This window comes from Phalacrocorax carbo, chromosome 20, assembly GCF_963921805.1.
Source record: "Phalacrocorax carbo chromosome 20, bPhaCar2.1, whole genome shotgun sequence".
In the NCBI taxonomy this organism is placed as follows: Eukaryota; Metazoa; Chordata; class Aves; order Suliformes; family Phalacrocoracidae; genus Phalacrocorax; species Phalacrocorax carbo.
In genome coordinates this window covers 7,519,722-7,803,604 of record NC_087532.1, presented here as the reverse complement: position 1 = coordinate 7,803,604, position 283,883 = coordinate 7,519,722, and the positions used below count along the sequence as shown (strand labels likewise).

The window sequence follows — 283,883 nt, the reverse complement described above, 5'->3', positions numbered from 1 at the left end:
AAAATGTATTCGCTTTTCAGAGGCCGGCGCTGAATGGAAAATTTCCCCTCCTTGGCCCTTCCTCATTCTGCATTCACTAAAAGCAACATTTACAATTCTTCTGCCATTATGTCCTACCAGGGCCTCTGCGCTTTCTGTCACGACCTTGATATTAGCTGAAAATTGGAAATTCGCTGGCATAGCAGAGGTGGGGAGTGGTGGGAATCAACTTGCTCTGCCTCCTGGTTTGCCACGCACTGAAGAAAGAAAGAAGAAAAAGAATGAAAAAAGCAACGCTTAACTCTTTTTAAGTAGCCCGCAGGAAAAGGTGGAGGGTGCGTGAGCGAGAAGGGATGGGAGACAGGGATAAATGTGAGCGGATACAGTTCGGCATTATTTCAGAGCCCTCCGTGGACATCGCCCCTCTGCACCAGCTCTTCTGATGGTAGACAAGGTGTTAGGAAAGAAACTACTTTAACTTATCTTCCCCCAAATCCCTTTCCCAGCCTCTGGGCAAGGAAGGCAGCTTATGGGACACCTGCTCAGCGTGGGCTGTGCTCTGTCCCTGGTGACGTGGGGTAACTTACCCCAAGCTAATTCCAGACCGTTGCGCCTCTTCTTTCCCTGGTCCGGCTGCTCCTTTTCTCACTCCCAGATGTACTCAGGCAGTTTCTCAGGGGCTTTCTACAAGGTTGCATCGTAGCTGGGTGGTACTTCTTCAGATAAGGTTTGCCCTGGATGCCGGGGAGTGTGGGGAGGGACGAGGGTCTCAGCAATGTTTATATTTTTCCTTATGTCTGGGTGCGGAGTGTAAATGCTCCTAAAATGGAAGAGGGGTCTCGGTGCATTCTGTTCTTGCATCTCTTGACACTGATGCATCTCCAGTGCCTTCAGTCAGGTCACTCCTCGTTTACCCCAGAGCTGTTCCCATAATATTCATCCTAATTAAATGAGACATACTGCTTATGAGGGAGTTCGGAGGGTCTACGCGTAAGGGACAGGGTGGCGGGGAGAAGCAGCACATGAAACCATTGATGGGCTGTGCCCAGGGAGGGAGCCTGGCATTGCCAGGCGAGCAAAGCCACCTGCCTGTTTGCAAAATTACAGATACTACATTCTAACTAACCTCTCAGTCACGCGCAGCCTGTCGGCACCAGTTTTGACCCCTCTAAAACTACAACAGGTCTAGAGCTGGCTGTAGGGGAGCAGGCAGAGTCGTGCTGGTTTGGAGTGCAGCTGAATCGCAGCCTCGAGGCTTTCCTACGCCTTTGGATGGGCACCTGTACGGTGGAAAGGGGCTGCACTAGTGCCGGTGACTTTTGATTCTCCAATGCTTACATCTCTTTTAGCAGAAAAGAGATCCTTTCTTTTTGTGTTGGCTTTTTAGAATGACGTTTTGGGAGGAAATTGCCTTTCCTTTTTTCCCTTCATCCCTCTCTTCTCCCCATTTCTGGCTATCTGTGCCTCCCTCCTCCCTTTTCTCCTTAATAAATCTCTGGCCCTGCCTTATTCCCTCCCCTCCTCTCCCTTAGCAGCCCCGTCACTTGTCAAGTTGCTTCTTATCCACTTCATTAGCCCCCGTTCCCTTGTTTACCGAGGGGTGTTTGTATTAGTTGGAGAGCTTTCTAATTTAATCAAGGTTAGAGACGCAATTCCAGGTCTTGTTTGCCCAGCATGCTGGCCCTGCTCTCTGATTAATTCACAGGGCGTCAGATGTGCTGTTCTGCTTTGTCTGTCATTTTTCCCACCGCGTCCTACTCCATCCTCCCTACGCCAGGTGCCCAGGGCTGGGAAAACATGCTGCTGGGGATGGAGAGACCAAGCTGCACCCAAATAGGCAGGGACAGGGCTGCTTGATTTCTGCCTTCCTTGGGGTTAATGTGCAACAGCTATTGGAGTCACCCTGAGATTAATTTGGTGTAACAGAGGGGAACATGGGACCCCAAGGTCTCATGATTAGGAGCAAACTTGCCTGAAGTTCATGGTGTCTTCATGGGAGCTAAGCCCTCTCTTCATGTCCCTCCATCTCCGAGAGGTCAATCCAAAACAGGTAACTGGGTGCTATCTAATGTGGGCAACCAAGCTGGGGAAAGCCGTGGCCGACCTGAGCTAGTGCTGGCCAAGGGCCTGCTTCACGTGGGAGGCCAAAAAACTGTGAGAGGAACAGCAACATTTGCTCTGATGCTCTCTGCAAATCACAAGCGCAACCCTTTGGTTCTGTCTCCCCGAGCCGGCAATTTCCCTTTTCTAACCTGACGTCTCTCCCTTGTCCGCAGGGAGAAGCACTGGCTGCGGGACAAAGCGTGGTCTCTGTCATTGAGGACTCCTCTGGGAAAACCATCCGCTCTCCCTGTGCCTGGTGTAAAGGCTTCTCCTCTGACAAGAGAAGGGGATGGGCTTCAGGTCATCGGTGGCTGCTTCCATCTCTGCCACTGCTGCGGTGTAAATTCAATTAAATGCAATGAAGAGGAACGTAGACCTCCAAACCACCTCTCGCAAGCCGAGCTCAGCCTACTGGCCTTCACAGCACCCTGCTACCTTTTTCACACCTCACCTCGCTAGCAGGTAAGCTGTGGAGGGGAAAGGGGGATAAACTGGTCAGCTGGGGCTTTGTGTGTGGAACATGTCAAAAGTGTGAGCAGATTCCTCCTTTCCAGGGCGGTTCCATGGTGGTTCGGGGGCACAACCCCCTCGGTCTTGTCCCCTTTCTGCCTACCCCCAGCATCAGGCAGACAGAAGGAAGGCAAGGGGAGAAGTTAATAAATAAATGACTTGTGTCAGGGGTGGAAGAGGGAGCTGGCGAAAGCATCGCCGCTTCGATCCCTGTAGCATTTCACAGCTGTTAAAAGCTGCCTCCTCCTATTGCAGTGATTAGGCAGAACGGCAGCCTCCCAGACAGGGTACCACCAATGCTGCCCTGCCCTCGGTAGCCCTGCCAGAAGATGGGAGATGGAGGCATCCAGCCCAGCCTGGGTGTTTTGGAAGCGCTGGCATCCTCCCTTTGGAGAAAAAAGTACAAGATCTCATTTTCCCCAAATCCCTGAAACTCATCCGACTGCACTAAGCAGGGGAGAGAACAGAAACCAGCTCCACTGCAACATCTGTGAGCCTCTCACGCCTGGTTTTTCAGGCCAGGTGTTTTGGTTTGCGTGGTGGTTGGCAAATGGAGACAGAGTGTGTTGCTAGGCTCTCTGAGGAGCTCAGGCTTCATCTCAAAGTTTAGATTTGCTGGTCTGAAAATCTTCCTGCCTGTTTCTGTCCCCACCACCAAATTCATTGATTGTCTTGGGTCACAATTGTGCGGTAACGGCTCCGAGAGGGGTCTGAACCTGAATCAAAACCCACGCTTCACACAGTTGTCAGTCCAACCTCGAATCAAAGCCAAACAAGTGGGATTTTACATCTGTGTGTCTTTCCCATCGTTGAAACCCAGTGAGTTGTGGGGGTTAATCCAAATCACCCGCTGCACGGGACCGAGATGCACATCCAAAGCTTCTACCAGCAGTCCCTGCTGGAGGGAAGGCTCAGACCTGGAGACACCCCTGGCCTCTTGAGCTGCCACCTCCCTCCTGTAGAACAAAAAAAGGAGGAAACCAGAGGAAGAAGAGGTACGTTATCTCAGTAAGACTTGTGTGGTTAGCACTCACACTTCTTTCCCAAACTGCGCGAGCGATACCTTCTGTTCAACTGTCCCCACGGTGGGATGCAGCCACCCTTCTTTCTTCGTGCTAGGTGCACCCTGGGCAGGAATTAATGCCGTGCCCACACGAAGAGGCTCGATTTCCATATGCTGGCTATTGACTGCATCTTGTGCTACAGCTTTCTGTAGTGCAAAATGGGTGTAAACCATCACTACTCGGATTCGGTGGCATTTTGCAGAAGTATCGACAGCCTCAGGAGAGGACTGGGTCCTGTGTTTGCCAAGTAGCATTAAAGTACTATTTAGCATAAAGATGGGTATAGCAAGGCATCGCCTGGAGGTGCTGACAGATGTTTCAGAGGTCTCCACTGTCTATTTGTATGGCCTTTTTTCTTTTGCACACAAGCATCCATCACCTGGGTGTGATGCCAAATATTTGTAAAACTGGGGAATCCAGTTTGAAAACAGCAGCCCTGGCTGCCACTCGACTCCCTGCTGGGGAAATGGGTGGCTTTGCACCATGGTTTCATGCCTGAACTACAGAAACCACTGTCTGTGATGTCTTGGGGGAGTTCCTCAGTGGTAAAACAGGGGCAAGCTCACTGGAAAGGTGGTCCTGGGTAGCTGTAGGAATTAGTTCATGTCCATTGGCCCTATTCTATTACACTGGGAAGCTGCGAAATCCCGTTGCACCTTGATTCCTCATCTACAAAACAGGGATAAATAGTGTTTTCATCTGTCATGGGGGAACAGCATGATACTGCTTAAGACTGAGATACATTGATAGACTTAATGATTAATTGGGAGGTTTCATAGGTTCATAAATGTGGGCTCTTTGCCTGGGAGTTGCAAACCTGAAGAGGTATAGGAATGTATGCCCAGCAGCAGTAATGCCCTCAACCTCACCATATGGGTGGAATAGAAAAGGAGAGTAATTTTAAGGACTATCTGGGAATGGTTGGAATTACTGTCCCCACAATAATGGAGTGGAGAACGAATGGGTTAATATTGCTAGGGAAAATAGCTGTGGGATGTACAGGGCACTGAGGCTCTTTGTAAGGTATGGGCTGGGTGGCCTGATCTCACCCCTAATGAGGGAGGAAGAGTGCTTAATTTTAAACAAGGTCTGTAGGTTAGGGTGAGAAAAGGGGAGGGAAAATGAAGGGGAGAAGGAGGGAGGGGGGAGTGAAAGTGCTGGCCACTCGAATTTCAGGGCTCTCAGGGAAAAGCAGAGCCCTGAACTATTTTCCCAGGCTGTGAGAAGGCACCACAGCTGGCTTCCCCCTCACCCCGGGACAGGAGGGAGAGTCTGAAGTGGTGCCAAAGTCTTAGCGTTCGTAATGAAAATGGGAGGTGGAGAGGTTACAGGCGGGCTCTCCCTGGCTGGAGCAGAAAGATGAGACTTTCCCCGCAGCAGCTGCTCACCACATTGCCCGGCTCAGGGAAAAACAATGTCAAGAGCCTCTGACAAGTTATCAGCTGCGGTTAAAAGGAGCTGACAAGTGGGGGAGGCAGCCTGGCCCGGCAGACTGTAAATGCAGGTGTTACCAAGGAATTATCGCCTTCCCCGCAGCCTGGGCAGTAGTAAATCAGCCCTGCTACCATATTGTTTGGGGCCAAGGATGCTCAGAGCCAGCAGGGAATTTTGGTTCAGGAATGGGCTTAGGGAGCAGATCCCAAGCTAGTTTGCTTGACATGGATCACATCCTAGTCAGGATCTGGGGGTTTGATGGGTACCTACATCCTCTGAGGGGCTCAAAATACGCCAGCTGCAAAAAAACTCTGGGCAGTTCCCATTTTATTAGCAAAAGCAGAAGGAAAAGACAATGATTTCGCCTCCTTCCTTCTTTTCTCCTTCCATATTGAGTTAGTCTCTGCCCCTCAACAGGAAAGAAGAAATTCTGCTCCAAGAGCCATCTATCTACTTGATGTTAAACCCCTCTGTTCAGTCCTATGCAAGGGTGGAGAGCAGGACGGCACCCAGAAGGTGTGGGACAGGGCAGGGACCAGCAGCTTGGCTGTAACCGACAATATTTTATTGTTGGTGTAGACTAAACCCCTCAGTTCTTGGCTCCTCCAAGTCATGAGTAGGTCAGGGTCCTAGCTGTTTCCCCCCACCATCTCTTCACCCCTCAGCTCCCCAGGCCACAAACCTGTGACTTTGCAAGCCCTTGGCATGTTTGGGCACAAGGCTGCTCAGTCCTGGAGTCAACTTCTTGGAAATCAGGCCTGATTTAGTCAGCCAGTTCCTATTTTTGATAGCGTGGAAACTGCTTCCAGCTCTTCTCCTCGGTGTGCGTTCAATTTCTTCCTTCGACAGATTTATTCATTTATAATTCACCATTTGCTAGCGAGATCTCGTTGCGAATACAGCACCCTCACGGGCTGGCACGCGCAGGGCTTGCAAATCTCAGATGCCTTTGGCGTCTCCAGAAGGGCGGGCAGGGCTGTGCCAAGAGACCTTGGTACCCTCGAGCATCACAGTTCAGGGATCCTTGTGCTGAGGGAGGGTCCATGTGGCAGGGTTTGTTCTCCCCCTCAGCCCAGTCACCCCATCAAAAATTCATTTTAGCTAATTACTGCGCACCCAGTGTATATGTGTGTATACTTCAGGCTCTGCTTTCGATCACTGTAGCTGCTCTGTGTTCTTGAACTACCCCAGAGCCGGGTGCTGGGTGCGGAAGAGCTGGCGATCGCCCATTGCATCTCTGCCTCCGGGACGCAGAGATCCTGCGCCAGGTGGAGCAGGTGCCCGGCATCTCTGCGTGTAGCTGTCCCAAATCATTCCCAGGGACTTGTCTCCACCTCAGCCGTGCCCTCCCTTTGCATGCATTCATTCCCTGTGGGATCTGTCGTTTCTCCAACACTTAACGACTGCTTCCAGCTTTGGAAGTCTAACTTCCAATCAGCAATCCATCAGCCTGGCATGGCTGGGCTGTAAAAACGTCCTTGAGGCCTCCCGAATGCCCCTCGGCTCAATAGCAAGGCTCCTCTTCCCCCTGCAGGGAGGATGCTCGCCCGTTGGGGAGAGCCGCTTTGTTCCTGGGCAGGCGTAACCGAAGCCACCAGAGCAATTCCCAGAGAACAGCATCGCACAGTGGGACGATGGCCAGGAACAAGCCCCCCAAGGAGAGGGGAAACAAAAGGACCGCGACACCGGGATAAACTTTCTGAAGCCTGAGCTGGGCTATCTGGCCAGAGCAGTGCTTTGATTTGATCTTAATAGCAGCAGCATGGCTGAGAGGAATTTCACAAAGAGCAGCATTTCCAGGGTAGAGATTTGCTTGTATTTGTGCACAGAGAAGGGGTGACTCGTGCGATACCTATCTCAGCTGCAAGTCTGCAAATGCACTGGGAATATCTTGGGCCCTGCAGTCAGGGTTGTGGGAGGTGAGGAGAATGTGCGGACCTGCTTGTCTTTTATGCCATCGTCTGTTTTTAGCAAGTCCGGGGGAATGTGTAGCTGTGGGCTGTAAATAGTGCGGGACAGAGCGTCCCTGTGCGTCTGTGCTTCTCTGCGGGTCACCTGCTTGTGTTGCGGAGCTTCTCGGGAGCGTGAGGAGAGTTTGCAGTCGTGTTAAACAATGCCCTGTGCTGCATCTGCAGCGTCACATGCTGAGGATAGAGGAGGGAAGAAATCACACAAGCAGAGTAGCCGAGGCTGCTGCAGAATTGCAGCTCAAAAGACCCATCACAAGGGGTTAAAGACGCTCCAGGCTTTGCCTTCCCTTTCCAAGCGAGCAGAGCAGTGCCTGCCATGCCGAGCTTGAGTTTCACAAGCAACCCTGGCTATAAAATATGATCGTGTCTCCTGCACTGATTGATGGTTCCAGTGAAAACATCAGGCAGATCGGCCCAGAGGGGATCACGTTTTCAAGGGTGCAGCCGGCTGACATCCTATCCCCCTTTGCGAGCCCAGCAGCAAGTTGGGACCAGTTATGGTCATCCCACTTGTTACCCATCCAGGGATGGAGGACAAAAGAGGAGCGGAGGGGAAGCAGCATCTCTCTGGGGCTTGAACATCATGCCTGGGTGGGTCACTTCTTCTGGCCAGCCTCAAGCCATTAGCAGCAACTTAGGGGAAGGTTTTGTAATATCCAGCCCTGGGTCATAGGAAATGCCGAAGGAAACTCCCTTCTCCAATATACATTGCAGCAAATTTGGGGTGCCAGGCAGCCTGCTATGGAAAGCTGCCTTCCCATTTAACTCCAGGACTATCCCAGTGGCGTTCTCAGTAGCTGTATGGGTAGCTGCACCCTGGTGTTTAATCTAAAAGCTCTTAGCAAACCCATCGACTGTGCAGGAAAACACTGAAGGTAACCAGCCGCAGAGGTGCTAATGTACAAACCTAGAGGAGTTACCATGAGCGGGGGAATTAGCTGCTAGATGAAGCAGAGGATACAAGCACAGCTCCCTTGATGCTGGCATCCTTTTTAGGTATAGCCAGACCATCCTGGGTCTCATTTTGCTGGATGGTATTGATGACCCCTAAGCTGCAGCAACCACAGAGGTAAGAGCAGCAAAGGAAACAGAGGTGAGGGGAGCAGGCTCGTTTCTGGGTCTCCATCTGGTGCAGCCAGCTGGAGCTTGCTTGCTTCCTTCCCTTCTTCCACCTATTTTTGTTCCCTGCTTTGAGGCACCAGCAGCAGGGACTTGGGGCTGAGAAAGCAAAGCTCACAGCTGGATTCTGGGCAGCTGGGGAGGAAACACTGGGGCTATTCCATCATACCGGTCGGCTGGGACCTTTTCTTTGTCCATATTTACAGATCGCAGCACTCGGTTACAGCAGCCTAATGCCACGCGGCCTTTGTCCCAGCAGCAGGGTTTGCATGCAGGAACGACCCTGCTTTGCACGTTTGCAAAAGCGTTTCTCCTCAGGAGCGAAGTGCTACCTGGAGCGGCTTTGCAAGCGGAGGGTCGATGCTCCTCCTCTGCAAGCAGAGGGTTAAGGGGAGCGTGGGCCTCTCTTGCCCCCCCCCCCGCTGCAAATACTTGGAGAAGGACCCCTTGGCCAAGGCAAGCGCCTTCATAGCCGGTGGGTGATGTCAGGGCCGCGGGGGGCAGGCACAGCTGTCTCCAGACATCCCGCTGCCACCCCCGGATTAGGGCCAGGAGGAGAGGGAGGGGGACACGCATTCTTGGAGGATGGGCGTCACTCTGGCACTCCCCTCCCTGCCTGTGTGTTTCCCCCATGGACCGATGTGCGTGGGGTTTATCTGAAGCCATGGGCTCCCTGCAACTGCTGCCTCTGCCCCCCACAACTTGGGACCCCGAGGAGTTTGTCCAGGTGCAGAGGAACAGCAGGAACAAGCCTGGGGAACATGCAAGGAAGAAACAGCACATCGTCGGGGTGCCATCAATGTGTAGCAATCTCACCCCCAGCTTTTAGGCTCTTATCCCCTCCCCAGAGCCCCCCTTCATGCCCACCACCATCCATGGGCCAGCGGTGGGAGCAGAATACTGGGAAGCCCCATCGCTCCTTCACTGTTTGCGATGGGGGTTAGTTATTTCCCAGGCTTGTTCCTGCCACTGTGCCTCAACATCCCCGGTCACTAAATGGGATGGCAACTCCTCTGTGCCTGCATGTCCCTGCATAAGAAGGGATTCCCTGCAGGAAGAGTTTCAGGGTGCACCTGTGAATGCGGAGCCCGCTATAGATGCATTCACTGCACCCAGCCTGGTGGCAGAGACCTCATCTGAGCACCCAGCTCTGGCACCTAAGGACAAGGCTGCACCCTCTGGGAAATTTTGGCCCAGCAAATCTCTCTGAGAGCCCAAAATCAAGTTAATTCTGTTGCCTACAAGCCCCCAGACTCCGCTGTGTGCTTTTAGGTAGGCACCAGGCTGGGATCCCCTTTGCTTGTGTTGGTGGACCCTCACCGGGGTGCAGACGCGATGCTGGAGGAGAGGCAGATCAGTCCCACACCTGTCCCAGTGGACACCACAGAGGGGGGCACGGGATTCCTGACTGAGACCTCCATCGCTCGGTCTGCTCCAGGCTGACCCCTTCCCTTTCCCACCTTCCCAGAGCAGGGATGCTCCCACCCAGCTCCAACCCCTGCTTCTGGCACCCCTCATTTTTGGGGTGTCATCTATTTTCACAGGCTGGGAAAGAAGCAAGCAGGGAGCTGCTGGAAGGGTTGATCTCGCGTTGATTAAATGTTTTGGATGGCACCGGTAGATGATGCGGGGAAAATCAATTGTCCCCGGCAGTTTTGCCCGCCTGGCACTGTGAAGCAGGCACCGAAATGTCAGGTTTGTGATCTCAAATCAGCGATCACGACACGGGGCGGGGGTAAAAAAACCAAAGGGTGAGGTGGGGGAGAAAAAATCTCAAACGAAAACAACGCCAGAGTGGGGCTGCCTCTGTGATAATATTAATAATTGGTATGAGAGGGGGGAAAATTCTGCCGGGGGGAGCTGCTGTTTGTAAGTAATTTTCTGGGTGCTGTGTACATGCAGATGCCTTATCGCTGAAGGATGAAAAATAGCAGCTGAGATGGTACTGCAGATACATTTTAAGCACCCAAACGAAGGGCCAGGGAGGGGGAGATGTGTTGCAAAGGGCTGCAAAGTCAGGAGGGTGGATCGCTCACTGCTGCTGAGCCCGGGACGGGTGGGTTGTAGGGACAGGCGCAGGATTTAGGGGGTAAGCCCCTCCCCAGGAGAGTGACTATGGGTGCAGGTGGCCTCTGGGTGCGAAGAAATGTTGAGGCGAGTGAAAACCGTCTGTCCCTGTGGCCGTGGGGACCAGGTTCATGCTTTGCTCTGGGCTGGAGGGCGATGAGGATGTTGATGCTGTGGCATGTGGTGGCCAGACACAGGGATAGCACTGTCTGCAGGATGGTGCCTGCACCCAAGGTGAGTGGGCTGGTGAGCTCTCCCGATCCGCCGCAGGGCAGGGTCCAGCCTTCGGGTGGGCTGGATCAGAGAGCGCTCGCACTGTCCCTCCTGTCAGGTCCGGTCCCATGGGACTGGGGCTGAGGCTATGCGAACCGCCGGCTCGGTGGAAGGCTGTGCCTCCTACTGTCCCCAGCCTCTCCCCATCCCCTGGGGGGCTGATTTGACCACGCAAAGGCGGGTTGGAGGCAGTGGAGGCTGCAGCTGGCAGGGGAAGGCTGCGAGGGAGCTGCTTGGCAGATGCAGAAGTTTGCTCTTAATCCCAAGCTGCCCTGGGCCAACTTTGCTGCAGTTCCCGGCTGCTGCCAGAAACTCTGTTTATTCGCCTTTCGAGCCAACCTCAAGGCTGTCAGACAACAGAGAGTAATTTATCTCCTGGGGGGGCTTCCCCGGAGAGCTGGAGGAGAGAGACGCCAAGCCGGGCTCTGCTGGCGGCCGCGCCGGCCGCCTTCACCTGTTCCTCTTCTCAAGCAGCCTGGCTCCAAAATAATTCAGGCTCCCAGACAAGCCCTCCCTGGAGTAAACTGAGAAACACTGGGCTAGGTATGGTCCTCACCCCCACCCCCCCATCAAAGCTGCAGAGCTCCCACCGACGCGCCCCGAGGCCGAGCCGTGCCTCCAAGGGTGGGAGAAGAGGCACGGGAGCCTGGGAGGAAGGGAGCCAGGTGTCCTCAGATGCCCTGGGACGGAGGGTGCCCTCCTCCGGAGGGACGTATCCCACAATTTTTAATTGCTCGGTGAGCAGCACAATCATGTAAAGGCGATGGGGGGCAGGGGGGTGCTTTTTTGCCTCCCAGGCCCTTTATTTGATTTCCAGGGTTTTCTTCTGGCCCCAAAGAGGGGACTGACATCTTCCAGCTTTGCAGTGTTAGCCCGGGGGCTGTGAATCCCCTCTTTATTTATTTTAGCTAGAAGCTGACATCCCACTGTATTCTCATGACTCCAGGACCTGGGGCTTTAGCAAAAATGCTAAATATTAGAAGACTCTCCGTAATTTTGCAGCATTTTTGGAGGGGACGGGGAGTGCTACAGCCCTTAAAACCACAGCTTATTTGTTGAACGGGGCCGACATACTCAAACCCTCTCCCCCTTCTTGCCAGTCGCTGTTTCTTTGCTCGCTTTCTCCCATCCGCACTGTGGGAAAGTCCGGCTCCCTCCTTTCTCCACACTAGTTCAAACCCAGCCCGTACCCCCACCCAGCCCCAGGGCCCGCAGGTTCCCATTCCCAAGCCCCCATGGATGAGCAAGCCCAGTCTTGCAGCCCGGTGGGAGCTGTGGGGCCGCTGGTTTTCCCCATCTGCGGAGGAGAACGGGATAAAGACCACCATCTGCCGCTAAGTCCTTGTACTGCAAACAGCTCCCCGGAGCCCCAGGGTTTCTCTGCTCTCCCAAAGTCACAAAGCAGGGAAGAGGTGGGGGGCAAAGCCTCAGGGAGAAATAAGACAAGACAGAAAGAGAGAAAAACCAGGACAAGGGGTTCTCCATCCCCCTGGAAAACCATTTTTTCAGGATTTCTGGCTCTCCCCCGTGTAGCATTTTTTCCTTCCCTCTTATGCCCTGCCCCATGTCTCTTTTCTCCTCCTCATCCTCTTTTCCAAGGGCTGGAAAAGTAGAAAGACAGTGGCTGTGCCTGGAAGTCAGTCTGTGGAGGTGGAGGAGGCCATGCCAGGCCCCATAAAGCCCTGCAAGGGGAGGGAAGGGAGGCCATTTGGGGGGTGGGGGCCCTGGTTCAGAGCACACCCATGCTGGGAGCTGCTGCCTGCCCCCAGCGTGTGGTTGCTGCCTCTGTAATGGGCAGGAGACGTCGCCTGTAAATAGCAGCATCCCTGCCTGTGCAGCCTGGTTCCCCACGGAGAGGGGACGTAGTGGGGGCACCTGGGGAGGGGAGGGTTTGCATACAGGTCCCCCTCACTGGAACCATGGGGTCTGAAATATTTCCAGCCTCAGGGAGTTTTCCTACAAGCAGAGTTTAAGGGGTTTTGTAAGGCTGGGGTTTGGCTTGGGCCCAGCTTTAAAGCTATTCCCTTTACCCTGCAACAACCCATAGCCCTTCCCTGCATTCTGCATGGACCTTCACCCCCATAGCATCCCTGTAGTGAACCCCTCCCACCCCACCCCAGCCAGAACTGCTTGCCCACCACCTTCTTGGTGCCAGCAAAAAGTAAACACAACCTCTCGGATTGCATTTAGGACTTGCTCTCCAGCCTAAACCACTGGCTGGGCAGGAAATCCACCCCTAGGCCACTGTACATAGGATTTCTAGGAGGAAATCAGGCAGGCTGGGAAAGGAGGGAGCCTTTAAAGTCTCCCTCAAAGTAGCTTGCTGAGAGGAGGGGCACAGGATGGGCAGCAGCCTCCCCATGCCAGCTGCAGCCTGTAAATGGGTTCCAGCTGGGGAACCCTCAGGCTCACCTGCAGGCAGATGCTGCAGTCACCGGCCAGGCAGCGCCGGGAAAGGAGCCCAAAATCCTGGCCTGGAAGGGGGAGAGCAAAGGTTTGCGGAGGTCTGGCGCTGTGCCCCTCAGAGAAGGGATGTGGCTTGGACTGCAGGCTCTGCCTTTGGGTGGGCGCTGCCTTGCAGAGGTCGGACCCCGTAAGGTAAGAGCAGAGATTCGCACACCCCCCCCCCATGGGAAATCTCTTGCTAAATGTGGCTCGTGTGGTTTCTCAGGGTGCTGGGAGGAAAAGACCTTGAGGTTGGGAAGCGGTGGTGGGAGGTTGCAAGGCAGGAAGGCGACCTGATCTCCAGACCCTTCTGGGCATGTGTGCTATGAAGCAGCGCCCCGATTTAGTGTGTTCCCCCTGCTCTAGGGCTTTGCAGGGACCCCAATGCATCCTGCAACGCAGAGAGGCTTTGGTGAAGCATATTCAGTGCACTATTTCAGCTGGCTGCAATCTTCTGCCCAGGGCAAGCATTTAAACCTCATTTATTAACTTCTCGTGGGGAGGTTAAGGGCTCTCCTCTATCCTCTGTTAAGCCAAATGCAGTCGAGCACGTCCTCTGGTTTAGTTTCTGTGCTTGTGGTGAGGCGGTGGGTTTGCCCGGTGTCCTTGGGGTGCAGTGCCGGCACTCGCCAGCCCCGTGCCCGGCCCAGAACTGCAGCCCTTCCCGATGCCTGCGGTAAGAGTGGGGAATCGCAAATATTGACCTTAGAGAGTTAAACCTTTCCTTTTTAAAAAAGGCGAAATCGGTAAAGCTAACACTAGGGCAGCAATTGCATCATCATGGTTGCTGCCTTTCCTGTCCTATCTAGAGAAGTCTTAAATTGCCCAGAGAGCCAGAAGCATCCCTGCTTTGTGCTGAAAAAGTAAGGTGGCTGTGCGGGTCTCCCTAGGGCAGAATGTGCTGCCCGTCCTCTGCCTCTGCCATTTGACCCCCTGCAGACGAACACATCCCCGCTGCCTCGGGTTCCTGCTTTGCTTTAAAGCTGAGACGTGGCCCTCTCGCCGAGGGCTCAAAGCGTCTCGCTGCCTGTTCCCCACCCCCCAGCTCCGGGTGGTTTGCATTAACACCCCAGCGCAGCCCAGGGTGGTGGGGGAAGGTGTTTGGGCTCTGTCCAAGAAGCGCCGTACTTGCTCCGGCCTCCCCTAACGACATACCTAACGTGGGACATCGGAGGGTTTGATCTGCCAATTAGCCTCAGCCGGGGCCGCTAACGGGAAGCAGATGGAGCTGCGTGTTATCGGAGGGGAAAATCTGCCACTTCCTAGAGAGAGCCTGGCTCGGCCTCCCACCCGGCTCCTGGCTCGGAGGACGGACAGCCAGGCGCTTCGGGATGCGGTGGGGGCTGCTAAATGCCAGGCCAGCTCCGCCTGGGATGGCAATGGGATTGAATCCCTACCGGAGTTGCTCCAAACCTGTTGTCTCTCTTTATTGGGCACCGTAGGATTATGCAGAGCCCCTGTGACCTTCCCAAGCCCCTTTCCCCAACCTGGCGGAGGGCACAGAGGTCCAGGAGCATCCGAGCGTGCGGGAGAGTCCCTGGGGTTCTGCTGCGAAAGCCCCGTCTCTCCCAAACACCTACTGAAGCGTTTATCAGCTTCAAAAAGCCAACTGTTTAAATAGCATTAGGGGACTGATTTAAAGTCACAAAAGCCATGAAATTCAGAGTTAAGGCTAAAAAAATCCACTTGACACTCTGGCCTTAAGTCATAAAAGGCATGAGCCAAAGGCAGCGGCTTGAACGAGCGCTGGGCTCCTGGGCCGTGGCGCTGCGGATCGCCCGGCCGCCCAGCGAGGGGGTGCGAGGCAGAGCCCTTAATGAGATTTAAATGAGCTGAAGGGCCCATCTGGAAAGGTTTGGGGATGCCGTTTGGGGAGGGTTACCCTAAGCTGGGCGGCAGGAGGTGCCTTGGCTGAATGGGACATCGCTGTGGTCCCACCTGGACGGTCTCTGGGGGCTGGGACCACCCCTGACGTCGGGGTGGGTCCGGTCCTTCCCTTCCGGCTGTGGGATTGGGGATTTTTTGGAGGTGAACTGGGCTCCCTCGTGCCCTCCCAGTATGCAGCAAGAGGATGCTTTGTAGTAAACTGGGTGATGTTGAATTGGGCAACTACTCAACCGTTCCTGCCGCTCGTCCTCATGCCGGGGGGAGTGTCTTAGTTTTAGCAGAAAATACAAAGCTGGGGTGTTTTTATTTTGGGTTGGCTTTTTTTTCTCTCTGGGATGAGGGTGTGGTGAGGAGGGCAGCCAAAAGGGTGACCTCTGCGGCAGCCCGGGTGGTCTGGCTTAGCTGCTAAAGATGAGAGCAGAGAGGTGATTTTTTTTAAAAAAAAATAAAATAACCACTATACACAAGGTTTGGTTGGCAGTGGGTGCAGCAGCATGGAGTACCTGCAGCCAGGTCCCCAACCCAGCCAGAGCTGCTAGGACAACCAGCGCCAGCCCATTCAGAGGCAGAAACAGCAGTTTTGGGGAGTGCCTTATTGCTCCCATCTCATCGCCTTGCACGCACTAAAGGTGCCAAATGCACCCTCGCTCTGGTTTGTTATTTGGTAACAATTTGAAGAAATGATTCATAAAAGAACACAACGGGGTTTGTAATTTATTTTATTGCAAATTTTCTCAGTTAAACCAGGATTCACAGGTATTAATGCAACTTGTTCATGACCTGCATGCTAAATACCAGCCCAGGCACGGACAAGATCAATACTTAATGCTTATTACAACAGCCTTAACAGGGTTATCCACTCTATCTGCAAGTCCTGGTAATTGAACAGTTATTAATTGTAGGTGTTACAAACATAGCCATATCTAAATTAGCAACGAGCCTGGAGGGATGCAGGACTTTGTGGCTCAGATCCCTTTTCCTGGTTGCGCTGCAGGACCCGCCCGGCGAGACCCCGCTGCCGGTGAGCCAGCGCCTGCGCAGGTCGCAGCAACCGGGGACTGCAAAGGTCAGACCTACGTTAACATCTTAACCTGGCAGCTTGCGGAGCCTTGGCGCCGGGGGCCTGGCCAGAGCACGACAGGCTGGGAAATGCCTCTTCCTTGAATTCTTGTAGCCTCCTGTTGCTGTCCCGGCACCTCCTGCTAATACGTAAGTGCCTCCTCGGGGTGCTGAGGGTGCTGCATCCACCCAAGCAGCTTGTGCAGGAATGTTCCTATTATTGAAACACCTTCTCTTAAAAATCTTTCCGCTTCCTTCCAGTGGACGCGCGCGGATCGGAGCAGTGGAAGCAGCCGATAGCCCATGGGAAGCACCGGAGGGAGCCTGACCTCACCACCGGTACTGAAACATGGGGAGCGAGTGGGGCGCCGCTGCTCCACCTGCCTGACGCCTGAGCACACCCGGGATGGTTTGCAAGGCAACGTGCAGGTAACCCCAGCCCTTGGCTCCATAAGGTGCTTGCTTAAATTTATTTCTAAGCAGCACCACACTCACAGCCGCCCTCTCCTGGCACAATGTGCCTTCTGCCACGTTCTCTTCCTACATCAAACAACTCTGGGGTGTCGGAGGCTTTGCCTTTGCTCAGGAACCGGGAGAAAATAGGGCTCAGGGCTCCCACCACGTTGATGTCTGGTTTAAAACAAGCCCAGCTTCCCACACGGCCCCGGAAGGCTGGTACGGGCAGCCCGTGGCTTGCCCTGAGTTCTGCTGGTGCAGCTTGTGCTCCACTGGGGTGAGGCAGGCCCTGGGGACAGAGGAGGGAAGGACATTGCTTCTTGCAGGTGACTGGGGCAGGGCAAGCCTCTTAACGCCCGTCTCCCTCTTTAATTCCAGCACCCTCAGCCCTGGTGAGAGGGAATCGCGTTCAGGATGGACAAAACAGGAAGAAAAGGGAACTCAGGGTCCAGGTACGCTGCCGCGGCCCCACCTCCAGCCACCCCTCACTTAACTCAGCGTGCTCACAGGACTAATAAAACCACAAGGACTCTTTTTTTTTTTTTCTTAGTTAACGATTTAATATATTTTTTCTTTAAAAATAAAACCTAAGCTCGCCGGGTTAAAGATCAGTAGATTTATTTAAGTGCTTTGTAAGGTCGTAGCCGCGAAGCCACGCTGTGCGTTGAGGATCAGTAGTACCGGTGCGGGGCGGGGGAGAAGGCATCACTGCATGTAGGCGTAGCGCCAGTCCGTCAGCGGCACGTGCGTTTCTTTGATGGCCTGGGGAGATGTCCAGCGCAGGATGTAGTGGGGGCCGCCAGGCTTGTCGTTGGTGCCTGTTTCAGAAGGAAGGCAAGCCCCATGAGACGGGGGACGTGCCCGGAGGGGGACGCGGCTCAGCACGCGGCCGCGCAGGTAACTGCCGTCTCCAGGTGGGAGTTCTCGGTCTCACCTGAGATGCGGGAGCCCCCGAAGGGTTGCTGAGCCACAACGGCCCCCGTCGACTTATCGTTGATGTAGAAATTGCCGGCCGCGTTGCGCAGAAGGCTCCTGGCTTCGTCGATGATTCTCCTAAGGTGGGGGGATAGAAACAACTGTGAGGCCGACGCAACGGCAAACACCTGTGCGGTGGCCTCTACCCTCTTATAGCAACTAAAATTGTGCCAAAAGCGCGTTTGCGTTTGTTGGGGCGCATTTCCAGGGCTGCGCGGCGTTTAACACCTGCTGAAATGGGTCGTGCATACTAAGAGCTCCACTGAATTATCCCAATTTTTTCTTTTAGTTTGCCTTTTTAAGTTTCATTGTTATAAAATGAAGTTGATTGTAACTTAAGGATGGTCCCCCTTTGAGGTGACATTGCTCTTAGCCCTCCTCCTGCTTAAGAGGGTTGGGGGCGCGTCCTTCTATACGCTCCAAATGTCGTCTTTGGGATGGTTTCTCACCCAAAAAGCGTTTTTGGGCTGAGAAACCGCCCGAGGCGCATCCCCTTCCCTCCTCAGCGGGAGGAAGGCTAGAAGCAGCGTAAGCTTTGCGGGGAAACACTTTCTTTTCCTCTTCACCGCACCACGCAGGGCTCCGGAGAGGAGCGAGACCGATGGCTCGCCCCAGCAGGGAAGACACGCCGCTGCCGTCTCGGGATGCTGCGAGGCAGCGCGGATTCTGGCACTTACTTCTCCTGGGCGAAGACTGCCCCCGTGAGGCCGTAGGGCGTCGTGGTGTCAATGAGCTCCAGGACCTCCTCGTACCGCTTCTCCGGGTACACGTACACCGTGAGGACGGGGCCAAAAATTTCCTATACAGCAAAACCAATAAAGCCTCCAAAAACAAGCAGCGGGCGGTTCAGCGCCCCACTAGCTAAAAACTGTGATGAAGAGGAACATCCCTGCACGCACGTCCCGCACAGCACTGCTCAACTCGCCCCTGCGCGGACAGCGGGCGCCTCAGGCTGGGGCCCTACAGCCCCTTTTGCACCTCTCCCGCCGCCCCCCGCGAGCTGCCCTCACCTCCTTCATGATGGGGTCCTGCGGGTCTTTGCTCTCCACGATGCACGGCTCGATGAAGTACCCAACGCTGTCGTCGCAGCCGCCTCCTGCCAGGATGGTGAGGTTGGGTGACTTCTTGGCGTGCTCGATCCATTTCTTTATCCGTGCAAAAGACTGCGAAAGGGCAATAATAATAATTTAAAAAAAAAAAAGTGTGGGTTTGGGGGTCTAAAAGGAGGTTTGGGCAATCCCTACGCCACTCTTTGCACTCCTGCCGCTCAGGAGGAGTGGGAGCTGGAAATAACTGTCCTGGGCACTCTGAACCTTACATCTGAGAGAATTCCTCAGCAAAATAACCCACTTTTCAACAGGGGCAGTGACTAAGGCAGGCACTAGTACAGGAGGGAGAAAAGAGGGCTGATAATCAGCTCTAACTCATCACTGATGCTCGTGTTACTTTGCTCTAAGCAATTAAAAAACCCCATTTAACCTGATGCTTAATGGAAGCCTGGTGCTGTTACCTTCTCGCACTAGTAGGAACGGGAGAGGTGAGCTCACCTTGTCATCAATCACCGCAGAGAAAAATGTCCCAAAGTCCTGGGCGGGCTGTGGGAAGCCAGAAAGGAGGCAACGTAAGTACAAACCGTGCCAAAAAGCAAACTCTGAAACTGGGAGGAGCTGAAATTCCCCCTGCTCCAACCACACCTCTGGTCGAGGCTGCAAGCTACCCCTTTTCAATTAGTCTGCAGTATTTGGCGACTTACACAATCCTTCCTGCAGACGCTGGCTACAAGTTAATTTCTAATCACTAAAAAAAGATGAAGGGGGGGACACGGAGGGGCGGTGGTGGGGAGAACCAGTGGATAAAAAGCTCGGTTCAATAGGAATTAGTAGCCAGTTACCGCAGTCTCTAATCCCATCAACCACCCGCTGAGCCGCAAAGCCCTTCAGCAGCCCGGCAGCTCCACTCACGTCTCCCACTTTGATCTTCCCGTGCTCCTCCAGCAGTTTCTCTTTGATCCGGGGCCACAGCGAGTCCGGGGCGTAGAGGCGGGAGCAAGCCGAGCATTTTTGGCCGCCGTACTCGAAGGCTGAGCGCAAGGTCCCGTTCACCACGCTGGCCACATCGGCCGAGCTGTGCACCAGGTGGAAGTTCTTCCCGCCGCACTCTGGTGCCAGAGAAGGGAGAAAAAAGGGGCACATGAAGAGCTGTCAGGGCTGCATCGTCTCCGAAATGCACGAGCTACGGCTGGGTCCCTTGCAAGGGGCTCGGCCAGCGCTCGCCCTGCCCGGTCCAGGGCTCCCTGGGGAACAGGAGCATTGCCGCCATCCCAGGGAGCACAACCCCAGAGCTTGAGGAGCTGGAGCAGGCTTATAAAACTGATGGAAAACGAATGACCCAACTTCCCAAACTTTGCGTGGAAGCTCTGCAACCCCAGCGCATCACCTCCCCGGCCCAGGTGCCGGCCCCCCACTATAAAAGCCCATCCTGTGCTGGTGGGAGCTGGTGCCAGAAGTTCCTCCAAATACGCGGCACACCCAGACAAAAAGCTTCATGCTTCTGCCAGAGGGCAGGCAGGACGCAGTTTACTGTGTCATTTGCTCTCTGCTCACAGGGAGAGAAATCCTGGCCACCACTTTAGTTTCTCCCCGAGCAGGTGAGAAACTAAACCCCCCCCACCCCTACCCCTGCATGGCCTCCCCCCACCCCCAAAAAAATGGTGTAAGAGGCAGCAGTTACCTCCAGCCAGGCGTGGGAAATTGCGGTAGCGATCCAGGTTTTCAGAGACCTGCTTCCAGAGCCGCTTGAAAGTCCTGGCAGGGAAAGGAGGAGCTGGTCAGTGCACTCCTGCCTTTGCATAGGGGGTGGCACTCCGAAAAGGCACGCGTGGGTGATGCGCCCTGCTGAAGGGGACCCCAGCAAACCCCTGTGTCCGCCCCCAAAAGGAAAGCCGCCTTCACGCAGAGGAGGAGATGCTAGCCGAGAACGAGGCCCTACGTCTCAAAGCAACGGCACTACACAAGCCCCTAGTTTTTAAGATAAGAAACTGTCGCAGTGCCACAGGGAAGCCCACGGGAGCGAGTGTCCAGCAGAAGTTTCTGTTCTTTCCCTTTCCTCCCTTCATTTCGGTCCTTACTGTGACAAACCCCTGGACTGCAAAACAATAAAAATGCTAATAGCCTCGCGCCAGGAGGCACAGCCACTAATACGCATTTATGAGCTTCCCACCTTTAAAGCACGGTGCTCATCAGACCATGTCCTTCGCCGGTGGAGCGGGGTCCCGGCGTTTAATAGCCCGTTGCAGGCTGCCGGGGCCCTCAGCGCCGCTAACACGCCCTGACACACGGGCAGAGCACGAGTTTGCAAATCTACCTGGGGCTGGCATCGCGCCGCCAGCGCAGTGCGGTTCATTAAGCCAAATCACAGCATCGCTGGGAGACCGGGCAGCGTCACGCGCAACTTTACCTATTCTCTGTGCCTTGGGTTTAGCAACAGAAACACCCTGCTATTAAATGCACTCTGTGTAGCAAGAAAACCTGGTTAGGCATTTTTTTAGTCCGTTTTAAAACCCTACTTTAATTACGTGGTGTAAGGATGGCCTGTTGTCTGCCTGCTACCCTGCTCAACGCTGTCCTAGGCGTTCGAAGGACTGGCAGCCGAGCACCCGGCACCGTCTCAGCCAGCAGCTCCTCGCCCCGCTGCCGCTCCCCTCCCCAACGTACGGCACGCTGCCGGTGAAATTGAGCCCGCAGAAGTGCTCGGAGCTGGTGACGGTGTCTCCAAACACGGGCCCATCCGCCGGCACGAACTGCACGACATTCGGAGGGAGCCCGGCTTCGAGCAGGATCTTGTAGACGGCGTAGCTGGAGAGCAGGGCAGTGTCGCTGGGCTTCCACAGGACCACGTTTCCCTGGGCGAGAGGAGAAAGTCAGCACACGAGGAAAGGCTTTGGCCCAAACACAGGTATGCGATGCTTAAATGCTCTGGCAAAAGTCTGTCCCGAAGCCCACAGCAGATGGGACCGGAGCAACGGCACCTTTGGGTGATTCACACCTACCTTTTAACCCAAGCCTTGGTTTTGAAAAGGAGCATGCTTGCCCTGGTGAGCTGAAGGCACAAAAACCTTCCTTTCACACCTCCGGGTCATTGTGTCAGCCCTTCACACCCTCCCTTGCCCAGGGTGCAGAGCTTTGCCTTCCCTAAGAGGAGCCATGAAACACGGACCTGGGTTATGTCCCGGGAAATGGGACAGCGCCGCTAAGAAACGTGGTTACGACACTGCGAGTGCTGTCACTCGGTGCCACCGGGTCTGCGCGCCACCCAGCAGGTGTCTGTGCCAGCCAAAGCAGCGAAACAAAGCCTCGAGCCCGGATTAAACGTGCACAAACAGCACAACTGGCTGGAAAACACGGCGCTGAAATGCCTTCGGGGGCACCCCACCCCTTTGGCCCCGTGCCACCGTCCTCCCCTCGGCTCGGTGCGCAGCCGCGGGGGACCCAGTGACCTCCCTGTGTCGCCGTCACGCTGCTTGGCCCCCACCGCACGTGACCGTGCAACAGGGTCACAGCCCTGGGGGGGCAGGAGGTGGATTTTTGGACTCTGTCTCAACCAGACGCCTGCTTTCCAGGGACTCGCGGTGTGGGCAAAGCTCCTTCCTGGCCCCCACTAATCCTTCCACTCCGAACAGTGAGAAAACTAAACTGCGCTTCACAAAAAATCTCCGAGCAACTGGGAAATCCAACTCAGGCCACGAGCAGAGACAGTAAGCCCGGCAGCCTGGACACCGGTGCGGTGCAGCAGCTGCTTCGGTCCTGAGGAAATCCCGCTCCTGACGCTGCAACAGCATTAACTGGGTTGATCTCGCGTGCTATTTAGGCAAGAGAAATGTTTAATCCCCTGGGAAGTACACCATGGTGACTGAAACACTGGGGCTCTAATTAATATCCACCTATTAAGTACCATTTTCCTCTAAATGTAATTCCAGGAACCGCCCGCCGCTCAGCTTTCCAAGCCACCCGCCGATGCCCCGCTCCTTTTTGCCCCAGGGCGAGCAGGGAGATCTCAGTGCTGCAGCAGCCCCTGGTGGGAATTTATCATCGCACTCGAGGAGGGAGAGGCAGATGCGCTGCAGGATGCCCAAAACACTCCACCCAGACCTGCCAGCACAGGCATGCTCCACCCCAGCAAGGTTCATCCACTCTGGGATCAGCTTATCACACCCTAAAGCTGGGGACCTTTCTCAAACCCTGGGGTGAGAAGAGCGCATCTCCCTCCCCCAAAAAACCTCCCAGCGTCACCCTCTTCCTTCCTTCTCCCCACTCCTCCCCTACAAAACCAACAGGTTCAAATGCTTCACCTTGAATATTGCTTTAAAATGTGACGCGCCCAGATAAAAAGCTCGATGTTCTCCCTTATCGCAGCCTCTTCCACCTCCAGCATGGGACACTGCTGCTGGAGGGACCACCTCTGCCAGGATGAAATCTGAGCCTCAGAAGGAAAGAGCTCAGGACAATTTTGTGGTTTTTTTTTCCAGCGCAACAATAACTTCATTAATCCTGGCCCAAATTCATCAGGTCTCTCCCCAAAACCCACCCTGCAAAGGCAGGTGCTCCCTGTGCTCCGCGGGCACATTGCGGCGGGACACGTACAGAAACGCTGGTTACCAGTGCGACTTTCCGGACCACCTCGCCCGCCTGCCAGGACCGCGTGTCTCCCAGTTCGGCGCTCAGTGCCGGGGCCACCACCCGCTCTCTCCTACTTTCACCCCAACGCACCCGCTGGGCCCAAGAAGCGTCCTCCAAGAGGAACCTGAGCACTTACAAACTAATTACACTTTCGCATCCCAACAGCACCCTGAAGCCCTGTTCACTGAGCAAGCACCACGCAGGGAAGCAAAACCCTGCTGAACGTCTCATCTCCCCTGACCTTCCCTCGATCCACAACCCAGCCTAGGAGTGAAAAGACACTTTGCTTCAGAGAAAAAAAAAACCCAGAAGAGGAGCTCTGGGCAGTTTTTCCTTTTCCAACACTTCCCCCATCAGTGGACAGGCCTAAAAGGCAGCCACTAGAACGCCTTGTAATTAAAGACACCTGAGTCTCATTGCAAACCAGCTGACTGAATTCAAGGGGAGCAACAGCAGCAGGACCCCAGGTGTGTCCTATTGAATAGCACCAGAAAACCAGGGAGGCTGAGTTTGCTCCTTGCACATCCCAGACCAGGCAAACCACAGCCTCGGAGAGTTCAGGTCCCCCTCCCAGCCTGTCTCCGGACTGTGCTCTCCATCCCTGGCTCTCCTTAAACCCTACCACCACACTCACCATCAGCGCTGGAGCCCCTGCCAGGTTGCCACCAATTGCCGTGAAGTTGAAGGGAGAGACGGCCGCCACGAAGCCCTGCGGGTGGGAGAGGAAAGGGACCACTGGGAGCGCGGTTCCTCCTCTCACCGTGGTGTGATGCCACAGCTTGGGGCAAAAAAGGGAGCTCCAGAGGCAGGGGGACAACCTCTCACCTCCAGGCCCCGGTAGACCATGCTGTTGGTGCTGATGTCCACGCTGATGGGCTGGCTGTTCTCCAGCTCCAGGGCGTACTTGGCATTGAATCGGAAGAAGTCTATCAGCTCCGCAGCAGCATCGATCTCAGCCTGGATGACTGTTTTACCCTGCCGGGAGGGGTCATATCAAATAAAAGCACCAAGGGGAGGGGGGGATACAGCAGCCGAGAGCTGCAGCGGCATGGCGTGTCCAGATGCGGTTTGTGGGTTGCCTCTCTCATGCAGACCACGTGCTTGCTTCTGAAAAATGCGGCCTCCCATAAGCCCCGACCCCACCACATCTCCTCCGCACCGAGCGGAGGCAAACGCAGCCCGTGCCTGTGCCAGGGGATGTCACATCCACTCACGTTCCCCTTAGTGCCTCCCCGGGAAAGCTGGGGCATTTCACAAGGATAAATCAAACAATCACAGCTGATGGCAGTTGATCCTGTTCCCGTGAAGCTTGAGAATGCACAGCATCACCTCCCTTCTTCCTCAGCAAAGAGGCAAGGATAGGCTTTAGGATCAGCCTGTTTCCCCTTGCAGCACTTCTAACACTACAGCCATTCCTAATGCCAAAAACAACTTGGCAGCTCCTCCTGCCCCCCTTCCCTGGCCCCCGGCTCCCCAGATCCCCGCCCGTTCGCCCCAGCTATCTGCTGGGCCAATCCACATCTCCCTTACCTGCCCAATCATGGTTTTGGCCAGCACTTCTGCTCGCCTCGGGCCACTCAGCATGTCAGCCGCCTTCAGGAAGATCTGGGCTCGGTCCTGGACAGGTTTCAGGTCCCACTCCTTCCTCGCTGCCAAGGCAGCGTTGATGGCTTTGTTAATGAGCTCCTGCGGAAGAAAAGCAGAAAGGCAGCAAGGAGGAACCCACCACCTCTCTGTCACGGTCGGAGGGGAAGGTGAAGGACTGTCCACCCCCAGGCACAAACCGCAGCAGCTACCTTCCCATCACAATCCCAAATTTGTAGCTCCTGGTACCAATTTGTTCCAGGACCTCTAGGACTTGGAAAGCCAACACACACCCCTGGAGCCTCCCCGCTCCCAATCTGAGCCTTTCATCCAGTCTCCTCAGCAGCAATCCCAAAGCACATCACGCCACGAGCCTCATAACCCCGCTGCGAGATAAGGCTCGCTAAACCCCGGTGAAACGCTGCCGCTTCCCCCCTGAAAAAATGAAAGGAAGAGGGAGGGCAGCGAGATGCGCTCACCTTGTCAGCGTAGCAGTACTTGGCCACCTTGTGCGCATGATTGAATGGCTGAAAAGAGAAGAAAAGCCCCCGTAGTTATCAGTCCGACAGACCTCTCTCAGGCCGGGTATGTCCCCCTGCTCCGTTCTCGCTTGTTGAAGTTTTCCCCTAAACTCACCGACAGCTGGTACCGCACCGTCGGCGTCCACACCTCTTCTCCCCCGATCACGCACGGGATGGCTTCTGTCTTGCCCTTCAGGTCGGCAAGTGCCTAAGCAGCACGAGGAGGAGGAGGAGAGCACCACGGTGAAGGCCGTACTTGCAGACCTCTGCCGGCCGCCCCCCACCACCACCTGTCCTCCCCGCCAGCCCCACGAGCGAAGGGAAACCGGGGGACAGGCTTCCTTCGGTCCCCTGGGGACGGGGCGCTGGCGGGGACGGGGCGTCCCCCCACCAGGGAAGAGCCTGGGGCTGCCGTGCAGCACCTGAAGCACAAGCCGGGACCTTAAACACCCCCCCCCCCCCCCAAAAAAAGCAGCCCGATCCCCTGCGGCGGTACCTTCTGAAGCGCTGCTCGCTCGGGGCTCCCTGGCTTGAACTCGAGGATGGGCTCGTTGGTCACCGCGATGGCCGAGCGGTGCTGCCACCGCCGCCTAGGAGAGGAGCAAAGCAGACGCTGAAATCCCCCCGCCGGGTCCCTCCTTCCCTCCGCACCCCAGCCTCCAAATAACACGTGTTTTATCGCTTAAGGCCGCGCTGCGCGGCCAAACCAGCCACGCACCCCCAGGCCCGGCGCCGGGTTATCGCGGCTGGGCTCCATCCCGGCGGGTGACGCTGCCGGAGCCAGGAACCGAGCCGGGACATAGCCCCCGGGCAGCTACCCCTTCTCCTTGCTACGGAAAAGGTGCTGGAAAAGGAATTTCTGAGGGGCGGCGTGCGGGGCGGGCTCCGAATCGATCCGGTTTGCTCCAACAGCCCAACATGCCACCAGCTCCTGGCAAAGTCCAGCGCGCGGGGGCAAAAGCCGGGCTGGCAGCGTGGGCCTGGGCATTTCCCAACCCCGCGTGAGCATTAAATTGCCCACCTCAGCAATATTCCCCCACCCCCCGGGCAAAAAAGGGGGAGGGGGTAGCGCCAAGGGGGAGGGGGAGCCTGCGCTCGGCGGCGGGAGGTGCCCGCTGGGCGCCGGGGCGGGCCGGGCCGGCAAAGGCGAGACAAGGCGGGGCAGAGCGAAGGGCCCTCTGCAGCAGCGCCCCGAGCCCGCGCCCCCCGTGGGAGCGCCGCAAGAAAGTGGGGGGGGTCGGGGTGGGGGTTTGGGGGGGGTTGGGGGGGGCCCGGCCCGCCCCGAGGCCCGGGGAGAGCCCGGGGACCCCCCACTCACCCTGCGCCCCTCAGCGCCCTCAGCGCCCGCCACATCCCGGCCCCGCCGCGCTGCCCGCCCCGCCCGCGGCCGCGCCCACCCCGCGTGAGGGGGGGGGGAAGCCGGGACGAACCCGGGGAAATAAAGAAATGAAAAAAAATAATAATCAAGAAGCGGAAGGAAGCGGGTCGCTGCCAGAGCGGCCCCGCGCCGTGCGGGGGCTCGGGGAGTGCGTGTGTCCCCCCCCGACGCGGGGCGGGAGTGGGGTGCCCCGCCCGCCCCCCCCCCGGGCGGTGGTTGCGCCCGGCCAATGGTGCGGCGGCGCGTGGGGGGGCGGGGCGCTGGAGCGAGCCCAAAATAATGGAAATAAATTTTAAAACAACCTACCCGAAAGCTGAGAAAACCACCCTCAAAGCGAGGGGGCGGGGTCTTGAGTTCTCCCCCTGGAGAATTAAGGCTGAGAAAATAAAAGGGGGATTTTAAACCCCAAAGGGGGGCGCGGCCAGGGGCTGCCTGGTGCAGGGGGTACCTTCGTGCCCAGAAGGGGTATCCGCACTTCAAGCGTGGCGGCTGGAAGATCCTCGGTTTTAGGGGTCCCAAACTATCCCCAGCCCCCCAAATGACAGCCCTAGGGAAAGGGAAAGGCACACACACCCCCTCCCAGATCCAAACGCACAAGCAGCTTTTGCCCAAGAATTAACACACACAAGCATTAACCAGGAGTTCGGTATTTATTTTATAGGATTTTTTTTTTTTCCTCGTAACCAGAGAACAACTGTAACCCGTTTTCATCGACAAGCTCCCGCACGCCCTTTGCGCAGAGAAGCCAGCGATGGGGCGAGTGACGAAGGATGAACCGCTGCGGCGGGGCGGCACGGCCAGGGACGGACGGACAGACACGGGCTGGGAGGCCGGAGCAGTGTACGGGGGAGCCGCGGAGCGGAGCTGGAAGGGGTCGGTGAGGTTGGTTTTGGCACTAAAAAAGGAAAATGGAGATAATCTGCTGGAACTGGGAGGAGCGCGAACGCTTGTGGCTCTCGCTGCGGGTGTTTCTCGGTGCCCCCGCTAAAGTGGATTAGATTTCCGAAGCCTTTGATGGTCCGAAATCCACCGCCAGTAAGCGCGTGTACCATTTGGTCTGCTTGCAAATACCCAGGATGGACTTCCAGCCACAGAGGAAATCAATTTACATCCCGACTCCGGAGCAAGCTTGGGAGCTGGTTCATCCTTCGTCCTTTCCTCACCAGAGATCAAATAGCATCGTCAGTTCAGTCTTTTTCTTTAAAAGAAGCTAATATACAGAATAGAAAGCACAATATTTACAACAGTACGGTAAACAGGTTCATTTCCACACTGATCAGTAGTCTGTTTTAATGTGTATAAAAGAAATTCTGACATGACCCAAGAGGAACTGACAAGAAGTGACACAGCACGGGGGAAGAGTCATCAATACCCTCCACTTAAACGCGTTAAATAATAAATAATCATTTTTGGCAGAACTTCGCTACATACACTTTAGCCGCAGGTAAGGTGTTTTAAGGACTGAGTTGCACGTCTCTCTTGGTGAAACCACGTCCCACAAGAAGCGTGTCTAGTGACCAAGCTTTTAAATCATCCTCAATACTAATAAAAAAAATAAATTTTAGGATTTCAGATGAAATCTGTGCGGGGATTGTCAGTCTGGGCAGCCCACAAACGGCGGGGGTTTGTGGCATAGCGGCGCTGGAGTGTTCTGCCATGGAAATGACACAGGTTTGAAGCCACCCCAGGCTTTGTTTTAAGCATTAACATCATAATTTCCTCCAAAGACGGAGCCAGCCAGACCTATGAGCACCACCTTTGCTTACAGAAGCGCTGCAGTGTGGAGTGCCTCGAATTAGGAGGGATTTGTGATTTCTAGAAGCATCAAATACCCACTTCTTAAACACAATTTGTTGCTTCTTCAAAAGAGAAGCTTTGAAAGGCTCCCGCAAGTGCGGAAGGGTCTTAAGACGCTGAACTGCACACAAAAACAGACAAAAAGAGAAATAATCACGTGTTTCTACACTGCTCTGCCAAAGACTTGGGTTCAAGCCCACAGTGCTCCCCTCTCCGGGAACGGGTTGGCCAGGGATTGAGTTAAGGATTTGGCGGGTAGTGTTCCTAGTTCACCTCTAAAACCAGCATGAGTAACACCAGGATACGATGTGTTGCCATGAGTGGCCATTTCTTTTCTCATTTAACTCTGACAGAAGTTACATTCTACTAAAAGCTTAAAAATCAAGCATTTGAGTGACTTAACACTGAAGGCAAACATTTTTAGAAGCCGTGTGTTCCCCTGCAACCAAGTCCTGGACCAGTGCAAAAGAATAAAAACCCAGAAGTCCTGAAACAACATGTGGAAAATCCTCATCTGTGTATTAATACACCATGGAAGCACTATCGTTCCTGAACTTTGCTGTGCTAAACCGTGCTTTAAACATTCAGTTCTAAAATGAAGCACACAAACGTGAAAGACAGAGACTTCCCAGTATTGCGATTCCCTTCCTCGCGCGCTCCAACACAAACCTCCTTCCGCTTTTTTCCAGAGCCAAGGGAAACATGAGGAAGCGGCTGCTTCCGTGAGCCCGCAGCGCTGTGGCAGGGCTGTGAGCACCCACCAAGCGCCGTGGCTTTTCCTCAGCCAACCTTGGACCAACCTGTGGTTTTGCTGGCTGGACGGGTTATGCAAAAAAAAAACCAACAACCACCAAACCAAAACCCCCTCTCATATTAGCAGCTTTAGATCTCTGTTCAGGCACAATTCTGATCCATTATTTTGTTTCATCAAGTTAATTCCAATTTATACCGGTGTAGACAAACACGATTTATCTTCCAACCACAAATCCACTTTGGAGCGGATTTTACGACTACTGTGCTGCAATAACCCCCGGTGTTTAGGGGAGCAAAGGAGGCCCTCGCCCTCTCCAGCAGAAGCCTCGCAGTCAGGGGAAGAACAAAAGCCACCAGGGGACACAGCACGAATTCTGGAGCTGCAGAAGGGCTGTGGACCCGGCTTGCTCTCCCCGAGGACGCGATGGGCGAGTGCCTCACGGCCGCACCTGTTAGACTGTTTCCACATTGTCGCTTGAAACCGTTTGAGAATTTGGAGTCCCACCAGAGCAAAAGATACTTTACAAGGGAATAATTGCGTTTGCTAACAGAATCCTGTTTGCACTTTAAAAACCTCTAATAAAAATAGAATATATACTGTGTTTTTTTATAAATAGATTACACATTTAGCTTAGATGAGTTTTGTTACATTTCCCCCCCCCGAGACACTTTTTTAAAGACTCTTGTTTTTTCATTGTGTGAACTAATACGATAATTACTAAGTCTTTGAAAAAAAGTGTTTGTACCACATTATTCTTTGGACATTTTTGAACATGCATCCACAAAAGCAAGTGCCGTTTGTTGACTGAAAACATTTTTTGTACAAACCCATTTTAGGAATTTGATCTATTATTACACTGCTAACAAGCAAAAAAATTTGCTTCCTTGAAACCCCCTTTTAAAAAATGAGGAAGAATGAGGAGGATTTTCTGATTGTAAGTCTAAAAAAGTGTCAATATGACACCGCATTAAGAATAGAAAACAAAAAATAAAGTATTTACAGCTTTACAAAGGAAAAAGAAAGAGGTCATCAAAATCATTTCCAGCATTTTCACCATTTTTTTTCTGGCAAGCTTTTGATCTGGTTTCTACAGAGTGGTTAAACACAAGCAGAACAGGACCACTGTCATCAGCAGCATCGCTTGAAACTCAACCGAAGACCTCCTAGGGAAACTAGCGAAGATCAACCCTCATAACTCCTGAAAGGTCGATCCACCGAGTCCGATACAGGCTAAATGAAAATAAAACCCCAGTCCCAAGTATGAAAACACCTTTTCTTCTTTAAAAATGGATTACATATGGTTATAAGAAACAGACACCAACCACCACGGTAACTTACCGTCATACACATCACCACCGTACACGTTATTTCTATACCCTCTACTATAGACCCACACCCCTTACACTTACCAACGAATGCAACCCTATTACAGATGCTCCTCATTAATTATGGCTATGAGATAAACTAGGTTACAGCTGAATTTCTGCTTCCTCACTTGGCTCTCACTGTCAAACTGAGGATATTCCTTCCTACCCTCAACATGCCAGCTACGAGTTTCAAGAACACTCAGCCTTTTTCCTACTAGGACACTGAGTTTTAAAAACAAAAAACAAACAACAAAACCCAGCAGCTCAGCCGGACGGCTGTTTAAATTGCTCAGTTTCTCCAGTACCAAAGAGCGTTCCATAACGGAGGAGAGCTGAATGCCAGCCTCCGACGAGGCTGATTCACTGTGCAAGTAGATCGCTTAACAATGCCTCCACCAAAGTCACTAAAGCATTACAGACATTCAGCTTTGGCAGATGGTTTCTCATCCTCGTGAGAAACCACATATTAGCAGCTGAAGTTCATACAGGCTTGAAAACCTTAAGAGTACTTTATTGAAAACATGCAGTCCCAGCCCCCTCAAAAAAATATCGCATCTCTTGCCCCCACCCACCCACCCCACCTTGCAGCCCGAGCGAACATGGCATTTACCGCTTTGGCCACCTAAGAAATAACAGGAATGAGCACTTTGGAATAAGGTTTCTTTTCCAGAGAAAAGTTATTACATCTACACGATCAAGCAGGCTTTGAAAAAGCCCCTAACCCACACCACAGGAACCAAGAAGTTGCTAGCTACTCTACGAATAACTGCTCTGAGTATTTCAATCAGTAAGGAAACCACAAGAATATCCTTGGATCTGTTTTCTTGGACAGAAGTCACGGATTGTGGATCGCTGCCTCCACACTGTGGATCTAGATGGATCATCCCAGTACTCCGCCCCACTCTGGAAAACACACGGAGCCCACTTGATTGACGTGGCCTAGAGGCACCGTCGCGTCCAAGCAGGAGACGGACCTGAACAGCGATGGAGCTCCAGGCAGCAACACAGGAGACTCAAACAGAGGCCGTGACTGGACCCAGTTAGCGCGAGCAGGAGCCCCCCGAGGTCCTGCCCCTCTGCGTGGCTGCGCAAGCCGGAGAGCCATTTCTGCCCAGGAACACGCCGTTTGCTGAGACGCTTGTGCTCGGTTTGGCTGATCTATACTGGCTGTATGCTTACGATGCAACCCTGCTGATTTCAGATCAATACGTAAGAGAGGCTTGGAAACAATACTCAGGAAGCTAAAAAGATTGGCCAGCTTATCTTTATATAACACTGAGAGGGTGCTTAAATCAGGCATTTCCCTGTCCAGTCCTAGCACTGCTCCTATATAGCAGTTTCTAAGCTTCCTGGCAGGAAAAAACCAGACATTTGGTATTTACTCCACATCTTGCAACCGCTAGTTAACTACACAGTTACCTTTAGGCAGTATTAACTACACTTTCAATCTTGGTCTAAAAAAACAAAGAATTATTGGCTGAGGTTTATACCCTGTTTTTACCTGGCTGAGGTGCTACAATTCCCACTAACAACCATGAACAGCTTGATGACGCCAGAGCTTCCTCAAATACCACCAAGTGATCTGACTTTTGATACTGCTTTCTCCTGTGTAAAAATACAGAAAGATTGACAAAGCCTAGGTCTTCTCACTTTCTCACAGAGAAAGCACATGGCTGTTCTTCCCTAATTCTAGGGCAGCAGTAGTTTGGCATTCATTTTACCACGCCCTAAAAAGGATTACAGTATTTTCTGATGTTCGGCTTTTCTGAAGAACAGTGGTCTGGAACTCTCCCAATGTCATGTCTCAAGCCTACATCTATACCACCACATGTCAGTTTATCCCGATGCTTCAACTATCCCACTCTAAACATCATGAAAGCAGCATAAAAATGGAGTGATCTCCCTGTCAGCAAAGTAACATCTGCAAACGCTATGGTTTAAAAAAAAAAAAATCCTGAAAAAAGAAAACACAAACCAACATGGGAACTGAAGGGCTGATTCCCCTCTTAATCCAATCACTGGAAACAAAGGCATTGTAATATGACATTCCTCCTCAAAAGAAGCTCTACAGATAACTAACATGTGCAAATGTGTTTTTATAGCTTTCCTTTCCCCAAGAGATAACTGTAGCCCAGCAGGGACCAAACATTCCATATAAATAAGGCGAGCTTTTTTTTTTTTTTTTTTGCATAGTAGTTTATCAGTGATAGTCCCACCCCACTGACCCCTCCTTCCTCCGCCTGCTTTGCCACCGAGCTGAGACCCGCTTCTTCAGATTCTGGAGTCTAGCAGAAAGCTTGTACAAATCTCAAAGGCTCCTTCACCCAGAAAGATGAAATGAAGAAATTCCTTTTGATATTGTATAACTGCTTAATCCTAAAAGCAGTCTTCCAAACCCGCTATTATTTTTAAATGTTTACAGCTCAATTTGGAGGCATTCTTTTTTTTGTGCCAGACATTGGTAATTGTACCATAATTGCCTTGGGTTCGCTTCTCATTTTGCCAATCAGTGCAGGAGTTCAATAAAACCATGAGCTTATTGAAATACCCAGAGCCTTTGCAGCACCATTCTCTGCTGCTACCAGATTTTTTTTTTTAAATATTATTTTTTATAAAAACACCTGCTATTAATATTCCACTGGAGCTCAAAGTGGCTCAGCTTGGGGCAAAGGCACAATTAAAACACCATGTTTTCTCACAGGACTCTGCATTTATGATTTGTATAACAATAGAAATTTACAGCACCAATCCTTGGGTGGGGTGGGGATGCGTGTAGGAATGAGTCCTTAGAAACCCTGTGCAAGGGCTTAGAAGTCTTTCCCCCCCCCAGTGTACTGTTTTTAAATCTTTTCTTGTATCTTCCCTTTCACTGGAATGCTCCGACTCCGTATCAGCTGACCATGGGCTCCACATCCGTCTCTCTGTCCAACTCGTCCTGAATTTCATCTGTGTTTCCTGAGTCGCTGCTGGCTACAGAGCTGGGAGATGGAGAATTTCTGCAGAAGAATTCAGAGAAAGTTTAGACAAAAAATTAAGTGTCAATGACAGAAGGAAAAGAAAAAGCAACCTTTAAAGAAAATGGTCACTTTCCCTTCCCAAAACAATTTAACATGTCCTTTATTAACATTAAACTTTGGATTTACAGTAAGTATCAGCAGTAAACTTCAGTATCTCGTGTGCTGCCACCCCACCCCTGCCATGTCCTGTACAAAGGCTGCCCTAGGTTTACGGACTGGGAAGTGGAAACTAAGTCCAATGAACATGCTACAGAGACCCCCGTCATCATATATGGCCTTGAAAACTCAAAAGAAGATGATAGATTTTTTATTTTTTTTTTTTAAGCCAGGACACGTACTGGGGGCGAGCAAGAGGCAAGAAAAATCCCGCTAGTATAGGGTTCTTAACACATAAGAAGATTAAAACACAAGTTCTTCATACAAGTCTATAGTCAAAATTTTATTTGGGGGGTGGCTTGTTTAAGAGTTCTAGGTCTATGACACTGCGACTAAGCATCCGACCAGGTTAGAAAAGAGGTAAGTCCATTTGTACAGTCCTGTGGTGACGCTCCTGCTTTTACCTAGAGGTGTCGAATCCTTAAACGTGTTGCTGTGTGTAGGAACCTATACACTGTTACGGGGTTCCTGTTCAGACTGATACCTGAACAAAATAAGATTATCTAAAGGACAAAGCTTTAGGACAAAATGGTACTATTGCCGTTAGACAACTTGGCAGGAAACAAGAGCAAAATAAATTCTTGAAGCACCCCAGGCAGAATGGTAATATCTTATTACCTGTCAGCTGAGCCTTTGATAAGCCTACGACAGGTTTCCATTTGTACATCCAGGCCCCTTTTCATACTACACATTTCCATATATTCATGAAGGTGGCGATTCATGTCACTCTTGGCTGTGGCCAATTCCAGCTGTAAGAAATAAGAGAAAATAATCAGCCTAAGGTGAGCTGCTAGCAGCTTCTCCCAGCTTCACTCAATTTGACATACTGGTGGGGATGCTAAACCTGCCCAGAGCCAATCCGGAACACCTGCACAATATATGCTTAACCTCAGTGTCATACTGCCAGTGCATTCATCAGCTTATGAAGTGTATTCTAATCAGAGCTCCACACTGTTCTGAAACAGCCCTCAACTTTTTTTTAATGCTGCTTGGCATCTTGTTTGTCAACAAGCAGTAATTAATGAAAGCATATTCTAGGCAGGGCAAAGACTTTGAGAAGCTACAGCTGTTGTGCCTGGCAACCTCTGAGGCCGCGTGTTGTAAAGCATTTCCCAGTGTGACGGTGGATATGCCAGTGGGAAAAGAGTAATCATGCATTTTTATTCTCTTTGTTCTGAAGGTTCTGTCTCCACCAGCTACAGATGCATGCTGCATAGAGAGTGGTATTTAGAAAAAAATCACAAGGGTATGTCAATGGAAAACGCCTTTGCATTCTTCGATATATAAACGTTCCACCTTTCCTCCGTGGGTACGCCGCACCAGAACACTGCGCGTGTTTTAATCTATTAGAAACAATTCATATTGTCATGAACAACTTCCTTACCTCTATCTGCCCTATTGTTTCTTGGTATTCCTTGTCTCTCGTTTTAAAAAAAGACTCTGTTTCATGGATCAAGTTTCCCAGGTTTTCTTCCTGCAGGGGAAAGGAGAACACAAAGAATTGGCAAGAGACTAACAAGGAATTCAGTAGCAGACCAAAGATTTTCTTATTGAATTCACTCAGAAATGCAGGTTTTTATGCTCTACCATGCAAAGGTTTTTTAAAATACATTTTTACACAGGCAAGGAACAGTCTGCTTATTACGACTGGCACACCAGGAAACACATTTTTGCACCGTGAGCATGGCTCTGTACACACAAAGATGAAGTCTCTGACCAAGGAACCGGCAATTAAACACAGGTACCCGATGCACGCCAGCGAACAGGATTTTCCTGAACCTTTCCTAGTCTGATCACGCTTAGATACACTGTAATTGCTCTCCAGCCATGCAATGACTTTTTCGTGCATTGACCGCACAACCACTTACAGCTTTGCACTGGAATTCTCGTTTTCCAATTACTTCTTATTACTCTCAAGTCCTTTCAGCCTCCATTACCTCACGTGTATGCTCTGCACGCATTGTTTCCTATTGAAATTCTTCACTTAACTGCTAAAGCAAGCTCACTCCTGCTACGCTACTGATGAAAATATCACACGTAAGACACACGCTGTCCCAAAGGAAACATCCTGCCGGACAACAGCTCCCATGTCATCATTGCTTTGGATTGAAAGTCCAGCCTGGGCTACAAAACATATAGCACTATTTCAAGTGTCACAAAGAGGCTAAAACAATGCCATTGTTCTCTCTTTCACGTACCACCTACCTCCCTTTTCCAGAAAAAAGCCAACCATCATCAATTAATGCAGCTGCATAGATGAGCATTAATTATGTTTCCATCCTTTGGCCACATCTGTGGCGGCTTTATCAGGATCATTCCTGGTATCAACGTCAGGCTAACCAGCCTATAGTTACAAGAATCATTCCGCTTATCCTTTTATATGCAGAAGCGCTTTAAGGAGGAAGGCCATAAAAGAAGGTGGCTAGGGCACCGCGTAAGAACTTGAAAGGAATAAAGCCACTGGAAGGAAGATTCAGGCATGTAAAGCACTATGTTAAAGACCAGGCACAGACAGAGCAGTCTTTATTCCGCATCTCCATCTACAAGACAAATCTACCCTTTCCTTGTATAATTTTCATTTAGAAGGATTTAAGCTTCTTAAAACCTTTAGAGTTTTCACACAGAAGGTCTGAGTTCGGCAATATTCCTCTGATAGCTGTGCTTATACATGCACACATGGGTATATGCAAATAAATCTGTCACTAATTCCAGCACATGGCTACACATTATCACTCTGCCACTCTCCCTGCTCGGAAGACGGCATCTAGCTAAGTACGCTGCTTTCTGCAGTCCTAGCACTTCCGAGTAATCTCCGCAGCTTCAGAGGACGCCAGATGATACACAAATGGGAAGATGTAAATTAACAGACCCCTGGCAGTCAACACAAGACAATGTTCAAGAAACTGCTGCCTCAGCATCTTTACACTATGGCGATGATGGAAGAAGGCAGGATTATTTCTTACCTACTGCTGTTGTGCTACTCAGTAATGAAACAGAGTCACGTTTAAGACTACCCGCACAAAGCCAGACCTTGCTGTTTCAATCTCTCTCGAGGCCTCCTTAAAAAGGCTCAGGAGTCACTGAATGAGACAGCATACAGCCATTAGCTTATTTTCTGTGGGATCTTAAGGATTAAAAGCAAGCTGTTTATTATCCACCAATACCAGCAGGTTCCTATTGACTGGGAAGACAGAAGCACGAGATTCACAGGTTCAGAAGATCCCTGGGGCCTTACACAGTCCTGCAACCACAGCTTCTTTGTCTGTGATGGGCTGGATGTACTTTAACATCTTCTGCGGACCATACAGGGTTTACTTCTCTCCCCCACTAGACTAACTATGCAATATCACCCCCCACGCTACGTGTACTATTTTGACAATTAAAGCATGAATGATAATCTACAGAGAAGTGAGATGCTGTCTGGAAGATACAGGGCTTTAGATAATCTGTCACCCTAGGCAGTTGTTTGTGTGATACCCCTTCTAGCAGCTACGTGCATTGGATCTTTTGACATGCTCCTGATACTTTCAAATTCTCAGTTTGAAGAAGCAGAAAAAATGAAGTTTGGCAAATAAACAGATTGCACAGACTGAAAGCAACCACACAGAGAAAGCACCAGGAAGATTTTAAATCACAGCAAGTTTGCAGAGCCAACTAATCACCAGTCAAATATGCAAAGGCTCACGTTGCTAAAAAAGCAGCCGAGGGATGCAGTTTCTGCAGAGAATAGTTTGAGAAAACAAGAAAATAAACTCACCTCTCCTTGGAGGTCAATGGAAGGATTGCAGTTTGTGAAGTCTTCCCAAAGAAGCAATGTTTCCTCGTTCTCCTCCCACGTTAAACTATCACAGTCGTCATCAAAATCGAATGTCTCACGACTGTTAAGGTAACAGAAAAAGCATTAGCGAAAAGTACTCCAGCCCCACTCCCTCAGTTCTTCAATTAATCTTCTAGAAAAAAGGGGCCATGAGAGCTGAATGAAGGAGACAACGCAGCAGCTGAAAATCCTCAGTTTTTACGCACAGGCTTCACCACTGTCCAAGTCCCTCGCTCCTGGGCCCTTTGCCACCCCAGAGCAGAATAAAAGATCCTTGTTAGCATTCCTGTTCAAGTCCTAGCTCTGTCCTCCAGGTGGTGCTGCACATTAGTTTCCCCTGTTTGCAAAACCACAAGAATGTTTTAAACTATTCTTTTTATACATGGGAAAATAGGCCCAAACACAGTTTGAGGAATTTTACAAGAAACAGCCGCTAGAAGACTCCCTGCTGATTTTCATGTTGAAGCTCAGCCAACATTTTCCCTCCAGCACCTAAAATCATTGTTTTCGAAAGTAACAACTATGAAAAAACAGAACACCCAAATAATGTGCAGGTGAGCATAAATACTTACTGTTGACTTGAACAACGAAGATACTACACTACAGCCACTTCACGCTGAACAAACAGCGGCAAGAGTGGCCTTTAACACTGTTATTTGGTCAGGCCCCTTTAGGACTGTCAGTTGTGCAATAAAGGAAAGTTTCAGGAGGCACTTGAGTCCCTCTTGGTTTGAACAGCAGCAGAGCTAAACACTAGTAGCTGCTTCTTGTCTGTGTTAAGGAGGCCTGACAAAAATCTGAAATTGCTCCCAGAAGCAGCCTGCTAATTTCAGACTGATGCATTTTTGTTACTTTAGCTCACTTCCTCTCAAGCTGATAACATCTCAGCCCGGAAGCCGAGTCCAATACTGTCTTTAGGAGGCTGAAGAGCTTGGCAAAAGAGACAGGCTATTTGTCTATACTCAGCATAACTTTAAAAAAAAAAAATAAAAAAAAAAAACAAACCTTGGACATACATGACTGTGCCTTTTGCAATTCAACTTCTTCAAATCAGTTTCTTTTTGCAAGAGCTGCCCTTGGCAGAGAGCGCAAAGGCTCCCAGTCCTGACCGCTGCTTACCTCAGAAATACACCGTGTTCAAAGCCGACTGCATTTTGACATTTTACTACTAGACACTTACAGATTAAATTCAGTACAGATAAAACACAAGTCCCTTTTTTTCTGTTCATGAGGCAAGCTATTCAGCTGTTGGTAAGCTATTTTCTACTTCACAAAGCCCCCAAACCCAGACATCCTTAGAGATGTACCCTCTCCAACAAGCCATGAACATTGTTCTAGATTAACCAACTTGAATGTGTCAACAAGATTCCTACAGCACTTTGTGCTGTATGTAGTAGGACCGCGAGATAAGAATTTCATTAGCAGCACCAATAAAAACTGGGTATTGCAGGATGTGTTTAAGAACAAAACTAAAACCTAAATGCAGTACCGACCTAGCTGCTAAATTTTAACCTCTTGCTTTTCTGGAAAATCTACATGCTATCAGCCGTGACCCTGAACTCTAGCAGTGGAGAAGTCGAGCCTGTATTTATTACACTGAATATTAACAAGGGCCTAAAGACATCTAAAACCAAGAGTCCTAACAAAAGGAGTTTCCTACAACTTTTGCAAAAAACATGCCCTTCTATATGTGACATTCAGGCAGAATGACAGAAACACCCTGAAAACAGAACTTTTGGCAACAGCTGCCAACAGAAGAGAAGCTAGTGCTTCTTCGACAATTTCTTGTGTACTCCTACATATAAAACACTGTCCTGCATTGTGTGGGAAAGCACTGGGAATTCTTCCCTCTGCAGTCACTGCAGAAGTTGGCAGAAGACACCCGTATTCAAACGCTAGGGAAGTCGGACCTATGGTGCTTGCTGGGGCTTTTGCCTGCCAAAAGAAAACAGCAGAGACCCTCAAAGGTCTCACCAGGCTGTGGCCATCCCCATCATTTCTACAACAAGAGAACAGCAGGGCACATGGCCAACCGGCTTCCTGAACTGCTTTGTGTAGCACCAAGGTGCAGAGAGTCTCTTCTCGGCTGCTACAAGCTTCCTAATGCTCCAGTTTGGGGTACAGGTTCAGGCAAAATAAGTTGCAATCCTTCCGGTTGGGGAGCCAGACTTTGCAGCAAGTCTTACAACACTGACATTCTTGGAACCTGTTGTCCACTGCTAGAACTGATCTTCTGGACAGGTCCACCACTACCATTACCTATAGCTCAACTAGAAACTCATGCAAAATCCTAGAGAAGTTTGTATCCCTTTCAAATAGAGCTTTCAGTGACGTTGCCAAATTCTATCCAGCCCAAGCAGCAGAAATCTAGAGATCTAGAAACCTAATATTCAGCCAAACATACAGAATAGACTCGAGTTTTATACTTTTTGCTGCATGTTTCTTCTTTTGCTACTGTTATAACAGCACAGAGTAGTAAAACTAGTTTTAATATTCTGTATAGTTCCTCCTACTTAAGCGAGGGACAAAATCAGCTAATTTTATTTGAACTCCCAGAAAACCTTTGAGTATGTACCATGCTGGCAGCTCAAGTGTTCTGGGACTAAGTCTACATTTCAGAATATGTTTTCCCCACATTGTCCATGATACTCACAGCTGATTAAACATACGCTTCATTTCATCTGTGATGTTCAAAGAACAGCTGACCTCATCATCAGAGAACCTGCCGTTATCTCCGTCCTGTTCTGAGAGGTCATCATCAGACGTGAGCTTGCGTTCTTTCTTCTTGGAAGCCACCTTAATTGGAGAGAAGAGCAGTAACTAGAAGGTTCAACTGAGGTGCTGCACCATGAGGGGTGGAAATAAAGGAGAGGCATTAGGGTTTGAGTGAACATAACTGTTCATCAGTTCCCAGGCAATTCAGGGATTGCTCGTATTCAAGACGGGAATTGCATCTGTTAATGAGTGGTGAACACAGAGCACAAGGAAGCAGTTCAGAACGGCGAAGAGCAAAGCAAGCTGCAGGCTACCAGCGCTCTACAGATGTTCATCTGTTCACTGGCACCAGTCTATGATCTACCAGAGAACATGCAGAGGTTAGAATGATACAGGGTAAAAGCATAAGCTGGCAGGAGTGCCCAGGCAGCAGGCTGAGAGCAATGACAGAACTCTCCCTCTCCTGCCACCACCACAGGCTGTTGCTCCCAGTGTTGAACAACCACGAAAGAGTAGACGGGAAGCCTTTCTAGATAGCCTTTATTTCAGGTCATTCCCACCCCACCAGCAGAGGCAGACTGCTTGTCTTCAGGTCGACAGAAGAAGGGTTAACTGAACCATGAAAATGCCTGGACAACCTCAAAGAAATGAAGTTCACAGACGTGCAGAGAGCTCAAGGGATACCCCTGCAAAGGGCGCAGAGGATCACTTCACCTGAGGACTGTGAATGTAAAAGATATTCACAGATGGTGCCACAGAGTCAAACACACAGTCCGCTCCCAACCTAGCAGTTTTCCCTCTACTTGGCATATAAGCCATCCCTTATTGGTATTGTTCTCCACGATGATCATTTTAACCACTGCATGCTTGACCACAGGTGCGCTTTGCCGTTACCTTTGAGCAGAAAGCCACAGCAATTCTACTCAAAGACAAGAAGAAACCACTAGCACAATGCAACGGCTCAACATGCTACGAAAATAATTGTCTTCCATAAGGAGATTTGAATCTTTTGGGATACAAAAGAAAAAACCATCAAACATTTAGGCAACTTCACTATAGCCAGAAAGCACAACCAGTAGAGACTGCAAGGATCTTTTACAGTGGTTTTGTACAGCATTTAGCACACTATATGGCATCACTATACAGAGAAAAGCATCAGACTTACTGGAAGACTGAACAAGACACATTTAGATCAAAGTGGAAGGAAGCTGGGTTAATCACCACTGAAACTGTAGTTGTGACAGAAGACCAGCTGCATTGGGAGCTGCAGGTTTGCTCCACGCAGAGCTGTGACTGCTTGCTTTTGGAGCAAATTCAATGACTTCCCTACTAGCACCAAGGAGCCACAATAGCTCTGGGAAAGCAGCTGGAGTTTCTAGTCTCACAAAGCAGTCATAGCTCACCACCACAGAAGCGTTATTTCTGGCCACAGAGCTTGAGCCAGAAATAAGAACATTCAGATGACAGTTCTATGAGCTTGAAACCTCTCACTTGCGAAGGGAACAAATGCGAGGAAGCCATTTATACAAACCTAGACCCTGTAATGCTTTTCTCCCCTGCATTGATTGCAGACTAGCATCAGCCTAGCAGTGTGTCTTAAAGGTCATCCTGAGACTTTTTTTAAACTCTCTATATTTTGTGTTCTTAGTACGACAGCAGCTTCTGCAGAAGAGCGCTACACTTCAAGACTGGGAAAGAAGAAAATATGTCTACACAGAGAAATTTCAAGAAAAGGTAAATGACCTGGACCACACTCCTCAACACTGCTCCCTCTTGTCCCCTCGCTTCTTGTCCTTCCCTAGGGAAAATTCATGGCCTAATCACCTGGAATATCTTGGAAACGTCTTCAGAGTTGCGCTGCTGCGCTACATCACACAGCTTGGCTGTGATATCGATTCGCCGACAGATGTCCATGTCCACCTTCATGGCCTTTTCTTGAATCTTTGTGTCCAGGTCTGTCATGGGCTGCAGGAAGGACAGTAGTGATTATCTTCTATTATTATACAGTTCAGGAAAGAAGAGATACCCCACAGTATCTCTCTAACCCCAGGGCATATCATTCTTAAACAATATTATATCTTGTTCTCTGGGAAAGGCAGTACACGTACAATCTAAATGGACTAGACAGCTAACAATTAACATTCATATCTGACTCTAATCAAATTTCAACTCAGTGATTTGTCATCAAGAAACCTATACCCACCCCAAAACAACTGATAGATGTGGCAAGAGTAAATTTTTATTGGGTCAAAAAAGCTTTAAAAATGGAGGAGAAAAACCCTGTTGAGCATGTGCAGAATAGAATGAAATCTAAAACCTGTGAGTGTGCAACACACCCCCCATTTCAGACAGAAAAACTGTGTCTGCAAGGAAAAGTTGTTTTTAAAACAGAATCCAGGCTCTGCAGCAACTTCATACATACCATGAAAACATAAAATCAAGACTGGATCTAAAGAGATCCACAAAAGCTTCCGACACAGAAAATACTCCTCGTTGGCATTAACATGGCTTCCAGCCTAGCAAAAATCCAACATGAAAAATATTTTGTCTTGCTTCACTCTGAGCAGTAATTATAAATATAAGAGAGACTCCCCCTCAGACAGTACAGCTGGCTCCTTATGAAGAAACATTGTTCCACAAAAAGCATATTTTCCAGCCTAGACGAGACTTACTCTCTTGGAGAGTAGCACTTCAATGACTAGGCAGTGCTTCCACTTTGACCAGAAGAGCCGAAAAACTCTTTGCAGAGATTTCTTAAATGCCAAATCCCTTTTCCAAGGATAAAGCTTTGGGATTTTGTGTTGGTTTTCTTGTTTGTTTGTCTTGTGGGTTTGTTTGGGTTTTTTTGTTGTTGTTGTTGGGTTTGGATTATTTTTTAATTATTAGACAGAGTTGGACCTTTGGACAAGTTAGATATATTTTCCAAACACACCGGGAAAAAGAAACCTCTAAACACTGACACACTCTAAAGACAATCTTATCAACTGAGCAGATACCAGCAATTCTTATCTGCAGGAAAGCAAGAGTCACATGCCAACATTCTGCATTTCTCTGCTCTAAATATTTACACAGTGGGATTGAAAATAAGCATTGTCACTGCTTTCCTTAGGCTCTCTTCTACCTTGCACACTTTCTCTCAAGTTGAAGAGGATGTTTGCATTTACCACCACCCTTTTTATACACACTGAGCAACGTTTCTTCCTCAGCGAAAGAGTCATCACAGTGATGGAGCTCCAACAAGTTTCTCCCTTTCACACTGCCTCTAATCGAGAGTAGGTGTGCTTGGTTAAACACCAAAAGAAGAGACAGCTAACTGCCAAATTTCACATGAACAGATCTAGTGGCCCTGAGAGAATGTATCTGACACCAGGGAGCAGGTTCTGCAAGCTTATATAAAGACAGAAGGAAGAAGCCCTACACAAAATTACAGAACAAGTAAGCATAATAGGACATATTCATTAGACAACTGGCATCAGCAGTACTTCAGTCTTACAGAGAAAGGCACCTTACTTAACGTTCACCTGGCTTATCTTTCTAGTTATCTGCACAAGTACACGCTCTCAGTATGTTTAAAAGTAAGAAAATTGTCCAGTCATAGTCTAAAAGATCCCCCAGCTTTGAAGGAAAGTCATCATCTAATGAGACATGAGGAAATTCCTGAGAAAATATAAAAAAAAAACACACAACAACAAAACCCAAAACTAAAAACAACAACAAAAAAACCCACCACCAACAAAAAGAAAACAGGTCGAAGCAGCACTGGAAACAATGCCAGATACCTGAACCAGTGATACTGGGTTAACCTCTTCAGAGCTCTCATAAAGGGAGTTGGGAAACACATATAGCATGTTCCTTTGTGAACATGACTTCCTTGCGTGATTCAGAGCAAAGTCCCCCTTGTCAGCAGCACGCGGTGCTGCACAGTGAGGAACCCTCTACTCTAACCTGCGAGTTCTCCAACATTTTTTTCCCCACGGCTGCGGATCTGAATGCCGGCACCACCAGCTGTGGAGAACGGGGAAGGGAGGGAAGAGTCCGGGTTATGGGCTAAGCAGCAAGGTAATGCATCTCTACACAGACCAGACAGGAAGCAGGGGTAAGGGTGATCTGTCTGATGCATTAGATCATAAAGGCAGCCATAATGCTAACTACAAAGCAGCACTCACTAAGACCATAACCTTTTTATGAATGAAGCCATTTGCATGACACACACGTTTCACAAAGGCAGTGGGAGTTGGCCACTCTGCTCTCCAGTGTACTTACATCACTCATCAGACCCTTAAAGACCACAAGTTCTGCTTTCAGCCTCTCAATCTTTTCATTTAACTCCTCCTGAAGAGCTTCCGCTTCCTGCGCCTCCTGCAAGAGAAAGCGCACAAAGAACTAAGAGGTAATAGGCCAACAGACGCTTCCTCGCTTAACCTGAGCGGGGCCGATAAGGCATGTCACCACCCCCACATTTCACTTTGTCAGAAACTTCAGCACCTTCTTGCTTCAGCTTCCAAACATTAACACTATTCTGTAGCGTTCAGCAATGCAGTCAGCTGCTAGAAGGAAGTTTTTGAAAGAAATTCAAATAACTACTAGCACAATAAAAGCTGTAGAGAAAAACCTATACCTTTCAATACCTACTACTCAGAACTTACCTCTCGCAAGGTTTCTACCATAGATTCCAGGCTCATTCTTCTCGTCAGTTCTTCTTCCCATCTGAAAGACAAGATTGGAAGGTGAAGCCTTAACTCTGGAGAAAAGTAATCCCCCCCCCCCACCAAATCACAAGTCTTCTGGTAGCTGTAGGATGATGGCAGTTATTTGAAATGTAAAGCAGATGGTCCCCCTCACTTGTACACCCTCAAAGCACTAACATTAAGTCTGTAAGAGAATAAAGGCTAAATCCACTTTCATTGGGATCAGTACTCGTCCTGCTCTCCTGTGCAATATTTCGTTGCAAATATGGTGGGAAATCTTCAGTGCAAAAAAAAAAAAATCAGTTGAAGGTAAGTTATCTGAAATCAGCAGTCTTTCTATTTGTCTGTTCGGTCCCATCAATTCATATGTTTATGTCCCTTCTACATCAAAGTCCTCAATAATCTACATGCCTCAGTCATTTCCCAGCACCGCAATTACAAGCAGAGTACTCCGACACGCATCTTTGCGCGCGGGGTATGCGCACTCGCTGCTGCTGCTCTACTGAAAGGGCCGAAAAGGAATTAGTTACAAACTGTGTAATTAAACATCATACTACAAGCATCATTACACTTGGAGTTCGTTATTGGATTAAGCGTAAAAATACCCGGCACTTCCTTTTTTTAAACACCAAAACCCTTTAAAAGAGCAAAAACCAGTACAGTGGGTTAGCATTTGACAATTTGACTAACTCGAAAGCTAAAATTCTTGAAAACGTGACGGTACACATTCATACACATGGATACGGTTTGTGTTTGGGGGAGAGGGAGCAAGTAAGACGTGTGCCACTTGTTTTGAATGGGCAGTAGCGCCACGTGAGACTTGCTCAGTCTGTTGGGACAACAGGGATTACGCCCCCGGAAAAGAAACTTTGGATACCCCATGATTAAAACCCCCCCGGTGAGCATAACTGCCGAGTACCATCCTGATACTTTCTGTTGCCACTTCAACACTTTTTACAGTTTAACTGAAAACGGCAAACCATGGGCCCAGAAATCTTTTCAATCGAAGCATTCTTGAAAATTCACGGTTAAACCTGCCAAAACGCCTCGTTTCATCCTGTTTCCAAATCCACAAAGAAATCGGGTGATGGCTAGATTGTGGGATATTCCCATCGAGGCAGCTGATTTGCTGCATACAGAATCACTATGCTACTCGATACATCTCTGCATTCAAAGCGCAAATTTCATCCCATCTGAAATGGAAGCCAGGACGGACCATTTCAGCAGGAAAGGACGCAGGCAGGCACGGTGGTATCGCCGTTTGCTGTCTTCAGGCACGATCGGAGGCACCTGAACGGGTTACATCTTAATGCAGCAGCAGCAGCTCCGGCGAGCACAGTGCCAAGATGACACGCTGGCTACATCCACTCTTTCCTGCTATTGCGGTGCAGGAACATCCAACGTAACAGCGTGCAAATTCTCAGTTTTACAACTGAAGTTTGATTTATGCAGGAAGACTTGTGCATCTTTTTAACAGCAACGATTTACTGCCGAGCAGAGTAAAATATTTAGGCTGAAATTTGCATTTGTCATCAAATGTTTTAGCTCATATTTCCGTATCCAATTTGGTTGTTGACTACCAATTACATGTACATTTCTATAAAAATAGTAACTTAATGTTTCAGATTTTAATATTGAAGTCAAGAAGGTGAAATTAAAGCAGTCGGTTATATTCACAATCTGTAAGATGGTCTCCTTCTGTTTCAGGAGGAGTGTTGCATAGATTTAATCATTCCTCCTGGTCTTTCTGCCAGCAGGCTGTCATTTATGGATGGAAGTCAAGCAGACATTGCAAAAATTGGTATGCTGCTTCTCAAGGTTTTAACTGTTGAAACGAGGAATAGTGGCTACATTCAGGTTATCTTGCTGTATTCTTTGCATCCCCACAGCGCACCGTGCATTCTGCAAGAAAAGGGATGTATTTTTGGAAAACGCATCTGCATATTTTTACTGACTATGCCAAAGCTAGCAAAAGGGATTAGCATTCTTTCCCAGCAGCTCAGCCGTTCTGGGCAGCCGCCAAAATTATGCATCTCAAAGTCTGCTCAGACTAACCTTCCTCATCCTGCAGAAATTCCAGTAGTTCCATTTCTTTTCTTTGTGCCGGTTAAAGTGTGTTTTGCAGCAGAGTGATTTACAGCCCTAATTCCCTTCCATCAAACTCAAGACAGTGTCTTCAAGATAAGAGAAATAGGATGCCTTTTACATACATAACACCACACACACACACAATTTCTGTGTTTCATTATAGGAACAATAAAACAATTGGGTAATTTATTAACCAAAAAGTTTATGCCTAACAGAAGAAAATTTACACTGGACTGATAATCAGGGTCCTGCTAACCATCAATATCACATTCTTAACCTCAGCGCACATTTCTCCCACCCACAACACGAAGCTGATAAACCTCCTTTAACAGCTAAAAATGCCAATCTTTCTTCCTCCTCACACTTAAACCTTAGACTATTTGTAGCGAAGAGAGGAAGGAGACGGACGGGAAGGTAGAGGATGACAATGGTGCCAGAGGATTAATTCTCCATTTAAACTTCCAAGGAAGTGAGACAATAGAAAGCTTGCTCATTCATATGATCATCCTGTATTTGCTGTAACACACAAGACTTTACAAGGAACCTTGGCAGCTGCGCCACTACGCGCTCCAACAAAGGCAGTGGTAAGGAGTCAGCGTGCCACTGAGAGGATGCTAACTACGGGTCTGATGTCTTTAATATTCAACATACTCGGAATTATTCTCTCAGTAATCAATATCTTTCTCTTCAGTTACCACCTAAAAGCAGAAGACTCAGTCTTCCACAAGCCTTAATCCCAGCGGGCTGCAGACACCCTCTGCTCCTTCGCAAACAGAACCAGTGACGCCACTTGCACGTGCAGCCTAAAATGTCGATGAAAGGGAGCAAAGCCTGGTGCTCCCTTCATCTCAAGGAAGAGGGAATCACCACCTGATTAATCATCCCTGTGGCATAAGCGGAGCAGACAGGTCACTCCTTTGCTGGATAACCACAGGAGAAGCAGCGGCAGGAATGACCAGGGCTATAATACCCCAAAGGGAAATGGCTGTACACACAGTAAGCTAAAAAAACCACCAATCTTCACATATTTGCTGCAGGATATTAAGTAGCCAGCTGCTCCTGCTGCTCTCAAATACACTTATTTCTTGGCTCAGATGCATCAATTGCTATGATTTCCAGCTGTATCCAAAAAGCTTTTTTCTGACCCAGAAAGGCTAACGTTGCCATCTAAAATTACCAGACTTCAGGGTTGCTTATTGTATTTTCAGTTATTTCTCTTAAAAAACAAAGCAATGGGAATTTCAAATCTAACCAAGCTTTTTTCCTTCCTTCCCACCTTCCACGCATGTTGTATTTCCAACCAGCACGTACCCACCCCCCAAATAAAGGGCCAGTCTGAACTTTGGAAGCTATGGATCTATCCCCCTTTCACCAGATGTGACGCATTACATTCCAGCGGCATTCTGTCATTGCAGCTTCAGGCCTCAAACTGCTTCTGCAGTCATGTCTCACATAGCTTCAAGGAGAACAAAGGATGCTGGGTCTCTTTAACGGGAATAGCTACATTACAAGGATATTAGACAAACAAAACACATGATTAGTCAGCTAGGATTAACATTGCTTAAAGCGGTGTTCTTGTAAAGCTGAGTCACACCAAACTTGTGTGTTTCCTTTGAAATTGGAAGAGCAGCTACCAGTTCACTGATACTAACATCATCTCCTACACCGAAGAAAACCGATGGGGACATCTCAGGAACTGGATAACGTCCCTTAAAAGCTTCTCTAAGTTTTCAAGCCTTAATGTTCATGAAATTAAACTGAGCAGCCTGTGTTGGCACAACAAGCTTCAACTCGCTTTCCCACTCCCTGAATACCTGCATCAACGAACACGAGCTCTTCCTTTCCCCTCTCCCAGTAGCATCAAGTCAAATTTAGGAATAGAGAGCAGTGAAGAGAATTGCCCATTGGAGCATATTCACAAAACCTCTTCAGAAAGTAAGTTTTAGAGAAGTTTACTGAACAATTTCTGGAACAGCAATTTTCTTTTTAAAACCCAGGATTTTGAGGTGTATGGTATTATTTAGACAACAGACAACATGCTTACAAAATAGGACAGATATAAACCTACTGTTTTAAGTATGTTTTTGCTCAAGGCAGACAGGCACAAGTAGACCAGGTGATAGTTAATGATGCCTGATAGCATCCACTGCACTATTTCTTTCATTAAAAATCTCTCTCCCTTAAGGAAGCAAATATTGCTCAAATAACATTTAATGACAATACATTTTTTCCATAAGAAAAAAACTCTTCAGGAAGAGGGGTTTTTTTCTTCCTTGTAGTTTTATACTGAGTCACACAGAGCAGAAAACATTTACCGTGGTTTAAGCTTCTCCCTTGCTGTTCTCTCAGGTACTGACTCTGAAGCTTTTCACCCCATTTTGTTATTGTTGGAGCATGGTCCCATCAGATTGCGGGGAGAAAAGCAGAAAGGGAAACCTAATAGCTCTGGAGTGCGTTAAGTCCACGACAGGAAACAAAAGCGTGAGTTTGAACGATGACTATAAAATGCTCACGAAACTATTAACTGCTAATGATCTCTGAGAACATAAACATACTGAAGGGATGAACTGTCAGTGCTACTTCAGGGAACAGCATAACTGTTTTTTCTTGCACGCTGAGACACCACTATTCCATTTTTGGCACGAGATGCACCCAGCCTTGCTCATCTGTTGGACACGAAGCACCTAAGATGCATTCTCTGATGCACCACACCTGCGAGAAGATGGAAGAAAACACCCATGCCATGGCAGGACCAAGTAGTTACACCTCCGGTGCTGCCCAGGAGGGTTCCTGCTCTGCCGTCACAGGTTACAGACACGTCTTTGTGCTCCCGCTCCTTTGCGGCAGCACTGCTTGTTCTTCTGCGCGTTCGGATCTTTTTTGACGCCCATACGTTGTTTACAGGAACTCCAAATGGCAAGGCGTACTGCACTGCTCGCCAGCGCTGGCATGAGATTTAACACTTAACATGCACAAGCTTAACCGATTTAATCATTTCGCATTACTCATGGCCATTACACATCGCCTCTCGCTGTGGGTCTGTAGTAACATGCCCACTAATCCCCTCTCCAACACCTAGATAATAACTATCAACATTACAGTTTATAACTCTGGTTATTATACACTGATTTCATTCGAATTGACTTCACGGCCCATCAGATGTACAAACTTATATTGCCACACAAAAGGATCCACAGCCTAATCCTGTAACCGGCCAAGGCAGAAATTTGGGCAGGGCATGCTGCTCGAGAGAAACATGCTGTGGTTGTGTGGGATCACGAAGCATCATGTTCAAGACTTTCTGGACAGATGTAAAGAAACCTTTACGATACTGCAGTTCTGCTTCAGCGTCAGTCTATTTAACCATTTGCAATGGTGTTTCTTAATTGAGCGAAGAACCTACATCTGCAATCTCACTAAACCATTCCCGATACAAGACCGCGTTTGGGACTGTAAATACAAATAGCTGCCTGCATCTTTTCATTAGCTCAGAAGAACTAGGCCATGCAAGATGGATTTAATTTTTAAAAACCTCCATGAAGCCTCCTTTATTCTGTTAAGCAAATAAAAAACAAACAAGGCACCATGCTTTCTGCTTTTAAAAATCCTTGCTTAAGAGATCATTTTCCTATTCAGTCTTAGTTGAGCACTAAATTAAATATAAGGTTGCATTAAGCAGTTAGCTTATTCACAAATGCTACCTCTTGTTTAAGTGAGCATTTTTAAGATGCTGTAATATATAAGGATTCTTCTAGATTATCCCAAGCACAGACCATTCTGATCCCACATGCCCTGGCTTCTTATTGAAGCAAATGAAATGTTAGTTGATGGGCTCCATGTAAAACGTATTAATTTAATGTGAACGTCTGATTCCATTAAAGCCTGGCTGTAACACAACAGCAGCGGTGCTCCTGAATGAAGACATGTTTCTTGCCTGTTGCAAGCAACATCCTCTCCACAGAATCTCTTTGCTAGAAGTCAGTCATTGCAGCATCAAATTTCCCAAACATCAGAGCGACAGACGAGTGTGAACCCTTGAACATGCAGCCGTGGTCTAGATGACACAGGTGAAATCACTGCATAGCAGAACTTGTACCCTTTGCACTGCTAATACTCGGGTGCTTCATTACAAGGAGAGGTTTAATATTAAAGTCCTATTCTAGACTTATGCTCTACTTAAAACAGCATACAGGCCTTTGAACAACAGCAATTGCTTGTGAAGAGAATTACTAAAAGGACTTACTATACAGAAAAACATTGCATAATTATGCCTCTCGATTACATACCCCTGGAAAGATGCTCCAGCCTGTTACTGGAACCACAATAAAAATCATCTGCAAGTTCAGTTGCGTTTTGTTCCTGACCACACGAGGTGTTTAAACGAAAGCTACGCATAATGTCACAAGGGTTCAACAACTTCAAGTAGAAGCAACAGCCATGCCTGCATTCCTTTATAAAGAAAATTATGGTGCTGTTAATACATTAGGAGAATTCACATATAATTATGCAACATTCACGGCAACATTAAACACATTTTAAGCTACACAGTTACAAGTCATACGCTCCTGCATGACTTATTCTTGCAAACACCACCGCACTAAAGAAAGGCCGGTTCTAAATCTGAAGTGTCTTTTGATACTTGAGCTTTGGACCTCTCCTCTTGTCCTTGCACCCAGCCCCAAACACAGAATTCCATTTACAAAGACACAAGATACTTATTCAAAATAGGTCTAATGCAGTGGGGGAGGCTGCTGTTGGGTGTTTCCACAAGGCTTCATACAACTTCCTGACAGAGAAAGCAAGTAAAAGATCTCCTGTCCTTGCAAAAGAAAATCGCTGATAATGAACTTTGGTTATTTTCAGTCCCATAGCTAACCAAGTGAAGAAGAAAATCCTTCAGTGTCTTCCACTTACAAGTGCATCCAAAGCTGTTAGTGTTGGCAGTCTATTTCCACATCCCACTGTAGCAAATTTGTTTGCAATACTGCTGCCTTCAAAGAAACAATTTTTTTTTTCGCTGCAGGTAGATTGAGAAATAGGGTAAAACAGATAAAGCCATCAAGCTCACTGCTGCCAGCTTTCACTTTCAGTAAGGCCACACTCAGAGAACCATCCTCCCCGACAGCCTAACTGCTCCTGACTGAGGAACTTCGATTCAGCTTGCTTTCAGAACATGGATGGAGGTGTTGGAGCTCTGAACTGAACAAGCGCCATGCAAAGAAGTCTTTTCCCTGATAGCCTATCAGCATACTGGTTTCTAAGCCATTCTGCAGGCGAGTCCAGAACTTCTGCAGGTAGGTAGGTTACTTTCATTGGAAATAAGTTTTGTACAGCTTCCTCTCTCCCCACATACTGGCCCCACTCTCTGCTTCTCTAAACTCATTTCATATTCTCCTACAGAGAAAGATCAGACCCCTGACAACATAACCCAGGCCAGTGTATCACTGACCTGCCTATTCTGCAGCTACAAATGATTTTGAGTATTGCCTAACAGGTTAAGCCTGTGAGAAGCGTTCAAAGCCACAACTACCAGCCACAGCCACCAGCCACAGCCAGGAGTACCCTCTCCTGAGATGAACCCGATCGGGTACGGTAATTCTTTTAAGTGTTTGATGTAAGCTCATAGCATCTTTACATTTCTGCACAGCTCTTCTGCTACTCCCATTCATCTCGGGCATATGGAAACTGTAACTGCTATGGAGGAATGGAGCTTTTACACTGTAAGGAGCAAAACTGCAAAAGGCCTCTGTCTATTCAGCCTTTATTTATGAAGTTTCCATACTCTAGAATCAGAGTATAATTAGAAATCATTTTATCACTAGTGTCCTCCACACCTTAAACCACTGTGCTGATCACAGGGACACAACCATTTCCTGCAGCCTGCAGAGAAATGATTTAGGTTAGTCATAAGCTGTTCCGGCTGATACGATACCATCAGATCACGAACTCTCAGAGCAGGGCTTATGATATAACTCACGATACGAGGACTAACGCACAAGGTGAACTAAACACGCTACTTTCTGTAACCTCCTCTTACGTTTGCCAGCAAGACAAGGCAGATTTACAAATTTGTGCCCAACCTGTCCCAGCAGCCACAAACACAAGAAATAACAGATCAAGCTGCATTTACTTCTCAGCGCAGAGTGGTGCGCGCTGACAGGCTGCAGCAAAGTGTTGCGGGCAGAATTAACGCTAGTTGTATTCCCCGCAGCACCAGCAACTTAAATTCATTTTTCCTTCCTGTCAAATTCTTCATGACAGTGTTTACAACCCCTGAACAAATATACGTTTCCTAAGCATGAACAAATTAGTTCCACAGTGTGGATCTATTATAATTTTTGACAGCTGAAAGGCAGTCCTTTTCGGTAGGTAGAGCAGACCCCAGGGAAGGGGAGAGGGATTTGCCCAGAAACATGAGAAAGCAGGGACTGCCCGCCTTCCATTCGCCAGTAAGCTTAGCGGTGGCTGAAGCTAGCCCAGGACTGTTTCTAACAAAAGAGCCTTATGGAAAAAGCAACTCTGGCAAACGCAAGGCCTGCAAGTTTGGCCTCTGGGATTGTTTTTGGGGGGTGTTAAGGATTTACTCTGTGCAATAAAGGAAAACCAGCTGAGAGAGCAAGGTAAGGACAAAATAGCCTACGATCAGAAAAATACGAATAGCTCAAGACTAGGCAAAGACTTAAGAAGTAGGGAGGGGGAAAATGTGCAACAGAGAAGAGGAACCGCTCCAAAGCCTACCTCTAGAAGTTCCCCACTCCAAAAAGGAAACATTATAATGAACTTTAAACTTCCAGTTACTGAGAGCAGCCCACAGTTTTATTGAGACAGCCTTGCAGCTATCAGAAACACATCATAGACACGAGAGCCGCAAAACAATTAAATTAGCTAGGATATCAACTCCTAGCAAGCTGCTCTTTGTCACTAAGACAGGCAACTACTATTCCCTACGCCAACAGGATACTCGGTTTCTGCAGTTAGCCTGATTTCAGCAGACTTCTGGGCAGCGGGACCTTCCAGTGCCACGTCTGTGCCTCCGAGATACCCACAGCACCATTTTATTCTGAAAGGAAACGTCAGGCAGACTGTTTGCTTGACAAGTCAGCTCCGATTGCACGAATGTGACACAGCCCACGCATGGCATAGTAAATATGATTAGGCCTAACTATGAAACATCTGATAAGATTTATACCAAACGCCCATTTGACATAGATCAATATAGTGTGACACTTTTGGCAAGATGAGAATCAGAGCACTGCATTTTGGGCTTCTTTTTAGCTCAACCGTGCAGAATGAAGTGATCTTTGTAAATATTTTATTGTAGCGCCTAGGTAGCTACTATATCAGCCTTCCTGGGACAATGCTCAAATTCTCCGTTCTCTTCCTCTTTTCATCAGTTAAGCCCAAGGCATTTCCCCTATTTTGTAGGTATATCCGCTTAGTTTTCTTCCTTTCTCCCTCTCTCGATTTCTATTAACAATAAAAAGGAAATTTAATAAGATGGACACATCCTGATTTCACCATACTGGAGGACAGCATCATATTTCCAGGACTATTTCCCATGCTGCTATTCTTATTTACCTCCAACATGTCTCACGGTCCTGAAGAGTATTCATTGTGCCAGCAACCCACCGGCTAGCACAATAACAAACCAAAGAGGAAATGGGGAACTCGAGCAGCTAATACAGTTGGGAAGAAACCCCATTTCCATAGAGATCACGCCAGCCGTCTCAAAAGCCATCGTACTATACTCTCATTTTTAGCTCATAGCCAAGTCCATGCTCACGTCAGTTCTGTCTGCACAAACTGATTTGTAGAAAATAGCAGCACTATGCTCATTTCTACACCTTAATACGGCAGACCCTTACCTCATTTGCCACTGAAGTATACAGAAGCGCTCTGGGTACTCGAGGCCTGCAGAAGACAACCGCAAGCACAGCTTATGAAACAGCCAAGGCAGAGAACATTACATTCCTGTGAAACTGTTGTTGTAACTGCAGATAAAGTAATTACTCTGACTCATTCTGAAACAGGTAATCTGAAAAGCACAGGATTATGTTACTGTATAGCGCTGCTAGCTACAAGTTAATTACCAAACACTGAATTCCCATGTAAGGAAATCTCTAGCAAACCTAAGTACTACAAACCTCATGCATTAAAGACAGCTGATCACGTATATATGTTTATTTTACAGCTCTGCCCATCAACAAGCTGCAATTTTATGGTATTTCGTATGTCAAACATTCAGGTGTTTTGTCCTAACACTTTGGCACAGGCATACATACAAGATTGCTGTAAAATTCATCCAAGTAAGCTCACTACTCCAGACTAATCACCATCCTCTTAGAAGATATTACCAAAATAGTGACAGGTGCTATAAAACTAAAGTGAGGGACAAAGAACAGAACAGAGATTGAGCCCAAAGAAAAGTACCAACTACTTTGGTTTTTTACGTCCTGCAAAAGTCAAAAAGCTGCTCGTTATTCTCTACTCTTCTGAGAAACTGCTTTATGTTTATCTACCCACCTATGGTACAGCAGGGCGTTAATTCCGTTATGGGGGTCTGACAGACACGACAAGCATCTCTGAACAAATGAGAAGCAGAAGTTGGACATCTTGAAGTAGTTTCTTGGCTAACTCGGCCATGGCAGGACAGGAAACAGTAGCCCATCCAGTGCTTTTAAATCATATTGCAATTATTGCATAAACTTCACCATCTCAAATTCTTTCGGTCAACACGCAGAAATAGCCTGGTACAAGTGCTAATGTGAGAAACCTGTAGAATTGCAGTCTCCTGCACTGAAAAGACCAAAACAAGCTTTCAGAGACCCTGTGCAGACAAAGGGGAGGCTGCACGAGGAGCACAAACTGCGGAACACAGTATGCTATTATCCCGGCGTCCCAGTAAAGCCATGTGATCGCTTTGGACAGCTCATCTCCAACATCCACATCATTACTGAAATAAATACAGGCTACAGGAGAACAGAATGGAGCAAGAAAAATTTCTTCTGCAAATTGGAAGTCAGGTTGTTTGTAAGGGAGTTGTCAACGATGCTTCAGCGCTCAGTTTCAGCAGCGAAACTGCACAATGAAAAGGGATTATTATAACTGACTCATGTAATAATCACAGAAAAATCCATCCATTGTTTAGGGAAACTTAAAAATTGCTTAATGTTCTTAATTTAATCAAATGTATTTAAACAGCAGAAGATAGGCACCAGCATGCCTGTCCCAGAATCTGAAGCTTCACTGGCTTAAAAGAAAAAAAATAAAATAAACCAATCTTACTCCAGGCCTTCAATAGCTTTAATAGTTTGCTAAGACTACAAACATGAGTACTTTAGAAAAAAAAAAAAGATGCCACACTATTGTAAACCACACACTAGGTAGTGCTAGGCAAATATTGGTAATAAATAAAAGCTTTCTGCAGCCTGCCACCAAATACGACTTCCAACTCCTATCCTCCATGCTAAAAACGTAAATAGTGATCTCACCGTGATATACTGCGGTTTCTAAAGCGGGGGGGTGTGTGTGTCCCATCCTGTTTCTCTTCTCCCTAGTGCGCTCGCTTCAAGCTCTTGGTCCTTTAACTCCACTTCAGCGCATTAGTTTTAGAGGAGTCATACAAAAATACCAATTAATAATTCTAATAGGTCAGGTAAAGGTATTACCAGGACACGCGACCACATCAGACTTCGGCATGACTTGTTTCTGAAGGCAGGCACCCCAAGAGCTTCATAGCTTCTACGTAAAATCCAGTACATGAAACCTGAGCAGATTTTTGAGGCTCTCCCTCTAGTCTAGTCTTCAGCAGCACAAGAAGAATCCACATCTTTCAACAGATAACCGTATTCCCCCTTTCCTTAGCTTCCATTTTTTTTAGCCCTAATTCCCAGTTCTCTTTCCCATTTTTTATCCCCAGAACACAGGAGACACATCGAGAGCTGATAAAAATATTAGTATGGAGGAGGGCTTTTGGGCGGGAAGAAAAAGAATAAGAAAAAGAAAGCATACAATAAAACAGATTTGAAATCTACTTATAGTCAAGAACACTTACTGTAACAAAGGAGTATAATTCTACATAGTTCTAGCCTTGCAGCAACTTTAAGAAGATGTCATAGAAGCATGCTCTAATGTACACCATCACCGTTTTAAAAATACATTTGTATTTTTATGGTGCTCAGGACATTTCACTTGTCATTTCTCACCTCCTACTGATGCTAAGGACTCTTAGCAAAAGGCAGACACCTTGCCAAAAGTCTGGCAGCCGAGGAGACAAGTAGTTACAGAAGAGATTTAAAGCCATAATAAGATCTAACACTAAGCTGTCGGAAAGTACAGGCAAACTTCTGTGGCATGAATTTCCTTTCTATTTTCTATAAACACCTAATGAAAGCTTTCATGAATGCCCTCTTGGAGGCTGCCAAGTTAAAATAGTGCATTATCTCAGCTGATGCACATGACTACATGGAAGATTCTTACATCACAGCTCTAAGAGAAGTCATCTAGCAGGCTTTTAACTACGGGAAATTTTTCCCATGTAGGGTGAGGAATATTTCTTTTCAGAACTGCCTACGACCTCATGGCAATCTGCTATGAAGAGGAAAACATGGATGTTGCACTGTGGGTCTCCCGCTCTCCAGAGGGAGCAGAGACTTTCTGGCACTGGAACATTTACACTTACGTTGAGTTCCGCCAAATAGATCCCCAGCTAGACCTCTTGTGAAGGAGGGCTCGCACAGTAAGCCAGCATGAAGCCCAGTTTCACTCTGGAGAGCAAACCAAGGATATTTCCACAGTTAACAGCTGAAAAAAAAGCTTAATTTAAACCGATAGCCTTTCTAAAGGATTGCTTTCAGGAATACATCAGACTAAATAGCATGTCTTGCATTTGGGCTAGCTGGTGGCCTTAAAAGAAATACATCACTGGTACAGCACAAAATCAGAGACAGCACCATTTTCAACACCTACAGCAATCTACCAACACACAAACCCCACCTCCTTCTCAACAGATCTTCCCATCATCTCTCATTTCAATATTCAGGCAAATCATCCGTTTGGGGAAAAACTGCTCCGTTTCTGTAAAGAAATACTGAATTATATAATTAAATACACCGCTAGCTAAGCTTAGCTGTTAGAACATAACCTGTACTAAGTTCAAAACACTGGTATTTTAACATCCTCTCTCATAAAAGGCCTTCATTTGAGTAAATGCTTTCTCTGCATGGCCTCTCCCTTCACTAGCCATGTTGTAACCACCCTGCTGTTATCACCTCAAACTAATTCTGAAAGGCTCTTCTAAGACCGAGTGATGATAGAAGGGGATCACTCTTCTGTGGAGAGGAACCAGAGATCCTGCTGGAATGTTTTACCGTAACATTTTCTTTCACTTCAGCAGTTCTTCAGCCTGAAATGCCAAGAACAATTGCAAGTTGCAGCTAAAGTGCTCACTGCTCTCCTTACCTTGTCTTTAGGTTTATCTCCATCTGCCCTCCCTCTTCCTCCACACCCTTTAAGAACCAGCCTCAAAACTGAGAGCTAGAAGTCATCTTAATCTCTGCCCCAATACTAAATACTTTTACTAAACCCATTAAAGATCAAGGAAACTGTTTATTAAAATGAGATCATGCTTGTCTGCTTTCAGGAGTCAGGAAGGCAGGTGGGATACCTCCCTAGATATAGTAACGTCTCCCAGTAGTGCTCCTGTATGTCCATTATCTTATCTTTAAGAGGTTTATTACCTTTGCAAAGGTAAATATATTTGAGTACAGCTTTTACGTGCAGTATCAGGATTCTAAGAACATAATTAACAAAGTATAAGAAATAAACTGCTCTTCAAAGGCTTGTATGAAACTTGAGGAAGCGCACAGTACTCCTCGCATGGTCCTTCAAGAAATGTAAGAATGCTCGCTCTGTTTAAGCTCCTTTAATCACTTCTAGCACAATGGGCAGATTAATACAGTTCAGTATTTCTAGTTCATTATGGTGACTAGCCCTTACAGAATTACCATTAAACCATGGTACTATGCCATTTAGATGGAAGCTAATTAATAAAGAGGACATAAAATTCAAGATTAGGCATTGTTAAATATTTGTACAAAGGCCGATCAGTCTTAAATTCACACAAACATAACAGTTGTTTTTGCTGTTCTTGGAACTTTGTGCAACCGAGACATAACTGTTTCGTACTTGAATTCACAGGCAAACAACTGAAAAAAACTTGATCAACACTGGAATACCCTCAAAGACACTAGTCCCAGACGTACTGAAGCCTCATCTCGTCTCTCAAAGGGAATAGGCTCAGTTTGCCTGCTGCTGCAAAGTAAGTTGTCGTTAAGTTTTCACAAATGAAATCCAATTTTAAGGCAGCCTAAAACACTGCAAATTTTTATTAGTGTGGGTGTAGGAACTACTGAGTGGCAACCCCGTGCTATTTATAGAGGGGAAGACAGCACAAGAGTTCCAGTACAAACTTGGTTTTAATGCAAAAGGCCAGTGAAAAGGAACAGAGCGACTGAGGCAGTGACCTCATTCCCCTGCCTTTCAACTGCCCTACAATTACAGGAGAATTAGGCTGAGTCACAGACCCAAACCCTACCTAAATCAAAGCCCACTCAACAAGAGCGCCATGCTAGCTCAGCACGGAGAAATAAATCCCTGCCTACAGGTCTAGAGCTGTATATCATTGGATCTCTCTTCTATAAAATTCACAATGGGAATTAAAGCTTCACTGAACAATGGAGGAAAAAAAAGGCCGTATGTTGGAAAATAGGATGACGCCTCTTTCAGGGCTGCAGCAAAGTGAGAGTAGCTCGTCGCAGCAACACCTAGCTCACAGTACCCGTAGCAATAAGGCCTGCCTCGACATGATGGCTGTAAGGCTCCTACGATCCCCTGCATAAAACAATCAGTAGAGAAGACAATAAATTCTTTCCAGCCATTGCAACTTAACAGGGAAGAGTCTGACTGCAATGCATATAAATGAATAGAAGGATCCAACACCCACAAAGGTAAGGGAAGCTACGAGGGAAAATGGGCTTATTTGCAGATTCATCACACGCTGCCACCAGGAGCTCGCTGTCCTTCAGGGGCAGTTATCACAAAATGAGCTTACTTACATCCCATAGCTAGTCTTGAAGGGATAAAATTCTGTGCAGCATCTCTGCAAGTGGGACTTCATTCCCAGGGTCACTTTGTCCTTTTTAACAAGAAAGCTGGTCTCCCACTGACAACCGGCAGTTCTACGCTCTGTTAAGAATACAGATTAGTAGAAAAACATTTTCCAGGTCATTAAGGAGCTCTTAAGTGCTTTGCACCCCCTTTTTCTCCCTTTCTTTAAAGAAAAAAGGTTTTCAAAACCGCATGGATGGCAGAAACAGTCGAAGGTGAGGTGATTCTGCTATACTCGTTTGGGGGAAAAATTCAGTAGAAGAGTTAGGAACAGAATCCGGAACGCCCGATGCTTTATCATATAGTCACTGCTTTAGTGAAAAGGTTAGCGAGGGAAATAAAGATTTCTCTTCCTTTCCTACCTGCAAGGGGGGAGTTTTCTTGCAGCAGTTTTAATGACAATACCTTTTTGAATCCTTAAAATAGCCCCATTACAATTCAATATTAATGCACCCATGCCATTCTCCAGAACTATGTACAATTACACCAATACCTAGTATTTTTGTTAACTGGATTTGACTTGTCAGGACTTGAGTGCTATGTTTGAGCAGACGTGGGCCTGCTAAATCTAAGTTCTGCTCTCTCTATCAGAGAAAGCGTCACTTTAAATAAGAATATGACATAGTTCTATTTTCTCCCCTCAGAGACATGCAGACAAATTTTACCTGTAAGAATCCAGAGACAGAAATCTGTTTTCCATTGAAACCACTGATTTGGAATGAACTCTGAGCCAGGATCCCTTTGATCTTTAATTCCAGCGTGAGTCACTGCATGGACTAAACCTATCTACTGTATTTAAGGGAAAGGGGGGTCCGATGCTAGTATACATCATCACTTCCTTCAACATATCTGTTCTCTGTGTTAATGTGTCATTGTAAAATTACTCATTTTCACGATACGAGCCATTGTAAAATTAACCCCCATACATTTCAAAGCAAACAAAACTGGGGTTGTAGTGCAGAGGCACACCCATGTATTGATAACTGCAGGATACAGAACTGTATCTGGAGTTTACCTGTTCACAAAGGCTTTGTGATTTCTGTTCAGATTTGTGAAACCATGGAGGACAGGGAAATCAAAACATTTGGCTTGTCCATAGCACCAAGAGATTTGTGAAGTTACACAGAATTTTGGCTCAGGCTGTAACGCCAAGTTTTGCTTTCGATTGCATTTCAGTGCAAATTCAGAATAAATCCACTGAAACTAGCATCAGATTAAACTTGGAGCCCCATTACTAACAGCGATCAAGCCATCCGTTTGATCACACAGAGCGCTAAAATCCTTCTCTAAAGCAATGCATGTTGGTGGTTTCCAGACAGAAAAAGCCAAAAAAAGGACAACCAAGCATTCCTCCAGTGAGAACAAGTGCCAAAATGCAGAGTGGGCTTATTTTTGAAGCCGTGGCACAGAAAGCAGACACGACTAGGTTCAGTCCCTAAACCTACTTGGAAAGGGATTCAAATTAACAATCTTTTGGGGGAAGCGGGAAACATTGAGTCCAGCAGAACGCTTCCAAATTGAGTCCAGTAACCATCGAGTCACATGTAGATGAGTTAGTGTGGAAATGCTCGAACAAAAGGCTGGAGAAATGCATCATCTGTGATTCACTTTCACACAGTAACAATGCAACTAGCCCATGTTCTGTGTCATTAACAAGCAGGACGCATCGTTAATGGACACAGAGCACCATTCTCTGAGCTCTCTTGATGCTCTTGTTATTGAAGGAGATCCAGAGGCAGAGTTGATGTCATTTTTGTGCGTGGATCAACCCCACTCGCAGGAAATAAAACAGAAGAGAAAGATTCTCACACATTTTAAGTTTTTTAAACAAACGCTAATAATTTCATTTTTAAATGGCTTTTGAAACTGAGCACCTTGTTAATCCGATCATGGCACAAGTATATGCCGCCCAGTTGCCCCTTTCTGCAACAGAACTAGAAAAAGTCCCCGAATACGTTCTGACATTTCCACAAACATCTAGCATGACCCGTGCAATCCAGGTAACACGCTAGCAGGCACTCTTGTATCACCTTAACTTTTTTCAAGCCAACTTTGAAGTAGAAAGATCTGATAAGAACTGTTTCTAGACTAGGCAACAGCCAGGAATTATGAAACACCATACACATTACTTACTACTTTGGCATCAAAAACAAATCCCACCCTCCTAAATGACTCCTCCTTAATCAGCAGGCATGGGCATCTCTAGGTCACTGGCTACACACCTCTAACCCCAAACTGAGGCATTTTAACAATATATTTGTAATTCGGTAATCTGTCAGGACACCCGAAGCTAGCAGCCGTACCACGATGATCTTATTTCCCCCCCGCCTTTTAAACACATAATACAGTGGAGATGTGTTCCTTCACTTCAGGTACGAGGGCGGGAGGTACACGCGCAGAATTTCAGCTAAACACCACCAGGATAATGCCAGCAGGTGAAAGCAGCCAGAGAGCGCTCATACAAAACAGAACTGGAGACAGCAGAACGTCAAAAAAACCCTTTAGAAGCCAGACATATGGTGGGCTAGAGCAGAACGGAGTTTGACAACTAGTTTAAAAGCACAGCCGTACACTCAACAACTTCCCTGTGCTTTGTTTACTACTCGGTATCAGTCTTGCCCCATTTATTACCTTTTATTACCAGTCATTACTTATTGCTTCAGGGTTCTGGGAACAGGATAATCTTTTAATTCGGAGTGGTCACAAGAGCTTCAGTCAGACTTAACAGTGTACAGGTACAGACTGTTAAATTTTAAAACTGGTTTTTTTTTTTTGAAAACCAAACTGGAAGAAATCTCCTTCCTTCTTGTACAGACAAAAAGGCTGGTCTTAAATTTTAAGATGGAGACTTAGACTGTAAAGAACAACATCCTGTGAATATTTCTAGCAAACTAAAAAAAAAAAAATAAGTGTAGTGACAGAAAAGAATATGCAGGAAGCCAACATAAGACCTGGCAGAGCATCACCACAAAACCTTAACCACAAAAAAGCAGCTGTTGAGCTGTACGTGGTTCAGTGCTTTCTTTAGCTACAAGCCCAGCACCCAAACTGCATAAACCTACGATTACAGGTGATGAAGAGCTAGAAATAACTTGTTTCTGTGTTTGTTTTCACCTCAGCCCTAAATTGCAAGGGTCTTCCGAGATTATTTGGGTTTAAGATCAGAGGTACGTGGAGGATTTTGCTTCCAGACCTCCTCAAAGCTTAAGCTGCGCTCTGAAAGTCTGGTTTTTGCCTTCAGATGAGTCATGCAAAGAATCAAAAGGTAAATTCAAAATATACACAGAAAGTCCTGTGGTTCTCTTGCAACAGAGGAAGCTGTTCTTTGAAGAATGCAGCACAGATCCTGGCCCTGGTTTCTCTGAAACTCTAACCACAACATGAGGTGGTGATTTTTCTCCCCACCACATCCAATCTAGTTCATCTGCGAATTTATTATTTTAATTAGAATTCAGAGTTAATAGCTAGCCAGAGATAAAGTTCAGAATAAATAGCTAACCCGCCCAGCTACGACAGCCATTTCAAATCAGTCACAACATATCTTGGCCCTCCCTGGTTGCTCCCATTACAAGCCAGTTTAAGTAAGGCACACACAGAGATTTATCTACTTAAATATTTAACGAAGTACAGGCCCAGTCCCACTGTGGAGCACTGTTAGAGAGCAGGATCAAAGGGAAACATCCTCCTCTCCTTCCAAAACCTCTCCTACGTTACTACGACCCAGAAGTCCCAGTTTCTAGCTATACCGGGAGGGAAATCCAGGATTTGTTAGAGTGCTCCAGATATTCATGTATATTGTAAATGCATGTCTTTGCAGCAGCATTTTAGAAGCAACGATGGCTTGATTTAAAGAAAAGTGTCTGACACTCAAACAAACTTTATCCTTGTAGTGTTTCATTTGCACCTCTCCAAGCAGTAGAGCTTTCCAACCAAGGGGATGTATATTTTCGCTATACGGCCAACTCTTCCCTCATTAGAAAATTTAATCCATTCTCCACAGAGAAAACTCAGGTCCTCCCAGTGCAAATAAAAAAGTCTTTTCAAGACCGAGTCTCAGGTTTCACCAGAGCAAGCATTTAACATCAAACTTCACATCCCATAAGGGGTATCCAAAAATCTTTAATGCCAGGCTGCGTGACTGCTGTGGAGGCAGTAAGGAACACTAAATTTCAGTGAAAAGCCACACTGAAACCTAACTACCCTTTTAAAACATAGAAATAAAAGCAGAAATACAAGAATTAAATCTATATATATGCCTTTACGCAGAGACTGCATTATTACCAGCTCTGTAATCAATTGAAAGACGGAGAGAAGTCTAGCACTGGTTACTATCTTCTATAGGGATAAAACAATTATTTGTTTTTTATCGGGTCTACGCATAACATTTGCATCTTGTTACCACTGATATTTTAGCTTTAAAAGTTTTCAGACATTCCTCCAGGGCTTATCTTAAGCACATTTTTATTAAGTTCCCTTCTTTAAAAAAGAACGAGATCCAGTTAGTTTTGACGCGCCTTGCCTTTGACAATGATAATCTTTGTCCTTTCCAGCTGCAGCAAATTTAAGATAATCTCTTTTTCAAGTGGACTTTATTAATCTTCTAAATGAAATACTATCCTAAGGTAAAACAATTATTTCCAGTTCAACCCTTACTAGCAGTTAAGTCTCTGCTGGAAAAAACAACTAACATCTGGCAGACTCAATATCTGCACCAATTAAGAACAATTTTGAACCCATAATATACAAATCTATTCAAGTGTTCAGACTAAGGCTCTCCACAGACCAGCAGCCTTCTTGCAGCTAAGAGAGGGAAAAAAAAAAAAACAGGGAATGACTGCAGAAGGTTTTCACCACGTCAGCAGACTCTCGCTGGCCACACGCAGCAGAATTTGCCTGTCATAACACACAGCGATGCGCTTAGGTCTTCAAGGGACACCTCCGTGCAAGTCTGGGAGCTGGAAGGTGAGACACCTCGCCCGGAGGAGCCGCCTCTCGCCAGGGCCGTGCGCCGGCCTCAGCATCGCCGCCCGACAGATTCCATACGCACGCATTTTGACCTCCTGCCTTCGCCAGAAGACAGACCGTCAGCGCTTCCGCCTCGACTGGCGATGGAACTCGACTAATTGGCCCCCAATTAGGGTGGGGGGAAAAGGACATTTGTTTCCCCCCTTCCCAGAACCAAGCCGATTTAAACACCTGGGTGCACGCTTACCAACAGAAACACGGGGCATGATCTGCCATTCGGGATGCTGAGGCTCCACTCGGCTCAGCTGCCCGAAGCCTAAAGGAAGGACCCCAAAGCCCGCACGTGCTGGGGACAGGCAGTCATGTAACGATGGACCGTGCTGGTTTCACATCCCCAGCCGCTCCTCACAAAGTGGACTTTTCTTCTAAATAACCTGAACAGATCACAGAAACCCAAGCCCCTCGCAGGGCAGCGACACAGTCACATGCCTGAACTTAAACCCGCTTATCCCCTTCCATGAAGCTGGTCACCCACGGACGGAGGGATGGATGGAGCCAAGATTCAAACACTGGGTTGTTTAATAATCTCACCTCAAAGGAGGAGGAGAAGTACGCTTGATTTTTGCTTTTGCTGCCTGGAAAAAAACCACTTCACTTGCGTGTTTCAACTTACACAATCTGAAAATGGAGGCAAGTGTCAGATAACTGTCCCTGAAAGTTTTTTTTTTTTTATTATTGAGCTAGTTCAACTGCAAAGAAAGTGGACAATTTTACTTCTTCTTCTTAAAATGGTAGTAATAGATAAAAAGTTACAAGGGATTTGGAATCAGATCTATGGCCAAAAGCTCTCTGAAATGCTAGCACAGTTTGGGAAAAAAAATAATTTTCAGTTCATTTTTCCTATAAATCTCCACGTGCTAACTCCCACATCTGAAGTCATAACCCACAGTGTAAAATCATGATCACTAAAATATGTTATAAGATTAATACAATATCTCAAGTACGAAAAGATTCACATTTATATACCATTTGTGTAAAATGACATGATCCAGGGGGAAAAAAAAAAGTTATTTTGGTCTGAAATAGCTGGGCTCCTCAGGGAGACATCTTCCCATTTATACTTCAGAGACCAACAAAAACGTGGGTAAAACTTGACCTAGGTGCTCTACTGACTATACACTGTAGAATTTTTTAGGCCTCAGAACTCCAAAGCAGTTTATTGTGTTAGGATGTCCAAGAAAAGCAATTTTGGGGGATGGAGCACAGCAGTTGGCCATATTTTCCTAAAATGAAGCCACTGGTAATCCCCAAAATTGCACAGAAAGAATTTCATTGGAAAGAACATCTTTGATGATCTCCCACTATTATTTTTAAGAGTAACAGTAAAGGTGCCCTTAAGACAAAAAGAAACAAAAAGGATTATTTCACCTCTGAATTCCACCATTGCATTTTTCAACTCCCAAGTATGACATCAACGAGTTTGTGTCTTCAACAACAGACACATCACATATGAGCCATGTTTTAGAAATTCATTTGAGCCATATTCACAGACTTACCAACGTAATCATCTGCCTGGTGTTTTCCTGGTAGCCAAACATTTCAAAGCAGACGCATTTGACGGCTGTGCCCTCCTTAATCAAGTGGTCATCCCGGAAAGGAAAAAAACCTCCTTTGCTTCAGGAAATAAACGTAACTTATGGCTATCTGCTTACGCATCTTCACATGGTGGTGGCCTATTGGTCAGGTTACAAGGCCTGACTACTTCAAAAAGCCTGCCGTGTTCTGGTGGTTCTCGAGTTCAGCAAAATGGTAATTTCTTGGTGTGAAACAACAACAACAGAGTACAAAGCCACTCAAATACATCTGGCAGACACGGTGTTTCCAACACAAAGGTACCTGCAACCGGGAGCAGTGCCATTTCAAAGGGCCTAGCTAGCTGCCCATCGGGCTGGTTACAAACACGCGTGCATCTTTGCAATATCCCAAGCCTGCGTTAGAGGTGTGTGCACGCACCTAACTCTCTGCAGGCCCTGACAGCACCGTCAGGAGACAGGCACAAGGCTTATTTTCCACTTGGAGCTCATCTCCCTAAATAAAACTTGGATCAAAGGGTTCGCAGCTAGAGAAGATAAACTCAAAATGCATATTTATATACAGGTATGTACACACAAACATGCCACGGCAGAGAATCCCTTCCCTGCAAAAACAAACAAGAAAGCAGTGGTACCAATCTTTACAGGATTGCTGACAAACACTGCAACACCCCATTAGCTCATGATAATGAAATCAAATTGACTAATCTACTCTGACTGCGAGAATTAAATTTAAAACGGTACAGTATTACTCCGTAAGCATGCAAAAGTGTGTTCAAGGCTGCAGATGAAAAAGACAATCTACCCCAAAAGAGCTCAATGTGTGATGCCCATCCGATCAGCGAAGGTCACAGGACAGCGGAATAATCATTCCAATTACACAGTAATGAACGTACCACAAAAGACACACTGCAGATCTAATACTAGTCTGATACACGTTGAGATGCATTAGTCAAATTTTATTTTCAAGCATCAGGAGAAAAAACCTGTTTCAAGAGGAGGAAGGGGGGTGAGAATAAGATTTGTGATTCCCTACAAAGAGGCCCCCTTTGCTCCATCGAATATGTTTGGTTTATGCAATCCCCACGTGGAAGCACTCACACCTGCACTGCTCTGGGGTGAAAATCTGCCGCACACAAGCCAGTGAAAGCAGAATTGATAGAATCAATGACAGATCAGTGAAAAGACTGAACTTAAATGGCCCGCAAGTCTCCTCTTCCCTAAGCGGAAAATAAATCACGTATCCATTAAAAAGAAGAAGTAGCCCCAGCTTTTGGAGACATAACCCACACCCAACGCATATCTTCCTTCACCAAGCCATCATCAAGCGCAACTTCCTCAGAAGCACCGCTACTCCCATCTCCTTGGTACCAACCACAAAAACAAAAACAAGCCCGGGCCATGGTGGCACCTACTAGTTGAGACTGAATAAAAAAAGAAAAGGTCAACTTCCATCCAGATTCAGGAGGTGCTCCAGCCACAAAGTACAGAGCCATCAAGGCATGCAAGCTTTAAGACGACGCACTGAAAGCGGACATTTAACAAATAGGCCAGAAATTACTACTTGAATAGCACATACCTGCCTAGAAAACCTCTCTAAACCAAGCTGATTTGCAAGAAGAGGTCTGTTATAAAAGCTGATGACTAGAGGTATGCAAAGAGCACACTGCAGTCCTGTTACCCTGGACAGAAGAAATTCAGCTATGCTTCACAGGCCACAGAGCTGAGAAATGCCATCTGCCTCCACAGGGAAAAAAAAAAAAAAAAAGAAGATAAAGGATTACATCTGTTCTACAGAAAAAAAAAATAAATACGAGGCTGGGAAAAGAGGAAATGCATTTTAAGCCTAAAGCTGATAAAATTCCACCGCGGGAGTGCCCACGCCAGCCCCAAAGGACAGGCAGCTCGTCAGACAATGCAGGAATCTCCCTGCAGAATCCCAACTACCTTTTTTTTTCCTCCTCTGGCCTCCATCTCTGCCACAGCTAGGTTGAGCAGGCGAATACAGCAAACCGAAGGGAACGCTATCCATCACCGGGGAGGGGGGGGGGAGAAGGACACCAGTTAAAAACCCAGGGCTTCCCAACAGGCTCAGAGAAGCCTCCAGATTACCAGGGTTTTACGAAGGCTGTCGTTAGGGCTTTTGTTTTGACTAATTCAGAGGAACCGTCTTGGAGTGCAAACCTTCCCCTGCAGTATTTGCAACCCAAATATTGCAGCACTGAGCTAATTTCAGAGAGCTGGCACACGGAATCGACTACTGGAGTGATTAGTCCAGAAAATGAAGGCAAGCTAAATTTAGGAATAACTATGCAATGCAATATTAATAACAGATTATTCCCCTTCTCCAAAAAGGAATATTTTTTAAACTATTTTTTTAAGCCAAGCTTACAGCGCTCCTTTTCTTAAGATCAAGGCTCTCCAGCCTCCCAGGGAAGCACCCTACCATTTTCCAGGCGCCAAGCTGAGCGCCCCCTCAACCCCAAACCCCCCCTCCCCAAACCCATATGAGCATCCTTCCCGTGGGGGGAGCCCTGGGGAGGGGGGAGCCCTGTCCCCACGGGTCTCCCCAAACGCTCCCACCGCCCCAAGGAGGGACTCGCCCCTTTCCCCGCACTGCAGGAGCAGCCGGCCCGCATCCCCCCCCCCCTCCTCCCGCAGCCCCACGGCCCCCCCCAAACCGCTCACTTTCTCTTGTACTCATCCCGCTCCCGCTTGACTTTGGCCAGCACGTTGTAGAGGGCGCGGATCTCGGGGGTGATGGTGTCGATCTGCACCCCGACACCGTCCGGATGGATCCAGGAGACGCCGGGTCCCTGCACCGTCTCCAAGCCGCCGCCTCCGGTACGTCGCACCTGGGTGTAGCTCCAGATGGTGCCGGGTAAGCGGCTGTAGTGGGGCGGCGAGGCGAGGGGGGCGGCGGGCAGCCCGTGGCCGGGGCCCGGCGGCGGCAGCAGCGGGGGGGCGGCGGGGTCGGTCTGCACGGCCTGGTCGCGGGAGAAGGTCTTGTAGCGGAGGCGGCGATCGCGCTCGCTCTGCTGGGCCGCCAGCTGCTTCTCCAGCAGCCGGTTGCGCCGCTCCAGCTCGTGGACCTTGGCCAGGAAGCAGCGGAACCGCACGTTCAGCCCCTTCAGCAGGTGGATGTTGGAGCCCAGGTCGTTACGAAGCGCCGCCGTTACCGGCGGGCCCCCCGCCGCCGCCGCCGCCGCTGCAGCCACCGCGGGGCTCCCGGGGCCGCCGCCGGGCCCCAGGGGGCAGGAGGCGGCCGCCGCGCCGGGGGAGAAGGCGCGGGCCATCTCCCCGAAAAGCAGCGAGTTCATCGCCCGGCGGCCGCCTCAACCCCGGCCGCGAGGGGAGATCGTGAGGGGAGCGGCGGGGCGGGAGCGGCTGCGGCCGGAAGCGGCGGTTTAACGGCCGCCGCGGCTGAGGCGGAGTGACCGCTGGGGAGCGCGCAGGCCGCTAACGGCCGCCGCGGCGGGCGCTGAGGAGAAAAGGGAAGACCGAGAGCGGGACCGGGACCGCCGCCTCTGCCGCCTCCACCTCCCCCTCGCGCTCCTGCGGCCGCCGCCGCCGCCGCTGCCCGGGCACTGAGCGGCCGCCGGCGCGGGGCGGGCCCGGCTCCGCCCCGCCGCCAGGCCACGCCCCTTCCCCGCAACTACGCTCTATTCTCCATAACCACGCCCTATTCCGCCCGTAGCCACGCCCCCGTCCCCGCCCCCTCCCCCCAGCCCCCCGGGTCCCTCCACGTGTCCCCAGCGAGGCCTCACAGGGGCCGGGGGGGGCGGGTGGTTTTGGGGGGGGGTGAACGGGTCCAACAGACCCCCCAATCCCTCCGCGCCCCCCCACATCAACTGGGTAACCTAAAATAAGCGCTCAAGCGTTGCTCTGCCCTGGGAAATGCTCCCCAGCCTTTGTATCGCTGCTTTCGCCTCCCAGGACAAACCACCTCATTGATAAGATAAAATTATAAGGGGTGAATTTTGTTATCCAGATACAGAGCCCTGCCCAAGTGCTAAATAACATCGATATTATAATAATTAAGTTATTAAATGAGTGTTTCCCAACTGCTGTTCCTGGACCTCTGAGCCACTCGGCAATCAAAGGATATTGTTTAATTGAATTACGTGATTACTCCGTTGCACAGCCACGCATCGGAATGACGCTCCGTGGGCGAGCGAAGCGCACGGAAAACCTTCAGTAATGCTGGTGTAAAGCTGTAGTAACGCTATTTGCTCAAATAGGTTTTGAAATAAAAATACGGCGCTTTGCCAGGTAAGATTTATATGAAAATACATGGGCAATGTTTATGTTAAATTACACGGGCAGCAGAATCCACTTGCTTGAAAGCCCCACGAGCCGCGCTCAGCGCCGTCACCAAAGGCTCTTCAAAGGGCTCTGTTAACGTCTTACAAGCCCATGTTTTCCCAGCACCTCCTGGAAAAAAGAAAACCAAATAACCAAAACAAAACCAAACAAACATACTGGGTGGAGGCACTTTATGAAAAGGGTGACTCAAAGAAACACCTGAAAAGATTATCTCTTCCTGAGCAGAACACTTCAGCCCCAGTTTGTGTAGACTGTAACCTGCGTTCATCGCTGAGGTTACAGGAAAAGGCCTTTAATACCATGGTCATTAGGGCAGGGCTGTAACTGACACTGTGGGGTACCGCCGACGCATCAAACGGAGCTCTTCATAAAGAAAAAAACTGCAGCTCACTGGGAAACGTCTCCATAGCGCGAACTGCCCCGGAGAGTCACAGCAACACTTGCAAAGAGCAACAATAGGCTCAAACTGCCAATAATAAGGTTATTAGTAGGGGCAGAAGCCAACCAAGAGCACGTTTCTCCCAGATCTGAGTAATGTTTCCATTTTTTAGGCACACGGCAGCCTTGCTGGCAGGCGGTGATGCTGGAAAGAGCGGGCGATTTCCGAACCCAGCAAAACCGTGTGGTCAACAGCTGGGAAAATCCTGTTGAACAACAAGAGATTTTTTCTTTTCCCGTAAGGAAGCAGGAAAACATCAGCGGGAATGATAAACCGGCCAGCTAATTAATGCTTTTGTACCTGCCCGGTGAGACAATGCATATCATGATTGCTCGTTAGGCAGCACCCAGAGCCACAGCGGTGAGGATGGATTCGCCACGGCCCCATCCAAAGGTTGTTAAATCAATGAGTCTTTTTCCTAATGGGCTTTGGCTCATCCCCGGGATGCTTACAGTCACCACCGGCACCCTGCTCCACCGCTCTCGGCCCCTGAAAGTGAATCATCCTGAATTAATCATGACAATTAATTAGGCTTAGGCTTGGAGAAATGGGAATCCCTCTTCCACGAGGGCTCGTGCGACCGCAGAGCTGACCCGCTGCCACCGACGGCACGCTGAGCAGCGCATGGGATACCCTGCGGCGGCTGGGGACATTCCGGTAGGGATTCCTCCAATTCCTGCCATGGAAAGCTCTCCGCTGCCTGCCAATTGCAGATATAAATAATGAAGGACTGATTAGTCCATTCCTATTTGGACAGGGAGGAAAAGGGATGGGAAATAGTGCTATTTCTGAACGCAGAAACTATTCAGCAATTAAATAACAGTGACCAGCCCTAGCGATGCTAATAATAATGCACTGGATTTATCTGGGCTCCCAGTTGCTTCAACCACACACCGGCTGGAGCGGGGGCTGAGGAATTTGGACCCTTGGATTTGATTTTTACACCCATTTTCACCTTTACTCTGTTAGCATCCTTCACTCCCAAACCTCTGTGCCTATTCAGGACTGCTCTCTCCACCTGCTTAGTTTCTTTTAATTTTATTTTTCCTGGGTTTGATTATACACTGGAGCTTTGTTAGTCTGACACTCATGGAAAGCTGTTGTTCCCTTGGATCTGTCTTCCTTCTGAATAACCATATTTCAGCCAAACCCACCCAAACTCAGCAGCCTCGCCAGCAGACACGTACTGTGCCAAGTTACCACCAATACATGATGCTCCCTGGGCTGATGTGGATCGCCACTGAGTTACCGTTTGTGTATTTGAATAAATCCCCCTCTAAAACAAATAAGAAAAAAATCCCTTCGCTTAATATCCATAAAACTCCCCAGCCCTCGAAAATGCCCGACTCAACAACCTCAGCGGGAAGAGGGGACCCCACCTCAGCTCCGACTTTCCAGCACAGCGGTGAAGCAGCATCTCCTTCAAAGCCCCTGGCGACCTGCAGCATCCCTCCCTCATCCCCCCTCGGATTCCCTTGGGCTGCTGTAACCACCTGAGCCGGCTCTCCACCGGCCTCAGGGATGGAAAAGGGTGATTTATTCACCCTGGAGTCTGCAGTTGCGGGAGGTAGCTTCTTCCTGAGGCTGCCATTTAAGAACCAGCAGGCTTCAGTGGTTAAACTGGGATTAGTACTGCTCACCTGGGGCACTTGCACTGCGGTTTGCTGCCTGAATAAGGGTATTTGAGCAAACTAGGCTGCTGAAATAAGTAGAATTTTTAAGTGTCCTCCCCAAAATGGTTGGTTTTTAACCCAGATCCGTGTGATGGTGCGTCAGCATCAGCGGGGCGATGGGATTAGTGGCTGATGAGTTGCTACGAGTCCTGCCGCATCCCGGCTGCATTTTCAGCTGGCAAAGCGTTTCTGACCACAGCCAGCCCCTTTCCCCACACGCTCCAGTAGCTGCACCAGCATCGGGGCTCTTTCTTCAGAAATGGAAGCAGAAACCACCCCTGCCTGCCCGTGCCCTGCAACAGGCACGTGGGAAGACGGGCAAGAACGCGCCGGCTGCCCCGGTGACTCACACCCCGCCAAACACAACCAGTCGTTGCACGAAGACACGAAGGCTGCACCTCTTTGCGCATCGCCGAGGTGTCGCTCAGTGGGGAAAGGGCCGGGTCGGCCCCCGGGGTTGTCGTTTCAATCCCTATAAGGGAAGCCCTTGGATCGTGTCAGGAATTGCATCGGTCACCACGTCACGCTGTGGAAACAGAAGGTGTTTGGCAGGTTGGCTGCTGTCGATAACGCAGGAGGAATGAGTTACATCAGCAGTTACAAAACCAGCATTTTTTCCTCCCTGCAGGTTTCTTATTGCCTTTAAAGGAGGTTTCTCCTCCTCAAACAGTGGTTTTTCACCCATATTTTTTCTACCAGTTCTATCAGCTCATGTGAAATAGGGGCTGCTGCTTAAATCCAGCACCTTCTCCCACTGCAGGTCTATTCCTTCGCTCCAGTCACTTTTTTGGAGGTAAAAACCTCATTTTACCACATTTGGGGGTTTTATGTACATCAGCACCGCAAAACAGAGCTCAGTGGCTGAAAGGGATACCAAGGGTCTGCTCACACGCGGCCGAAGAGCTAAATTTGTCCTCAGGCCATCAGCAGTGAATTGGGGACACGAAGGACGGACCTGGGCTGGGTGACGTCAGCACATCCGTCGTCCCCTTTTGCCCGGGCTGGGGATGATGGTCTCTACAGATATCAGGTAAATATTTTGGAAACAAAAGCTTCTGCACCAAGTTCAACCCCAAAAGGCGGGTGAACTCAGGAGGCAGGGATGCAGCAAGAGATAAAGATGCTGAGGGCGACTGCGAAGCATCCACTAACTCGGAGCGGTTGAGACAAGCCATAGTATTTCCTTGGAGACTGTGGCAATATTCATTGCTTCCTTGGTAACCAAATATTTGCATCTGTATTGAGTACAGCGGCAAATACGCACCGATAAGCCCGTACAGGCTGCCACAGGTGTGCTTTAGGACACAGCGATTACTTTGGCAGCTCGCTGAGGATAATTGCAGGATGCTGCATCGTTCGTTTGTGCATGCCCACGTGCAGTTTCAATCCCGTCGGTGCTAAGCTTTTCATTCTGCAGGTAGCAGGCAGACCCTGGCCTGATTAATTTAAAAGTGGAACAACTTTCAAAGAATTTTTGTCTTTCAGGAAAATATATGATACGATTTCTTTTTCTCTGTTCCTCTGGACTTTGTAACACGCGCTGGGCTCAGCGATGGGTTGAGCAGCAAAGCTCAGAGCGCAGAAGACGGCTAAGTTGAACTGGGATATATTTTTAGCTCCCAATCTGAATCTCTCTTCCAGAAACTGTTAGCTGAGTGTTTTCATTCTTTGTACTGTGGGGTTTTTAGGGGTTTGTGCAATGCAGGATGAAGAAAAGCTTCCTGATGGGAGTTGGTGACGGGAGTACTGGATGTGGCTGGCTTGAGCACCTGCTCTGCTCCGGGGCTGGGTCTCCTCTGAGCATCCCGCTCCCTGGGCAGGCATTTCTTGCCTCCCCTCCTTCTCCGCCGGCATGGGACAACGGCATCTGCCATACAGAGGGGATCTCGCTCTGGACCACTCCAGCCCTCTGCCTCTCATCCTGAACCCAGAGGGATGCTCGTGGTGGCAAAAAAACTTGGTGTCAGCGGAGTGAGTTAATGAGCCAAAGCTTTCGGAGCAGCTCCCCTCTTGGATTTCCCAATGTCCTGGAGCGTTTCTGAGGGAGAGGTCCTCGGGTGGAGCACCTTGACAGCTAGACGCCCAGTTTTCAATGATTCCCAGCCCGTAATGCAGCCCGGTGGCCTATGGCTGGTAAATACCTTTCCACTGCACCAGCTGATGCAGTCACCGAGCTCATTATATCCAAACTGCTTACAGCAGGCGAAATACGGACCGAGGGAAGAGAAATAGTAATGACCTGGCATTCAGGAGACACGTCTTTAATGTCTGATATCATCATTTGGGAATTAGGTTTTTGTCATCAAATACTAGGAATAATTAAAGGATGGTGCTGGGTTTAGAACGCACTCATATTTGTTCATTAAATAAGATTTAAAAAAACAGCCCGGGAGAAGCTGCAGGGATTAAACGCCCAACGAACGGCTCGTGGGGTGTCCCAACACGCAGGTGCTCAACCGCCCGGACGATGTGGCAAGCACCAACGCCAACACACCAGATAACCAGAGACACCAACACAAACATCATCACAAACACCCATTAGGGGCTGAAAACGAGATGTTTATCAGCTGGGCACACGTGCTTTCCTGGGGCGCTGCCTTTGGATTTCATTCTTGTCCAGAGCCGTAGTTTGTGTTCAAGCCCCAGAGGACTTCAGCCTCTGCAGGAGCATCCCGAGCCCTTTCCCATCCCAATTTCCCCATCTGCGGGGCGAGGACAGCACGCACTTACCCCAGGGGCATGTGCCGCGGGTCACTGAGGTCCTGTTGCCACAACACTTGGGAAAGAACAAGTGCTAAGCGGGATTATTATTAATAACAGTAATTATTGAGGTTATCATCATTACGGTAAAGATCTCTGCATCTAAATGATTCGAGCCCGACAGCTCATTAATCAGCGGGTATCCCTGGCTGCCCTGCCCTCCGCCTCCTTCCCCAAATTAAAGCACCTCCTTTATCCCTCTCCCACCTCCTCCAGCCCTCACCGCTTCCCCACAGCAGGGAAAGATGCAAACGATGCTGGACGCAACGCCGAGACTAAACATGATGTTCTTGATATTTCCATATATCTTTTTAAAAGCCCAGCCTCTCCTCGTATACCAAAGCTGAACTTAAACCACAAAGAGCACAATTTTTGCAGTTTCTGCTTAATATGTGCCCTTTTTCTACATCATACACCTTCCCCAGCAGAGAAGGGCTGTAGGGATGGTGTTATCCCGCTTCTCCAGTGACATGAGACCAATGCAAAAAAAATATCAGCGCATTCCCCCTGCGGAGCAGGTCGGGGTTAACCGCAGCGGCCACAAAAGCAGACCGGGACTCTGTACATCGAAACCATTTCTCCCGGCCCCGGGGCCCCCCCGGACATTTGCAGGTCACTGAGGACTTGCTGCAGGGCTGCACCAGCTTTGGCTGGAGTTCGCCCACAGCTCAGGCTCGGTTATGATTCACCTAAAAGTGATTTCTATTTTACAAGGGAAGGGAGCAGGTCGAGTCAGGCAGAGGAGTGTCGGGGCGGTGGCACATTTCCAGAAGGAAAGCCCTGCTTTTTTGGAGTGGGAAATGCATTGTGAGGTGCCCGATGCTCCCCGGGTGACGTAGACATCGGCAGGAGAGCTCTGCGGCCCCCCGCTGTGTGAATTAGGGTACAGGGAACCTTTCTGATCCCTCCCAGGTCCGTGGCAATGGTGGGACTAAGGGAAAAATCATTGCAGGGCAGGAGAGGAGGTTTGGAGAGAGGTTCTAACCCCTGCTGCGAATCTGGGAGCTGTACTGACAGTGCCTGGGCGGAGGGAATAGCACTGAGCATGGGATTATCCTGCTCTAATATAAGCTTAATAAGCACTATGAAAAGAAATAAAAATCTTTCCAGAGGCAGCGGCCAGGCCTCATCACAGACGCCATCCCAGTCTCTGGGGATGCTGCCTTTGCGAGGCGATGCCCGGGGGCCCCCAACCTGCCTCGGGTCCCTGCAACAAAACACAGCGCAAGGGCTTCCCCTCGACGTGTCATTTGCACCATTTTATTTTTAATTTCAACTTAAAAGCATCTCTCCCTACCGGCACGTTCCCCTTCGGGAGGGGAAGAGGGATCTCTGCTGATCTCCAGGGTTTCGATAAAAGGGTTGGAGCTGGCGGTTCCTCCCCAAGCTGAGCAGTCAACGCGAAACAGCGGAATCAATCCTGCCAAAAAAAATCCAAAAATGGGGCTTTAATCATTATTTTTTTTCCCCTCTTGGAAACCAGCAAGTAACTATTCCTGGAGGTTCGGGCAGTTGCGGCTGGCTTCTCCCAGCAGCTTCGCGTAGCTGAGGGGGAACATCCCTAACATGATTTTGTACTTAATTTGCTCAAGCATCTTTTCCAGCGGCCCTTGCAAGTTGTACGCTTGTTTTTCTCCATGCCCTCGATTCTGTACGCACGAGCTGTGAATCATCCCTGCTTGGGGTGATATGTGGCCAGGCTGCGCCCCAGCAACGTGCGGCAAACAAGTCAAGGCCAATCTTAATTTTCTTATCTGGAGGCAGGCAGGGAGGAGAAACGGGACCCAAGGGGCAGCTTCTAAAGACCACGGGAGGTCTCCTGAGATGCGCTGGGAGAGCTGCTCCTCGGGCTGGCAGGGCGGCCGCTCTCTGGAGCAGCTAAAAAGTTGCCTGGTTTCACTTGTGAATTGAAAGGCAATTTGGGAAACTGGACTTGGTGCTTTTTGTACTCATTTATGTCACTTACCTGCTTGGAGGATGCCTGATTTAGTCCTTGAGCTCGATGGGGCATAAATCGGTATGGATTAAGCCCTGAAAACAGGGCTGGCCCAAAAAGCAAGGCCGAGGCAGGGAGGAAATTTTGCGGATTTGCTTTACTGTCGCAGGCAGACGGCAAAGCCGGCGTGACGGTAGCCGCTGCTTGCACAGCGGGCACTGCAAGGGTTGTGCTCACGGCATGGCAAAAGTGGTTATTCCTGCAACGGAGACAGAAAGGGCCGGGCTGGCGGAGCCTGGTGTGGTCTTCCTGCAGGAAAAGGTGCTCGACAGCCAAAATAAGCACGTGAGGCTCGATACGGGTTCGTGCACGTGAGGGATGGTGCCAGTGCCGTGCCTGTGCAGTGGCTGGCGATGCTGAGAGCAAGACGAGGTCTGCAGAGCCAGGAGCTGGTGCGAGGGGACCGATAACTCAGCTACCGATGCTGCAGCAGCAGGGACAGCCCAGCCCTAGGCTGTGCCCTTCAGAGGAGCAAGCAGCGGGTCTTGCCCCAGGAATTAGCTGCCCAGCACAGAGAAAAGCCTCTCTGCTTCCCAGAGGCAGCAGTTCGGGCACCTCGGGAAGCATTTTGGTGAAATAAAAACATCGAGCCCTGTTTCAGCGAACGCGTGACAAACTTTTCTGCCAGGGTAAGTGCAAGCCCCGCCGTAGGAGCTGTTTTCATGTGCTTCAGCGGTCAGTGGCCCATGTCTGGTGTTCCGCTTCTTTGCTGCGGGTTCCTCGAGCAACCTCTCAGCATCGCCTCGGCAGAAGCTGCCCATGTTTTTGTATGAGAGGTTTTTTTTGCTACTTAATACCGAGGTAGCTTTTGGTACCGTGTAAGGTACACACATAGTAAGGCTCCCCAGAACCTTTGGACAAAGGGAAAAGAGGCTTCTTGCTCCAGATTTCTGCATCGGACGCTGCAACCCCAAGATGTACCCACGTAACCATCGAGGCTCCACCACGGTCCTGCTGAACGCACGTGATCCACGTGTCCATCCCCTGCCTGAAAAACAAACCGTGCGGACGCGTGTCCAGGGAGACAAATCACTTTTCCTGCATCGGAAAAAGTCCAGGGAATCTTTTATGGCATCGAAATGTTGCAGCTCACAGTGTGTTTATGCTCAGCAGCTCTAATCCACTGCTTGTTTGAAAATACTTCCAGGCAATTACAGTAAGAGACAAAACACAGGAGGGAAACTTGGACGGCGAGCTAGTCAGAAGCGTTGGTAGCGGGGCGGAGGGGCGGGAGGAAGGCTTCCCATCCCGGCGGGACAGCCGCCGGAAAGAGTGCCCAGCTGTGCAAAGCTTCCAGGAGGGCATTTGCCTGGCTTGAAAAAGGGAATGACGAAGGGAGGAGGCAGCAGGACAAAGGAAACCATCACGAAATAGCAGGTCAAAGGCTTCCGGTCCTTACGGAACAAGCCCCGGGTGCCAGGGGGTTTTGTTCGGGCACCACCTGCCCGCTGGGCTTGCGGGATCGCAGGAGCGAGCCCTGGCAGCGGCCACAAACGAATTCAGGCTCACGGGGGCCGTTCCACCCGCAGCAGGGGCGAGAGCGCGGCGCGGCCCCCCGAAGCCGGCGCCTGGGCAGGGCCGGGCGCTCTGCTCTCCCTGGGAGGTGTCCTTCCAAGGGTTAATTAACAATTACCGGAGTTTTGGCCCAGCGTGAACAGCTCTTGGGGAAGCTCTCGCCCATGAGGTCAGGTTCAAAGCAATCGCGGAGGTCGCGCTGGCTCTCAGGCATGGCAAAGGATTTTTTTCCCCCAAAAATGTCTTTTGCAAGTACACTGGGTTTTTTTTTTGGAGAGGGGGTTGACTCTTTCTTGCTCACCTAGTGGTTTGGTTCAGCAGTTTGGGTCGTTTTACCCATTTTGAGGCATCTTCCCCCAGTCTTGCTCCTCTCTTACTTCTAATCTAAGTATCACGCTTCCCCCAGAAGTCTTTGCCGACTTCCCCAGCCCAGCCCGCGGGGGATTTTGCAGCCCAGAGTGCGTCGCCTTTGTGCAGTACTGCGAATGTGAGCCTCTGTGTGTGGCCTGCGTCAGCTGAAGCTTTCCAAAACACTTTTCTTTTGTTCTTGTCCCTCTCTAGGTCTTCTGGGGTTGTTATTGTAAGTCTTTATTCCCTCCCAAGCTATTCTGCTCTGTGGAAGCACTATCGTGCTGTTTCCACCTTCTTTTCAAATCTGGCTTCCCCATAAATCACAGCGCTCGTGTGCTCTGGGCAGGCAGGCACTTGATACACCACCTTTATTTTCCAAAATACACCTCTGGGCCTCTGCAAAACCCTCTAGGGTAGCTCCGAGTAGTTTATTGCAGCTGTGCTTATACGGGTAAGGACACAGTTTATGACATCCTTTTAAGATCCTACTTCCTCGCAGTTGTAACATCGGTGAACAAAGGGCAGTCGTGTTCTGCTCCTGGTAAGTTTAAGGATCTGCTGATCCAACGGCACGGGTGGAAGAAGTATTATTTTGCTGGTATAAACTTTTCCAGTTCCTGCAATAGCAGAGGCTGTTTTTGCAAAAGACCTGTGCCAGCATAAACGGAGCTATACCAGGATTTGCATCAGCAAAAACTGGATCTCCACTGAAGTTACCTTGTTAGGTAAGCTGAAGAAACGTACCGCGCAAGGTATTTATAACATCCTCCTTTGTGCGGGTGAGGCAAGAGCTGCGAAGCAGAAGCTGAGGGACTGGCTGCCACGCTGGGGCTGGGGCTGACGGGGAAAACACGTATTTTTCTGTGTAAAGACAATAAGTAGGTAGCAAGGCAGCCTAGCATTCCTCCCCAGCTTTCTGAGTGACATTAATAGTTCTTGTCCAAGGCTTAACCCGTCAATCTTATACAAAGCAAAAAAGCACTAAGGTTTCAGTCTTGCACCTGAACTCTCCGTACTGCGAGAAGCATAAGAACCACAGTCATAAAAAGCTGATTTCTTGTTACCTGTTCACCGCTGCTTTCAGGAATCGCACTGATTGGGAAGGTCATTTACTCAAAAAAGGGATTTTAGTATTGCCCAAGCTACTGTTCACCGGTATTGGTAAGCAATGCTTGTGCATCCACCCAGAGGTATATTACAGCTGCTTATTTGGAGAGAAGACTGTTAGGTTTGACTTTACAGTGCTTTTAAAACAAGGTATATTTTCCTCTTTCATGTGGTAAAGGGCAGGTGTAGCATAATATCGCTGTGCTAAAGAAGAACAAACCCCACACATTAGCCCCCGTCCTGTACCTTTGTAAGGCAAGGCAGATGTACCCAGGCGACAAAGAGCCCACTGCCACGTCCTCAAATCCCTTGCAAGACACTAACCCCAACTTCTCGAGGTGGCTTGCTACTCAGCACTCCTCCCCAGAACCAAACCCGGCTGCCAGCAGTGACATAAGCTCCCACGGAGGCGAGAAGAAAAACACTGCGCGTTCACCCGTTCGCTAATTGCCAAATCATAATGCGTGCTCAACACTAACAAAAGGCATCAAATAGGTTGCTGAGTTATTCAGCCTCTAAAATAATTACTATTTATGGGATGGGACTGTGTTAGGATTGCGGAAATTCAAGTTCAAACAGAGACGAGGAAGACAGGGAAAGCTTTATTAGATTCCAGCTTAACCAGGTGGCAGCTGGGTTACAGGACAGCAGAACTGGTGGTAAAGGTAAGTTACCAGCATGCACAACTGGGTGAGAAACGGCAAGGCTGTATTCAGAGCAGGTACTTGGCTTCAGGTCAGGGCAAGCACACCAAAATGCAAGCTATCGAAGGGGCAAGCGGCCGGCTCAGGACATGTGTTCCATGCGTTTTGCTGAAGCTGAAAATTTTACCAGGGAGAAGATAAATTCTACGTCAGTAGCACCCCTGCGAGAGAGAACGTCGCCATCAGTACTACACGACCGGAGGCAAAACCCCGCGTGCTTGCTCTGAATACAGCCTTGGGGAGAGTAAAGTCAGGAAAGACACCGTGATATGCAACATGCCTCGGAGAGGGGTAACACGAAGCGCCAGGGGAGGTGACTGCGGCTGGGACAGCTGCCCACACCCAGGTGAAGAAGGGGTGGAAGGAAACACTGTCCCTGCAGTCCACGAGTCTAAGGCTTGTGTCCCACAAGAGGAAACCTGCTCTGCATGTACAATCAGTAAAGACAGTGTCAGTCTGCTTCCTTGCTCGCTATGAGCCTTTTGTTTCCTGTGTCTCCTTGTCCAGACTATGGGCCAGAAAGAGCAGCAGCTCTGAGCCCTGAGAGAAGGAGCTCTGAAAGAAAAGATGAGAAAGAGCTTGGCATTTAGGCTACTGCATGGTTAAAGTACTAGTCAAATCCATCTTACCCATTTGTTCGATTTATTTAACTTCAAAGAGGTGCACACTAAAGCATTAAGATTTACTGGTTTGGATTCCTCTCTGTACAAGTTCTTTCAACCAGCTTCAATAACACAAGGCTTTACAGATAGGAGCACTGAAATACAAGATAAACCAAATCTAAATCACTCCAAGAAGAAAAACTGTAGGGAAAAAAAAAAAAGCCAAAAAAACGCCCAAAACAAAAAAACTGCAGCACTCCTCAGGGAAGGGACAGACTGCACAAGCAGGAACACAAAGGGATGGAAGGCAAGCTAGTGTAGTCTCTGCCCAACGCTTCTGTGCTGGCGGCTCAGGGGATGGAGTTCAAAAGATCCTTGAGGAAGCTGTCAGGATCATTGATTTCTGATAAGAGCCCTTTAAACAAAAGAAGACAATACAGAATAATTAGATCCACAAAGCGGTTTCTCCTGCCCACATTAGGGATCTGTGCTAGGGCATGTGTAAGTTAGTAACGACAGCTGCAATCTTATTTTAAGTATGGACAAGACAAAGATAAACCCTTGTTGGATGCATGTGCAGAAGGGACCAAAGTGTGTACGTTAAATCCATATGGCACTTGCTCTCGTGCGACAGAGCTACTACAGGGACCCTGCTAGCTGGCTGCCTGGCAGCTGCCTGCCTTCAACAGTGCGAGGCTGGCCTGGGACACTACTAACTCCTAAGGGAAGAAGAGTAGCCTCTTGGCGCATTGATTTTCAGCATCTCCTGTCTCCTGGGGATACCAAAATCCCTATGGCTGGAACTCTCACTGCACTGAACTACTGCCTCTGTCACATCTGTTTATCAGCCTTCAAACCACATGTACCCAAACCCACCCTTAAGTTGTTACGTCAGTATGTATGTTTAACAGGGCAGGGGGAGGACCCGCAGGATCAAGTGAGAGAAATTATCCTGTCTGGGGATGCTCAAGCGTGTCTCCCAACTGTTTTTGAAATAGCTTAGGCAATAGCTGGAGGGCTGAGGTCTTCTCCTCTCACTGCCTCGTACAAACAAGCTGCTGCAGCAGTGTCAGGAATGCTGCTGTCTCAAGCAAGCAGCGGTCACGAGTTGCATAAGACAGCCTATAAAAGGGAAAGCACACACTTACCAGCCACATCCAAAAACTCGGAAAACGTTTCAACTGGCATGAACTCCTCCTGGAAGGTTTTCAGGGCCTTGTCTGCAGCTTCGTGTATTGGCATGTCATTGTGTCGTATGAATTCAGCAAGAGAGTAGGACCAGCCTCCCTCCGTGTTACTGGTAGGCACCTTCTACGTACGAGAGGGGAAAATGGGACCAAATCAGGGCAAAACCAACTATTTAGTAGAGTAACTGCAGACCCAGATGCCTTCTCCTGTTGCTCTTGGACTTGCGTCCCCTGCCTCTTATAAGCAAGCCACACAGAAAGTTACCCCATATGTGACTCTAGAACCCTTTTGTACAGAATGCAAACAAGGTCGCAGGCGTTTCCTCACCCTAATTATTTAACCCTCTTTGGAAGCTGCAAGTTTCTTTCTGGTGGATGCCCCTACCTCCTTCCTTACCCAACTGCTTCCCTGGCCCAGCTCTGCATGTCCTTGCTTTAGTGAACGATGAACAGAAAAAATAAGCAAACACAGGAGGAGTGCTGCGAACTGGAGAAGTCCCTCAATCCTTCAGACACCAAATTGCAAGGGGTACAGTAAGCACAGGCAGCCTCTTGCGGCCTTTCTGCTCATACAAGGTGACATTTTATGTTTACAAGGATCTTGGAAAAAGGGGTTTCAAACTCTACCTTTTATTTCAAATGCATGTAGGTGCTCAGGTTTGAAAGCTGATGCAGATGAACTTCCATGTTTTTTCTTACCTTGAACATGTTGTAAATGAGATCTACTAGGGCCCAGAAGAGAAGGCCAGAGCGGTACGTTGCGTATTCCTTCACTGTCTTATCCGCCAGTCTAGGAAGATAATGAAATCAATCTTTGAGTTAATCACTTTACTATGCTTCGGTAACCGATTTGATGAATAGTATGAAAGCTGAAGCGGCCAAAAAGCCTATCAATGATGCACAAGGGGAATGGCTCCAAGTAAGCTTTGCCGTGTGCTCTTGGACACAAAACAAGCATTAGGCATCCGTAAGTTCTGTGCAATGATTCCTATGGGTAGGAAGTCGCTTTACCAGCTGTGCCTAGTGTAACCAAAACAGGCAATAAAACCTTATTTCAGCGGAAGAAAACAGGCAGAGAGGGAAGTGTGCTGCTAAGACTATGTAGGAAGACAACAGCAAAGTCAGAAAGAACACCACACAGCCCCCATTCGTATGCTCTCCAGCACATTCCTGAAGGAATAACTAACTCTAGGTTTCAGACACAGTCTGTATCAACGACAGAGAACGTATTTTTGCTTCTAACTCACAAAGTGTTTTTGAAAGACGCTGAGCAAAATATCTTGCCCTTGAAGAAATGGAGGAATTTCTATTTAATATCTTCTTGGTTATCCTATCGCCATGAAAGGACTCGTGCTTTGGGAAATTCAGCAACTGGCTGGAGAAATGCTATAAAAGGTGCAGAGCTGTCCTGGGATAGCTGCTCCCGAAGTTTACAGGATTAATCACAAACAGGTTCTGGCAAGGCGGAACCTCCTGCCAGCAACTCTAATGGGTTTGGAATTTTCTTGCATGTGTTTCTCAGGTACATCTGCCTCCATCACATGCCGCTTCCTGCTTGCTGCTTAAAAGCTTTTTATTTTTTCCCCCAAAAAGCCCTTTTTTATTCATCTCAAACTAGCTCAGCTGTCACTGACACAAGTCAGCAAGACAAAAGGATGTCATCTGACCACGGGTCTGACTGCAATCTGCCAAAGTCGGGGGTTTTGGGGGGAAATGAACATTTTGCTGCTCTTATTCTAAAAGGCTACATTTGTGTGTCTGCTCTTAAAACAGTTGGCTTGGTAGGTGGCAGTCTGCTTGGGCAGCTAGGCTTAATTATTTAAAGGAAAACCAATTAGTAAAGGTGACTAAATTTCCACGGGAAGAACAGCAACTTAGAGCGAGGCTAATTCTAGACTCCCAAATACTGCAAGACAGAGTTTCCTTTTATGTGAATGGTTTTGATCTAATTGGAGTCTGCTCCTTTAATTGAAAACTAAAAGGCCCTTGTGGGTTAAGTCTGGTAGCTACCTCCTGGAACAGCTACTTCATATAATAGCTGCTGCATTTTCATTAATGTAAGTTGGTTCAGGCTCATCAGCTATGCATGGATTGCCAGCAGAAAGTTAAGGCATTAACACTTTGGGAGCCTGGCTTCTCCCATGAATATTTTAGAAAGGTCAGTCAGGAGCAAAGAGAAAAAAAATCAAAGGGATATCTTCCTCCCAAACTCCAGATAAAAGCTATACTGCAAAGTGTCTATAGATTTTTTTCAGGCAGAATTCTTGGTTCAGTAATAACAAGCAGGTAATTGGTCACTTGATTCAGTCCTTTAGAATTTAAAAAATATATTTAAAAAAAAAAAGAACAAGAAGCTGGGGCAGGGTCTGGAGCACAAGTGTGCTGGGGGGCGGCTGAGGGGGCTGGGGGGGTTTAGCCTGGAGAAGGGGGGGCTGAGGGGAGCCCTTCTCGCTCTCTGCAGCTGCCTGAGAGGGGCTGGAGTGAGGGGGGGTCGGTCTCTGCTCCCAGGTCACCAGTGACAGGTGAGAGGGAACAGCCTCAAGCTGCACCAGGGGAGGTTTAGGTTGGGTATTGGGAAAATGCCTTCCCTGCCAGAGCGGTCAGGCCCTGGCACAGGCTGCCCAGAGAGGGGGGGGAGTCACCATCCCTGGGGGTGCACAAACAACATGTAGACGTGGCACTTCAGGACATGGTTTAGGAGGCCTGGGGGTGTTGGGTTGGGGGTTGGCCTTGATGATTTTCCAGCCTTAATAATTCTGTGAACAAACCCAGAACTCCTATCCATCCTGGTAATTTCACCTCTGGGTTTAAATACAAAGTGTTTCTGAAACCCAGAAGGTACTGAGTATCCCTCACTTTTGTCTTGCAGACAAACTGCAATAGGGGTGGCTTCTGGTGGAGGAAAAAAAGAAGACATTTTTGGCTAGATTCTCCTCAAATCTGTCTTACACTGACTAATCCAGCTGAGCAGTTGGACAAAACACCTAACCACAGGACAGGGCACAGGCAGTAGTTGTTGCCTTCATTTAAGTATGAGGGAATGCAGAGTATTACCTGCATCTTCACTAATAAGATTTACAGGCCCTTTTTAGGATCACGAATTGATCCTCGGCCACTTTCAGGTGCACTGTTGGTTCCTATAGCGACATTTTTCCATCTCCCCCAGTAAAGGTTGCAGTGAGTCCTTGTGTCTCTTTAACCTTCAGTCCACACCGCCTTGGTGTACTCTGAATGGTGGTGCTCCCAGCTCACACCCTTGTACTGCCTCCTATGTGGAATGCTAATTTTCATCTTTTGTATGCAGACATATTACTCTGACGTTACAGACGCCAGCTTCCTCTTTGCCTTAGCCTACAGATTCAAGGTGTTGGCACGTATCTGCAGAGCATTTCACCATCCATCACCCTCTTCCTGATTTTCCACAAGAATAAATAAGCACAGACCTTGGAAATAAAAATTGCCATATTTCTATGTCTGAGAGGTATTATCAGCGGAAGGCTTTGTGCTCTCTTAAGTCTGCAGGGATTAAAGAAAGCCCTTGAATAAACCTTGACATAATTCCTGAGAACTATTTCTTAGTGTTTTCCCCTGAAATTCCAGAGATTGGATGGTTTAGCTGGAAGCTTCTTGCTATGTCTGTTTCAATATGCTTTTAGTACATACATGCTTAGAGATAAGTTGGGAAGGGAACAGAATAATTTGCTGAGGGTTTTAAAAAACACCGAACATCCACAGCAAGCCCACGCGGGGCTTTGCTTTCCCAGTCTCTTTCACAGGCCACACGGAAAGCTGCATGTCCTTGTGTCTGAGAAAGCAGACCTCCACCGTACTATCTCCTGTAACTGCTAAACCTCCTTTCCCAGAACTCAGGCAGGGTGGTGGAAATAGGAGATACAAGCACAGAGCAGGCTGAGCTTGAACAGCAGAAGCTAGCACAGAAATCAATACAGGAGCCCCTTTAAGGGCTCTTGTGCTTTTGATGCCTCTAATAGCATTGATGCATGCTGTGTTGTGTGTTAGTACAATGTAATGACTTTATCAAACACATAATTAATGTCATCAGAATAAGAATGCCCTTTAAGGCGACTTAGAATAATAATGAATTTATTCCTAATTATGACAGCTATTAAAAATCTTCTTTTCAGAAACTGGAATTCCCTTTCCTTCTCTGGAAATATGTGCTTTTGTCAGGCAGGCACAGCCACTTATTCTTGTACTTCAAGTGCCTGACAGCTGCTATTGATTTTTTTCTTTTTTAAAAGCAAAGGCATTTTATTTCTATTTCTATTTTTCTATTTAAGGAAGCTGGTGCATTCATCAAAAGAGCACAGAAACAGCTTCTTTAGGAAGGCAAGCAGAAGGCATGCTAGCAGCTCTGAAACACCACACAACAGAAGTTTCTACAGTGTTTCACTTGAGGTGGGGGGGGAATAATAAACATCTCACCATTTTCCTACTTTTAGCTATACCTCTAGGAAAAGCATCATTTCTACCAACCAACTGACTGATCTGCTCCAAAAAACATCCAGAATTGAATGCTCCTGCTCATACCTCTGCAACGCCGAGTACAAAGCGACTCAGAAGGGTTAATATCTGCTGTTCTAAAATATGCACGCGCTCCTTTCCTTAGCTCCCCGTAAGCTGCCGTGTGGCTCTGACTACCGTGACAGTAATGTGAGTAAGCTGGCAGCTGCGGAGCAGCAGCAGGGTCGTGGCTAACCTGCTGGCTCCCCCTGGTGACACCACTCGCGCGTGGGAGGTGATGAGGAGCCTCTTGAGGATTTCCACTCGCATGGCTTTCCACTTCTCGGGGGGCGAGATGTGCAGCGCCAGCACGGTGTAGTAATGGGGCCCGTCCACCTCGTAGGCACTCTCCACCCACTTCTCTTTGGGGTGCTCCAGGAAGCTCTGGAGGTTTTTCTCCTCCCTCGAAGTTGCTCGAGTTCTGAAACACAAGAAAAGCTTCAGCAGCTGCTCTGGCTCTTACACGCTCATTTGCTACATCTCAGCAGCTTTTTATAAAGGAAACACAGGAAAAAGCAGCGCTAGCTTTGCACTATCGGGATTTTCCCATATTCCTCCACTGGTTCGGTATCTGCTCCCAGTGAAGCATACAAGCCTAGCACACTCACTCTTCCTTGGAGCTGTGTATAGTCTGGAGAGGTTTGCAAGGCAGTTGGTATTGCCCCAATAGGACAATACTACTGTAGAGCTTTTTTCCCCTTTTTTGAAGGAAAAAAACCAGAGCCAGGCCAGCCAGTCCATGTGTTCAGGTTGTACTGTCTCCCATCTGACACTAAGCACGTGAGTTCAGCTCCTACAGCCAGACCTTAGAATCAATTTAGGTTATTCATCTACCACAAAAGCAATCACGGAGAAGATACAGGCCAATTTCAAAACCAAGAAAATAATGTATTTACTGTAAGCTTATATAATTTTTTCCTTTCCCCTAGCTCCAGTCTCTTCAGGAGTCCTGACACCCCAGAGCTGACCGTGAAAACTCCGTGTTACAGTAGACCTTGCGAAGATGTTTCACACTTCACCACAGTCTATTACTCTACTTCATCAGGAAGAGGCTGCCAGCCAGGTAGGTCCCTCGATTTTTAAGTTAGATACGCCCTCCCTATCAGTAAGGTATAAAGTAGTATCCCTAGCAGATAAAGCTGTGCCTGGGTGCCAGCGTTGTGCGACCTTTTAATTTGTTACATGATGCAGCTGGTAGCCAACTAGTAGCTCTTCATTTTCCCCATTTAATATCGCACATGTCTTGAGGAAAAAAAAAAATCTATGTCTGGAAACTACATAATGCATTTTTATACAACAGCCGCACAGCGGGTTCTGGGCTCTCTGGTGCCAGTAAGCAGACTAACGAGATGAAAAGAATAGTTTCATTTATTTGTCTCCCAAGGGACTCAGAAAACAATAGCACAGGGATCTGGAGATAGATATTAAAAACAATAGACAAATTGTATTAGGGCCAAAACATTGATTAGTTCCAGGCAGGAAAGTGAGAGAGATTTCATTGCACTCCATTTGGAGTGACCTTGGTTGAAGAGGCGTATCTTTTAACATTTATACCCTCATCTAATTAGCATTACTTTCTAGTATCTAACTACACAAATAAAAGGCGTATCGGCATCACATTTTCACGTGGGGTACTGTATTACCAGAACCAGCTCAGGCATTCCAAAGCATTTAGGTGCCTATAGATTTGTACACTTCGACATAGGGTCAAGCCAAAGCACGCCCTCATCTTATTGTGCTTTGCATAAATACGACCTTACTGAAAGACTTCAGCAGAAGTGTTCCTATGCTGCTGTTTATTGGCAAAATAATAATAACAACAATTATCATTATTAAATAATAATCTTAAAAATGTCAGGAAGGTCTGATGGACCTGAACACTAAAGGAGAATTCCAGTATGTCAAAACTGGAAACAAAACTGATTGTGATGGTTTAACACCGGATAAAATGATACCAGTGTTAAGTTCTCAACTAACAACAATTCCTTCATCACAGTGTCTCTCTTCCGTCTGCTCCAGAGAAAATTAAGCTGGCAGTGTTTCTTTAATCTAATAACCCTGTTGCTCACCCCAGAGGTAATAATTAAATCTAGAATGGAAAGAGAAGCTAATTCCCAATTGCTTTTACTCAATAGGTTCCCTGTTATCCTGCATGTTCAGGCGGCAACGCTTTACTCCAAACAATGTAAACCTCTATCAGTCTGCTTAAGATGTGCAATTTCAATCCTCCTGAAACTTTTGTGTCGTTTCCCACCTTTCTTGCCACATACGTGTAACAAAGCCCAGCTGCAGCCCTTATAGACCTTTCGGAGACTTAAGAGTGGAAGGCAGAGGTTCTTGCTAAGAGAAAGGTACTGACGTGTTGAGGACGTAGAGCACCGTGTGGATTATGTAGGGAATGAGGTGTATGTTGCTCTCCCTTCCTCCTCCCCCAGTATCTACGCTGAATGATTGCTCCATCGCAAAACGGAGAAATAGCAGTTTAATGTCATGGACATTGAGCTGGTAGGTGGGTTCCCGCTGCCCTGTGCATTCCTGGAGGTACGTGTTGTGTCTGAAAAACAGCAGTAAGTGTTACTTTACTAAAAATATTAATAAAGTTTCTTCTTCCACAGCATAGCTCAGAATCCAAGCAAGTATTTCACATAAAAGATTTAAAGAATGAAGAGGATATAAAAATGCAAGCACTGCTACCTTCGGTTAACCTCCCCAAAGGGAGGCTCTCAGCTTACTCTGGCAAATCTAATTCCATCTGCATACATATATACGCTCATCGATACTATTTTCCTATGTCCAGGGCTTGGGATACAGCCCCCTGGCTGAACTGCATTAAAGATGTTACCACACCCGATTTCTAACGTGGCCGTACAAACCCAGCGCAAGGTGGACCAGAATACTGACAACAGGATGAACCATCTCCACCTGCTCTGGGTTAAGTGGTCAGGCCACCGTAACTCACTGCCATCCAACGGGGGTTTGGAAATCTGCACAAGGGAACCCGCTGCTGTCAGACAGGTTTCTTTTGTAAAGCAGGGGGTCACTGGGCCGCAAACAAATCAAGATAGTTACTGCATACTGCATCTTCAGGACTCATGGGGGGCTAAGGAGGTAACGAATTTGTTTATTTATATGAAGCCAAGGAGCAAACAGACACCTGCACTTTTTAAGGAGATGTACTCTTGGATGGCAGAATCTGAAATGGCTCGGGTTTACTCAGATTTAGCTGCTATCATATTTGATTCCATGGTTTGAAACTAGCATGCCTCTGTGATAATGTACTGACTCACCCACCCAAATGCTAAACAGCTCGAGAAGTAACTTCTACTCACCGTGCTAAGCAAGTAGCAAAAGCAGACTCTGGCACATGAGGTCCCCAGACTGGCAGGAGCCCGTTACACTTGGTGTTGGCATTTTGTAGGGCTGCACTCTCCCATTCTTCACGGCCACGAGCAAGTCTGCATTGACAAAACAAGCCACACCCAGGCAAGTTAGAAGTATGCAAGTTTTTGGCTAAGAAACCATCAAAACCTCATAATTCTGCAGCTTCTTTAAATTACGGACTTCATTTTTCTGCATCCAGGCCTGATCTCTATTTGGGATGTTAAAGTAGGCTACAATGGAAGAGCCTATGCCTGTCTCCAGGCTGCAAAGTGATCAACTCATAAGCAAACCCATCCTGAGTTACACGGCCAAGTGCCATGCTCACAAACCACCTTGGAAAATCAAGTCAGCCACCACTATCCAGCTTGTGATCAGAACGTACCTTACAGCTGCAAGGTGACAGTCGTAGTGGACAATGTTGAAGTGAGAGACCGTGCTGTATCCCTGTTGTTTTCGGGGCTTGTTCTCAAACTCCTCTAGTGCAACGCGTTTGGTGAAAGTATAAATACCTAGGACTTTCGTAGGCTGCAATGACACAACACTGGTGTCAAAGATCATTCACTTCTCTAACGGTTCACACTTTGTAGTATTTTGACACTGCACTGAATTCAATCTCTCCCAGTCCCTACCACAAGCTCACACTGATCAAATCTTTTTCTGGCTTTCACTGAAAACGTCCAGCTTTCACTGGCAACTCACTTCCACTTCCGAATCACCTCTGGAATTACTGATCCCAAGAACCAAACCTGAGATATCCTGATCTCCCAGAGCCAACGCACCAACCCTTGTGCAGCCGGGTACCGGCAAGTCCCCTCAGCTGGTGAAAGGGCTTTGCAAATGTATCTCACTTTACCTGAAACTTGTATCCTTCCCGGCAGATGCAGCAAGTCAGACCTGGTTCTTCTATAAGCTCCTCCATCTGTTTAAGCAGCGCAGTCTTGGTCACTACCTGACCCTTCTCATTCGTCTGAAAGAGAGAACACTCAAGCAGGTTAAAAGGACAACGATGACACCACCATCCCCACCACTGTAACAGGAATGCCATTTCCCAGCCTGCTATTAGCAACCGTATTTACTCTCCCAGCAGCACCAGGCAAAGCATGGGCTTGAGCTCTGCAATATTTGTCAGTAAATCATTTTACACAATTCCTTGCGTGGCAGTTCTAGCAAGACAGGAATAAAAGATCACTAGATCGCTAGTCCACTGTCAGTGCAAACAGCCTTTACCGTCATCCCCAGAGTGCCCAAGGCCTTCTGTCTCATTGCCATGGCCATTCGCTTCTTCTCTGCACGCGTCTCCTTCCGGGCAGCATCAATCTTCTTATTCACCTCCGGATGTTCCCTCAGTGCCTCCAGAAGATTCTCCGCTAACGTCCCGATCCCTTCATCGCTAGACACTTGCTCCAGTTTGTGCAGGTTGGTAATCGAGTCGGTACCTATTAGCACCTAATGGGGATTGAAACACAGCACTTTCTTCAGGAAGAGGGTGCACGTGACAGTAACTGTCCCCCCTAATCCCACCCACGACAGCTGAGCAGCAGCACTGATCTGGAACAATTTTTGCCAAGTGTGTTTGCTCCTTCTTTGATGCTCCTACTTTATGGACCCTGGACCCTAAAACTGCGTACGAGACGGGGGCAATTTGCCTCTATACTGGCCATTACTAAGAGGTCAGATGTGGATGTTAGATGAAAAGCATCCTTAAAACAACAATCAGGCCTGAAAAAGCCTATCAATACTGTATATTTCACAGCCCTAATTTACCTTCTCTCCACACTGGTGTGTAAATCTCACACCACACAGAACGAGAAGATATTTAAGTCAAAATCTCTGCCCTTCAGACTTTTCCACACTAGCAGATGATACCTGAAGCTGGTGTCTCTCTCCAAGCCCAAGAAAAAACAGTGTATAATCAACTACTATAGAAATAACTGCTTAGCTACAGCCACAAAAAACAGCGTAAGAAGCCAGCCACGTCCTGCTTGGCTTTCAGGAGAGTCTCCTTACCTGCGTAGCAGGGTGCTGTGTGGCAAGTCCACGGAGCAGGCGCAGGATAAAAGGAAGTGCAGGTCGAGCTAAGAATTTCTTCCATATGTCTGCATCCAAACTGCACAGAAAACAAGAGACAGCAGCTGAAGGGCAGTCACCCGTTCCAAAAAGGCACTTGGCGGTCAGCCAGCAGCACAGCTTGCAGAGCGCAGGCTGCAGGCAAGACAAGCACCCTTCCCCCTGTGTCCCTCCTCCGCTAATGAATGAAGTGACATTCACACTCCCACTTCCCACGTTGTGCACACTGATAGCCATAGTGTCGGCTCTTAGCCTTGGGATTTGCTTTATGTTTGTGAGCTGGCCATCAATGGCAAAAGCTCCATTGCAGTGTAATGGGTAAGGAACAAGCAGGAAACACAAGCATGGCGATATCCAACAAATCAGCTCGGATGGGTATCAAATGGGAAGATTACAGGCTTTTTTAGCCCGTCCCTACAGTGGCACTGCCTCACCAGACCCTCTGCATCACAGCCGTACTCAGTCTAAACGCTTCTGAAAGTAGACTTGTTAACGGCTTTCTTGGAAGATTGTTGCTGTGATCAAATGAGAGAAGGATACACAATAAGTAGCAACGCTTACTTCTTTGCACTGGGAATGTGCTTTTTCATGTAGTCAAGGGCATTCTGCGTAATTCCCTTCTGAAGGATGAGGTCTTTCAGCTGATGGCCATTGCTGTTGTTCTTTATTCCCGCTGCTATTTTACAGAAGCAGTCCAGGAAAACTTTATCATCTCCACTGTGCTCCTCATCATACCTGAATGAAGAGAAGAAATGGCAACTTGGAGGCTCTCCAAGAATCTCTGCCTGTAATTCTCATTATGTTATCGCTGAATGCATGTACCTACTTCAGCTCAGAGACTCAGAAGAACTACTTAGACCCTTGTCACCTCAGAATACACTCTAAAGCCCTGTTTCTCGAGCTACACACTCACATATTTCTTTTAAAAATGGCTTACAAATGAAATAGGAAATTAAGCTTATGCACCAGGAGTCTCTGAAGCTTTGCATTACACTGGAGTAAACATCAATGAGGGGGGAAAAAAGGAATAGACTTGTCAGTACAACTGATTTCACGTGCTTTTAGCTGAAATATGACAACATACTTATCGAAGTTACAGTAGGGCTTGAATCGATCAACCAGAATCTGCATTTTCTCCATTTCCCCGAAGGACAGGTATGGGATGATGCGTAATAGGCCCTGCAAGACGCTGAGATTGGAACGGACAAAAGTGCTGTTAATCTGATCGAGCAACATTACCAGCTGATCTTTGTCACCGGTTAGGAGGAGGTTACCCTGCAAAGGAAGAAGAGCATGATTTATGTTCAGGAATAAATCTACAAATTCAAGAAAACCCTCACTCTAGTAGCTGGTAAGACTCCTCCTGTCTTGAAGGATGAGAGGTCTAGACCCTGATAGCCTGATGAAGAACAAAGCCCAGCCTCATTCCCAAATATCTTACAGAATGGCTGTATCAGCTCTTTTAGCGGACACATGACTTCTTCCACCTACTATAAAAGCATTTTCCAGTCAAAAAGGTCTAATAATTCCAACCCAAAGGTTGTCAGACTCCTATACACCAATAGTTTCAAAAGATGAGTGAGAAGCTCTTCTCATTCTCAGTCTAGTTGAGATATAATTTTTATCCTCAGTTAGCCAGAAAATCAATCCTGTTTTCAACATGTACGAAAACAGTAAAAAAACAGGGCAGTGCTGTGTCTTTTCTTGTCTCTCACTGGCCTGTGGCCCAAAGCAGCAAGGAAGGGATCCAAGCAGTGCCTAACAACCCCCGCCTTGACTGTGCAAGAATCATCCTAAAGAAGCCTCACAGTGCTTTTGGTTCAGGGCACTCCTCTTGGCCTACCTCCGAGGCCTGCTAAGACATGCCAGCAAGCGTAACAAGGGTTAGACTCTCATTAAGCACTCCTCTATGGCTCCTGAAGCTCAGCATCCCTGTAATATGGTATTTGCAAGCCTTGAATCCCAGTCAACATTTCCATTCGTGCACTGAGCCCCAGGCACTCACCTTGTCCTCACTCAGAGGTTCTGCGTTGGATTCATCCAATATGATCTCCATTATACTAAGCACTTGCTCCGCCACGGCCGCTCCTCCGCTGTCCTTGCTTTCCTGCTCAGCCACCAGAGCCTGGAGAAGATGACAGCAGTTATTGTAACACCAGCAGTAACTGGTTTAACTGACCCACACACTTCCACTCACTAGCAGATAAGGAATGGCTAACAGATAATCTGCAGTGCCAGTCCAGCAGTATTTAAGATCTCTTGCAGTTGTCATAAGGCAGCATGACAGACAGAGGTAGTTTAAATTCATTGGAGTCCAAGGAAAACGCTTTATGGAAGTCCTGGTTGTCCTCACCAAGTTAAGAGTTCCCAGCATGACATTCAAAGTGTTCATTTCCGGCTTGACCAACTGCTGACGGTTTATTTTCACCTTCACACAGTAACTGAACAGTTTCAACAGCACCTACAAAATACAGAGAATGCATTCTTTACAGTACCTTCAAAACAAGCAGGAGGATTTTGCTGAAACTAGAAGCACCCAATAATAGAGCTAGTTCCCAGACTTCCTGGGCAAAGTACAAGCCAGATTTTTTGACCAATGTTAACCTTATGACAGCTTTGGTTTTTAAGTAAGGCCAAGGCAGAAAACAATCACCCTAGCAAGACAGGATTCAGTCTTACCGACTCCTCAGCTTTTACACGCTTCAAGGTCTTTGTAAAGAATTGTTAACCAAGAGGAACGGGAGAGGGAAAGAAGCAATTTCTCAGATTTTCATAAATTAGTGAATTGAAAGCTCTGCTCCAACCCTTAAACTGCAACACGAGGCAGGCAACTAAACTTCACTAACATTTGTGGCATTTTCCAGCACATAACTCCTGACCCCAAAGAACAGAGGCTGAGACTCACAGTTAAGAGGTGCCGGCCTTGTTTGAAGTCTTTAATTCCCGTCAGTCTGTTGAGCATGCACTCCAAGCCTCCGCACTGGGCCATGACACCCGCCATCTTGTAAACTTCCTCCTCATCCTCCTCTTCATCTACAGGACAGACACAGATTGTGAAAAGAGGAAGCAGTCACAATATGGCAAGCTCGTGCAGGGACAGAACAATGAAGCAAAATAGAGAGTGCAGTAGGACACATTTCCCAGCAGTTCAAGTCACTTCAACTGTATCAAATTTGAAAAGAGCTACGAGCAGGAATATGAAGAAGGGCCAGGCAGAACAGTCCTGTGCCACGCAAGTGTTCATGTTTGAAGTACAGACTTAAAGCGTTAAAATCCTCCTCTGCTCTAGGTGAAGCAGGTAAATGTAGCAAAAGCAACATCAATCAACTTTAAGCTCACTGCTGTAAGGATAATAGTGTCGTTGCTCTGCAGCGAACCGCAGATTTCAAATCTAATCCCAGCTTTCAGGAGACAAGTGCGTTACCAGTAGTGGAGTCGAGAGACTCGATGAATTCCTCAGTTGCATCTCCTAGTAACCCTCGCATGCGGTAAATGATCCTCATCGGCTCCCCCTGCAAGAGAGGAGAGCATTATATTAACTATACCTCTGTGGACACTTGCACACAAGCCTGGTTCTCGTTACAGCGTGTAATGGACACTCCAGCCTCAGTTCTCCTTTGCCCTGTTTTGACTGCGGATGACAACACAGAGAAATCTTTCACTCCCTCGTTCTCCCCTTACTGAGATGTATTAAAAACAGCAGTAAAGCCACCACCTGCAAAACCAGCAATAACTCATCTATTGGTCTGTCCACTTTTCCTAGCGTTGCCAATTAGATGGACAGGCGGGTAATGAACAGTCTCTTCCTCCTTATATCTTCTCCAACAGTTTCTTTCAACACCAGTGAAAGATCTAGCCAGGCAAAACATGTTCATCTATAGTGAAGCACCTGCTTTCCACAGCAACCTTTCCCTCCCAGGGTATTGCACTGCATACCTGGGAAACACAGGGATCAGGCACAGCCCAGTAAATGAAGCAGGAGAAGCTAATTGGATGAGTGCTTTCAAACAGATAAAATCTGCAGTGATGGAAAATGGAAGAGGAGGAGTTAAAGGCAATTTAACGAGCTTTCAGTAAGACAGTATATTACTAAAATGATACAGCCAAACCCACTGAAGCACCAGCTGGGCTTTTACCCTGGGAAAGGGCTAGTTTTCCAGATGCATTTCCAGCTGGAAATACTGACAGCATATCACTAAACTTTCCATTTTAATCCATAGGTCTGAATAAAAAGCAGAAAAGAAAAATCCCAGATTTGGGAGCAGGAGACCTTGCGAGAGAAAACCTGTCAGAGAGCGCGCTAAGCCTAATGTGGAATAAGCAGTGCTTAATGTCACAGCAAATACATAAGCGCAGGGAAAGCCCCGGGGGGAAGATCTGCTCAAAGGCCATGCTAGAGACCAGCAATTAACACCACAGGGGCCCTGGTAAAATGGCAGATGAACAAAAAAAAAAGCCAGCGAGAGACAAGGGAAACAAGAAGGGGCCTGAGGTTGCGTTCTTGTACGCCTGTCTATTTCCTAGGGAACGTGAGCTGCAGCTCCAGAAGCGCTTTGCGGAGGTGCACACAAAGGAAGACAGATGAAGGCTGTTCATCGACAGGAACGCTGAGCAAACTCTGCCTTTCACCGTCAGCACTGCATCCTGGGAGAGCCGCACCCCGGCTACAGCTCGGCATCTCACGGGAACGGCACCTCGCCGCTCCGAGCGGGCGGGCAGGCTGGGACAGAGCAGGCAATGATTTCCCTCGGTAACTTGACAGAGTTCAAATTAGATTTCACAGTTTAAGACCAGCACCGCACTTCCCTATGCAAGTTGGTACCTTGCTAAGAAATTATCACTGTCACCTAGCTTTGGGCTTGACTTCGCAGTACAGAAGGCTTTTTTGCTTAAATAAAGCTTGATGAGTACCATTCCCTGGATCATAATTCACTGAAAACAGGCATTTTGTTTGAATCCTTCCCCACAAGCACAGCAAACAATTGGTTTCAGGAAACGGAGGTTTCAGCCAAAGGTGACGGCGACCCAAGAGTAAATGAGGAATGAACAAGAAATGCTGGGCACAGTAGTCTTGTTTTATGTTCTCAGGAGCTACTAGCAGTGCCCCTAAGGAACATATGACAAGACTGAGTCTGCTGGATTCCTTTTCAGTTGGAGTTTATTTTAGTGGCTACAAGAAAAGGAAGGGAAGAGCTCGTTCTGGACCACGTCCACCTCTGGAACAAGCTTACTGTGACATGGTGGACTAGTCCCTTAAGACTGTTGGGTCCGTTTCTTTATCTGAAAAACAGGCAATACCCACTATTAGGAGCAAACTGGGAGGATGAAACCTGTCAACTTCTTGAGATCCCTACATGAGAAGCACAAGAGCAGAAGTGCAAAGTAATCCGGAGAAATGTTGGATGCTCTCTCTGCATAAGTAACTTGGGTTCATTGCTGAAGCGCAGATTGATGGAGCAATCTGGTGTCCCTGTCTGTACCCATGCATTAAACTGTCACGTGCAGATGGAGTGTGAAATGCGCTTTGAGAGGCGCTGTGACACACAGTTCAGCTATTTCCCCCAGAGGGATGTAAGAAAGTTTGTTACTCGCAAAGACAGTTCACGTACCCGATCCGCTGCACAGCCAAGCTCCATACACTCACCCGGGTCAGCATTACGTGCTTTAAATCACTTTACATTGCAGAACTGAGTAACAGTCTGTCCTAGGAGAGCACAAAAACGTGCTGACCCAGAAATTTTATGCCAGAAAATAAATCCTGACTCGTGGGACTTTTTACTTCCCCCACCATTTATTTGTTAATATCATGGACAGGCGCCTTGTGCTGTTAACACACATAAAGATAATACATACCTCATTAGTGGGACACCACACCTTCTTGTAGACCTCAGCCACAGGCAGATCCAAACTGATGATCTTATTGTTCACCAGAAGCTGAAAGGGAGAAATTAAAAAGTCAAGAGCAAGCTCCCATTGCATCACCGTTCCAACAATCGTCAGCTGCCTAGATATGGCATCCCCACGCATCTGCGCAAGAAATCCACCCTTGTGCTTTCTCACCTCCATTCCACTGTCATCCTCCAGCAGAGCCACCAGGTCACAGTCCTGACAGATTTTGTTCTTGATGTCCCTCATGAGCGGCCCAATGCCAGGCTCATTACTGCTGTAGGGATTTCCTGGCATTCTGCCCTGTAAGAAGTCTTCCTGCTGTGGATCTTTCTCCAGAGTTACAAAGAACTCAGTCACTTCATTCTCTTCCTAAAGAACAGCAGCAGAGACAGAGTGAGTAAGTTTTCCCCTAACCACGCTCCCATTCCTGCATTTTTATGGTAGCAAGTGACAGGAGGTCCCTAAACCTCCACTCCTTTCGTCACTGGTGCATCCTGCCGTACACTGCCACACATGGGGCATGCAGGGGATGTCTAGGGTCATTTAGTAAGCAAATTCCTCAGCATGAAACAATACTACTGGTTCTGCTCTTCTCTACAGAGCCTGTCACAGCAGGGAACCTGAATACTAAAACCCCCAAATGGGATACCATAACACTACAGTTCTACGCTGACTAATATTAAATCATTATTGTAAAGAGTATTCTTTTTTGCCAAAATGCAGGCAACTGTATCAATACAGTTCATATATATTACTATATATAACTAATATAGTTCTAATATATAATTCAAATATATAACAACATATAATTCAACAAGAGCAAGTGCAGGGTCCTGCCCTTTTGGGAGGAACAACCCCCCGCACCAGCACAGGCTGGGGGGGACCTGCTGGAGAGCGGCTCTGCTGAGAGGCCCTGGGGGTGCTGGGGCGCAGCGAGGTGACCCTGAGCCAGCACCGGGCCCTTGGGGCCAAGGGGGCCAGCGGTGCCCTGGGGTGCATGAAAAGGAGTGTGGCCAGCAGGGCGAGGGAGGTTATCCTCTCCCTCTGCTCTGCCCCAGTGAGGCCACAGCTGCAGTGCTGCATCCAGTTCTGGGCCCCCCAGTTCAAGAAGGGCAGGGAACTGCATGAGCAAGTCCAGCGAGAGCTACGGAGATGCTCAGGGGTCTGGAGCATCTCCCTTGTGAGGAAAGGCTGAGACACCTGGGTTTGTTCAGCCTGGACAAGAGAAGGCTGAGGGGGGATCTCATCAGTGCTTATAAATATCTGAAGGGCGGGTGTCAGGGGGATGGGGCCGGGCTCTTTTCAGTGGTGCCCAACGCCAGGCCAAGGGGCCACGGGCACAAGCTGGAACACGGGAAGTTCCCCCTGAACATGAGGACAAACCCCTTCCCTGTGCGGGTGCCAGAGCAGGGGCACAGGCTGCCCAGAGAGGCTGTGGGGTCCCTTCCCTGGAGACATTCACCCCCCGCCTGGACGCGGCCCTGTGCCCCTGCTCTGGGGGTGCCTGCTCCAGCAGGGGTGGGACGGGGTGAGCTCCAGAGGGCCCTGCCAACCCCCGCCAGTCTGGGATTCTGTGATCTGTTTAAGAAATCTAACTTTCTAAGCGATGCTACAGCCATCTCTGTACTTACAGGATAGATAATACTGCACAGTCTCTCAAAGATGAAGACTGGAGTCCTGTAGTCATCAAGGCTGTAACGTTTTGCAGTCTCTATACACACGGCCATAAATGCTTTGGTTTCAGATTCTGTGCCTGCCAAGAAACGGAAGTATTAAAGACACAGGAGTCCATTTTACAGGTTCCCTTTAACTCAGCATACACAATAAATCTGTCTGCAATAAGCACCATACTTTGGTGCCCTCTTCTTTTGCATATCCACTACTGAAAAGATGAAAGGCTATTTATTGGTATGTTTACTAGGAAAACCCTTTGCATGCTTGGGCTGCAGTAAAGCAATCCCATAAAAAAGGGGGAGGTTTAAATTCCTGGAACACAAGAGACAACTCCAGGAATGTTATTTACCTTTTCTGTGCCATGAGGAAATATTGGAAGGTCCCAGCCATAAAGAAACCTTTCACTACCCTAGCCTTTTAGAAAGAAGGTCTTCGTGTGGCTGTAACCATCTGCTTTTTCGTTTCAGTTGACCCAGACTCTGGATTTACAGAACTGAGGTGGTTTTACCTGTTGTCATATCTTCCAGCATCTCCAGCAGCATGTCCTGCGTTTCATCGATCAGCTTTGTTCTCTGTACCACTAACTTCCTCAGGCACAGGTAGCCATTCAGGACTGTACCCACCAGGCGGCTTTTGAAGTGCCGTTTGATGGACTCCACCTCCACGAAGGATGAGAGAAGACCTATAAAGCAACGAGATATTTGGGAAGTGGGAGAGAGAGTTTGATTTCTTACCTCTACATTTCACGTGGCCAGCAAATAGGGCACAATATCATAAGAGCAGCACGATGCAATGGCTTGTTACAACTCCCATTGTCAGTCTGTGGTTTAAAGCTCACTTCTATGAACTGAATGGTTGGAGGCAAAACCCCTGGCCTGCAAGAGCTGCCTTATAATTTATACCATATGGGACCATGGTGAGGGAATGAGGAAAGGAGCTTTCCAAGTGCTTGCTACGAAATTCTGCAATTTTTGTTTGACATTTTTCTGTCACAAGACATTTCAAAAGCAGAAGACTGCTCCCCTTCTAATATTTAAGCTAGCGCTGATGATGTGACAGCAAGTGCGGTACGTGACTTATCAGTTCTATCACCAAATTGGCCATTCCTGTAACAAAGAATCAGCTAACACTTGGATTCCTTCCCATGACATATTCATCGTCATGCTTTTTCTTGCAAGAAGCCAGGCTTTATCAGCCTACTAACTTTTGAAGAACATGGAAGAAGATACGAAAAAGAGTGACCTAGCTAATGACTGACTTCCATTTCCAACACGTTTTTGAAAAAAGCTGCACTAGAAGATACAAAAACGAACAGCTACCATAGAGTAAGTAGGTAGGAAACAACAGGTAGGAATAAATGAGCAGTGTTTACAATGGTCCCGGGAATAAATGCACAATAAACGCAATTAAGAAACGGAGAAGAAAAGTGATGTGACGAAGTTTGTTCATGATACGTTACCACAGTTCAGGTAATTAAAACCTAAAACTGACCACAAAAAAATACAGAAAAACCTGTTACGGATTACAGGCTAAATTGATGGCAACAATCCAGTGCTGACAATCATAAAACACTGAATCACATCTCAAATTCTGCTACATGCTACACAGCAGCGATCACCCCATCTCTAATCCTACTACAGGACTTGTGCTGGTGTTACCAGATACCTGTGAGACTCTTCAAGGCATATCCCTGCTGCAAATCAGTGCTGAGTGTTGCTTCCTCCAAGGCAAGTAAACGAGCTATTTCCTGAAAATAATTAACAAGCCCATTAGGACGAGAAACTGCAATGCCAATAATGATTAGCTGGCGAGTGGCTAACACGGGGTGCAAAGGTAGGCAGCGAAGAAACAGAGCCAGCCCCAGAGAAACCAGAACTGCAATGCAGCAGCAGGGAGGGAAGGGGGAGAAGAGAGAAAAACTACGCCACTCATCCTCCTTGTCTTCTCCCTATACCTAGGGGATGCTTTGCTCCAGTCCATGATGGACTCAAGGCCACCATTAATAGAGAGTGTGCCATCTGCCTCTTAGGAGCGCACTGGGGATTACCGCAGCAAACCCGAGACCTGGCACTCTGAAAACTGCAACTTAAACACAGTGCTTCTCCAACAGGCTGTAATACACACTTGAGGAATGGTAGCACACCTAATCCTCCCTTGTCATTAAGGGCTTTTAGAGTCCAGCCTGGCAGCTAAGACAGCTTCCAGCTTGGACCTGGTGCCAAGACAGTGTAGCAATATTTATACCCTTTAGCATAGCTGCCCCCAGAGCAGTTAATTAATATGTACCAGCCAGTTTGTGCTGACGAATGCTACTGCTGGGGCTAAAACCACTGTAACTCTTTCTGTTCAGAGACGACAGCGCAGAAGGGTGAACTTCATAAACCTGCCAAGGGTCAGCAACAGGGCACCGAACAAAAAGATGAAGACTTCAGAGCAAAAAGCCAAACCAACAGGTCAGGGACAAGCCTTCTGTTGCTACCTATTTCCTCCATACGAGTCCATACCTTAGTGATGAGGCTGCCAATATAGGGCAGAACCCCCCTGGCTGCCAGGTAGACTTTCCAGTGGGCCGGTTTGATGAGTTTCTGATACAGTGCCAGGTACTCGGCAGCACACTCACCAGCAATACTCAGCTCATCCAGGTAGCTAGTAAAGAGAAACACAAGCTGACGACGACTTCACAGTAAGAGGTGTTCACAGCTTAAGGACACCATGGAAAGAATGAAAAAGCCTCCAGAACTCTATCCTCCCTGTTGTCCTCCTAGCTAACAGCATAACTGATACTCATTACTCGGTGGCTAAAGTGGTATTTTGCCCCATAAAAACAGTTCCCCAACTGTGCTACTAGCATCAACCGGAGTAAGTTATGTCACAGGAGCTCACCCTATTATTTCGCTGTCTAAGAGGAAGGAGAAATGTTGTCCCCACAGCTGAACACCATCTGCTTGCTTCTGGAAGCAGCACAGACCTGCAATAGCTTATTGCCAGACAGCAAAAAAAAAAAGAGATCTTCCTAAAACTATACCATCCCAGATAACTAAGTTTTAGAATCCAGCCCAAAAAGACCTACAAACCAGAGGTATACAAGGGAAAGGTGTAAGAAAAGTTGGAAGAAGAGAGAGATTCTCATGGGAGTTAAAGAAAAATAATCCCGCAGCCGTCAAGTGTGGCAACACAGAAATACCTTGTCAGGAGATCAAGGACCTGCTGTTTGCGGCTGGGGATGGTGGCCAGAGCTTCCACAATAGTACACGCAGCCTGCCGTGCAGCTTGAGTGGCAGGTGTAAACAGCACCTAAGGCAAGAGCGTTAAAATAGGGTATCATTTGATGTGGACAGATAAACTAGTGGTATCTTACAAAAAGGCAGAGCATCCAATAGGTCAGTTTGGTGACCTGGTGGCAGTGTTCTCTTGTTCTTCCGAACACTTGGTTCTGTGACAATGCCTACTTTGCTCGCCACCAAAAGGTTTAAACAGCGCACTGCGTAGGCGACATACTTATCCACATACACAAGAACAAAAACTTTTGCTCAGGACCTATGAAAATTCAGTAGTCAAAAGAGCAGCTAAGTAGTCAGGTAGGAGGAGCACCGTGGCAGTAAAAGGTTCAGAGTTTAAGAACATGCAGACTACTGGATAAATGTCTAAATGTAGTATTTTTAAGGGAACAGAGCTGCAAACCTGACCTGGAATTAGATGCAGTCAATTACAGTCTCCCCAAATATCACCGCTCATATCATCCGCAAAGTGCACGAAATGCAGCAAACAACCAATAATCTCCGAGTGCCAACCCTGCCCAGTCCGTCCCGCTGGAGCTTTCACCCACGTTTACCTGTCGCAGCCAATTGTTGTGTCCCAGCTTGAGATCCAGAGGGCAAGTTCTCTTCCCACGGCGACTCATAAACTGTTTCCATTTCCAGATGTATTTTTCTGACAAGTAGAGCTGGTGAAGCTCAGCTTTGCTGGGAGATTTCCCATTGGCATCTATACCTGCGATATTGAACACAGCTTAAGGGAACTATCAGCAGCTAATAACTGCACACTGCCATTGTATTTCCTTTGTAGCGGGACACTCCAAACTCCAGCTGAGGGGCTGAGTAGCTTCTCATTTCTTTATGCTGCCATTTGCACTTCTGTGCGGAGCTATGTTCAACTCCAAGCCAGATGCAATTCCCACAGCCTCTCAGGGAATTCAACCGGCTTTTCAGTTGGCTAGTATAGTTTTATAGTTTTAAATAAGCAACAAGTTTCATTTTGTCACATTTCCTGATTATCCTCAGGCACAGCGCAGCCTAGAAGAGTCAGACCTACAACCTCTAAGGACTACACAGCCAAGTGTGAAGATTCCTAGCAGATGTCATGGGACAGAAGCTAACAGAACTCCACAGAAGTACATTCCTTATTAAACCTGGAGGAACATACATGTTCCTTCACAAAATTGCACAAAGTTAGAAGCACAGGACTACCTCTGGCGGGGAGGCACTTTTTCCAAGCTTCATACGATGCTTTGGGGTCCCTCTTGAGCCACAGCTGAGCTTGTGCATGGATTTCATTGCTGTAAGGCTTCACAGTGGTGAGAGCATCCACAGGCACATCCTAATAAACAAAAAAGCTCTGTGATTCTTCAGAAAGCCACAGCCTGTTCTCTTAAGAGAAACTCCTGTAGGTGGATCACTGGTTGTGTGCAGCTCTTGGACAACAGCAGGGTATACAGTTTCTGTTAACGACAAACTAAGAGAGACGCCTCACTCCAGTTACTACTGAAGTATCAGTAAACCCATCTTTGATGTCCGTTTGTGATTATCAGACAGCTAGATCAAAGCAGAAACACACCTTCTCCCTTGCAAATATTATCCTAAATTACAGTCAAGAAGCAGCCAATCAATATAATTTTTACCAGAATTATAGCTACTCTCTGTAGGTACTTAATTTTACCACATTTAGGTACTTGATTCTACAAAACCATTGAAAGCATAAAAAGCTTCCCAAAAATAATCCAGCTGTAGCTTTGAAGTAGCTCTTTCCCTATGCCTCAATCTGAGCATAAAAAAAGCAAAGCCCTGTTTTGGATAGCAGTGGTCAAAGCCGCCAGAGAACAGTGAAAATAGAAAGCAGTTGCCTGGAATTTGCAGCCTGCAAAGACAAGAGTTGCAGTACTTGCGCTTCCCTAGTAACCGTGACCAGGAAAAGCAAGCCCTGGCTTCCTCACAAAGTTATTAATCACTGAGATCAGTGTGCCAGAGTTTAATCAGCAAATTTTCAGACGCTTTGCTCAGCATCGATCTAAGGCAGTACCTTGTTTTTCTTGCTAGTTGGAGCAGGTGGCTTGATCAGCTTTTGAAGAATGCGCAGGCACATGAGGGTGATGTTTTCGACCACCACTGGAGTCTTAATGTTCACTGCCATCAGAAAGAGGCTGAGAGCTGAAAGACAGACGTAAGTTTTCATTCCCCTGCCCGATCTGCAGATAGGACACCTCCGCAGCTCTATACAGCACATTAGAAGTGTTCAGAGTTAGGTAAGACCTCATTTCCTCAAGCAAAACGATCACATTCTCATGCAGCCATGGATGGAAAAAAATTATTTTCTATTACAGCAAGAGTGTCTTGCAACCCTTCCCTTCACACCTCCCTCTTTCTAGTTCTCAACACTCCTGTTTCAAGCACTACCCCAAGACAAAGCTATCTGGTGCTAAGAACATTTTTAACCCATTACATTTAATTTCATTAATTTAATTAAATTTAACCCATTAACACATTTAATTGTGATTACACAAGCTATCTGAGTTGGCATCAGTTCCCTTTCTTAAGGTCTTACTATAGTGCATGGAGCTGGGCACAGCACTTTAAAATAAAGCTTTCGCACTAGCCGTTTGAACTCACCACAACGCAGTCGGAGCTCCCAGCAGCTGTCTTCCTTCGAGATGGAATCTGTTAGCAGCAACATTTCATACTGGAGGCTGCTAGCCTGTAACACAGACACAAGTTCAAAGGCTTAAGAAGTCTTGGTGACGCAGCGGTCCTTTTTGTCATCTGATACTTAAAAAACACACAGGTTCAAAACACACCGATCTAAGTAAATTTACTCCCATGCCCATTTGGGATGATGGGCAACCATATTTGAGAGTGCTGCAAGCAACAGCCAAGACAGTCAGAACTGCCTGAGGAAACTCGGGTATAAACTAATCACCTAATTCTGTCCTTTGCTCTAATGTTTATCTTCACTCCTATCAAGACACAAACACCTTCTGTATTACAAATTGACTCCCAGGAATTGCAGTGGGGCAGAAAAAAGAAACAGGAAAACACTGGAGTCTCTCACCAGGTCTGGATTTGCCCAGTGTCCCTTCAGAGCTGCAGAAACCTTCCCAATGATTAAGTCATTCATTTGCTGTGTGGCCTCTGGGTTGTCCCTAATTCCAGAAGGAAAAAGAGAACGCTGTTACGCCGCGCTTGTACTAAATACCGAAAGCTCCTGGGATTTCAGCTTAGTTGGCAACAAATGTACAAGCAGTTACAGTCTATGGTTTGCTGATGTATCTCCCCTATGAAGCTACTCCCTTCTGATCGTGCATTTACAAGCACGTGGCTTTCCAAAGTTCACTGGAAGTCAGAGGGCTGCAAACACTGAGCCAGACCTAACCTGGTCAGAAGGCACATGAGCTGACGGACCTCCTCCCGCATGGTGGCTGCGCCCCGGCGCAGGTTGTAGTCAAAGAGCTCTCGGATAAGGCCCTGGGACACCAGGATATGCCTGATGGCAGAGTTGGTCGCCAAAGCCCGGAGCAGCGTTATGCAGTGTTCAGTGACGGCCGAGGCACAGCCGTAGCATTTAGTTGATGATGTGTGACCACAGCCTAAAACAGACAAGGCACGGTACTGGCTGGCAGTGAACGTGGGCTGGACGGTGGTTCGCGAGGACTTCGTTGCTGCCTCCCTCTGTTGGAGATCATATTCCAGGAGCTCCTTTCGAGAGGCAAACACTTTCTGGAAACACAGAAAAAGAGAAATGAAAGTTGTGGAATTGTGAGGCAGCACATAATTGCTCATCCCATTCACAGGTTATTTGCACTGTGTATTTTGTGCAGGAACATCTTTAACCATGTATCTCAAAAACTTGAAACCCTCCATGCCGACGGCAGACTTGGGAAATCCATCAGAAGCATCAGTCTAATTCCCAGTTATCGGACCTGTTTAGAGGCTTGTTGTCTACGTTACATGCCATGTAACGCTGGATATGTAACAAATCCAAAGTCTTAATAGTAAACATAGCTTTTGGAAATTATTATTTTGTTATTTCCCCAAAAATATGCAGCTGATCACCTACTGTTAATGATATTAAACACAGAACAGCAACATATTACTTTATTTCTGATACACACCATATCTGGTGACAGAAGAAAACCCGTAACACAAATGCAAATCAAAGCACATCATACCTGGATGATTTTGGAAAGTTCATCGAAAGAGTTCTTGCAGTCACCACAATACTCCTGTGCTAACTGGAGTATATATCTATTCACACTAGCTGAGGTAGAACTTATCCCTCCACTACCACCAGATTCGTCCTGGAACAGAGGGGAAAAGAAAAGGGAATCATATACAGAGGCTGCATGCAAAAGTAACAACTGAAGAACAGCATCTGAGGCAAGGACCTTTAGTTGCTCTGGCAGTACAAAGGCCAGTGTCTCACCAGCCTGGGGCTCTGTGCAAGATCCACCTGCCCCTTGTTACCTGTGGCTTTTCAGGAGCCGCCTCATTCACTTTACACAGAAGGTTTTCCAGCTGTGGTCGGTGTCCCATGAGCTGGTGATACACTCGGTCAGCCTTGTCAAGGAGAGTGTTGATGTTTGTTACTGCCTAAGAATAAAAAAAGGAAAGAAAATCTGTAAAATTGTTCAGACACAATTTTTAATTTTACAGAACGACAACCACCAAACTCCACATCTTCTGTCTTTTGCATTTTTCTGGAAAAAAAATAAACAAACTATGATTCTGCACCCTGCTTCTGCCATGAGTACCCCTCTGCTGACACCATCCTCAGCACCCTTATCCTTTGGGACAGCCCACGTACTGCACTGGGCTCTTCACTGATTAGCAGGGTTCCTCAGATGGGATGGTAACACGTACGGTACAACCCAAACTCACCCCCTTTTACAGCAGGACAAAGAGATGCAGTGCTAGACAGCCAGCTTGGAAGTGAAGCACTGAATTATGTCTTTCAAAGAACTACTTACTTGGTGTACAAGACAGTAAATACGGAATGCATTAGTCAGTAAGAAGCTTTGAGAGAGCACTGCTTTTCATGTTACTCCCAAGAGGGATGGGCTTCTGATGTCCCTACACCGCTGACCTGGCCAAGAGATACAGCATTTCGTTAATGAATCTGGTATTAGTCTCACCTTCTTCCGATCCTCTTCATTCTCTATGGGATCCACTGCACAGCAAGGCTTGGCGTACAACATGAAGTCAAAGCGAGCATATTTACAGAACCCACAGGCGTTGCAAAGGAAGGGATCTTTCTCGTCATAATTAATAGATCTGAAAGGCAAGCCAGAAAGGTCAAAGAATGCAGCTGAGCTTTACCAACGTAACTGAGGCAATGAAGTAAGCTGTGAATGGACTCAGTAGGTAAGAGAGAAGGATGGCCCCTAAAATGTCTAACCTGCCAAACTGCCCTGGGGAAGCCACAACTGAAATACATGAGGTACATGAGAATCAAAAGCTACAAATCAGGAAAAACAAAAAAAACCCCAAAACCAAACCAAACAAAAAAAAAATCCTTTACAGAAGCGGTGCCGCATTCTGGCCAGAAAAAGCAGGAACAGATGTGAACTTGTTCCCAACAACTCTGCTTTAACTACAGCAATTCCCAGCAGAATGTCAGACGAGGGCACCGTGCCCTTTACGAGAACACAGATAAAAAGAAACCGTTTTTGTAAGGTCGAGGCTTTCAATAGCTCTCACTCTTTACCCAGTTGCAGCAGGACTAGCTACAGCATACTTATTATCCCATTGCAGACCAGAGTATGACCCGAACTGATTCAGAGCTCCCACAATTCAAGAAGGGATATGGAAACCTTTCAATACACCAGTAATCACCTGATCTAAGGGAAGAATCTGCTAAACACCTTGAATCCCATGAAGATCAGAGAGGAATATGGGACAACAATAAGGGGAGAAGAGCTATCAGATAAGGAGACAAAACTCACAAAAGAGAAGGATTTATAATACCGTAGTGAAAGCTTGAATAGCGCACAGTAAATTACGCCCTGGGCCCTGCTCTGAATGAGGACAGTACAACAAAAGCTCTGAATAGACAAGCGAGCACTGTCCGTCCTGCACGCTAAGTCAGGGAGCCTGTGGAGAAACCCCCCTGCGATCGTAAGATTGAACTCCAGCCTCACGCCCTTCAACAGGCAGGCCAAAAATAACCTCCTCCTGGGAATTTTCTTTTTTAAACTTCTGAGGGCTTGATGTGAAACTTCTGCTGTCTTTCAGCATTGCCGTATCAGGTTTCCTTTGTTAGCCTGTATTAACATTAAATCCCTGTAAGCCTGTTTTATACTTCTCGACTAATTTGATTGGGCGGTTGTATCAACCAGAATCATGTATTTAAATAACAGGCTATTTTGTTGAACACCCAACACGGGCAACAGCACGAGGGCTCTGCAAACCCCCCGGCACCGGCTCCGTGGGGAGGAACAAGGATGATGTACCTGCACTTGTGGCACTGGTACACGTTTTCGCCGCAGTTCCCGCACACCCCCGGGTTGGCTGGGACGGATGCGCTACACCGGGGGCACTGCAGGGTCTCCGTGGAAGCCTGGTAGTTCTCATAGAAATCTGCAAATTCAATCATCAGGTTGGAAGCCACAATGGGCAGCGGCAAATCAATCTTCACCTCCGTCTGGCCTGGGGTCAGCTGGACTTTTTTAGCTTTGTGCCAACGAGCCGGCCTGGGAAAAGGCAAGAAAGTGGCATGGTTTTTCAGTGGGGAAGCACCCTTCCTGCCCACATACGAAGGGAAGCCAAATGCAACCGTCTCAGCTCCAAATCTACTTTAAAAGGGATGAATGGAGAGCAGTTCTAGGATTCGTTTCCTTAGCTTCTGTATTGACATGATATGTAGCCAGAAATACATTTTAAGCCTTTATCCTCTTCATAGAGAGAGACTGTTTAGGATTAAAGAGCTGTTGATGCCTCATGGAAAAACTTTAATTCTACAGACATTTTCTAGGGATTTTCACCTCCATTTTTTTATTAGTAAGGACATTTGCATGAAAACAGGATATTTATTTCTAAAGATCTCATCTGCTTCCACTGCTTATTCTCAACCTGAAGTCAGAATCCTCTCTTTGTGACATCATAATCCTCTCCACAGCAGCCACTTGTGATGTCACAGAGGATTAAGACTTCAAATAAGCAATAAACGGCAGGCACAGATTAATCCCTAAGCCAAAGAGATCTGATTCTGGTGAGAACATCTCAAGAAGTAAGAAGGGAAAGCATATAAGCAGAACTGGCTCCAGACTGAGCAATGTATTGAAAAGGAGCCATTTTTCATGGGTAGAGCAGCAGCCGAGAGCTAGGCCATCCAACTTCTAATTTTAATTCTACTCTATGGCTTTAAACAAGTAACGTTAATGCTTTCTGCATTTCTGGACACACTGCAAGGTCCAAATCCCTTTCTGAGTGAAACTCTCCAGGAGGTGCTCCTGGTACTAATACTGGTTGCCACACAATTAAGTTAGGTGCTTAAAGCCGAGCCTGTACAAAGTTTGCATACACAGATTTTACAGCTGTATTTCAAGCTCTAGGTGAAATTTGGATCTTTTCTTCAGCAACTTATTGTAGGGGATTCAGAACAATCCCACCCGATGTGGGCTGACAGTGACGAGTAATAGTCTACGAAGGAACACCAGCTAAAACAAGAAGCCAGGCACCTCAGTAGGAACTGTGATGTCAAATTCAGAGACTTGCTCACAAAAAATATGGACAAACGTACTTGTTTTTCAGCTCCACTATGGCTTGTACTGTCCTGTTGTTGTAATAGAGGTTGATGGTTCGGACCATTTTAGTTCGCTTCAGGTCTCCTATCTTCACTGTCACTTTGCTGATGGTGTGGCTGCCGATTAGTTTCACCACTTGCTGAGTGGTCGTATACCGCGTGTCCACTTTAATGGAGGAAAGCTTGATGTACTGAGAAGACAAAACCAAGGACACGGTGCATATATAATCACATCCCAAAAACCTCAAACACAGCAAATCCTGCTGCAGGAAACGGCTGGGATCCCTATAATAGGGAAGGGTTTCTGAACCACAGTTACTTACACAGAAGGGCACCTCTGGGTTATTGCAGACAAGGCAAGGGTCGCTCTCCAGGTAATAGCCATCAAATTCCACCAGCCCAGACAGCGTGCTGGAATGAGGGGAAGAACACTGACACATGTGATTTGGCATTCACTGTGTTTTAAACATACACCATTCGATCAGAATAGCTTTAGTTTACCCGTAGTCCCCAGTCCCAGATTTAGTAACAGAAGCATTACGATATAAAGCACCTTGAAAAATATTAGTTTTCACTAGGCAGCATTTTAGTATAAACTGCCAAGGTATGACTAAGAACACAACACCTAATTCTGCAAGTCTATATTCCTCCAATTGTTCCTAATATTTTGTAACATTTACTGAAAATGAAAGCAAAAAAGCTGAAGCCAAGCTACTGTTGATAGCGCACAGAATGTCACGTTTTTCAGATGGCAGAAAGGCACCTGCTCCTCTCCCAAGGCCAGCTGCAGCAAGCATGCGATCTCAGTAGGGGTCCTTCCTCCACCACGATTTTATTGGAAGGACTGTGTATTTCCCCGTGGATCGCAGCTCGTCTGCTGAAAAGCTCCTTTAGTGAAATGGATCAAAGTCAGAACTCACTCACTTGTAAATGTTGGAGTTCGGGTGGTTGGTAAGAATGTGGTTTTGAGTCCGGAGGATCTCCACAGCCTTTTGGGAGTATTCCTTCAACTGAAATACAATTAGGAAAATATTGTCTTCTCAACATTTTGGTTTTTTATTGCTACAAAGACATAAAGATACCTCATCCTGTGGCGTTGCGGGCCCCCCAGAAGATGCACACACTACACCCACAGGACTTTGTGGTTAAATCATTACCCAGGAATGTAATAGATCCTAAAATTAGACCTTTACCGCAATAAAAATGCTATTTGTCAGCCTATCACTGCAAATGCCCGCCAAGATTCATAAGGCATTCCCAGCTCTTTAAACATACGCATGCAAGTATCAGTGCGTCTAAATTACTTGCTCTCAAGCCCGCTGGTCCCCTAAGAAATCCTACCACTTCCTTTGTTCAAGAGTTGTGGTTACAAAAGATTTCTAGGAGCTGAAATATCAAGTCTAAAAATTAGAGCTAGAAGATAAATATATTTTCCCACAAAGGTTTCCTGTGGGAAAGAAGTTTTCCTTCTAAATAATGATAATAATTAAAAAAACCAACCCCAAAACAATAAAGCAAAAAAACCACACACAACTTTAAGGACCCTGCCGTTTTTTAACATTCAAATTTTGGGAACAAAAAATTCCCACCAGAAGCTCTTCAGACAGAAAATCTGCCCCAGCTGTATTACAAACAAGCACTAACGTAATTCATAGGAAGCAGCAGGACTTGGGACGCTGCACCTCCTTTTCAGAGCGACACCGTACCTTTTTCTCAGTTTGCTGTGTTTTCAGAGAGAAGTATCCCAGGAGATCTACAAACTGGGCAGCCTTTCTTCCATAGGCTGGAAGTTCCGGCCAGATTGACCACATGAGATCCAGCAATAATTCTTGCTGAGACTTGTTAGAGTTTCTGTTGAATGGATCGTATATCGGTTAGGCTTGTAAAGATCGCTGTATAGAGCGCATAGCACACGATCTTACTCAGGAAAAGACATGCTACAGTTCACCAAACTTGGAAACTATTATCTTGCTGTACATCAGACTTCACAGAGTTAAATCTCATCTCTTGGCACCAGCAGTTTTCCTGCACTCTCTGAAATGAAAACAGCTGTCTTGCAACAACTGAATAGTCCTGAAGGAGTTCAGCACCCTGAAGTGTGCCTTTCCCTACATAACTCCCACCTTTTAAACTGTACGAGTCTGCATCTGCCTCAGAAACTCACCCTCCCACAAGTACCTACTCCCACAGATGCCAGGAGCCAGATTCCACAGACAGAAATAAAATGCTTCTTGCAGATGACAACTCAAGTTGATCAGTAACAAATAAGTCACAACTTCCACCTCCAGCCCCAACAACTGCAAACCAGCGTGAGCAATTCAAGGGGATGCAATCATCTGCAAGCTCCAGCGTCCTTCAGGACAGAGGCTCAAACATGAACTCTTACACAAGGACAGAGCTCTCCATAACTGAGCTGAGCGTGGCAACGCAGAGCCAGGTCAGAGGCCCCCTCCCAGCTCACCTGTAGATGTGGAGCGCGAGGCAGTGGGCCTGCCATCTCACAGAGGACGAGTTGGACTCCAGCAAGAAGCAACGCAGGAACTGAATGAGGGTCTCCTTATCAGCAAACTTGTTCAGCTGGTTCACCAGAGCTGTACACAGCTGATCTTCCTGACTGCCCGAACTCTCGCCTAGGGGACACCGGGTGGCACAAGAAAGACTTAAGCAGATGAATGCAGTATCTCACAGGCAGGCCAGCTTCCTATTTTATACATCAGAGCGAGGATAATGGGGACAAATTACTGTGTTTCAGGCAACAAGCACGTTTAATGTTCCTTTCTTTTTCCAAAAATATAACCTAGTACTCCTGACTAACACAGAAGAAAACTGCTGGAAAACTTGTCAGTAAGGACGTGAGAAATGTGCTACGCATCCTGATAAAAAGAAAAGGATGGACCACGGGGCAGTGAAAGACTTGCAGAGGATCATCTGATAGAGAAGGACAAAATGGTTTATTGAAGAAAAGCCAAGAGAGAATTCAGAGAATTTATGCCCATGACTTTTATAGGAAAGCTTAATTACTTTCCCAGGACTTTGGATATCCATTAAGCAGCAGCCCTGGCTCCAACAAAGCTTACAAGTCAGACAGAGGAAACAAGTCTGAACATAATCATTGAAGAGCAGAGCTAACTGGGTGTGCATCTCCAGTACTTGGTTTAATTCCCATGAGCACTTCAACCTCCTACAACCCAGGATAGCCACGTTAGGCGGAAGCTACTTGGTCACTGGAACAGGCAATTTACATTAGGGAACTTAAAGCCCACTAAGTTAATAAATAATCACAGTGCATTTGGGAGATGCTCAACACTTAATTTCAGCCCCAAGTCTTAGGGCATACTGCTTCATCTTTGCCCCTCTCTAATCTACCTATGATAAAACTGCTTTTCTATCCTAATGATTGCTGAAGTTTGCAAGTCCCCTCTCCATGATCCATGACCCTTTCACAACAGTGGTTTTTACAACAACGAGAAGCAAGCAGTTCTCTCTAAATAGAAATAAGAAAGGCTGAGAGGAGCAGACTTCATCCCTAAAACCACCACAGAACAGGACACAGCTGCAGCTCACCCTCTCGCTCCTTTTCCTTTTCTTCTTTCTTGCTCTTTTTAGTGGAGGATTTGCTCTGTGTTGCTGGCTGCCCAGAGCCAGATGCTGCAGGAGCAGAGGTGGAAGAGGTGCTTGATGATCCAGAGGATGAAGCCACAGACAGCACTTTACTGCCACACAGAGCACAAGACAGCAGCTGCAGAAGAACTGGTGACACTCCTTCATCTACCAGGAAGCTGACTTGAAGGAGGAAATAGAGAACCGCTGCAGAGAGAAAAAGAAAATCTTTGAAGTCTGAATTTACAAAAAAATCAAAAAAATAAAATCCCCAGCCCAAAACCCTTTGAACATGACAAGGACCATCCCACAACCTCGCAGAACCTTCCTGCCCCTGTGCTACAGAAGCACAACGTTTGGGTACACCAAGGTAGTGTTTCATCCCAAATTACACACTGGCACAATGGCAGCGCAAGCAAGAGAACACAGATCTAGTCCCGTTCCAAGTTATCCATTATACCATATTCTGTTCTTCAGCTGAGGAACAGATGCAATTAGAGCACTGTGGTAATCGGTCCTGGAAACAGTTCAGTCCCACTCAAAACTCAGCTGTGTCCCCCCTTCTCCTCTGCTGAGCTGCTCCATCTGAGAAGTCCTGATTCAAAGCAAGACACGTAACGCATCCCCGCTGCTCCCCAAATAGTCTCAGAGAAAGAACTCACAGTCATCTTTAATGCAGAATTTCTGCCAGTTTACAGTTCTCTGTGTGGCAATCTCTGCACAAGCCTTTAAGTGTTCCATCTGAAAGGCACAATGGGACAGGATTAGACACCATGTCAGCATCTCTACTACTGCCATCTTACAAAAGGGCAGCATACACTGTTTTCCCAGGACAGCGGCACACTTCTTACCAAGCTGATCAATGTATCGTACTGCAGGGCAGAGCCTGAACTTGCTGTGACCACACTGGCGCGGAGGAAGATGCCTTGCTCTTCTAGGAGCTTTTTGATTCCGCGAACGTGAGAGTCCAAGGTGTGAAGGTCTCTGAGCTGGCGGTATTTATCCTTTGATCCGCAGATAAAGAGCAAAAGCTTGCGGACTTGGCGGCGCACGAACGGAGTCTGCTGGATCATCAGGTACTAGACAAAGAAAAGCCTACAACATCAGCACGGTGAACTCACCAGAAGGCAACCTGTGCCATCAAAAATACAATGTGTTTTCTTACAAAAAGAAAAGATATGGGAGATGCTTTTGTGAATCTGCCAGCCTTAAGGTCCTGTAAAAGCAAGTCACAGGCAGAAGAAACGTGGCACAGCGACACTGCAGCATGCCAAGATAATGAAACTGCTCTGAAAACCATTCTTTGTCCTTTATGACCTCAAATAAAAAGCTAATTAAGCCTAATTAAGAAATCTTTCCCCAAACTTGTGCAAATATAAGGTAACTTTTTATCTTAAGTAGGAAGCTAGACAACAACAAAGGAACTGAAAAGATACACTCCAAATATCTTACTGATTTCTTTTTTAAGGACTAAGATAAATACCAACAGCCGAGCATGGTGTTACATTGTACCATCTCAGAGAAAGTTTTCTGTTCCAGTTTTCTGGCAGCAAACACTGAGGTATAGAAAGCAAATAGCAATCTTATTTTTCACATATGCTTTCCTATAGATTCCTGTTCAACAGAAGTAAAACAAAGCTGAGAGTTCACCTTCTTTCAAGGAGGAGAAAAACCAAAATGAGACGGGTTTGAGATCAGTCCTACAAAAGCTCATCTCTCTCATGAAAGGTAACATCACTAGAAGTTTTTGTTAAAACCTGTAGGTGTATCACGTTCTCACTTACCTCAGACAAAAAGTAAAACCAGGAGTGATCAAAGATGGGAGGTGGGATGCGGGAGTTCGTGTCTGCAATCTTCTTGATCTGATAGGGCAGCCGCAGTACCATCTCTGTCAGGAGCTGGGTGTAGGCCTCAAACACATCTGCAGCATGACCCTGAAAGCAAGAGCAATCGATCAAGTTCTGGCACTGACCACTCCCAGCGTGGCGTCATGACAAGCTGCAGGGTACATTTATTGATTTTTCTGAAACAAAACCCGTCTGCACCTGTGCAGCCAGAAGAACGGCTCCCAGCTGATAAATAAAAATAAGCCAAAACGCCTGCATGAGGACTTAGCATTAGGAAGCAGTAGCTAGTCTGTAGTAATAAGGCATTTTAATATAGGAACTTTCAACTTCGGAGACATTCTTATATTTAACTAGGCCTTTTTCACTGCACCTGTATGTATATCAAAGCCTCCCCACCCCCAGCGGCACCTTGGCCTAGAGGCATCATGGTGGCTGAACAAGCCTAGGATTTACTGTGGAAATCCTCATCAATGCTAGGCTTCCTTGCCACAATAAGTAGCAGCGGTTCAGAAATTCTGCCTGCCAAGCAAAAGGAGCCACACGACGGAGTAGCTTCCCTTCAGCAAGATTAACACTTCAACCAGAAACAGGACAGCAGCTCCACAGAACTGCCTGGTTTAAGAGCGCACCGGTGGATAGAGCGGGATGGGCCGCTCTGTCAGAGAACTCTGAGCAATCCTAGTCATAACTACACGCTAAGGGAACTGATTTTAATTGTGCTACTAAGTGAAAACCAGTTCTGCAAAGATGCTTCTCCTTGCTTCTGTGCAGCAGCCTTTTAATGTGGGTCATGTAATGCTAACAGCATAGGGTAGGACTCACCTTCACATACTGGCGGAGAAAAAAAGGGCTCATGTCAGGTGGAGAAGTAGTGGTGTGGGGTTTCAGGAGCTGGCTGGTGGCTACCGGCTCCTCGTCGTTCTGCTGGCTTTTCCAGTACTCCAGCAGAGACTTCAGCACATGCAGACAGTAGTCAACAGCACCAGAGCTCAACAACGCAGCAGCAGTGGCACTAGAGATGAGGGAGGAAGACTGAAACGAAGGGAAGCTGGATTACTAGAGCACCTGAGAACCACCATGTCAGAAAAGCAGGGGAAGCTGTGAGAATCAGACAGCAGTTGCTGACGGTATGGATAAGAGAGCAGGTTCTTATGAAACTTTACAGGCAGCTTTTAAGTTTGGGGTTTGTTTGAGGTTGGGTTTTTGGTTTTTTGTGTTTATGAAAAGCAACTCAAATATTTACAGAGACTCTTTTGAACAAGCGCTTAGTAAAGGAAAACAAATAAAATCTCCTCTTAAGTCTAATCTCCCCTCGACACATGTGCCAGAGGCCACTCTGCCATGGATTAGACGACTAGGGCTTTTTTTTTTTTCCTTCTTTTTTCTTCCCCCCCCCCTTTTTTTTTTTTAAGTTGGGATTTCTATTTGTTTATCTGGGATTTGGCCAGCTGGGGGTGAATTCTGGTAGAGAAAGAGTCCCTGTTGCAGATGCCGCTCAGAGGCTCTGCTCCACCCAGGTATTGCTCCACCTGCATTCTGCAAGACGATGAGCTTTGATTTCTGTGGGAAGCTAAAGTGAATAACAAAGGCTGGAGAAAAAGCTACTGTAAATAAAACTATTAAAGCAGCCCTGTAAATCCAAACAAACCCCACAGCTCATAAGCTCATTAAAATTTGATGCAGTTCAGACTAAATTTTTTAACCTCTATGCTTTTTTATTAATCTCCTTCCCACCACACATACTGCTTTTTATGCCTTATTACTGTACCTTTTAGCAACAAATATCTAAGGAATCCTCTTAGCGACTTTTACGTTGACACAGCAGCATATTGCTTTCCAATAATCACATTACAAATCCTCTTTAACCCCTTCAGCACCAGTAAGATGCAAGGAAAAAATCTGCTAGACGATTTTAAACATCATTAATGTGCTGCCCTTAGCTCAGTCAGAAACCACACACAAAACAAGTGAATCCAGATGTCTTTAAATGTTGGCTTCCTCCATTCTGAGTTTCAGCAAAGATCTTTTTTCAGAAGTGTCAAGTAATGTTACACATTCCTCAAATTTTTCCAAAGCACTTCTAACTGTTTTTCCGGTTTAGACCAACTATTTCAGTTAGCAGCTTTTAGACCATCTTTGATGAACAAAAGCCCCCAACCACATCATCCCCCTGACAAAGCAATTTGAAGAATCTACCTCACAAATGGAAGACTTGGATCCCGACTTAGTTCTGGACATGAACACGCTAAGCAGCCTCATTACCACCAAGTGCACTTCATTCACAGGAGAGCGTTCGTTTTTCTTAGACACATCCTGCAAGGAGAGAGCTTGCTTGCTTAATTACAGTGCTGAGCACAATGTCCTAAATATCTACATCTCAGTGCTCTGATCCTCAGGAAGCATTTCTAATTTAAGCTCAAACAGTAATACCAAAAAAGCAGCACAAATTCATCAGTAGAATGGTAGACAGTGGCCTGGATGCCAGTGAAAAGCATTACACAAATGAAAAGGTATATATGTCAATTATGCATCACTGACCATGCCTGTTTTAAGAGCTGAATTTAGGCAGAACAAGTTTTCATGCTCACTTGTGGATGCCGGAACCAGGAAACTGCGAGAGTTACACTCATGTCATTTTCCTACCCTACGTGAAGTGAGCCAAGAGAAATAAACTGCCTGAACACATCCATACAGCAATGTGTTTCTGTGACTCCTATGCATATAACAACTCTGTTGGAAGAAGCCCTGCCCAAAAGGAGCAAACCAAAGAGTGCGGGCTCATACCAGAGCTTACCTTTTTGTCCATGCACAGTTCCGCAATCAGCTGGGACAGAAGGTTATCTAAAGCTCCCTTGTCTTTCTCATCATCTCCATCGAGGTCTGTTGTGAGCATCAGAATAACCTGGAACAGAAGTCAGGGAATTAAAAGAAGGCATGTTCCATGTTTTTAAAATAAATACAGATTCTCTTTCACATAACCCCTGCAGATTTTATCTTGATTCATTTATGTTCTTTCCCAAATTCTGCCTGCACCATCACACCCTAACATGAACATTCAGCATAAACCCAGAAGACCCTCCCAAACACATCGGGATTCAAGGGTTTTAGTCCTTAGGCTCAGCCGCCAACTAACGCCACACTGAGAAAGGGTACACATCTGGCAAAAATCTATGAGCGAGGAATGCCGCACAACTGATCAAGCACTTCAGAGCTGGACTCACACACCGTGACTGGGCAGGAAAGAAAGGGAAAAGCATGTGCAAAGAGAAACCTGGCAGTAGTAGTAGTAGTGATTAGCTGTTTTATCAAGGCTTAAACTCTTGAGCCCTCCTCAGTTACCTGCATGTAGGGAATGGCCCGGACCCCTCCAACATTCCTCAGCTGAGGTAAGTTTTGCAGCAGCCTCTCCAGCAACATCAGTCGGACCATATGCAGCCTGGGGAATCAGAAGCCAGCAATTAAAAAGGGCTTCAGACACATCACAAGGAATATTAGACCCAGTAGGATTATCAACAGAGCACTGGAATTTACCACATAAACTCAGAGCACGAAGAAATCCTGAAGTCAAACCAGCACAGACAGGAGTGGACTCCCTCAGACTTTACAGTCAAGCGACGTCAAAGATGCAGAGCAACTCTGACAATGGACTTAGTTCTTCGCTTTGGAACTACACTGCCTAGCACGACTACCTGCATATTCAGCTGTCCAGAAACAGATGCTACAAATCCGTTCCAAACGGCACTGCAAAAATGACGGAGCATCTGCTCCCACAGAAAGAAAAACTGCAGATTTCCCAATCTTTCCCAAAGTGCTTAGCACATACTTGTCGCACATACTTCTTTCCTAACACTGAATTTCACAAGCTCACAAGCTGTAGATTTCAGTGATTCCTCTTTAATAGACTTTAATAGACTTTAAGTTCCTTTAATAGACTCAGGCAGGATTTTTTCATCACTTTGTACGGGCAGCAGTTTTGTGGGACGCACCTAAAGTATGTGTAACGTCACACGATGAATGCAGTGTTCAATGGCACCATTTGCTTTATTCTGTATTTCTGGCTTTCAATTTGTACTATCCCACAGTTACAAATCATACTCGGAATTTCAGCACCCACAGGCCACTCCTCTATAAACAATGATGCTGCAGACCAGATGTGCTGTTTTGGAAGAAGAAAATCAAGGCCCTTGCCTGTTGCTGGTGTGGACATCTCCCTCTGCCTCCCCTTCCCCTTCTGAACCATCTCCCTCTTGCTGGCCTGTGGTAGTGCTGATAGCGCCTGTGCTTGAGCTGATGCTGCCTGGTCCAGCAGGGTGGCCCTCAGCTGTCGTGTCCCCATATGCGCTACTACGGCCAGACACTGAAAAAAGAAAAAGGGGAAAGACAACGTCAGCACAACTGAACATGTCTCTTGCCTGTTTCATAGCAACTAACGCAGCTCAACTATCTGTTGGGATTACAGTTCTAAGGAGATGGTGTCTTTGGTTACTTTGTAAAGCTAGAGAAGACTCACTTCTACGGATGTAAATTAACACCCCCAACATTCTTTTGTTAGCCAGTCTCACCTTGGTGGCCCAAAGTGAACTGGTTCCACAGCAGTAATTTAAACTGAGTCAGAAGAGGTGTGTTATACACAGGATGGGCAGCATGGGCAAAAGTTTTTTTAGAAAAGTCTCTGATTAGTTTTACTTGGGTATCAGTCGAAGCAAAAAGGACAGAAATTAATTCTATCCAATCCAAACTCATCCAGCAGTACAGTGAATTCTTTCAGTCCTGCTCTAGGCTACTGCATTCTGTCATTACAGGCCACCAAACCTACTGCAGCTTCTGCACTTCCAGGAAACTACAGAAAGTGAGCAAATACTCAGTCCGTACGGTATTTTGGCAGTAACCATAAAATGATGCACAGCATCACCTATTTGGAACTGAGGTTCCTTCTTTGCCAGGGATTACCCAGGCCCTCTCGCTCTGGCAAAGTCCTAATGCAGTAGAGAAGAGATACAGACGCCGACGCAGCAGGAAACACTTACCGCTGTGCTCACCAGCTACGGAGTCCACCGCGCTGCCACCGCTCTCGGAGCCCACGCTCCCACCATGGTCTGCAGGTGAAGTCCGAAGGGTTGAGCCATCTGTTGCAGCCGTGCTGCCTTCGTCATCAGACGCTGGAGCTAAAAGAATAAAGAGAGCTGTTACAAGTAAAAACACTGTCTTGATAGAATTTCAGAAGAAGTACATGCTACGAAAGAAAAGCTACGAATATCAACAAAGACAAATATCTTTGGTTTTTGTGTTAATTTTCAACTACAAAACTACAAATCAAAAGGGAACTTAGAAGTGTCCATCCGTACATTTAAGTCTGCTAAAAGCAGTGGAGGGGAGATACCCTGAGAAGGAAACCTTCTCATCAAATAGACAATTATACAAGTTACTTGAAGAATGATCTCTGGTTGTTTATAAATGCAAAGGAAATACAGTATATGGTTTGTTTTGTCTGCTTTATTTTAAGAAGAGGAAATAACTTCCTTCCTCAGAGGCCTATAACGAAAGTCCATCAAAGCAGGAAAAGGTCATAAATATGCTATCAAAAATACCTGAAGCCAATAGTAACAACTGGCTTCAAAATTGGTTTAATTTGGTTCTTCAAAACTGTATTTACAAACAAGTTTTAAGTCATTGTTTAGGTCAAAATCAAAAAAGCTTGATTCCTCACAGTGAACAGTTACCTGATGCTGTTGTATCTGAGAGCGTTCCGGCATCAAGAGAAGAAGAGCTGGGTGCTTGACCAGACAGTCCTAAGCTCTGAAGCCCAAGCGCACTGCTGCTGCTCCCTGCAAGAAGAGAACAAATTTTAAGTATCTTTCTATGAGAGAATTATGTTAACCCTTCTCTGTACATTTCATAGTTCTACTATCTTTGCTTTGTTGGTGGTGGCACCAACAGCTTCAGCTGTTTCCTTCCCAGTTTCCTCATATTCTATTTACCTTTTTAATGGCCAATAATGCCACACATTTTTACCTTGCTGATCTTGTTGGAGGCTCAGGGCAATAGCCAATTCCACCATTGTTTCATCATCTGCATCTGGAGGAATATCCAGCATAGGAGGGAATCCCTCTGCTCCAGCCAGAAGAGCCTCAAGGGGAGAAGGGTTCCCATTATTCACATTTTCAGAAGTCTCCAGAACCATAGATTCAGACTATGGAGAGAAAACAGTGAGAGCTTTCATCAAACCACCACCAGCTAATGGAGCAGTACAGACTGATGCATCATAACTAAATTAAACTCAAGTGCCTAACATACTTAAAAAGCTCCAAAGGGAAGCACTCTGGACTTACCACCATCTCGAAGTCCCCGTGATCAACTTCGCTTTGCTCCTGGCTTTCTTGTCGGATATGCTCGCCATTTGCTATCCCAGAACTCTGCAGCTTGTCTTCTGCGTCGTCATCGTCGTCATCATCCTTATCTCCTGAGTTGCAAAGGATTCATTCACAAATGTGCTCTTTCCTCACATCATCATGAACAAGGTAATTAATGTTGGAGAAAACCCTAAGCTGTCCTCAGTTCACCCCTGGTCGCTAATAGATTCCATGACAACTACAATTCATGTCAATGCTAAAAAAGTATCACTTGGACAGAGATTCAATACCCTCATTTTGGTCTGCACACGTCTGTATAACGGATTTACAAAGGCTTGAAAATATGCACAGAAATACTAGGACAGTCTGGATTACTGCCCCCTAGATAAAATAGTCAGATTTCCCTAACACTGAAATGGGAATGCCTCAGAGAGATCCCCTCTTTGAACCCAAGAACATCAAAGAAGAGGTGAATGTTTAAAAAAAAAAAAAAGGTTTTTAGGGGCAAGAAAGGAAAGGAAAAAGACTGGGTTTTCTCCCATTTAAAAGACTATTTTATTTTCTTGTCTTTTCTGACAAATAAAGTAGGTTGTGCTCATTTAAAGGCAAAGATGAATGGATCTTGCATACCCATAGGAGTATTGCTCCGAGGGGAGGATGGCAAGGTGACATGCCTCCGCTTGTTCCTTGGCCTCAGCACTCTGATCAAAGCTTGCTTGCAGGAAAAGCTCACTGCAGGATCCTGAAGGGTTAATAGTTAAACATTAAACTTCTTAAGCTTTAAGTGCTTATTCACATTATTTGGAAAGATAGCTCAAAGTACACTTATGACTCTCTGTTGGTCATGATTCACGTATGACGTCACTGCCCAACTGCCCGGATTCCCCGGCAATAAAGCAATACTTCTTGTTCCACATGTGGCGCATCACAAATGTTACTAAAATACAAGGAGAGAAATTTCTCCTTCATTCACTTCTGGCTCTGTTTTTGGCTGCACACCTCTATTTTGTATCCATACTAAGTTTCAGCATTCCACCTGTATTTAATTCTCTTCATATTACCAGTGTTATAGGCTGATGCACAGCAGAGCAAGGCTACATACCGGGCAAAGTAGCATCTGCATGTAGATCTTGGATGCTGTATGGATACAATCCAGTTCACATGTGCAGTATCCATGGATAATATCTACTAAAGCATTGACTGTGGCTTCAACATGAGTGAGACCTGAGGAGGAACAAAAGTAGGACTGTAATCATCTTTCCATTTCAGCACATAGAGCGAGACAGTGCAGGAAACAGCTTCTGGTTGTAGACTTCAAGGCGCAGTATTAACACCACAAATATATTGAAGTTTTAATCCAAAATGAGCTTACACACCAGTCTTGTCTGCCTAATGGAATACAGTGCACGGCATACACCGGCACCACCACGTGTCCTCTAACAGCATCCACGAAGTTAATGTGACTACATCAATCACCAGTCCCTTTGCACTAGCACAACACACACACCTTAGAAAGTATTAATTGCTTCATTAACGCCTTAAGAGTAATATGGAATAAGTAATTTTCTCTGTTTATAAACTTAAAATAGGCTCCTTCAAAATACACAGGCTTTAAAATAGCAAAAGAAGAGCTGGCACACCTGGCAAACAGGCAGGGGCAAGGAAGGCATTTTTGGGTTTTGATGCATGTAGCTTCCAGAAGTGGTTGACCAGCTGGGTAATAAATGTGCAGCCATCTCCTTCGGTGTGTTTCTGGGCCTCCTGCCCTTCTTCATTCTCTGTACAGATTTAAAAACAGTTGTCATATGTGCAGGGGAAAACATTAACAAGCAGGGTAACACCAAGTTTCCTTGAAATGGCTTTTGTTAGAGGCTCTGATGCCCTCATTACAAGGCCTATTACATGCCTAATAACAAATGTGTGACAAACAGTCCCTGTCACACCGAACCAGGCACCCCAATACGCATTCAGTTATCACAAGAAAACACTGAAGAAAAAAAATCCAGACTTCCTCTACCTGTTTCCAACTGTGGCAGCTTTGACTCCGTATAATGGACCAGATTGTTGGGTCTCATAATAGCAATGGAGCGAGCAGTGATGACCAACCTCTGAAACACTTCAGGATCAAGGTCCTTTCCTTCTTTGGTTGAGGAACTCAAATACTGAATGGCTTTACTTAACAATGCTTGATCCTGTAAAGTGAAAGACACCATAGGCAAAGAAAAACAACAGACAGCAGCACAAGACGACTGAAATACAATTGCAGGATAGATCCTGGGGAAAGCTGGCACTTCCTGCTTTAACTCCTGGCCAATGTCATTTCAGAGGGACAACTAATATTAAAAAATTATCCTGTAACAGAATAAATCTAGCTTGAGAATGAATTTTCACATTTTCTTCCCCTCAGGCTTAAATGCGGATGGAAAGACCAGTGTATAAACATAACCACTGAAGCGGTTAGCAAACGTGCAGGCACCTGGGCATTTACTGCAATTATGTTTGCCTGTAGCCTAACCACTACTTACCCTAGGATTTTCCTATCACCCTAAGCCAGATGCCTGTGGAAACGAAAACCAGAGCTATGCAGTTTGCAAACAAACTTCATATGTTCACAGATCCTGATTTCTCTAGATTATTTCCTGTCAGAATCTTCAAAAAGCAGTTTAAGTAGCAAAGTTCTAATGAAACACAAAAGCAAGCAAGGCAGGCAGCAGGAGGCTAAAGGAAAATCAGCCAGCAGGTTTACGCTACATGGAGGAAGGGCATTCCTGGGGGGGGACGTGCAGCACCTCAACCATAAACTCGTAAGTTACAGGGGACGTAGAAATCCCTGCACCGCGTTACCTTGTGGTTATGGTATGCTGAGCGACTGGTGTGCAAGCTAGCCAAGAGGCTCTTGGTCTGCTGCTGGACACTGGAAGGAGCTGGCATGGACAGCAGCATAGTAGCCAGCTCCTGAGCTGCCACCTTGTTCTTCTCCTGCTCCCAAAAAACAGACAAAATACATTCTTCAGTACTTTTACCATTAAGGTGATGCATGAGTCCGATTTCTCAGTGTACCTGCAGCTCCCTCCCCTCCTCGCACTGTGCGTACAAGTTTCTGCCTTCCTTCAATACAGTTTTGATAGCCTCATCAATTTATTCCTTGACATTTAAGGAACACTTCACATATCTACCCAAGAAAAACCCTTTTGAGATTTATGGGCTTCTACTCTGATGTTTTTGTAAACGAGGTCACTCTACAGCACAACAATCCCACCAGCACTAAATGCAAATGCCAATTGTCATTCTAAACTAGTTTCAAATGCTTTTCGCTAAGTCAACTTTCAGATCAGTGCTCTGAGCAAAACGGATGCAGCTCTCTTTCCGTATCAGGCCCCCAGGGCTGCAGGAGGTGCTGCTGATCTTGCCCCTCCTCCCCCATCTCTGAAAGCTCAAGAATGTATTCAGAAAGTTACTTGCCTTCTCGTTGACTGGTCCTACAGCAAAGCAGCTTTCCAGCGCTTCTAAAGAACTCACTACTAGCCTGAAGGGAGAAAGGAAAGCAGGCTTGAGTACAGCGACTCTTCTCTCTCCTTAGCACTTTGCTTTATGCGGGCTACAGTCATGAGTAGCTCAGAGACAGCTAACGAATGCCAAGTACAAAATCAAAGCATGATAAAACCTGCCACAGGCACCATGCATATCATTTCATTGTGTTACAGACCAGAGTTAAACCTGGCTCACGCTCACAGACAAACTTAGGACTGCTTTAATAATCCACAGCTGAAAGACAGGGGCTTTTCTCTACCAAAGAGGATAAAACATTTCCTTACACAGCCTGCAGCAGGGATAACTTGGATTGTCTTGACAGTACCAATTCACCATGGCCCACAGACGTACATATGACTGCAGATCAAGGGTTGGTATGACACATGGGAAAAAGCGTAACCGACTTTTCTAGGGAGCAAGATTCTACTCGCTTGCTATTTTCACACAGGTTGCTCCTTCCAATTTGGAGTTTCAGCGCAAAATATTCCAGAGGAAAATTAACTTGGAGCACTGGGTGTGACCCAAGCGAGAGATGCCAAAGTCCAAACTTTTGACAGGGGTAAGGCAGGCTAGTAAAACACTCGCCCCAAGGGGAAAACCTTATTTACAGCTTGCGGCGAAGTGCTGAATCTGCCTTGCAGCACCACTTCGCGCCCCATGGTACAACTACCTGAAACGCCATCTGACACACCAGAAGGAGCAGTGGAAGAATACAGGAAAAAGGAGGGAAGAGATAGCATTAAGGGGAGAAATAACAGCGTAGGATTGGCTATGAGGTAGAAGGAACAATTGTCTGGTCTGGTGGCGATAAATAACATTACGTTCCCCTACCCGCAGCCACCCTCCACAAAGCTAGTAGGGGAATATAAGTGGGACAAAAAGACGCAAGGAGGGAAGAAAAAAGGGAAAAGAGGAGTCTGTCAAACAAGCAACAGTTACGCTGCATACAGGAAAAATCTGCAAACCACCTCATCTTTACATTTCGCTAAACCATCTGCCATGCAATGACCAGAATGTAAAGAAGCAAATGTCACTTGGAAAACAAACAAAAAAAAACAGTCAACAAAAGCCACATCATGTGTTCTGTCTCTCTGACACACACCCATTCGTGCAGAGAAAAGGATGGCATACTAACCGGTCCAGGGTGGTTAGGGACTCAGTTTCAGAACTTTGGGGGAGCAAAGAAAAAGGAAAAAAAAAAAAAGTGTAAAGCTCACAGAAAAACTCCCTAGAACACATTCTAAGCAAAAGGCAAATTAAATGGGGGAATCAGGAAGCCGGGAGAGCGCTATATACAGTAAATCTAAGCAGGGTTCTCTCTATCTGGGCAGCAGACACTTGCCTAATAGCAAAACAAATGAAGGAGACCCAGGCCACCTAGCACAGAGAAACCAAGCACATTACTTAAAGCACTACTGAAGGTTAAATTGGAAGTACAGGCACCAAACTTCTGATAGGAAAGCTGCCTCTTGCCTGTTGTTCCTACTCAAGAGGACATTTATAAAGTAACCATGCTGCATTCTGTAACATCTAAGTAAAAATAAAAAGAGTAATTTTTTGATTCTGAGTTTTTGGAATATAATCCCACTGCTCTGGAAAACCAGAAAGCATGTCTGTGCAGAGAGGGACATCTTGTGGAGATGTCACAGCATAGGAGGGAAGAAAAGAGAAATTAAGCACAGGAAAAAAAATTTCCATGAACTGTTAGACAAAATATTAAAGGATGGCCAAAATATTAAAGGACATAACTGCCACTTCAAGCCCTGAACCTCCACCTGAGAATTTCAGTAAGACAAAATTAACCACCATTTGCTCAGTCAAGCAGCGCATCCCTGAAAATGCTCGTTTTTTCAGCAGTGCCAGCTCCTCTCTGATCTGTTTCCCTCCTATCCTTGCTAGCTTGCCAGGCTTTCTACAACCCTTATGGCACAGCCTTATGTATGAGCTCAGGGAAAGAACATGGGGTAGATGTAAAAAAAAAAGTTCTCTTTCTTCTCTTAAACTGCAAGGGTGAGCTGGGCATATGTGACTCTCAGTAGGGATACTGGGGGCGATGTGGACCTGAGACTTTCTCCACCACAGCAGTTAAACCCGAGACATGCAGGCTGCAAGGTAAGTTGGTGGGAATTACTCGCCTAAAGCAAGGTCACGCACAAAGTCCTCAAAACTGAACTTAACTTCACAGAGGCCTAACCTTTGTGAGCTCTAGGGAATGAAAAAGGGCCAGCTTGAAATGAGAAAAATGTACCAAGAAGGCAGAAATCTTTTAGCTCTTCAAGACTGCTGTAACAAATGAACTTAGCAACGTGAAGCATGCACACAGATCTATCCATCAACTCCACCAGATAAATGATGAGTGAGCACAAAGCCCTCCTTGGAAGATAATCATTGACTTTTCAGTTGTTGCTTTGTGTAGCCCTGAGAGCGAATCATTAACTGCTGTGAGTTCTCCCAGTTAAGAAAGGCGCACAGCGTACCTAGGTCCCCTCTAGAGCAACTACCCATCCTTACGGAGAGATGGAAGAAAGCCTGCAGAAATACCTCTCCAGGACAGTCCCACTGGCAGCAGCAGGGGTGGCTGACTCCGTGTCTCCAGTGCCATTCCCTTGATTCAGGTTCGGGGGACAAACGTTGCTCACTGAAGCAGATGGGAAATCCTCGGGAGGCTCATCAGGCCATCCAAACTGCTCTTTGGTTTTGCCATAAATTTTTATGGAATCCATCATTGTGACTCCAGCAGGATCCACAGAAGCCCCAACTGCAGCGATGAAAGAAATTTTTTAAGAAACTATCAAAACAATTTTGTCTGAATACAAACAAGTGTAGCCTCTAAAAGGTCAGGATAGCCATTACACTGCATCATTAATACACAGCAACTCTGACTGCTTCATCTCCTTTCCAAGGCCACTTTCCTCCTCTATAACCTCAACACAACACTACTGAGCTGAACTGAGCTATTGCACATTCATCCACTGCAGCAAGAAACTGGGCCATAAATAAAATTATTACAGGTTCAGGATCCACCCCTCGAACTCTTTTGTAGTCAGGTCAAACGAACAGCTTGTGGAAACCCTCCCCGCTGTGAGGTGAAGCCAGTAGCTTCAACCCACCCAAGCAAAACCAACAGTTAGTCAAAGCAAACAATTAACAAAGACTTACTGAAGATGGTTAGTTTTTTGTCAGCCTGCAAGGCTTCCTCACGGGTGAAAGGGAAGTCAAACCAACGAGCCCTGGTCATGTTCAGCTGCATGGTGCGGCCAAAGATCTCCAGGTATGAGGGCGCTCGCTCTATCGCTTGTGTGCCAATCTGGATCCGCATGCCTGTCATTACCATCGTGCTGTTATTGTTCGTCACTTCAATGGTGAAACCCCCAGGCTGCAGAAGACAAATCACAGCTCAGAAAGGTGAAGTCAAAAATTCACTCCTAAGCTAAGAATCTGAAGTCTGTACCCAGGTGCCTCCACTGTTTATCTAACAGTGTCATGGGATTTGTGCAGGGTCATTTGAACAACGACCTTTGAAGGAAATGACCTTCGAAGAAAAGTTCAGACAATAAAATCACCAAGAAGCCCAAGAGGATCCCCAAATTGCCCCATTTACCTTTGTGTTGGCCACATACATGCCAGTGGAATTGAGCCGGTGCTTTATCTGCTGAGCATTGTAAACCTGCAGCAGGTCATTGCCTCCAAACTCTACATCTGTGAGCTGCTGGTTGTGTTCGAAGAAGTCAATAGGGAAGTTCACTTGGCTGGATGTGCGAGTTGCTAAAAGGGAAGAGACGCGTTTTTGACAAAACACATTCTAAACGGGCAAAGCTATGGTAAGAAATCTGCAGAATGAGCTTGCCTCCTTTGTAAATGCCCATGTGAGCCACATAACTACAAATTTTTACATATATCTATGGAAACATTTTACCCAGACTTAGCCAGTACTTAGCCCTGAGGTTAAGCGGTAATTGTCAGAAGCCTTAAGTATCTATATGATGCTGATCAATCTTTGCATCTACTTTTGGCACTGCTACCTTGCACAAGGTACGTATAAGAAGTCCCTTACTAATAGCAGCTGCCTTGCGCTTGCGAACTGGCTTCATGATGCTGATGACGCTGCTAGGCTGGAGAGAGGGCTGGAGCCAGTAGGAGGTATTCTCTACATTGGCCATGTAGATCCTCAGGCTGCCGTCTTCACACAGGAGGATCATAGTGGTCCTCTGCTGCTCATTGCAGGCTGTGTGACGGATGGCCACCATGTCCTGAATCTGCAAAGGCAAGCAACGCAGGTCAAGGAGAGGACCTGGCCAACTGCTCCTTAAAGAAACAAACTCTTTGCATTAGAACAGCTGCAAAGACTAGCGTTGTTGTTGATGGAACAACAAGAAACCACATTTGTAGGGCCAAAAATGCAGGGAACTATGACTAACCTTTGCTTTGGCTGGCAAGGTTTTAATCTCCTGGATGAGAAAGGTGTCCGGCTTCACCATCACCACCAGCGGGACACCTGTGGTTTGTTGAACACAGCACACCAAGCCAGGATGGTTCATCACCTCAGACCACTGACACAGTGCTGGTGAAGTCTTACTCCCACCGTTCGAACTGCAAGAAATGAAGGACAGGATGACATTAATTTAAGAAGCAACAACAGGTGAAAACACAGAAAATCCATCACCATTCAAATGTGTTAAAGCTTTGTCCTCAGCAGGAATTCAAAGCACTGCATTAATGAACAGCCAGGAACATCAGGGCTCAGTTTATAGGTGAGAAACCCGAGACAGTCACTTCAGTGGGCAGAAGGCACCATCATCCCAATCCACAGCCCTTATCTCGACCCTGAGAACTCAAGGAAAGACGCTTTGTAACATTTTATGCCTGGAACTAAGGAAGTAATTTTAAAATGGCTCTCAGCTATCTTTCTATCTGAACAGATGCACAGTTCCATGTTTCAACACACCCAGTGGCACTAAGCAAAGGCCAATGCAGGAGGATCTGTGTGACTCTGCTCGTTGGAAAAAAATAAAACCACACAAAGACCAAGCCAAACTCAAGCGAGGCTAGCGAGCTCTTGGAACCTGACCCTTCCACAGAGCCTACTCACGACAGTGACTTTGTGCCAGGTTAGTGAAGAGTCTGTGGCCTAAATGCCCAGCTCTGGTTGTCAGAACGGATGACAGAATAGCTTTTTTCTTGTCACATTCATAGCATAAGAGATCAGTTTTCCTCAAGGGAGCCTGAAAATAAGCCTTAATATGCACAATACACAAGGTCCACTGCACTACAGGAAACAAAGGCTTCCTGCTCTGCAGCCTCCACGAGGGTGGGTAATCCCATCGGTTCCAGCTCCTGCACCAGTAGCAGCTCCGCACTGTGCAGCAAGGCCGCTCTGAAGCCACCTTTTTGTTGCGAAATCCTAATGGGAAGGAAAAAAACGCATCGGTGCCCCACTGCCGAAACAGCCAGCTTTGGTTTCAAATCATTCTGCCAGTAGGGCAGAAGCAACGTGATCGAGCAAGAAATCATCAGTCAAAAAGGGGATCTTCGCCACAAGCTTTGGCCATTCAGAGCTGGGGTGTTAAGAATAACTAGTAATATTTGTTAATAATAAACAGAAATTAAAACTTCAGGGAGCCTTCCACATAAGCCTCACCTCTTTATGTTAATCGGGAATAGCCGCTGCACTTCCAGATTGGCCCGGCTGATGGTGGCTGCAAAGGATTTGCCTTGACAGTAACTGAAGAACACCATCTGTAGCACATGAGAGTAATACACTGACACACCGCCTCCTGCTACCTGGCCGTTACTGTCCTGTAGGATCAGAGAGAAGCAACGACGTTTAAGATAAACACACATGCTCTGAAACACTCTGCCAGGCTTTTAAATTTCTCATGACAGAACTATTCCAAAAGCCTCTCTCCCGCCCCGTCCCCACCAGTGAGAGAATGCAGCCCTAAATGACAATTTTCTAAGCTCAACTCCTTGGTGAACTCATCCATCAGATACTTCAAAGGCTTTTGAAGGGGATACTGAGATTGCATAGCCAGAGGCTGTAGGCAGCGCCCTCAGCTACTGCGTCTGTGTGCTTGACTGCTGTATGACAATCTCACGTGCAGCACTCCCCATGTTCCCAGCCCATTAAAGCGCTTTCCTGAGGGCCGCCTTCTCATCTATTCCCATTTTGGAGCAGGCTGGGGTAAAAACACTGAGTGAAATGCAGACAGGTTTTAAAAGTGGCCCCCAAGACTAAAAATCTGCTAGTGACCCGAAGCAAATGCTCGCTCCACCTCTGCAGCCCCAGCAATGGTCAGTATGTAGCTACCACACCTTTGGGGTGCCTCGCTCTGAGAACAGCACTGCTCTGAAGCCATCTCCCTGCTGAGAAATCCTGCTGGGCATGACTTCAGAGCCAGCATGGAAAACATGCTCCATTTTCTAGATGAAAGGATCAAGGGGTTTAATTTTCAACCCCAACCCCTTTTCACTGCAAGGATATTTCTCTCTTTAGAGGAATGGCATTGATCTAGATCACGGGGCTTAAAAGGAAAAAAAAAAAAAGAAAAAGGAAACTTCTGCCTTCAAATGTAAGGCACAAACAGAAGAGGGAAAACCACTGCAGCCCACACCACAAGAAAGGGAAGTCACCGGTACCTTTAGGTCCTCATGATTGACTTCAAGCACATTGGTGACATAGAATGGTCCATGCTGGGCACTGCTCGCCTCTTCCATGAGCTGCGTATAGATGTACCCAGCGGAGGACATGATCACTATTATGTTCTTCCCCTCCTCGTTGAAAAGGAAAGTGACATCCCTGATTTTGGAACTCGGTAGAAGGAAATAGAAGGTTGGACTCAAGGCATCTACAGAGAGATCATAAATCTGTGGGAAGAATCAAGAAAATAGTTAACTACCACAATACAAAACAGTGCAAATGGACAAGAGTTGAGACATGGGAATGTCTATTAGATGTTATAGATAGAGCTTATAAATAGGTATTTATATATAGATATTTATAGATTATGATCTCTATAGACAGAGATTGTAAAATAAAGCTTTTTTCGCTCTTTGGGTTCTTTGGTTTTGCTTTTTCTTATGGCAACAGTAGCCAAACACCACGAATTTCTATTTCCAATTTATTCCTAACTTAAGAATATTATCACATCCTTCTGCACGCAACTCCACAAAGATCCAGACTCTAACGCCTGAAAGAAGGCGACCACACATCAATAGCTTATGATCAAACATACCTTCACAAAGTCTGCAGTCACAATAGCAAGCTCTGTTTGAGATCCTGGCAGCCACACAGCTTTAATGATGAAATTTCCCGTGGCTAGTTGGGGATGAAGTACCAAATGGTCAGAGACTGACCCAGAGCTGCTGAATGTTAACACGTGGCAGTCCTGGAGTAACAAAAAAGATTGGTCAAGCATTAGGACAAAATGTTTATAAACATTTCAAGCCAAGAACGGAGTTAAAAGCTAGCCTTTCTCTTACTGTCAATAATGATTCACAGAGTAGGAATTGAAAATTCCTGCATTTAAGATGAATGACATGAAGTTTGTGAAGAAAAACACACAGAAAAAACCAAAACCCCAAACCAAAACCACACAGGGTCCAGCTGTTTCTTAGCTAAATAACAGACTTGCGGATTCTGTACTGTGAAAGCTGAATCTAAATTTGGGAGAATCCACAGAAAAGGAGTCATTGCTACAAAACTAGTTGTTATAGACTGGTTCTAACACACTAAGTTTCACATGACTAAACCTTACCTCCTGTCTTAAAGCATTACTTTGAGGCACTGCCTCATTTATTATATTATTCATACAAGCATTGCTTCTTTTACTTCACATATCTAGTAGGAAAGCGACTGATGAGCTAAAATTAGTTAGCTCTTCGCTAGCTCCTCAGAGGAGAGAAATACATCTGGTTTTGAGCTGGTGTTTGCAACTGCCTCGAAAAAGGTTTGTCAGGCACTTACTTTCAGCCCGCACACAGCGAGGTAGTCCTCCTTGCAGGGATTTCCAGTGAGGCTCAGCACAGTAAATGGAACGGGTGCAGACGCAAGGCGAGTAAGGGTCAGTTTTCTTTTGCTGGAGTCTGCTTGTTTGAGCAACGCTGAGAGCTGAAGGACTGTAATCTGCAGAACAAAATGAACTTAGCTGCCCAACTTTACAACTAAGCAAAAAAAGGCATTTCAATTTCAGCTCTATGATTGTGTCCCCACAGTCTTCACCGTTTCTGCTGCAAGAACTCTTTTCTCTGAAGAATGAGGCTTTTCTAAGCTATGCAATACTATACAGTAGATCTAGATCTCAGGATAGGCAGAACAAATCATATTCTGCTTGTTGTTCAGTGCTTTAAGGCTGTTTCATTTTCCTTTACATTCCAACATCCCCCACAGCATCAGGGAACCCACCTTGCCCTTTTCATGACTGACAGCCAGGTGCTGCCGACGTCCGTGCGGGGACGACAGCACACACATTGCCACCCGCCTCAGCACGTGGGCGCTGATCAGCTGACGGATCGTCTGGCCCTGGTCACCACTGTAGTTCATGCGGACGTTCTCAAAAGCACCTTCTTGAGAGCCAAGAGTTGGAACCTGAGTCAGTAGTGAAAGCATACAGAAGTACATCACTGAAGTTTTTCTGTTTAAAAGCGATCCCACCTATCCATAATCTAATTACTCCTGTAGAACGTACCATCAACTGATCTGTCATCTCTACTGACTTGTCCAAAGTATGTAGCTCATTGAGAGCTTGCTGTGCACGACTGCTGCTCCCCATGGCTGAAGCTTGCTGGAAGTTAATCTGAATGGCATCCATTAGGAAATTCAGCATCTCCAGCACCAAAGGTGCAAAGGAGAAGTTGGCCTACAAGAAACAGATAAGGAAAGTGAGGCATGAGGTGCTCCTGCTGGGAGTCTTCACAAGAGTTGCATGTCAGTTGGTTTTTAAAGCCTGACACCACTTTTATGAACCCTCTTCTCATTAAGAATAGCACAAAATTCAAGCAACTTGGATGATAACCAACACAGTCTGCCTAAGATCCTCACTATAAGCTAGCTTCTTTTAACAGCTTGCTGATAATTATACCTGGGACTGCAATTCCTCTCGACAGCCCTCAACATTTCTACACAGGCTGCTCTTCTTGGGTTTTTCTTCGTCAGGGCCCTTCCCCTCACTGATGGTGACCTTGGCTTTCTCTGCAGGAGAGGTGCTTGCATGTCGAATGACACTCTCGGGCACTCGGGGCTCACTCTGGAAGGCAGATTCTTTCATGGTAGAGCTCATACCACTGCTAGGAGTTCTCTTCACCAAAGCCTGGGAATGACACAGCAATGCTGAAAGCCCAAACCAGCCTCAATTTTACCACTGTCAAAATGAATATACATTGTAATAGCAGTGAGATTAATGTAACTTTAAAGAAAAAACACAACAGTATCCTGCATGCCACTCTCCAGTGGCTGTTAGAAAACCTTTTGTGTTTACGATAAAGTTACTTTGTTTGCTTCCAGTGGAAAACATGGGAAAAGGTGGTATCTGACTGCTGCGTAGCTTAAGCTACCTTGCAAATTCTGTAAAGGTAGGTGGAATCCCAATAGTCACTAGGGCAGAGATTTGCCAATGCATTTATTTGGTGCAAAAAAAATAAATTGCCAGGCAAGCTGTGAATTAAGAGGGTTCACTATAAAGCCAAGGCCTTCAAGTCTTCAGGCTCTCATGCACTCATATCATGATGTAACTTATTGCAGAACAGAAACCTCTGCAAAAGCCCTTAAAAACTCAAGAGATCACAGCTTGTACGTTGACATGAAGACACTTTACCAGGCAACTGCCATCTTCCTTGGCTCCACAGTCACAGAAGAACGATCCGTATTTGGCATAAGAAATCTCGTGGTCCTTGTGACAAACTTTAGCACAAACCGTGCAAACACCAACCCCATCAACCATCTTGCAAGTGTGACAGTGATACCTGCACAAAATAAGCCATACGAGTTATAAAATGCAGTGCCTCAGGAAGGCTCCACAGACTGCAGTCCACAGGCTGTTTCCTTCTCAATGGCCAGAAGTATCAGTCTGAAATTCTGAACACAAGTTTGAGATCCTTACCAATGTTGATTCATGAATTCTTTCTGTGTGATAGTGAAGGTACAGAGTTTGTTACAAAGAGAATCTTCATCCTGTCAAGAAGACAGTTGTTTTAGAAAGGTGTTAGAACTGCAGCTACAGTAAAGGCACGTGGCACAGGACACGTTCCTCAGACTAAACGCGCATGTTAAGAACAGCAAGTTTTAGCACCACCTAGCTAAAAGAAGGCAGCTGGTATCAGCTGCCACCACGTGGAAAGAGGATATGGAAACATTTTATAGCAACTTGAAAGAGTGAATCAAGAAAACAGTAACAAAAATAATATATTGGGAAGACAAATTTTAAAGAATGCATTAGTAATACCTTTTTTTTTTTCCACCCAACAGCACTTAAAAGCCTAACCTAAGTTGCTTGTTGATATAAAAGCTCATAACCAATGAACAAACTGGTAGGAACAAACCCATCTTACTCAATTTCTTCCTTAAAAAGCAGCTTTTAACTTTTGTTGACTTCACAAAGCCAACAGGTCTGAGCACAAATGACAGATATTCTCTTCCAGATCTGACAACTGGAGTTCTTCACTCAGTCTCACATTAGGAATAAACAACAACAACAAAAATCTTAATTTATAACCTGAGTAATTCTGATTTGGAAGCCGCAAAATGAATCTTCATCTCATTTGCACCATTAGCTGTAACTATTGCCTACCGAATCTTCAGCTTGAGAGTCCTCCTCCTCCACTGCCAACTCCTCCACCCAGTCTGAATCCACCTCAATCGCCCGTTCCTCTCCATCAACAGAAAGGTGACTTGGTCCTTGGCCACTGGTCTGGCTCAGTGCATTAGTGACGTCGGCCAGGTAAGAGACAATATGGCACGTACACTCCAGGATAGTCACATGCTATAGAGATGAATGAAAATGAGAGGCAACTTAGATCCCGTAATAGCTGCGATAAGGCAATGAAATATAACAGCCTCCGACCAAGTGGCTTTAAAACTCCCACTCTGTAACCAAACCAGGACAGTTGATACGGCTCATGCTTGGGATTTATTCCTGCAAGTTAAGCAGTAGTCCCGTGCCTTACCTTCCCTTGCATGACGTTTGCATTCATTTTTTCTACCACATTCTTCTGAGACAGGTATTTCTTGCTGTAATGCAGAACAGCAGAGAAGATCATTACAACTGACAGTCTTTGGGAAGTACAGACTCAGTTCTCACCACTAGCTTCAAGCATTCAGTTTGCTTTAGATTAGCAACAGGAAACATAAATGCAGTAATTAAACCATCAAGAGTAGAAAAGACACAGAAACCTCATGGTTGTTCTTAATGGGGGGACACAGATCAGCCTCTCTTAGACATGAGCTTCCGTCCCCATTTACCAGGGAGGGGAAAAAAACCAACCAAACCAGTCTAAGGGACGCAAACGGACACTCTTACCATCTGCCTAGCCAATCAACAGCAGCACCGTGGAGCTGGAGGTGTCCCGCACCTTGTCCTGCACTAGCCAAAGTTGCCATCACGACCATCAGTTCAGGAAAGCCTGTGCCATCGCCATTGGCCAGCATCTCTGTTGCCATCGGTATTAGAGTACTCAGCAGAACAGTGCACACGCCTTCTCCCACTTGGCTAATCAAAAAGAAGAAAGTTTTAGACACGGTACGTCACCTGCTGAAATACAGCTAAGCCCCACTCTGCGAGAGCACTGACACAGCAATGCTTCCCGGGCAAACAGCCAGGCCTGGCAAACAGAAAGCTGACAGCAAGAAGCCAGTCAGCAACTCGCAAGTAATTTGCACATCCAGAGAACAAAAGAAACGAGCAGCACGTGGAAGAAATGACAAAGGCTGTACTTCACCTGTTTTCCCGAACAATATAAGTTGTCAAGAGTTGCAGCAGTTGCCTGTTCTCTTGAACAACATCCAGTTGATCTGAATCTTTGGGCGGGGACATGGTCATCCTGGTTAACCAGGCCTGGAGGCGTACGGGCTCCACACAAGCCAGCTGAGCCAAGGAGCCACAAAGTCGCAACAGGCTGGGGTTGGGACTCTTCTCAGCTAGTGGAGAAAATTACTAGTGAGTGACAGATGCTACAACGACCATGTTTGAAGATGGTTTTCCATTAAAAGCACGAAGCTGTCACTCCACTTCCTTTTACAGGTTTTTTTTTTCCAGGCATCTTCATATCGCAGTCTAATACAAGACCAGCGTAAGGTGGAGAAAGGCAGGACAGAAAAGATTCCACAATCACTTACTTAGCTGGAAGAGCTTGGTGAAGAATTTCAGCACCCTGTTACAGAACTTCGCTGAGAGGTTTTCATTGGCCGTCGCCATCATGATCTGGACCAGTTCCCCACTATATATATGGAGGGGGAAATTGAGACAGCTTTGTAAAAGACAACGCATTCCTTTTTTTCATTTGCACTTAGTTATATCTGCCCTCACATTTAAGATAGTAATAGTTTGTATAACATTGCTCAGCACAGCAGCCAAGCCACAGAAATTGCTTTCAGACAAAAAGCAAACTCTTATCTTGGACTAAAACCTGTAAATCTCGTGAGCTCCTGCATAGCAGGTCAGTGCTCTCCACACACCAAGTCACAAAATGGCCTGTATTGGTTTCCAAACCAAAATGCAAGATTTTCTTGCCTATTTTACCTTTCCATGTTAACAAAGTGCAACAGTCAGCCACCAGACTGCTTCAATTTTGAACTGAACAAGTAGAGAGCAAAACCAGACAATGGCTGGCTTTCTAATAGAGAAAAGCTTTCCTCCAGTTCACCCACATCCCTTCAGAGCATTGCTGTTGTGCTGTGCTGTCTCCATCACAATTTGTCTTCGCAATTCTAAGTCAGGCCAACACCCTGCCTCCACCCTCAAAATTATCAACCTGTTGCCCCAAGGAAGCACTGAGAGAACTTGGGATTTTGCAACTGCCTTATAGACCAGCATCTCCCAAAAACCTCCTTGCCACAATCACCTTGCAAGATTCCCCACTGATGATCACTATGAGAACTCGCTGAATATTTTATTTGGAGCGACAACTACCTAGGTCCTCTCCCACACAGAAAATCTTTTCACACTCTACTGCGCTGCTTCAAGACTATCCTCTCCTTACAGGCTTCTCTCTCTTTCTGCGCAATGGCATTAACATCACTTAGGTGTCAACAGTGACAAGCTAAGAGAAAACGGAAAAGGAAGAGAAATAAAGTCCTTGGGCTACCTTTCCGAAAAAAATTCCTCCATGGCTTTTCGGGCCTGGCTGCTCTCCAGCTGTTTCTCCAGATGCTGCAAGCATTCCTCCAAGATGGACTCATCCAGGCCACTGAGGATCAGAAGATGCGTGTTAAATAAGAACATATAGGAGCAATTTCAACAGTTCTGAGAGCCAAGAAGTGATCACTTTTGCTAATACAATTCTAATAAACTTTCCACCAGCTGAAAGCAGCTCTCCTTCCAAGAGACAGGAGGAAAATAATTGATGAACAAACATACATAACCACCAACAAATCCACCAGATGTTCAGGAAAAAAAAACGACACATGATGCTGTAGGCAAGTTACACAGTCAGAAACCTAGAATAATCTAGACTTTTCAGACTCCTCACGTTACAAACTCTAAATGGCTGCTCTTTTTATACTTTAAGTCTCTCTCAGTGTTACTCCTCCCCATTCTCTCCTGTGCTCATCCCCACTCCACACCACACCCTGCAAGTAAAATCCAATTACATTTACATTCTCTACCAGACAACGCAGTAGATCTCCCGCTGAATACCTTCCATCCAGAGAGGATCAGTGTTAAAAAGATGCAACATCATCGTGTCTAATGGTTTTATGTTTCAGATGGGTAGAATCAACATCTGCACATCAAGCTTATTCCCTCTATACACACAGAGAAAGGGGTGGGAAGCCCAAATCTGGCTAGTTCGCTATGATAAAGCAGGGATTAGCCATCCTTATAAACAGCAAGAACAGAGACAAAGGAATATAAAGCAAGTTAGGTTGGCATCTTCAGCTTTGATTTCGTGCTTGTCTTTACATAGCTTTCTATTTGCTTCAATAAAAACCTATGCAAATATATACACACTCCATTCAGAGTTACAAGAGATGATTAAAACCCAAACTGCCTGAACGGCAGTGCTGAAAATTCTGGTACTGTGAACCAAATAGCTTGTATTTTTAGTCTGCACCTATAGAAGTCTTCAACAGATAAAAATGAGCTGATTTTTCGCCTTTCTGTTGTGCTGTTCAAGAACCGACACCGCTGTTTAAACATACTGTAGCGATTCTTTGTGGGCAGCTTTCTTGGAAGAGACCTACAAGCCACGCAGCCCGTTACCTGTTCGGATCAGAGTGGTGGGCCAGTATGTTATAGCATCCTGTGATCAGTTTCTCATAGACACGCGCCAGGAATTCGTCTGATTCTGCAGGGCCCAAGATCCTTTCTAGGGAGCTGCTGCTTATCTCTGCCACACTCTCTGTGCTGGTCTCCAAAAGGAGGGGCAATAGGGAATGGATCACCTGTGGCGGGTTCAAATCATCCGACCAGCTTGAAAAGAAAAGAAAACAAGTTAATTCTCTGTATGGTGTATCAGAGAACATCCTTATTGGGTAAATCAGACGTCACACAAGTAAGGCACAAGTGTGGATGGAAGTCTGTGATGAAAACCCTTCTTGAACAGCCAGGATAAATACAGGGACCTGGCCATTTTTCCTCTTGGAAAAGTTGTTCTCTTTTGGAAAACTCCACACATTACTTTTGCATATATACAGCTACAGCGTTTTCCTAGACAGCCGCGCTATCTGGCAGTATGGCTTTTGGACCTGTCTGCAGCGTCAACAACTATTTTTTTGTTTCAGAACATCTTAGAGTAAGTCCCTGGGAAAAAAATAATTCATTTCACTTATGCTTTGAAAACATCACACAAGTGAATGATAACAAAACAGAAATTAACTAGATGCATATTGCCTCAGTTTCTATCTCAGTTTCTTCAAGCCCCTGTTTAATAAAAAGGACTAAAGGTTTCTCCCAAGGAGTCTGACTTTTAGAGATACCAGATCAAGACAGAAAGGTTATTTTTCATTCATTTAGAATTGTACACTGCAAGTGTACTTTTACTAGATTTAGTAATACTAAAAACTAGAATTGCACAGGGAAGTAACTCCATTAAAGGCTTTAGTTCAAAATACAGATCCAGTTCAGTAAGTGTTGCACCTGAACAGTCTGATGAAGACAGACATTCAGAAGAGCAGGCAGACCTAGCGAGAATGTAATATAAAAACCATCACTTACGCAATGAGATCCCCAGTGAGTCTGACCAGGGAGAGAAGGGTGTGTTTTAGGGAAGCTGCAAGAGGTAGACTTTGGCTGCAGAGAGTACCGAGGTGGGCGGCCTGCACTGCACTGATGTAGCTTTCTGCAGGGATCGTGTCATTCGCAAAGGCATTCCGCTACGGATTGAGACACACACGCACAAGAATCAGAACCGTTTATCTTTAACAGAAAGACACAGCGCCTGCCATTCCCAGCAGTTTATGGAGTTAAGATCAGACCAGATCAATCTGCGACACTGGACTCACCCATGAGCCAATGTTTGGAAACTCATTTGTATGGATGTTGTTCCATGATTCACATAAAGCCTGCACAGCTGACGGCAAGTTCTGAACAAGCGTTGGACCTGCGATTAACACGGAATCGTAAGTCACAGAGTAATTTCACGGGTCCTATTGAAAACCAGAATGCTTCTACAATACAGTTTAAAACTAGATCATTTGATGAAGCCACAACTGTGTCTAAGTTGAGCTGTAATTCTAATAAGGGCTAGTTTCATGCTTTACTACAAGTCAAAATTAACCCTAAAGTTTTCAAGAGCTTCCCAGCTTCTTTCACTTTATTAAAACAACAGGAAACATGGCAGAAATACTAATTCACAGTAGTCTTCAACGTATCAACGTGCCATAATTCCCCTTACTATTCCATGCCACCAGAGCACCAACATGGTTATAAAGCATTTCATTAAGCCAGATAAACCCACAAGATAGCTACTCTTTCACGGTTTGCCCAAGTGTTTCAGTTGTTAGGATACTATAAGGAAAAGACTTCCCAGTCTGCTGCTGACAGGATAATGCACTCATTTGAACAAAGTGGTTGAGAACACATTAGCCAGCACAGAGCTTTGGAGCTGAACATTGGCAGCATTGTAGAGAGCTTCACCTACAGAGAGACCAAAATCTGAACTATCCAGTACCCTCACCTAGAGTATTAGACTTGCAACGGCTGGATCCAATGGCCAGGACAGCAGCATAACCTTGGAGCTTCTCTTCAGAGGGTTGTTTCTCAGTGGAGCCCTCTTCAGAGAGGCTCCGTAGCAAGTAAGATCTGCATTCAGGATGAAAAGGATTTATTTCAGGAAACAGCTCTGCATTTCAGAACAAAGTGTGTCAATATAGTGACAGATAAGAAAGCAAACTTCTGAAGTTCTGCCCTGTACTTTGTGTTATACCACTAAGGGAGTTCTGGGCTTTTATCTCCTCTTAAGCTACTTACCAGGAAAAGTGCCCACTCAAAAGAAAAAGCTGATTTACTCTTGCTTTCTTCTACATGGGTTCTAACGAGAGTTTAGAAGACTTCAGACTCTTAATGTAAGAATTAAACCCCCTTCTCCTTCTTGGTGGTCTGACAGTCTCGATATTATCTCAGTTAAATAACCTTAAGTAGCTCTATCCTAGAGAGTGCGAAGGGGAGGTTTCGTCTTTGGAGGAAAAGCTGGTTTTGCAAGCTTGCTAGAAAGTCTTGAACGATCAGACAAGGAGGCTACTTAGGAACAACAACTTCACATACATGGCTTGAGAAGCTACTTTTTATTATTCTTCTATAACAATTGATACTCTAGAGGACAAAAGTTAAAGTAATTATATTGGACTATAAAAAGAAAGCACCTGCCTCTAAGAAAACAACAAACAAAATGCAAAGGAAGTCCTATGCAGAGAAAATTGTATTCCTCCCAGTGACCGTAAGGACTGTACCTGGTAAATGTAGCATAAGTGTCAATAAGCTGTAGCGTAGCAGGCAGGAGGTTCTTTGTTATCTCTGAAGACTTGTGTGGATCAGTTTCTGCAGCTAGCTTGGAAAAGTGCTCATCTAGAGAAACCTGGATCTTGGAAATTGCAGCATCAAGGGTGTAAATGGACTGTAAACTAGGAACTTCGTGCAGTTGGAGAATAGTTGTGCAATCAACGCCACAGAAAGAAGATATCTTAAAATACAAAGGGAATGAACAGTAAGTGTAAATCATTCCTCAAAAACAGAAGTTCCATAGGCACAATTGCCTTCATGCCACCTTACCTGTCGAGCAAAGTATTCCTCTGCTATTTCCACATCATACTTCACCGAGCTGCACTTGCTGGAGGCCAATTCAATGAGGGAAGCAGCATGGTCAGCTTTCATGCCCTGCTTTATAAGGTGATCCTACAGAGGCCAAAAAAAGGACCAGTCATACTGTAAAAGTGCTCTATAATAAACCACTCTGACAATTACCAGCTTGACCACTTTAGAAAACATGGACAGAAGGTCCTGTTCCTCACCACCATGCCCACATAACAAATCCCACATGCAGCCAGCACGGAGGACCAAGAGGCTGACATTCTTACTATCAACAACATCACCAAACACCCCTATAAAGATGAGGCTGTACCTTGATCCACGTGACATAAGAAGTGATGCGCAGACGGGAAGACCAGCGCAATGTGTGTAAAATATCACATTCACTCATCTCTGGTGTGTTTGTGGCCAATTGATTCATGTAATTTTTGGATGGAGGCAAAATCCCCAGTATCCGCCACAGTATCAAAAAGTAGTACTGAAGTGCACAGGCTTCCTAAATAAATTAGTAAAGACAGATTGCAGTTTCAATTGTTGCAGCTACTGAAATTGTCTCATCAGACACTCTAGGCTCCTGCAGCTGTGCCAAATCAGATGACCACATACTGAGGACTGAGTTTCTGTCACACTATACAACAAATTATGCAACAAAGAAGAGTGAGAACAGAAAAAGGAAAGATTACACACAATTCTTCTGCCCCATCATACTCTAGCCAGACCTCCTGGAGTTACCAGAGACATACACCAAGTCTAAAACATGTTATGAATTAAAAACTCACATGAGCTGTACCTGCACCATAAGAACTACCATTAGCTAAGGGATTTTTAAGTTCCCTGTTACTCCAACCACTGCCCGAAATACTTTGCTTGAAAATACCAAGTCTGAAAACTTGTTAGTCCTCAGTACAGACAACATTACAGCTACAGTCTTACCAGTGCAGTGACATTTTTGTTCTCTTTCCTCCTGAGTGTATCAAACTGTGACCCAGCTGCAAGTAATGAAGTCAGGGCTGTGTAAAGCTCATCATACTTCATAGTCCTAGAGAAAAGAACCTCACAAACCTGCAAGAGATGACAAGTCAGGACTGTTGCTTTGCAAATTGCGCAGCTCTGCGTTTACATACAGTCAAGCTCTTAAGTATTCAGAACACCCACAGACCAAAACTATGCAAAACAGAACTTCAGGAAGTTAGTTCTGTCAGGCGTTTCTCTCCCCAGCTGGAGTAGCAACGAACAGGTTATAAGGGAGCGTGCGTGGAGCAAGCCCATAGCCTTCATGACAACAAGTTTAGCGAGGAAACAAAACCCAGGAAGAATATGGAGCAAAATGATGAGAAAGCAACTCTAACACCACCTGTCTTTGTCTCAGATGTTTTGGCAGCACTGAAAAGTAAGCATGGGTATGATAGGGCGCTCTGTCACAGCACACATATTGGAGCCGCGAGCATTACCACAAGCAGCCCAACACATCTTCGCCGGTTTTGCATACTGACCTCCCTGGCATGTAACTGGGCACAAAAAGGCATCCTGTATTATCCGATTCAGCCACTACTCTTATCTCCACCCAGTGAAATATTCCTGCTCTAGCTGCTTCAAGTCTTTCCTTCTTGTCTATTTTCCCATGCACTTGTCAAATCAACGCGGCCCTCAAGGCTTACAGAAAGGTCTTTAAAACAGAAATCCCAGTACCATGCTATCTAGACGGTTCAGATCATCTTCAGAAGCTTCTAGGGAAAGGATGCAGTAGAACCGGGGCTGTGGAACTGTGTCTGGAATGTGAGGACAGAGAATAACATTCAAAGTGACAGTTATAATTAGGCAGTATTGTGTTATCCTCTCCCCTCCTCCCCACAACCTTTCACATTTTAAGACTAATATCAGATTCTACTAAGCTAGCTCTGTGGCACATTATAGGAGCTTTTAACCTATGGTACACGTGGCCAAGCTTTTCTTACTCATATAGTCCTGGCACAATAAATACATACTTATTTTCAATTACTTGTAGCATACTCCTAGACAACTGTTTTGTTTAGTAAAACTTTTCTTGCATTATTACATGCATTTTTATCTATTGTAACTATGCTCATTAGAAGGAGGAAAAGCTACCCACACCAGGGCACTGGAAGGGCTCTCATTTACTTGTAAAAGCAAATCTTGGAATAAAAAATTCCTTACCTGATGAACATCTTTCTTACCTGATGAACAGTGTTTGGTCCAGTTTTCTTCTACTTCTTTAAACCCATGATAAAGTGGGACAGGCGTTCGTCTGCTGCTTTCCTGGGATCCACTCACCCAGCCAATGGGCGGAGTCAGCAAATTATATTGCACCTAAGTTAAAAAAACAAAAACCAGACAAAAAACCACCCATGGCATCCCTGTCATTAAGGGGTAGGGGGGAAAACACCACCACCAACAGAAAGACAGCCATAAAATACAGACAACCCTGTTGCTAAAATAAATCATTCCCAGCTTCTGAGGGAAGCCCTAGACACTATATGAGAATTTTTATTCTGGAGTGAGCAGTTTAAAATCAATGGTCAAGCTTCCAACAGCTGGAACGGCCACACGGAAACTCCTAGCATCCCTTTAATGAGAGCAGTGCCAAAAACCTCAACAGTGAAAGGCTAAAGCAAGGACACAGTGTACAAGGTATTTGTGAAATGGTGCCTAAATGCCCAAATACTCAAGATTTTGAAAGACAAGGCATTTATTTTGTCCTTAACATGATTTATTAGGACAGTAGTTACACAAGGAATTTATACTCAGACTGAACCTGCTGCTAGGAATCAGCAACTGCAGTTAATCACGCATTATAACTCCAGAGGCCGGTAACAACATCAAAACCAATTTACTCCCAAAGGCCACGAAGACACGAGAACACACCAAACAATTGCCTGGTACAGATTTCTGCTGGGTAACCAACTAAATATCCAGAACACGATGTCAAAATCTTACCTGTTCAAACAGGTACATGGGGGCCTTGGAATACTGATGGAGCAGGTAGTCAAATACCAAGAGTAGACGTGCCACGATAAGTGGCACAGAACATTGCTGGGTGTCCATGTTCACTGTCAGCTCCACAATTGTCTGGATACAGAGCATCATGATAGATCTGCGGCCCCTCTCAGAAAAATTGTGAAAAATAAGCAGCAGCAGCTGGAGATGTTCAACATTCAGATCTTCTGTGTCGCTGGGAAGGGTCCCCTGCAAGGCATTTTGCTTCAATGTGCCCACAAACCTGACAATGAGAGAGGAAGTTTAAAAAGTTTACTTTTCTCCTTGCTTAATCCCTCTTTTAAACTCTAGTTAAAGAGATTTTTGAGAAACATTTTCATAATAATATTTTTCTGTTTATTCTTCTAATACCAACAATTTCACAAATTTTTCACTACATGATGTATTGGAATGAGACTATGCAAACAGTAAAACCTACAAAAGCTCAATTAGCAGCAAATACATTTGATGGAAAATATGAACAATCATGCAAAGGGAGAAAGAGAGATGCGAACTTGCTCCCCCAGGAAAGGCTGTCCACCATAGCTTTAAGTCAGCTAGAACAGACTTCCACATTCAGATAATGGCGTAGAGAACTCTTGGCACCTTCATAACAAAACCCACCCGAAACCTGAAGTAAGACATTTGCCTTCCCTTTTTAAATCCAGCACAGTTGTAAGTAATTCAGCCTCCACCCACTTAAATTCCAGTTCTAGATTTCATTTCCTATGCTTTAGGTGAAGGACTCCAGCAATGCAGAAGACAGACCCCCTGCTCCTCCAGGTGTCTCATACCATCACCGCTCAGAGAACACACACACTTGTTACGGTGGTCCCAGAGAATTTTCACTTGACAGAAAATGAGAGAGGTAAGAGATGACTTTCTGCTTCACATAAAATTATCTCACCTTTCCCAAACTTTAAGGCATTCTGGAACATCCGGATCTCCCTGGGCAGTGGCTTTATGCTGCCAAATCAGGAGAAGTCGCGAGAGCACCGACAGACTTTGAGGATGGATGTAGAGAGGCCACGGACCTTCAGAAAAAGGGGCAACTCCCAGCTGCTGAAGGAGTGTGTTCTGGAACGAAACAGAGACTTGTTGAGGAAAGGCAAGTCCTGCCCGATGCTTTAATTAAAAGCATGATCTGAACATGCAGATGGCAATAGACAGCAGGGCTCTCAGGGCTCGTAAGGGTTCACACAACAGTACCTCTCCTATCTCAAATATATGGCATGGTGACTGAGGGACACTTATGCTGTCACTTTGCCACTTAAAACACAACAGACTTTCACCTTCAATGCCAATGCAGAAAAAATGGCATTAGTGAGCTCTACTCATTTACTGCAATATCACAGCAGGAGACATTATGCTGCTGTGTATCTAAGAATTTGGAAGACCACCCCTTTGACTGATCACAGTAATGCTTGCTTCTTTTCAAATATAGTAAAATGGCAGATTTCTGAACAGTCCAACTGTTTAAAAAAAAACAAAACACAAAACAGTGTTTTAAATACAGTAGAAAACAGACAACAAAAAGTATAGGGATTGAACTTACTGATTGGTAAGCAGATTTATAACCTCTCCTTACAGTGTTAAGTCGGGTCAGCCTACGACCTAGCAGAGAAACCTAGAGGCTACAAAGTCAGTACATGAAAGCAGAAGGATTAATTTGATTCTCTCCTGAGAGAATTCCGGAACGAGACTGATTCCAATTTTGGCATCAGCCCGGACAGCAATGCAAATCTGCAGAAATGCCTCTTGATAAATGCATGGATAGAGGCAACTCTCCAAAACAAAGTATACAAACTCATTTCCTTTCCAGCTTTCATCACCTTCAAAGCTCAGTGGATTAATCTGAACTCTAGATGTTAAGTTTACACTCTGCGGGATGTTTGGTATTGGATGACTGCAAAGGTCATTCCACTTGTTGGATCCAAAATACTCCAACTTCTGTTTGCAAAAAAATATACTCTAAGGCCAAACGGAATCACCAACACACTACTCTAGGTGCAGAGAGTCCGTGTAGACACATTAATGGACACCAACACTTCTTCATTTTATTTATACATTCAACCAGACTTACCTGCAAGGCAGGGGACTGAAGATCCGAGGTCACCAAGGAATGGTTGAAGTGATACAGTGCAGCAGCAAACTCCTCGTCTGACGTGCCTGCAATAGACAGGGATCAAGCCATTTACTACCGTTGAGTTCCTATGCTTAAAATTTCCACGTGAAACTAAGGAAGCATACACCTATAAATCCTACAGTCTGTTTCTCTAACAGAGAAGTCCGGCTCACCCACCCTTAAGACCGTCCTTATCCACTTCTTTGATGATGCTAGCTAGTGTAGCCATGTGCTGCTCCGACAGAGAGACGCTCAGGTAGTTGCGAATAAAGTTATTCCTGGAGTTCAGCATAGAAGAAGTGATAAAGTTCAAAATGTTTGAAGCTAGGCTCAAAAACTGAAAAGAAGAGAGAGAAACACACTATAGAAGCAACAAAAGCAGAGGGACTGTAAGATGAGATTAAACAAAAACTAAAGCACCAGCAAAACAAATCAAGCCCCCAACTCCAGCCCTGGCAGCGGAGTACGGGTTCACTCATCGCAATCCAGCTCGCTGCACTCTGCGTTCTATATCGGGACCGATTTTAGAATTCTCTGGAAGGGCTGCGAGTCTCTAACTTCCCGACCGCAGGATTGATTTTTGTCTTTACCCAACGGAGTTGGAGCTAAAAGCATTCTATCAGCAAGTCATTTCACTTATAGTCCTGCCCTCATTTTCCCTCTCCCTCCGTAACCCAAAGAGATATTATCCTCAGGCTTTGCTTCCCTGGCAGTAACAAATACGAAGATATTCCACCTGAGGGAGGAGTAGAGAAAAGGTCTTTCTTCAAAGCCAAGACAGTCACTGATTCTCCATGAGCCATATATTTAAAATACCTGACATTTATCGTGTTGTCTGTCACGGTAGCTAGCCACTGACAAGGGAACAACGCTACAGCACATCAGTTATTTCATCAAGCCTGAAGACCTTCCCATACCAATTCTGGATCTTTGCGGCTGGCCAGGATGTTCCCATTCTCTCCAGCAGTCTGTTTGTTAGGGCTTTTCACCCTAGGCGAGCTCTCCAAAGGGGGTGGTGGCGGGGGTGGCGGCGGGGCCACTTTCTCTTTGCTTGGAGAGATTGTCTCTTCAAACCATTGCCCGAGGATTGGCTCGCTGTCGTCATCTAACGCAGGGGGGCAGAAAAAAAAAAAAGGCAAAATATTATAAACAACTACCTTATGCAAACTATGCAGCTTAGAAAAGGCCTGAAAGAGTTTCAGTGAGCACAGTTAAGACAGCTGCTATCTTAATTTTTCCTTTCCAAATCACAAGGCTAAGCACTTCTGCAGCACTCCAGCAGGAATTTACAAGAAGAAATTATTTCCACTCTCCTCGAAAGCAAACGCTGCCAAATCCCAGCCACTCTGGCTTTAGTTTACATAAAAGAGTACAGTCAGCATTACTTCTGCCAAATCGACCTTATAAACTGTTTCATATTTTCAGCATTACATGGCATTCCAGTCCAAGAAGGCAAAAGACCAGTAGCCAGGTTTCCACTAAATCTGAAAGACAGCGTAAAATCCTGACTTAAGTTGCTTGCTGCAAAGTGCATTACCTTGGCTGCTGTCCTCCTCAGTGCTGCTAAAATCATCCTCATAGTAAGTATTAGAATCGGTGGAGGCACTTGCGTCACTGCTCATGGAGCCCTTCCTCTGACGCTGCAAGACACAAGCCTTAGAAGAACAGCAGAACGAGTTAAGTTTTAGGATTATGAAAGATAAGAATTTGAAAACAAGAGTAACTTGCCAATGCATTTTAATTTCCTTCTAGCAAATTTGTCTCAACTAATTTATTAACAGTTTTTCAAAGCTTCTCCCCCTTTGGTTGTATTAAAAATTATGCAGGATGGTTGAAAACAAGTAATTGAAGCGAAGCTCGTAAGCAACACTTCAAGTAACAGCTCTAACAAAGGCATCTGTTTTGAATACAGCCTTTCCGTCTTCTCTCTAAACTCACAAATACCACTGAGCTTACAGAAAAATTTTCTTAGAACAAGCTGGTCAAGTTAACAGTCTCTTCTGAGAAGAGGAAAGAGAAAGGCCCCGGTTGACAGCTTCCAAAAGAAGAATCCTAAGTTCTTCCTAGCATAGGCACAGTTTGTAAAGCGATAATTTTCCACGCAGATGACACTTAGTAGGAGCGGTTCAGCTACAGAAGTTCTCTAGCTGTATGCCAGTTCCTACCTTTCTGTAGGAAGTAGATAGCAAAGTCAGCAGTAAATTAGTGAGTGGTACAGAATCTATCAGCCGCTGAATTCTCTGGATGGATGTGCTTTGAGCCATGATATCCAGCGCTGCTGGCGGACCATCGCTCTCCCAGCCCTGGAGGACGGCATTGAAAAGGGAATTTAAAGCGTGTTTCAGTGGAGAAAGCAACATGTTTCATGGGAACATACATGCTACCTACGCACCTTGTGCAATGCCTCCACTTGCAGATCTTGAAAAAGTGATGAGAGCAATTTGATGGCATGATTTGCTAGCACCACTGACAGAACACCAAACCCTTGATGCCTACAGAAACATAAAGGATATGATGGAATTTCAGGGGGAAAATATATATATGTGTGTGTGTATATATATACATGTTAAGTTGAGTGAAGTGACTGCTTTGCTAAACTGAAGACTACCATCTTTTCAAGAATCAAGACTTGAATTACAAATGCAGATAAGATGACAAGACCCCGGAGTAGTTGCTTGCTGGGCATGGTTAGATACATGGACAACGATTACTTCAATGGGCTATTTACATACCCTTTCCCAGGTCCTAGTTTGGGAGACCCAACGCCCTCCTTGGTACGAGCAATAATGTCTCTGACGCGAAGAGCAGCCAATGGATCTTTCTCCTTTCCCTTATCAGCCAAGGCCGTGGGGCTGAGGTTCAAGATGAGGAAGAGGCTGTTTAGCAAACACCAAGCCCCAAGCAGCTGGAAGTTCTGATAATGCTATCATCCCAAAAGTGAAGGGGGTGGGGAGGGGGGGAAAACACCAAAAAGACAAAATAGTATTAATCCAAATGCCAAAATACATCAGCACAAAAACAGTGAAAAAGGCTTGCCGAGGTGGAAATCTTACCTCACCCCCTGCACGGCGTGAATTGCTGATGGCTTGTCCGATCATTTCATAGATTTCAAGCTGCAAATAAATCCCAAACCACAGTAATGTTTAAGCGCTCCACTGGGCAATAATAAACCACCACACACGCTTTTAAAACTCCAATTACAATTGCATTTTGCCCTCTACAATTAGCCTCCCCATTACGTCCTTTATCAGCAAGTTTAATGCCTAGAAATAACAGATACGTATTGCAATCCAAATAAATTCTACCCACTCCACTTCCCGAGAATGAAAACAACAAATGCTCTCTCATCAACTTACACATTTCTGTACAATAGTAGCAGCATCATTTTCATAATCTTCTTCTTTGGAACTTGTTGACCCAGTGCGTACCTGTTGAGTGCTACCCACATGCAGGATGGCCATGCAAGTTGCCACACTCACACCTGATTGAAAACAAGTGGAGGTAACATTCTTATTAAGAGCCAGCATCAGGACTCCATGTTCCTCTTAGCACATTAAAACATGCCCAGAAACCTGGCAGAGCTGGGAATACCCAATATTACAGCTGAGAGATTAAAAAAAAAAATATATCTTTCTGAAGGACCCCCCCTAAAGAGCCAAGTTTTCTCTTACAGAAACGCATGAGAACAGTTAAAGGAGGAAACATTTTTACCATGTAATTCAATACCATTTTTAAGGCAATATTCATATTTGACTACCACATCTCTAAAATCTTACCCATACCAATTAAACACTCAGGATTCTGGTGTACTTAAACCATTCCTAGGAAACGAGGTTGATTTGGGGCATAACCAATTAAGCTGAAGTCATTAAAAAAAAGAGCAGAAATTACAGGCTATTAAGGTGTTGAGTCACTTGGTCTTTCTTTAAGTTACTGACAAGAACATCTGCAGAATATATCAGACTTTCTAACAATTTTCATATTAACCCAGTCACCAGACTACGCAGTATGCTGCACAGCTTTCATATTCGTGAGAATCAAGGTTATTTGTGAGCTGAGCCTCAAATGTGCCGGTAACAAAGCAGAGCAAAAGCAAGAGCGCCTTAAAGCTCCAAAGAAAATATAGGAAATCCATTCACCTGCATAGAGACAGCTGAGAGCAAGGACAGTCACATCCTGGAGACGTGTGGGTGTCAGGGGCTCCAACACAGGCAGAGACAGAGTATCCAGTGCCATGGTCACATCTATTACCAGCGAATGAAATCTACAGTAACGACACACATCAAGGTTCAGCAATACAATGAACACATCAGACAGCTCACAGGAGCAGCACAATAACTGATACTGCAGAGCTAGCACAGTTATTTTCTCTCATGCAGAGTACCCAGCATCTACCAGAGAAGAGTGACGGCAGACTCTCACCCATTGCGAACGGCAGTGGCGTCTGCCACGGTGGCTGGCATAATGAAAAACGAGTTGGCTGACACCGCATCCTGAAATCGATTTATGTATCGCAAAAAGTACGGGAGGTTCAGGCACACTCTCAGCAGTTTTTCAGAGCCACCTACCAAACAAAAATAGCAGTGTTATTTTTACCGTTCCATTGGAGAGCTTCCAAGCAGAACAGATCTAACAGTCATCAACAATTGACTTAATTATTATTTGCGGTGAGAAAATACCATCACAGATGAGGCAACAGGGTGAAGACTAGCTTACAACACACAAAGCAGATGGGAAGTTTTCAGCCAGTACTTGTAACGTGTGTCACACAACTCCGTGTGCATGTTACATGGCACACCAGGGATAACTCACACCTGCTCAGTAATCCATCCCATTTTGTATCTATTTTGTATCTATCAGGCTATTTTGTATCATCCACCTGTTTTTCACCCCCAAAACAAAGCTACTGCATACAAATATAATGAGCTTATCTCCTCTGCAATGAGGAAAACTACATTACAGTCGGAACCTCCCTTGGTAACATCAGCATGCAACTGGGTGAGTCCTGAAGAACAAACGCCTTAGGTCAGGAAGTTTATTCCCATTCAGAGCTCTAACGTGTAACACTGGAGAGTCATTTGCTCTAGTGTTTTTTTTTTCCCCAGCTCTAAAAAAGGTGATTCTCACCGAGTTCTTGCAGGCTGGCTACATTCTGAGCGATGAATATGCTTTTTGTCTTTGCCGCAGAGGTTTGATCTGTGGAAGCTTGATCCTCGCTCTCTCCCTCCACCTAAAAGCAAGCACGTACTAAATATATCATGGAAGCATTAAAAATACAGGGTATTGCAGTAAGTCTCCACACAGGAGCAAGGCGCATCAGCAGCAGAACTCGAGCGCTATGAATATCACTGAACATGAGCTTCCATGAGGCAACAAAACTACCACTGCCAATACAACACAAACAGTATTTGCTCATTTGCTGTTCATCAACACCCAAGTAGGATTCACATACTTAAGAAAGGTTTTCTTTACACGTGTGTATTAAAAAACTACCACTTAGTGCCCTCTATCATTGCCTGCACCAACGATATTAACGCTAAAATTCAGGCTGCTTCTATTCTAGGGCTGTTTGTTTACCTGTGTCTCTGGCGTGATAGACGGTGATGAGGAGGCTCTGGGATTAAAGACTGATGTCAACTGATTGAGGAAGTTCATCTGCACTTCTTTCTGTCTTAGTTCTGGGCTCACCGGGGAGGCCAGCTCCTTCTGGTCCTCTACTGCAGGGGAAACAGCAAGACATAATTTTGTACATCAAACCCAGAGTATATTCTATGCCCTAACTCAAGTGCCGCAGGGATATAACTAAGTTAAAACACCTACCATCAGAGAGGGTTTTGACAGTCTGAGGCAGCTTGGCTGATTTCATCATTGCTGTGAAGGTAATAATTTCAGTTCGATCTAGGCGGCTGCAGCCTGTGCACAGCCCCTTTATCAGTAGAATGAGATGTTTCTACAAAGAAAAAGACATCAAGTACAACCTAAACTCTCTTGACTCCCATCATTCCTCAATAGCGTTTATTCTAAGAAGCTGCATTAAGAGTACTGCAACTTCAGCTAGTAAGGCTACTGCAACATCTCAAATCCACTCCGAGCTCATACCAAAGGCCGTGACAGTTACTAATTGCAGGTATTTCAGGTCACTAACACTGTCCCATGTGCTTGTTAAGGAAAAGCTCTCTCTCCTATGACACACCAAGCTTTAAAGCCAGCCCCATCAGAAGCCACATTATGTGAACACTTCTCACATGCCTTTCCCCTCTGAAACAGGTTTAAGCTTTCCCAGAAGACTAAAATACAACTGGGGAAGAATCCGTCTTTAAAAACTCAAACAGTTTTGATCCAGGTTGTTCTACAAAACCAAATAAGACTGTAGGAAATTGTAACAGAATCAACCGAGGCTTCAGGTCACCTTTACTTCAGCTTGTTCACAAGCAGAAATTCTGAGTAAAGAACGCAGAGAAGATTCAGCAGGTATCAGTCTCTACCAAACTGGTACACCTTAACTATTATGAACTTAATTAATTTTGCTTTATGCAACATTAGAGCAAATATTTCCAAATTAGAGGCTAAAGTCCATTTTCGCACTCAGTCTTGATCACATGGTCAAAATCTGTGCTCACCTGTGAAACAGCACATGCTTCATCTGGGTTCTCAAGACGCAGCAGTGAGAATTCAATCAGGACTTTACAAGCAGCTGCCACTGATTGCAGTTGGTTTCTTGGTACTGAAAAAAGCAGATGCTTGCATCACTCAGTACAAGTTTTTACGTAATTCAGTGTAAGATGTTCTTACTGATTTCAGTAAAACTGAACAGTACGCAATTTATCATGCCTAACACACAGATGCAACATAAATTCAGTCTCATTAAAATGTAACACAAGAAATGTCAGTAAAGCAAGGATTACTCCTTCTACCCAACGAGGTAATTTCAATAGATACAATGGCTTCCCCAGCAACATTATTTAATGCTGAGAGAAGCACTGAGGAACATGAAACAAGTTGACCAAAACCATTTTTTTGCTGAACTTGCCAAATTCTGTCAGCCAAATAATATACAATATTTTGAGTCACAATGTTTGGATTGTTAATTCCAACATAGTAACATAACTGCTAAAGAATAATCTAGGAATCCTGAAACGAGATTTAAATGCTTCATTTGACCAAAAATTCTTTTCCATAAATGTAGTCAGGCCAACAAATAAGCAACCAAAAAGGCAATGCCATCCAGTACTTGGTGGCCAATCACTCCTATCGGCAAGTTGCCTTTTCCACCTGAAACCATGTTTTGCCAGTATAAAAGCTACCAACGCTGGCCTGGCACGCTGTCACATCACAAGTCTGATTCAGAAAGTGGGCTTGAGACAAACACCAAAAGGACCCCAGTTCTAGCTTACTTGTGCTCTGTTCTAGTTCACTTTTACTATATCCTGACCATAACACAAGAGCAATAGAAGCAAAGGATGGGGAACACTTACTTAGACCGCACACAGTAGTGATGTAATGTGTAGAAAGTGCAACGAAGGAAGAGTAAAAAGGCTCATATTGTTTGTCATGGTGCAGGATTTCAGATTCACTGCAACAGGAGAACAGGAGATACGTCAGTTGTGTTCTGCATGACAGGGCACCACATAACACTCGGAATGCATTACTCTATTCACAGATGTAAGAGAAGACCATTAGAATCACGTGCTCTTCCCAAATCAAAGTTTTGAGAACAGAATTCTCTCCCTTGTGTCCCATCTCTCGTGTCCTCCGGAAAGAGTCCTCCAGCAGCAGAGAGATCAGGGCACCAGCATCGCTATCCACATATGACATGTAAGGAACCAGTTCCAGTACTGCAAATGTTTCTCCTTTATACCACCAGCAGGTCAGCCTCTTTAAAAATTGCTCTCCCAGCTGGAGATTCATTAACCTTTAAGTTATTCTAAACTCAGCTGCCCATAAAGTTTGGACTGTGTGTTCTGCTAATGCTACGCAGGGTTTGCCAGGACCAGAGCACAGGCGTTCCCTTTCTGTCAAGGCACGGAGTCAACTGGAGTTTATTCAGTCCTGCAAAACAGAAGGATTCAAGCAGGCAACTGCATAGTAACAACAAATACACAAGGGCAGCGCCTGCAATGAGATGGGGAGTAAAGGCTTTTGGCAGGTAATGCACAGCAGGGAAAGAGGCATCCACTGTAACCAGCCTCATGGGTAGAGACTTGCCACTTAGGAGATCTGCATCATTTTGCCCCGCACACAAATCAGCACAGCTCAGAGCGAGGGAAGATGTAATGCTGACTCAAACTAACAGTAAAAACTGAAAAGCCAAATACACATCAACACACTGAAAGTCAAGCCTCTAAGTTTCTCAGCGAGGCTCACTGGCCACGGAGAACACCTATTTACGCACAGGAATGGCACATTAAAGGCTGCCACAGTAACGTGTCGCACCACATCCCATTTGCGCAGAAACCTGAAGGCAACCACCTTGAGAACAGAAACACAGCTCTGCCTCCACACTTAGTTGTGCCCTTGGTTTTTCCTGCGACAAAACTAAGGGACGTGGATAGGTGTCTATGAAACGCTTTAATTAGTTTCTTTCACATTTTAAGATGATAGAAACTTTTATTCCACAAAGCAAATGAGCAAGTTGGAAGGACGGATTATATGACTGAACTTCACTAGCCCCTTTTCATCTCAAGACACTGACTTCTCCACCTCTGGCAACACCCTATTTCCGGAGGGTAGGCGAGGAGCAGAGGGGAGCAGCTATCGCAGCATGCTATACCCAACTACAACCATGATGTCTCAAGTTCAGCAATGGCTAGTGCTGCTGCAGAGTATAGCAAAAGGAACCCATGCATCCCCTTCGCCCACCTGCACACAACTTTGGCAAGTGGGAGGAGGAAGGGGACACGCCACTCCCTGCTGGCGTGAACGGCGCGCCTGATTTACACCCAGTCACCTTCCCTTTTCCTATCCTAAGTCATCATTTCCAGTCATAGTGGGAGACGTGGCTGAAACAGAAGACACTGTAAAACATACCATTTCTTCTGGAAAAACGAACCGAAAGGAATACTCAGCAGCTTTGTAGCTTTGATTTCCTAGTTCTGAGATTGTTTTTTTCCATTTAGTCTACCCCAAATGCCAAAACAACACAGTCGCTGTTATAAAGCGAGAAGCTGTACTTGAAGATATTCAGCAGCGTAACACGACTGAGTTTCAACATCTCACTCACCAGGCTTCACCTCACCATCTCCTACCAGAAATGCCCCGACAGGTAACGAGCCCAGAGACTGAACGTCCAAAAAAGTTCATGTTCTCTTATGCTTAAAAACTAGTTTTGCTCAGCTACCTCCTTATGCCCAGCTATAAATTAGCAGCAGTAGGTGTATGCAACGCATTTCAAGAGAACAAGTGAGAACAATTTGGGAATACCAGAGTACAGGAGAGACTGGCAGCTCCTCAATTATCATTCTGTTGTATAGGTCAAGCTGTACAAGACACAATACCCACGAGGTATAAGAACACAAAAAGCAAGACAGGGAATTTCATCTGGATTGGACAATAAGAGGCTTGAGTTTCATTTAAACAAGTCATGGACTTGTTATGGTAGTGAAAAGTGGAAGGCGTCTGTCAACTAATCATCAGGTCCCTGCAGATAAACATAAAAAAAATAACAGCTTAATCTGTGATGTGCTAGAGTGTTGTTTTGCACATACTGTGAGATTTCATGAGAACTTTCAGCTATCGTATTGTCATTTATTCCTTAAATAACATTTGCTTCCCAAGGAAAACCATCACTCATGCTAAGCAAGAAGCCTCCGTGTCAGTATCAGATATAACATGTCAGCAACAAATACCACCTCCTTTCTCAGCTCTGCTTCCAAATCTTAAACGGGCCCGAAATAGACCCTTTATGTAAGGCAGCAGGCACAAAAGCAGCCTCCTCCTTGAAAAGGCACAGCAGCAGGTGCAGGAGTTCTCCTCCTATTGAAAACTCTTCCCTGAAAACCTTTTCCTCATTTGCCCGTCACAGACTTTGCAAACCATGTTCCACTTCGGTTGCATCTTTCCAAGTCAGCTTTGCCATAACTTATGCCAAATAAGAGGCCAAAGCCTATCAGTTCTTGAACATACTTGCTAACAGGGGATTTCTGGTAACTTGGTGATGTTTAAACTTAAAAAATGAGACATACAAGTTGTCAGGAAAGGGAGTTTATTGATTTATTTTGAAAAGAACAATGTTAGCGATTTTGCTGTCACTGGACCACGTTTAGTTAAGGGGAAATCCAGCCACTTTGCAGACAATGTCAAACAGCAGCATCACCACAAGAGCTAACAATCATCATCTAAAAATAAATTGAACAGATGAAATATTTTAGATTAGAAATGTGAAGCTAGATTTTTTGTTCAGAAGAGAAGAGCACAGCTCCAAACAAGAACAAGATAGACTTATTCCTCCATGAGTTGCCAAATGTCATACATATATCAAGGCGTGAAATAAAAGATACCATCCCACAAGACTCCACAAGCCTCATGTTCGCATTAAATCCTGCTGGGTCTGAAATGCAGTCAGCACCAGGCACACAGCTCAAACCTTGGTGCAGCGCAAGTTCAAGGCAACAAACTGCTGTCTCAAGGGGGAAATGGAGCCTCGTTCTCACTAATGGAGGAAAGGGACCTCTCCCAAAAATCAACTGCGCCCACTTAAGTGATTATGTGATATTCTTCTGCCGAAACACTCCAATAACAAACCATAGGAACAGCGACAGCAGAGCACCGCAAGGAAAAGCAAAGCCAAAACAGTCCCTAAAAGAAAGATTAGCCTAAGAACGGCCCAAATCACAAATATTGAGTATATGCAGTCTTCCAGGTGAACCACTGCTGTGTGTATTTAAGCACAGAATGTTAATTTGAAGCATCTGCTGTTTGTACACTTGGCCATTCTATATTAAGCAAAATACCACAACGCTTTATTTTATCATCTTCCTTAGCACAGTGTTTGTTTTTTGTTCCCTAGTGACTTATTGTGGTCAGGCTTATATCTTTGTAACTGAGCATAATGTTGTAGCGTTTTACATCATCAAATAAGCTTTACATTAAATAGCTCCAGTGCATGCTCTCATGCTCTGAGTCTAACCCTTCTGGTTAAGAAAAGGTAGACTTGATTTGCTTCACCTTCATGCCACATTTTTCACTGTACTTCAGGAGTGCTGTGTCCAGTTCTGGGCCACCCAATTCAAGATAGACAGGGAACTGCTCAAGCAAGTCCAGTGGAGAGCTACGGAAATGATCAGGGGTCTGGAGCACCTCCCTTATGAGGAAAGGCTGAGAGACCCGGGGTTGTTCAGCCTGGACAAGAGAAGACTGAGGAGGAATCTCATCAATGCTTATAAATATCTGAAGGGTGGGTGTCAGGAGGATGCCACTGGACTCTTTTCAGTGGTGCCCAACGACAGGCCAAGGGGCAACGGGCACAAGCTGGAACATGGGAAGTTGCACCTGAACATGAGGACAAACCCCTTCCCTGTGCAGGTGCCAGAGCAGTGGCACGGGCTGCCCAGAGTGGCTGTCCCTTCCCTGGAGACATTCACCCCCCGCCTGGACACGGTCCTGTGCCCCTGCTCTGGGGGTGCCTGCTCACGCAGCGGGGTTCCAGATCTCTGGAGGTGATCTCCAGAGGTCCCTTCCAGCCCCCACCATTCTGTGATTTCTCCTTAAAACACAAATATTTCACTGGTAGAAGCCTAGAGAGTAGCCAATGCCATACAGTGACCCCCTGCCACGAGTTTGTCACCAGAGGAGACAGGCCAGGTGAGACAACGCTTTTCACCGCACAGCCTGCGAAAGCATAACGCGCTTGAACAAAAGCAAAACCGCAGGAACCGTCCCGAAGCCTCTCCGCGGGGTAACTGTCAGAGGTGCCGGAGCTGTGGCCGAGCGGCAGCCAACGCCAGCAGCCGGGGCGTGCAGACTCATCCCCGCTTATTAGGTCCCGAGGGCACCACCCCGAGAGCCTCCCCGTCCCCAGCAGAGCGGGAGGAGGCCGGCCGTGAGGAACCCACCGAGCGCTGCTTTTCCCAAGGCAGCCCCAGCGGGCGCTGGACACCGGCTCCGCCGCCGCCCCCTGCCCACCCCCGAGCCCCTCACCCGCAGCCCGCCCGCCCAGCGCTTACCCCGAGGGTTTCCCTGGCGCCGGGCGCCCGCCCTGAGGGAACGGCGCTGAGGGGAGGCAGGGCCCGGACCGCAATCCCCCCCCCGGTACCCCGGCCCACTCCGGTGAGCCCTCACCTCTCGATAACCGAGGCGAGCAGCTGCGGGAGCTCCTTCATCTCGAAGGCTGAGTAGGAGGCGGAGAGCAGCGGCCGGACGGCCACCTCCCAACCGGGCTCCGCCGCGGCCCCCACGCCGCCGCCCGCCGCCATCTTGCCGCTCCGCTGGGCCCGGGGGTAGGGGCGGCGGTGGCGGCGGCAGCGGGCCGGAAGTGATACACTGCCCACGCGCGCTCCGTGCCTCCCGATTGGAAGAAGAGGGTCAGGCCCAAGCGCCTGCGCAGTAGATGAGTCAGCAACTTTGCCGGCGGCGCACGCGCTGTGATGGGCCCGGCGGCTGCGGGCGACGCGCATGCGCATTGGTGGGGCGCTACCCCGGTCTCCAAATAACCCGAAAAAGGCAAAAAAAAAGAAAAAAGGCACTGCTCCTGGGCACAGGGCTTTTATTGGGGCGGTCTGCACCGCGGGGAGGCGGCTGGTAGGACACGGCCTCGCCCCGGGGCCGGGACGTGCTGCGAAACTGGGTTATGACAAGTTAAATCCACATAGGAAGAATAACGGCGTTGTTGGTCCGGAGGGGAAACGGCATGAGGGCTTCGCTCCTGAGCCATGCCACACGCCAAAGGCAGGAGAGGTTTAAAAACCAACGTTATCATCATCATAAATAAATAAATAAGATGGAGAGACTTGACAAATTCCTCCAGCAGCTGTGTGATTATGCGACGCGACGAGGCCGTGTCCCGCCAACATCCACACAATTTCTAACCTTCTTCCTAACGACATGACACAACATCTCCTCCTCTTCTCAGGCCCCACATACAGCAGCTCACGCATTACCAAGCCTAGCCTTCACCTCTCCATCCTCGCACCGAGACGTGAGGAAGAGGCAAGGATGAGTTGGACATGCGTCCTTAGTATTCTTTGCTAACATGTTGGAGATGATACGACAGCAGGTTTTAGGGCTTTAACAGAGGCTTAGGAGATGTCTGTCTTAGTCATAACATGCCTCTTTTCCATCTCTTTTCCATTTCTTCTCACTAGGAGAGGTGTAGACAGCTTATGGTCATGTTGCGCTAGCAGCCTTTCGTCCCAAGTATCTTCCAGCCAAAATATAATACAGATGTTTGCATCCATCAGTCACACAAGCTGGAATTTCTAACTGAACCCAGCGGCAATGCGGTGGGTGGCAGACCTTCATCCAGTCCGAATCTCAGATCCCTTCTCCAGCCTCCGCCTTGCCTCTCCCCGCAGCCTTACCGCCAGGCACGGTTCAGCAGCTTCACCTGAGCGAGTCTCTTTGTGATCATGGTAGCAAAAACCAAGCCGAAGAGGACGCTGCTTATCAGCACATAGTCATAGTCGTCCTTCAGGACATCAAACTGCTTCGACGGGTACACTCGGGTCTGGTAGATGTCCAGGCCATATGCGACAACCTAAAGGGATTAAATCATGAGCCAGTAACGCAGCTTCCAGCAGAAAAGCAGATACGTGAAAAATCATTGACTTGGGTCTATAGTTCTGATCAAAATATTTAAGCGGTGAGCAGCAGCATGACTGGAAGTTACAGATCTCCCTGCCACAGGCTGCGATATCGCACTGCTCTACCCACAAACTCCACAGCCCTATGCTGAAACCTCCACCCTGTACTCACCAAACATGTAGACTCGAGGCCAGAGGGGGCCGTATAAATCCCTCTCATACGGGATATGGTTTGATTGTAGTTTATAAACCTCTCGGCATGGATCTGCACATCAGGGGAGTATGGAATCAGATTCTCTTCTCTGAAAGGCATTTAAAGAGAAATCAAAATGCAATCAAACAGCACACAAAGGACATCGTCTGCACTTCCCACTCTGCTCATCGCAAGCTGACCTAAACCAGCAAATTTTCCCAGCACAGATTCATTTTTGCTTCAAGATGAAAAATAAATGCACCAGCTGGGTCAGACTACACTGCCGCACCCTCCTTTTAGGCTTCTAAAGTTTTAAAAATAAGTGTCATTCTAAAACCTTCAGACAGTTACTCTGACTGCTGCTGCTCAGAATGCAGACAACAGGCTGGTTTGCCAACGGTAAGACCTGCTGCATTACAGAGAAATGCATTCCATCGTCACAGACTGGCAACAAAGCAACCTCGCTTAATTTCATGCATGAATTGCCCTGAATCTGTCCAGGACAAGTTGTTCTATTTCACACACTACCATAATAAACACAAAATGCATCACTCTTCCAAGCTGCCCAGGAGCAGCAGTTACAGTGCTTTTCTTACCTGCTCTGTTCTGTAGGGATCTCTGGGCGGCGAGGATCCAGCAGAGCCTTTGGAAGGGAGAGGATGGCCCCGGAGGGAAGCCCAACTGTGCAGTAAAAGAAATCCATCTTAAAAACGGCCACTTCTGACAGCATTTTCTAACAGCAAACATAAATGCTCTCTTGGTGTTTATCCTTGCACTTGCCAGGAGTCCAGGGCAACCCACAGGCAGGATTTTTGGCAGAAAACTGCATTTTGCTTGGTTTTCAGTGTGACACCTGGCTCGTGCAGGTAGCATAAATGCATTCAGAACAGAGCAGCATGCACTTACTGAGCAAGTGGCGGCTGGTGATGCCTCTCTCGGTGATGGTGGCCTCCATGGCACTGATAGCAGATGGGAAGATATAAGATTGCTGGAGAACCTGAGGTAAAATCGGGCGGTCAAGGGAGCTGAAGGCTGTGGCATTGTATTGCTCCGTCCCCTCATACAGCTCCAGCACAGTGAACTCGTTCCGACGCGCCTTCGTGTTCCAGTACTGGTACTGAAACAAGAGAAGATTTTTAGGAATATGGGGCAAGCAGGTTCTATAATAGAGAGGTAGTAGGAAATCACAGAGAATGGTCAAAAAGTCTTCTCCATACAGGTTCAGCAACCACCCCTGCCTCCCAAACATAACAAATGAGAGGGTGAGAATAACTTCTTACCACCACCCAGTTCTCTGAATGAACAATGTGGACAGGTCCCTTTGCTTTCTTCTGCACTGATGAGTGGATGATCCTGCCTGTGACTCCATCAATCAGATATATTCCAATGAAAGTGCGCTCGTGATGTGTATCTGTGCTCTCCGTCACCACAGCAAGCAGGTTGGGGTTCAGGGACTAGAGAGAAAGAAAAAACAACCGAGCCCCCCAGTTCAGTGCCACAGGCACCGTGTTCATCTGTATTTCACCTGGGACTAGGCATATAACAAAGTATCTTATTAGCACAGATCACCCGAAGATATCAAGTAGCTATTTCCCCATCATCAGATGTTTGACTGACCTAATTGCTGTGTGAAAACATTTTATAAAAGAAGTGTCCACCAAAATTAGTGGCTTCTGCAGAGGGGTGTGGACACTGATGCATATGTAGAAACAATGGCACCACAGGGCAGTTAATCTCAGCGTAGCACCTAGAAACGGTGCTGAGATCTTCCCGTCAGATAATGCTTCAACAAAAAGCCAACGAAAAGTTCCAACGGCACCTTATAGAGAACACTGCGGTCTCCCATCACGCGGCCCTGCGAGTGCACATGCTCATTGGACCTCTTCCCTTTCACAGTCACTATCCTCTGTACTTCGGAGGGTATGATCACCTCCCAGCTCGCCTCTGTGGTCAGGTCCTGTGAGAAAACAAACACAGCATAGGAGGTTTTGTCCTGTCCTCAGAAGACACCATCTCCATGAATAAGATGCAGGGAGCTTTCTCTGCTTTTGAATTTTAAAAGTTTCTTAGGCACATTTTGAGGCCGAACTGTTTCTATTCTGAGCTCTGTATTCTATTCTGAACATTCTATTCTATTCTCTGTAAGCCAAATGAAGAGATCCACCATTTAGAAGACATTTAGGGAAATGATGTCACTTAGACTGTAATCAGTCTTCCATACCTTTTTCAGCCTGAATCCAGAGAGTTTTCCCTGCTCAGCATCAACTAGATAAAAAAAGATAGAATGGGCTATTTCTTCTAATTGGCGAAGGACATTTTTAGTTGCTGGGAAAGCTGTAACCTGGAAAAGAATTGAAATACAGGTTAAAAACCAACTTACACACAAAAGACAAAAAAACCCAACACAGACAGATGACTTTGAACACATTTACCAGGATGAGGTCTGTCTTACCAGAATAACCTCATAGTTTGTGTGAAATGGGACTCAATGGCTTTTTAAAAAAAAAAATCTTGCTCCAAAAGAGAGAGGAATAATTAAACAGAACATGAAGAAAATTGCCTCCAGGCAAAGCAATTTACCTTGTACTCATCATCGATCAAGAGTAGTACTTTGGCGTAGTCTTGATCTATAATAGGCAGAAGCAAAGTCTGAAGAATTGGACGCTTCAAAACAGGGGGAGCTACTTGACTTCTTTTCCCAAAGATGGGGTTAAAGACGTACAGAAAGCTCATTTTGGTTTCCTAAAAAACAAACAAGAGACAAAACTTTTTCTAAGGGGGACAAAAGAGTTGTTTTTCTACCTGTTACCTGCTGGTGTCAACTATTCATATCCTGGATTCAGCTATTCCATCCTCAAAATATTCTTTTTGGACACATACATACTCTCCGTCCCACGTTTTGCTACCAAAACCATACCGTGGCGTAACAAGGTGTTTGTGGCTTTAACTAAATCCTACCCACCACCTGCTGAAGCAGTCTCAACACATGCTAGTGTCTCCTCCTCCCTCAGGTACAGAGTACAGAACATCGTGCAGCTAGCTAAAGGACAGCCGTTGCTGCTTAGCTGATGGAGGCCCCACATGACTTGTCTCACACGACCGAAGAAACTGCATGAAATTATTTTTTCGATAAAAGGCTTCAACATGACCATCCTTAAATTCTTTAGGACTGCATGTCTGCTTCACTCCAGCTCTCACTCTCCTCCTGTCCCCGCATCAGTGATAAACAGACAATACTCAAAAGGGTATTTTGTTCAGCCCGTTGAAAGGGCGGATTTCCATGCTAAGGCAGTTCAACGGAGGGATAGAGGAAAGGGACTCACCTTGTCCTTAACAAGCAAGGTACATTGAGGAGGGTGTGGGAAATGGGCTGTTGTTCTTTGGACCATCAGCTTAAAGGAGGAGCCCAGTCTCACATTCCTGAGATACTGCTTCCACAGGATGGTGCCAGAACTGCTTTCAATACCAAAGAGCTGAGCAGAGAGACACAGTAAAGCCAAAGTTTAGAACAACACCCCCTTCCCATTCAAGAGCTGCATCTTTCTTCGGGATATGACAAGGACAGAAGAGTCTTAGTCCCTCTCCAAATCTACCACAAAACATTCTGCACATCTTCTCACAGAACTCTGCCCAAAGCCTGGCTAAAAATGGGAGTGGGAATGAATTCAGAGCTGAGACTCTTTGCTACAGTCTAGAAACAGATTCCTACCCTGCCTTCCTCACCTTTCCCGAAGCAGTGACCATCACCATCATTTTCTGGAGGTTGAATTCATCTCTGGCCAAATTGTCAATGTTAATCTCATTTTTAATCTGGCTCCGGGGTTTCCTGGCATCGTAGAACATCTTCCAAAGATGGGCGGTCCAGGCTTGCAGCAGGATAAGCTGGGAGGACAGCCGCTTCAGAAACATCCCCAGCAAGCCATCTGCAAATAGACCAACAGTGATAACGAGGGCAAAAACATTACATCCCACTCCACAACTGGAATTATGGTCTCAGCCAGTAGAAGAAATGCTGCCATGCACAAGCCCATGATAATTCTTTGCCTCTGCCTCCCACTCCAGAATAGCAGAGTCAGTTATCATTTCTGTGAGACTCTGGCATTTACCAACCTCTTCCCACCTCGCAGTGCTACAGCTCATCCCTAAAGATGCTCTCATCAACTAAAAGCAAACCTCCTGCAGAGTACATAACCTCTTCCTTCGCATTCCTCCTTTCTCACTGGTATGCTCACAGCAAGTGCCCACCTAAAGCTCACCCACCCACAAGGTCTATATCTCCCTCTGCACTCATTACTCAGAGCTACAGAAGCCCCTGAAGTAAAAAAATACTTAATTCTGCCCAATCAGGGTTTATATTTAGCTTCTTGAAAGGAGTGAAATATCAGGCTTCAGCTATATCTCACCACTGAGGAAAGCAAGCAGGCAGGAGATCAAGTTCCACTAGGAAGCATTAGTCAGAAGTGTTACAAAACACTGCATGCAGTCGGGGTTACCTTGAATGGCTGCATCCAGGACAGCAAAAAAAACAAAAAACAAAAAACAAAGCAAAAACAAAAGCTATTGCAAATGAGTCTTCCAGAAAGAGTCAAAGGGAAATGGTTAGGAGACATGGCCAAAATCCCTCCTACTGCTGCTGACTGTTTAGTGAATATAACAATGTAATGCGCTCATGCCATCTGCATTTGGCATCGGACTTCAAAAGTTTAGATGGGAATGGGTTTATTTCTGCTCATTAGTAGAAATGTCAATTTTAACTCTCAGCACAGAGGAAAAAGAAAACAATACATACATTCGCTCAGGAAGAAAAACAAACTCACAAAGGTAATTCCATTAAATCTACAGCTTACCTGCTTTCTTTCCAAATTCTCCCTCCAACTCGGCCTGTGCACCTGTCAGAGGTAGATCCACCATCTCCAAGCTTACCACTTCTGCCAGTGACTCCTCTCTACTCCACACAACTTTTCCTGGAAAGAAATATGAGCAGAATATGGGAAAATTTATGTTGCCAAGATGGACTTTCAACCCTTTCTGCAAATTAACATTTTTGCCATCAGGGTCTTTTCTGAGGGAACTTTGAGGACTTAGACCCAATTCCTGCAAAGATAGTTTTGAAATCTGCAGAAAACCCGTGAAATTCAAAGGCCCTGCCCACACAAAGGACACTGCAGAACTGTCTTCTCAGATCAAATGTCTCATGAGGGTGAAAGAGTCACCAGTGTCTTTCATGGGACGTAGGACAGTTAAAATTCATTTTGCCAGATTCCAAATAAAGCATTGATAAAAACATAATCAGTTGAGACTTGGAGTCTTCCTCTCATCCTACAGCGACAAGGTGTGCGCTGCTAAAAATGGAGTAGGTTAGCTGTTAGCCAGTTACCTGGCTGCTGGAGGAACATCAGCATGTGGTCTTCTGTTTGCACCAAGGCTCGATAGCCCACAGAGTCATCCTTCTTCAGAAAAACTTGGATATACAGCTGGAAAAAAGAGCAAACAAAACACTGAGGTTAATGATCACATCACCTCCTTGGAGAAAACAGAGCTTTCAGGTGAAAGAAGAGCAGACAGTGTGATTGCAGGCAGTAATCTGGGGTGTCTGCAGAATGCTTTTCACCTTGCCTGAAGGGTCAGACAAATCTTGCCAAATCAGGGAGGGGAGGGCATTGCAAGTCTGATAAACCACAGGACCGAAATAATCTCTTGCCACTCACCTGCTGTGGCTTGGCACCGCTCTGCTCCAGGTTAAAGGTAATTGTGGTATCCAACAGTCTCTGTCCAGTTTCAACCAGGTAGAGATTAATATTGTAGGTTTGGTTGGAACAGGTTAAGGGCTCCTGTAACAAGAGGCAGAAAACAGCTGAGTTAAACATACATGCCGCACCAAATTCTGCTGGAGGATTTCTTGTTGAGCAAGAACTGTGGCTTCAAGATATTTTTAGATTATTTATATGGAGCTGCTGCAAAACAACAGTCACCAAAAACACGGTGTAACACCGTTTTCATTCTGTTCCCACGTGCAGAAGAAGAAAACGGACTGTCAGGAACTTCTGCTGTTTTTGGGAACAAGCGCACTTTATACCTGCTTCTGGGAATCCTCCAGAGTACTTCCAGCATGAAGGTCATCAGAGCTTGTAGGTTTCTGAAATGAGGATGAGAAGAGATAATATGGTTTCAGACCCCAGTAAGAGTATAAAAAAGATAGCGTTTTGAGTGCCTGACAAGCCTCAGCTTGACTCTGAAAACAGGCAGGAAACAGTTCTGTTCTCTTCTATTCCTAATCAAAATGAAGCCTTGCTAAGTTCGGTATCCCTACGAACTGAAGTCTTCTATAGATCAGCAGAGCCGATTCCCAGGTTACATGCCCGCCTTACAGAAGGCTGAAACAGGCTGCACGCAGGACAGCATGCTGCACGAAGCCAGAGATAGCCTGAGCTGGATGTAGTCAAGATCTGCCTGCGTTACCATTGTCTTCATACGTCTGAGAGCTGATTAAATCCTCCTCTTCCTCAAGTTACTACCCATCCCTGGGCCCGTGAAGGTGAACACCTGTGGAACCCACCCCCAGTGCAGATCCGTGCTGGAGCTGTGCTGGTGACACAGTCCAGGCAAATGGTACTAACCAGTTCACTCCTGCAGGTCAGGACAGCAGCCACAGTTTTCTCCCCAGTTGTTGCAAAACTCACCAGAGCTGCCTGAAAAGGAAAAAATAGAAGGAAATCATGAAACAAAGAAGGAAATTCCCAAACCCCACCAAAAAAATACCTGTGCAGCAAGCTAAGCCATACTGGAATTAAAACCAGACAACCTTTCACAGCCGAATTCTAGATTTTTTGTTTCACCAAGTAAAAAACAAACTATTTGTTACAAGACTAAAAATACTTCTCAAAAATGAAAACAGTTGACCTGCCACAGGCTTTTGAACCATTATGTCCAGCATTACTGAGCTTTTTAAAGCTTGCTTGCTTTTCAAAACCTCTCGGCTGGCCTAATAAAAGTAGTGCTGCACCACTGGCCACTTAGACACATGTGTCTCTATCCACCTCAGAATCAGGAAACTACCCAACGCTGACAGCTCTCAGCAACAAAGCATACCTATACTGACGTCTGGAGGTATTTCAGTAGCTAGTATAAATTAAATCAAATGGGTTTCAAGTGTTGCAGCCAAGAGCACAACTGAAACGAGCAGCTCAGCAGTTTGTTCAGGATGTTTAGTACAAGGATATTTCTTTATTTTAAAGAATTTTGAGCTGAAGTTGGCTCTCTTGCTTGTGTCCATTTAGCTTGGTTACCTGCTGGAAGTCCCGCAGGTGGCTGAGCAGCCCATGTTTGTACTGCAGCAAAGAGAACTGGCTCGGAGACAGCTGCAGGAAGAACTGAGTCCGTGAAGCGCTGATCACGTTGGGTTGAGTGGCCAATACCCTGGGCTGGAAGCCATCAGCAAACTCCAGGTCAAGTGACTGTGAAAGGGAGACAAGCATATGTGTTCATAAGAACTTTTTATTCACTGAAACTAATACCTTCCTTTTATTAGCAGAAATACAAGCTTTATGAAAAGGTTCCCCATGTCAGGACAAACATACGGGAGAAGCTGTATGAGATGTAGGACCTAGGAGACACAGGATGGAGGAGAACTAGGCTCCCATTGGAGCAAACTCTGGGGACATGAGTCCAGAAGGAATGACTAGCCAGACACAATATATCGTTTTCTCTCCCTTCCCTCAATTTATGGATGATGTTCCACCCCACACCTCTTCCATCACTCTGTAGTTTACCAACAGGAGAACCCCCTGCGCTGCCAGGCTCAGTCAGGCACCAAGCCAGTCAGACAATGAATTACGTACAGCGCTCTTTCAGCACTTCTCACCTGCAGCGGGATCTGCTTCATCTCCTGCTCCGTCTCCAAGGAGCAAACATAGAGCGAATGCGTGTCCATGTCCATGCACACCAGCACTGCCTCCCCCACCACGCCGCACACACCGTTTAAGCTCTTCAGCCAAGGGGCTGCTACTCTGATCTGCCAAGCGAGACAGAAGCAGAGAGATGAAGGTGTCGACAGAACAAAACCTTCAAAGAACCAACTTGGACACAATTTAAGTCAGAATTATTTTTCCCATGACCCTGGGAGAAACCACCTATTGGCCTCAGATTTCCAGGATTGTCCTCACTAACAGCTGTAAGCCTGTTAAGACTAAGTTTTGCTTTCAGGGCAAACGGTAGTGAAATCCATTTATTGGCCTTTAGACAATGCCACAGTGAAAGGGAAGCTTATCTGCGCTGCAATAGCGATTAATTACCTTGCACACCACACCACACCACAGCCCGTCTAGTTGAAAGTACATTTGTTAACATCAAAATCAGTATTCTAGATCCAGAATTGAGCACTACCTGTTTTGTAATTTCTCCATCTTCTACACTGAACGTTAAAACATTCAAGTGGCTCTGGGGAACGATTCCGAGCACGTGGATCACTCCAGTCCCCCGGGAATACAACAACTGGTACTGAGTACTCTCACTGCAAGAGAGGCAGCAACCATGAAGCATCATCTTCTCACATTACTGTTTCTAGATGTTTTCAAAAGCGTAAGGCAAGTACAAGTTCCTTCCCTCTCTAAGGCAACAGGCTTCATGTCAGAAGCTTACAATTCTTCTTAAAATACGTTCTCACCTTTCTGGTAACTGTTCCACCCATTTCTGGTGCCCGTTGGAAAGGTAATGAAGAGAGATGGCGGCCTTCTTCAGGACTGCCACATACTTCACCGTGTCCTGTAGCCCCACCAAACAAGCTACCTGGAAGCTAAGCCCAGGTCAGAGACAAGAAGTCAGAAAATTATTTTCTTTTAGGGGGAGGAAAAAAAAAAATCATTCTAAAGACCTTCTTCAAACATTTAACATCAATTTTGAAGCACAATTTACAGCCCACTTTATCTATCCTTGCTTACCTCAACAGAGGCCGTTAGGCTGGAATCCAAACACCCCAAATAAGATGCAGGTTTGACATATTGTATATTTAAAGAGGAAACGCACCCGTGAAAAAATGTGTATCTCTTCCTCTTACTGGTTTTCTAAGAAACAGCATTAGATTTAACTGCAAGATTCAGGCATTCCTTAGCAATTCAGCTAAGTGTTGTTTCACAAACCTTCCCTCTACCTAATTTTCCCCTATAATACAAGTCCAAACAATATAACAACCCCTTTCCTCCTTCCTAGACCAGTGTTACAAATGGAAAGAGACAGTGCAAACAGAAAAGCCCACCTGCCAGTGTCCAGGGACATCTCCCAGTTCAACCCCCCAATGTTGGTCTCCCAGGAACGCAGAATGCGCCCAGCATTGGACACAGTGATGGCATCTGCCCGGGAAATAAAGACAAGGAGGTGAACACAGAAGTTGTGTCCCACCACAGATCAACAAGGCAATGAGTTCTAGCAAGCTCAACTTGTGGCCTAACACGTGGCCAAGATCAAGGTACAGGGACAACTGCTAGCCCCAGCACACCGTCTGCATGTTCTCCTCACCTTGCCCGTGGATCAGCATCGCATCTATCGCTCCTTCAGGGGTGCCCTTGTCCACATGGCGCCACACTGAAAGAAACAGAGTTAAGTGAGAACAAGATTTGTTCCCCCGAAGGCATTTTTTTGTTATCATTTTGAAACCTAGGTTCATTATGGCAATAAGCTTATACAGAGAACGCTGCCTGCCCTAAGCAATGGCTTTTGAACTAACTGCTGGCTGAATCCTCAGTCTGACAAATCAATACCACCAGCATTAATTTACCAGTACGAAAACACAGCACAACGAGATTGACGTGTTAGCCCCAGCGCCACAGGCACACTCCCCACAGCAAAACCCCGCTTTGCTTACGGATTTCGCCGCTCCTGGAGTTCAGGGCAGCCACGACATTCTTCTCGGTGGCCACGATGAGCTTCTTGGAACCCTGGGAGGCCTCCAAGGAGGCGAACTTGAGCTTCCCCACGTACTGCTGCCTCCTGTGGGAGCAAACGCGAGCGGGGGTGAGAGGGGGAACGAGGGGGTGAGAGGGGGAACGAGGGGGTGAGAGGGGGAACGAGGGGGTGAGAGGGGGAACGAGGGGGTGAGAGGGGGAACGAGGGGGTGAGAGGGGGAACGAGGGGGTGAGAGGGGCGAGAAGGCCCGGCGGGCAGCCGCAGAACGACGGGCCCGGGGCCTGCTTACAGAATGAGGGCCCTGGCGTTCCCCCAGCACTCACCAGTCGAACTTCCCCACTTGATCCTCATAGACAGCGGCAGCCAGCGGCGGCAACAGCAGCAACAACCACAGCACGACAGCCATGACAGCGCCCGCCCTCTGGAGAGGGTGGGGGGAGAGGGGTCCTAAACGACTCGGGGCCGCCCACTCCATCGCCTGCGCGGAAAACACGCGTCAACACGTTGGGGTGGAGACAGGCAGCGCGCAGGGCAGCCCGAGGGAGGTCCCAGCAGACCCCGCGCGGCGCCGGAGGGGACCTCGAAGCACGGCGGCGCCATGCCGAAGTCCAAGCGAGACCGCAAGGGTGAGTGCCCCGAGCCCTGCCGCCATTCCCATCGCCCCCCACCCTGGCCTCGGTCCCGCACTAACGCGGCCTCTCTCTCCGCTCCCCGCAGTGTCCCTGACGCGGACGCCCAGAAAGGGTTTGGAGGCCAAGCAGGCGCTGATCGCCGAGGTGAGTGCGGCTCGGTGCCCCGCTCCGCTCGGTGCCCCGCTCCGCTCGGTGCCCCGCTCCGCTCGGTGCCCCGCTCCGCTCGGTGCCCCGCTCCGCTCGGTGCCCCGCTCCGCTCGGTGCCCCGCTCCGCTCGGTGCCCCGCTCACCTATCCCGCTTGCCCCCAGCTGCGGCGATGCGTGGACACATACAAGTACATTTTCGTCTTCTCCGTCGCCAACATGAGGAACAACAAGCTGAAGGATGTCCGGAACGCCTGGAAGCACAGCAGGTGAGGCCGAGTTGGGCTGGAAAGTGCCCGGCGGAGAAGGCCCTGGGGGTGCTGGCTGACAGCCGGCTGGGCATGAGCCAGCAGTGCCCGGGTGGCCAAGGAGGCCACCAGCCCCCGGGCTTGTGTCAGCACTGGTGTGGCCAGCAGGGGCCGGGCAGGGATGGGGCCCCTGTGCTCGGCCCTGGGGAGGCCCCACCTCGAGTGCTGGGCTCAGGTTTGGGCCCCTCGGGACAAGAAGGCCCTTGAGGGGCTGGAGCGTGTCCAGAGAAGGGCAGCGGGGCTGGGGCAGGGTCTGGAGCACAAGTGTGATGGGGGGCGGCTGAGGGAGCTGGGGGGGTTTAGCCTGGAGAAGGGGAGGCTGCGGGGAGCCCTTCTCGCTCTCTGCAGCTGCCTGAGAGGGGCTGGAGTGAGGGGGGGGCTGGTCCCTGCTCCCAAGGAACAAGTGACAGGACGAGAGAAAACAGCCTCAAGCTGCGTCAGGGGAGGTTTAGATTCAATATCAGGGAAAAAAGTCTTCACTGTAAGAGGGGTCAGGCCCTGGCACAGGCTGCCCAGAGAGGTGGGGGAGTCACCATCCCTGGGGGGGGTTCAAACAATGTGTAGACGTGGCATTGGAGAGATGGTTTAGGAGGCCTGGGGGTGTTGGGTTGGGGTTTGGACTTGATCCTAGAGGTCTTTTCCAACTGTAATGATTCCATGATTCTATGCTGCCACCTGAGGGGCGAGTGTGGCCTGGGTGCTGACGGCCTCCTCTTCCTCCTCCTCCTACCACCCCAGGATCTTCTTTGGGAAGAACAAAGTCATGATGGTGGCACTGGGACGTGAGCCGAGCAGCGAGTACAAGGAGAACCTACACAAGGTAGGGGCTGGGGTTTCTTCACACTTCCCTCACCTGTGGCAGCCGGAACAAACATCAGGGGACGATGAAGCTTCCTTGGGTCATCTCTCCACAGGTGTTTTGTTTGAATCCATCCCTATCGTGACACAAAAGCTCTGTTAGCAGAGCTTTTGTGGACTGAGCCCTGGAAGAGGTTAGTCCCTGGGTGCTGCCTGAGTCTCAGGACAGCCTCTTTCTTTCAGGTCAGCAAACACCTGAGAGGTGAAGTCGGCCTCCTCTTCACTAACCGCACCAGGGACGAGGTGGACGAGTGAGTATGCGTGTCTCGGCCGTGGTTTCGAAATGCTGAGCAGTCTGTTTTCCACTCAACTACTTTGCCCACTGACGTTTCCCTTAAAGCAATTAGCTTTTCTGCTCCTCTTTCTCCGCCATCCCCGCAACAGTGGGGAAGACGTTACGGCAGGCTACGCCGTAATCCCATCTCAGCCCAAGGGATGTTTTTCCCACAGCTAAAGCTCTCGGTACCTGTCTGTGTCTCAGGTGGTTCTCCAAATTCAGAGAGGTGGACTTTGCCCGTGCAGGGAACAAGGCGACGTACGCGGTGAGCCTGGACACGGGGCCCTTGGAGCAGTTCCCCCACTCCATGGAGCCTCAGTTACGGCAGTTGGGACTGCCGACGGCGTTAAAGAAAGGTAGGTGAAGCGGCCGCGAAGGTAAGCTTTGTTTTTCATCTGATAAAACATTGTAAGAAGGACATTAAATAACCAAGTAGAACTTAGTTTTGAGAAAATCTGATGGACAGCTTTCTCCTTGTTGGGCTGATGCTAGAACTCATTATTCTTGCACCATTCTTCCCAAATGGATGTCAAAGGATGAATGAAACAGCCAACTTTCTACAAGACACAATCCTTTTCCAGTGGACACAACTAGGCCTAGCCTAACCCAGCACATTGGCATCCCAAGCAGAAACCAGACCTGGGCTTTTTTTCTTCTTTAGAGTTGATCTCACCCAGCCTCTTGGGGTGTAGGGGTATTTGCCCAGGAAGGTGTCAGCTCCGAAGGGCAGTGCCTGAGAGCACCTTAGCTCTGCACCCCACACCTTGGTGGTATTAGGCAGTATTTGGGAGCCTATTTCATGAGCTTTTGTTCTGGCAGGAGTGGTGACGCTACTTTCAGATTACGAAGTCTGCAAAGAAGGGGACGTTCTTACCCCCGAACAAGCCCGCGTCCTGGTGAGTAACATAATGCAGCATCTGCAAGAACCCGTTTTGCGCCCCCCCCCGATAACAGCCTTACACACTCCTCGTGTGAGCACAAAAACTCTGCAGCAATTATTTTGCCTCTGGCTTTGCTGCAGTTCCCATCCGGAAGCGTTATGTCCTGTTAGTGTTTTTGTTTGGCTGTCCACAGAGACAGGAATGACTGATTTGTGTCCTTTCCTAGAAACTCTTTGGCTACGAGATGGCGGAGTTTAAAGTCACCATCAAATTTGTGTGGAATTCTGAGACGGGAGACTTCCAGAAGCTTGTGGGAGACACAGCGGAGGGGGAGGAAGAGGAGGATGACGATGATGAAGACAGCAATGAGGACTAGCTGTGGTCCTTGGCTTGGACTCTAGACGGTTCTACTCTATTTTAGAGACAAGAGGAGGAGGATGTTTCCCTTCCCTGTTTGCACCCAGAGGAGAAGGGCGATCAGCGCAAATGTGCTTTTCATAAAAGATACCTAATTATGCTTTTTTTAAAAATACAAATCTATATATAAAACTTGAGCTGGTTGCTGCTGCTGCCTGTCACTGTTCAAGTGCACTGGGGTCTGAGGAAATTCCCCCCCTGACATGAAAGCCAGGCAGAAAGCATGCAAGTGTAACGCACCATCGTCATGGCACGCGTGACCCTGGGGAAGATGCTGAGGGTTTGTTCTTCTGCTAAAAGCTGTAGCTTAAAGTCACCGAGCACCAGTAAGGAGGTGCCAGCCAGGTTACAGGTATAGTTAGGAGATAGGGTCTGCGTTGAAAATGGTTTTATTCTTGTACATAATTACTTAAAACTGTATTAAAGCAGAACTGGAGCCTTCATCCAGTTACATGTCCATTTTCCGTGATTAACTGCACCTTTAAATAGCGGTGCGTGCTACGTAGGGTTGAAGGTCCGTGAGGGGAGGGAGAATAAGGCATGGCCCAACAGGCGAAGTGCTGACAGTGGTAGTGGATCCTACAAAGCTTCATTAATACAGGGAAAAATCAACCCATTTACTGGTCAATCAAAGGGCAGGGTGGGTACGTACCTCTCCCGTGTTCCGAGAGATTTGTGCTCAATCATCCACCCCCATGACACCCCCTTTCTTGTCCCTACCCTAGTGTCTAGCGGAAATAGTTGGGGCAGTCATGCGCAGTCAGGTTCCAGGCTTTATCGAACGCCTCCACGACAGCTGGGAGCAGGGGACCCTCTTCACTGTAGTTAAGGTTCTGCTCTAGCTGCTCCAGGTTGGACATCCCAACGATCACCGCGTCTCCAAGAGAACCCTGGAAGGGTAAAGAGAAGTTGCTGATCCCGAAAGAAACCTAGTTCACCTCCCGAGCTGCTGCAGACATTCTGGCCTTGTGAACAGAACTACATGGTGTGGTTGGCAGAGTCTGTACAGCAATATTCACTCTGGAACGCCAGCAAGCCCATGGGACGTGCAGAGTAACAGGTAACTGTTCAGAGACGTTTCCCCGTCTGTGTGTGCAGCAGCTGCCCCATTCTAGTGGTGCTGCACAGGCTGCTGGCTACAGCCGCACCAAGCACTTACCTGCAGTTTAGAGTGATTGTACAACCACCGCAAAGCAGCAGAGGTCAGGCTTGGTGCGTTGGAACCATAAGCATCTTTCAGAGCTCTTTCTACTAGGGCAATTCCTTCAAAATTATGCTTTTTCCAGTACCTGCAAGATAAGAAATCACTCTTATTGCCCTTGGGACCTCTAGTAATGGTAAATCGATATTCTAATCAAGTGTGAAAGGGTTTCAGGAAGCCTCACACAACTCTTGGTAGCGTCCAAGGACTTCTGCAATCCCCCCTGCATGCCGGGAGGAAGCTGAGCCTAAAAACCGCTCTGCAAAGCTTGGTCATGAGCCACGGCCCCAGCCACGTGTGCAGACGTAATCACTGCGCAAGCTTTGGTCAATCCTGCTTCCTCTCAGCTGATGATTAGTGTGGGGTTTTTCTATGTAGCTGCTCCTGCCGCGTCTCCCTGCTCGCCTGTCAGCTCAAAACGTACCTGTCCCTGTAGGCCTGAGCCCAGTCATTCCCAAAAAACCTTCCAGTGGGCTGGCGGGTGTCTTTGTCCTCATACTTGTACTTGCCGGTCAGCAGCCCTCCTGGAAAAGGTCAGCAGCACGTTTAGTGATGGGCTGGCTCTTCTACAGCCCCCATTTTGCCTGTTTTTATCTCAAAGTCTCACCCTTTCCCTCCCCGTACCTGCCAGCGGATTGTAGGCGTAGAACCGCAGCCCATAATATCTCAGACAAGGGAACAGCTCGGCTTCCACCTGGCGAGTGGTTGCGTTGTACATACCCTGCACAAAGATGAGGGAGAAAGAACTTATGAGCCCCTGGAACTGCTTCTTCCCCACCCTCCCCGGACAATGCTCTTATCCCAGAGAAGAGCAGCTTCGGGTCACACGAGGCTATTATCTGCTTAGGAACAGACTTGGTAAAGGATTGCAAGTAACGCAAAAACTTTGCAGTTCCACATCAAGGGAGTCACTGACTCATGCAACAAAACGTGTACTCAGCTTTTTCCGAGCAGTGATCTCACTCAGCTTTCTAATCACGTGTGTCCTGAAAGGACTTCCCAGACTAAACCGGAGCACTCTCCTTTTTCTGTGCTGATATTTGGCCCACTGGGGACTGGTCCAAGATTTGGGGCTCCCAGACCCTTCCCCATAGTGGCTGACCGTTGCTGTAAGCAGACAAGAACTGCCCATACACTGTTCTGATCCGAACCCTTGTATTCTTTCAGTTTGATCCATCTCAGCCTCCACAAAAGATCTGCTGGACCTCAGCAAGCCCCCATCCCTCACCTGGTACACAGTTGGCATCACCCAGTTGTTGTATTTGCAGATGGTGCAGATTTCTGCGACTTCCCACGCCGCGTAGTTTGATAGGCCAAGTTCTTTAAACTTTCCCTGCAGAGGAATAAAAGGCTAGTCAAATCCAAATTTTAAACGTGTATTTGTACCTAGACGGTGCAAGATGCCTATGGTGAAAAGGGCAGTCACCAAATTTTATTCAAGTTCTTTCCTCTCCCCTGTTCACCTCTTCTAGATACCTATGAATTACAAGACCTGACAAAAATATTTCCAATTTTCTGTTCATTTTGAATTCAGATGTTTTAATTACCAGCACTAATCTTAACCCAGCCAGTTAAGATGGCTGAAAGCAAAGTTCAGATGTTCTAACATTTCCCAGAGCTTTTGAGAACAAAGGGCACCATGTGAACACGCAATGGAGGGCCAGTTGTTTGGCTTTGCCCCGGTCATCTGCGTCCCCTCTTCCTAGTGTTGCACAAACCCAGCGCTGCAGGAAGGCGTGACGAGCAGCCCTCGTTTAAAAAGGGAATCAAGAGATGGTCCAGACTCGGACTTCCCACTTTACTTCTTTGTGCAGCTCATTGCAGGCACGCAGCGTCTCCTCCACTGGTGTCCCGTGGTCAGGAGCATGGAGGTAGAAGAGCTCCACACTCGTCCTCTTCAGCCTCTCCAGGGACGTGTCCAGTTGCGATCGCACACTCTCGGGCTTCAGTGTCTTCCCATCCCAGGGATTGGCCTTGGTGGCAACCTCCACTGGCAGAGAGGAAGAAAGAATGAGCAGGGATGTTTCCACCTTCGGGAAGGGAATGGGGATAAGGGGCATAACGCAACCATTGCTCAAGGCGTTTCAGGGAAGGCCCTTCTCCTTGGGAACCATGTCTGCCTACCAGGGGCAACCCTTCTCCTTAGGAACTGCAGGTCTGCCCTAGAGAGGGAGGGCCTTTTCCTCAAGGCTGGGGCGTCAGCATTAGCAGGGGAGTCCCTTCCCCTGAGGGATGGTGTCAGGCTGGCAGAGCAGGACCTTCTCACAGGGAACAGGCTTGCGAGAAGGCCCGTCTCCTCAGGGATGGAGTCATTCTGGCAGGGACAATCCTTCTTCTCAGAGAATGGGCTCAGGAGAAGGCCCTTCTCCTCAGGGATAACGTCAGCCTAGCAGGGAGAACCCTTCTCAGCGACCGCCCCCGCCAGCCCCGGCCGTACCGGGCTCCGTGCTGCCAGCCAGTAGCGTGCCCAGGATACGCTCGGACTCGCCGCCCGCGTACATGTAAGCGGTGTCGAGGAGGCGATACCCGCGGCGCAGGAAGGCGCGGAGGAGCGCGGCGCTCGCCTCGGGCCCGGCCCGCCGCCCCACCTCCATGGCGCCCAGCACCACCCCGGGACGCGAACCCGCCGCCATCGCCGCCGCCGCCGCCGCCGCGCATGCGCGCCGGGCGCGGACCGTGGGGAGAGCTCCCGCCCCGCCTGCCGGGGCGAGGTCCGAGCGCGCATGCGCAGTGGAGCGGCGCCGGGTCCGTCCCGAGCCCCTGCGCGTCCCCGCCGGGCGGGAGCGGCCGGTGCCCCCCGAAACCGGCGGGTTTGCACAAAGGGCGGTAAGTGTCCTGGCAATCAGGCTTGCAGAAACCCAACAAGTTTCTGAAAAAGCAGCAGGCTTGCAAAAAAAACTCCAGTAGTTTCCCTCAAAACCGGTAAATTTGCAAAAAAATTTGCAAAACAACCAGCAACTTCTCGAAAAAGCAGCGGGTTGGGAAGAAAAGCAGGAGCTTCCGAAAAGGGAAAGGATTTGCAAAGGAAAGCCAGCAAGTTTCTGAAGAAGGAGCGGAGTGGCAAAGAACAAAAAACATTTTTTTGAAAAAGCGGCTTTGGAAGAAAAGCAGCGAGTTTCTGAGAAAGCAAAGGATTTGCAAAGGAAAGCCAGCAAGTTTCTGAAGGAGCAGTGGAGTGGCAAAGGAAAAAACCTCCAAGTTTCAGAAAAAAACAGTGGGTTTCCAAAGGAGAAAAAGCCAATTTCCAAACAGCCGTCAGGGAAGGAAGGTAAGTCCCTGTTCCGCAGGGACGCGCCCGTTGGGTTTCCCTTCTACTTTGAGGCCAAATCCCGCCGGGCTGGCGGCCTTCCCGGCCGGGTCATCCAACCGGACACAAAATTAAGGCCAGTAAAGGTGTATTGGCCAGTAAAGGTGTATTAACCAGTAATGAGTTTTTTGCAACACGAGCCAGCTCCGAGCCGCAGCCGGAGAAGCCACGAGCGTGTTCCTAACATAGATACACTTTTTCTCCAGTGTTATTTCATTTTCCCCCATGTTATTGCATTTTTCCCTAGCGTTAAACACGCCTCGGAGCTGAGCGCCGGAGGCCATGGACGCGCGGCGCTGGAGGGGTCTCCCACCCGGGAACCTTTCCGACTGTCCCAACGGCTCCCGCTGGGTGATGGACGTGTTCAACGAATGCGCCCAGGACGGCTGGGACATCACCAGCGTCATCCTGGGTCTGGTTTCCATCTTCTGCTTCGCAGCTGCGTCTTTTCCGTGAGTATCACTCCCAAACCCAGCCGAGCCCTTCCCTTGGTACAACACCTCTCTAAAAATCAAACTTCAAGCTGCCTGAATTACTAAATCTACCCAGCAAAAGCAATCTGGCCTTGGAAAATTTGGGTTTAACAGGAGAGGGAGCAGGCGGTACAGCCCCAAAGCCTTGTTTGTTATTATATTGTTATTGTTATGCTTGGTAGCTGTAATAACCCACGTAAGCCAACTGCAATGCAGTCATTGCAGGTCATACGCGCGCAAGAAATGTTTCCAGGAGCTCTGGGCTTCTTCGAAGTGCTGGGGACAACCGTGGCAGAGGGGGACGTGGGGAATCGCACTCGGTCTCAGTGTATCATCGGATTATTTCGTAACCAGACAGGCGGTTTCTGCAACTGTCACTTCTCCTCGCTGCTTTCTGCACCAGCACGAGGGACGGATCACAAGGGCTTGAGCCCAGCAGGTTGCTGCAAGCACCCAGCGGGTCGCAGGGCTTCTCACAGGGGCCAGTTTGCTGGGGAGCACGTGGCTTTGCTAGAGGAAATGTCACCTTCTCGTCCCCCCCCCCGAGTGCTTTGGGCAGGTGGCAATTGCGAAATGACCCAGGTGGGAACAACAGGGAAGCCTGGGGATGGTTCCCAGGTAGCGCTGAACCGGCCGGAGGTAACGCTCTGTGGCTCTGCCCGACTCCCTCTTTTTTGCAGGCAGTTCTACCAAGCCTGCAAAACAGGCAACATGGACCGGGCTCTCTCCATATATTTCCTGCTGGGATGGCTGGGCGGAGACCTCCTAAACCTCATCGGTTCCTTCCTGGCCGATCAGCTGCCGCTGCAGGTACTGGCCAGCTCGCTGGGGCTGAGTCAGCTCTCAAACACCCCAGACTCCAGGGAGGAGGGATGGGATGGTTGCTGCTTAGTCCAGCAATGGGAATCAGCAACCCAAACGCCCCGGGGATGCTCCCTTCTGCCCCGGGGATGCTCCCTTCTGCCGCAGGGATGCTCCCTTCTCCCCGCAGTCAGCCTTTCTGCAGGTAGGACCACCCCATCCTTCTCCCCGCAGGTTTACACAGCTATTTACTACGTTCTCGCAGACCTGGTGATGCTGTCTCTCTACTGTTATTACAAAGTGAAGAACCGGGGCGGAGGATGTGAGTCGGGGTTACGGGTGCAGCGGGGCTGTGCGCTCCCCTTGGCACGTCTTTCGGGCCAGCTTGTCCTCGGCTGCGGAGCCAGGGGAGGAAGCGATCCCTGGGAGAGATGCATCGGGGCAGAGATGCTTTGCAGATGCGCTGATGCAGCTATCAGATGCCCCTTGTTGCTTGCTGGCTTCTTTCTTAGGTAATCTGAGCACCCATGAAAGCCACAGCTAGTAAATAGCTACTGGCCATGACTGGGGCTTCTGCAAACCCCTGCAAATAGCCCTGCACAGTGTCTGGGTTTGAAAATAAACCCCCTGTGAGTTGCATTAAGCATAGAAAGAAATTACTTACCCGCAGTTACCTGGTGACTCCATCCTGGAGCTGGAAACTACAGCCACATCTCTTGAATCAGGACAGTGCTTTGAGGGACGGGGTGAAGTTTTCCAGCTGTTTTGGGGTCAATACTCCTCTTGCAATAATGGCAGCTTTGATATGATGGAGGAGTTCCTCCCTGGTTGAATGGAGTGAAAAGGGAACCTGAATGGGGCTCTGCAGTTCTTGCAAGGCTTAAACAGCAAGAGAAAATCCACTTTTTAGCGTAGCAGCTTTCCGTGAATTACAAACAGGCATCCCTTTGGACCCTGAAAACTATTTAACTTATTAAAGCCATTTGAGTTTATTAAACCAACTGATAGATGGCCCATCAACCATATAGTTTTATTAACGCTGGAGAGTTTGTTTGCAGAATATAATACAAGTCTGGCTGTCGAAGCAGGGCTTGGTCTGGCAGGGATCTGAATGTGTGCTCTTGTGAGTTAAGACAGTGAAAAGCTTTTAGAGAGGAGGGATGATTTTTAAGAGCCCTACAGCCAAAGAAAGTCGAGTGCTCTCGGCCTGACGAGATAGGAGCCGTTTCCTCCCCGATAACTTACAAATTGCCCATATCGCTGTGAGATAAAAAGCCCGCAGCAGCTACTGCCCGAGTGACTGCTGTGCCGCTGCAGAGGTAAGGGAGCGCTTGGAAGCCTCCTTACCCAGGGAGGGTCCTGGCACCCACCAGGGCTGCGGGGCTGCGCTGGGGGCTGCTGCAGGAGCCCTCCCGAACCAGCCTCCGCTTGATCCCCGCAGTCGCCGCCCAGATCAACGCAGCCTTCGTCTTCCTTTCCCTGGGGATGGTGTCGGCCGTCTCCTTCCTGGGCAGAAGTGCTGCCGTGGTGCAGGGCCCGGTGACGTTTAAAGGGAGGTCTCTGCTCTCTGCTCATGTGGATGAGCTTGGGTCAAAGGTGAGCCGGTTCCTAAACCTGGGGGATGGGGGGAAAACTATCCGGTGGGGTGGGGATGTCCTGCTGGAGCAGTGCGATCCCGCTTAGTGCTCAGCAGGGCGAGGGATAGATGGGGAGATCAAAGGCTGGGTTTTAGCCCCGCTGCCGCCTCGTGTAGAGCCGTGGCGTGGGTGGTAAGCGCGTCTCTGAAAACGTGGGGGCTGCTCGCAGCCCCTCCTTGCCTTGCAGCCTTTCACCAGGAGCGAGGTCATTGGCTTCACCATCGGCTCCATCTCCTCCGTGCTGTACCTGTGCTCCCGAGTCCCCCAGATCTACACGAACGTAAGCGCCGCGCCGTGAGCGGGACAGGACAGCAGCCTGGTCCTGGGACCCCCTGGGCTCCTGAGACTCCAGATTGAAGAGGGGCGGTGGGATCATCCTTCTCCTCTTTGCTCAGAGGTCCCAGGTCCCCCGTCTCTGATCATTTCATAAGGGACTATTTTTCTGTATTTCTGCTCCAAAACCTGATTCATTTTTCTCCTTTCCCTTTAACATACCAATATTTTGAGGGTGGGGCTTTCATTTTGTCTTTATTTACAAGCAAAAGGGGAACTAAAAGGCTCTTGGCATTCAGTCACCACCTTTTTTCTTCTCTTTTTGGGGGGGAGGGTGATTAATACTACTTTCTAGTGAGATTTTGGAGAACTGCACCCAAGCTCCTCTCTCTGGCCCCTCTTCCAGTACAAGAGGAAATCCACCATCGGGGTCTCCTACTCTCTCTTTGCCCTGGTGATGCTGGGGAACTTGCTCTACGGCCTCAGCGTCCTCCTGAAGAACCCTGAGCCAGGGCAAAGCGAAGGCGACTACGTCCTGCACCACCTGCCCTGGCTGGTGGGCAGCCTGGGCGTCCTGTCCCTCGACGTGGTTGTATCCTTTCCCCATCAGTGCTTCCCTCCGGGACTGCATCCCACCAGCGAGGCTTTGCGGGGAGTGATCCCGTCTCAGGGCAGGCTGGGTTAGGAAGGAGTTAGTTAGGCAGGAGCGGGTGGGTTGATGCTACTCAGCGGTTGCTTTTGAGCTGTACTTGCTCACCCGCATGCCGGTGAGTAATTCGTGGTGTTGTAACAGCTGAATGCTTCAGACCCTTGTTTGCATTAAGCTCGTTGTCCTGTTTCCACCTCTCCTGACACAAACATCCCTTTTCTGGGTGGTGAGACCCAACGCGTCGCGTAGATCCGCCCTCGCTTGCGTGAAGAGCCTTAACCTCTTCTCAGATCTCCTTCCAGTTCCTTGCTTATCGGAGAGGAAGACCCGGTACCCGCGAAGAGAGGGATGCTCTTCTCGGCGAGCAGGGTGGCAGATTGGAGAGCTGACGAAGGGACCTGCGCTGGAGTGAGAACAGGATGATGCAGACGAGGAAGCTGGCCCTAAAGCCAGGCAAACCGGCCCCTCCATCCTGGTGGCTCCTGGGAGAGGAGGACTTGAGCCAGTGTTGTGCTGCTAAGCCCAGCCATGTGGCAGAGGACACTGCTGAGAGACCTTGTGCCTCTTTGGTACCAAAGATGCTATCAGGATAAACAGGGAATTATTTGATACCTCAAAAGGTCGCTCTCTGCTGCTGTTAGCCCCCACGGCTGAGCCCGGTCACTTCTGCTTTACCTGCTGTCTCTCAGGAGTGATCTGGAGCTTCCTCGGTACTGGCAAACATGGGAAGAGCCTGAGGGGCTGTGGGGAGGGGACAGGGATGACCGACCTTTCACAAACATGAGCACCACGTACCTCTGTGGGCATCACATCTCTACTGCTGCGCTCTTTCTGGAAGATACAGCAGGGCTGGAGCCAGTTCAGAAGGAGGAAGGGAAGGAGCAGCGTAACCGAAGTCCACGCATACCTGTTCTAGATAGCATGGCTCACACATCTGTAAAACAAGTCCTTGCCCCACATGCCTCCTTTTGGTTTTATGTTCCTGGTTCATCGGGCAGCTCCTGCCTCTGTCTTAATGCGTCTCATAGTCCCCATTTCTCTGAAATCTCTCTCTTTTTTTGCCTCACGCCCACTTTAATTGCACGGTTTCCCAGGGAGGCTGCTCCATCGCGCTCTGGTTAGCTGCGGAGGCAGTGACCCAGCCAGGCGATGCTGCCTCTCTGCTCGGTCTGGTTTTTAGTTCTGCCTTCTCTCAACGAATTTATCCCCAACGCCAATGAATCCATCGCCCTCTCGGGGCCCTGCATACCAGCGCGGTGGCTCCTTGACCGCAGTAGGCCGAGAAGCAGCGGTGGTTTGGGAAGAAGCCGTGTCCCCGGCAGGAGAGAAGCTTTCGGGTGGGCAGGGGGCAGCGGTGGCGTCTGCCTCAGCCCGGCGCCGCAGGCTCCCTCCCGCAGGTTGTTTCTGCTGGGGGGAAGCAGCTCAGTCTCACTGGGCAAGCAAGAGGCAAAGCAAGCAAAACTTGTAGGTCCTTCAAGAAACGTTGGCACAACCTGTCATTTCAAAAACAAGGACTTTCCTTTTCCTGCAGTCACTATTAGCTCTTCTTTTTGCTCCCCTTCTCTCCCTTTCCAGCTGCTTTCCCGATAGCCAGCACTTCCCACGCCGCCCTCTGCTCCGTGCGCCTGGTGGCTTTACCTCTACCATTAATTTCCGATTCCTCAGCCAGTCCCCTGCCATCTGTCCTTCCTGAGGAGGTCACCCTCCTCCCTGCTTCGTCCTCGCACTGAGGAAGCCCAGCCACAGCTCTGTGATTACAGAGCTCAGCCTAGGTCGTACGTGAAACGGGGGTCAGACTGCAACAGCAGATTAATTAAAACACAAGCTCTGCCGGTATTTGGAGCTGACCCATTGGGGTTTGGAGAGAACAGATTTTTTTTCAGGCCCTTTGAGCCCCTTGAGCAAAGCGGGTGGGTTTTTCGCGCCATTAATTCACAATCCTTCCCCTCCAGGCTCGCAGGCGAAGGGGCTGCTCGCCTCTTCCCCGTCCTCGAGCCAGCAGGGTTTCCTCTGCTGTCCTTCCCTAGGAATCACAGAAGAACAATTCATATCCAGTGCTAGCACAAACCATGAGCAGATTCCTAGCAAGATAAGAAGGCACAGCTTCATTAGACCTCAATACTTATTATGGATAAAGACCCCAGGGCTTGGTTTTATTAAAGGAGTATTTTTTTAACCTTGGCTCACGTTTGCTAGCTCAGCCTTGAAGTGCTGGGGAAGGCACGGTTGGTTTACGGAGAGCTGGATTTACTAAGCTGAGCTTACACAGGGGGATAGGATAGGATTTGGCACACCTACCTCACGGAAACGAAGGTTCATGACGCTAGGTAATTGCCATGTACCAGCTAGCCCAGAGCTTTTCTTAAAGCCAGAAAAAGACCCCTAATATAAGGAGATAAAAAACTTATAAGTGGTTTTATGTGCCAGGAGCCATCTGGGTGGTGCCGGATGGAAATACGTGTCGCGGAGAGGCTCTCGCTGAGGTTATCATCCCTCTGAGGCTGCAGCGCACCCCGTCCCCAAAAGACTCCGCAATTTAAGATGTTGTGGAGGCAAACGTTCAACGAGAGAAAGCACGGGCCAGAAAGGCCAGAGCTGGGCGGGAGGCTGGGGCCGCAGCAGCCAAGCCAAAGCTGGCGGTTAGCACCCGAACGTCAGGGTACGCTGCTTTGAGGAGGAATAAGCTGCTGCGGGCGTTGGAGCCGTCCTGCAGCGCGCGACTGCTCTGCGGAAAGGGTATATCCCGGCACACCAGCAAGCGGGGGGTGTCTGCACACCCCGGGCCTACACATTAAATTTATCTGAGACACTTCCCTTTCTGGCTCAGGCAGAGATTGCTTTGGAGAAGGAAAAAACCCCCCGAAAACTTTAGCGTGGGACAGCGGGAAGCAGGCGAGAGGAACTGAGAGTCTCCCCCCTCCCGGGCTAACGCGCTGTTCCCAAGCTTCAGTTCGCAAAAACTTCTGACTTCAAAAAAGGCTCTTCCTCGGACAGAACCAAGAAATGACGACACGGTCCTAACACGTTCCCCGTGGGGGTCCCGGCTCCGGGGCAGGCCCGCGGGAGCCTCTCCCCAGCCTGCGTCCCATATGAGCTGCATTACGGACCAGAGGCCGGCGGGTAAATAAAACGACACGGGGCCATAATCACCCGCAGATGTCAGGATGTGAAATAGGTCACTTTAGAAAAGCAAAATTGAAGTGCATTAATCAATATTAATGCCAACGGTCTCAATTTGCATGGGTTCACCCAGAGGCTAGTTCCAATGGCCACACGCAGGAAGAGCCCAGCAGGTATTTGCTTTCTCAATTTCACCAGGATCGAGTCTGTTGTAACCAAAGCAGGACCAAGTAGGCAGCGGACCTGAAGGTGCCCGCGGTAACCCTGACCACCGAGGGTTTAAAGAGGGGGAAAGCCTGGCTGAGGTTCACAGGGACCGAGCAGAGGAGCTTTTGGGTGAGCATCCACCTCCGGCTGCGGAGCAAACCTCTCCCCGCCCGAAGGTTTCAACACGCAGGTTCCCCCCAAGACTACTTTTAACACACCCAGTAAAGCTGGACTAATCTTCCTCCTCTAAATACACCTGCTCTGTGTTCGCCGGACACCTGAAGCATCAGCCCCAGCGTGGAGCGGGATGCCAACATCCCGGCGCCAGCAGCTCGGAAGAACGGAAGGGAAACAAGGACGGCAGCTCCCCGGCGCTCCCTGTGCGACCAGCAGCCCTCTACATCACACCCTCTTTGAAACAAATGAGTTTCAGCTCACCCAGATGCAAGAGGAAAAAAAGAAAGGAAGAAAAAGCTTTCTCATTTTCTGGGGCCGTACAATCGGCAGCTGTTTGGGTGTCTGGAGCACCGACTTTGCTCTCTGCGTCTGCAGCCACCGCGACCGCTTCCAGGCGCCACGGGAGACAGCGTTTAGGGCACAAGCCCCAGGTAACCCTGCAGGAAGGGAAGAGAAATAAAGAGGACACCAACAGCACACACTGCTTCCTGGGATTTTTTTTAAATTTTTATTTGTTTTAGTCTTTTTTTCTTTTTTTTTCTTTTTTTTTTTTTTTTTTTAGTATGGAGGCTCAAGTATCAGATGTAGATTCAATTTAAGCTTTACAAAAAAAACAAAATCAAAACAAAAACCCCTTTTGCATTCCATAAAAATTGACAGAAAAGCGCCTTGGAACCAGGCTATAGAAGAGCAGAACGTTTCAGCAGGTCTCCTAAGTCTTCTTGCAAATCTGGTTTAGTCAGTATAGTACAACACCGAGGAACACCCTCTCTTCCCTCCCTCCCACCAGCCAGCCCCTGTGCCCAGCCCCCAAACATACGTGGAATAGATTTTATTTTTTTTTTTCCAGTTCTTCCTCTTTCACACACCACAGTATTTAATAAATTTTTGTTTTACATTTTTTACACCGATGTAACAAAAGGCAGGAGGGGGCGGGAAGGAAAAGACAAACAATGATCCGTGTTTATGCATATAAATGGGAAGGGGGGGGGGGAAAAATACATGGACTTCTACAGAAACAGTAGCCAAGGTCTCAATAGTAAAATGTGGTGCAAAGTAGGCCTCAGAGACTGAAAAAGTTTGTACAGCTTTATTCATGGGGAGAAGATGGCGTTGCATGGGTAGTACTGAATGCAAATCGTGACGTGACGTAACAGAAAAGGGCAAGGGGGGGATGAGTTTTCTAAGAAAGGAATCTAACGAGTGCATGGCATGTCTTGTTAGCATGAAGAGTATTTTAACTTTGCTGCTTTCTCTTCAAAGCCTCCACCAGGTCGTTTTTAAGAGCTTCTTGTTTTGATTTGTCTGCAAAAGTCTGCACAGACCTGTGGGGAAGAAGGAAACGCGAGTCAGAGGCGGTGCCTTTGAGAGAAGGCGCGTGTAACAGTTCTTCGGGCATGTGAGTCAATAGGAAGGAGAAGCACCTCAACCCAGGCTTAGAGGAAACAAAACTCAGCTTGCCTGTTTTAATACGGGAAGCAGAAGGCAAAGTGAACACCTCAGCGAGTATATCAAAGGAAAAGTCACTCCAGCAAGGATGGCACCAAGAGACACGCTTCCCCCGAAGTTCCGCTCAGCCTCCAGGTGCTGGAGGGAGATTCCCAATTTTTTAACGTGACAGACTGGAAAACCCCGGCGTACCACCGGCGAGGGGCGTTAGCGCTCTCGCTCGCCAGATGGCCGTGACGGGAAGGCAGAGAAAACCCAGCCTCTACCCACGAAACGTGGAAAGGGCCGGGCTGGGGGAGCTCCTGAACCTTTCTGCAGACTGTTCACCCAGGGCCGAGCAGCCGCGTCAAAACCTCCCTCCAGCGTATCCACCAGTGGGAAAAGCGGCCAGAGTTTCTGTTCTCGAATTTGCTTTCCCAGTTTGGAGCTTACCTACAGTAGTTAGCAAATAAAAGCAGCCAAAGAAGAACAGAGATACTGTCAGCGAGGCTATCGCAGGGGTGCCCTCTCGCTACAAGTTTGGTTATAGAAAGGCAGCTACTTCTCGTCTCGTCTCGCTGCCCTCTAAGGCAGCTGCGGAGGAGCTGCCGTTTTCAATGGTACGAAAAGTTTTCATAAAATCCTCTTAAATATGATCATTGGTAGAATAATACTAGACTTTGCAGGAGCTGCTAACACAGAGAAGTGGTTAGGATCCAGTTTGGTGGGATTTCTCCCCACATAAACCGCATTTCACGCCCTTTTCAGTACTCAGAGCTACCTTATTTTGCCTGGATGCTGTCTCCTGTAAACAGGACTGCTCTTTGTGTCAGTTACTTTCCTACCATTTTTATAACAGTATTTCCATTCTCTTGTCTCTGGAGACTTCTGCTGCTTTAATAAAAATATATACATTTTATATTTGCATTTGTCACAGGCTAAAGAAGTGGTTCTCAGCCATTATCAACAAACAGTGCCTTTTTCCCTTCGTCAGCTTAACGTGTTTAAGGCAACATCTGTAACTCATTACGAATTGGAGTGGAAGGTTAAACTGGCTCAGGGTTAGTCGCTGCCGTGCGTCCTAGACATTGAGAGCTCCAGAGCAAAGGAGAGTGGACGAACAAACCCCTTCAGAGGCTGTGCAGAGCACAAGCAAGTGGAGGCTACAAGTGTTTCAGTAGAGCTTGAGCAGGACTGGAGTCCAAGCTCCAAGGAAGTTCAAGATACAGCAGGCAAAGGGGGGGTGTGCGTGTCGGGTGAGCTCACGTTTACTCAGAAGTCACAGGAAGTAACAGTCTTTTTTCTTTTCTTTTTTTTTTTTTTTTCCAAAACTGTGAGACTTCCAAGATTTCATTCCTTTCTGCAGGGAGGATGCTAAGATTACAGGGAGTTTCTCCACTGAAGTGGTGTACCACAGCTGTAAAACACTGCTGGTGCACCAGGGACAGAGTCCCAGGGCTTCTGGATCAAATCAGTCCAAGCTAACACCACTTTGGGTACGTGACCACGTGCTCCCTTCTTGCTCCCAAGCTAGAGTGCAAAGTGGTAAGTCCTGCCGCGTTTCAGAGCGTGACACTTCAAATGGGGGCAGGAGTGGAGTAACATTTAAAATTAAAACAGTGTTTAGTTGGCCGTATTAAGAAATAACCCTTGGGTGAAACACGGATCAGATGTCGTTTATCAGTCTGCGGGAGTTAGGGGTTAGTTCTGGTCTCAGTTATCATGCAGAGGTCTTGGCTGGGTGAGTCCTGGTTTAGTGCTGGTTGTCACACCTCACAGGCAGGGGGTACCTGGATTGGTTTAGTTATCAGGCTGGATGTAGATCTGGCGCTGGGTCAACACTTGAGAAAGCTCCCTCTGCAACTGCTTATACTTTTGGTTGTCGGGGATAGCATCAATAGATCTACAGAGAGCAGTTTAGAAACGAGGGAAGTAAACAGGGAAAAGAACAGTCAGAAGAACTCAGTAACACAGAGCTGGTATTCTGGAAACCACCAGGAACACGCTCAGGAAGAATACGTGTAAATACACAGGTTAGAAGGTACAGGAAAAAGGCCGGAGGAAAAGCCAAAGCCAGGTGCTGTGTATGTTACCAGTTCTGAGCAGATCATCTCACCGATGCGCAAAGTACCATGACTCAAAACTGAGCAATGGGGAGACATAGGAAAGAGATTCAATTACAACAGCTTAAGGCAATGTTCACAAGGTAAAAGACTGTATTACATATTTCCTTTTAATGTTAATAAATGCTTCCTGGCTAAACCCCTGCACACCACAAATGAAAACAGAGGCCTGTTATGAAAGCTGGGGTTTGGAAAAAAAATAAAACCCAAACAGCTGCTTTCTCAGATACTGTCGACTCCCCCTGCCCACGCTGTTAAGAAGGCAGCACAAATATTTAATTAGCACCATTATTCTATTTTCTTTCGCATTTCAGTGCGTGAGAGAACAGCAGTAGACTTGTTTGTGCCATTTGTTTATTCGACATTCGCACACCGTGCTAGGAGGTCTATCTGCAGCTTAACATGAAATGGTTCGGCATCACAGTTCCGTCCCTTCCTCTACGAGCACGAGAACTACCAGCTTGGGGTTTCCACGTCCAGAAGTGAGCAGGGGTTGGAAAGTTCAGAACAGTTTCCCTAAAGAAAGGCACAGGGGTTTGCCCACTTAACCTGTTCTAGTACACTGTATTTTGACCAGCGGTGTTGAAAGAAAGACAGAATTTAAAACAAAGTCTAAATACCGCAAACCATTAGTGTCATGACTTAATTCTGGGACCAATCGACTGCTTTTCAGAGTAGCAGAAAGTCAGAATTTAAGTACAACTTTCAGGACTGTGAAGAATAAAAACTCATAACTAAAAGTAATTCTGAAACTCAAGTGGTCCTAATTGGGCTATTTTCTTCCTGTCGAGGGAACAGGGGATTACAACATTGCTTCAGATTTCTATAGTTACAAGGCAGAAGTCTTGTTCCCTAAACTCCACGCAACAAATAACGTTTCCAAAGCACAGTAAGGTGAACAATTATAGACCTGAAAAGACTTTGGGTAGGAAAGGGGAATTCCAGCAAACCAAAGCAGAGCAATGCTCGGCTGGGGACGGTACCACAGGCACTGCAGGGGAATGCAGGGAAGCGAAGGGTCCAAGAGCCAGCTGGAGAGCCCCTTACCTCAGCCCATTAACGATGTCCTTTGTTTTTCCAAAATAAATCTCATTCAGTGTACTTCTGATTTTGTTTTCCATGTCCTGGAAAATAAAAAGGAAGAAACCGGATCTTTAGTGGCGTCGGCTGTTTGCAGGAAGGGTGCACTTCCACTCTTCTGTGCATCTTCGGTGTTCACCCTGATGCACGACACTTGCCAGGCAGGTTCAACCCAACCTACTCCTACTATTTAAATTATCACAGAAGACAATATGACCCTATCTCTCTGCTCTTATCAAAGAAATAAAGGCTTAGCTCTATTCCTGTCCTCGCCTCCCAGCTCTAGGCTGCGAGATGTCTTTCTGCACCACAAGAGGGCGGTTTCTGTCCAGCGATCAATTTTTCTGCATTCCGCTGCAGGAAAGGAAAATGCGTTTCACCCCAACCTTACTCTGTAATTTCCTGGCACTGAACGGACTGTAAGCGGCAAGTCAGTCATTTAGCGTAACCAACCGGTCAATAGTTTTGTGCTTAAGGGTTACTTTGCATTTTTTGAGCTGGCGACTCGTTCATTCAAACTGCATAGCAAGCAGTTTGGAGAAAAAGACCGTGTAAATAAGCAGCATTTTTTCATTAGGTCGCTTTTAGTCGAGCCAGAAACTTAGGAAAGGGATCAAAAAAGAAGAACCTGCCTTCTTTTCATTTCCCAGTTCCTTTAAAAAGCACATTATAGTCTATTTGAGTTGAGAATTTCCTCCTCCCTTGCCAAAGCGGCTATGAAGATCAAGGAAATCAAGAGCACCTTCATACAGGACAGTACAATGAAACAGCAACAGCATTGCACCAAAGCCCTTCTGAGCGGCTAACGCAACCTCACCCTTCACTCGGCATGCTGAGCATACACGACTGACAGCTGCCATAAAATCAAACACTAAAACCAATTCCAATGGATTTCATAAGCGCTTGATACACACGGAGCTTTCAGGTAAAGGCACAGTTCTGTATAACACAACCCGACTTTAAATAATTCTGCCCCAAAGTGACTACAGTGGCAAGGGGGTAGGAAATCGTTAACTAGCTCTGCGGGCAGGACCACGTGTGTTCCAGGAAGGTTTATTGCTGTAATGAGCAGGAGACAAAGCACAGATTGGTGTTTTTATATCCAGAAACTGTTGGAAGACACAATGGGAGGAGTACTGAGCCAAACACTGAGCAACAGTAGCACGATTAGACTTGATACAGCAGGAATAAGTTCAACTTCTTTGTAAAGACAAAATCAAGCGTGCAACAAAATTCTTAAATGTGGGACCAAACACGTAAGAGAACCTGCTGCAGGCTCAAGCTGTGCTGGCTTCCCAGCCCTTACCTCTACCAAGCGTCCGATATTGGCTATGTGTGGAGAGGAGTCGCTCACAGTCTCATCTTTCTCCATCTAGAAAGGAAAGACACAGGTCCATTGGTAACATGGGAATTAGATGGCAGACGCATGACAGCTTTCCTTATCACAAGAGGGGATGGAAGAAGCGGGTCTCAAAATCCTAGAGCAACTATTCTTTCAATATGCAAGCAGACTAGTAACGTACTGAGAAATTCCCAGGACTAGACAAAGGCTCACATGTTGATAACAGACACACAGTGTAATAAAAACCATGAATCAAAATAAAACCCTGCTGCAGATCCGTGGTGTAGACAGGCACTACAAAATCATCATTCCCTACCTACTAAGGGGCTGCAGGAGATCTACAGTAGCAAACACGTAACGCGGCAAGCAGCACGGCGTGTGGATATGAAAACAAGGTTGTTGTTGATGAGATGCACGCAAGGACGGTGGTGTCAGTTTAACAGCTGTGAACTATCCCTGCAAAGACAGCTGTTTCTTTTAATCTTCATCTTAAACAGCTACTTCCGACCACACATGGGGCACATTCTCCATTTTCAGGATCTTCCTGGCAAAAGACACCTTAGGCATTACTTACCTTCCAGCAGAGAGGGAAGGTGCAGAGAATACAAAACCAACTACCTGTAAAACTGGTGATGATTTGATCTACTGCAATAACATGGAAAGAGAAATCTGAGAGTTTGTAGTTCTTTTTTCTTTTTAGACCAAAAAGCTGACCCAACATTTACCTGACTGTTAGGAGGAAGGAATTACAAAGCGGTAAGTGTGGGGGGAAAGGAGGAGACTGCCTTTTGCAGTAGAAATTCGGAGTTGGGTCAGCTTAAGTGTATAATGGTACCATGTTCCTAGTGTGATACCAGAACAGGAGACAGGTACCTGAACTAGGTGAGATTTTTCATCACTAAGATGAAAACTTGGGAGCTGGTACCGCAGAACAAGACTTGCTTTATTTCATGTGACTTTGCCCCTAAAATGTTCATCTGGAGGCCGTGGCTGAGCATCCATGACCTGTGGTAGGGAAAAAACCATCTTCCCCAGTTCTTGAGATGAAAATTCTGGCTAGATGCAGACAAGCTGTTGAACAATGAACAGTCCCAGGAACCTCAACTGATAAAAGATGTGCTGAGATGGCACGAAAACAAAACTGGGAGAAAAATGTAGTGGGAAGAACAGTCTTCAAAGGGTTTTACTAATCCCACTGAATTCTCTTATCCATCTGTTCATATCCCTGCCTCAGGGTAGAGTTTAAAAATCTGGGCCAGCTACAGGTTTCTCCTAATAAGCCAAGTCTCTAACAGGCTTGGGGAAGCATGTAATTTAGTTGGAACCCTGAAGGCAAAAGATAACCTAGAAGAGGGGGAGAGAAAGAACGAGGACGTTTAATTTTGCCTTTAGATTGCAGTCAGATTGTTTACATGTAATGGAGACATGCTGCCTGGAGAACGGATCCAGTTGCAGTAGAGGGAGAATATAAATCTGAACTATGCAAACACACATATACATGTTACGGTGAGTTTGGGAGCTGTCAGCAAATTGACCAAGGCTGGGGCAGCCGGGGAGCTGGCAGTGGGTCATTTACTTCCAGAGGCTCCCTGGCTGCATCTCCTCCACACCTGGACAGGCCGAGCTCATTGGTAAGAAGCAGAATCTGAAAATAGAATTATTTTTTTGCAAAACGTATATTATTACATCTCCATAAAAGCTGCTGCCAGAAGGAAAACATTTTTATATGCTATAGAAGCCCAGATGTTACGAGAGGCTGTTTTAATGGAGTTCAGAGTCAGTAAGCAGCCATGTTATACAAACAACAGGGTTGTTGGGATTTTTAAAGGTTCCTTCCGGTGGCTGTTACTGCACGGACCTAAGCAGAGAGCCTATAGCTGCTTAAATAAAGGGGTTAATTTGCTTTGAGGGGAAATTCCATTCTGTAAGTTGATGTTAACAAGCAGCTCATCTTCCCACTGTCACTCCCCATCTGCTGTTGAGCTCAGCCAAAAACCGAACGCTCCAGAATGAGCCAAGTCCAATCTACATGGCTCAGTCGCTCCTCTCCTGTTGGAGAGATACGCTGCTTGGCTTCCTTGCCTCATTTCCCCAGCCATCTGCTGCAAGTCTGACTCAGAGGGGAACTCACTCTTCTGGGTATATTAAGCTCTCGATGGCTGGCTGGTCACTTGGGATGTTTCCTGCATGGAATAAGCGGCTGTTTGGGCTTTCTCTAAATGTTATTTGGAGGAAGAGTTAATACAAAGAGAGAAATTTAAGTCAGATAAACACTTCAGTTCATCATGAAAGCATCTAAAAATACTAGAAAGATAAGAAGGAAACTCATCCACCATTTTGCTCTGAACAACTGACGACAACATCCACAGCTGCTCTGGCTACAGAGCGACGTGAAAATCTCTTTAATGAAACACAAACAGACCAATGTGAGCCAAAGGCTCACAAGCCACAGGCAGTGGGCATACGAAAGTCTCCAGGTGGAAAATCTGTGGAATTATTTGGATATCTGCTAGGCAAACTTTGGCCTCTCTCTCCATCGCCTATTTCCAACTGTAACTAGATAAATGAAGGTTGAGAGCTCTGCGGAGCTTGCAGCTTTGCAGAAATCAGCCGAGAACTTACCTCATCCTTTCACAGCCTTCATGCATATTTACTCTAACCAGTGTAACCAAAAATATCCCATATCCTTTAGCAAACTGTATATTCAACACCATGAGCAAACCTGGGGATGCTACATCAGCTCTATACGCCACTAGTCCATACGTGCCCAACTCTTCTACTCTCTTTTTCTAAACCAGCTACTGCATAACCGAACCACTGTAAAATCCGTGTGTTCAAGGGAAGCAGAAATAATTTCCCAGGCAATTACTGCTCAGCACCCCAAAATACTCCTCAGTTAGCAGTTAAAGAGACAGTGCCTCCAGGAAACCGGACAACAGCTGCGGGGGAGCTTAAGGATCGTGACAGCTACAACTTGAAGATCCGTCTGGTGGAAAAACACTCCCCAACACCCCACTTAACGCTACCACATCTGGAAGTCGGTGGGATAGGCCTTTACATGAAAGCTCAACTTCATGAAAATATATGACTCTCCTAATTGCAGAGCACAAGCCTCGGAGGATTTACCTATTATGATAAATGGCAGAACGTCTCTGCTGGGTGTTTTATTGAGCAACAATATATCACAGGACACATCTTCCTGAACGCAGGCAGAGCTCAGTTTGCAACAGACCAGCCTTCATCCAGCTCTGCAAGATGTTCCACCTTCGCTTTAAGAGTATTTCAAGTATGAAAATCAACACACATCTGTGCTGCTTTAATCTGAAATCCCAGGCTTCGCTTCCCCTCCAACTCTCTGTCCTCCCCTTCCCACACCTCCGTATGTAAATAAACGATAGGTTTTGAGCCAACTTCTTTCTCAGCAAAGTTGCGCTTCCTCACAATGTTCATCCTGGCTTAGGAAGCACACACGGATTCTTTGTGCGCAGCGTTATCTCAGAAAGGCACCTGTTAGTCTTGCTTTTAAGAAGGGGGCTCCAGAAATCTGCCCAAAGTGCAGTTTTGACTACTTGCCAGAAAACGGGAAGGCTACATCTACTTTGCATAAAATGAAACAGGATCATACAGCTGCTCTTACCTTAAATAAAAGTGCAGCCTAATGAAACCTCAAAATTCAGCCAAAGCAATACAGTGCCATGGCAAACGACACAAGTAATTCCAATGTACACAAAGAGGACGGGACCTCAACGTTTGTCAGAGAGAAAATCATCTGCCAAGCATCTGGCTTGAATCAGGAGGGGGGTGGGAGTTACCTGCAGACATTGGAGAACGTGCAAGGTAATTGAAAAGCTGCTGGCATTTTTCATTTCCCTGCAAGCATTGCTCCCTTTGTTGTAAATTGAAGGTAACGTGTCCTGTCCTTTCCTCTCGGGTGTACAGCACTTCAATCCGCGGCCCCTCGTCGAGGCAGACAGCATGTAACACGCCAATCACTCTTTCCCTATCGGAACTCCAGCCTCAGCCCTTGCACCGACTGAAGCCTGCCAGGGTCGGACACGAGCTGGGAGTTACTTCCTCCATCCTGGCCTGCAGTGCTTCAGCTCTGAGCTCTCTTGACTTGCATCCAGGCTTGTCCCCAGAACAGACTGTCTGGAAGAGCACCCTTGTTTAGAAAATTGTAAAAATAGAAGTTTTCTATCTGATATTGTGTGCCTTTTGGGGGGAGGACCACAGCAAGGGAAAAAATGGGGGAAGAAAAAAAAAAAATCAGCTTCCTCCTTCCAGTTCCACCAAAAAGTTATTCTATAACGTCCTTTGGAGTCAAAACAGATGGCTACACACATGGTGTCAGTATTTATGTATAACAACAACGTATATTGCTAAAGATTAGAACAAAATCCTCACTAGGCAAAAAGACAAGTGTTCTTCCATACGAAGGGACTGCTTTGACACGGTTCTAACGAAGTGTCCAATGTGAAGGTGCCGCTTCAGTTTTAATTCTCCTTAGGTTTTAAGACCAAAATGATGATCCATGGATCCTACGTGCACAGAGCTGGCTAAGAATTTCTCTCATCCTCTCAAGATAAAAGTTGATACACGCATATATAAAAATCAATTATGCATATACGTAAATTATGTAAAGAAATGTATATCACTACATGTCTGTTTCTGTGCTCTACACTTGTGTGGGTATACCCACACATTTCTCTATTGCTTCAGGACAGAATCTGAAAGCCTACGTTTTAAACAAACCCAAAACCCAAAGCTCCATTCAGAACACGTCACATGCCATTTCATTTGAATTAGTCTATACTCCAGCTCTTAAAAAGCAACCTCCATAACTGAACTGATAAAGAAAAAGCCTGACTTTCTCATTCTGAAAACCACCAGGTAAAGTAAATTAAAAGGTACACGAAGGAGATTTTCAACTTCCCGAAACTGGTCAAGTTCTCCCTCTACCATGTCTCTCCCTCTCTTTCCTTTCTCTGTCTGCTAACAAATGTAAAATGCTTGCACAGTTACTTTCCCCGTATAAACAAAGACAGAGACAACTCCTCCTGGAGCACATGAAAAACGGCATTGGAAAACCACTGCAAAGTAGCAGTTCAATGAACTGGAAGAGGTACGCCAACCCTCAGCGTGTGACACTAAAGCAGACACAGGATAGGGACATGACCTCTAACTAATATTACCCAGAACGTCACATCACGTGGCCCCAAGCCAGGTGTAAGAATACTCAAATACATGGTGTCTTGGGGAGAGAGAAAAAATTAATTATTCTTAGAAATTCAGTGCAACATTTAGGAATAGCCTAAGTGGGAGCCCTGTAGGAACAAGAGTCTGGGGATATTCAAGAAATGAAAAGGCAAGTTTTTCCAAATAGTCTTGACAAAGGCAACAAAAAAACCCCATGTTGGCGCCTCATGCAGGGCAAAATATTTCACCAACAGGAAATGACAGCAGAGGACAGCTATTTCTAGACTTTCACTTCTAGATCCAAGTTTGGCTCCACCATGCTACCATGTTGTCCATTCACGGAAGAACAAATAGGATTGCTTGATTACTTGCGATCTGTAGACGTTAGGAAGGGGAATTACTGAGCAAGTGTTTCCATATGAAGTTGCAAATGCTCCCCATAGCAGTTCAATGCAAGACATGCCCAGCTCCTCATTGCTGCCAGAGGTGGTGAATTAGGAGGCATTACATTAGCTGTTCCTTTGCGCCTGCTCCTGGCCACCGAGTTAATCATTCCAGTCATCACTCGAAAAATACCCGATTTGCAGCTACAAGGCGAAACTGGTTTCAAAGTAATGGCTCTCAACAGACTTCCCTTTCAAAGCACTGAAGGGTTCTCTCTGCCATCAGTTTATAAGCCAGGATATTACAAAGCTTGTGAACACTTCAAAAGCTTCCACCGAAACACAAGGACATCTGCTATTCGCATTTTAGGATCAAAGGTGGTTGAAGTAGCTTAAATGTTGAGTTGACCCAAACCATGTACAATTTACCATGGACAAAATATTTCAAAATTATGGTTAGGACATCAGATACTGATATCATCAAGGTAAAACTGTAACGTACCATTCGAGATATAACTAAAACCTACTTTTGGTGCCTAAGTTTGCTGCAGACTGTACAAAAAGCCTACTAAAAAGTAAAAATAAAACCTGCTGTCCTTAGGTGATGTAGCAAACTGGATTTACAGCAAAGTAAAAACTTTGCACCCTGGAGTTTAGTCCAGCTACAGCTAAATAAATGGCTCAGGACAAACAGCTCCTCCTCACACAGCATACCTCAAGGCAGCATGAAGATTTTCGTTTTCTGCCATGGTTTCTGACGACGGCTGTCCCATTAAGCCTGCTATGGCATCTGCAAACAGAAAATCTCCGGCCCAAAGCTAAATTCTGAAACTCAAGTTTCCATTGTTTGTGCAGAAGCAGTGCATCATTACCCCAGTGGCTTTTTTATGGTTACTTACATTGGAAGCAGGCCCCGGCTTTAATGCACCACATATGAGTTAAATGATCTGCTGTTAAAATGATGACAGAAGCATGAATCTCCCCACTAAAGCTTAGAGAGTGAAAGTCAAACTAAACAAGGCCTAGCAGTTCAGGCCAAGGTGTACTGAGGACACCCATTCTCAACAGACTCTCGTTTTCCTTGGCACAGCTCTCGCGCACCATAAGGCCACGGCCAGAGTCAAGTCCTTGGCCTCCACTTCACAGCTATGATTTAAAGTATTAGGAAGGCCTGTGATTAAATATTTGTCCGGGTCACCATAACTCGGGTGTAATTACTGCAAACATTTTAAAAGAGTACGCAATGCTCAAAACTGCCTCCAGATGCCTTTTTTCCCCCCTGCTTTTCCACCAGCTTCTTCTGTAAATCAACAACATGGAAAGAAAAATCACCCAGGACTAGGGCAAGCCTCTGCGACTGCAATACTAACACAATTTCAGTTCTTCTCTGCAATCACAGACCCTTCTTTCCTTTGCCTGGCTCAAACCTGTACAAAAACATGAACTGTTTAACAGAGTCTGCATTGTCCTTTGTATCGAAAGCAACAGTCTGTCCTGGGAAGTCTCATAAAGGACTTTTAGCTACTGCCTGTCTCTCTAGTCACTCACGACCATACAATATGCCTCCTGTCCTCCAGAGTTTATTACCCTGCTCGAGTCACTGATTTCCACAGTCCAGATCTTAAGCAACCGCAATTCAGCAGCAGCATGAAGGAGGGATACGGCGACCTTTGGCAGGTGGCTGGGGCAGAAGCACCTTCACCAGTGAAGCCACGTCCAGCAGATTCTGCCTGTCAGAGACTAAGACAGCAGCGCTGCCTGAAGAGTCAACAGTCTGGCACGTGTGGAAAACACCCCTCTCAGAAGGAAGCCAAAGTAATTAACACTGGCACAAACCCCCCAAGTATTTAGAAGTTGGGTTTGATGTTTTTGTTGTTATTGTTTTGGTTTTTTGTTGTTGTTGTTTTGGTTTTTAAGAGATTTTTTTTAAAATCTGTGTGCTGGTACTGTAGGTGGAAAACACTAAAGAAGGGAAGAAGGATACTAAAAGATAACTGATATCTTTATAAGATTTTTCTGTTCTTAAGGCAAAATACAGGTTCATTCATGGTGGCCTAGCTGGCTTTTAAGAGAGGCACAAAACAAAAGAGGTCATCTTGTATTTTTTATCATCCTATTGGAATCTTCCAGTAAGAAAGTCAGGAAATCTTACAGATAAAAATATCTGGCTGGGTAACATATATGGAAGTATAAAAATTTAGGAATACCAGAAGAAAAACCAAGACTTAACAGCAAGTCTAAACTCCTACTGAATGCTTTATATTTTTAATTGAAAGCTACACTGCCATCAAGCAAAGTTCAAGGGGCTTCCTGGTAATTACACACTTACGCATTAACTGTTTCACTGGGCTGCATGCGCAGCAGGAGAGTTGATGTTTATACAACACCTCACAAAATCAACTTTTTGTTCCTGACTGGGGCTACTGAGTATATAAATAAGGAAAGGCATGCCTCGGGTCTGCAGCGTACGCTCGTGCCAATATACAGACGTACCTGTCTGGTAAGGCTCCCTCCAAGGTTCATGGTACCAGAACCAGTTTTATTAGTCTGCAGCCAGAGCATCACTGTGGAGGTCAGCTTGTAATGAGCGGTACGACCACTGGATTTCTCCTAGAAGTGGAAGAATGACAAAAAGGATAGAGACAAAAGGTTAAAATCCTTTCAAAAACTAAGTGGTGGCTGGCCCCAAAGACCCCAGGGCAACAGGCCAGATATGCATAACTCCACTCTCATAGCACAGTCTGTTTCTTCAGAACAATTGGAAGTGTGCACATTCCCCTAAGTTTCCAAAGCAAATCTGTTTAGAGCAATTCAGCCTCCTATTACCTTATTTTTATTACCTAATTAGTGATATTTATCTGTAGACCTTTATGTTTAAAAAAAAAATAATCTCAGGATCACATGCACGGAAAGGAACATACTTTCAATTCTTCTGGGATTCTTTTTGATTACAGCCCTGACTTATCTCTATCCAAATTGCTTCAGGGAATTTTCAAAAATTAACAGGGGAAAGAAGTTTACAGCCCACAACACAATATTGCATTGTTCAGTGGAACACCTGTGCTCGTTAATTGTCTGGAATTAACTGGGTTTTGTTTTCACTTAGGAATATCAGCTGCCCCAGAGGCTGTACCTGAACCTCCACCACGTGGATGGAATCCCAGCATCCCTTAATCTTCTTTGATCCATCTCCAGCTTTCTTAATGAGGATCACCCCGGCAAAACCATGATCCAGATCCCAGAGGTAGACAGAGGAGACTCCACCTTCAAAATACCTGCAGGACGCAATCCAATAGGCATGTTAAAAGTAGCCGGATCCAAGCCAGAGTCAAATATCAATAATAATCTTAAATAAGCAGAATCGCTATATCCTAGTAAAGATTTTTTTTTTTTTCTTTTAAGACGGCACACTCTCTCCAGTTATATACCTGGAAACTCAGCAGTTTAAATCATTTTATAATACAGAGACTTTAATTACAAAAAAAATGTACATTTCTCTAAAGGAGAATAAAAGTCTAGTGAGAAACAGAGCTGGCTACAGATCTCTGCAGCACTTGAGCAAACAATTCCTCTGATTCCAATTAACTATAACAGCTGGTAAAAGCACAAGCTACAAAGTAGGCTGAGAGTAAGGCTTTATTTTACAGTTTGGTCTTTTTTTTTTTTTCTTCTTCCTTTTCTCTCGCTATTGGGAAAGTCTGGAAGTTCTTTACAACAAAGTCCACTAATTAAGACAAAAGGGAGCAAGTAAGTAGCTCTATGCTGCTGTCCCAAAAGTTTGTCTGAAGCCGACTTACTGATTTATTGCAAATAGAGTTGAATTGAAACCAAGGTTCTTCACAATGAAGGGATGCTGTTGAGGCTTACATATTATTCCAGCTTCAGATATGCTACACAACAGAGAGTAGGCTAGATTAGCTAACTCTCAGGTTTCTGGTAGTAAAAAGCACACTCTTAGTAAACTAGCAAACAACGGCATCCGCAGAACCCGACTCCTTCTTTTTAACACTAGTGCTGCCAGATGAAAGATGCATTTCAAAGTCATGGTAAACAACCCAGCACTGCAGGAAGAAAGACCCACTAGAACCAATTTTGGCTTCTAGAAAACCAAAACTATAACCACAGCATTTTACCACTGTTTCCATTCTCAAGTTACCAAACAGCCATAAGGAGAAACGAGCAGAAGGGAATACTCTTTCATGGCACACAACTCAGATCTCAGCCATGAACTCATGCTGCACAGAATCACCATCTCCTGCGAAGAACTAAGGAGGAGAGGCAACTTCAGCTGAATCAGAAGATCAATGACAAGATGTTTTAGTAGTCAGATATTTCTACTCTCTTCCGAGCACCTACTGCCATTCTGCAAGTACATACATAAAGCAGACAGAACACCTGAGAATTCTTTATCTGGAGGACAGCAAAAGCTCATCATCCAGAGACATGAGGAGCTGCTATGACTGACAGTTCCCAGCAGCTGAACTGGGAAAGAGTCAGGCAGATTAAACCATCCGATTTTCCTGCCTCTGACTGTCACGAGCGAGCTGATCACACAGACCTGCAAGTGACTGCATGTTTCTCCTCTTCTGCGAGAAAGGAAAGTATCACTCATCACCAACATGAAAAACTTGTTGAACCCTCCCACCTTCATGCTCCCCTCCCTTCTAAACACAAGCCTGACAGTTGTTAACGGCATTTAAGATTTGATTTACTGCGCATTTTTGGACTTCATGTATTAGCTTGAAGTATTGTAGATTCAAGAGCACTAATCCATCCTTTTCTGCAAGTCAGGAGGAGAGGTATTGGGGAGTTAATGCAAATAACATGGCCAACTTTCAACATTTTCTCTGCACTTACAGAGCAGTCCAGTATGTTGTTTCAAGAAGGCAGAGACACCAAAAGAGCCCCAATTCTTTTTAATTGTAGGTATCCGAGTCTGTATCAAAACCAATGCTGACCCCAGGAGGGTATATGACTTCATATTAACTCATCACATCATTTTATTGTTAATGGGTGGCTGCTGCTATTTACCACCAAGCTTAGCAGGGCATTTAAGTAACCAACACACAAGCACTGTCCTATGACATTTGTCAAGCCACTGATAATACACCATTAAAAAAGGAAAGCCATTTGCTCCTCAGGCATGCTAAAGCCAGACTTCCAGCAGGCAACTTAAACCTAACAAACCAACAAACACCCTTTTTATATCCCCTGGGGAGTTCACAAATGGATTTTGGTTAATGCAGTTAATGGGAATTTCAGTCCTGCAGCAAACCTCAGTTCCAGTCTAAGTGACCCTTCCTTTGACAAAAGGGCAGCGTGAACCAAAGGCCGGAGAGCAGAAGCTATTGTCCATTTCCAGACCAAGTTTCCTTAAAAAAAAAAATTTTTTTTAAATCATATCTAGAATAAGTGAATTCACTCAAAATGAACCGGCAGCCACTGAGAATATTACAGTGTGTACAGACAGTTTCCCCATTACCCACTTTATGAGCTTGCTATGAGCATGAAACGTTAATTGAGAGGGACCGAAACAAGGTTTTTAGAAATTTATTCTTACCTACTGTACTTTGATCCTAATGACATGAAACAGGAAAAAAATAATTTTTATGTGGTTCACCTTTATGAGATTTTACATAAAGGCTTTTGTGGGTATTTTAAGAATGTGCTAAAATGTTGTCTGAAACCACATAAAACCATCTGAACAACCTCCCGCCAGAACTAACAGTGCACACATGGAAACGCTTTAACTTGCCTTTGTATGTTTAATGAATCAAATATAGTATTAATATTGTTTTAAATACCAACATGCTATTTCAATAAAGTTGCTTTGCCACAGCCAGATCCAGTATCTTGAGACTCAAACAACAATGCCAGCGATTGAACCGTTATGTATCCAAGGCACGCCAGGACATGTATTAGCCAAAGCCTCCTCTGTGCTTCAGCAATATATAATCACTCCAGAAATCCACTCCTCCTTCACAGGGAGAAAACACATATCGTTGATCACTACATTAGATTTCACCTTTCCTCACACAGCAACTAAAACGCACTGAAGTGGGATTTCTGAAGACTGTCTAAACCCAGGAAAGTCATGTTTGGAGGGGAACATTCCTTGAAACCTGTTTTCTTCAGGAAGAATAAAGAAGTGCTACAGGTTAATTGGCTGCTACGTAATAGAAAACTGGATGACAGACTGATTGGTAGGAATTTAAACCTACCTTCATAAACTTGGATTTGCTGCAAGAAGGCTGGACTACCTCCAAGAAACCTCTTCATCACAGACTAAAAAGCAGCACTTATTAAAAATCAAAGCAGGAGAGGTAACCAGCTTGGAAGAAGCTCCTGGAAGGCTTAAGCTGGTATCTTCTCCATTAAAGAAATGGATGGGCAAACTAGAGCACAGCCCCAAAGTTACATGCAGTAGTTGCAGCAAAACACTCTGGAAGTACTACATAGCTCCCGAGAGAACTGAATTTTCTCTAATGGCCCATTCTGGATACCCCTGCTCGTGGTACGTTATCCTCCTGCACAGCAGCAGTCGTAAAAGGTAATCTGTCTTCTTCAGAAGCTCAAGTCCTCTCCCAAAGCATCCAAGGCCCAGCACAAAGCAATCAGCAGATGCTTTTGAGACATACAAGAGGTCTGACATAGGATGAAAACTCCCATTTGTACTGGGGTACCTTGGAAACATCCCTAAAGGATAAACCATTTTCAAAGGAGAGCAATTCAATGCAAAGCAAACGCTCCTCTTCTGCCCAGGGACAGAGATCTCCCCAGGAGGCACTCTGGTTTGACCTAAAGGCAAAAGTTTGTTATAAAATTATGAGAAAAACGTAGTCTTATGGAGTCATGTCCCTTTATTAATAACCAAAACACTGCCTGGATGGCTAGTGTTCCTCTGTCTCTGGTAAAATCACTTTTTATAAATTCACCCAGGAAGGTGATTAAAAGGAATGAGGCCCAAAGTAATCATTCATTCTCTTTACAAAATTCAGAATAGCATTTCACTCAAAAACCAATTCTAGTTTTAATATCATGATCAAACACTGAAGTTTTATACCCTTTACTCATCAACCACGGAACTCCTGGAAAAAGCTATTTTATAGAAAAAAAGTCACACTTAAGACTGACCTACTTTACAAATGCAAGAATAAAAGAAAATATTTAAGCTAAGAGTGATCCAAAGCTTTATGAAGTGTTTGAAGTTTAAGCGGGTGGAGACACAGGATGGAAACTTGTTTAAGGAACTCGAGCTGTACCCATGAAATAGGGAGACCGTGGCCAGAACAAAGCCGTAACTTCAAGAGGGATGTGATAGGGGAGGAAATCCCCCAGCTTCCAACACAGACCTCAAGGAAGGAGGACAGATTAATCACTTTGTTTTACCACTAAAGGACAGACCAGAAAAGGCACCGTAACTTTCCCGATAGCATTCTACTTCTTACAAGCCTCGCAAATGAATGCTGGACCCTATACTGAGAAAACGAGTTTCCACCACACAGCAATAAAAACAAGCTATGGCTTTCAATTACACTTCAGAACCAAATCACTCATCCATAAAAACACTTTTGTATTTTCCAGTAAGGAACAGAGAGCCAGAGACACAGGGTGGGTGTCTGTATCTGGCCTGTGGCTCTCGCAGCATTAAGCCACAAAGCCCTGATGCCAAAGTACCGATACCTGGAACCTCAGGCTGGCTATGCAAACCGTCAAGAGTTGCACAGTGTTTCAAGCTGGCTTATTTAAAGCAGCAAAATATATTTTCCTTTTTTTCCCCCCTAAAGGTTGCATAGCTATTTCTTCCAGCTACAGAAGTTCAGCATTGGAAAGGAAACGCCTCCATCTATTTAGATCAACAGACTTCCAAGAAACCTGTCATTTAAAAAACCTAGCCCAAAGGAAAACACGGAGCGTTCAGCTACAAATGTTTTCACAAGAGCGACAGTGACTAAAATCACAACCTGAGCAGCTAGTGTCTAACAGCAACCCAAAAACATTACCTAAAAGACTAGGTGAGGAAGCAGACATTTCAACTGTTATTAAAACAGATGACTGTAATGGCAAGTGACTTGGCACAATTTTCACCAAGCCCTTCCCCTACGCCTGCACCCTGTCATTTCAAACCAGCACATAAATAGCAACAGAAATATGAAGGAAGTGGCAAGTTTCAGCAACTCGCCCTCCACCAAACCTAAAGCATTGCTAAGGTGTTCCTTCAAGTCACCTGCCATCTTGTAGCTCAAGCGAGAGAGAAAAGAAAAAAGCCTTCAGGACAACCTCAAGACATCAGAGTTGTCACTAAATAGTTTCCTTGCCTGTGTCCTCCATCCAGCTTTCCAGCAATGAGGCTCACGAGCCCATTCTTTAATAAGAAGGACAGGTTGGTACCAGGAACTAACCAGGATGTAACACTTCCCCCACCGGCCTGAGTACAGATGATTTACAATCCCTCTCTCCCTCCTTCTCTGGTCCCAGGAGTGCAGTTGTATAACACTTTCAGACCGTCACCTAAATACTTAAAATGAAGAAGGTAAAATGTTTGTGTACTTAGACCAGCTGGTTTTCACCGCAGTTTATGAACACAGCCCAAAGCATGCTTGTGGACTCTGTACAGGTATTTCAGAGAAATTCTTTCCAGCATACACAGGTGCAAAAATCCCTCGAGCAAACATACCAATCTAGTTAGGTATGTGTAACTTCACTGCCAGTTGTACTTAAAAGCACACATCTGGACCATGGTGGGATGACTCAAACTGCAAAGCAGAGTTGTGAAGTGCAAGAACTCTGCAAGGAAGGAAAACAGCATCCAAACAATGGGATCCTGAAGGCTAAAAACCTCCCAGAACCTCCCATTTTGTGCTTTCTAGAACCTTTCATTATTTAAAAAAAACACACATGTATTGCTCACATTTTCCTTACCATCCAATTGCTCTTGGCAGATGGAAACTAATGACCAAATCCCTTTTGAGAAGTCACCTGGAAACAGTTCCATTAGCCACCTAATAAGCAAGACAATGGGTCACTTTGTAACACGTCCAAACGCCTAACCGGTTCATTAACTACCAGGAAGCGCCGACTGCTTACAAATCTTTCACCCGTACCCATCCGTTCGACCGGCACGCTCAGCAGAGACAGCCCACTGCTTCATCCACCGACAGTCTGACACATTTTACACTCTGCCAGCTATAACTCAAACACGGGTAGGAGGGGAGAAGACAGCAACAGCAGCCTTCTGTGTCATGTATTAAGTTTGCCATAGCCTGTGTGGAGTACAGATTGCACGTGACATACTTCTTTCTTCAGAATAGGCTTATATCAGACATGCTACGAGACAGCTATTATTTGTTAAGTTACTCTGTCTTCAATTTTCCATCATTATAACACCGTACGTTTGTGAGAGCACGAGGCAAGTCTCTGTAGCGCAAGCACAGCCATGAATTGTTAATCAGTTCAAAAATTCCAGATCATCATAAACTGACATTTTCAAATTTAGTCTCACTCCATTTTGAAAGCATGTGAGTAATTTCTTACTAGGGATTTAAAACCTTCAGAGAATGGTGTCTGAGGATAGTGCTGCATCATCAGTGATGACCTCCCAATCCAAGCTTTCCCTCTCCAGTGTTCAGATTTTATGTAATCACAGAGAACCGTGGGAACCCAAGGGAAAAACTCCTCCTCTGCTGAATATCTCAGATTCAGAAGATAAGAATGTAGCCTGTAAAGAGCTGCTCCAAAATGAAGCACCCAAAGAAAGGAAGAAAAAAAAAAGGCAGCTAATTTAGTTTTCACAGCATGACAGTATGCTTGCTTTTTTCCTCTCTTCCTCCAAACTTGCTCTAATCTGTGTAATATATATCAACAACTTCAATACTGATTCTCTCTTGAGTTTTGAGCTGCCCATGGGCGAGTTAAGGAAGGGACCCCAACACTGCTCTGTTTACTCTTACATCTAAACAATTTCCTTGGGAAAACATCATGGTTTTAATTTTAAAAGCACAAACATTAAACAGCAAGCATCTTGGCAGTTTAGGTCTGTCTTATGAGACTTCATCTTGTACTTATCAGTCTAACCCGGAGGCAAGAATCTCACAGATGACATAATCCTGATGTCACACCCTATTGTGCAAAAGCCTAGCCAGCAGTGAGATGGAAAGTCAGGTTTCCTTAGTGCTAGGATGCATAACAAATGCATCTGGATTCAATCTGCAGGGCCCTTGCTGTGAAAACCACAGTAACTATCATGCCCAAGAGAAAGCCATCACAAAGGGCTAGTAACCATTAATGAGGAACAGTGAGCTAATGGCAATAAAGTCACTTCAAAGCTTTCCATGGGTTTTTAGTTTAGGCAAACTAGGTTTACATCTAAACACAGACCGAACGCTTATATAAAGAGCTCACAGCTGCCTAATCACTTTGTGAGTTGAAAGTTGCACTGCAGGCTGCAGGAATCGAAGCTCAGCGCCTGCTCCCCCATGCACACCTACGGGCGCGAGCGCTGGCAGGCTGTGCTGAAACCCGAAGCACTAATTACGCCTCTTACATCTGGTGCTCTCCTTTTATTTACTTGGTGGAATCGGTGCTGTTCCATACACAAAATAATCAAATTTGCTACGAACCTTGTGAGAAGTGCAAAGTATTTTCAAAATTGGAGAGGAATGAACCCCACTCACAGAATCGCGTGGCCTATCAGACCAGGCAAAGAGACGTACCGGAGCAGGTAAAGCGATACACAAGGCAGGGAAGGAGAAGTTAGATAACAAGCGACAGCAGCACTCCGAAAGATTTAATCTCAGGGCAGCATTAACAGGTTTGCCATTTTTTTCATACCAAGACAAAGGCTAATTTCAGAGGTGGTTCAAGCACACAATTAAAGAATAAAAAGGGTAAAAACAGCTAAAAAGGGGAAAGCTATCCAGTAGCTTACAGGACATCTGAACATACTTGGCGGTTGAGATGATGGCACAGAGTTCAGTGGCAAAGAGCCACAGAGTCAAGCCAAAATGAGACATCCCTGAAGCAAATTGAGGCTGTTCAGTGGGATTAAACACGCTGATAAGAACAAGAGTCAGCCCTGAGCACTTCAAAAATTATAGGTTAAGCTTGCCTGTCACTGGGACTTCACTGCTGTACCTGACCAGCAGTACAGTCCCTTAAAGCTCTCTAGCAAAAGGCTCCTGAATCTACATGTTCCTGGAGGCACATGCACACAGGAGATGACTGCAGCCTTGCCTCCTCCAGCTGAAAAGAGAAAGGTGATGGGTGTTCAGTTTAGGCAGGATCTGTGCTGCAGAGTTCTGCAAACGCTTGGTTGGCAGGGGAGCCACCCTCAGCACTGCTAACGCCATCAGAAATTTGAGTGACTAACTCCATTTTGGACAGGATACCAATCCAAAATTCAATAATAAGTGGATTACACACAGTGAAGACATTTTAGAGGTCAATCCTCTCCCAGACCTCCTTCCACTCCTACCAAATTCCTTGTCCAGAGCTCTAATACAACAAATTCAAAGTGGATCAACATCAAAACACAGACAGAAGCTGAAGTTCAAAAGGCTTCATGGCTTACTCTGAGGAAACTCAAAACCTTAATCAATAAAAACATTTTCAGGAGCAGCGTGATTAAGAGAAGCATTTTATCTTATTTTTATTTTTTTTTAAGAGCTGTTAAAAATCAAAAGTGCCAATAAAGCCAATTTAGCCCAAGCAACAAAGAGGTAAGGGACAGCTTTCTAAATGTACGTCGGCTTACTAAACCGGTCCAAAGTTGCCAGAGCTCATCTTGTTTGTAGAAATATTCAGATCAGCAGCATCCTTCCCCAGGGAGGTCTATTTAATCACTTCAGAAATGATTTCTTCCAGACAACAAAGAGCGATTACATTACTTAATTAAAGCACTGATTATCTCCAACCCAAAACAACAGAACACAGAATCTAAAATAGATAGATTTATCCAGATGCCCTGGTCCTCATTACGCTTTGATTTCAATCAATGGCACACACACGTCAAGCAAAGGGCAATAAATTACAACCATGTGTTTGAAGAAATTATCTTTGCGATATTGGAAGTGGAGAGCCAAGGCTCTAACTGAATGGTGTAAGATATTAGACTTCCATCTGGGAATAATAACCTACTGAACAAAAACATACCAGGGCATTAGCTTCAGGCAGTGTCTGAGTTAAACCTGGCAGCAGGAGATCAAAATTACACAGTTGTTTTTTTGGAAAAGTGACATGCATTTTGCTAAAACAGATAACCAAGAAATATGCTGCTTGCTCAACAGATAACAGGGCAGGAATTAAAACCTAGTATAATTCCTCTTTAACCCAAAGAGACATGAACATCCCTCCAGAAATAAAAGGTGGGCAACTCTAGAGATACTTAAAGGTTGTTTGCATTAAAACAGACACTTACAGGGAACAACTCAGCGCTGGTTGGAGGCACTGAAGATTCAGGAAAGGTTTTCTTCTCAAGCTTTCATGATTTGAAACAACTCCATGCAATACTACAAGACTTCTCCAAACTTGTTTTCACACTACAGTCACTCAGCGTGCTGGCCAATAAGCTTTTGGGGACAAAACTCAAATTTAAGACCAGGCACCCACAAGCAAATCTGTATGGATTATTTCACACAAATTGTTAACAAATGCATAACAGGCTGTTTCCTTCAAAACACCCACGCTAGCAGGTGCCAACCCCTTGGGAAACAGCAAATACATGCCGATGACTCACTGAAAACGTAGGTGGATACTTACCACACCTGATTAGAACAGAAATCTAAAACTGAATGGTATGTGGGCCAAATGGGACTGACACAAGGAAAAACTGAAACTATCTGAAGTCTTGGGAGACACCCGAGATGAACTCTCTGAGATATTATCTCTTACTGTGCCTCAAGGTAAAATGGGATATAATCCAGAGGAAGCTTGGACCGTATACTAGGAGCAGAGCGGGAATAGCACATATTCTCCAAAGTACTTATTTTTCCATAGAAAGGAAAGTTCTTCCTCTTGCGCTCCCCGCTGGACCAACTAGTATAAGATGTATTTTAAAGCTGGGGAGTGAAGCGAGTACCGTGCAGAGCAACGTCTCAGAGACAAGTGCTTATAAGGTATTAAGATACACAACGTTTTTCTAAGATGGGCAGTCCACACTGACTAGAATGCTGCAAGCACAAGATCCAGCAGCCTTACCCAGCAAGGCTGGAAACAAAGCCACAAACTGCTTTGAAAAACCCAGCAGAAACCCTCATTATATGAATAAAATGTCTAACAGCCCAAGAAATTCAAGCACACTGGAGCCCGGTGTTCTCTCTGAATGCCTGCTTACATAAGATTATTTTTGTATTAACTGTTACCTCTCTACCATAAAACACAGCATAGCTGTGGTTAGAGGTGTAGTTCAAAAACATTCTCTACCCCGTAGAGAGAAGGACAGAACAGGCGCTTAAGGGACTGCTGTATGAGAACCCCACGTGTCAGATCAGAGATTTCTCTCTCCACTTCCTTTTCATCCTCTTAATCTGCAATGCAAGCTGAAAGTCTAACAGTGCAACAGCCCCTGCACTTACACTCACACTTCTAAAGAAAATTGTTAATGCAAAGCATCAATGAGATTTGTGTCACCTATGAATGGTCTCTCTGGACAGACAACCCCATCAGAGTGTCCGGAGACAATGAAAGTCCCTGCAGGTCAATTCAAGAAACTGTTTTTGCACACCGCTGGCAAAATGAGCACCGTTACTGGAAGGTAATAAATCTTCCTCTATAACAGAAACTGTAATTTCCACAAAAGATACAGAACTGCAGATGGTGAGCACGCTACTTATTTTTTTGATTAATACATCAACGCCTTCAAACGAGCCTGAAATTTTGCAATGCTTGAAAGTCTCTGTTGTCACTGGCTCCAGAATTCAAAACGACACTGATAACCCTGTCCTGGAACCAGTGCATCGTGCACTCCTTTCCCAGCGCTGCAAACTGCCAAACCAGAAGGCCAGTGACACCTTTAATCGACATCACATGGCTCAGACCTACTCCTGACTTTACGGTGGGCACGCAATATTAGTTTCCAGCTCTAGCAGACCATGGACATTACATCACAGCAATTGCCATCTTGTTCCCACTACAACCTTCCCCACACTTCAGGCTCCCACATGGCTTCGGCAGCTGTTATGCCGGTAATTGCTACAGTCATTCCCAACCTGATATGTTGGCAAGACCAGCAAGCAGCAGTGAGAAAAGCTGGCTCTTGTTACCCCCACCTCATTTCCACACACACCCGCCCCGATCTCCAAGTAAAAATTAAGTTTCCGCTGTCAAAATACAAGATCCAATTGTCTTAAGGAAACTGCAGAGTCCAACTACTAGAACAAAAGCATGTTTCTATCCAAATCTCTGTTGTAGGTACAGTACAAATCATTTCCAATTTCAAGCATGAGGAACCCTTCAAACAGTCAGGTTAAGTTTCCCAAACTTTGCAAATTCCTTCCAAAAATGCCAAAATTTTTATACCACTCAGCAAAATGTAAGCCACCCTTCTCCTCTTTTTCTGACACATTTTTGAGATCATAACATGCAGCAAAGCGGACTGTGCTGACAGATGCGCCTATCTAGTCTGACTACACAGCAAGCCATAATACCTCCGCTATTTCTGCCTGATGACACGAGAATGAAGTCTTTGTGAGAAATCCCTCCCATCTGCCCTCTAACAATGTATTGCCTATAAAGCTCGGACAAACTGAAAGATGAAATTTGATACAATCTTGCCTTTTACTTCCATACAATATATGAGACTACCGTTGTACCACATGCTGAACAGGGTTCAGCAGATTCACCCAAGTAACCTGTACCTGAGAGTAACCGGTATCGCGCTTTGCTTCCTGCAAATCAAGCCTTTTTAAAGGAGTTATTGTATCCAGCCACGACTTCATGGCCATCTGATCAGAGAGGGATTTAAGAAAACCCAGCATTGGTTCTACAAACCTACTCATTTTCAGGTTAGTGTACTGAAAATCCTACTGGTCCCAGTCTGCTCTGCCCCTGGGGAGTAACTGCAAACTTCTCTGCCGCGTATGCGAAATTCCCCTCTTCCACTAAGTTCAGCTACCAGTGACAACTGTTACTTACAAGAGAAGTTGGACATCTATGAAAACAATGCATGAAAATAGGTAAAAGCTTGATACCTATGACAAAAGTGTAAATGTGGCCTGTCCAAATGCGTAATCTTCACATCAAGTCACTTCTTAAAATGAGTAGAAAATCTAGCAGGAAAAATACCTTTTTACCTGCTTTTGCTAGCGTTGTAACAGGACAGTGACACATGATGAACCACATCTAAGGATCTGTCTTATCTCCATTTTTGGACAACATGAAGCAGCAGTGAGGTTTGTTCACCTTTTTCATGGCTATCAGGCATCTCCAATAAGAAGCATCCCGTTACTGGATAAGGCAATAAGTTCATTTTGCTTTGCAAGGCACACTTGCTTTTTAGGTTTAGCATAGCTATTTCCATCCCATCGCAGCTTAGGAGACCACAATCTGTATAGATGACAGCTAAACCTGACCACGTCAAGACCTTGGATGTGACTGCAATGCGAGACCAGCGCACTCCTACTTTTTTAGAAAAACTGTTCACCTGACAAGGCACCCGGATGGTTTCCTATTGCTGCTTTAATAAAAGACACTGCCTGACCTACGTTTATCTTACACATGCTCTATTAATTCCTTTGCTTTATGCCTCTAACAAGACAGGGACTAAAACAAGCATCAGGGAATGGCCCTTGCAGCAGAACTATATTAATCCCCACACAACTGCTGCATTTCAGTATACTTGTGCCTGTCATTTTGCTGGAAGATGGGAAAGTTACTGCTATATATATAGATATTTTGAGAGTACAGTCTTGAGGGAATGGAAAAAGCAGGTGGTTTGAGACTGAACTTAGTGAAGATCAAAGAGAACACAGGTCATTTTGGGACAAAGAGGCCATTAATCTCTTAAAGGGGGAGGGAGGCAAGAGAGCACCTCAGCATCTCCCTTTAGCATCAGCTGACAAATTGAATCCTGTTTTCATATTGTGAAATCACAGCGGATACGCTTCCCACCAGCAGCTCAGCAGCTGCCTACCCTTCCTTCCCCTGCTATACAGTGGTATGCCACTCTCAGAGGCAGCTAGTGATCACATTTTAGACTCTCTGTGTGTACTGCATGCCTGCTGAAGGAAACAAAGAAAGCAGAGGGCTCTGTACGGTAGAACTGACATACAAGTCTCTGTACTGGTCAAAGGCATTGTTGGCTTCCACCTCCAGCTTGCGCAGGCGAGCAGATGGCATGGCACCGTCTTCCAGGGGAGGATCATATTTGTTACTCCATGGTGATCTGCCAAAGACACAAGGAAAATAGAGACAGTTAGACAACCGAGACAAACTCTGAAAGGTTTGAGATCAGATCTGACCTCATCCACAGATGCTGAACTTCCAAAAACCCAGAAGGTGCCAAGAGCAGTCTATCAACAAGATTTTCAGCCTCAACAGCCATTTCAAACGCTGTCAAAAAGGGGACACTGACTCCTCAAAGTTTACACTATACCTGGGGAACCCTACCCATCTTCACATTTCTGCTATATAAATAATCACGCTTGGGTTTGAATCTGTTCCTTCTTAAATATTCAAAAATAAGGCCTCAGCTGTTGCACATCAGATATTTAAAATTACTTTCATGCAAATACAAATAAGTTGTGTACTTTATTTGGGATCTGACAGTATTTGAGCCAAACACCGCTGTCTGCAATTAAGGTCCAAATTCTCCTCCACTATTTTCTTTGAAATAAATTCCACTTTTAGCATAACATTAGGAAAACATTTGACCAGTTTGAAGGGTATAAAACACGGTTTGTAAAGCTGCAGGTTTTGCTATGATTTCTGCAGGTGTGGCAGAGGTTTTGTGCTCTTAATGAAAGATTTGGTATTAAAAGATTAATGGAACCCTTTGCCCATCTGCTTGAGACTTATTACAATTCCCATTCCGTAAACCTGCATTCTCCTTTTCATTCCCCTTTGGAATAACCAACCTACATGCATCAACGTTAGTTTAAAGAAAGGTACCTCTACACTTTACCTACTCACTTTCCAAAATACTCCAGCCTACTAGTGCTAGGGCTTAATGCAGCCCATACGTAAGGGCTTTTTCCTCAGTAGCCATTTGTTATTAATTTCTTAGAAAGGCATCTAGGTTTGACATCTGTTTAATGCAAAGCACACAGAACGGGCTCTGCTTCACTCTGGCTTTGCGCTTTCACAACACTTCACTCCTCCCCACCACATCTGACTCAAAAGGTGAGACACCAGGAAAAGCTAAATCATTATGTCACTCCCACCCGGAGCAATGCTTTTCAGGCGGTTGTTCTCATTTTAAAGCAGTTGCTTAAAACTCAGTTGCTTTGGAGAAAAGTCAACAGCTACAGCAGTGCTCCTTTACCTAACAACTCTCTGAAACCTGGAAAAGATCCGGACAAAAATCACCACCGGTGCTACCTGCAGGGTTCCCACATGGCACACCTACACCCACCAGGCAGCACGCACAAAACCAAGCGATGCCAAAGAAGTTCAAGCAGACAGAGCACTGACCTTGCTATCATGAAGTCTGCAAAAGCAAAGCCAGGGTTTGTCTGCCAGGCAATGCAGAAGCGTCCTGCTCCCTTAGCAGCAGCGTTCATCAGGATGCGCTCGCTTTTTCTCTCTCTACTAAATTTTAAATGGCAGTTTCCAAAAAAATTCTATTGTTTTCTGTAGATTTGGAACACGGTGCTTCTCCATCACGTACGAGGAAATCAGTGAACAGAGAACCCATGTAGAAGCCACAGTCAAGACACTTCAATTGTAAACATTAGATGTCTTTTGAAGCCTGCAGGAATGGGACTTAGGGGAAGCCTAGTGACACAGATTCTCCTAGCTAGCAGACTGTGGCATTTTCAACTCATTACTGTTGGAGCCAGCAGCAACTTCATCTAAAAAACCAAAACCAACGTCATGACACAACCCTGTATTTTTTTTTCTTTTTGTGGAAGAGTACTCACAATGCGTTTAAAAACTTAAATGGAGGCTATTTGAAGAAAGACAGATGGACAAGCACTTAAATTTCAAAAGTCAGACCTCTAATTTCCCTAGAAGAGAATGTTTTTTGTTTCAGCTAACAGGTTTCAGTGTTGTTGGCACCAAATTCCCCATAAGGATTCCATTTAATAGAGTGATCAAACATACTTAGAGTGGAAATGTATGGACAAAGTCAGGGACCTTGAAGTCTTTTATATATATATATTTAAAAAAAAATTAATAAAAGCTCAGCCTTTACAATGTGGATTCCACGGCTGTTTGATATCCTCCACAAACCTTTGTTATTGCAGGAGCACTCACAGAAGCGCCTGCGAGACCATGCGCGCAAAAGGCGGCTCCCACAAGTAGCAGAGCAACAACATGAAGAAACCGAAAATTATCTATTTATGAAGATCCAAGAGAGACTCCAAAAAACCACCTTCTGGTCTGATCCATGTTTGACACAGAGAGAATCAAGTCTGCCTAAATGTGAGGAAGGAGCAAACCGTGACGGGCTAAGCATTAGGATATTCATTTCCCTGTGTGCTGCCCCATGCAACCGATGGAGTTATTACCTGAAGGGCCAAACATCCCGCAGCAGCTTTCTTCCAAAGCTAATTCCCAGTCAAAATGCAAAGCCACTCAAAAAACCCACACCTATAAAACTTGGTTCCCAGCGAGAAAGTCTGACCACCTAGCTCCACCTTTCCTGCCAAAGTACATGAGGCTCACTTCACTTGTCTGCAGAATGCTTTCAAATCCTTAGATTGAGACTGAAAGAAAAGCAATTAGGAACCTCCCCAAAAAGAAGAAAACTGGTGTTCAGATTAGAGTGTGGAGTAATTGGGGGTGTAGCATGTTGCAGGCAGAGAAGAGTACTGCTTGGGACTTCTAATCGAGCGTGTGGTTCTGAAAAACCTTTGTGGAAATATCAAAAGCTTTTAAAAGCACAGTAAACTCTTCCTAGATTTTGGCCTAATTGATTAAATTAGTGCAAGAGCCACTTCCCAGTAACAACTTCAGATTTTATGAGGTATGAATAACCGTGTCTGAACACAGGCACAGAATGGGATTAACACATGCACATATTAGTATCGCTGGGTTTTCAAAGGCTTTTGCTTTGTGCTGAAGGAAAGAATTTACTTCACAAAACAGAGCTGAGACCAATCAATTCCAGAAGGAAGAATCACTTCAATCCAGAATGCTTGAATCAAAAGCCTTAAAGAACAGCATTCTTTAATGCCAGCAATTAATACATTATGCCTCTTCTATACAAACAAATGAAACTGCTTTTCTGAAACCGCATTACTTAATAAGTTCTGATAATTTTTAAGTGCTTTAAAAAAAACCCTAAGCCCTCCTGTTTCCTTGTAACTATTTAAATATCTTCTCAGAAAGAGATTGAGCAAATTTCAGAGGCAAGCATGAAACTAACCTTAAAGAAAGGGCTGCCACATGCACTAATTAAACACGGAGGGGCGAGGAGGAGCAAGTGTTATTAGCTGCAATGCAGCATGTCACAATAATGTTTAACAAGTGCCTTTTCAAGTCTCCCGTCCCTCTGGTGATAGATGCTCGTGTCGACAGCCTAAGCAGGATGCGAGGGGAGTGCGAGAAACGGATCACAACTTCAGTGAGAAAGCATCTCTTGAAAGACCCACAAGAAATAGAGGATCTAATCCCTTCTCTCGCATCTGCCAGAGAGGATGCAGCTCCGTGAGCACACCTTGTGGAGGGCAGAAGCTATAAAACTCTATTCTAGCTACTAATTTAGAACTGATGAAGTGCATGTAGCTGCCAACATAGATCTGACCAACTTAGACACAGAAGCTTAACGCACACGTGCTTTTAAAAGGTGCCAGGCTCTTTTGTAGAAGATTGACCAAACATCCAATGTTAGACTAGTACCCTGAAGAACATGAGTGAACACTTCACCGTAGAGCCTTCTGACTTCTTTGCCCACTACAGTAGGTTATATTAAAAAAAAAACACCTCATTACGATTTACTCTCAGCCACAATCCTGGTGTACTGTCAAACTTTGATCCACTGTCAGTCTCCTCCTCCTATTTCTAAGACAAAATGAATCTCAGCACGTTCTCTGTGTTACTCATCTACACACAGATACGCTCTCAGTTTAGGTAAGTACCTTTCCTGCAACTCAAATCACTTGAAGCCAACTAGAGTCCTTTAGAAGCTTACCTGCTTCTGCAACGATGGCCTGAGCCAAAGGGAAAAAAAATTTTCTGGAATTCCACTTTGAAATAGAATTCTTGAAATATTCTGCCCAGCTGAATGTAAAACACGACTGCAAATCCGCACAAAGCAGAACTAGATTCTTACTGTAGATCAGTTCCAATTGTTAGCACTAAAAATGTAAGCTATTACACTGGAGCTACAAGGAAAGCCAGAGATGTAACCCTTATAATCATAACCAGAAACAGCAGAACGGCTGAGCTGTTAACTCAGGACAGAAGACAAATGGTGGTCATTACTTCACAGCCTAGCACCCTTTGTTAAGGGAAAAGAATAAAAGCTAGGTGATGCAGTATTCACAAAGGTTTCTGGACTATAAGCTTTGTGATTCTTAATTAAATATTTGGAACTATGCCACTGTCATACAGCCATTAAGAAGAGGCAGGCAAGGCAAAAAAGCAGGGGGAGGGAAATAATAGTAACAAAAAAATAGCTCAACAAATAGTAGTCGCTCAACTGTAATCATCCTAATGGCAAGGTATAGAACATTAAAAAAAAGAGATTGCATTCGAAGTGGCTACCAAAATACTGAAAACTCATTTTGCCATTCCAACATCACAACCCTTTCTACTTAAAAATTCATTATAATTACATACACTTTATATTGTTCAAATATCTTCAGTGGTTTTGTCTACAGTCTGCAGACTAAATTAGCCATTTTGGTAGAGAGGCATTCCTTTTCTTTGCTAAAAGGCTTGGGCCAAGATTTTCATAGAGAACTAATGGCACTGCATGTCCGAAGTCATACTCAGTCACTTGCAAACCAGGAGTGAAAGAGCCTTTCCCAGCTGGCAAGGGCCGCCCTATTTTGTACAAGCAGATGATTTTGTTTGAACCAACTGCTTGCGTCATCTCTTTTCTGTTATCCATTCCAAAGATTTTACAACCTTGCAACAATCATTTCTTCTAGAGATCTGGCTGGTTTTAATTCTCAGACGTTAACTACACTACAGAAAACCTAAGAGAAATGCGTTAGTCACCACTTTAGCAAGATAACATCATCACATTTTAAGCTTCAATGAATGACTGCAAATCAAAGTGAAGAGAGTGTGCAGAACCACTGTGGTTTCCAAGATAAAACACATCTTGTTCTGGAGAGAGACAGCAGGGACCTGCCTTGCAAAGGTCATCAGATAAGCAGCCGTACAACCATGTTGGCTGAAACTGAAGCACCCCACAGTGGTCTGGAGATGAAGATATTTATGCCCTTTTGCATTAGGGAAATACCAAGAACAACTTCCACAGTCAACATCTTACTTGAGAGGATTTGAAACAGTCCCAGCTTCATTGCTGAGAAGAGTTTAATATCATTAAATTTATTTTTTTGGCTATGCAACACTTGTATGTCGTTTTCATCTACAAAGTACACCAGCTAGTTCCTTGCTTTGGATATGAACTCACCTATACGAGTCTCCATCTCTGTTGTAGTCACACAATAGATAGTCTTTCCCTACGACCTTATCTCGTGCAATCTTCAACGGCTGATCAACGGAGGAGAGGAGATCTTCACAGAGGCTTGGGACCTGATGGTTTGGAGAGAAAAAAACAAACAGGGAGGGAAGAGAGGATAGCACATTAAGGTTAAATAGACTGGCATCCCTAAGAACAGATTTTGTTATTAATAGCCCACGTGTCCCAAAGCCAGAAACCCTTTTAAAAAATGCAAGCTGCAGTTAAGTTACAACACAAACCTATGCTCCCACCTCCAATAATTTCAGATTTAATCACCTAACCACTAGTGTGGTCCAGTTCACTTAAATATATACATTCTTGATATTAGCTTCTTGCCAAAGACGGCCAGTAAAGTGATTGTCGAGGACTGATGAATAAAGGTAAATATTTATAATGGAGTGGAAACGAGGGAGCTGCTATAAGAATACACCATCCATACGCTAGAACGTATTTTCCACAAGCTCCCACTCTGGGTAGAGTTTAGAATAGTTTCCAGGCAGCTAGCCAAACATTACCATGTTGGCTAATAAAAATACGCGTGTCTCTGTGTGCGTGCAGATATAAAATCAAATACATCTCCTACACAGGTAGCTTTTAATGGATTCATAATCCCAGCTGTCTCCCTACACTTCATGCGGAGAAAGACTACAAGATCTTGTTTTAACGTGGCAGAGAGGCTTTCATGTACTGCAAAGAGATGAGATGACATTTTGCAGCCCCAAGCTAGCATGAATCAAGCACAAGCACATCAAGCAAATTCCATCCCACGGCCTCTTGTTCCAGGGCTGACAGCAGCCCCGTTATCAACATCGATATTCCTATACCGCAGGCTTTGGCCACACTAGCAGCTCCTCCAGGAACTCCATCTCCCCTGTACATACTTCAGGGCACATGCAGTGTGCCCCAATTCATCCGAGGGACGATCAACAAATCATTCCTGGAGCTATTATTAAACAATTAGCATATTGTGCGTTTCCCTTGGGAAAAGTGGTCCGCAATTCCCCGCTAAGGGAAGGGGACTAAAGTAAAACACCCTTTCCCAACAAGAGTTGGGAGCGCAACAGAATACAGGACAACTGATAAACTCTTGAATATATTATATTGGTGACAACTTGCTAATACAGAGGATAAAACAAATAACCAATGCGGAGTCTCTTCTACATCACAGAGATGAAAACCTGATTGAGAGCATGAAGACAGAAGGCAATCCAGGGTAAAATTAATCATCAAGTGATGAATTCACAACTGAAAAAGGGAGGAAGAAATAAAGAAATTATGGAACTGTGCTCTCTTCTCTTCAAGTCATTGATTCAGCGAACCAGTTGGTACGATTTCAAAGGAAAAAGGAGAAAAAAAATGAGGGGCGCAACAGCTCCCAAAAGCATAAGCGCAAACTATTTTAGTGCACTAGATGTGACATAAGATGAAACTGCCTAAAACGAAAATATTCCTAATCCCAAGTACAAGGCAATAACAGACAGAGGGTATTAAGTCAAAGCAAGCAGGGACAAATGTAAAACATGACCACAAAAGACCAGAAAGGCCAAAGGACAAAACAAGATGTGGCTAGCAAGGGAGACAACATCTAACCCACACAACCACCTCATAAGCGCATTAAAAAAACTAAGAGAAAAACCAAGAAATGGTTGATAAAGTTACTAACAGTGCTGAAAAAGCTAAAACATTAGTTTGAGGGTTTTTACTCTGGTCTATACATGCTGTAATGTGGTAACAAGGGATAACTGAAGAGCCTAGATTAAAGAGCAGGGCAGTTCAGCATTTGGGTAAAGCTAGATGCTTCTCATTGACATTCATCATTTGATACTCAGAGACCTGGCTGAAGCAACCTCAAAACCATTACGCATTCACTGAGTAAATAAAAGCGGACAGGAAGCAAGCAGCTTTTTGGAAAAATCTTTACTTTTTCTGAAACAGACAACCCTAATACTCCACGGAGCTGATACAAATCAGCAGTGTCATGGAACAAGTTAAGTGAAATGATGTATCTGTGTTCGTGAGCCCATCTGGTTCCACTTTGGCTCTTCCTTCGCATCTCCATTAGCTATTCATTTTAGGCTGACTCTTCAGGCAGAGAGCAACTTGAGATGACTGCTTCAATTTCGGATGCACACACAAGACCCAAAGCACCTCATCATTAAAGAGCTATGCTCCATGTTGGTCCTACGAGTGACCAGCTGAATATACTCCTCCTTCTCGGCTGCTCCTTGGCCAGCTGCCCATCGGCACAGAGATAAGTGTCTAGGAACGGACTCCTCACTCTGACGCGCATTTAGAGTGAGTTATAGTGATGAAAACACAATTTGGAGAAAAGTGGCATTTTTCCCAGACACTGTTAAATTTCTTTGGGAAAAGCCCTGCGCTACACGCACGGTAAGAGAGCAAGAGAGGTCGTGCCGTACAGTTCTTCAAACTCAAATATACATACAAAGCACTTTCAAAAGAAATCCCAAACTCAAGACAGAGTTAATTCCCTTGCAGAAAAGCTCCCAATAACCATCTGAATTTCAGACCCTTACAAAAAGCCACACAAATAACTTTTAAGTTTAACTTTCTTTTAAAATTAGCACACCCCTAGTATGCTGTTTCTGTACTGCTTAGTGGGAGTGCACAATCTCTTATGGACTAGAATGAACTCTTAGCATGTTATTTTTAAGATGCAATCTATTTAACTTCCATGTAGTAACAGGGAACTAGACTTATCTCTGGAGGATTCGGTAACACAGATATTCATGAGCATGGTCACTTTTCCAATTTCTAAGAGCTGTGGCTAATCTTAGGGCCATAACAGTGAATGCATTAGACCATACACTTACTAGGATATAATACTCCATTGTAACAGCAGGCTATATACCCATTGTCTCTTTGGTACAGACACCCTCCAGGACTCCAGGCAGTACAGTCCCTTCTTCTTCTTTCAGAACAAAACAGGGAAGAAAACCCACTCATCTACTTTGGAAGTATTAGAAAATTTCAACAGTGTTTATAAAAAGAACAGAAATATTCCAGCTGATGGAATTACTCATGTAACTCTAATTATCGGAAAAAACATCCAAGTGTGGCACAGTTACCCCAAGAGAATCATTTTGGTATCATTTATTACATCAGCTTTCAACAGCTGCTGTACTTCCTTTCTAAGAATGAATTTACAAGATTTATGCATACTGGTTGTCCCCTTCTACATTATAAAGCTGCTTACAAGGCAAATGCAGTAATTTGAACACTGTAATTTGCAGCTTTAAACACTTCAGCTACATGTTCGGGAGACTATTTGATTCCTTCTGAATTGAAGTCCTTTGCATTTTAGAAGGTGCAATGATATTTGGCACAGGCAGGCTAAGCTAGCTGCTTAGCACTGCACAATTATTTTACGCTATGCAAGTACCTTTCCGTAAAATCTCCTCCATGACAAGTATTCAAACTTTTCTAAAGCTTTTAAATAACTTTTGTGCACATTCAAACTCTTGCAGAAATCAGTGTCTCTTTAGCAAGAAAGCATCCAAATCTTCTGATCCCAGCGAAGACAACCCAACCGATCCTCTTGAGTTTTCAGTCTGAAACAATGGATTTTCATTGTTTACCACTCTTATCAGCTTGTTCTACGTTAACTGTAAAGCCCAAATGCACATAGGTGCCTGACAGCATGTCTCCAGCGGTCATTACCCAGGGAACTTGGACTTAAATTTAGAAATGCAAGAGTTAACCCACTCCCCAGGCCAAAATCTGAAATGCCACAGCAGCGATTTTGTTCAGTCCGTCACTGTGATGAGAACACTGAAGCTCTGAGGACTGTTTTATAAGCAAAGACTGGGCTCCCATCTTTATTATAACACAAGTTTTTCCCGCTCTAAGCAGTAGAAGGTCAAATACAGAATACAACCTTAACCTTGTATCTTTAGCTAAAGGCCATCATTAATTTAATTTGGTCCACAGCGTACTCCGGACCCTAACGCACCCGTGCTTCCACAAATAAGCACTCAGTCATCTATTATGGTGGTTGTATGTATAGTCATGGAGTGAGACCACCCTCAATGTACATTAGGAAAGAAAAAAAATAGAGAGGCTTCTCAGGGGGTCCGAACTCAGCTGTTCAGCCTGGAACGGAACAGCAGCATCATTGAGAAGCACATACCGTGCAACAGGGCACACCATTTGTGGGATCTTTTTTTTTTCCCAAGGAGATGCACAATGAATGTGTAGTACAGAGGAAAGAAAAACTGAATGAAAAGCAAGTTAAGCATACTCTCCTGCATGTTGAACAAGGATTCTGTTGTCTCATGTAACAGTAGTCTTCATCAGAGCAAGCCAGGTATGTGGACAGTGTTTTAATTAAGTCAACTGCTCTGCTATCAAGACAAATAATCACTTGTGCCAAAGTCGAAACCGTACACTTTTTGGAGTAGCTAACCTAATAATCATTCCTCTTTGACTCACTGTCTGGTAAAGGAACTTATTATCAACTAAACAATCATTTCTGAATTACTTTTTTTAAAGATCCTTAAATAAGCATCTAAAGGGTTAGAGGAAATAAAAGTACTTTGGCTCTTCATGTCTTATGTGCACTCTCCATCCTTGCTTTGATTACACTGGCTGAATTGCGTCAAATTCTGCACCTTACATATTCAGGGCAGTTAATATTTTGACTTACTAGCCACTCAACTTGAGTACACTACAGTTATTATTTTCTTCTACAACCTCGACTAAAATGAATCATGCTTACAGTTGAAACAGCAATATTGTTAGTGTGAGGTTCTGTGCTTGGAAATAGTCTTTTTCCATGTTTATTCAGAGGTCAGCATGTACTGACCTCCACAGGAACCTTACACACTGGAAAACTATGTTAAATGCAGCAAAATTAAAGGTGAAACACTTTTTCCTTACAGAACCAGAAGGAAGATGAAGCGAGCTTCAGAAGATCAGCAAAGGCAGCACTCAGATCCATTTGTCTTTTGCATTTATGTCTATAACATGAAGGTTCTGAATGTGACTAGAGCAGCTTTTAATTAAAAGCCACCTCCATACAGGAAAGCAAGTATTTTAATTGCATGTGAACTCTTAAGACTTCATTATTCTTTAAGACAACGCACATCATTACGGAAATGGACAAAACCAACTGCCCTCATCACTTGGGGAAATCATGCAAATTCAAAGAAGAGCCCGTGCACGTTACCCGGCGCTCCTGCAAAATAACCATTTTGGCACACGACTCCCCTTCGGACCAGATTCCTCCCCTCTGGGCCAGCATCTAATAAAATATTATTATAATTTTTCTGAGTCATTCCACAGCCTCAAAATTTCCTGTTCCTGCAGAACACAGACACAGCCTAACGGATGTTGTGGAAACTCAAGAAGGAAGCCTGGCTCCACTCATCTTGGGACTAAAACCACTAGTAAAGTCACTCCCACAAATCCACACATTGCTAAATCTTAATTTGATCCATCAGACATCCAAGGGCCACACATTCTTCAAGCTTTGTTTATGAAATGACACTTAAACGGACTTTTGTGTTCAAGACCAGATGTAATTGATATTGGAAACAGCTCAGCTTTATTCAAGTATTTGCACTGAATTCCAGCACTGCACGAATTAGCAAAAACAAAATTAAAACCAATCAGGTTTTCTGGACAAAGGCAAACGTTAACAAGAGTGCAGATCCAAGTCTGTGTAGTTAGAGATGTCTTAGCAGAAACGTTATATTAGTTACAGAATTTTTCAGTTCAGCTTGAGGAGCTACATTTTTAAAAAAGGCTCTGAAAGGTGACTACCGTTCATAAAACAGGATCCTCAGCATTCTTCATGTGATTTGCTGGGTAAAATAGGGCTGTAGCTAGAGTCACCATTCCGTAATTCACCGAGAAACAAAAGCTAGCCATCTGGCAGGCACAGCTAGACTGCCCTAGACTTTGACTAGTGACCTGCAGGTGAAGGCTTCTGTATCTCATTACCAGTCACAAGTCCCATGAGCCATCACAGCATATCGATATCTTGGGAAGTCTTGCCTGCTTGGGTCTGGAGTCTAGCTGGTGTTGGAGATACCCAGCAACAAGGCAGGAACATGCAGAGGCATACTCTCTCCAGCGATGTTTCTATATCCTAGCTTTCCCCCATCTTTAAAACATGTTAGATAGATTCCTAATTAGGATTCGAGTTCATCAAGTGACCTCCCACACACATACTCCTTTAGAAAGATATTAAACCAGACATTTTAAGGATCTCTAACGCTAGCAGTGCAGTGGCAGGAGCCTGGAAGAAAAAAAGGCACAGTTTAGGCTTAAAAAGAAAAAGAGTAAGTGAATATGAGGCCAGAAGTGAAATTCACATTTACAGTCTCATGCAAGGAAGTAGTGCTGCTAGCTCTAAGCCACATTAACAATTTACATATATTAATTGCTCTCTCCAATTACCATTCAAGATATCCAGACGTAATCTTTTCTAGCTGGAAAAGCTCCTGCTTACAGCCACTTACCAAATGGAAAACTGGCTCTCAACAACCATGAATTTATTCAGAGAGCCAGAGGCCCTCTCTTTAGCCAACCATCCTTGCCCTAGAAACCCAACTGGCTGCTGGTGGCTTAGAGCCTATCACACAAGTCAACAAGTCCAGGAAGAACAGCAGGTCAAAAACTCAGCTTTGAGACCACAAGACTGTCAAGGCACTTCTGCTTCCACTCTGAAGTTTTCACTGGGACTGATATTTTTTTTAAACATCTTCTACCCTCACTAGGTGCTCAGCTGGCCATCTGCATTCAGTTATTTTATCTTTCTCCTCAACTGTGCATACTGCTTAGACTCTCAGACTCAAAACACAAAAAGCTCCAGTCACATTCTTGTATTCTTTATGGTCTGTGCAGCCCAAGCAATGCAGTTTTTCTGGGGATAAATTCTCTAGCTTCAAGTATCTTCAGTTACTGAAGGCAAGCAAGCAGATTTGAGACTTGCCTGGAGGCACACTAGCGCCATGAAGCAAAGTCCTGAATATTGTTCAAACATTTCAAAATTATAAGTTTATACATTTTTAAATTCATCACTCTGGGACTTTTCTAAAAAGTAACATGTTCTACTAAAAATACTTAAGCATTCTCCTGTGATGAGAAAGCAGAGATGATTACCTCCCAGATCTTTAATTGCAAACAGAACCTTGAAAAATAACCAGTACAGTTACTGACTGCTACATCTATAAAGAACTCTAGCTTCACTTCTTCCATGGCAGCATAACTTGATTCTGTACTTCAAGAAAGCTTTCACTTTTGGGAATAAGTTGAGTATTACTTGGATATTAGTCTTAGAGAGGAAAAAAAGAGGAAGACAGTTGTGGCTGTGAGCAGACCCCACTCTCCTGGCGAGTCTGCTTGTCCATTTTGTGAGCCAGTTTAGTGAGGACGATTCTCCACCCCTCTTAATGCCAGCCATCTGATTCTTCTGAGTCAGCTGGATTTTTCATCTAATTTATATTATATACACGCAGGCAAACATCCAAATTAAACACTCAGCAGGAAATTCATACTTGCAAAAGGAACCTGCTTAACTTTTACCAAGACTGAGAGCACATCAACTTCCATACTCGAGTCAAAGCCATCAAGACAATCCTGTCACAGACCCCCTACTTGCTGCACATGGCCCATGAGCACAATAAATCCAGCTTTCTCAGAGATGCACCCCTCCAAGACACATCAGTGAAGCTGTCTTGCAAAAAAACCCAAAAGGATTCCAGAGGCTGCAACCCCAGCTATCACTCACCTACCCCGTTATGCGTGCTTCCGAGGCGTCCTAGGAAGAGATCCTCCACAACAGCACCACCTGAAAGCTGATGCCTTCTTTAGGGTTTCTCTTGGAAAGAACACAGCTAAAACTCCACGGGACTGCCTTTATTGTACAAGTTATCTTGAAAGAAAGGAACCAGGAGGACGGTTCTCTCAGATTGTTCTGATCTTCTAGTATAAACCGTTTAGCCACTCAGAAGCGAGCTCTACCAGCTGCCTTATTTCATGCCACTCTGATTTCCATGAGCCAAAACAACTAACACAAGAAACATCGCCATCCAGAAAATACCTGTAATATTCTCCTTTCAGCAAGCAATGAGGTGTCTTCACAACTGACTTCGATGAGAAGCACAGTGCATCAACAGCAGCAACTTCTGGACAATGTGAGGCGATAAGGTGGTGAGACCATATTTATACTATGCAATTAAAACCTGTATTAATGTTACTAGAGTTATCAGCTGGCGTACCCTCACAACAGCTCCATGTAAGAGCAGTACCGTCACCTTTAGCACTCCTCTTATGGGAACTGCTTTACAGTTCCAACTTGGCAGGCAGGTAGATGCTCCAAGGCTTCCGTTACCCCAGTTTCCAGAGGAGCTACAAGGAAAATTATTCTAATTTAAATTAGTTGTCCTTAAAAAAGTATGTGGCTACACTAAACTGTTTTTGTTGAGATTCAGAAGTCCTCTTGTACATTTTGACAGCCTCCGAGTAGTCTATTTACAAATAATGACAAACTGAATTCCAACCAGGGTGTTCCATGCCAAGGCACATTACCAGCACCATGCACAGCTTCTTTCAGGCAGGACTTCTGGAGTCCTGTGATTGACAAGGTCTCTGATGAACTCTAATTGAAGACTCGGCAGTCTGAAAAATGCAACAGCAGATGTGGTAAAAGGGCAAACCACAAACTGCTTTGCTAATGAATGAAAAGTGTCTGGTCTGATGAGGGCCAGTGACCCAAAAATTGTCTTCTTCCACCCACCCTTTTTTACTTCATGTTCAAGTTCGGACCCTTTCCCTTGTCAGCCCAACACTTGGGGGCAGTAATGCACAGCCTTGAACATATTCCATATACTCATATCGGCACCAAGATGCTCTTCTATTAAAAAGCAGCAGCAGAGCATGGCTTTGACAGAGTAAGAGGTAGCTTAGTGCGGATATCCTTCCCAGCAGGAACACAAGCCTAGGAAGTAGGTGTCAGTTTCTCACTAGAGTAGTTTTGGAGACCTTTTCACTTACAAAGACTTTTCTAAGTCATCTTCATCTCCTTTCAATGGATCTTAAGCAAGCATCAGAACAGTAGCTTCACTTATCAGTCTGGAGCTCAATTCCTATAGAAAAACTACAGAAAGCTGGGCAGCAAGAAGACATCAAGTAATGGCCTACATTTCACGACGACAAAAAAAAAAGGCAATATGGGCCTCTGCTTCACGTCTACTCCAGCATGGCAGTGTAATGAAGCAAGGAAACCAAGCACAAAGGAAGCAGAAGTCAAGGGTGCCATCTTTTACAATTCTATTACAAATTTAATGAACCTGCTCATGCTCATCATGCGTTTAGCGTCTGACCTTTTACTTCAGCGATGTTACTGTCTGGTGAAGGTAAAGGAAACAGAATAAACCCATCAGCTGTAAAGGTTTGACCTTTTTTCGCAAGTTTCATCCAAAAAACTATTTGCCCAAGTCAGGCTTATGATGTTTTTGGAACTACTACAGGTGGCAGTGGCAGCATATACCCTGGTCTTGTCTAGCTAGTGTGCATACTTCAGTCTTGAGACGTCAGGCTGGGGAAGAGGTCTCCAGATGTCTCAACAATAAAGAAATCATACTGGATTTCATGAATTATTTTATCACCACTCGAGAGAAGGGACTGCGATGTCTGGTGTGGGAATCACACAGACCCTTCTTCTAACAAGCGTCATTGAGACTGGTCTGTTTCATGTTACACTTGCAATATGAAAAGAAGCCCAGTGAGCGTGTTGCTGATGGAAAGCATGTAGAGCACTAATGAGCACCATCCAAAAGTAATTCCAACATTTAGAGTCAACCAGCAATTTTCTGAGTCATTAGAAAAACCTCATACCAATTACACAGTCAAGCTTACCATTGCTCCCCAAACAAGTCATTGTTTTGAATGGTCCTTGGAGCTGCTCAAACCCTGATATCCGTTCAGTCCTCCAAATTTCATCAGAAAACCATCCGTGTCACACCAGATCATATCAATGATTAAGTTATTCTGTGTCCTACCTCCAGCAACAGCCACAAAAATTATGCTTTAGGTTGCCAAGAGTTTTGGTGGCACAGATGTAGCCAATTACTAAATGATTTCAAGAAAGAGAAATAATCCCTTCCTGCAGGGAATAATTTCTTTCCTGACCCTCAGAGCTTTCTTACCTGTACCTTGGCTTATGTAACTAAAAGCAGTATTTAAAGAGAGTTTGATAAATGAAAGTCAGCCACAGCTTTTCAACCATGGGACTTCTCTCAAGTTCACTAAGACCAGCTTCAATTCCACTTAGGAACAGACCTCCTCAACTAAACTTTTACCTGGTAAGCAGCTGCTCTTCCACACACAAAGATGACAAACAGCTCGGATACTACTTAAACAATTTAATTAAGAGGCACTAGTTCAAACAGCTACTCTGTGCAGAACCATCAGATTTTTAGAGTGTTTCAGACAAGGTTTGTCAGCATCATGCATAAAATTCAGACCTGCCACAGAAAAGGGACATACATCTCACTACAGGTAAGAGGAAAGGCTTAACTGAAAGGTCTAACAGCCCTGTTCCAGCCCCAACATCCTCCGGCTGCAAATACTCAGAAGCTTAGGTCAGAAATAAGTAATTTATATAGCTTCCCAGCTGCACTAGACGGGTTCTATATAGATTCAATCCATATTTCAGTAATACTCTGAGTTACTCCAGAGGCAACTGTGCCACACACTGTTCTCAGGGACAGCTGACACTAGCTAGCCTGTTACAGCCCCACTGTGCATCACAGGATGTGCAGGTAATTCCTGTGCAACTAGTAATGAGCATACGCATCCTTCTCCAGTTAGTTTTCTTCATTAGCAGTTTGTAGAAGGAGAACAAATGTTTCAGGGCAAGCAGAAAACAGATATTGGGCAGAAGATGGTGGACCAGGGCTTCTTTTGGATACACACTGGACTGCAGAATACCTTATATAGCACAAATTATAACTAGATTTGGGTGTTCTCCAGAACCCCAGTGTTGTGAGATATTCTGTCTCAGCAGTGCCTTTGAAGCACATGCCAGAGCACATCCACTGCTCCTACCACCCAAGTCCTGCGTCAAACTACAAACAGGCAGGTGGTTTATCAGGCGATAATACACACGCACAAGGGCATGCATCAGCCTTGTATCAACTATTCCAAATTACTTTTACTGAACAGCAGCCTCCAAACTGGCGATGACCTCATCAAGAACGCTGCTAATGACCCTTCATCCAAAAGCGTGGCTGTGCACATGCAGCAGTACCTGTTGGCTTGCCCAAAACAAACATATAGATTCCTGACATTGTTTAGGCAATTGCTGTATTCTTCAACCTTGCCAGAAGACAAGGAGAGAAACAAATCGCCACACCTCCAAGATGCTTCAGAAAATGTTCTGGCATACCAGACCTTAGTTACACCCACGACTCAGCCCTTACTTGGCCAGAGCATCTAGTACTCACCAAGTCAATGAGGTCACTGAGATTCTTCTCTATCTGCTGCGGAGGCAGGCGCCTCATCAAATCCAAGGCACAATCCAGCTGCTGGTCACTCTGCAGAAAAAAGAACATCCGTCTGTCACAATATGTACAGGTAATACATCCCATTCACACACACACACACACGAACTGCAGCGCTTGCTGACTCCAAACATGAGATACAGTTTTAGTTCTAAGCAGCAGCACATTTTGTATTAACAAGAACAGATTTCAGTAAAGTTCATTATCATTACATCACTGATTATTGACTTGGTATTACAGAAAGTGTTCTAGGCCATGGATTTAAGAGCGCAGCTTTAACTGGTGTTATGCCGCCCATTTAACACCAGTCCTTACCTCATCTAAACCTGTGTCCAATGTTTGTGCAAATGTTTAATGCACTGTTTTTCCATGCTATCTCAATAATAATTTGGGTTACAGAACTGAAAGTTCCTTCTCCCAACACAGTTTTAACACTTCTCATTCCTATTGTGCCGTCCAGCTTAAGATAACTAGTATGAAAGACAATTCCTGTTCCAACACAGAGCTCGCTCTCCCTCCTTCAGCTTTATCAAAAAAACAGAATGAAACACGCACAAAGTACAATCCATTATTTCCTTCTTGCTACAAAACACACACCAAAAGCTGCCTGTATCTGAGGAATCAGGGACCTAGTTATTCAGAGAAATCACAGCAACACACTCCAACGGGCTTACTGCAGCTGGTCTCACATCCAGTTCTGACAGAAAAAAAAACAAAGCCTTGAACTTAACTTCCGAGTCAGAAAATGTGCAGACAGACATTATCACACGCACTCGATGAGATCAACCATGATCTTGACACAACCTTTAGCTCTGCTTCATGCCAACAGATATAGACGGACACTCCTGCAAGCCTAACAGTACCCAATATCTGCACGAGTTACATTGATCGGTAGGTCACCAGACAGCCAAAGCATAACAGTTTGGTTTCAGTGCTTCTTCCCCTCCCTTTTTTCTTTGCTATTTCTAGCCACCCATGTACAACAAGCTTAGCTTTAATTTCTCCCTCCTGTGTTCTGCTTAGATCCAGAAGTTTTATTTAAGAAAGGTTTCAAAAGTAAAGCAGTTCCATTATCACATTATTCAGGTAGCAGCCCCCAGGTCAGGGAGAAACCGGAAGCAGTGTTTCCTGCAATTAAGCTATACCATAGCAATGAGGAAAGGAGGGAGCTCCCAGTTCAGCAGACATCCATTATGAAAGCCTTTCTTAAAAGGTACTGCCCATTCACTATCAAAAGATAAATATTTTACAGCCAGCAAGTCAGACAGCCTGGTCTGAGGAGATTATATATTTATTTCTCATGCAGTTCAGGTTATAGGACATAGTCTTTGCAAAATATTCCAGTTCTACAGTTAGGCAGCAGCTCCCGTAGATCCCCAACAGCCTCCTGAAGACCCAAGTCTTCCACCTGAAAAGCAGGATGCACTGCCACGAAGAACAGAAGTTTGACAGTCACCTGTTGCCACTGAAGGACGACACATTCAAGTAGGCCACATAAACCCCCCATACTCTCTACATACCCAGAGAGCATGACAAGCAAATACTTGGCCAAAATGAATCTGGAGTGAAGTTATTTATCTTGGAAAGCGACCCCAAATCAATCGCTGAATGGACTATCATCACGTTCACGCACAGAACTGATTGCCAAGATTTTCAGAACTTATCATCTTCATTAGATGCTCAGGGGAAATCAAAACTACTCACTTTGCTACTAACCTTGCAGGCCCCAGAGGAAGACACTATTTAGATGGCCTATGCCTGCCCAGATCCAGCAGCCAAGCTCAGGCTTTCTTACCAAGTATTTTCTTTACCTCCTGCTATCTCTTACGTCAAGGAAGGAAAGCTGGCACATGGTCACAAGGTCATGCTCCTCACTTTGGGATCGTGGGAACGCTTACGGAAGTGCTCCGTCCTCCTCTGCCAGCTGGAATTGTTTAATAGACAAAAAAGCCTAGGGAAAAGATGATGTTGAAAACCACCGCTAAAGCCACAACCCCAGAATAAGTGTTATACAGTATGACAGTTTTGGAATAAACTACACTGAATGAGGGACCATCTACATTTGCAGTGTTTTATGGATTAACCAAAAGAACTCGGACTGACCATTTTATAACAATATATTCAGAAACAGCTGTAAAAAGACACGAGCAAGACTGTTTAAGGCAAAGACTCTTAAAGGGGTTCATGCATGGATGGCATATGTGGCTGTGTGCAACGGGAAAACAAAAATATCCAAGCACACACTAACAGTGTATCTTTCTGATACCAAAGAGGTAAAAGCAAGGCTGAGCAGCAGGACTCTTCAAGTTTTCTTGTAGAGCATTTAAATAATTAAATGGCTTGCTGGAAGATTTCATAAAGCACTGAAAGACAGGTTCTACTGCATTTCTGTCTGTAAATCTGTGGTGATACAGGCACTTTAATCCAGCATAAATCCATGCTGGCCCAGTCAAAAAGGCAACACAAAGCACACAGATGACAGAGCATAGCGGTATCTTGTGCTATTGGACACATCTGGCACGTCCTATTTCAGACCTGAACAGGCAATTCTACCAGTACCTTTTGTTTCTGGTTCCTTCACTGTAGGAGAGGGAGGTTTTAAAAACTAGGTCTGTGGTCAAACAGATCCTTTGGTTCCAGACCTCTGCCCCAGCTGGAGCTGTAGGTCCCTACATACAAAGGGACAGGAATCACATCCAAGGTACCAAAACCGGCAGCACATGGTTCCCTGATTTTATGGAAGGTCAACAGTCCCAGGGATGTCCTACTACCGCAGTTCTGACAGCGGCATGTTACTTACTACAGGCACTGAAAAACCCCACAAAGCCTTCGCACAACCTGTATAAGAGAAAGGTGTTCTTCACCTACCTCACTAGAGCTGACCCAACCTACTTCTCTTAACTTCACCTGTTCTGGACTTCCAGTTGCTTAGTTCTCCTGTAACACTGCATACTGAAGACATGGTTGCTTAACAGATCTCCAGACAAAACATTTCTACAGAATCCTTGCCTTTAGACATGAAGAGGCTTATAAACCCAGGCTCACTGAGAAAGTGATTAGACAGGCCGTCTCCCAGTCTGGGCTGCTCTGGAAGCCAACCTCTTTGAGGCTGCAGGACTTAATGAGCTTAGTGTTTACTTGATGTTTTCCACCATTCCTGTGTTTCATCCAGCACCGGGCTCCTGTGGAGGAGTAGGGAGTTCAGACAGAAACTCTAAATGAAGTTTTATTACAGCTCAAGTCACTGAAGGATTTAGAGATCATAGGAATCTCAAAGACTGAAAATATTAGCTTAGATGAAAGCTCCTTTATAAGTTTCCTCTAAAGATGCTTGGCTATCTATAATCTCAATTTAAGCATCTCCTACAGCATTCCCATGGTACTACCACAGGGAAAAGCGTTATGAATATGTCTATAGGAGTAGTTACGTTTGTTGAGCTTCTGTTGCCTGCATCCGCTCGTCTCTTCAGTCTCTGTGCTATACTTAGCCTATTTCCAAAAGAGAAACCTGCTCAGAGCAGCCACAGGTCTCTGGTCATCTCAGGACTCTGTGCTGAGGCTCAAATAAAGACAAATTCTGCTGAAAAAAGGGCAGTTGTGTAGATGTGTGGTTGTGCAGAGGCACAGTTGTATACTTTGACTCCTTTCATACTGTAAGCAATATTGTTCAAGGCTGAGGAGGGGCAGATGTCGTTCAATGCAGAACACACAAATAAAAAACCCCAGGAAGTTCTTCAGGCATTTTGAGAAGGTATGTTTGTAGATTGTGTAACAAAACAATGTGTTTCCATTTTCAGTACTTGAAACAAGGGCGTGCTATGGTCATCATTATTCATTTTCAGAGCAAGGGACTCTCCTGACCTTACATTTGTATGCAGTTACCATGGAAGAGGATGCCTGTTTTAATTCTTGCAATTTGCAAAATGCTGAACTTCATTTTGACTCCCACTCGTCCTGTCCCCTGAACCACACAACTCCTTAGGAGAAGGAGGGGGACAGGGCACAGGAGTTTATTAATGGTCCCCTGCCCTGACACTGTACACTGATAACATCAGTCAACAGGGGCTGACCAGAGATCACGCAAACCTGCAAGTGAACTACTTCTCATGCAGCTGTTTCAGTTCATGGCATCCAAGCATGCGCTGCCAGACCAAGGCAATAAACAACCCATACCACATTTGCATTATATTTTGCACAAAATTGTCACCTGATAAATGCAGTTATTCTAAGCCAAGATGCATACCCAGAGCCTTTCAAAGCTGACTAGCAGAACTGGTATCACCTCACCGAAGCTATGCTTGTTTCCTCTTTTCACTAGGCACTAACAATCTGACAAGTTACCACCTACAAGTACTTTGCACTTCTCTTTTTATTTATGTTTACACATGCATTTCACTAGATACACTTACAAAAATTTGCAGGCTTTGCTCACAAGTTTTGACAACTCTGTTGCTGGTTACCTGAGACTCAAGCTATATTCCTGGTTTTAAGAGGGTTTACACAGACCTGCAGAGCTGTACTCATTTCAAAGGCTAAGCCATTCCACTTGAAAGGAGGTAAAAGATTTCATTTGAAGCTCCCGGCCTTCCAGTCACCAGGAATTTGCTTCTATTTATCACAAAGACCTGCAGATTTAATTCCCCGGTCTCCACAGCTTTGTTCTGATAGCTCCCGCTCATTTGACTATGTTATTGCTGAGCACAGAGTTAGGCAGTTTCTTCAAAAAGAAAACCAGGCTGGTTTCACTTCTGTATTGTCTTTCTGTATTAACACTACTCTGAGCTAACTCCTGAACCAAGAGAAACCCGCTGAGGTAGCCCAGTGCTTCTGCAGTGGTAGCTTCTCCCTATCTTAGGCCTTTCTGGGAAATGAGCCACTCGGGGCACCAAATCTTTCCTGCCAGCAAACCAAATATAACACTTCTACTCAAGGTGTGATCCTGTTACCTACCCCCTTTCCCATCTGTGACACCAGCTGAGGAGAACTGGGTGACCTAAAAATTACTTCAGTAGTTAGGATTAAGATAAAATGCCTCACACGTGTAGTAAAAGCATTCATCATTTGGCCCATGCTTGGCCCTGAAACGCCAGGGTTGCTAGGACCCTGCAGCCACGTTGTAACGGATAAAGATCTTCGAGCTGCTTCGAGCACAACTCTTGCTCAGGACTAGCATCTCAAAAGTTATCCAAACTTAAAGCACAAGCTGGCATCTCAATTTTCAGAGAAGAGAAATACAAGATAAAAATCTGAAGGGACACCAAAAATAGAACATTTGCTCAATTTATGCAATTCGAAACAATCACACATCACATCACTTTGGTCAGTTTACAAGCAAAAAATCTTTGCAAATTAATCCCTGACCAGAAGTACGCAACCAGCAAATGACTTTTTTTTTCCCTTTCCTTTTATGTTGCAGACATACCCCAGATTTTAAATCATATTATTTCCTGTCAGTTCTCCCAACAGGAATGTCTGACTAATGTTTCAGCTTTGTGGTACTAAAACACTACTTTTTTTTTTTTTAATTGAAACAGATATGCTGCTTCCCCTCCTGCTTGTCATTTTAATTCTTGCCAACTTCCCGAGCTCAAAAGGCAGAAGACTCCCTTTTCACATTCCACAATAGGATAGTATTACTGCTAGGAGCTTTAGCAAAGGGTTGAATTATTGTAACCCCTGTGTAATAAAAAGTACAGTAGTATGTTAAGTCGCAGGATTCCCTTCTCAGCTGTCAGCATTCACTTTTTAGGATATTAGAATTGAAGGGGAATAACCCTGTACGATCTATTAGTCCAAGATGAGTTCCACGCTCATGACGTTTCCATCAGCTGCACATACTCCTCGCAATCTGCTTTTCTACATTATTTTTCCCTTGACTATTAACCCTCTTCTGGCAGATTCTATCTAAAACCATTCATAATATACTTATAAATCACGGCTTCCTGACAGCAAGGTGTACAAGTGGGAGAAACAGCAATAGCGTATTTAAGAAACAAATCAAATGTAATAAAAGCTGAAGATATACTACGCTGCGGATAGTTATAGAAGAACAGGTCAAAGATTACTAAAGGAACATGACACTGACGCAGAATACATTCTCCTTCTCTCAAACTACTTCTAGCTTTGTCTCCTCTGGCTAGGATGTGATCCAGCAGCTTTTATCGTCTCAGACACGTACGACCACGTTGTGTGTTTAGTGACATGTTTAGCTCAATTTGCTGTGGTCACGACCAAACAGACAGACCGATTGCTGAGAGCGCTTATTCTATGCATTACAAGTGAGAAGGATTAAGGATTAAAATTTTTAAAAAGTGATGGACCAGAAGACTTCAGCAGAAGCCGCTGTATTCGGGCTCCCACAGCTCCCCTGGAACCGGTACCTACTTACAGAGCAAGTCACATCAAAGCTTTTGAGCCAGCGAATCCTTGGAGATGTTCTCCTGCAGAACATTATTTCTTTTATCCCACACTGCTCTAACTCTTAAAACAACTGAGCAGGCAATTGAAAGGCAGTACTAGCCCCAATTAACGACTGAAAACACTTTCATGGCTTCTTTTCTGAACTCAAGTCAAGGTGTTGTACACACCGACAAACGCACCTGCATGCCTGTCAAAAAATGAGATGTCTACTCTAAACCTCAGAAACATTGACCAGCTTTTGTTCTACATCAGTCCAGAAATTTAATACACAGTAACTTCTGAAAGACAAGTGCTCACGAGGGATCTCTTCTTTAAAGAGGAAAGAGTAACTTATACATCTGCGCCCAAGACTCATGCAGGGAACTAAAATAGTCTACGGGAAGGAGAGCAAATGCGGCAGCTTAAGTTTCATTGCCACCAGCATGTGAATGACACTGGATACTTCTCACCATTTCAGGCTGACAGCACAACTATGGCAAGTCCTAGACAGACTAAAGGAGAGGCAATGGTCTTCTAGGAGCAACTACCAGAGAGATCTCCTCCTGCATTCAAGCTCCGTGAGCACCCCAAAGCTTGTGATCTGCGTTTTGCCAAATCCTTGTTTGTTGCTTTACCTTTAGGCAGATGCTTTCAAGAATCCACTCCATCACAGTTTGTGTTTGACTTTGCTTCATCATTCTTACCCCCTAACCTGGTAAGCACTGTTCACTGCTGGTGGGACATTACTCAACATCCTAGCTCAACTCTAGAAACAAATACCAAGTGGATTATAATGCACCAAAGGCATTTCCATTCATTAGTTTCTAAACAAACCAGAGCCACTTGCATTACTTTATTAATAAACTCAGTCTTATGAAGCTACTCTTTTTTAAGCCACTTTATCTACTGAGGAAAAAAATGACCCCTGACAGTATGGCAGAGGCCGCTGGACTGTAATTCACTATGTGCTTTAGAAGTAAGAATTCAGCATCTCCAGGAGTCCATTCTGCCGCTAGTTTACCCTCCTTGTAGCTGTTTTTTGATGAGATGCATTGCAGTTCCTGTTAGCACAGCTACAGAGGTGTACAGTACACAGTGGGAAAGAGCAACGTTTGCTCAGCGCCTCCTTCCTCACAGCAAGGACATTATTTCAAGACAACGGGTACTTGCATCTATATTCAAAACTAATTTAACATCGATTGCTTTAGTTTATATCAAGTCCAACGCACATATCTTGTCACCTGTCCAGTGACCAGAGCCACGACATACCAACAGAAGAGCAGGACGGACCAAAACCGAGGCTTTGGGAACAGACTAGTCATCCTGACCTTTTGCCACCATCGCTAACAATTTCTGCACCAGGGTTTGTGTTTCTGTTACCCAGAAGAATGTTTTATTTATTAAATTTGTCATTGAACATGACAATGTCATTTGCTAACTTTCATCTGGTGCCAAGAATTCCTGGGAAGCATAAAGTTTGCAGAGAGTCATTTCCCAATAAATCACAGCATCAAGTGAACATGCAGTCTGTTAGTCCCACATGAAAGAGTAAAATAGCTACATAGAAAAGCTGCACAGTTTGCAAAACAGCATCGCTAACTTTTAATAAGTGGGATCATAGTCACTGAAGTTGACTGTAGAGCTGACCACCTATTCCAATTAACACAAAGATTTAATTAGGTTAATGTTACTGCACAACAGGGTTTTTTCCCCCCTTTTTGAATCTGGATTTAACACAAAATTCACATTTTCTTTTTTGGATATATGTACAGGTAGAAAATCTTCACTAAACAAAATAAAAAAAAAACCAACTGTCACAGCACTGCATGAAGACAGGAGAACTCGTCCTGATTTTTCAGTCACTTTGGAAGGAAGGTTGTAACATCTGCCTGATAGTTTCTCTCTCAGAACAGACATTGGCTTGAGCACACGTATGCACGTACCCCTGAAAGACAGACACCAGACGCAGCTTTACCAACAGCATAACCGTTCAGTATTACTTCATGCATCCAGCAGCTTCAGATGCCCTTGGATATTTCCTTGTGGCTCAGTTCAGCACTCCGCCTCCATCATTTTCTGTAGGTTCACAAATACTTTGGCACATACTAAGGTGGCACGCAGGGAAGCGAGTCTTGCTTTCTAAAAACAGTGAAGCTACCTCCTAACCACCCTCCTTTCCCCATAGGCTCACTCACACTGACTCACACCAAACAAAGGATCACTGCAGAGCAGCTAGTGAAGGTTCTGCAGCCCATGCAACAGGAAATCATTTGCAGGATCTTCTTCCTGACCTTACCAGCCCTTTTGTAGAGTCCCACCACCTCTGCAAGATCCTTCCGTACAGCGCATACAGATCTGCAGCTGTATCCCAAATTAGCGATTAATACTTTCTCATCCCCATCCTCCTACTTCATTAGTTCATTCTTTCTCTGTAGAACTACTACTACCTGGCTAACTAGTTCAGTCCTTGAAATAAGCTAATACAGTAGGTCTGCGTCGGTTCATGAGTCTGATGACCTGTTTTTCACAGTCACATTGCCCTCTTGCCTTCCATTCAAGTATTCCTGAGGAAACACCCAAATCAGTCTCTCGAGAAGGACCACTTAATTTTACACAGGGGTCAATTCATTTTTCTGATTTTAAATTGAAACCGTAATTACTACAAAATTCAACAGCTCTTGAGATTCAACACTGCCATCTGTAATCCTGAACATCAGCAAACTTATTGTTTGCAATGATTTCTTTTAATCCTGTTAACGCTGGATGATCTTTCCAAAATGCTCTTTTATTCTGCGTGCTGCTTGTTTCGTGTTCAAATCAGCCTGGTCACGAAAGCGTCAGAAGAGGAACTGCTCAATTCAAATGGAGATTTTTTTTTTCTTGCAGAAACAGCCAAATTTGGCAAATTGGTCCTGGCCTGACAGATCCAGGTTCTCCTTCCAGTCATCTACAACCTAGGTTTTTTCACATGAGAAGCTACTTACCTCAAAAACGTTCGAGAAAGGGTACATGACTATAGCAGCAGGGAGGCGTATACTCTATCACCAGGGTGACAACAAAACAGACACGCTTATTGAAAGCGTAACTAACACAACTAACATCACCAATTCAGTGTAATGCTTTGCGCCAGCCTGTTTGCAGAGCCCCCGTCAGCCCAGGTAAGCTGCCCCCACGCTCACGGTGGCTCAGTTTACTATACAAACTCAGCACTTTCCAGCGTCCTGAAGTCTAGTAGCCAGGGTTGTAAATTCACGAGATAACTCTGGCAAGTAATCGGATGCCTGGCAAGGCAGAGATGAGAGACAGAGAGGTTATCTAATTAGCCCTCATCCCTGAATGTTCTCCAATTGCCTAAAAGGTCAAAAAAGTAGGTTAATATGCCTTTCGCTTGTGTCCAGCAAGACGTACCTTGCTGAATACACTGCAAAGCTTGCAAGACAGTTCGGTTTTGTCCAAGGGATTCAGTGCTAAGGTTTTCAAGTTTTGAACTGGGAAGCTAATGGTTTGCCTATATTTAGGCCATAAGACTATCACATCTCCACCTAACAAGGTATTCATGCTCCCTGGTATTCCTTCCCATGCTGTAATTGCCAGGCTTGCCCATTCTTTCAGTCTTTTTATGCTTTCCTTGCCATTTCTGACCACGTCTGACCTACCCTAAAGTCAGAACTGCAGACAGACAACATGTGATCCAACAATACACACAAGTTGTGCAGAACCTCTAAAAAATTTTAGTAGTAGAGACAGTTTCTGCAGGAGCAGTGCTTCACGTAACACACATGTGCCAGTTTCAATCCACATCAGATTTCTCCTTCAACTTAATACAAAGTTATTACTCATTCCATTTGGCCAGTTTTCACCTTACCAAGCTCTGAAATAGCTCTGCCTGTGCTAACGGCCACACGAAAGCTGTATTTGACCATCCAGTGGAGCAGTGTCAACATGGAGCAGTGTCAATATGGAGCCAAGATCACACCTGCTCTTTGCATTACATCCAAAACTCTCTGTGATGACCCCTAAATTTGCACAGCGACAGGACTCAGTGGATAAATACAGCCATTAACTGCTGTGGTCAGCAAAATGCAGCTGGTATTTTACCTCATTCCGCCATTTCATGGCTCTCTCCTCCTTTGAATTAACTCACCAGAAGACCCATCTCTTGTTTCTTGAGCCCGTCTCAAATTGCAGGCACAGGCTATCAGCCAGCCACCAATCACCTTTGCTAGCAGCAAGCTTTTTTTAAATCTTGGTATTTACCAAAGCAAAAATAACTAGGGAAGGCAGGTAACAGGACATCGCTTTCAAACTCAGCAGTTTGTCTAATGGAAAAGATAGAACATTTCACCTGAAGAAATGCAAATAAAATTCCCTGAGAGAATAAAGAGTATTTTATTTATGGTGGCTTTGACTGGTGGCTTAAGACAACCACTGAACTTATGTCTTCAACGTAGTCTCAACCCTTTTTCCTTCCGCCCAAAATCCTCTTACTTAAGCACTGTTTTCAGTCTCGTTTCAGCTGATCCTGCTAAAATTGTTAGATCCTGGGTTCTGCTTTCACCAAGGCTGGTAACCCCCCTGCTTTGCAACAAGGACGTGATTGGGATTCCAAGTCAATGCATCAGGAAAGAACTCGGCTCCACTTTCTGCACCAAAATGACATGGAGGACATCTTCTTCATACCCAGGGAAACAGCACTGGCACAGACACACTCTGCAGGACAGCTGCAAACACGTTGAGTAATGCTTCATGGGTTTAAACTGAGAGTCAGGACTCCTAAGGCAGCCCTGCACTGAAGAATAACACAGGCTATGCTGACAAAATATAAACTAGTAAGGTTTAATCCGCATATAGCAGGAATAAAGTAGGTAATTTATGAGAAGGACAGCCAGGTAAGTCAAGTGCGTGCAAATACATTTTGTAATTCTTTGGCCCAACTTGGAAGCGGTGGCACAAAGAGCGCAAGCTCAAAGCACGCTGCATGTTCTCCTAAACCCTACAAGAGGGAGGTAGGGCAAAAGAACAGCACCAGATAACACAAGAAAATTAATCTTCCTGGTTGATGCCAAGGCTCCGGCCACCACCCTAGGAAACACAGCACAAGATATTATCTAATGCAGCTAAAGTAATTCTAAATAGAAGCCTATTTTGGGCACAAGAAATAGATCCTGTTTTCAATTCCTCACTCGAAATCTCATTGTATCTAAAAACCCAGAAAAAGGACCCGATTGCCACTTTACCCAGGCAGCACTTATTCTGGAAAATTACAACATCTTAATTTGGAAACGAGCAAAGCAGCTTCCTCAAGTTCCCTGCATTTTCTTCCCACAATAAAGTCTCTCAGCTCAACTAACAGAGAAATGTCTTTAAAACTTGCTCAACCAGCATTCACCCTTGTGCCCCATAAAGGAAGTTTCAAAAGCAAACATCTCATCTACCACCCAGGCGAGAGCTCAGACTTCCCAAGACAACCCGTTGGGAAGCACCTGTGCCCATCCTGCTCCAGGACATAAGACCACATAAGTGAATTTTGGCCACTTGATCCGGTCCAGATGAGGGGAAGCCAGTATAATTCAGCTCAAGTAAGCCACAATAGCTTAATGTTCTCCAACTGCACTGCAAGTTTCAGTTACTGTCCTCAGGCACCTGCTCCTAGTATTTGGCCAATTCTCACACTAACGTCAACGTGAACACCCCATTCATGGACTATTATGTACTCAAGAAGGCATTACAGAAAAGATGAAGGAAAAAAAAAAAATCAGTTCATGCTCCAGCTTCAAGTGGCCACACACTTCCATCACACCAGCCTGAATTCTTAATCATTATGTTCAAGTTAGAGAAACTTTTTAATTAACACAACCTATCAGCAAACAAATCTTGGGCTAGAGCCCAGCTAGAGAGCGCAGGAAGCTTGGGAAAGGCTTATGCCGATGTATTAACAGCTCCTTCACACCACACAGGTTTCATCCATAAAGAAAATGCAAATTTGAAGTCTCCTGTTTTTAAGTGAAAATTTTTTTCCTCCCCTTCTTCCTTCAAGTGGCAAAGGATTGGGAGGAATTGCAGCGAATGCGTGCTTTGGACCTTATGCATTAAGGAGAGAGAAACTGCTGGTTGAGGCTTTTTAAATTCTTTGGAGCTCCCAGCATAAATCAATAGGAAAGTGGGAAATTATAATGCATGGTGACTGAATAAGAATATGAATAAACACAGAAGATCAGCATCCCTTTGAGCATCTCCTACTTCTGCAGTCATGCCCTTTGTTTGAAAAAAACAAATCTTTAAACATCACATTGTATTAAAGTGAGGTAAAAAACTGGGCTTAGCATAGCCCTAAACTCCAGCTGACACTGCCGATGCAGGCGCCTTTCAGAATTTCACTCTTCTGCAGTAGAATTGCTAGCTCTTCAGCTGATGCTGAAACATATCCAGTTTTATTTCAACTTGAGGTGGCACTACTACAATGTTTACCGGCTCAAGGGGTTAAAAAAGACACCCCAACAAACCAAAACACCTCCCTACAAGTTTTTTTTTAGCAGAGCAAGGAGCCATTTGGACTTGACCAAAAATTCCTCCAAAGGGCAAGCAGGAAAATAAATGCTGCACCTGCACTCTCAATCCAAGTCTTCAGAAGCATCCACCTACCCAAAGCCAAAACTGGACGACTACGCAGCACCGGGGAGCGCCGCACGATGACGCACTACCCCCAAGTTCATTGGCTGTCCTTCGCCCATGAAAGTCAACTGACAGAAAACATAGCTGACAACCGTAGAAGTAGAAATTGAACATGGAAGTGATGTTTCTTACCAGAGTCATTTCTCTACCCAACTACAGCAATAAGGAGTAAAAATAGTAATTCAAAAGAGTTGAACTGCACTTTCATTTTGGTTTACTCCTATGTCAACTAGTAAGATATCCGCATATATATTTACCATAGGAGGAAATCCTGTTTGAACAACTTCAGCTCGAGAATGTTTTTCCTTCACTAATAAACCACAAGATTAAGCATCACTGCAATGGCAGTATTCCCTGTCCCAACAATATCCTCTAACTTGATTACTTTGGGAATTTGCCTTTTAAGATAACGTTTAGCCAAGCTCGTATACTTGGGTAATAAAACACGGACTCCAGAGAATAGCTTAAGTCAGTATTTCTCAGAAGGCACAAGGTGCAAAGGACTTGCTGTGGACTCTGAAAATCTACGCTGAGCTGTCACACTGTACGGTAGGGTTTCAAAAGTGACACCATCAGTTTAGAAGAGAGATGGGCTCGGTGTTCAAGCAGCTGGAAAAGTGTTACCTTCAGTTGTGCGGTTTCACCAATCATTTAATACGGTTTTAGTAGCCATTGCACAAAACCAAGTTATTTATCATGCAGCAACGTGCTTGCTCAAGACAAACAGCCCCTACCTTGAAAATATGAGTTACTCGGAACAGCACGTGAGGTTTATGCATTGAGTGTCAGTGTCGCATCACGCATCCTTGGCTGTGTTTCAGTGCTTTCCAGCTGCCTCGCAAATTCTAAAGGGATGATGTGCAGACAGCACTACCCTAGGCAGTTTAAATTTATGGTTGATTAAATTATAAGTTTGTCTAAAATTGCCTGCCTTTTCCTGAAGAGTTGCATAGCAGAAGAAATACCTGCTAACACGATCAGGACGGTTTACGTAACCTGGAAAGGAAGACTTATTTTTACAGAGAGTAACTGGATCCCATCCATTCATAACCCACAATTCCAGAAGTCTCAGTAGATCCACTCTCCCAAGTCCTGCTTTGCCTTGAACAGTGCATCCAGTTTATTTTTAGCACAAGAGAACAGCATCCATCCAGGCAGTTTTCAAGCTTCACGTGTCGCCCTGCCCTGCCTCACTGCACACCTCACTGAAATGCAGACACACTTCTTGATTCCCACTTAAGCTCACCAGAAGCAGTTCAGACTTGGGATGGTGAAGGGGATACAAAGGTTCCCATCTCTCTGCTCTACACTGATACTGGTAACCCTGCGGTACCAAGAAGGTGTGTTACAAGATAGTAGGTCAAACAACAGCTTCTCCCAGCTGTTGTGAAACTTGCTGCTGCCTTCAACGAAACGGCCATTTCAGCGTTTCAGCTCAACTTCAGGGTTGTGTTTTCATACCCGCTAAAATGAAAGATGCTGGAAGTACTCTAACGCTTTGCACTTCAGTTGAAACTGGATGCACTATCTGTGTGATGTAAAGATAACTAAGAGTCAGTGAAGTTCTAAAATATCTAACACATCACCACAGATCCTTTGTCTTCTGCATGCAAGATCAGTGATGCGATTCATCTTGCACACTCCTACAGAACTTAGATAAACCACACTTAAGTTGCCACATTCTTTGAGTGAGTCTTCAGACATGCACGCAGCCACCACAGTACATGAGTGACAGAGTGGCTGCCGCAGGCTCACCCCTGAGGTCCACGCAACATCAGCGACTAGCACATAGTTTTGGAAGCTCTGATCAGATTTCTCCTACGCCCAGTGGTCTCCATGACTAGACAGGAAAAATCAGAGGACAGTGTAAGCTTATAACGCTCAGGAGATCTTGAAAGGATTTGTGTTCTACCTCCTCCAAAAGACTGATAGAGTTACATTTAAAGCCTGACTAGATTAGTCTTATAGCGTGCTTTCATATGCCCTTAAAAGCTGCCGGTATCACCACTGTTATTTTACTTGAAGCCTATTTGTTTTCCTTTCATTCTTTTCCTGTGAAGATTTTTGCCACAGCAGAAGTTTGTACAGTTTGTTAGAATCCTGATTTCAAATTCTATAGTCAGGTCTGACACAGAGAGACTTCAGTGTCTTAAACTAAGATACACAATTGAAGTAAGATGCTCCACCCTGTCACCGCCCCCACTCAGAAGCCAGGTACAGAATCTCATTTGTTCAAATGAGAACAGAGGCGCAGAACCTTGATCTTTATCATTCTTCACCTTTCACCAATTGAAGATCTTTATCCTGCAAAACACAGTTGGCAGGATCAACATGACCTTCAGCTCTGAGGAAAAAACATAAGGTATTATCTCTGAAATTCTTACGGTTGAAGGTAAGAAGGGTTACACTTGCTTGCTTAACCAGCCTTTGTATTGCTGAATAGCCAGGCGTTGGGTTACTCTTTCTAAAAATCTAAATACATTTGGACATTCTTAAATTGTTATGTTGGAAAACCTGAATCAGAAATTCCCAAACATGAAGGGTCTCAGTGATTCCATACAAGTTTTTCCATCCCCTGGGGTTATGCTGCCTTAAGCAGGCTCCGCAGCAGCAGACATCCACCCAGGCAGGGCTGGGAGTGGACCAGAGCCCAGGCCACTTCCCGTCCTTCTTCTGGCATTTGTTTAGAGCCCACGAAACGTGCTCCCTTTGCACAGGGTGCCAAAACAAAACGGGACGGTTTTATGACCTAGGTAATACGTGCAGCGACATGCAGCAAGGTGGAGATTATTTTACACGAGTGAAGAAACTAGAGGAGCCCTTCTGAGAGATGTAAAGTTCTCATCCATGCAGAGGAGCAACCCTCGCCGCTGCAACATTACCCGCTCTTGGTTTTCCTGTGTTTTACAGATTCCGTTAGATCTTAGTACACCTTAACGAGTAAGTCCGGCTTCCAGAGGAACAGCCAGGCAGGGTGGGTGATAGCTTGGGGTTTATGGCCAGCAGCAGGAGCAGGCCAGGCCCCCGCCGCCCTCAGACACTGCAGCGTCGCCTCGCTCCCTTCACAGCTACACCGAGCGGTAACGTTCGCCGTCCGAAGCGGAAGCATTCCCTCTGTAAACACCCCCCCGGGGTCCAGGCCCGCAAACCTGGAAGTAACCGGGCAGCGGAGGTGGCGGACGGACCCCGGACACCCCGCGGCCCCGCTGCCCGCCCCCGGGCCCTGCCAAGCCGCGGGCAGGGCCCCCCCCCCGCGCCGGGCCGGGCCGCCCCTCCCCTCCCCGGGCAGCCCCAGACCGGGCTCTCCCTCCCCGCCGCCCCGGAGAGGCGGGACGAGGACGCCCCGCTCTGAGGAGACCGGAGGAGGGGGGGGGGGAAGGAGGCGCCGGGGCGCGGCACCGGGGGGATGGGAGGGGGCGGCACCGGCGGGAAGTAGGGGGTGGCGGGGAGAGGGAGGGGGAGCGGCTTGGCGGGGAGGGGCAGCCCCCTTGGCCCTTACCATGGCGGCTCGGCGGGGCTGCGCTGGGCGGTAGCAACGGCGGCGCCTCCCGGTCCCGTCCGGTCTCCCTCCGAGACAGGCCGCGGCCCTTCCACTTCCGCCGTTGCCTAGGAGTGAACATCCGGGTCAGAGCTGCGCCGCCCCGCCCTTTCGCCGCCTCCCCGCCAATCAGCGCGCGGCTCGCCGGTCATCGCCAAGTATGGAGCGCGGCGCGCGAACGGGGCGGGGAGGGGCGGGATGGCGGAGCGGGATGAACCATTCACCCCGACCCGGGGGGGGACGGCGGGCGGCACCGCGAGGGAGGCGGGCGCTACCAACTGCAGCGCGGGGGTAAGCCCGGCGGCGGGCGGAAGGAGGGCGGCCAATCAGAGGCGGGGGCGGGGCCTGCGGAGGGCGCGGCTCCACCGCCCAGCAGCGCCTCCCTCCTCCAAACACCTTCCAAACACCTTTTAAACACCAAAACGACCCTCAGGTTTAAGCAAACAACCAACACGAGGCAGACAATTAGCAGGGCAAACGACAGCCAGAACAGGTGACCTTTTGGCAATACCACCAGCGCCAAAAACTAGGCTTTAGAGCGGTAATGAGCAGCACATCGGCAGCGGTGCTGCCTCTAAGGCATCGTGTCTTTGGCATCGAAGCGACATGGTAAAATAGTCTCTGGCGCTAAGGCTGGGGTTAAGGAATTCATGCTCTGAGAGAACCAGCATGCGGGGAAGCTTGTTGGGACCTGCTGGAAGCGAAGCAGGAGCTGACGCATTTTGATGACCTCAGGGCTGAGGTGGCCGCGATACGGATCTGCCAATGCAAGATCAAAATCGGCACATCGGGCTGTCTGTGCAATTAAGTCACCCTTGCTTTTCTCAGGCAGTCCCAGAAAGAAACCAGTTTTTTCTCCTAACGCACCAATTCACATTGCAGTGACCTCGGGTAAAACCGATCCCCATTCCAGACTCTTTTTCCCAACAAAACCTGTCTATTTAAGGGCTGCAACGCACCCCGTTGCCCCAGGAGAGCATCCGATTCGTTATGTGACAACACTTTCCTCTGCAGCTTTCTCGGAACAATCATTTGGCCCATGTTTTTGCCGGAGTTTTGGTGCCAGCATCCCAAGAACCCTCCGCTGGTGCTCTCTGGCTCCTGCGCTGTGGACTCGGCCCTGGCGAGCCAAAAGCCCTGTTACTTAATTCCCTTGGTTTGCTGTCGAAACTGGAAATGCTGACACGGGGAGCCACACACCGCTTTGTGTTTCCCTTGGCTGTAACGCTGCAGTACGTCCTCCCGGCGAGAGACGCCCAAGGCCAAGCTCTGACTTTTCACTCGGACATTACCGCAGATGTTTGTAACTCGACTCTAAATTCTCCTATCAGATACCAAACAGGACCTCCTAAGAGATAACGACTCGGACTGCGAGGGCAGCCCAGGCGTAGCTGTCAGTTTGAGAAGCACAAGCTCGACTTCCAGGGAATTGAACTGCTCGGACACGCATCCAGGTGCACAGTCGGGCATCGAGGTGTAACTGTAAAACGTGAATTTGCAGGACAGACGGCCACGAGCGGACATAGTGGCTGTCGCTGCTTACTCTATGAGGAAATCAAAGCTATCCTGTGCGTGGATGACTTCTGACCATCTGCTGTCACCCGTTTTGCCTTTACCCGCTTTTTTCCGTTCCTCTGTTGCCAAACCTTTGGTGTTTTCAGTGCAGGAACAAAATGAACCCAGGAAGCAAAGGACAGAAAACAGTAGAGCAATCTCAAGAAGAGCATAGATTACTTCAGCAAAAAACAAAAGCACATAAAACTCCATCAATAACCAAATAAACCCCAAGATGGGGAAAAATCTTGCCGTGCCTAGGAGGGAGGCCATGCAGCCTCAGAAGGTATTGCCTCCTATAGGGCCTCCAAATTCAATTCTTTGCCAAGACTAGTCAGCCCAGCCTCCTTACACCCAGTTTGTAGGATGCAGCAATCTCGAGCGGCTTCCATTTTGCAGTCCCTAGATCCGTCAGTCCTTGACTTCCCTCAGAGGTCCCCACCAGCAGTGATTAAGAAAAGCAGCACATCTAATGAGCATCTTTTCCTTGGGGCAGGATCTGGAAGGGCAGAATCGATAAATTTGGAAATGCATGTTCTGAACTTCACTATTTTGGTTGCAAAACTCATGCAAAGTTTTCGATGACTGCTATTAGTAGCTTTTATAGTTACGAACAGAAACTGTTTCTAGCTGCTTGCTGAAGAAGCGGAGCAAAAGCGGAATTATGCGGCCCAGTATATTTTAAACAATTTGAGATCCAAATGAATGTTGAGGCCAAGAGGATGTTTTTCTTAGCAGAAGAAATACAATCATCCTGGATTTTGTTTTCCTGCTAATAGGTATAAAGAAGAATAAACAGCTGCTTTTTGTTTTCCCAAAAATATGTGTATTAAGAAGATCCGCAGATTCCTTTTGCAATTGATGTAACATCTTTTCAAATGAGGACCAGCTGCTTGCCTTGCTTGTTTATAGCAGGACATGCTTAAGAGAAATTTTTTTTGTTTGTTTATTAAGATGTAGGACCAGACTCTCGCTGGTAGGCCACGATCTGCAGCGAGGGGTGGATCCCAGCAGGCAGAAGGCTCAGCATATGTAACTGCAGTTGGAGCCTTGCGATTCGTGGAGGGGTTGACAGCAAATAGAGTCGATGCAGCGACATTCAATAAAGCTGAGTGTCGTGAGGTAGAGTTACCTGCGCTACAGGCATTTCCCACCCCTCCTGGGACGGAATCACCCACCCAAACAGGAGAGCGCATGCTCAAAGGGCTTCGTGTCAGGCATTACGCATCTTTAAAATGAGGGTCTATAAACAAAGGAAGCAAACAGTGATGTCAGTTGACGGCTTAAGGGCCCTACAGCATCAGATTCACGTGCAGTTAATAACAACGCTTTTTCAGCAACTATAAAATACATGTGCTTTCCCTGTATGTTTGATTATAGTCAAGGAAGCAAGAGGATAAAGACTTAGTAGCATTACAAAGTACTTTTCACGTTCAGCCAGAGCTTCGTAAAGCATTTGTGGTCCAACACGATGTGGTTTTTATTTTCTCCTCCTGCATGCATGGTGAAATGCTATTTCTTTTGTTTATTCCAGTGTTTAGCCAGGACCAAGGGTGACAGTGAGAACGTGCTTAGAAGCAAGGTCCTAGAGAAAACTTTTATGCTTCACTGAATATTCTTTTTTTCTATTAAAGACATCTTGATCTTTTTTTTTTAGGTCAGATTGCCCGTTTTCTTTCATGTCAAGCTTGTGGCACTTGAAAGATATGTAAACTTTTATTAGGGGTTCTCATAAATTGAATTTACTGCTGCAAGAGTCTTCCAGCAATGGTAAAGTTTAGCTTGCTGGGTTTTATTAGTCAGAGTCAGTAAACCAGCAGCATCGCTTCATTTGAGGCTGAAAACCGAGCGTTTCTTGGAAGCTAATACAGGAAAAAGGTACCTACAACACTACCCAGTGTCTTGGAATTCCGTAATCAAGCCACAGATAGTTCTCACTATGGAGATCTTTGTACACACTGTCAAAATAGCACACAAACAATAGAAAAAGCCTCCCTCCCATTCCGATTCAAAAGCAACTTTGCTGAGGGTACTCTTGGAATATAAAGGTTTTAAGAGTTTCCCCATTTACTGCAGGAACTGATGAGTAAATCAAAACACCATGGTTAATGAAAAACACCATCTTGCCCATTTAGTGTGAGGTTTGAGGCATTCCCCCTCCCTGGAAAGAATGCTAAAACCAGACTTTTTTCTACTTCATCAGCACCCAAGCAGATCTGCTCATTTGATTAATGTAAAAGACAATAAACCTGGCAGCCTAAGATGTCCATATACTGGCCAAAAATGAGACATTCTACTACCAGTGCAGCACTGTCACAGTAACAGCAGCAAAATGACGCATCACTCAAGCAAAAGTATCGCTAGAGGCATGAGGTTTTTCTGGCTTTGACCATCTTCTTATAATTGTTTTGCCTAAATAGGTGAGACCACGTCATGCCCCCTATCCCTCTTTCACAGACTGAGAGCAGACTTAGCCACTCGGCTGTAGCCAGCGTGCAGAGAGAGGGGATTTAGCAGAGAGTCATGTTAAAAAGTCACATCCCTGCAATCTGGGTCAACATCTCGGTTGTAGAATAATTATTTTTTTGTTCAACATACAAAGTAACATCCTCATCCACTAATAGCAACTGCTTTATTTCAGTCCAAAACTACCTGCCCATGTTTGAGAACACTTTGTCTGGGCATGCCTTGGAGTTGTTTGCAGCCACACTGGTTTCACTTGCCCCACAGATTTCAATCCAATTGTATTCCACAAAATGTTTAATACAAGATGGACAGATGTGACCGAGACATATGTGAAATCCCACCTCAAGAAGCCCAGCAATGCTTCTGCAGAAAAGGACTGTGAGGCGTTTTTTCAGGTATCAGCCCAGAATAGGGGACTGCAGGACTGCTGGGATCGCCACTTTTCCAGCACGTTCCCCCTAGTTGTGTGTCCTAGGGTGCTGTTTATTTCTGTGCTTGTGACTGCTCTTTTAACTTTGTATTTTACGCACAGAAAGCTTGACAGATAGGAGCTTTCAGAAATGTCTTTAGCCTGAGCAAAGAGGGTATTGAGAACATTCTTGTCAAACTTGGTCATTAACTGTAGTAATAATGTCTGCAGCCTGTCATTAAAAAAGAATCAAAGAGAAACTGATTAAATGCACCAGAAAGAAACAAAACTTTCCATTGCCTTACTTTTTCCTTGACACGTTGCACTTCATTTGAAGCTTGCTAATATACCAGCCAAAAGAATTGTAAGGGTCTGGATTCTTTCTTAATACAATAGTCATGGTTCACTAGTTAGAATCTGTATAGAATTAGCCAGTGACATGGACGAATGGAAAAACACACTTAAAAGAGCTGAAAAATAGCACTCTTTTTGCAGGCTTGCTCATTTAGAAAACCTGTATCAATACAGTGCGTTCGTTCTTTCCCTATTTCTACTACTCAACTAAAAAATGGTCACAAAATCGCACACATCAAATAAAGACAAGAAATGTCATAGCAGTGCTTATGCCTGTAACACAAGAGTTAGCAAAAATGCAGATCAGTCTTTCCATGCAAGCACTTTCCTCCAGAGATTTTTGGGGCAAACTGCATATTCATGGCAAAAGCAGTGTAAAGCAGAATTAGCACAACGAGCTGTGACACATCTTGTTCCATTTTTTAAAGTTCCACTTCAATCAGCCGTACCTGACAACTGTAACCAGCAGTACCACACTACCGAATATAACATTACATCAGCTTTGCAAAACTGGCACGAAAATACGTTAGCACAGACACAAAATGGACTTGCTTCTTAACGTGAATGCCATCCCTGTGAAAAGACTGAATGATGTTTCACCCTGCATCACAAGCTGTCTCTCCTAATGCAAGTCTACCTCCGCCTTTAGACTATTGTTCATCCCCACGGTATCCGACTGCCTTCCACATCGAATCAATAAGAATAGCAAAGTAGACTTAATGGAGTGTCTGGCACTTTTCCCATTTTAGGGTGAAGTCCTGCCGAGGAGGGGTTTCTTTTTCCTCAGACTTCGGACTTTGACTTTTTTGTTGTTGTTGCTTGGATAGCAAGGAGGCTTTAAACAGAGAAAAATAAGCATCAGTATCTGCTGGTGAATGCGGCTTGTATCTTTGAGGGGGGAAAAAAAAACAAAACAAAAAACAAACAAACTGGAGTGGAGACCGAGAGTTGAAGTTTCCTGCCTGGGTCTGATTCTCTCTGTAACATGAAAGAAGCGTTCTGGAAGTAGAGACAGCAAAGTGGGGGCCCACCACCGAGGCTGTGTCAACCATTTCAAGCAGATAACTCCTACACTGCTGTCGTCCTATACAGATTGCTGCTACTCTTGGCAGAAAAAAAAAATGTGTGTGTGGGAGGCGATTCATGTTATTTAGAACTGTGGGAGAACGTAGATGTGTATTCTTTGGAAAAAAGGAGACAAGAGCATATTAGTATCCAGTGGGGAACTGACAGGAGGGATGCTATGGGATTCTTTGAAAAAACAGGATAAGAGGCAATACACTCATCCTGGGGAAGGATCAAGATTTAAAAGAAACTTCCTTGAAAGTTTTAAAACAAAAACTGTTGGGTTGAGGGTGAACCTTCCTATACTGCACTACTGCTTGGGCTAGCAGTTAAAAGAAAGTCTGTGATGTCAAAAAGGGGCTTCGAATTCTGGCTGGTGTGGCCCCAGAGAAGCTCCTCACCGACACGCACATGTCCGGACATGCCCTCTGCATGGCCTCTTCCACCAGACACCAGGGAAATCACAGTTTTGAAGAATAATAGTGGTACTTTTTAATTTTAGATTCCCAGTTCTGCCTCTGGCTTGTTTGGTGGCCATCCGTTGAAAAACTAACCTGCAGTTTATCTAAGTGGATGGCTAACTTGTAGTCTGTGAGTAGTCTTACTAATTTAATGCACAGTTCAGGTATATAGTTAAAAAAACTGGTGATACAGGGTCTGAACCTACTAAAAGTTTACCCCCATCAGAGAAAGACAGGGATTTTTTTAAGCTTTCTGGCTTCATTTCTGCCTCCTCTATTTTCTCATATATTTATTTACTGAAAGAAAGGAGAAGAGAGTGTGAGGGGAGAGGGAGGAAAGGAACCCTGGGACAGCACACGCTGGGCTGTGAAATGCAAAAAAGGTTTTTCAGAACCGCATGTTCTAAATATCACCTTGGAGTCATACAATAATAAATACTCAATATTACACTGAGAGGGTCTAATTGCCAAGTAACTATAGCAATGGAGAGAAAAGGCTGTCTTTGGACAAATTCCCTCCTGCCTTAATTTTTCCCTGGGGTGGGGAAGGGGTACAGAGAATGCGCTCCTGATCCTTAATGGATAATGTTTTCCAGAGCCCCCTCCGATCACTCAGTCACTCCAGGATTTAAAAGAAGCAGACTGATTTCTCAGAAGGAAGCTGGATGTTCGAAACAATTATACTGAACCATTCCATCTCCTTCGAAGGGGTTTAATGCACCAGGTTCCTGACGCAAGGCTGTCAAAACACATCAAGACCCATTACGCAGCAACGCGACCCTTTATGAAGCGCCTTACAGTCCAACAGCTCACCACCGCTTCCTTCATCCCCAAAGAAACAGCGCTTTCCAGGGAGCCTAACAGTCTGAAAGTGAGTAAGTGTGAAGTGAGACTACACATTGGCCTGCACCGGGTATTTGTTTTTGCCAAAGAGAAGAGCACATTTCTAGGTTGTTTTTAAACACTGATTTCTGGGATTTAATTTGGGGGAAAAAAAAGAGAAGAATTATCTGGAAGCTTCAAGTATCTTTCCCCTCCTGATATTTTCCAGAGCTGTTTAGAAATGGGAGGGTGGAGCTGGCACTTTGGGACATACCACTGGGTCAGTGGTTTCAGAAAACACTTCTTTATCCGGTCAGGGAAAAAACCTGGTTGATCCTGTTGGTATTTTTGTAACTTGCTGCACTGTTCTATTTGTGGTAGCGACTATGCAGCAATGCAAACTGATTTGAGTAAATTGCAGGGGAAGGCGGAGAAAAGGAGGTTCCCTTTACAGAAGAACAAGACCTGCCTTCTCCAGGGAAACATCTTGAACCTGCAAGGACTTAGTTTAACCATGTGCCTTCCAAAAAAGTTTTTTAAAAAAAAAACACTTAGAGATTTTTTAACTAAGGAAACTTAGTTAAGGAAACTGGACACTGTCTCCCATAACACCCTCACAGGTGAGCTTAGGGAGTGTGGGTTGGATGAGAGGACAGTGAGGTGGATTGGGAACTGGCTGAACGGCAGAGCTCAGAGGGTCGTGATCAATGGCACAGAGTCTGGTTAGAGGCCCGTAACTAGCGGTGTTCCCCAGGGGTCTGTGCTGGGTCCAACCCTGTTCAACGTGTTCATCAATGACCTGGACAAAGGGACAGAGCGTCCCCTCAGCAAGTTTGCTGACGATACCGAGCTGGGAGGAGCGGCTGACGCACCAGAGGCTGTGCTGGCATCCAGCGAGACCTGGCCAGGCTGGAGAGCTGGGCCCAGGGGAACCTCATGGGATTCAGCAAGAGCCAGTGCCAGGTCCTGCCCCTGGGGAGGAACAACCCCCCGCACCAGCACAGGCTGGGGGGGACCTGCTGGAGAGCGGCTCTGCTGAGAAGGCCCTGGGGGTGCTGGGGGGCAGCGAGGTGACCCTGAGCCAGCACCGGGCCCTTAGGGCCAAGGGGGCCAAGGGTGTCCTGGGGTGCATGAAAAGGAGTGTGGCCAGCAGGGCGAGGGAGGTTCTCCTCTCCCTCTGCTCTGCCCTAGTGAGGCCACATCTGGGGTGCTGCGTCCAGTTCTGGGCCCCCCAGTTCAAGATAGACAGAGAACTATCAGAGAAAGTCCAGTGCAGAGCTACCAAGATGCTCAGGGGACTGGAACATCTCCCTTATGAGGAATGGCTGAGAGACCTGGGTCTGTTCAGCCTGGAGAAGACTGAGGGGGGATCTTATCAATGCTTATAAATATCTGAAGGGTGGGTGTCAGGAGGATGGGACTGGACTCTTTTCAGTGGTGCCCACTGACAGGCCAAGGGGCAACAGGCACAAGCTGGAACACGAGAAGTTCCACCTGAACATGAGGAAAAGCTCCTTCCCTGTGCGGGTGCCAGAGCAGGGGCACAGGCTGCCCAGGGAGGCTGTGGGGTCCCTTCCCTGGAGACATTCACACTCTGCCTGGACGCGGCCCTGTGCCCCTGCTCTGGGGGTGCCTGCTCCAGCAGGAGGTGGGACGGGATGATCACCAGAGGTCCCTTCCAACCCATAACATTCTGTGATTCTGTGAAAAGTAATAGGCAATTATGATTGTTTAGTGATATGTGAAGGAGTTGAACTAAACCAAATACAGGAAAAATCATCATTGCTCTAGATCAAAACCAGTTATTCTTTTAATACAAATGAAAGACTATGAAAAATAAAAACTTCAGAAAAATTTTGCCAGCTTCAGAGTGTTTTGATGTCTATTTCTTGCTTTAGTCTTTAACTGACTTTTTAAAGAACTTCGGTTTTATAAAGCAGTGGAGCCTCCTCCTCTCCACCTTGATAAGGAGGACTGTCAGAACTTGAAGAAATCAAAACAAGCGATTGCAGCTAAAAATTGCCTTACTAAGTGTGAATGGGGACATTATTACTTGAAAAACACTCTGTGTTTTTTCACAAGGCTTCTGGAGAATGACTTCCAGAAAGCCTACGCAACATTTGCAATATAAAGTTCATTACATTAAATTTGAAACAATTCACTTACATTTGCTGCTGCACCACGCTGCAGCACAGTATGGGATGAGCAACGACCCATAAATCATTGAGAACCCTTCCCACAGCTCCTTACTCTAAAAGCAGCATCCTATTGCATGGAATAACTTTTTGACTATGACATTCTTATTTTCCTGATATTATTCAGTTCCTTTTCCCAATTAAGTAAGGAGGTGTAGTGCCTAGGTTGCTCTTAAGTAAAAAAGGTGATCACTGGGACATCGATAGGGATTGACAACAGCGGGTTCTTTCACACACCTGTACCTCAATTCAGGCCCTGAAGAGGTGTTGAGGACAGCCATTAAAGATACAGGAGCTGTGTGGGATGCAGCACCTCTACGAGCCTCGGTGAGGGAAAGCCTACATGGGAAAGCCTGTCCAGCGGGTTATCCTAACTCTGCAGTGAGAGAGATGGGACCCTACAGCAAAGATCAGCTCTTACCAAGGATGAGGGGTGAGAGCTCTGAGGGGAGCAGGTCGACAGGAGTGGGCCCAAGCCGGGGGCCTCTGAGAGGATGGGGATCCTGCCTTAGGCTGAGGGGTACGAGCCCTCACAAGGACACAGCGGGAGCTCCGTCTGAAGAGATAGAGCCCAGGAAGGGCCAGGGCTGCGGTGGGCCGGGTCCCGCGGGGAAAAGCCGGCTTTTAGGCCGGGCCCGAGGTGGAGGGCGGCAGCCATGGCGCCCGCCTGCCGGTAACCTTGACAACGGCGGCCGGGCCGGGAGGAAATCTCGCGAGAGGTGGCGAGGTGCCCCTCAGCCGCGCCGGGAGATCTCGCGAGAGTTGCGCGGCGGGGGAGGAGGCGAGGGCAGGGCCTGAGGTGGGAGGGGACGGCCAAGATGGCGTCGGAGGGCGAGCTGGGCAGGAAGTGGGACCGGTGTCTGGCGGACTCCGCCGTCAAGCTGGGTAAGGGCGGGGAGGGCAGGGCGGAGGGGGAGGACCCGGGGAGGAGCGGTGGCGGCCGGCCCGGTGCCCCCGGGGCTGGGCGGGTCGACGCTGCCGGGCCCGCCGAGGAAGGGCCCTTCGAGGCCCGGTGTTTTCCCCGCCGCTCCGGGCCTGGCCTAGGTCGGCGGCGGCCCCGGCGCGCGGTGGGCCCCGGCAGGGTTGTTCTGGGGCTCCGCCCTCAGCGCAGGGCAGCGCTGCCCCCCGGGGGTCGGGGACCGGGAAGGAGCCGGGCGGCCCCGGGCCTGGCAAGGTGACCTTGGCCGCGGGCACCGACCCCCGCTGGGCCCTCTCCCGCGGCTCCCCGGGCTCCGCTCCCCGGCCCGGCCCCCTCTTACCGGTAGCGGAGGGTCGTTTGTGAGCTCTGGTTACTCTCTCCGGTAAAGATGAGGGGTTTCCGTGGGAAATCTGCCTCTGCGCTGAGCTCCGGGGCCAGCGGGACGCCTCCAGCCCTGAATGAATGGGCCCTGGGCAGTCATGACCGGGTCCTTCAGTGCCACGACCTTGCCCGCCTTTAGTTTCGCTATGACGGCGGCTTGGTTTTCGAAATCTCTTTCTGCAGAGCTGTTCACATCACTCAGCGTGTGAGGTGGGCTGTGTTTATTAAAAGCAATACGCGGCGTGACACGCTGATAGCTTTGGCATGTGTTACTTAGTACGGTGTGTGTGGTTTGACATTGAGAAGCTTTCCGTCCGGTGTCCCAACCCTGCAGGCAGTTGTGCCTTTTCTTTAAGTAGGGGAATAGCTCTGTTGGTTTTCTACCATGCTTATTTGTCCTTAAAGTTCAGAGTGTGCATATGCCTGCAGTGCTTGAGATCTGCAACAAACTATTCATAACGTTTTGCTTAGAAATGTGAGTTTTATGACTGACCGTAATTGTGCATGTGCAGTTCGGTGCTCTTCATGTGACAGGCTGGCAAATCGACTAGGCAGAGGTTGTGGCTTTGTCAAGTGTGTATACCGAAGCAAATCTTTAAGTGCAATGTATAGAGGAAGAAGGATCTGACACAATGGGTGTGTGTTCCGTGTTGATACAGAAGTCTCTTTGAAAACCATAAATAATATCTGAGAAATGTGAATGTTTATTTCATGTTGCTGTAGTGGCCTTATGCTTGAAAGCTGACGAGGAACTCGGGGTTTTAGTTGCCTAATACTTTTCCATTAGAAAAGATGTTTAATAGTTTTAAGTAAACTGAAACTTCCATTGTTTATAACAAGCCTTTGAAAAGTGTCAAGTGCTCCAGAGCAATGTTTTGCCTTATGAAATTCTATTCAGGTTTGTCTGACAAACATATCCAGATATGTTTATGTTTCCATAGCATTGGTTGCTTTATCATAAAATATTAAGTATGCCACATTATAAACAAGAACTTGTTCCATGCTGCAGCTGTACATGTAGGAATCCTGTACATGGAAGGTCTCTCCGGGAGGCTGAAAGAAGTGGATACAGGGTTGATTACGATGCAGCATGTCTCTTCAGCAGGCCTGTCATTTTAATTTGGTGTTTTCTTCCATCCTAAAGTGGTAAGAGAAGAAAGAATATGTGCTTAGACTTACTGCGCTAGTGCTCTAGATCAAGGATTCCCAGTGTCAGCTTCATGATGGCATTGAGTAGAGGTCTCAGTAAAACTCAGGTTGTTCATTGGATTGCCTAAGAAAGGCACATGGGCTGCAGGTCTTTCATTTTATCCTTAGCACTAAAACCAGTGTGATGGCCTCAGATACCTGTTTCTCTTCATGTGTGATAGTGTTTTTCTGTTTTGTGTGCTTTTACGTTTGATCCAGTAACTGAAGCATCTGTGCTGGCAGCCTCCTCTGTGGCATTAACAGCAAATGACTCGGTTTGAGCTCTGGGAGTCGAACAACCCAGAACTGCTTTATATTCCAGTAGTTTATGACTGAAGATGATGATGGCCTTTAAATGTGAAGTGAGTTGGTGGCCTAGCTATGCAAAGTGTTAACTGAGTGCTGATAACACAGACTTTCTCAGACTACCTCAGTGGAAACAATTGTTTTCTCCGAAAGGACTTTAAAAACCTGTGTGGTTGTGATTATTTTTCTAATATTGCTGCAAAGTTTGCTGGAGTTTCCAGTAAACTATCAAGGGTTACACTGGAAAGAAAGAGAAAATAAACTTGAGAATTTAGCTGCTTGTTCTGTGGGATATGGAAGTTTACCAAATCCTCGCTTCTTTGTCGGACTTTTCCTTTTGGTGGCCACAGTTTCCTTCCCATACGTGTCTTTGCATCCTTCCTGAGTGCTATTGCAAGAGAGATCTTTCCAGCCAATGGCTGGGGGAAAATAAGCATTGTGATTAGCCTTGTGTTTTCCCATTCCAGACACTGTAAATAAAGTAAAGCACTGAATATCTGAAGCCTTGTATGCATGACTATTTTCCCATGTCTGTGAGAACTGTAGAGACAGATAAGTCTTGTGGATTAATTTGAGGGCTGGAAATATACGGGAAACAGAAGAGAGTGAGAAAGGGAGGTAGAAGGTATCAGGATGACTTTATCAGCAATAGTATGCTATTAAATAACAGCTGGAGGCTGTGTGGCCTGTCCTACCTTGTATTAATCCGTCAGGCTTTCCACTGCAGTTGTGTAAGCCAGTGTATTTGTGGTTGGTTGTGTTGTTTGGACTTTTAGTTGGAGATCAAGCTCCTGGAAGAAACTTGATCTCCTGCCACTAAAATGTCCAAAATATATATTTATCTTGTGGTACTTCTTTTGAAATGCTGTATTATATTTTTGACCTCTTGGTCATGACCTGTGTGCATCTTGTAATTTAGTATCAAAAGTCCTTTCTTTTTCCTGTTAGTTCAAAACAGAGTTTGTTGTCAGGCGTTGTTGGGACAGTATTTAATTCCAAAGAGTTAAGTACTGTAAACCTCTGTATGCCTGCACAAAACACTGGAACATCATTCAGTGGAGTTTATGTGCTCACCTCCTTTTTATTAGGACTGACATTTATTTGTTTTGGTAATGATGAGGATGGGTCTAGGTATTTTTGTTCCCCTTCCCTTTCCCAATCTAGCTGTATAACCACAGTGCTTTGTGTGTAGTGGGATGGGTTGTGCTTTCTTGGCCGACCGGGCGGTTTCTCTGACGGGTGGTGCAGATCATGCTGGCTCTGGCTTTGCACCATTCTCAAGACTTTTCACCCATGCAGTCATTTAAATAATTTACCTTTCTGTTCTGTCTTTCTTCCTGAGGCTGATTTTTTTTCTTACCTATCAGAAAAGTTGCTTGTTTCATGTGTGGGGAAGGAGAACTGAGCTACCATGTCTGTCTTTTACTTCCCACCTTGCACAGCTTTACAAATTCCTGTGTCCTCTTCAGCCTTCACAACCATTTCTTCCTTTTTGTCAGTAGAGCTCTGCAGAGAAGAGACGGGGAAGTAAATAGTATTGTGGTCTTCTTCCATCCTACCAGCTTCAAACCCTGTTTAAAGGGTTTGGTTGTTTGTTTAACTGATTGATAGTTCATGCCTGTTTATTTGGAAAGACAATTACTCATGAAGGACCGACAGAGTTGTTTTTTTTCTCTGTGAGGCTATAATTTTGGACAAGTTGTTATTATATGCCGTTTCCAGGGAACGGTGAGGCAATAAAGAGTATGTGTGTAAGGGGAAGGAGATTTGTGCGTCTGTGTGTCTAGGTTTGTTTTGAAACTGTTGTAGTTTTAAATGAGTTGAACACTGTAATTTACCTGATATTGAAAGGCAATCCTAGGAAAGCTGTTTGCTTCTTGGCTTAGTGTGTTGTGTTGCTGTGCTGAAGGTTTTTTGTGTTTTATTTTTTTTCAGGAGACAAATGTTCTGATGTCTGTGTTTGATCAAAATTCAGCCTGGAAGCTTGTAGAAAACCCAGTGTACTAACGCTCATTTTCCTCTAATCCTCTGTTTTGACATCTGAAAGTGAAATGCTTCTAATTTCCATTTAATAGGAATTTTTTGAGAGAAAAGGGCACTTTTAATTCTCCTGCAACTGCTACATGATTTTTTTCTGGCTTGCATTATCTGGCCTGCTTGAATGGCTGTTTCTTTTAACGGCAGGGTGAAATTGTATTGTTTGTGTCATTCCACAGATTGAATATTTCAGAAAGAATCATTGTATGGATTGCAATGTCAGTATTTTTAAATAATCCTTCACATGGTTATGAGTAGGATAAAGTCAGTCCATATAATGATAAAACGTGTATACTTTCTGAAAACTGGATTAGACTTTCTCTAAATATACAAAAATCCTGAAATTCCTGTTTTGAAGTGGTTTTTTTTTTTGCTTGGCAATTGTAACGTGGCCATCCGATCTTAGCTACCAGGTCAAATGACTTGTTCTTCATTTGGGGTTTTGTTTTTAATACTGGATAACACAAATATTATGTGAGCACACAACTGCATTGTTATGTGAGCTTTGTTTGTAACCCCAAGTTATTTTCCTTTGTTGTACGGGAGAAGATCCAATTCTACTAGTTGTATCTTGTAGCAGACCAAGTAGTGTAAATATTAACTGCTTAGGGCTTAGGCTGTGCAGGGAGGCAAAACAGCCAACAAAAAAATGCTATATTTGGAAGAGGTGGACAAATGCTGTTCTGAGAATAGGCTTTTAGATTTTTTTCCTAATAGTGATATTTAGTGATATTGTTAGCAGAGTTCTGAATACAATGGCTGTCTACAAATTAAAGGGCTATTATCTTCTTTTGGAAGAAAAAGACAGGAGAATCTTTAGGAAGCCGGGTTTCTTCTAACTGCATCGTGTCCTGCTTTTCCTCTTGGCTGGCCATCTGATGGAGCCAGGAAGCTTTGCCCTGCCTAGACGTGCCCCATCAGCTCGCTAACGGAAGCCCTTCTGGCCCCTTGCTCCAGCCTGCACTCGGCAGTGCTTCTGGTGTGCAAGAAAACCCAAAAGAAGAGTTGTGACACCTGTCTGATAGTGCAGCCATTTAAAACCTGAGACTGTGCAAGGTCTCCTCTGCTGGAAATGAAACCAAAGCGCACTGAATTCCTTGTCCTCCGTACTAGTGTGTTGGTGAGGTGCTAGCTGTGCCTTCTTTGGAGGTGGCACACAGTGATGCTGTCCGGGGGAAGGGAACTGTAGCTGAGCGATAGCCTAAACCACTCATCTGGTCCTTGAGATGTTACAGCAGTAGGGGGGGACAACTCTTTGTTCTTTGTTAGTCAGGTTTAGCTCTCTGAGGAAAGTCCTTCCAGGGCTGCTGGCACGTCCTTGATGATAATAAATTGATAGTGAGGGATTTGAGAAGGGTCAAGTTACCTTCCTTAGGATTTCTGTTAATGAGATGCCACCATAACTCTTCCTGCTCTAAATTGCCTCTATACCTTAGCTGGGCCAGTAGACATCAGTAATGGTCAGCTACATTGATGCGTGTGAAGAAGCATGATGGGGAGCTCTCATAGTGAGGCAAAACTTCTCTCTTTAGCAATGCTATTACTTTCCACTAGTGGAATACTTTATTGCGGTAGGACAAGGTAGAGTTTTCTGTCAGGGGTATTTCCCATATTACAAATATCTTGCTGTTTCCTTATATACATGCTTCTAAAGCGAGTGCAACCCTGATTTTTGTCTAAAAGCCTGATGCAGTATAGATGAGAACCTTTGTTGCAGTGTCTGTTCAAAGAGCATCTTTTACTCTTCTCCCCTTCTCCTTTTAAAAGAGTGAGGAAATGTGCATGCCCTCTCGTCTCACCAGTTCATTCACCGGTGCGAGGATGAAAAGGTTCTGGTGCAGCTACGAGACTATCACTGTGGTTGCTGGGGCTAACAGCGATACTTCCCGCTGCTGTGTGTCTATGCACAAAAGTGCTGATGTTTATCGAAGGTTAGCCTTCGGGCAGCGGCTGAACTGCAGGGGTGCTTCAGGGTGAAAGCGGCCCCTGAAAGCATGCCGGGATTTTTGTATTATAGTGATACTTGGATATTTATATTCCGTCATTCCAAGTATTCTGTGTTACTACAGTCAAATGCTAGAAGAAAACAAAACACACTTTTTTCCTGCGTCTTCCTCGAGTACTTGGTATATAGTTTCCCAATGTTTTCTTCTAGTGTCCTTGCTCATTTTTCTGGCTGCTATGCAAACAGTCTGCACAACGGGGGAGATGGGAATGAAAGCTTTAAAGTTGGTGTTTGAAGAAAATCTGATTCCTGCCACGAAAGACCTTGCTAAGAGTCTGCTTAAAATTAGTTCTTTCTGTAAATAAGTGATTTCATGGTCTCAGATTTCTAACCAGTGCTAAGTACTGCCCTGGTGTATGGAGAAGCCTCTTCTCCCCATTTTTGCAAAACAATTATCTATGCGTCTTGTCAAAGTGGGATTGGAGGGGGACAGGACGGAACACCACACAACAGGAGGGAGAATAGAATTTTGAGAGTTGCTTGCCTTTTTTGTTTGTTTTGAAGATTTTTACTTTTCTTGGGCATTTCTTTACAAAAAGCAAACTTTAGTGCTGGAACAAGCTGATGCTCATTTGCAGCTTCCAGTGCATCAGGCCTGTGGATGAGATCTGCTGTTGGACCTTGAAGCTGTTGCTGTCACTGTCCCTAGAGAGAAGCTAACTGAGCTCGGTAGATTTTCTTGATCCTAATGGAAGCTGTCTTTCTATCTGAGAAGAAATCTTCTCTGCTGGGATGAGTCCGTGACCTATTTTAAAGAGCTGTACAGAGTGGTTGCTATTTTCTTGGAACAAGAGGCCATCTTCCAGGAGCTCCTTCTTCGTTTTATTTCAATCATTTTGGTTTTTTAATTGTAAAATAACAGAATCTGAAGGAGAGGAGGCTGAATCTCTGTTTTGTATTTGTGTATAAGAAATGGCAGAGGAAAATAATAGTTTTCTTTTTGTCATCAGATGAAGTAACTGAAAAAATTCCAGCTGCTATAGTAACTGCAACACCTTTGCCAGATGTCAACAAGCATATTTTAGTCCTTCTCTTTTGCTTTTCTTCAACAGCTTTAAACTTATATCTAGGTGTGGCAGTCTTAATAGCTGCTTCGGCCCATAGCTACTTGGGTAGCCTAGGAAAGAACCACATAGTATTGCTGTTGGAGGGACTGTTGATTAAATTTATAGAAAAAGCTTTTCCCAGATGTTCTTACAGGGCAGGAGCCCATGCTGAAGATTTGTGTTTCTCTCCAAGACACTTTTATGATGTCCTGTTGGGTATACGGCGCGTGCTCTTCTGTGTGTTAGATTGATTTGAGGTACTGTGACATTTTTCTTGGAAGGTGTAGAAGCCAAAAAAGTAGAATGAAAAAGTTTTGGAGACTGGGCTTTCTGCCTAATACCAATTCCGTGTGGCTGTGCTGGTCCGTATGGCCGGGATGCTTACTGGGCAGCGGGAGTAAGATGTCCATGGGACTGTCCTGTCCCCCCTTGACACTGACTGGCTGTAAATGACTTTAAGCTGAAATGATAGATGTAGAGTGGAAGAGACTGTTTTTCTAGTTAAACATTTTAAACTGTCAGAGGAGGTGAAAAATGGGTTGTACTCTTTCCTGTGGCCTTTTCCTCCAAAGAGTCTGTCATGCAAGAAAAGGAGGGAAAATGTGCCCGGTGTGGATCAAGCCCTTAGCTTTTCCATGTTCGTTTGTTTTCATTGTAAGATAAACCTTTCATGTTTTATTGTTATGAAGTTAAAGCCTGGCCTAGAGGTGCTGATCTTTAGTAGAAACAGCTGCAGACTGAGTGTCCCCTGGTCAGGTGGGAGGCTCTTTGAAGCAATATGTTGCCTCTTTAAAAGGAAATTGAGCATGTGAGAACTTAAACCTGTAAAACTCATCAACAGCTTTGCCATTGTTTATCTCGGGTGTAACTTTATATAGAATTAAAGTGAAACGTGTTACTTTGGTTCCAAGACAAAATGGTTTAGCTCCCCCTTGGTCCTGGAGACACAGGAAATGACCGCATAACCACAAATACTTTCTAGTGGAATGAAGATGAGTGACAAACTATCCACAGAAATAGGTTCTTAACCCGGTGGGCTAAGAAATTAAATGCAGCTAAAGCTTCCAGTTTTAACTTAAAACGGGTGCTTAAACGTTAAAACCCAAGTAGGAAAGAGCAAATGCTGTATATGGACTGGCTGACGTGAGGGGGCAGATCTGAGCTTTTCTTGTTGGTCGGGTGTTGCGATTAGCAGCAGCTTTCAGCATAGGCTCTATCTATTCCTCAGTAAGAAAAGGCATGAACCGAGCTGTCTTTGGGATGAGGGAAGCTAAGGTACTTTTTTGGCTTTGTTTCTCAAGTTGCCTTCTTGTACAGAAAACAAAAACCCTTTAGCTGTCGGTCGTTCTCCTTTGCTTCTCTGTAGTGTTTTCATTACTTAAAGCAAGGCCCTAGATATCTTACCATCATCTTTTGAAAATAATCAGCCACTGTATTCCCCTTTCTGCTGGGATAGGGTGCAGCAATATCCTCTAAAATCGATACTGTGCGCTTTTATGCAAGAGAAGAATCCCTTCCCTAGAACCAGGCCTATCACTACTTCAGGAAAAAACGTTTCTTAGGAAAGACCATTCTGTCTTAACAAGTCAGCCACACTGGACTTCATCTGCCTAACAGTGGTGTTGGGTATTAGCATGGGAAGACCTAGGTTTTGTTTTAGGCTTAGGCTGAATTGCAGTTGGCAGGAAAAATAACTTTTTCACCTTTAAGTGTATCCTGTAGCTTCCCCCATGGCCAACAGGAAGCACCATTGATGGCATCTGTGCGGCACCCTTAGAAATGGGGGTGTAACTTGAGAGAGCATCTGAAGGAGGTGAAAAGAATACAAGATAATGAAGATTTCTGTCTCTAGATGGAAAGAAATTGTATTAACTATAGCTGCTTCCTTAGTGCAGACTTTTCTTAAGACAAGAAAGCAAGCAGTTTACCACCACTCTGGTAAGAAGAATGTGGGTTTGACTGGTAACGTGGAAAATATGGTGACATTAGAAACTGCCTGGGCTCTGCATCGAGGTGATGCAGAATTTGTCATCCTGTAAATCATTTCTCATTGATTAGCTAAACTGTTTGGATTGGCAGAGGGGATCTGTTCTTGGACAGGAAGCGTGGGACCCAGTATCGCTCGCTGCGTGACAGGCCTTCTGACCTGGACAGTTCAAACAACGCCTAGTGCTGTCTGAACGGAAAGTAATGCCTCCAGAAAGTCCCTTCCAGACCTATAGTGCAACAGCCCAAACCAAAAAGGCAGCATAACTGCAGATTGCAGGAAAAGACTGGCAGAAGGAGTCAGGTCAGAGGGCCAAGCAGTTGTCCGTTGGATGAATTCTTGAAGATAGTAATTGTCCTTAATAGCATAAACATTCTACGAGAGCCAAGAGCAGCTGTATTATAGCAAAGGTACAGAAGGAAGGCTCTACTTGGGGAGGGGGAGTGGAGGAATTAGCACGGATGAACTCCTCCTCTTAGAAGTGCATGATGTCTCTTCCAGCCTGCGTGTAAATGCCGGTCAGTGACACGGTATGAGTAGTTAGCTGTTTATACGAGATGCTCCAAGTAGCGCATCTCTTACTGTCTGAAATGCAGAAAAACCCTGAAGCACTGACCAGACATCTGAGGAACTGAGCCTTTTCCTTAGCTGTGCAAATGATTAGAGTGAGAACCTGACCTTCTGCGAAATGCTTGGTTTCTAAAATGTCTGGGGGAGTTGTGTCAGGACCACTTGGCAGGCGGTCAAAGTTCTTCCCTGCAGTTGCATGTTTTGTAAGCCTACCCCAGAGTTGTAATGACCTGGTAAAGTAGTTACCTCCGTCACAATTGAAAAGCTGTAGTACAATGAAAAGAGTTTTCAAAAGCAACTCTGATTTCCAGCTCTTGGTGAGTATGGATAGTGAAGTCCAAACAGGAGAGTAAACTTAACGGGATTTGCTTGGATCATCTGTTGGGTCACCTCTGTTCTAATATTTGAGGGGGTTTTAATCAGTGAAAAGCATGGGGTGCCTGGTTAACTTACTAGGTAGTGCAGTGAGGTGGTGTTCCAATAATCTGTGCCTCAGTAGGAGCTACCATTAGTGTACTTTTTGCAGGGAAGAAGGTTTAAAGAACAGAAGGAAACTTAAAAAAAAAAAAAAAAAACAAACAAAAAAAAACCCCAAAAAACGTACTCCTATACGCCAAGAGGGTATAGGATTCTTTGGCATTGTTCTGGTCTCAACCCACTTAGTAATGCATTCAACAGGAGCTTAAACAAGGATCGCATGCTTTTAGCAATATTTAAAAAAAAAAGTCATTTAATAAAACTCATTATACTTAAGTTAGATTTCTTGTATTGAAAGGAGAGAATTGAAACCCATAACAGCATGTGTTTGCTGCAAAATCAACCTGAAACTGTTAGGTGTGTTTATTTAATGAGTGTATGCATGACTGATTTATTTTTTCTTTTTTTAAACTTTTGTACTTCGGTGCCTTATCTAAAATTCTTGTTGTTAGTGGCTATAACAAAAGGTAGAATTTACCCACTGAGCTCAAAGTTTTCACTGTTATATTTATTGAGTCGTGAGAGGGGTTTTGCAGACTTGTCTGACTTCTTGCAAAAAATCATAAGCACACCTTCCAAGGAAAGCAAAAATTATTTTTAAATATGCCAGCTGAGTTCTTTAATGGTGCTTGGATAAATTTTTTTTCAGCTGCTGCAGTTATTTCTATATATAGTATAAGGATGTGAAAAGTCATTCATTCCTAATGTGCTTAAATATGCTCCATAATGAATGTTGTGGATGTGAAAGATAAGCAGCCTGGAGCTTTTTTTTACAAGGTATAGGGTAACACAAAGCATCAGAGTTTTGCTGCCCTCAGGACACACATTGAAGTAGTTAAAGTGGTGAGATAAACGAAATACAATAAGATATTAATCTGCAAAATCTAAAGCTCAAGGACACAATAAGTTTTCATTTAAGTGTTTCTCATTTGCTGACAATGAGCCAAATAAATCTTAATTCCACATTGTAGATGGTGACAGAAATTCAGTAACTTTCCCTGGGATGAGAGTCTGGTTTGTTTCCCAAACCTTTCTGATAATGTTCTTGTTTGTGTCGGGATTCTACTCTGAATTAGCTGCTTCCAGTTACTTAAGAAAGCAAGAGTTATTTTTTTCAGAATTGTTCTTTAAGAGCCTTTTGTTTGGTGTGCTGAAATAACACGTCAGATGAAATAACATCTGATATTCCTGAGCTGGAACAAGGAATTAATGTAAAGAACTAAATAACTTTCCATTACTTTGCATTATGTTAGTCCTTACACACTGCATTTCTTCTTACAGGTGCTGGATTTGGATTAGGAATTGTTTTCTCAGTCATCTTCTTCAAAAGTGAGTATGCTCAGTAATCTCGACTGCCTGGTTTCCTAATTTCTGTCTATTGTAGGTACAGCTTAAAACCAAGAAATCTTTGAGGCGTGTAAAACTTCATCAGCATGTTAGACCAATTCTTTCATTATTGGTCACATCTTTTCAGTTGAAATGGGGTTACCTAAACTTTTAACTGTTGTGTAACAAGGTTGTTGCATGCGGCGTCGCTCTAAGCTCCTACTGTGCTCAGCTCAGATTCTGGAATTGCAGGAAACCCTGAGCCAAATTACTGGAGCCATGTGTCTAGACATCAGTTCATGCCAGTCTTGCCAGGGTTTTAAAACTGATCTAAATTCTTTTTTAGTTATGCTTTGGTAACAGAATAATTTTCATTAATATCTAGCATTCAGAGATTGCTCTCTGCTAAATTCTAAATACGATGTCTTACTGTTACTCCTGTTGTTCTGAAGTGGTCTGGTTTTTAGCCAATTTTAGGACTCGTAGAACTTGAAAATGCCTAATATGCTTCTCCCAGTAATTTGTTCTTTCTCAGTGCTTGTTTAACAATGCTGTTGCTGTTGTGTGGAATGATCACCTTTTCTTGACTTCAGCTTTTCCTCTCTGCTTGCCTTCCCCCACAGGAAAGACATGGCCTATCGCTTTTGGGTCAGGGATGGGGTTAGGAATGGCTTATTCCAATTGTCAACATGACTTCCAGTCTCCATATCTTCTCCATGGTAAATTTGTAAAAGTAAGTATCAGTACTAGTTACTATTAATTGGTAACTGTTTATAGGTTAGCATTAAATGGTACATCTAGACACCATTTAAATGGATATTCCTCTGCCTTTCCTAGAAGAGCGCTAGTGAGAGGAAACTTGTGCTGCCAAAGCAGGGGTGGTTCCCCTGCTCTTCAGAAAATGTTAATGTCTGGTGTGTTTAGCAGTAAATTTACTAGACTGAATACATAGAACTAGTTTAACAGATCCTGCAGGTACGTTTTCCCACAACCTGAAAACACCAATAATAAAAATACATGTTAGAAATTCTGAAAAACTAAAATAATGCTAAAATTCTGTCTTCAGACTTTGAAAGAGATGAACTAGGAAGAAACTGAAAGTCATATCAGCAGATCTTTGATCATCTGTGGGTTTTTGGTTTTTTGCAACATGAGAGCACTAATCACTTGCAAGCTTTGTGTCTTGTTTGGCTGGATAATAATGTAATAATTAGTCTGAAGAAATTGTGCACTTTAAATAATTTTGAAGAGGATAATTTAAATGAGCTCAGTATTATGACTGACCACGCTGAGATAAAATATTTAAAACTAGATTAATTAGCAGGAACCATCTGTGTGCTCACAAACTGCCTACAGTGCACTAAGTCCACAAACTGACTCCGTTAGTATTTTCTTTATTTCTTCACATGTAAAAGTTGGGGCTGTTCTTATGATAATTCATCACTGTGGCATCTGGAACATAAAAAAGGGGGTGTGTGCATATTTTGGATCCGCAAAGCTATATACTGCTAAAAGCATTTCACTGATACTGGTGCAGAGGCATCCACCAGGATGTGTTTATAGTTATTTTAGCACTTCAGAAAGTACTGAAGTAAGATGGTCTGCCAGGAGCTCTTCATGGCAAGTACACAGAATGCAAAAATTGCTCCTGTATCTCTCGTCTGCCTAATGAAGGAGGCCTGAAGGTGCTTTTAGGCTTTTTCTTGATGTGTTTAAAGCTGTAAGTTGAGGTTGGTCCTCCTTAGATTTACTGGCAGATGAGCTTTTGCCAGCCTTCTGCAGCCCTGCCAGACATACCTGTTCGCAAATACTATCTTCAGCTGCCTGTAATGAAATGGAACTAATAACAAGATTCTTAAACAACTTCTTCAGAATAAAATATTTTGGATAGTGATATAGAGAAACTGACTTAGATGCAGCTGATACAACATTGCCAGCTACGGCCCAGAGTTAAAACTCTGTGCGTGACTCTTCTGGCCAGATTTGTTAGGATCAAAATGTGTTAGCTTTCTGCACCATCCTGAGGGTATTCTCCAATTTATGTCTCCAAAAAGAAACTGGAATGCCATGCCTGTGGCTTCATGTGAATGGTAAATGCCCTGTTCACATGTCCTGCACAGCATTATTCATTCAAGGATGCTTGTTACTAGGGATGTTGGGCAACAGAAAACTGACTTTCAGGTCAGCCTAGTAAAGGATTTTGTTTGGATTAAGGACTAATCTGTGCTCTGGAGCAAGGGTGGTCCTTCGAAGCATGAGGTAATTGAAAGGACACTTCACAGAAGAAGCGCAGCTGCCTGCGTGGCACAAGACTACACAAATAGTTTCCAGTGCACTGTCTCCGCTAGCTTTCTCTGGCACAAAGAGCCTGAACATGCTGAGAGAGGGAAGATGCGGATGAAGCCATCTAATGGTTAAATGTCATTACTTCTCTCCAAAATGTCGTGTCATGGATAATGGCTCCAGGGTTATTACAACAAAATTATTTCATTTCTGTTGGTTAGGAGCATGGAAAATATTGTTGCATTATCACTCATCTGGGGTTTTTTCCTAGAAAATACTGTTGTAACAAAACTCTATAGGACTTCCTTTACAAAACGGAGTTTCTGTTCAAATGCAAACTTGTCAAAAATGTGAGATTCTGTAAGAAAATCGGCTTTATTAAGAGAGAGAGAGAAATGTAATATGGATTAGCTTGAGCAAAATTATTTCTAGTTTTCTGAACCTGTCAAGTTCATGGGATCACAAGAGAGCTCAAGTTGGAAAGGACTTCAAGGAAGTTCTCCAGTCTGACCTCAAACAAGGGTCAGCTCTGAGGTCAGACCAGGTTACCCTGGACTCGATCCAGTCTGGACTCTTGATTCGTCAGGATCAAGTTCTTAATTCTGAATCCTAAGTGAGAATGAGAGAGGACAGAGGACCTTCATGATACCAAATAATCAGGAGATTACAAAGCAACTTTGCAGCTGTTCTAGCTGTAACTTGGATCATCACACTGCCCATCCTTTGGGTTAGTAAGCTGATCATGAAGCACTAACACCAGTGCAGAGCCATTCATCTAGGCCAAAAGAACACTTAAAATGCAGAAAAGTTCTAATTTGTGGTCATAACATTCTGAGGGCTTTTTAAGTAATTTGATCAAGTGGGTGTCACTGTGACTTCAGCTGAATTTAAAATCAACATCTAGCAATTACTTCAAGGCTTATAACGGTATGGCTGAGGATTATGTGGCCGAAGGTTTCCTTGCAAAAAGGAAATTGTCATATTTTTCAGGTTATTTAGCCTGTATTACTTATCACCCCAAAACCCACAACCCTGTACTTTGATTGCAATGTGGATTATATCGGTGTGCAACAATACAAGAAGTTTGGCAACTGGAGCCTTTCCTCCTGCGCTTTGTGGCTTTGATCTCTGATTGCTATTCAGTCTGTGAATAGTTAACTTGGATGATAAATTGAGTTTTTTCAAAGTACCCATTTTATCAGCATGGAAGCTTATATGCATGAAAATGTGGCATGCTTCTGGTATGAAAATAGCTGCTTAACTTCTCCATGCTCAGCTCCGCAGTCTAGCGAAGGATGGAAATGTTAGCCTACCTTCTGGAAATGTTACAAAGCTAAGTGCTTGCTTTACATCGTGCAGCACCTTCCATGTAAGGAACCCAAATGGCTTTTTAATAATATAAGCCTTCTTGCTTTACAGGAACAGTGACTAATGACTAAGACTATCCCAGTGGGAAAGAAGGAGAAATCAATGATTATTCCTCAGGAATACTGAAGTGCCCCTGGAATAAGCCAACATTCTTCAGTAACGATCACCAGTAACTCTTTATACTCCAACAAACTGTTTCTGTACATGAAACAAAGTTCTGTTGCTTGTTTTGTATCGTGTCTGGAAAGTGCAAGGAAGAGCTCTTCTGGGAAATAAATAAAAGAAAAATGGCTTTCTCTGGTGTGTTGACTTTGTCTGTGAGTGAGAGAGAGAGAATGGAAGGAGAGGACTTCATCCTGAGTACCTAGCAGCTGTGACCACCTGGGTAAAAGCCACTGTGAGAGCTCTTCTGAAAAGACAGCCGTCGTATGTTCCTCTCCACTCTTGAAAGGCAACCCCCATCCAACCCACAGTTCAAAGAAGCATTCCCACCTCATAAATCACCCACTAGACCCCTGCTGCTTGTGCCGGTGTTTGGAGAGGAATATAAATACTCCCATGTCCTGTTTGTACAGTTGCCCTTTAAAATTGGAATTTTGTCCTCTCTGAAGAGGCAGAATCCAGAAGGGCAAATCCTAACCCTGTGACTGATGCGGCCAGCCAGTGCTGTCTCTTGTAGCTTTGAGTCATGGAGTGACCCAAGCTTGAAGCTTACCGGGATAGTAGGTGAATTAAACAGATGCACGTGCCATCTGGCTCTCAGCTTGCCTTTTAGGTTGATGTTTTTTTCACCCCTCTTCTGTGGGAGAACGTGTAGGTTTCAGTGTCTGGGAATGGGTCACAAATATTTAAAGCCCTTTATTACCTCGGGAAGTCACTGGTCCAAGTACTTCCTTCTACTTTGTATTTACCCCAGTTGGTGTAATTACTTGTTGGCATGTTGTCTACTGCTCTTCTCCTGACTCGAGAGCTTGTCTTCACCACTTATTTACTCAGCACAATTTTATAGTTCTTGAGATAGCTCTCGAGGACCTCTTTTCTTTCTCCCATGCTTTCTTTCTCCCATGCTTGCTGCATATTTCCCATGTAGCACAAGGCGTAAAGGCGTGTCTCCCAAGACAGAAAGGGAATGGTATAGGTTAATGTGGAGCTTTCCTTTATTGAAAGCCTGTTCTGCTGCATGGTGAGCACTGGCAGATGGAAGAGTGACAAAAAGATTCCTCTCCAGAAAGGAAAACACAATGGAAAACAAGTTGTGCAATATTTGTTTTTTAAACAATGCCAAAAAGGAAGGGGATGGACTGAGGGGCAGTCTTCAGGGAGCTCGAGAAACTCCTTACCTTACTGAGCAATGGGACTGCGATTCGGTCTGGGTGCTACAGCAGTCGTGCGCCCCCACATCCCCCTGGGCACGCGTGTGTGGATCTTGCACACTGAAGAAATGTGTTAAGCTGTGCCCAGAGTCAACAGAAGCTGAAGAGCTTGCCTAAAGCAATGGACTTGTGAAATAAAATAGCTTTAATGCCAGGGCAGCATCAAAGACTCAAAGCACGATACCATCCAGGACCATTGCTTGAGCATGTCCTTGTTTTTCCACCTCCTCCCTTGCCGGACTGCATTCATCAGTCAGGTCAAAACAGCTTATTGGAAACAGGATCTCTTTCTTTTTTCCCAATTTTGAATCATTTTATCTGGCCCCAAATTTTAATTTGAACTATGTACTTTGGAGCCATAGCTCCTCTGTGGTTTGGAAAGTGTTTTTATTGAGTTCTGTGCGTGTGTGCTGCGATGCTAGCAGTCTGGTAAGCCAGTGGGTTCAGCTGGAGAGGAGAGCATCAGCCCGGGTAAGAAACAGGAGAATCAAAAGCAGTAGCAACGCTCTGAATGTAACGACTGTCAGCATGCACAAGCCGCTTTAGCGAGCGCTGTGTCATTTGGGCCATGACGATGGGTTCCTTTTTATTTAGTGTCCCTGGTAATGAGTTGTCCTGCCCTGGTATGCTCTGCTTGAGTTCAAATGCAACTTCCTAAAGTTAATTCTTACTTAATATGATCTACTGTGACACATGATCAAGTGGTTCTGGCCCTGGAGCTCAGAGGGTACGCTTGTAGATACCCATTCACAATGTGTCATTTATTGCTAGAGTGAGAAGGATCAGAACAAATGTTCTTGCTCATTCACATGAAATTCACTGGGGCGAGTGTGGAAAAATTGCACGATTTTACTCTGAAAACTGAAATTTACATTTTGTCACTGCTCTTTAAGTGGGGTAAGAATTTAATATTTTTGCTTTTCACGGCTGCCCTGTTGTTGTTTGTGTTGATTTATATATATCTATATGCATATATAATGAGCATATAATGGGCCTGTATTTGTTTTGGTTTAATAAAAGTTGTCTTATATTTTTTAACCTGTCAATGTAAGCTGTGCAAAATATCCGTGTGAGGACAAGTCTCCTGTTTCCCTCTGTGGGAATGAGACCATACTGTTCCCAACTGAGGTTGGAATAGGAACGGTTTCCTGCTGCTTGATTTCTAATTACATAAATGGAAGGGGGAAAAGTGGAAATTCTAAGTACCAAAAGGCATGTTAAATTTAGTATAATACACTCATCTGGAAACTATCACATTTTTCCTTCTTTCTTAAGCCTGCTGAAATCATTGCTCCGTCTAACTGTAGTGTGATTTGAATCAGTACCAAAGAGTGCAAACAAGATAGGCCTAAAAAAGTCAGGTGTCCCTACCCAAAACTTAATGAGACCTTTTAGTGGAGAAGTTACTGTATCACCCCGATGCAATTTTAGTAGGAAAATGGTGAGTATATGGCGAGTAAAGAAACCATGCTGCTATCTAGGAGAAAAAAAAAGAAGCAGCTGTTTGCTGAATAGAACTGTTTTTGAACGTTTAACAACTCCCTAAGTGCTTGACTGGCCACAAATCTGACTCTTAACAGCTTGATTAGATGTCTGCTGAGGCTTTGAGATGAATAAACAAGTCAGGGAAAAGCAGAGACTGCAGGAAAAAAAAATATCAAGCTGCTTTTCTATTGTTTATCTGAGCTCTTCATGTTTGATCAAGATATTGTCGTTTCTTTGTATTTCAGTCATGCCTAGGAGCCTTAGCCAAGATCAGGACCTTGCTGTACGTGGTGCTGTACACACAAATAAAAAACAGTCTCTCCCCTGGAGAATTTACAAACTAAACAGATGGGATTAAGGGAGGTGGGAAGGTTTGTAATTCCCATTTTAAAGATGGGAGAAGCTGTAGCCAAGGTCACTGATAAGTCTTGGAGGGAATGTGGCATGCAGCTGGGACTCTAATTTGAGTCTTGAGCCATTGACTCAATCGGCCGTCCTTTCTGACTGTTTTTTACTTGGCAGGTCATGGAGTCTCAGGCGAAGGCTGCCCACTCCATAGTCTGGGAGGCGCCAGAAGGGTATGTTCTGCAACCATTTGCTATCCTCAAATTGCCCCAAATTCTTAATGGCAAATCTCTGATAAGTTAGGAGTTCTGTTTTATTGTCCAGGAGGTGATTGCTTATAGAATCACTAATAGGTATAAAACACTGAGATCCTCAATATTGACTTTGGTGTAAATCTGATAAGAAGAGAAAATATTGAAATGTATTACCAGTTCTTTGCATGACCGCCACATCTAGGGGCCCTTCTCATGGAACAGGACACCGCTGTGCTAGGTATAATACAAGCATAATACCAGAAGATAGTCACTGCCTCAGTAGATCTACCTTAAATATGAACTTAGGTAACAGAACAAGATTAAGCCTGAGAGACGTGGGTCTGTTCAGCCTGGAGAAGAGAAGACCGAAGAGGAATCTTATCAATATTTATAAATATCTGAAGGGCGGGTGTCAGGAGGATGGGACTGGACTCTTTTCAGTGGTGCCCAACGCCAGGCCAAGGGGCCACGGGCACAAGCTGGAACACGGGAAGCTCCACCTGAACATGAGGACAAACCCCTTCCCTGTGCGGGTGCCAGAGCAGGGGCACAGGCTGCCCAGAGAGGCTGTGGGGTCCCTTCCCTGGAGACATTCACCCCCCGCCTGGACGCGGCCCTGTGCCCCTGCTCTGGGGGTGCCTGCTCCAGCAGGGGTGGGACGGGGTGAGCTCCAGAGGGCCCTTCCAGCCCCTGCTGTTCTGGGATTCTGTGAGATGGAGGGAGGATATCAGGGAGACAATATCATTCCAGTAGCTGAAACACAGCAGTGATGGCGTAACTCAACTCTTCCAGAGGGTTCACACGGGTGATTCTCCAAAGGAGAAGGAATTGGTTTTTTCAGATATTTTTATTGGGTTCCCTCCAAGTTTTTGGAGCAATGCAGGAGAAATCACCAAGGTGCTTGTTTGCAAATGCAAGCAGTGGGTGCATGAGTGGGCTAAAGGAGACTGGTTGTTGGGGTCGTGATCTACCACGAGGTATAGCTCTTACGCTTCAGCTAGAAGGGAGAGGCTGGTGGCAGAGCTGGGAAACACATGATCAGTGACCTGCTAGGGAAAGAACTTTTTTGAGCAGTGTTTTGAATCAGCGAGGCATTGCTGACCCTTCCTTTTGCTCTGAGCTGGCCGGGTTTTGTGGCTCTTCCCCCCTACCGCACACATCCCAACAGCAAGAAATAAACAAAACTTTTTCCTCATCTCCTACCCCACCCCTGACGTCGTAAATGGGACTGGTGCAAATTTTGGCACGCCAGCTCCGGTAGGCAGCTGTATGCAATGCGTACTGTGTCTTAACTGCGCTGAGAGTCCAGCCTATAGGCCACCCACAGTGAAATGCTTAACTGAGATTGAAACTAAATGGGAACACAGTTTATGGAAGTTCAGCTGTGGATCGCTGTTTCTCTTGTGACTTCTGGCTGTCAGCACTTAGCTGTACAGTATGGCTAGCTATTTCGAGCTGGATGTTCCTCGTGGTGGTGGATACCCACCTCCTGTAGCTTATAAAGATGCTGAGAAAGTTGTTGGTGACTAATAAATCACTCTTCATCTATAGTCTTTATTGGTAGTGCTTGTAAAGACGCCAGCTCTGGGTTAGGAGTGTATGCCCCTTCCGAGAAAAGGTCACGCCCTTATCAGTTCAAATTCAGGTCATAAATCTCCTGTTGTATGAAGGAGTGTGTTTCTTTTTAGAAGTTTTAGAGGGTATTCGTCCTCCCCCTCAGTGCTGCACTTGAAGTTGTTAGTAGTGACTAACAGCTTAACCCAAAACCATTACTAATCCCATGAGCCATGCATTCCCTGAGGATTTAGGAGTCCAGTTGTGATAGACAGCACCTCAATTTGCTCCCCTGTAAAATGGAAATGGTGATGCTCTCTCCACTGGGTCATGGCTTTGAGACCTACTTGATTCCCACATAAAGTTTAGCTCTGTATAGTCAGCTAACCTACCCCACGGTTCACTACCCATCTGCACTGGATTGAATCGCAGCCCGTGGTTCACAAAAGGCTTTGGCTTCTGCTCTGTGAAGATGCTGGAAGAACAAGGTAAAGGTGTGCTGTGGAAGGTGAGTGTTTCTAACACTTTCTTATCTACCCTTTCATTTCCTCCAGTCACCTGCTTCTCTGTCACCAAACTCCTGCACCTTCTCGCGCCTTCTCTCCAAGAAAATGTGCTGTAGCGCAGAGCAATAAGGGAGCAAGGGCTGTAGTTGTCAATGGAGTAAGGGGAAAAGAGGATGAGGCTGAAGGTAACTGCCATGGATTGTGTCATCTCTCTCTTTAGCAGCCGCTTTCTAGCTTCAGAGGTTGACTGAGGCCACAGGAGAAGAAAATCATTTCATGTCTTGGTGGCCTCATGTCTGATTTGCAAAATAATGGTGCTCTGGGATCTGTGGACACTGTGTCTCCCTCAGGAGTCAGTATAATGCTTTGTATTAGCTGTCATTTTCATTAATTATGTGGAAGTGGACATAAATATTGTGGCAGATGAATAATTGCTATTTGGTATACACGATATACCATATACTGTAACATAGATCGCAAGGACTTAGGTGTTACGAAAACCCAGGAACTGAAAGGCTTGCTGCTAACGGAGAGGCAGAATGAGAAGCAATGTCTGGAGGCTGAAGCTTGACCCATGCAGACGAGCAGTGGGGCACTGAGTTATAAGTAGAGAGGCTGGAATAAGCTAGTAAAGGAATGGGTGGATTTCTCAACTCTTGATGTCTTAAATGGAAGTTATTGTGCTCCACCTGGGAGTGACCGGGTAAAATCAAATGACCTGTAACACACATGGATTCATATCAGATGATCTAACTGTTCTTGTTGGCCATAAATTCTCTTAAACTTCTAAGGCCGTAAAGGTTGACTGCAGTGTTCCTGGTCTCTGTCCCATGGCTTAATCTGGTATGAACTAAATGCAGAATTTTTCTAGCTCAAGGACCCTGTTTGTTAGACACTCCCTGAAGATGTCCCTGGCGTGGTTCTCGGATGTAAGACAACCTATTTCCATGCCGATCATTGCTGCTTTGTTCTTCAAGCTCCTCCCTTTTGGACTGTTCTAGGGAATGGCTGATGTTGCCCCGCTCCTTTTTCCAGTCACGGGGCCCTTTTTTTTTTAATTCTCTCTGCAGGTTACATGGTTTGGTAGATAATCTGTCAAGAGTTGAGGTATCTCATATGTCAATAAATGCATCTTTGAATGATGGATGGAAGCCTGTGGCTGGAATTGCAGGAGTGTTTGCGGGCTAGGACTGGAGCTGCACTGGAAGGACTCTCTGGGAAAGTCCGCACAGTCCTGCTGTCTGCACCACGTCAGACAGAACAGTCAATTTACCGGGTTCTTTTAAGGCCTGGGAAATAATTCCCTTAAATCATTGGGAGCATCTTAGCAGGCGACACACTTGTGGGAGGCTCTAGTTTACTATCTGCTAAGTTGTGGAATTTATATCCATATTAGGTATAAATAGAGGTAGGCTGGCAGATAGAGAGAAGGTCATTGTGACTCCTCTGAGCGCAGGATGAGCCTACAGTTATTCAGCCGAGGTTTCAATGTTAACTCTTGTCATACTTTGGAGCAGCCACTGAGGCAGTCCCAGACCAAAATTAAAACTGGAATGACAAAAACTGCTCCAGTGCTAGCACAGATCGCTCGGCATGTTCAGGAAAGCTAAGACTCCTGGCCGGTTTCATTCAGTTCCTTATCAGCTGCAAGAGTATTATCTGCTTCGCAAACCCAGAAATCACCATCCTGCTTCAGGGCAGGAGGAGAGGGAGGCGATGAAAGCAGATTTCTCAGGGTCACACATTTCTGTGATTTTATGAACCACACCCTCTAAAATATGAAAATCATGTTATCACCTTAAGGATTATATTTGCATTTGTCTTCTGTAGGGCGAGGGGGGTGGGAGCAGAGGAGTTTAATCTGGTAGTGAACACATATATGCATTCTTTTTCCTCTATTACCCTCATTTTAAAAAATGCTGACACTCTCTTGCGGTAGCAGGACTTCATATACTGGCACTTTGAGACTTCTGATTTTGGGTGCTTTTCTTTAAGGCCAGAGAATTTGTGCATGAGCCTCTTCCTATGCAACAGCAGTGCAATATTGCTCTGGGCTGAGTCACCCCGTTTCAGGCGGGTGCTGGTTTCCTTTCGGTAATGTGCAAAATGTTCCCTGCACACATGTGTATGTTCTAAGTTTGTACTGCCGGTTGACAGTTTGTAGGCGCTTCGGTGCCAGAACTGTCTCTAAACACATACAAGCACCTATTGTGACGAGGCCCTGAGCTTGGCCAGGGCCTTCAGGCTGTGCTGCAAGAAAAATAATTCATATTATAAGAGGTTCTGAGCGATAGCAGCAGGGGGAAGTTGTGCAGCAGAAAATAAGACGGTTATCAGAGGGGATTTAGCCAGTTGCAATGGAGTCTGGAGGAAAGTGGGTTTTTTGAAGTTGAAGGAACAAAACTGGGAGCTCGTAGGGAAGAGGGCACCTGCAAATGAAGCCCAGCAGCTTCTTCCCAGCCCTCCCTGGTAGAAACTGCTCCTGCAGACATGAACTGAATAGGAGAAGGATTTTGCATGACCTGAGTTGCTGGGGAAGCGAGGGAGGGAGGGACGAAGGGGCCTAGAGAGCCTGGGAGCGGGGAGCGATTGGGCAAGGTGGAAAATAAAGCGATTAAACACACTTGGACTTGCTCAGAGATGGGAGGGGTACATTTTTTTTACTGCTGCCCCAGGGCCCCAAAATGCATTGGCACGGCACTACAGAGAAACCACTAATCCCAGTCACCGAGGGGAGGGAACGGGAC

At 46.0% G+C, this 283,883-nt stretch overlaps 9 protein-coding genes and 1 long non-coding RNA gene across 18 annotated transcripts; 4 read left to right on the top strand and 6 right to left on the bottom strand.

Annotated features, from left to right (window-relative positions):
* Positions 1–15,973: 15,973 nt before the first annotated feature.
* Positions 15,974–17,122, top strand: LOC135316525 (uncharacterized). The gene is made up of 3 exons (XR_010375778.1): positions 15,974–16,060; positions 16,172–16,339; positions 16,745–17,122. It is a non-coding gene; the product is annotated as an uncharacterized LOC135316525 (long non-coding RNA).
* ALDH4A1 (aldehyde dehydrogenase 4 family member A1) lies at positions 16,899–26,547 on the bottom strand. 2 transcript variants are annotated; one of them, XM_064470012.1, is made up of 15 exons: positions 26,440–26,547; positions 25,618–25,711; positions 25,237–25,329; positions 25,080–25,127; positions 24,547–24,702; positions 23,842–23,991; positions 23,651–23,725; positions 21,055–21,242; positions 20,072–20,145; positions 19,303–19,499; positions 18,889–18,936; positions 18,352–18,504; positions 18,019–18,140; positions 17,301–17,419; positions 16,899–17,184 (listed from the first exon to the last, which is right to left on the bottom strand). In XM_064470012.1, the coding sequence occupies exons 1-15, from the start codon at positions 26,472–26,474 to the stop codon at positions 17,072–17,074; spliced, it is 1,665 nt and encodes a 554-aa protein (XP_064326082.1). In that variant the 5' UTR covers positions 26,475–26,547; the 3' UTR covers positions 16,899–17,071. The 2 variants fall into 2 exon arrangements, with proteins under 2 accessions (XP_064326082.1, XP_064326083.1); XM_064470013.1 differs by lacking the exon at positions 26,440–26,547 and adding an exon at positions 25,840–26,094.
* Positions 26,548–33,107: 6,560 nt separating this feature from the next.
* On the bottom strand, positions 33,108–70,257 carry IFFO2 (intermediate filament family orphan 2). Its single transcript, XM_064470640.1, has 9 exons — positions 69,311–70,257; positions 44,769–44,829; positions 44,386–44,481; positions 41,947–42,087; positions 40,061–40,203; positions 37,348–37,468; positions 34,975–35,064; positions 34,209–34,339; positions 33,108–33,413 (listed from the first exon to the last, which is right to left on the bottom strand). The coding sequence occupies exons 1-9, from the start codon at positions 69,940–69,942 to the stop codon at positions 33,308–33,310; spliced, it is 1,521 nt and encodes a 506-aa protein (XP_064326710.1). The 5' UTR covers positions 69,943–70,257; the 3' UTR covers positions 33,108–33,307.
* An 11,861-nt stretch (positions 70,258–82,118) lies between these two features.
* UBR4 (ubiquitin protein ligase E3 component n-recognin 4) lies at positions 82,119–162,341 on the bottom strand. 5 transcript variants are annotated; one of them, XM_064470385.1, is made up of 107 exons: positions 162,001–162,341; positions 157,200–157,297; positions 156,345–156,448; positions 155,545–155,674; positions 155,302–155,441; positions 154,852–154,954; positions 154,147–154,288; positions 153,864–153,988; positions 153,081–153,205; positions 152,778–152,837; positions 152,457–152,647; positions 152,117–152,216; positions 151,890–152,027; positions 151,262–151,379; positions 150,642–150,829; positions 149,902–150,061; positions 149,683–149,768; positions 148,507–148,676; positions 147,561–147,843; positions 146,801–146,933; positions 146,295–146,374; positions 145,539–145,667; positions 144,919–145,101; positions 144,570–144,692; positions 144,251–144,480; positions 143,479–143,603; positions 142,805–142,902; positions 142,518–142,675; positions 141,564–141,773; positions 140,449–140,550; positions 139,481–139,581; positions 139,084–139,282; positions 138,666–138,854; positions 138,313–138,376; positions 137,937–138,128; positions 137,250–137,320; positions 136,965–137,112; positions 136,233–136,460; positions 135,840–136,010; positions 135,557–135,739; positions 135,119–135,277; positions 134,388–134,540; positions 133,792–134,019; positions 132,794–132,951; positions 131,574–131,745; positions 131,210–131,411; positions 130,757–130,920; positions 130,315–130,531; positions 129,697–129,913; positions 128,291–128,323; positions 127,087–127,150; positions 126,469–126,603; positions 125,642–125,816; positions 125,265–125,402; positions 124,727–124,848; positions 124,255–124,366; positions 123,604–123,734; positions 123,287–123,464; positions 122,995–123,099; positions 122,302–122,457; positions 121,463–121,631; positions 120,614–120,710; positions 120,069–120,176; positions 119,471–119,587; positions 118,097–118,306; positions 117,212–117,361; positions 116,279–116,506; positions 116,090–116,168; positions 115,392–115,634; positions 114,289–114,457; positions 113,534–113,678; positions 112,752–112,837; positions 112,151–112,238; positions 111,825–112,018; positions 110,536–110,775; positions 109,219–109,357; positions 108,551–108,676; positions 108,256–108,384; positions 107,460–107,803; positions 107,139–107,229; positions 106,700–106,784; positions 106,113–106,240; positions 105,284–105,413; positions 104,650–104,807; positions 104,002–104,111; positions 103,322–103,463; positions 102,483–102,564; positions 101,326–101,499; positions 100,775–100,896; positions 99,315–99,512; positions 99,108–99,188; positions 96,679–96,766; positions 96,160–96,287; positions 95,608–95,715; positions 95,260–95,379; positions 94,339–94,529; positions 93,816–93,989; positions 93,195–93,294; positions 92,415–92,633; positions 92,041–92,154; positions 91,570–91,712; positions 91,136–91,261; positions 90,166–90,360; positions 88,003–88,227; positions 83,982–84,072; positions 83,244–83,406; positions 82,119–82,510 (listed from the first exon to the last, which is right to left on the bottom strand). In XM_064470385.1, the coding sequence occupies exons 1-107, from the start codon at positions 162,339–162,341 to the stop codon at positions 82,446–82,448; spliced, it is 15,750 nt and encodes a 5,249-aa protein (XP_064326455.1). In that variant the 3' UTR covers positions 82,119–82,445. The 5 variants fall into 5 exon arrangements, with proteins under 5 accessions (XP_064326455.1, XP_064326456.1, XP_064326457.1 ...); XM_064470386.1 differs by having other exon boundaries at positions 122,302–122,439; XM_064470387.1 differs by having other exon boundaries at positions 122,302–122,433.
* A 66-nt stretch (positions 162,342–162,407) lies between these two features.
* On the bottom strand, positions 162,408–173,999 carry EMC1 (ER membrane protein complex subunit 1). The gene is made up of 23 exons (XM_064470390.1): positions 173,874–173,999; positions 173,510–173,634; positions 173,164–173,229; positions 172,904–172,997; positions 172,316–172,444; positions 172,036–172,162; positions 171,515–171,664; positions 170,940–171,107; positions 170,271–170,342; positions 169,730–169,789; positions 169,362–169,484; positions 169,031–169,127; positions 168,501–168,617; positions 167,377–167,576; positions 166,977–167,126; positions 166,234–166,395; positions 165,875–165,994; positions 165,473–165,610; positions 164,934–165,107; positions 164,560–164,770; positions 164,250–164,334; positions 163,633–163,762; positions 162,408–163,414 (listed from the first exon to the last, which is right to left on the bottom strand). The coding sequence occupies exons 1-23, from the start codon at positions 173,954–173,956 to the stop codon at positions 163,235–163,237; spliced, it is 2,961 nt and encodes a 986-aa protein (XP_064326460.1). The 5' UTR covers positions 173,957–173,999; the 3' UTR covers positions 162,408–163,234.
* Positions 174,000–174,042: 43 nt separating this feature from the next.
* On the top strand, positions 174,043–177,204 carry MRTO4 (MRT4 homolog, ribosome maturation factor). The gene is made up of 8 exons (XM_064470397.1): positions 174,043–174,176; positions 174,268–174,326; positions 174,492–174,595; positions 175,373–175,454; positions 175,676–175,743; positions 175,974–176,125; positions 176,589–176,665; positions 176,877–177,204. Exons 1-8 carry the CDS (start codon positions 174,149–174,151, stop codon positions 177,024–177,026), a joined length of 720 nt encoding a protein of 239 aa, XP_064326467.1. The 5' UTR covers positions 174,043–174,148; the 3' UTR covers positions 177,027–177,204.
* A 236-nt stretch (positions 177,205–177,440) lies between these two features.
* Positions 177,441–180,933, bottom strand: AKR7A2 (aldo-keto reductase family 7 member A2). Its single transcript, XM_064470391.1, has 7 exons — positions 180,706–180,933; positions 180,071–180,258; positions 179,497–179,601; positions 178,893–178,989; positions 178,693–178,792; positions 178,227–178,356; positions 177,441–177,957 (listed from the first exon to the last, which is right to left on the bottom strand). The coding sequence occupies exons 1-7, from the start codon at positions 180,899–180,901 to the stop codon at positions 177,796–177,798; spliced, it is 978 nt and encodes a 325-aa protein (XP_064326461.1). The 5' UTR covers positions 180,902–180,933; the 3' UTR covers positions 177,441–177,795.
* An 81-nt stretch (positions 180,934–181,014) lies between these two features.
* Positions 181,015–189,902, top strand: SLC66A1 (solute carrier family 66 member 1). Of its 2 annotated transcripts, none has more exons than XM_064470393.1 (8): positions 181,015–181,536; positions 181,823–182,027; positions 182,729–182,858; positions 183,084–183,171; positions 184,291–184,445; positions 184,674–184,766; positions 185,166–185,351; positions 185,699–189,902. In XM_064470393.1, exons 2-8 carry the CDS (start codon positions 181,858–181,860, stop codon positions 185,795–185,797), a joined length of 921 nt encoding a protein of 306 aa, XP_064326463.1. In that variant the 5' UTR covers positions 181,015–181,536; positions 181,823–181,857; the 3' UTR covers positions 185,798–189,902. The 2 variants fall into 2 exon arrangements, with proteins under 2 accessions (XP_064326463.1, XP_064326462.1); XM_064470392.1 differs by having other exon boundaries at positions 181,017–181,536; positions 184,656–184,766.
* An 85-nt stretch (positions 189,903–189,987) lies between these two features.
* Positions 189,988–250,468, bottom strand: CAPZB (capping actin protein of muscle Z-line subunit beta). Of its 3 annotated transcripts, XM_064470394.1 has the most exons (10): positions 250,362–250,468; positions 233,735–233,824; positions 222,210–222,331; positions 216,729–216,842; positions 203,598–203,739; positions 202,958–203,074; positions 194,850–194,915; positions 193,511–193,587; positions 192,131–192,243; positions 189,988–190,237 (listed from the first exon to the last, which is right to left on the bottom strand). In XM_064470394.1, the coding sequence occupies exons 1-9, from the start codon at positions 250,362–250,364 to the stop codon at positions 192,141–192,143; spliced, it is 834 nt and encodes a 277-aa protein (XP_064326464.1). In that variant the 5' UTR covers positions 250,365–250,468; the 3' UTR covers positions 189,988–190,237; positions 192,131–192,140. The 3 variants fall into 3 exon arrangements, with proteins under 3 accessions (XP_064326464.1, XP_064326466.1, XP_009502486.2); XM_064470396.1 differs by lacking the exon at positions 192,131–192,243; XM_009504191.2 differs by lacking the exon at positions 250,362–250,468 and having other exon boundaries at positions 233,735–233,842.
* A 10,036-nt stretch (positions 250,469–260,504) lies between these two features.
* MICOS10 (mitochondrial contact site and cristae organizing system subunit 10) lies at positions 260,505–275,915 on the top strand. Its single transcript, XM_064470398.1, has 4 exons — positions 260,505–260,611; positions 271,924–271,971; positions 272,592–272,701; positions 275,671–275,915. The coding sequence occupies exons 1-4, from the start codon at positions 260,545–260,547 to the stop codon at positions 275,677–275,679; spliced, it is 234 nt and encodes a 77-aa protein (XP_064326468.1). The 5' UTR covers positions 260,505–260,544; the 3' UTR covers positions 275,680–275,915.
* The last annotated feature ends 7,968 nt before the right edge of the window (positions 275,916–283,883 follow it).

Bases quoted from the DNA above. Each gene is read 5' to 3' on its own strand.
- ALDH4A1 (XM_064470013.1), bottom strand. From the start codon at position 25,922: ATGTCCCGGCTCGGTTCCTGGCTCCGGCAGCGTCACCCGCCGGGATGG. The intron at 25,330-25,617 runs GTACCGCCGCAG...CGTGCTGCTTAG, and splicing joins AGCGAGCAGCGCTTCAGAAG to GCACTTGCCGACCTGAAGGG. The intron at 18,505-18,888 runs GTGAGCTCACCT...GCCCTTTCGCAG, and splicing joins CTGCGGTGATTGATGACAAG to TCTTTTGCACGGATAAAGAA.
- MICOS10 (XM_064470398.1), top strand. From the start codon at position 260,545: ATGGCGTCGGAGGGCGAGCTGGGCAGGAAGTGGGACCGGTGTCTGGCG. The intron at 260,612-271,923 runs GTAAGGGCGGGG...TTCTTCTTACAG, and splicing joins GGACTCCGCCGTCAAGCTGG to GTGCTGGATTTGGATTAGGA. The intron at 271,972-272,591 runs GTGAGTATGCTC...CTTCCCCCACAG, and splicing joins CTCAGTCATCTTCTTCAAAA to GAAAGACATGGCCTATCGCT.
- UBR4 (XM_064470385.1), bottom strand. From the start codon at position 162,341: ATGCGCATGCGCGTCGCCCGCAGCCGCCGGGCCCATCACAGCGCGTGC. The intron at 116,507-117,211 runs GTAAGTGAGAAC...TTCTTTGTCTAG, and splicing joins GGTTTTACTTTTTGTCTGAG to TACCTGATGATCCAGCAGAC. The intron at 107,804-108,255 runs GTATGATGTGCT...CTGTGTTTCCAG, and splicing joins AACTTTCCAAAATCATCCAG to AAAGTGTTTGCCTCTCGAAA.
- CAPZB (XM_009504191.2), bottom strand. From the start codon at position 233,842: ATGTTCTTTTTTCTGCAGAGTGACCAGCAGCTGGATTGTGCCTTGGAT. The intron at 194,916-202,957 runs GTACGTCTGTAT...TTTCCTTTCTAG, and splicing joins GAGGGAGCCTTACCAGACAG to ATGGAGAAAGATGAGACTGT. The intron at 193,588-194,849 runs GTAAGGGCTGGG...TTTATTTTCCAG, and splicing joins ATATCGGACGCTTGGTAGAG to GACATGGAAAACAAAATCAG.
- AKR7A2 (XM_064470391.1), bottom strand. From the start codon at position 180,901: ATGGCGGCGGGTTCGCGTCCCGGGGTGGTGCTGGGCGCCATGGAGGTG. The intron at 179,602-180,070 runs GTAAAGTGGGAA...ATTCCTCTGCAG, and splicing joins GCAATGAGCTGCACAAAGAA to GGAAAGTTTAAAGAACTTGG. The intron at 178,793-178,892 runs GTACGGGGAGGG...GACCTTTTCCAG, and splicing joins CGCCTACAATCCGCTGGCAG to GAGGGCTGCTGACCGGCAAG.
- MRTO4 (XM_064470397.1), top strand. From the start codon at position 174,149: ATGCCGAAGTCCAAGCGAGACCGCAAGG. The intron at 174,327-174,491 runs GTGAGTGCGGCT...GCTTGCCCCCAG, and splicing joins AGCAGGCGCTGATCGCCGAG to CTGCGGCGATGCGTGGACAC. The intron at 174,596-175,372 runs GTGAGGCCGAGT...CTACCACCCCAG, and splicing joins AACGCCTGGAAGCACAGCAG to GATCTTCTTTGGGAAGAACA.
- EMC1 (XM_064470390.1), bottom strand. From the start codon at position 173,956: ATGGCTGTCGTGCTGTGGTTGTTGCTGCTGTTGCCGCCGCTGGCTGCC. The intron at 165,995-166,233 runs GTAAATTGCTTT...ATTCTTTTCCAG, and splicing joins TGATCGATGATGAGTACAAG to GTTACAGCTTTCCCAGCAAC. The intron at 163,763-164,249 runs GTAAGAAAAGCA...AATGCCTTTCAG, and splicing joins ATCCCTACAGAACAGAGCAG to AGAAGAGAATCTGATTCCAT.
- SLC66A1 (XM_064470392.1), top strand. From the start codon at position 181,858: ATGGACGCGCGGCGCTGGAGGGGTCTCCCACCCGGGAACCTTTCCGAC. The intron at 182,028-182,728 runs GTGAGTATCACT...TCTTTTTTGCAG, and splicing joins TTCGCAGCTGCGTCTTTTCC to GCAGTTCTACCAAGCCTGCA. The intron at 182,859-183,083 runs GTACTGGCCAGC...TTCTCCCCGCAG, and splicing joins CCGATCAGCTGCCGCTGCAG to GTTTACACAGCTATTTACTA.
- IFFO2 (XM_064470640.1), bottom strand. From the start codon at position 69,942: ATGAACTCGCTGCTTTTCGGGGAGATGGCCCGCGCCTTCTCCCCCGGC. The intron at 44,482-44,768 runs GTAAGTTCTGAG...TTTCTCTTGCAG, and splicing joins TGGTAGAAACCTTGCGAGAG to GAGGCGCAGGAAGCGGAAGC. The intron at 37,469-40,060 runs GTGAGTATCATG...TTACCTTAACAG, and splicing joins AAGCGTATGTTTAATCAGCT to TCGTGAGACATTCGATTTTG.